The sequence below is a fragment of the Hirundo rustica genome, chromosome Z (genome assembly GCF_015227805.2).
Source record: "Hirundo rustica isolate bHirRus1 chromosome Z, bHirRus1.pri.v3, whole genome shotgun sequence".
Lineage (NCBI taxonomy): Eukaryota > Metazoa > Chordata > Aves > Passeriformes > Hirundinidae > Hirundo > Hirundo rustica.
In genome coordinates, this window is record NC_053488.1 from 7,088,388 (window position 1) to 7,317,004 (window position 228,617).

Genomic DNA, 228,617 nt, shown 5'->3' on the forward strand with positions numbered 1-228,617 from the left:
AGGAAAGCCGGACAAATTATTTTCAGGCTGAATATAGGGCCTTTGACTCAAGAGAAGATCCAGATCTTCTGTTTTGCTTATAAAATCCTCCCGCTTTGACTGCATACATCTTTTTTACAAGTAAGCAATGCAAAATGAGTAGCCAGTGTCAGTATTCTTCCTAAACTTGGTTACTTCTCTGAAGCTTAAATAATTTCTTAAGCATAAAGATTAAGACTTTTGAATTCACAATGCTTAGATGTTTGCTAGATTAAGAATTAATCTTAAATTGGAAAGAGATGAAATGAAGTTTTATTTAGAGTTCAAAATATTTGCATTTTTGAATATTACTCAAGTAACCACAAAACATATAAAGAATTCTCTATTTTCCATTTCGAAACAACAGTACAAAACTCTTTGCAGATGCCAATCTAAACGTGTCAGCCAGATGTTTATTTTCCCTAACACCGTTCAATTAAAATGTTTTATGAAGGACCACCCATGGAAAATAATTGGAAAAAAAATAGTCTATTGTAGCTGAGAAAATAATGAATCTTTGCATTATAAAATATAACAAGAGAAAATAGAGGGTGAATTGAATACCTGTGTGAGACAATGATATGTCACAGTCACTTCCTAGTAAATTAAATATATAAATTAGAATATCAGCAAGACATTAACATGCAGATTGCAGGACACAGAGAAAAGAGAACGCATAAAAGCCTGCTTACCTCTAAAATCAAAATCAGAATTTTTAAAATCTTTTCTAACTTTAGCCAAGAAGCTGACATTGATGGGAGTCAATGCCATTAATTACTTGAGCTCTTACAATTTATGTGATTTTTTTTTTCCCCCCATGAAAAGCATAATGGAAAAGCATTAAAAAACCCAGTTAAAAATATTATCAACAGAGGTTTCCACTTCTGCAGGTAAGACATGATCTTTCCTCATGTAATACCAGTGTTAATGCTGAAGGACACACAGGAACGTTGGGCAGAAATTTCCCCCACCCTCAAGCCCAGTCCCTCATTATTGCAAAAACCACATCTTGTAAGCCTGCTATAAACTAAAATGTCATATGTGACATTGACTGAGAACAGTTAGCTTTCTAATCTTACAGGTCTGCATGTGTGTATACGGCAGTAAATAAATATGTACTACGGAAAAGGAGTGAGGATAACATAAATTCCTTGGATCTACCTGCCTTACATACTGGGGAATGGCTGTCAACATCTCCATTTGCATTTGATTGCACAAATAAACAATACCAAAGCATTCTGGATGAATAAGAACTAATGGAACTTCTGCTCTTTGGATGATTTAGCTCAAAAAGACATTTGAAGGACAACATGTATCATTATGACACATACAAAAACAGTAAATCTAAAGGTCACAAAAGGTAATTTAACACTCTACACTTTCAGACTCTCATACTTGAAACTACGTTACTAACTGCATGCTACAATTACAATATGAAACTCACAGCTACACTAAACACATAAGCTATAAAGTAACATAAATCATTGTATCAGTAGAAAATAAAATGATGGCAACAATTAGAAAAAGGAACTGCAATTAGGGTTTTTCTGGGGTCTCTGAAGGAAGATACGAGCTTTGTCAACGTGAGGCAATAGCTTACAAAAAGGTTTTGTTGCTTACATTTTCCCTGCCTTGATGGGATCAGCAAATAACAGAGCCTGTGCCTCAGTTATCATAAAGAATCTTCAAAAGCTCAAAAGTGAAATGCTGTTGTGCTCTGAAGCCAAAATTGTCCTAGTCCAATTGGATCGCTCTAATTTACAGGACAACAGGGTCTGGAAATTATTTTATGAGCTCATTAGGAAAGGAAACAAATTCACACATCAAACAAAGGCTCAATCCCCATCATACAAACAAGTCTAACACGGGAATTCAATAATTCATTCCTTAATTAATGAGATTTTTAACACACAAGTTAGGTGTAAGTCATAATTTCCGAGTTATAAGCAAAATACTCCCAGAGCTGCTGATGAGAGTGCTCATCCTTTCTCCTCCATCACAGTGCGGGACACGTAACCCATCAGGAAGCATGAAAACTTCAGCAGACTGGCTGATTGCTGGATATGCTTCAAAGGTGTTTTGAGGCAAGCTGTCGTATTTACAACTTCCAGCTTTAAAGTTTTGCCTACACAATTGCCACAAGCTAGTGGATTGGAAAGGAAGTGATGATCAGTAGGAAGGATTATGTCTGCAGCAGACAAGTAATGGCTTTGTAATGACCCGAGCAATTTCTGCGCTGCTGCTACGTGTTGCTGTCACTTGGATTTCACAGCGCTGGTCCCAACAACATCAGGTCTTTGTATGAGCTGCATGTCAGCTAAAACCTGAGTAGAAACTCAGTGAAGAGCCACATGACAGAAAGAAAAGCCTAAATGCGTTTCATGAAATGGAAGGAGATACTATCAGGTACCAGTTTGGAGACTACTTCTACAGAACATATAATATTTTTTAATTTAATATTTTATTAGTTCATATGAAAGTTGCTAACTATAATATAGTAGGAGCTTCTGTCACAGCAGGTATGTTTAACTAATGAAAATATAAATTACCTGGAGGCAAGTAACAATCAGGCGATTCTCCCAGTGTCTAGATAAGCTGTGGAAATGCATGATTGTGTGAATACCAACAGCTTAGGAGATACTGTAAGGCTGGAAATTATGCCCAAGGGCCTCAATGGAAAGGTTGGTGCAACCTAAGGGAAACTGGTTTTTGAGGCTCTGAGCAATTGTTTAGAAAGTGAGGAACAATCTGAAGAGCTTGCTCAGTCATATCCTGCTGCAACCATTTGTTTTCAGCCACTGATGGATGAATGGAGAAGGAAATTAAAACTTGGTCTGAAACAGGATTCCATAGGAATACATCAAATTAAAGTAATTAAACTACAGAGAAAATATATTGTCTATGATATGAATCTCTGAAGCTGCTTTTCTTTCCTCCTTGTCTTCAAGGCTAAAGATAGGGAACAAAATAGAATACAAAAAAACCTCACCTGACATAAAGGATCAGAAGTGACAAAGAAGCGAGAGAAACATAAAGCTCTTTGGGAGAAAGCTAAAAAGCTGAAGAGGCTTCTGGAGAGCTTTAGCTTCCCTTCTACTCATAGAAAAATCACCAAAGGTAGAAACGACAGGCATTTAAGTTTAGATTTAAGACAGTGTAGTGGAGAATCAGATGTATTAGAAAGCATATGCATTTTCAGTTTTCTCGTCTCATCTTTTTTTTGGACTCTTCTTTTTTTTTTTTTTTTAATGCACAGATTTTGTCAAGCCTTTCTCATCATTAATCTGTTTGCTAACAATTAGCACAAGTCTCCCAAGAGAAAACTGGGAAGTTGTGCAAAATTTTAGTGCAATTTATAATGAACTGGTCCTGCAGCCAGGAAAAAGGCAATTAGATTCCTGCTTTCTGGAGATGATGACAGACTGAGCTCTGGATCCTGAGAACTTAGCCAAGGACACTGAGAAGCAGTACCAGAACTCAGGGTTTGAGACACTAACAGAAAGCTGGCAGGTTATCTTGCATCAATTCGATGAGTAACTGCGAAATGTTTCTTGGCTTGGCTTCTTCATGGCTCAGAGCCCACTTCAGGATGAAAACAGACTCCAGGATGGTAATAAAGACAGGGTACTTGCCAGGCAGGTAATAAAAGTAAGGTTTTGTTCATCACAGAGTCGTTGTGTAATTCCTGCAGAAAGGGGCTTTTGGAGGTCACTGGTTGTTCCTCACCACCTCTGCCAAATCAGGTCAACTTCAAATTTAATCCAGCTTCAAGGATAGAATTGTTCAGAATCTTTTCCAACCAAAGACTGAATATCCTCAGGATTAGGATTGCCATAGTCTCACATTTCCCATATTTAATTAAACTCATGATGTGATTTTTTTTTTTTTTTTCCTTTCCTTATATTGCACTGGAACTCCACGTGCTCCCTGTGTGCTTTTCATCTTTGTGCATCCCTGAGAAGAGTCCGGCTTCCTCTTCTCTAGGCTGTCACATTGGGTAGCTGAAGATAGCTCTCACCATTTTCACCAGCATAAACTAACCCATTTCTTTATCCTCCCCATGATCATATTCATAGTTCTCTCCAATGAACTAACTCCAGCTGGTCAATACTTTTCCTGTATAGGGAAGCTCAAAATGTGATTCTATGCTCTAGTGCTCATAGAAGGGAATTAAGACTGTCCCTAGCAGCTGGCTACATTCTTGCTCATATGGAACAACATGTGGTTGGTTTTCTTCACCTCAGAAGAAATGGCAACTCTTGTCCAGAAGGATGCCTAGATTTTTCCCCATGAAAATGCTTTCCATCTGGTCATGGCCCAGCATGTACTCCTGAATGCAGCTGTCCCACCCCAAGTGGAGGACTCTGCCGTTGTTGAAATCCATTAAATCTTTATTCACCTATTTTTTCTACCTGACAGCCCTGCACTCCAGTTGATCATCACTCTCTACTCTGCTTTGATAAATTAAGAGTGAACAGGAAATAGAAATTTTGTTGTATTTGTGAGGTTTTCATTTTTTACTCTTCCTTTTTCTGGATAGAAGCACATGTTAAAGGCAAAAACTTTTATGCCAATATGGATATACAATACCTTTCAGTGGAATTTGTCTTCTGTACAAACATGAAACCAGAATTCAGTATACTCCACAAGACAGATTAATTTTAGGTGTCCCTGCTGCCATGACTCCTCACAAAGAATTAAATTCCTTTTAGTTTTTTTCAAGGAAGGAGGCAATGTTTATCTTCTGCACTAAAAGTATATTCCAGGCAAAGAATATGAAATATATATATATATATAATTTTACTAACATTTCACATACAATTTTTGGGAATGAGGGCGAGGGAAAAGACTGAAATAAGATCCCCAACATATCAAGAATAAGAAATACTGAATTGTTCAAAGAATAAGCTCATAATTAACAACAGGTCATTAAAGAAAGTACAAAATACGTGACTGGGACTCTTAGTCCATAAACCAGACCCTGCTACAGTGTTGTTGTTTTTTTTTTTTTGCAGGATGCATTGTGTGCACTATGCCCATGGACCCCAAGCCCCAGTTGCTGCTGGATCACAGTTGGGATCCTCATCAGGGTAGAATACAGGCACTGAACGTTTGTGATAATACTGAAGCCGTGAGAGTAGTTTTTCCACCACATGAGGGTATTTTTCAGACACATCATATTTCTCTTCAGGGTCATGAACAATATCAAACAGCCAAAGTCTCTTTGTTGATGGATCAGACGACTGAATCTGTGACTCATTGAACAAAGACGGTGGAGGGAACCAATGACTGCAGCCTACAGGAACAGGAACAGACCAAGGGTCAATTCTGAGATACAGAGCAGCAGTGTGGAGACACAGAGGTTTGCTGTAATTGATGAATTCACTACGTCTCTGGACTAGCTCCTGCACAGTGACTGTTGCTGCACACCTTAACTCCAACCCTGCACCAAAGTCTCCCTCTAGTCCAGGGCTGCCTAAATAACAGTCTTCATTTATGCAAAAAAAAAAAAAAAAAAAAAAAAAAAAAAAAAAAAAAAACAACACTCCACCCCTCAGATTCAGAATTTCATGTAACTTTATTTCATAGCAGATAATTAAAATGGACCCTCTTCTTGGATTCTATAATCCTTATAGGTCCCTTCCAACTTAAGATACTCTATGACAGTTTTTTCCCCTACAGTTCAAGTAAGTTCCAGACAAAGTATTTGGAAAATGAAAGAAACCACTTTGTTTGGATTTTAGAAGTGCTCAATCTAGAACTTTGCATGTGGTCAAAAACATAGGGAGTTAGCAGAATTACTAAAAGAAATTAAAATACATTAAACCAGATTAAGCTGTGTTTGTGGTGGGTGGGAGATAAGATGCACTGTAAAAAAAGGAGTTATTTTGTTACCTGGATATCCAGTTAGTAACTTCCATTTTCCATGTCTTATTGCTGCATGTATGGATATATTGAAAAGTGTATCATCCCATGGAGAAGAATTGCTCTCTGGTAAAGATGTCCTCTTTTCAATGCCAAGACCTTAATCAAATGGTAAAGTAAGTTAGGTACATTGCATATTCATGACGTAATTTTTATAACTCAGTTGGGAAAACAACTCAGTTTGTTGTCACCTATTTATTTTTCCCTACCTGATGAACATTTTGTTGAATATATGTGCAAAGATCTGTGCCACAATTCAATGGATGTATTTAACTCTGAACTTGAACTGCATTTTAAAAACTTACCAGTGGAAAATGTCACAGCTGAGTCCAGATAACTGGACTCATTTTGTACATAAACACTATATGTGCGTCCCATATAAGAACACTCAAGATCAGAATTGCTAAATTTGGTCACAACCCTGTATGGGGTATACAAAAGATACATATCTGTATCTTTTGCCAGGTAGGGATACAGGATCAAAAGATCTCCTGAGTCAATGCTACTACTGCTAATTCTCTTAGATCACCACAGGGAACAAGTCCCACGTTTTGATTTTGCAGACTGAAGAAGTCCTATTGGTTTTGTTTCCTTTTCCAGACAAAATATTCACTCCCATAGCATCTAAGCAGTTTTTTTCTGCATTTGTTCTATATTGTGGGGGAATCTTTTATTTATTGTTTTCTGTTATGGTTGACAGTAACAACAGCCCTGTGGATTAATACAGCAGTCAAAGGACAGATGTCTTTTATTAAACTCTGTAATTAAGCCAACCTTCATAAGTCTGCATACTCTCCTTTTAGACTTACACATAAAAATGTGATGCTTTTGCCTGTGTAGAGGCTAAAACGTTTTACTTTTTTTGCCACTGGATCAGTCTATCAGTTGCTAATGAAATAAGACTTTGTCCTTACCTTGAAAGAAGTCCCACAACCTTTCTCATGAAATTTTATTACTGTCAAACAGAAGTTACTGTTTCCTGAAGCTCAACTTTGGAGCCTCACCAGTAGCTGTATTTCTTTTTTAAATAGTCTCTTGGGAAATGATAAAACCTGTATTAACTAAGAAAGCAGTGACCTTTCATTCAGATTATTTATTTTCAAATATTTAATGCTAAAACGAATTTGTTTAAAGATTTTGGAGTTTCTGTTGGAGTTCTAGGTCATCAATTAGTATTTAAATAGCTCTTATAGCTCTATAATAAAAGCTAGGTCCCTCAGAAGATGTTGCCCTTAGTAAGTGATTTTGGAGTTTATTGCATATTTCAAGAAATCCTTTGTATTGACAGCCGTAAAAATGGTTTTGGAATCAGATTTTTAAAGGAACTGAGGTGGCCAGCTCTCACTACCCACAAAAGTTAATACTTTAGAAGTCTGGCCCTTTGCCCCTTATGGAAACTTCAGCTTAGTTCTTTTACTTCTGTTACCTTACATTGTTTCTACACGCATACTTATTTCAAATTAGGATGAAAAATCCTACGTAATTTTCAACAGCTAATCTGCACCTTCAAGAAACCTGATTTTTCCAAAGGCCAATGTCATTAACTCTGAAAAGTCTACACATGACACTCAGAAAGTACCAGTTAGAACATTAGCTACAATTGCAAAAATAATTGCCATTTTGATAATTTGACTATTCCATTGCATACTCTTCAGGCAGGATGTTGGAAAATTTACTACTGGATAAGTATATAAGTAATATCCTGACTGTTGACCAGAGAATATCCTAGACTTTTTTGGAAAAGTGAACAGTCCTTCAGCACACTAAGTCTTGCTAACGCATAAATTTAAGTACGACAAAAGGGAAAGTAAAGAACATGGTGGGGAAAAGCCAACACTCCACATACACAACAGAATGTGCTCTGAATTAGCTACTGCTGTTTAGGGAAGTGTTTGTAAAGTTTTAGTGAACAAGTATTGCCCAGAGGCTGTCCAGAAAAGCAATCCCAATACAAAAATTGGCAACACACTATGCCACCACTGAGGTCCCTCTTGTGCCTCACACGGTGTACTGTGCAGTTTTCTAAAATACAGACACAAAAAACCACAAAGGAAGACAAGGAAGATTAAAGCTATGGAACAACTTCTGTGTGAAAAATGACTAAGTAAATAGTACTCTTTATCCTCAAAAACAGACAACTGATGAGAGAAAGAACAAAGGTACAAGAAATTGCGTGGCCATGGGAAACTGAGTAAGGAACAACAAGTCTTTCCCAATAAGGACATTGAATAAATTAAGATGTCACATACTGAAAACAAATGATAATATATATTTCCTTATTACAAACCAAACTCAAGTGTGGAATTCCTTTACATGGAATGCTGTGGGTATCAAAAGTTTATGCAGGTCGAGTAATAAAAGGATTCACAAAGTGTTAGAAAAATCCCTCAAGAATTCTTATATCCAAAATCACACCCTAAAGATTAGGAGCAGGCTGTGGAGGCCACACAAGAGAAGTGTGTTTATGTACTTGCTCTCATGTACTCTGTCCTACACAACTACTACTCACAGAACAATGAACTGGACAGATTTTTGGCGTATACACAAGATGCATTACCAAATCACTTTCAGTTCAGGAGAGGCAAAAAACTTACAAGAGGAAGTGCTATATTGAAATAGATTTATACAACTTCTATTATATTAATCCCTGTATGTACTGAACTGAAAGGGTCAAAACTTCCACAAAAACTAAGTAGAGAATCATAGCACTACAGCATATCTCAAGTAGGAAAGGACTCATGTGGATCATAGTCTCCCTCTCTCTGGTCCTCACAAGACTACCCCAAACTAAACCATATGACCAAGATGGTTGTGCAGACGCTCCATGAGCTCTGACAGGCATGGAGCTGTGACACTCCCTGGGGTGTCAGTTTCAGTGAAGAACCTCTTCCCAGTGTGAACTTCTCCTGATGCAGGTTTGTGCCGTCTCCTCGTGCCCTGTCAGCAGTCCCAGAGAGAGGGGATCAGCACCAGACCCTCTGCTTTCCTCCTTGAGGAGGTTGTAGGCTGCCCTGAGGTCATCCCTCAGCCTCCTCCAAGCTGAGCAAACCAAGTGACCTCAGCCACTCATCCCAAGCCTTGCACTTGAAGTCTTCCACCACCTTAGTTGCCCTCCTCTCTATGTATATACGATTCATATTCAGATTTAACTATGATTTCACAAATTCATAACACTCTAATTTCTAGCATATCCTCTACTTTACTTCAAGGGCTGTTCTTTAAAGGAGGGGTAGAATAAAGCAATGGTCAATTAGTTTGCACTAGCAATGACTACCAATGCACAGATCAGTGTGTGCAGACAGGTCAGTTATTTCCTTAGGGCTGTTCTTTCACTTAGAATATAAATCAAGAGGACAGTCATTTAAATAATGTATTCACACTGAAATCAGAATCTGACAACTACATTATTTCTGCTTTAATCATACAATTTTAAACTTTAGAAAAGCCCCCACAATTTACAGAAATGTTACAACATGATGGGTTTTGCCATATTGAAGTGTGCCCCAAGACCCAGTAACTAACAGAAGTCAACATAAAATAGAAAAGATAAACCAAAACTTCTTACTTTGCCCAGCAATCTGTTCTTTCACTTCACCTCACTTCCTAAGCCTAGGGAACATCATAAAAAATGCTGCAATGTGCTTAGCCCTGTTTTATTCTTCCTCGCCTTTCAAAAAAGCTCTCTGACCTCATTCAGTATCCCATGTGTAGTCCTAATTTGAAACATCATTTATGCTAGGAGAGTAGCTTTTCCAGAAAAAAATTGTCTTCCTACATATTTTTGCATACACTTACAGCAGCCTTCTGCTTAACTTATTAGTTCATCTATCCAACTGGGCAATGATTCCTGGAGCTGGAAAATAGGAAGCAAAATTTTTTCACATTTCTACCCTGCTGATCAATGTACACTTGAGAATCAATCATCTGTTCCTTGGCTCATACAATCCTAGTTATCTACCAGAAACTTATCTAAAATTAAAAAATACTAATTTATCTGACTACCATGAAAACCACAAAAAATGTCTGAAAATCCATTTATTTTCTGTACAACTCAAAACCTTTTAAATTCTTCTACTACTGCTGCAAACCAAAACAACTTCATGATCCTTTGATGACTGCAATGCTACACAGTAACAGAAGAAGGCTTGGTCCAGTTTTACTGTATTTTACAGCTTTAGCTGCCTATCAGAAACACTCATCTTCCTGTAGGGAGACTATAAATCCACTTTGTTTATCTGTCTAAGTCAGTTTCCAACAGCTTCACTGATAATCTCTAATATTCAATCAAGAGCAAATAATTGGAAAAAAGTTCTCATAATGCAATCAAAATCAAAAATAGCGCAGACAGCAGCAAAAAGCCACTGCAACACTTGGTAGAAAGGCTGGAAAATTCAGGTCTGTAAGCTCCTTTGCAAATATTTCCTATGATTCACTTCAATCCTTTGCTTTTTACTTTGCAAAGCAAATAGTCCAAGTACCACGTAACCGTTATTTGTAAAAAAAGGTTAAGGATAGTCCACACCACATTGTGCAGATTCACAGGTTAAAGAAAATAAAAGGTACAATCTGAACCTGCTTTTTAAAGAAAGGCTTGCTCTTTAAATTAATCTAAAAGACAAATTAGTGGAAACATTTTATTAAATATAATTAGTTTTATAAGAATATACTCATTTAAACATTGATACCTGATTTTTAACGGTCAGAAGGAAAAAGATAAATAAAGTGTAAATCTTCAGCTGTGATTTAAAAGAAGGACTATAGATACTCTGTATCAATATTCATGGTATTTTTCAGATCTAATAAGCATAGATCAATTATTCTTCTCATTCCTCTAGTTTTCCTTCTTTCATTCACTGAGACCAGCTCAAGCAATTGGTAGAAACTTTAAAAAGTGTGGCAACATAAATAGACAGTACATCTAAAAATAAAATATTCTGCCTTCAGTGTATGATTAAGATGATGAAAATGATCACTGTTGAGAACAAGTTTTCTTGGCTGGTAAGAGATCAAAGAGTAGAGAGTTCTCTCTAACATGCCACTTAGCAAGGTCCTGACCACAAAACTTGAAGCGCCCAAAATGATGCTTCTTGAAGCATGCTATATTTCTGTACACTGTGGTCTAAAATACAAGCATGTGGGGACACAGTGCTGGGTACTGAGGAACAATTTTGGAAAAGGACAAAGGACCATTAATTTATTATTTATTTGGGAGACAGAGCCCTGACCAGAGAGTAATCTGAACAGCTAAGTGAATATCAGAGTGGCCATGCCTACAATTTTCCAATATTCTACACAGTAACAAAAACATTATTTTATAAGCAGCTGCATATAATCAGTGTCCTTTAAGGAAAAGAGAAGCAAATGAAGCTTCTACCTTTGTTTCTTCACCTGCGAAACAAGGATGTTAGCAGTTATCTATCTTTTCCATCATATTTCCCACAGGAAAAAATGAAAAATATCAGCATTCTCTATAGTTAAACTTCTATTTCTGATAACATAATGGAGCAGCCATATAACATAATCACCAAAAGCTCCAAGCTTAATTGCAACCTGCTTGACAGAAAAGACTGAAAAGTCTGTATTAAGAAAACCCACAAAACACAAGGTAAATTAAGATTTTAGATGATTCACACTCTTTGCAGTCCAAATAAAAAACACATCTGAAAAAATAATAAACAGATGCTACTGTTTTGCAGGTGTAAAGGACATTTAAGTGTATTGGCCATGTAGGTCAAGAAACTAAGCAACAACAGGAAAAGATGGAAAGATCGTCATGTGGACAGAAAAGCATCTAAAAAATAGGGAAAAAGACCAGTTTTGATTTCATCACTGGAGGGGCCACCACTGGATTCCTAAAGGAATTTGTGCTGGGAGCTATACCATTGAACATATTCCAAATGACCTGGAAAAGGGAATGAACAGTGAGATGACAGAGACTGTGAGTGATGACAAGTTATCTAAAGCTGGATGCAAAGAATGACAGAAGGCCTGCATGAGGCTGAGTAGCAGCCATCAAAACAATCAATGATATTTAACATAGATGCACGTAAAGTGATGCATGTGTGAAAAAATAACCTGAAATTCATATAAACATATAAAATGATGGCCTTTGTGACACTCATAACCAAGAATGAAACCCTGGAATCACAATAGATTGAGCTGACATTTTCCCAGAATTTTTCAGCATTGTGCAAAAAGAGAGCTGAGTGAAAGGAACAATAAGAAAATGACTTACTAACTATGCAAAAAGCCCCATGCAAATGGAAAACCTTTTGGTCTTCCCATCTCAAAAAACAAGACTGAGGAAGTTTAGAAACCAGTTGCAAGGTTGGGTGGTATGCAATCCCTTGTGAATAAAACTCCTCTGCTAGACGTACACTCCAGCTAATTAAATTTGCATTTTCCATGGAACTCCAGGGACCAGGTTGCTTTTGCTCCCTCCCTCCTGTGTGACATTGGCCAAAGGTAAACACATAATCAAAACTTCATTGTTTTAAATGACAGGGAACGTATCACTTAAACATTCAGGCCAAATACTTCAAGTACTTTGAACTTACTACACACACCTCATGAAGTATTTTGAGTGAAATTCCATGCCCTAGGCAGTTTCTGATATTTTTCAGGGTGACCGAAATGCGAAGTGGCACTACTGCACACTGTGTAGCCACAATGAGAAAAACTCAAACACGCTGAAACACTGAGTGAGATATAAATTCTTTACTTAGGAAATTCATTGCTTTGGCTAGGAATGGCCATGTTATAACAGGACTAGACTACATTTTCTGAACAAATGGAGGGGTGTTTTCTTTTTTGAATCACACCAGAGATGCTTCATAGAAAATCTCCATGTTATTCTATCACTTCTTAAAATCTTTTAATCACATCTCAGCTATCAGAACAGCTAGGAGAACTCTCTGAGCTGCCAGTCCCCTGACATCCTCAACCCCAGGTTATAAAGGCGATAAAAGAGATTGCATTTTATCAGTAAGCAAAGCTGTAACTCAGACAGCAAGGCAACAAAGTCCTGCTTGTATTCAGAGACTCTTGGGAGGATCACTGCAAGTGCTCCTATTTTCAGACTCATCTCTGCTAACAGAGGCTGAAGGAATACACACAGCTACGGATGTGACAAGAAGCATGAGTTTCTGTCAGACATGGCCTCAGAGCAAGGGGCACAGCCGTTACAAGACGGCACCACACAGCAGACAGCAAGAAACTACTGAACTGCAGAAACCAGTGCTTGCTGTGAGGCAGCTTTAGGGAATGAAGTGGCGCTCACACATATGTTCAAATAAAGATATTGTAAATAATTTAAAACAATTCAATCTTGTGCACACTGGCTGTCCACTCAATGACGACTCTCACTCCGTGACAGACAGGCTTTCAAAAGGTACCATCACCGGGCAATGGTAAGTCACAAGAGAATAAATTAGATGTTCAAATTCTGCTGAGATTATACTCTAAGGCATTTAAAAAGTTTCCTTACTTTTTAAAAATGTTTTTTTATTAGAGCGAAGTGAACAACTCCATATATGTTGCAGAGTAGAATTCTGGTTAATAGTTGAATAAAACCATACACACTACTTCCACTAGGACTTAAAACCAACAAGAACTAACGAGTATTATTTTCATAGTAAGGTGATGCATATGCCTCTGTGCCTCTTATGATCTGATTAGTAGTCTATAAAAACCACAGAGGAGATCCCTAGACAGAAGTCTGGGACTGGTAGACCAAAACCCACTTACTTAGGAAACCCAAACAGGAGAGTATTTTCTATTGTTTTCATTATCATCTTTAAAATCAACACACTATTTTAATAATCCAGTAAGTTCCTATTGTATTCATCATCTTGTATTGCCAGAAAAATGGTAATTGAATCATTCTCCTACTGCTTCCACTAAAATAAAAGCTTCTGTTCTTAGTTATTTGATGCCATTATAAAAACTTAAAATTTTTATTTACATGTTGCCCAGTAAAGAGAAAAAAGAAAACCCAAGCAATTAAAAAAATACAAGTGATTACTTTCCTAACCATATGCAACGTAAACCCCTTAAAATCATCTTGCCCCATTTTTGTGCTACAATAGCAGAAGTTTAGGTTAAAAAAAAAATCAAAAACTTTCTTAAATATTATTAAATTCCACGTAAAAATTATCCTCATGACAGCAGTCTTCAGCCTCCCAGAAATTTCACCACATGCACACACTCAAACCCTGCATGATTGGCTGGCTTCCTGGGCCTTACTAATGCCCCACTGTGGAACGGCAGGAACTCTGTTAAGGCTTGAAAAAAATCTACCCTGAAACAAATGGGAACATTTCCATTAATTCCAGTGGGCTCTGGTTCAGACTGGTTAAGCATCAGCAGTAACAAACAAGGAATTTACACTCTACCAACTCCTCTTAATCAAATAAATGAAGCTAAATTCCCGTTTATCCATACAGTTGAGCAGACACAATGCGTTTTCCCCAAAACTGCCATATGAAAGGCTTCCCCATTTGCATTTACAGCAATCACTTCTGGCAACAACACATAAGCTTTAATCAACTCCTCAAATAAAAGTGATTCTGAAATCAAAACAAAAGTCTCAGTACATGATTTACCAATTCTCAAAAGAAAGAGTTTAACAAAATAAGAACACACAATATCATGAAATATACCAAAAACTGAGCCTTATGGATGGAGCAGATAAAAAATTAATTCCACAGTAATTTTCCCTGCTTCAAAACCCATGTGACCATGCTCTGAAGTTCTAGAAAATTGAAAAAATGTTTCTTTAAACATATTTCCTTGCAGCACTGAAACGTCAGAATGAAGGCAGACTTGAGGTTAACAGGTAACCAAACACTTGATCCTTTATAGGAGCATGGAGCCACACACGGGAACACCAAGTCAAGAAATTAACAATAACTTCACTGCACTAAAACTCAGGAAGCCACCCAGCAACTCTTCTTTGTGGTCAGCACTGCTTCCCACAACCACATCTTCTGAACTTTCCTCCAACAGCATTTTTCCAACTGTCCAATAGTTTCCTCCCTGAGGAAATTCTCAGGCCACACCAAAAGCACTAACCAGCTGAGTTACTCTGTTTGTTACAGTTTTGAACAGTCATCCCCCATCTTCCACAAGAGATTTCTCCCCAGCTCTGTGGAATTCTGTGCTTTACATTTCACATCATGTAATACATATAAATATTTTGAATGACAACACAGAAAATAAGTGATGGGATATCCAGATGGGTTTGGATTATTTTGACTTCCACTAACACCAAATTTGTACATAAAACTTTCAATTTATATAAGTAAGTAAGGAAAGCTAGTGGATACATAATTTGTAATAAATCCTCAACATTCTACTATTCTGTAAATCTTACTTTAATGATATACGTGTTCTTCTAGCATTCAAGATGCAAAATCTCCTGTAAACAGAGCGTGTTTTTCATTTGCAAGTGATCTGGCCCCTAGTATGACTTGCAGACAGTCTACAAAAACATTAAATCCCAGGTCTCTACATTACACCACAAAAACTAGAATAGTACATGGGAAAAAAAAAAATTAAAAATCCAGATTTCCTTTGGTATTTCCCGGTTTTTAAGTACCTGGATCTGGGGAAAACAGAAAAGGTTGCAGGGAAGTTTAATGAGGGGACATAAGAACAGAGAAATAGCTTTCAGAGTACACCATTTCTAGTGGAGGCCACCTCAGCAACTAAAAAATGGTACCATCTACCACTGTTCATCTGCGCACAGAAAAAAGTAGTATGGATCTGCAGACTGTGTCAGAAACGCCAATGGATTTTCATTATGTTTGAATTTCTTTGCTTTATGTTTTTGATTTAGCACCAACATGCTTTACTTGAACATGAGAAATTTTTTTCCTTCTAATTTTCAGGAAATAATATATTGAATATGATTGAAGTTTTTTTATTATATACCCCAGACCACACTGGTTACAGTATTGAGAGCAGTGCAAGCACTAAATTTTTCATTTCCACTTACAAATATTAAATCAAGTCTCTTACTTACACTGAAAATATGGACTGTCTCTAATGTAGTAATATAATTTATTACTAAAATCAAAAAAACCCTAAACGACTCAGGGGAATCATCTGCAAAATAAGACTATATTTTCAAAGAAAATTTTATTGAGAAATGAAAAAAACACTAAAGAACAAAGGTTACAGTTAATATTTTTTACAGTTAGAAGATACACTTGGACTTAATACATCTTCTATTTATAAATATAAGGTCTTTTAAAATGCCACATTTGTTTGTTAACAACATGGACACACATGGCTGTTCTCCATAGATTTGTAACTCTCCATTTATAACTTTCTCTCTCCTATAGCTACAGAAGCAGAAAAAGTCTTGAATACAAGTAGAAAAGGATTCCCAATGCAAAATTCTCTCTTGCCCATAAACAGAAAACTTTGCACTGTGTTTCACTTGGATGAAGTAGAAATTAGTGCTATACTGCAAGTTTATTTTTACCATTTTATACAACGGAAACTTCATGACAAAAATTAGCTTTTGTTAGATTTTGTGGCTGTCACTTCGTTTTCATCAAGAAATGCACAAGACAAAGCAAACTCCAGAAGGAGTTTGAAGAATTTCTCCCTATTGCTTCGGCAAAGAACATACTGTTAGCTTGGCATGAATATAATTCATATTCCCCCAGCAACTGGTTGAGCTCTTGAATTCAGCTCCCCTCCAGTAGACAGTTCAGTCAACCGATCTGGTTAAAAATGCCAGTGTCACTACGATTCTGCAAATTCTCTTAAGGCCTTTATTGCTAATTGCTGAACTTCAGCAAATCTCAGTCAATGAACTGCAAAAATGAAATTAGAGTAACTTTCACAAAAATGCAGCAATTGTTTTTAATTTCACTGTTATAATTGATAATGTTACAGACGTATAGACTGTTGCTTCTTGGGATATATCCTTTCTTAGGCTATGATTTGGACCAACTTCATTGTATTGTCTCTGAATTAATTCTTACTTATATGAGTAAAATTTTGGAAGAGATGGAGAAATGGTAGGAGATGGAGAAACAGGCAGGAAAAAATGTTATGGATATTTATCTTAACATTCACAGTCACCATAATACACAATAAAGCCAAAATTTAGAGCTCACTGAATGTTTTGAAAAATACATATATTTCAGTCTTCATAAATATAGTGGAAAAGTTATATATCAAAGCCCCAGCAGGTCATATAGACTGTTTTAAAGAAAGTGTATATAAGAGTAAGTTAAGTTATTTGGGAACAGACTGTTTTTGTATAGACATCGCTTGTTGCACATTAACAAACCTTTAATCATAACATTATTTAGTGCTTCCTAGACTTTTGCCTTCTTATGAAGCACCAAAAAAATCTCATAGATATCGAAGTTCAAAATTACAAGGCAGCTTTGAATAGCACTGCTTAATTAAGTAACATTTTCCCTCTTCACAATAGAAAACACTATCAATGTGAGAGCTGAACAAGTTCTTCACAGCTATTTCTAGGCCTGCAGGGCTGTGGATTGCTGGTTTAGGTGATTGCCTATACTACAGCAGACAGACAATTCTCCTCACCAGAAAGAAAGACTTGCATATTTTTTGAGGAGGCTTGAAGTTGCACAAGGCACCTTCTTCCATCTCCATTTTTATGTCTTCACCCAGATAAAGTAAATTTATTTTTGCTTTTCTGCTCATTTTTCTAAAGCCAACACTTTTTCCTTCATTTTCACAGTGAATAAAACACATATTCTACAGTGTTTCCTGAAAAATAATTTGTAGACAGTAGAAAGTGATTTTTCTATTTCAGTTATAGAAATAGAACTTTTATATTGACTTATCCCATTTATAAGGTACATTTCTGAAGCTGCACAATTATTTGTACTTAATGTGAAAGTTCAGGAAAGTATTTCCAGAAGAAAAACAGCCTTGGTACAGCCACTTTGAAATGCAGATGGCTCTGTGAGCTTACAAGGCCTTTGCATATATGTGCTTTGTACTTATTCCTCCTTTTTTTGAACCGTGATGTGTAGAGCAATTATTTCACCTCAACAAGGAAACTGGAAATGTCAAGGGCCCTTCCAACCTACACTGTGACAATGAATTACCGAAGAAATAAGCGGCTTTGCTACTTCACTGAGGAAAGACATTTTGTGACCTTTTGCTGCTTTATGGCAATAATGAGTTTTCTTACAAAACTCTGAGTCTTTCTCTTATTTTATTAAAACAAAAGTGTATGAGGAATAGCCTTGACCTTAACCTTGGGAGAACGAACAGAATACTGATCTTAAGAAGTGGATGATCCCTGAGACACTCTAACTTCCTGCCATCATGTTGACAAGGCGTAGAGCTGTACACGAACTTAAACAGTGAAGCTCACCTATCTTAATTCACTTAGTTAAATGCTATGAACATCTAGATCTAGTATTATTCCTTCCAATGTTAGTTTATCATAGCAATGTTTAATTTTAAAGGAAAGATTTATACTAGAATATCATATTCAGTATCTTACCTTTCAAAACTCTATTTCAAGAAGAGTAGACATTTGAAGCATTCACCTTCTTTTTAAAAATTTATTATTTCTTTTCAAAAGTACCACACCACACAAACAATTAAGTCCAGAATCACCGAGGGCAGCAAAAAATCCTAGTGCATATCAGCTAGGTGAATCATTTATCCAGGTTACTACATTCTTAGACAACTACAGAATAAAAAAATGGAAGATAGTCTAAATAAGAACTTAATATTACAGCCTACAATGTTAAATAAAAAGATAAAGATGGCAAAAGTAAATGCTAAACTTTCACTTCCAATGGGAAAACAAGGAAAACAAAAATCAAAATCTTACTTTTTCCAGGAAACAAATTTTAACTGATTGTATAGAACTTCTGAATTACTGAAGGCATGTCCTGTTGTGGTGGCCTTTTATGTGAAACACCCAAACCCCACACTGTAAGGATGTTGTGTTGAAGGTAAAGAGAATTGAGCAGCACCTCTAACAACCTGTGCTCTGTTAAATTTTTTCAGGTTTACAGCTCAGAGATACTTCATTTGAAAAATGTAATCTACCATTTATATCAAGACCTGCATAAAAATATAAAATGCTAGCCCTATGTTCAAATAATCATAGAATACAATGAAGCATAAAAAAGGCAGTATAGAGGGATTTCTGGATTCCTGTCATGATACTTGCATTACACACTTAATCAAGTGACCTAACATTTCTAAATTCTGAGAGATTATCTACATCCCAAAGGAAACAAGGGGATTAGTATTTATGAGGCTCACCAAGCATGCAATCCTCTAGTATTAAATACTGCAGGGATGGGTGGTTCACACGGAGATGCAGATGGGCTAATAGCCAAGGCAATGCAGAACCACAGCCCAAACTTCCTGACACAGGAGCTACACCCCAGAAACTCATATAGCTGACAGTCAAAAGAAAAACACCACTTATCTCTGATGTGAATGGCAGCAGAGGTAGCTGGAATAGCAGCCTCCCATTAAGGAGTGGACCTGAGCTCTGCCCAGAACTGCCAGGTCAGCATAACATGCACTGCATGAAGTGGCTGAGGGATCCAGGGTCCTATGTTGGCAACTCCTGCCTTGCAAACCTAGAGGGGGACATTGCAATTTATGATTTTCTTGAAATGGGAAGATGACAGAGTATAAATGGTTGGTATGTGTATGTTTAATTTTGCAGAAAAATGGTAATCTGGAGAGGCAAAGAACATATCTGTGATTTTGTCCATTCTCCGTGTTCTTGACCATTCTCCAATTCCAGCTGTCACTATATAAGCTCAGTCAGCTGACCATACTGGTCAATTTTCTGCACAGTTTTGACTCGAGAGTAGATTCTGGGTCTTAAGCCTGTCACAGACATGGAGTATATTTATCCCATTCAACACCCACCCAGCACGCTCATCTGCTGCTGCTGCGGATTAACTCCATTATGATAATTTTTTTTCCCACTTTCTTTTTCTTTTTTTTTTCCCCCCCTTTTTTTTTTTTTTTTTTTGTTAAATAATTCCAAACAAGCTAGATCATCAGTAAAAGAACTGGGGAAGAAGTAATTTTTGTCCTACGAAGTCTCAGGAATCATGTTTTACCTAGACAAAAGAAGTAATAAATGGGACATAGAGGAGACTGGAGTGTCTATTCCTTAATCAAGATGAATAATTTTGGTATATGTATGGACATAATATATAATGCTACAGCCATTATAATGCAATTTTAATGTCCACAAATGACACGTCAGTCCCAGGACAGAAAAGATTTCTCTACAGTAATACATTATTTGTTCATTCTGCATATAGCATATCTAGCTCCTTACAAGCAATCATTTATTTTGGCAATTAATAGTGCAATATATGAGGTAATGCCTTCTTTCAAATGTCAAGGACAGCAATGTAAAAATTGATTAATTTTGCTCTAGGCAAATAAAGGTCAGGAGGAAAATCACAAAATGTTTTTACAAGTTCTCTGTCTTGGATGTCACCCTCTGAATAGATATATCTTCCAAATAAATTTACTACAATTAGTAATCTATACTGTTATTATGCCTTGGAAGTTTTAGTTTACGGTTGAGTCTGAAATCTTAAGGTAAAAGCTTTTTCAGCCTCAGCCAGCGCCACCCAAAACATATTTATTTTGAATACATCTTTCTAAATTAAATAAATCCAAGTTCTTTTTGAAGAGAAAGTGATGTTACACATGTAGTCTGCAAGATTTTCTGAAAGTCACCAAATTTATTAATAAATTTACCAAGTCAGATTAAAGCTAATACAGTGTGTACTGACAGATTCTGATTAACAACTCTGAATTAAAAGGTACATTTCCTTTCAGCATGTCATTTAGTTCTGATTCTGAAAATAAAGTTGCCTTCCGTGGGATATAAAGTTTCAATGCTGCTTCAAGACAGGCCATCTAGCAATGACTGTGGTCAGAAATAGGTTTGGTTTAGCAGTTAGGGGAATTGAGATTTAAAACCAGTTGGATTTTAATTTAGCTGAATCACCAAAACTTGATGAAATGCCATAAGGCTGTTTAACAGACAGGAGATCTTTCACAATGGAAGAGCTGATGTCATCCGCACAGCTGCCAAACCGTAAACAACTTGGCTATTTTTTTTATTTTTAAAGACAAATCCACAAAAATGGGGCAAACTGGTTTTGTTTCTTTTCTCTTCAAGTGTATGTAAATCTCTTTTTTCACTTATTCAGTTTTTAAGTTACTTTATGCATTTTATTTTTGCTTTCTTAACCTATACATTACAGAGAAAATTATACTCAACATAATTTTAACTTTCTGTTTTTAATTTTCTTATTTTACTACTGAATCCTTAAAGCTAACAGAAAATGTGAATGTTCCAGACCCAAACCTGAAAGACAGCAGATTTTTCATAGCAAATTTAAGTAATAGTAAACTCTCTACATAGTAAACTACAAATCTACATTAAGATCAAGCAATTGAGACATATATTCATCACTTCTGAAAACAATCAACAATATGATGAAGAAAAATCAGAAAGACAAAAGCTTTTAGCAAGGAGGGATAGGAGCAATCACCTCCGAGGTCCAGCTCCATCTGCAGAGCTCACCAGACTGGTTCAGCACAGCAAGGCTCAACCAGATGTGGTTTCTCACTCCATCCCTGTTCTGGTTCCAGAAGCAGCTAGACGGTGCTAGAAGGGTTGCCTCTCCCTCTGCCTCTCCTCCTACAACCTCCTTGTCCCTGCCTTGGGTTGACACTGGCATCCATCAGCCCCTCCAGTGTGCAGATGCAACCCACATGACAGAGGAAAACCAGGCTGGCAAGTTGGATCAGTTCAAAGAGGTATCCAAAGAAGCGCCAAAACAAATGCAAAGTAAGTGCTAGGAGCATGTGGCTAGAAAGAGAAGGGGAGAAATTAAAGCACATCCCCAGCAGAAACCTGTTGGATGACTTAATCATGTATCATGAAACAAAAACCTCAGGGTTTAATTTCAGAGCCAAGAGAATCAGTCTCACCTGCCCCCCAAAACTACTCCTAGTCCCAGTCTTTGTGCCAAAATGAGCACTTGTCTATCCAGCATATATCCAAAAGGTGGTGGGGAAAGGCCTATTAAAAACAACCAGTATCCCTACCCATTCATAGCTCGGCTCTGTGAGTAGTTTTGGTGACCCATGAGAAAAGGGAGCAGTGGTGAGGCACTGTGGGAGTGCAGGATGCTGCAGGATACCTTCTGTGGTATTAGCCGCAGCCTACTAGCTTAAATGAAATATTGCCTCTGGCTGAGGTTCCCATCGTGGTCAGAGCTGATCTTAGATAGCAAGTCCTGTGGCCAGACTCTTCATCTGCTACCAGCCACACACTGACCTCCTGCTCCCAGTCACACAGCTACAGGACAGGTTAATTCAGACCACTGAGGTGGTAGAAACCTTTACTGTTTTGCCTGGCTAGCCAAAATGATCTGAAAGCTGATCTGGCAGAAAAATCATCTCGTCACCATGTGATTTCTACATCTAACGTAACTGAAAGAGGAAGGATGGAGGACGAAGAGGACAGGCTGGCCATCTTGGTAATAGCTCACCACCACTTTGGGGGCTTTCCAACTCCCAAAGACCGTAACCCACCTCTCTCCTCATCCTAATTTTGGAGATCTCACCCTAGTTTTTCATTCCACTGTCTGCTTTTACACGAGTGCAATAGTTGTAGGTCCACACCACAAACTAGATCAGTCTGTCAAGAGAAAAGCTTGTTTTTAACTCCAACCACTCCAGTAGGCTGCCACAGGTCAGAGGGAAGCTAGAGGCAAGTTCTGTGGCCAGGGAGAACACCTTTTTTAGCACTAAGGACAAAAAAATAAAGAATTACAGTTTAAAATACTGCCCATGTGCGTCAGAACAGTAAAGGTTTATATTTTAATGAAGAAACTCTGCCTTCTGAGAGAGAAGACAATTTACTTGAAGTAGTCAGTGAAATAAGACCTGAGCATTCTTTTGTAAAATGGAACTGCAGGCAAACTATTTTACAGTGTTTTCCCTCTTGTGCTCTTTACTATTAACGGTAGGAGAAGTGCAGTACTTTCTACAGGACCACTGCAGGGCTTCAGTGTTTGCCACTGGACATCAGGTCCTGAAGAAAGGTAAGGAGATGCTGATCAGTAGATTCACCAGATGGGCTGGAGTAACCCCGGCTGATGTCCGGAGATCAGAAACCAGCACTTAGCCTGAGAAGTTGTAAAGTTATACATTATTATCCCACAAGAGGTAAATAAACACACAGCCCAAGGTCAGTTCTCACAGACCACAGCAGCAGAGATGTTGCTAGCTCTGTAATCAAGACACCATGTCTTACTACTTTAACTTAACATTCTGTTGAACACTTGGCTGTAACACTTGACTTGTGACTAAATGAATTAATGTCTTTTGCACAAATTCTTCCCTGCAGGAGTGCTTATTTTGGTGTAAAAAATCTGAACAGAACAAAGCTTTTCCAGTTTCAGTTAAAAAACCCTATTAATTACATGAGACATACCATCATTCATGCCACTAAATATATACATAAATATTACTTTCTTCTGATAGATATGAGGATAAATGCATCCATTAAATAAAAACATGTTATGGTGAAACAATGTATACATCACAGGCAAAACCACTCAAGAGTTCAGGAACACTGAACCTGCACTGAGTGCAGGTAAAATAGTAACTTATTGCTCTACATGTGCCCAACTACAACAGCACTGTTTTCTCGCCTGACTAACCACAACAACCTGAAAAGTCCTTTTTTGGTTACATTTGATATTTAATCTTGATATTTAATTGCCTATTTGCCATTTTACAGCACTCTGCAAACCCAAAGTTTTGGCTAATCTTATCTTCCAGTTATTATTTCACTTTCAAATTCAAATTTCTATAAAAGAGTTAGTATAACAGGAATACTTCGTATGACACCAGATAATTTAGGTGATGTGATTAGGACAATAGCAAAATAGCATAAAGAAGGTAAAAGGTTATACAGGCGCTTAGAAAGAACCCAGCAAAACCTGCCAACATGTATTTTAGCACTACAGGCAAAAGAGTACTGCTATGTCAAGACAGCTGGGAAACAATACAGTCAAGGAAAGAGGAAGACTCCATAGTTTATCATCTTGGTGACAAGAAGAGTGCATGGACAGTTTTAAGTCTTTTTTTTTTTTTTTTTTTTTTTTTTTTTTTTTTTTTTTTTTAATTAAGGAACCCACAAAACATGAAGAGAGCCATGACTGCTGAAAATCTGAAAGTGCTTGTATACTCCAAGTTTTGTGTCTCATTAATCTATCCATAATAGAGAGACCAGCATAATTTTTCTAGGTATTAATTCTAAAATTATTACTCAAGTTTCAAGAAATGAAAGACAGTAAGTAAAAATTAGCTTACTTACATACATATACAATTACTCCTAATAACTCAGGCTGCTAAACAGAAATTTTAACCCTTACATGAAAAAGCATAATTTTACTAGGAAGCACAAGGTAATTTGCCAAAAGAATAGGCCTTTGCTGAGAAGAGACAGGGAAACCCTACCTGGTACATAAGAATGAGTTGGCAAAGAATTCAGTTTTTGTTCTGAAACACTGCAGTTTTGAAAGGCACATAAATTATAAATTTGCAGGTATGCATATAACTTCTTCAGTTCATGATTCTTAAAGACCACATCTTACTCAGCATTAAGAGTAGCACCTACTACAGCTTCTCACCCCCAGCTCACTTCCTGCCCACATTTCATGCAATGCACACAACTAAGGACACGATGTATGTAGCAAACAGTGGACATCAGCAGAGCATGGCATCATGGAACTAGTTTGGGGCCATAATTCCTAAGAGCTCAGGTTCCTGAAAACCTGCTTTGCTTGTCCCCCTTCTGCTTACTCCAGGAACCTGTCTACTCAAACACCTCAAACACAGGCCATTCCCACAAGGAAAAGATGGTCTCTGAAGAAGGCCTGAGAATATCTCACCAGGGCACAACATGGTACAGGAATGCTATGATTCACCGAGCATTTTTTGAAGGAAAATTGGAGTAGCTACACCTTAATTCAATCAGTATGTAGGAATTATCTTCAGGCAGTGCTGCCCAGTCAGCATTAGATAGTCACAATGTTGCTCCTTCTCAGAAAAGCATCACAGAACCAGATGTGCATTGCAAAAGGCAACCTTACCCATTTCCATCCAGCCATTGCAGCACAATCTGTATTTGTCTTGTAGGCAACAGATCACTGTCTCCATTGCACTACTATTGCATTACTCTTTCTCTGCCTGGATTTACTTCTTTATATAATGAAATACAGAAATGCTATAAAAACACTGGAAGGGACCTGTTCCAATGTTCTGAATGAAAAAAAATGTCTGCCTGAAAAGCTTGTAGTCCTCAGCAAACTAGTAATGTTGAATCATAAAACAGATGGTGCTTAAAAAGAGCTATAGGATTAAGAAACTTCAGCTCCAATTCATGTGATTGTGGCATTAAGGATTCAACCCACATGATTATGGAAAAAAAGCAATCACACGGCTTGGAACTTCTCAGCCCCTCACAAACTCAAGCTTTCCATTTGCAAGGTCATATTATACAGCTGTATCAAGATGCATTACAGAGAGCAGTTCATTTGGAACTCTGGAGAGAGGTTTTGGAAAGGGCTGTTGGCTGTGTGCCTCTCTGTGCACCTCAGGCACACAGCTGCTCCTCAACATTTCCATGTCCCAAAGTACTTTATTCATTACTCAGCAGTGTTTCAGAGCTCTCTGAAATAGGAAGGCCATGTCGATCATGTTGAAGTACTTACACCATCCAGAGGATGAAGTTTCTGCATTTTAAAGCTGCTTACTTAAAAGCAAAAGGCATCCTACTGTATTTTGTTTCACCTGGAAGAAAATACTTCACTTACAGAAGACAAGAAGTGTCCAGAAAGTAAACTGTATGTTTAATAAACCTTGAGCATACTCACATGGGAAGTCATCCACAAACATGGGGTCTATGTTATGGAGTAGTTCCACTCTGGGAGAAGGTCTTCCTTCACTAAGAGAGATTTCAAAAGGAAGCTTTAATTACCTTCTATAGTTCATTAGGATTCTGTATCCTTTATTTTAAGGCTTTTTGTCATCTTAATAGAGAGTGAGCTCATAACTTTAAATTGATTACTATCAGCTTTAATCTGAATGTTCCTTTCTGGCTCAGCAGCAACAACTTTTGCCTCTACAGGTTTTCCCTAATTACAGTGGTGTTTATTCAGATTATTCATAGGTTTACAGCTTACAGAATTTTAGGAGTCAAACTTCACAGCATAAGCTGGCATAGCACCTGCTGTTCTCTCTGCATACCTGAACAAGTGCTGGAAGTGTTATGGCCTGGTGCCTCCAAAAACACCAAAGGCATCACTATCCCACAAAAAAACCCCCACCACTGATTTCTAATTGTGGTCACAAGCATTATTTAGATACTTAGAATCTTGTTGTGTTAAAAAATAAAATCATCCTTTTTTTTCTAGCCATTCAGAACCCTGAGACGGTGGGGAATAAGCCTCTGAACTTATCCATTCATTTTCTTAGCTAAGTAAATCCCAGATCTAAAAAACTGAGTAAATTAAATTTACTCCTTAGAAAGGGCAACATCAGTAGGAAGACATAATTAGAAAGAACATTCACTACATGAAGACACAATAACTTTTTCTTTGACTGTGAACCTAAATGCATCCTTTCAGAAATTTCTAAATAATTTAAATTGTTTTTTCTCTCATTGAGGAGCTTAAGACACAAAAATTCAGCCACGTTCCCTAAGATTCTTGACATTAAGAATAAAAAACTCAGGTAATATAAACCTCAGAGGAGACATAAAAAATTACAGTTATTTTAATATATAGAATATATAATTAAACAGTATTTACCTGTAATTTAAAATTTTCAGTAACAAACAATTAAAATAATATTTTTCTATTACACTTCTAAAACCATTTCTGGATGATACATTTTGAGTGAGTACAGAACTAACAAGAAGAACTGAAAGATTACATGTGTTCAGGTAATATAATATTGTAATTAATACAGAGGAATTAATTAAGCAACAGTATTAGTAATGCAATGTATAGAAACTGCCACAAAAATGTTTTTCCCAAAATGTGGGTGAAAGGTTAATTGTGTCCCCGCCCCCACCCCTCCCCCCCCCTGCTCCCAGTAGTCACACTCTTAATTAAAGAATGCTTGGCCTTATTTAAACAAATTTTATCTTAGATGTAATAAACTCTGTCTCTATGTGCTCCATTGACAGCTGCGTTCAAGTCTGCCTTTCACCATCTGTTTGTAGGTAACAGTAACAAGAACCAGTTAGCAAAAGTTAAACTAGGATTCAAATTTATAGCCTGTGATTGACTCTGCAATAACTGCCTGGGAAGGTTTTCTTCCAATTTCTGAGCTGATATTTTCCAGAATATTTTAAAAGAAAGAAACCACCAGAGTTATGCTAAGTAATCCAGTATCTTCCACCAGAGTCAAAATACAGAAGAATTAAGTAACTTACTCCTATTTACTTCTCATCTTTATAGATTCAATATTCATACTGTGCCACTCAGTACTCACACAGTGCTGAGTGACCAGCAGGGCCAGGGAGGGGATTCTGCCCCTCTGCTCTGCTCTGCTCTGCTCTGCTGAGACCCCACCTGCAGAGCTGCATCAGCTCTGGGCCCCCAGCACAGGGAGGACAGGGACCTGCTGGAGCGAGTCCAGAGGAGGGACACCAAGATGATCAGAGGACTGGAGCACCTCCCTTTTTGGACAGGCTGAAAGTCACGTTTGTTCAGCCTGGAGAAGAGAAGGCTCTGGGCAGCCCTCATGGCAGAGTTGAGTACTTAATGGGGGCCTACAAGAAAGACACAGACAGACTTTAGTAGGGCCTGTTCTGACAGGACAAGGGTGATGGTTTTACACTGAAGAACAGCTGATTTAGATTTGATATAAGAAAGAAATTTTATGATGAGGGTGGTGAAACACTGGTACAGGTTGCCCAGAGAGGTAGTAGATGTTCCACCCATGGAAATTCAAGGTCAAGTGAACAGGGCTCAGAGCAACCGGATCTAGTTGAAGATGTCCCTGTCTAAGGCATGAGGGTCTAGGTCATCTTTAGAGGTCCCTTTCAACCAGCCTGTTCTATGATTCCATATGAGTTTATGATTATACCAAGCGTATTTATAGTGTTCAAGCAGACTGAAGGTAACTTCCTTTATAAATTTTAACATGGACAGTGGGTATTATACACTAAACATGGCTATTTATATTACAGTTGATAGAACACAAAAAACAAAGCTTATGCTTGTATTAATGTACGTTTTTCATGCAGAGTTGCAATTATTATTGAATCAGTTTTTGTTCTGGGATAGAATACTGCCATTAGGATTAGGATGTGATTTATATGTAATTGTGAGATAAACTCCCTGAAGCTTATGGCATCACTGCATTAAGCTCCGTAGAGCTATTACATGGCACAGCACTGCTTTTCAGATTGAGTGTTACTCCAGCAATTCTTGTTGCACAGAGCATGGATGTTCATAACCAGCACGTGTCACAAAACAATAGCCAAAGAATTTGGCACTGAATGTTGAAAAAAACCACCTGTCTCACAGCAAAAGACATCAGGAAATCAGAAACAACGTTCTGGGGACAACAAATAAGAAATTTATGCCTCTAACAGAGATCTGGTTCCCTAGAGGTGACTTAACTCTGCCCTCCTTCCCATTTACAAAACTCCGCAGAGAAACAAACTCAACTACAGATTCACCTTGGCAGATGTTCTGCGAGGGCATTTTGCATCAGGAATATAGTCTACCCAGGAGAGCCACAATAACAAAGCAATAATAATTCTCTAGGGAAACCTGCCTTTGTATTTTAGTAACTGCCTGTGCTACCACATCTTAAAATGCTTTAATTTTAGAATATTTATTTTTAGACTTCAATATCCTAATACGTCATCCCTCTCCCTAAATGTAAGGAACCTTTTTATATTGTCTGGTTATTATTCTACCCTGTCAGATGGTAGAATAATTAAGATATGCCTTAATTATTAAATTCAGCAATTAAAAGCTGCTGCATTTCAAAACAGTCCTCCATGTAAGAACAGCTAAATTAAAGCATGTGACCTAACTTCAGTGTTGGTATGAGAATCAGTTAGTTCACTCTGATTTGCAAAGTTTTTAAAACATACAGAAAGCCCTATTATTCCTTAGTGAGCACAAACAAAGATCTACATGCAATCTTTCACTTTTGTTGTTGTTAAACAGCCAGAAGATGTCCTTGGAAAGGAATCCAAGGTTTTTCCATGTAGTTATGTTTGTCTTGCACAAAAATATTCTCAGTGTCACTAAGCAAAATCTGAGCCTTTATAACCTTGTCATATTTCACTGGGTCTTATTTTTAATGTTTTTCCTAAAATGATTATATTTCAGATATGCTAGAAATAAACACACTCTCAGCTTTAGACTGCTCTTTCTTCTGTGTTAATTTATATCACAACAGTGAATTTTTTTTAAACAGGTGATTGATTCCTAAAACAAATGTACCCACTCAGTACAGAAGAATTCAAGTTGATATTACTTCATTTACTACACCCAAAAAGTTATGATATTCCAACATTATAAAAATACAAAAATTAAGCTTGCCCTACAAAATATATAAATAAAACTTTAAACTGTCTGCTTAAAAATAATCTTTGACAAAATAATAGTTAGTCGTATTGTATTTTATCCTGAATCTCCCAGTGCCCATCATTCTGCTTCATGTGGTCTACCATCTCATTCTTCTGTTAATGCAAAATAAAATACCTTCTCTGAGCATGGACACACTAGATATTCAGAGCTGAAAACCAAGACGTATCAAAAAAAAATGTATCAACCAAAGAAAAACTATTTTGCCGAGTGTCTTTATTTCAATAGAGTAGTAAGCATCTGGAGAACAGATGTTCCTTAAAAATGCAACTGCCTTTTGTGATACTTGCTTGGAAATATACAGTACCATTTAGACTCTTCAACTGGCTACATTTTAGCTTTGTTTTTGCTATTCTCAAATCCTATTTTTTGTAAAATATACCAGTGATATTATCACTATTTTCAGAAGTAATTTGTAATGTGTACATGGTTTTAGAGCTATGTTGTAGTCTTACCCATGGTAATCTAAAACAAGAAAAAAGGGAAATCTACTATGATTTATTTTTTTTTATGAACTTTTATGATACCTGAGACTTGAAAGATACAAAAATAGGTTGACACAATGATACTATGCTAAGTTACTTTCAAAAAGAAGCTAAAGACCTCAAAGAGGAAGTTAAATTTCATTTCAAAGGTACTCGGAGGAAAATAAAAAATGACACAGTACTGGTTTAATGATATGCTGCAACAAAATTTTGGAGAGAAAAATAGTCCAAGATTGGTATGGATGGAAAAAGACTTGCAAAATCTAAGTGTGGAGATAACATGAACACAAGAGCAGGGAAAGGGCTCTTGTAACAGCCCATGTTAATAACAATCCAGACTAGCACGTCAGCAAAGCCCCAGCACATTGAGGCCAGTTCCACAGGACAGGGACATCTGGAGACAAAGCAGTGAGGGCCCTTGGGGACTCACAGGGGTGGTGCAGGACACAGACGCAGCATCAAAAGGACACAAACAGACATAACTAGAACCTGTGCACAGTTACCAACCTAACAGGAACACAGAAGCAGCTTGAAGGATTTCGCACCTGGCATCCCTGGACCTCTACACCACAGCAACAGATGCTGGGCCCATTTGTGTTTGTGTTCACCAACATCACGGTGTCGGGATGCCAGGGGGATGGCTGGAAATCCTCTGCCCCTCTGTCTGGCTGGGCAGACTTTCTAGACACTCACACCTCTTGGTAAGACTGTCAGGCTGTGAGAGTGCGAGGGAAACTTGCTCTATTTCAGTCTCTTTTTCAAATAAAATCACATTCCTCTTTTATTAAGCTTTTGATTGATACAGTGTTGAAGCAGTACTGGGTCAGCAGATGGCTGTGGAAAGAGCAGACAAGCTTTTGAGTTAAAATCCCTGTCAAAGACCTTTCAAGTACCATGCAAATTTTTGCCTAAGTGAGAACACAAACACTGCTTCCTCAGTTTCATGCACTGTATGACAGAAACCCAGAGTATAGCTAACCAAAAAAGAATGCAAAAGAAGGTATTTTTGTCGACAAGATGTGTTCTCCTGAACATCATTTTTTCCTGCTATTTCCTCCTAACTGTTAAATGTCTTCTGGTTCTTCCGGCCAGAACTAAGTAGACAAGTTATGAGAGGAACGTTTGGCTATATATGAGACTCTCAGCATTTCTATGTAGTACAAGAACTTAATATTAATTGGTGTCGTGTTAATGTGATCTCTAATTTGGACTACCAGTCATTTAAAGTCATGAGAGGAAGTTCATCCTGCTCTAGACTTTCAGAATTTATACTCAGCATTTAAAAATGTATGTTTAATTTATGTGTATTGCATATATATTCATATTTCTACAGTATATTACATTTATACATAGATATTTTCAGAAGTATAAGATTTATTATAAGTCCTATATTATATACTTATTCTTATATTATTATATTATTATATTATTATATTTATATTTTATATTATTATATTATATGTTATTATATTCTATATTCTATATTTATTATTGTACTTTATATTATTATTTATAATATAATAATGTATTATATTTTTATATTTTATATTATTATATATTATTTATATTATATCTTATTCTTTATCTACATAAATATCATATTAAGAACCCATTTTTTAAATACTGATCATTAATAGACATATCACTGAAATAGATTCAATATTTTTTTTACTTCTGAGAATACCTACACTATCCCATATATTCTTCTGAATATCTGAATAAAGGTTCCAAATTTATAATCTTTTTTCCTTTTGATTACAGACATATCAACTAGCAGGCTCAGAATTAAAGTGTCTCCCCCACTAAAAAAAAAAAAAATTACAAGAGGCTTATGCATCTATTTATATGAGACTGTACTAGGAAAAAAAAAATACGTAACACAATGATTAATTTCCTTTTTTCAAATGAGCTGGAATATTAGCAAGTTATAATTTCACTCACTAAGAGCCATTTGGTCCCAGAAAAGCAACACATTTGAACTTTTCATCAGATATCACCAAAAGGGCACTGTGTCTTCATTGTTTGCTATCCAATATATTCAAGTGACCTTTTGAATTATGGTCATGAAATTTAACACACTCATTTATCCTGATTACATGGGACAATCATGTGAAATCTGACATTTTGGCAGCAAGGTCAACCAGTGAATAGCCTAGTAGTTACAAAAACTGACTTGTTACCTGTCCAGACAGAGGCCCTCTCTTTGACACACCAGAAAACACTGATAGTCACCTGTTCCCTGGAAGTGCCAGTAAACATTTCATTCATTCCCTTTACAAAGAGAGAAATGCAAATGTCAGCAGCACGCTGGCACGGTTGCACCCATCCTTTACAACAACTCCCCTGCTGAAGTAACCAGATCTGAGACGATCAATCCATCGCAAAAATACGTGGTTGAAACGGAACCTGAAGTAGGCAGGAATTCTAATGGTAGCTGGAAGAAAGTCTACCGTTTAGGTATACCCTGGATATTGCTGATGCTATGTTTCCCCACAGGAACACTGACAAGTAAAACATTTTACTTTTTCTGGCTGGATGGGAGTCTCCATTCCTTCCTGGCAGTTAACGATCCCTGGCCTCAACTATACATATCGTTATCTTCTTCCATTTGGAAGGGAGCCACACAGTACACCTGGGCACAAGGCCATAAGCTTCTTGTAAACTCCAGCTACTACAGAAAAACCACCCCTCAGCTCTTCAGAAACACTGGCAGCACTAAGAATGAAGCCATACTTACCAGCTTCAAACAGGCAATGATACAGGTATAGACAAAACAATTCTGAACTCAAGATACAGGGTTTAGTTCTGGGGAGGTGTAAGGGGTTGGGTTTGGTATTGCTTCTTGCTTTTCACTCCAAGATCCATATAGATGGATCCATGGATGGTACATGGATTCCAGTCTGCCTACTCTAATTCCCAAGTTTTCATCTCAGTCCCTAACGCAGACAGCACTCCTACTCATGCTTGTTTAGGAACTGCTTTTGACTCTCACAATTCACAGTCTAGGATACTAAGACACACAAAAAAGAGAAGGGGACAGAAGGTGATAACACACATAATATGATATTGTCTACCTACTATAAAGACAGAAAAAAGGCTACCAAAAGGAATAGAACACTAATAATCCTCAACTGAATAGCATGTAGGAAATAGAACTGTTAGTCCTTTTATTCTGCTTTAGCAGTATTGAGCTTTCCATCCTAAATTATTCCTATGTGAATCAAAACTATATTCAAAGACCTATTAAAATAAACATAACTTCTCCGAAGACAAACATCAATATTAGTCCCATCAATGAATACATCACATGCAGCATAGAAAAGAAAGAAACAAAGGAATTCAAACCAACACAATTTTTGGAAAACTAAAGGTTGGTCACAGAACTTTCAAATTCTGCAGAAACTTCGGTTTTAAGGACTTTGTGATCCTTTTCAGTGGAATAAAAGAAGACTGAAATAATCCAGCTGGAGCTATGCTGCCTCTTTTTTCCAGTTATCTAAGCAAGTCTGTACTGTGCTTTTGAGTATTTCAACTTGCTTGAATCAGTCACAACATCAGGACCTTCAGGAACCAGGTCAAGTGTACTTTTGTACTCGATCTCAAAAGCTTTTCAAGACACTGGACATCATGACATGGATCTATACAAATGGTTACACTGTGAGCCAACCTGACAAGTCCCATAGCGAGCTAACAAATCATCAAAGTGGAATCCATGTTCAGTGAGTTTAGTGTCTGCACAGATTTCCCACATGTACAATTTCAGATGCATACTGCAGAGATACCTGACTGATCCCTGTAGAGAGCAGAGTTTGGTCCATAAAATTTACTAACTTACACTCCATGCTATGCAAAATTCAACATTCAACACGCTTTGGGATCACAGAATGTTCTTGAAGAAGTATACCATACTTGTGAGCTGTTGAGTTCATACAGAAAAAATCAAAATATCAAGTTAAAGCTGTATGGAGGCTTTGCACCTGTAACCAGGATTAATTTGCAACCCGGATAAGTCTCTCATAGACAGCATAATCAACTGCATTTACCCCTTCCCTTTTTTTACAGGAAAGGAACAGGTAATATTTCCCTCTCTGTTCCAGTTCTGTTTTTTGGGCTGATTAAACTCTTCTCATACCAGAATGATGACTTGGTGATTTGACATGAAAGTTACCTGATAGTGCTCCAAACATCAAAGCCATCCAAAGGCTTAGTGCCATTGGTATCTCCTCCAGCAAGGTGCACCAGCGTTGGCAGCCAGTCGGAGATATGGATGAGTTCATGGCTTTCTACACCTTTTCGTTTCAGCAAAGGACTTGCCACAAAGCCTACACCTCTCACTCCTCCTTCCCAGAGGGTCCATTTTCTCCCTCTCAGTGGCCAGTTATTCCCCCCTGCTAAAGTTTGTCCTCCATTATCTGAAAAACAAATAAACAAAAAAAATTCTTGGTAATAAAGAAACAGAACAATCTTTCCCCCAAAACACATTGATTCATTTGAAAAAGTATTTTCACAATACAGGTGTGTCATGCAAGTATTTGCATACTGCTGTTGTGGATGTATTTGACATTATATGTCAAATACTCATGGCAAGTAACAAACATATGTTACCTTTTAACATCGACAAATTACATCAATGAGAAGTTATCACTAGGCAGAAATTATACCATAATAGAAGACAGTAATTTTGAAAGACTGTGCTAAGAGTGACTTCTGACCATGATTCAAAACACCATTAGGTATCCAAAGCTTCCAGAGCCAAAGACTTAAAAAATTTAGTTTCAACTATTTTAAAAACCACAAGCAGAGCTGCTATCAATGCCATCATTAGTACTCAGAATACAAGTTTCCAAAGCAGTACAATACACCTAAAATGGAAACCTTTTACTCCAGTCTCAGGAATATACTCACACACCTAGTTTAAAAGCAGTTTTTTTCAAGACTTTTAGGCAGCCACACTGATACATAAGGTTAGACAAACCAAGGTTTCCTTCTCTTCAGGCAGAATGAGACAGCCCTAATAAATGAAGTGGAACTTGTTAACATAACTGAAGGGATTCAGAAATTGAATTTATTGTTTGGTAAGAATAACATATAAGATGGTTACAGAAAAAGCTGAATCACTATGACTACAGAAATACCTACATGAATTAGAGATACCTCATCTCTGACCAAGATTCCATGCTTAGGCTGAAGTCCAGATCCTTGAAGTTAACAGTAACGATTCTTTGAATTTACTTTCAGTACTGTTACACAGTTGTTCAAACCTACTGTAATGTTCTCAGAGGAGTCATTGCTGGCAATTCTGTTAAGCGTAATTTTCTTCTATTTTAATGAGGTTAAAATGATTTCAAATAGTAACTGCTGAACTGACATTCAGTGTAATTTGACAGGTTTGTATTGTATTTTCTGATTAAAACCATTAATTTGAGATCAAAACAAGAAGTCTAACACCCTACAGAAGAGCCTTACTGTAACCAGAACAAAATTATCTTTCTGGTGGACAAGAGTTCAAGAAGCATTTGGACATACTCTTGGCCACATGGTGTGATCCTGGGGGATGGTGCTGTGCAAGGCCAGGAGTTGGACTCAATGGTCCCTGTGGGTCCTGTCCAAGTTCCTTTCAACTCAGTTTATTCTGTGATTCTGTGTTTAATTAGGGATCAGTGTAACCCCCCACATCTTTCGACTGCAAACAGAAGACCACTTCTGTTCTACAAAGGAATAAACCACAGATATCTATGAAATGACTTTGAAAGGTAGAAGCCTAAGCTAAATTAGGCACTTGGCAAAAACAGAATTATTTGAAAAGAGTTAAATGTCCTGTGGCCCAACTGGCTTCCAGTCAGGTTGCCCATATTCCTGCATTTTTGATTAAAAAAAAATTAATCAAGGGCACTGCCAATATTTCTCTCACAACAGTGTTGAGCTCTGAAATCTGAGAACTTAAAGCAGTTTCTGGTTACAACAAAAATAAAAAAGCTGTGTCAAACCACGACAATCAGTTTCAACAATTCCTTCTACTCAAAATGTAAACAGGAATTCCTGTCAGAGACGCTCATGGGACAGAGTTTTCAGTAGCTTTTAACCTTTGGTGGCCTTAGAATAAAAGGCATCTTATCCACACTGTATTAGAGCACAGTTTGGACACAGAGAGGAATCAGAACTTAAATATGTTGCATACCTTCTTCGTATCACAGACTGCTCACTGTCCATATCAGTTTAACGGCAGCACATGAGAGTTTTTCTAATTCCTGATTATCAGCAACAAAGTAGCAAGGACATTATAGAAGTAGATGGTATTTCTGAAGAATAGTGAGAGAGAAGTGTGCACTTCTCAGGTTACAGTCAAATCTTTAGGATACTTACTTTTTCCTTGCTTCCTGTAAAAACATTCACATTCTGCCAACTTCACTACATATTAGCTTGCCTGTTACAAGGAGTCTATCTAACTACATCCTGAAAAAACTTGTGTTTTGTATCAGCATTCAGACATAGTCTATCAAGTTAAAAAGAAAGGGGGAAAAATCGTATTTTGATGGCTGATCTAATATGCAAATGAAAAAAATTCTGACATATGAAACAAGGCTTATCCCCCACATTTGACTTCTCATTCTCACACAACTAGAACATTACTTTTTCCTTCCTCAGGAATTTATGTCTGGTCCTTCCTGCATAATTTCTTGACTGAGTAATCAAGAAAATGTTGAAGGAGTGAAAAGGATGATTTCTGTTTTGATTATTAAGGTTTGTTTCCTGTCTAGGTAGGCAGAATGTAACTGATGTGTCACTAGCAGCTTGTATGTGAGCAACACCTTCCACACAGTCTGAAATGTTATCGAGGACTTGAAACACCTACAAGTTGTCAAAAGGAGAGTTGGTTACATAACAATGAAAAAACCCTAATGGGATCTGTATCAATAAAATATTAAGCCAACCACTAAATAATAAAGGGAGAGAGGGAATAAACAAGAAGCCACTGATTGCATGGAATGTTACAGAAAGTCCCCTCAGGACTGTAGCTGCTGTTCTGGTCTTCGTTTTATCTCCAGGAGTGAGCCTGGACAGCAAAGACAAGATGGGCACCAGCTGTGTGTCTTCAGGAACATTGCCTCTAAATCAAGAGCTGTGGATGTATATATTGATGCTAAAAGCTTGCATGGGTTCAGAAAGCCACTGAAGAAGTTAAAGTTGAAAAAAGTACATAGTTCCTATATGAAAACACATCACCTCAATCACAAGAGTTTCTTCAGCCACAAACTGCTGAAGATTTTTGCAAGTTTTCAGAACAGTTTCCTAGACATATGCCATCAAGAATTAATATAGTGAGGGGGTGCCTGCCTAGACAGATCCTTCATCTGTGGAAGCACAACCACTCTCATTTTCTCACAAATAAGGTATTCCTTACTAACTCCTTATGCTATTCTACCCAAGTATCTCAAACATGGAATGAATTCCAAAGTCCATGTGGAGACTCAGAGCCATTTAAAACACACACTTAAAATCCACTGAGGTGTGAGACAAATGGAATCATTGTCCTTCATTTTCTACAGTGGCTTCATATCCAGTCCTAAATCCATTCCAAAACAGTATTTTCTGAACTACTCATCATACATTTTTGTAACTGTTTCTCTCCATGACTTATCCTGTCTTGTGTCAGGAGACAGACTCCAGAGCAAAGCTTTTGGAATCAAGCTACCATACACCTCACGGCCTCGATTTGTAAGATTGCTTAGTAATAAAGTTTCGGCCTTGCTACTTCAGCTGAAAACACAAGCCTCCCCCAGGCCTGAGGCTTCGTTATCTCTTTGCTGGAGACAAATATTAAATATTATTTTTATTAAAAATACTGATATCGTGTGGAAAATGTAGCAAGGTTGTGTTTCTTATCTATAAGAATGATTTTTGCAATTACATTACATAATTTAGACTACAGCAGTATCCACAAACTTACTAGGAGTATTAAAAAAAATCATAAAACTAACCAGCTCTTGTTCCTAAAGAAAGGATGAAAGGGGAGAGAATAAGGCTGTCTATAGAAATATGCCACTTGGCATAAGCATTATCCAGCCAATTTATGCAGCTTTGCTAGCATTCTTGAATGGAAGCACTACACATTTTTGAAGAGCTTTATTCCTTGCTTGACTTGGCTTGCTTTGAGAGATGTTTAGCTACCGTTATTTCTCACCAGATTAATCACTCTTATTATGTATTATTTTAAGGAGAAGGGTACCTAGATGCTTTATTTCAAACCTCATGGAATTTTCTTCTACAAGGTGAAAATTGTGGCAACAAAGGAAAATATGGGGAAGAGACAGTCTCCCTAATACAAGAACAGGCTGAAACAGAACTTGTAGCAGGTGCCGCCACCACCACCAATGAAAAAATGCACAGCACATATATGCTGGGTAAATGACAAAACAAGAGACTAAAGGAGAGCAAAGGAAGCATTCTGGCTACTTTAAAAGGTAGCTCCCAAAAGATGAATCATCACCAGCCTCCATGGAACAAGTTGAAGCAACAAAAATATGTTGCAAAGTACCTCCATCCCAGAACGATTTGGGTGAAAACAGGACATATTTTTGACACAGAAAATCAGAGAATATAACCTATTCTTAAAATGGAAGTGATTGCCTTTCGAACGACTGTGGTTCTCTTACTAAAAATAAAGACAAGGAAGGGTTATTTTAAGAAATATACTGAATAAAAACTTTTCACCATAAGAAAACTAGATGCAAAGTAAAGCTTGTGCATCTTGAATATACAATACAACTTTAAAAATGAAGGCAAATGTTCTTCTCATAAACATCTGCTTTTGTAATTAATATTCATTGTCATATATATGAGAAAGAATATAATTTGCTAAATCTGTAATTTCTAAACTGTAAAAGATGTTTTGCAGGAGTTTTTTAGGGAATCAATAAACAAAACTAAACAGAGAGGCCCTTCTGTTTCTCCCAAATACTTCTCTGAAGAGTTGCCAGCTGCCAAACATTTTGTCTAGCACAGTGTATATATGCAGTGATGTGGGATGTATCTAACTAGTAAGCAGTTTAATGACTAAGACTTTTTAAAAGAAGGGATGGGCAATAAAAAACAGCAGTAAAACAATTCTGAGAGCAATAATTAATGAAGCATGGATTCAAGTCTCTGGAGGGACTCACTTCCTTACAAAATTACCCTGGAACTGAAGCAAGTCTGCTTTGCACTGTGAAGATAACCATTGGAAATAGATGCTCACAACTGTGGGCAAAGTTTCATTTGAGATTTGTACCTCGCTAGACAGTAGAAAACCAAAAAAAGATACAAGTGTTGATTTAAGAACAAACTCTGACAAAAGGATCATAAATATCTCTTGCCTGCATGCATTCATTGCCAAGAAAAATCCACAGTAGTTACTGAACTCAGGGGCAATATTAATAGCATGAATAGATTTGTTAAAACTTTAAGTATCAGAGATCACTTCTCTGAGAAATTCAGTTTAGACTGATCAATGGGCTTGAAAGTTATTTTTAGGAAAAGAAATTAAATGGAAACAAGTAATATTGTGTAAGACCAGCTCTCTAATAAAGCAAGCTTAATCTCCCCCAGTTGTTCACATTAAAAAAAATCCATTATTGTCTAAGCAGTGGAATGAAAAACTTATTTTAAAAGCTATAAAGAGACCTCTATGTTTTATTTTTTTGGATAGCGGGCAAAACACTATATATAGTTTCTGAAGACCACCTAAGTATAGGCAACACCCTAGCTTCTCCACCATGTGGACAAGTGGACCAAGCAACTTCCTCCTGTGACTTCTCCTGCTGGCACATGCTGTCTTAGCAGCTTTTGATCACACTCCTGCCTCACATTAATGATTTAGAACAGGGGTACTGTTTCCTCTGCAAATAGGCCAGAAATTAGTCTTCATTTAAAGATATTCCTTGCTGGTTTTTATGTCAAGCCCTTAGACAGGGCTTAAGTGTGTTGATTAAAAATGGTAAATAGTACATGAAAACTCTTTTTGTCTTTTTTTGGTTTTCCCCAAAAGAAACCATGTGTCTTCTTGTACAGCTACCTATTTTGTTCGAACAGACCAGGCCTTGTTTCAATTACACTACAGAAAAGTGAATTTTATTTTTCTTCCTAACAGAGCATACTTTTTTTGTCTCCCTTGTGACCACTCAGGTTGCTGCATTCTTCTTTCAACCACAACTGAGCTACACCCCACAGTCCCATTGACGTGCCTGACAAATTATTCTAGACAAGCTCTTCCGAGAGGGCTTCCTGGAATTTCTCCAAAGATTCATCCAGGACTGTATTTGGTGCTGTTATTAAGCAGTTTTCACTTCACCATTTCTCTTCAGTTTGCATTCTCTTAGTTCAAGCAATAAAGAGCGACCTATAAGTCTTCTTAGAAGGGAAAAAATAATCACTCTTGCTGACTCCTTGTGTCAGACAGTAGGAATACTTCACAAACTTACTGATCATTTACATAAACTGTCTTTAAATTCTATTTATTCTACACCTTCCATTCTGCTGAGATAGTAAGTGTGTTTAAGTTTGTGATACATATTATACAACCTTGATTAGTGTATCAGAACTGTAATTTTAAGTATATGTTCTAATAATCTTAATTCTTAAGCTAAGTTTAATGGGGTTTGGCATTTGCAGAACAAGGAGTGCTATGGAAAATGTTTATGACAATAACTTTAGAAAATAAAATAGTACTTAATTAATTCCTACAAGAAAAATAATGATCTTAAGGAAAAAAAAAGTTCTCTTTCAGCACAGCAATCTAACAGCAATCCCACAGGGTAAGTATTTCTGAACTGCTTTTCTCTGTATACCTCAGAGCACAATAAATTCCACAAAAATAAATTTTAGCAGTAAATTACAGAAACCCAAAAGTGCTCGATATCACAAACTCGCACACAAAATTGAACATGTTAAATGTTTTATGTTCATGAGTTTTACAAATTTAAATACTTTTTGGATACCTATATTCACTTTAAAAATGTTATCCAGAAGTTTAATACTGTATGTATATAACTCATATAGCCGCAGAGCAAGAAATAACAACCAACATTTAGGATTTGACTGATTAGGAAGGAATCAGTCAAAAAACAAACAAACAAAAACCAACCAAACAAACAAATAAAAAAAGGTGAGAGAAATCAAGTGCAATGAAGTGCTGTGTGCCAAGAAAATCTTTGACTACGAAAACACTTTTCTATCCTATTCAGAACACTGCCCAAATAAATGATTTGAAATAATAAATCTGCAAAGGCAAAGAAAGAAGAAAACCTTAAATGTCCAGGATTATATAAATACAATTACATATCATGACTCAATTCAGTATTTGTTTATCATGTACTCATGATAACTTTAACCAACCAATAGAGTCTTTAAAGACGTAGTATAACATTTCTGGCTCCTGGCTACCAACACCCAGGTCTCCTTTTTCCTGAAAACAGTTACAAAACACCCGCCAAAGAGTCCTTATGTACCTACAGTACAATACCTACAGTTTTCAAATCTAACATCAGCATGTCCCAGCTCTTTTTCTGTTTTCCACCTGTGCTTTAGCTCCTAGCCTGTTTTGAATTGATTAATTTCTCTGAAGCTGCAATAGAAAACTCCCATGCTCTTTGATTTCTCCTCAAGGGCCCCTGCAGTAAGCTGATCTAGCACACATCTGTCTGATACGTAAACCGTGCCAAGCTCTGTTTGAAAGCCTTGTTTAAAGCCACACAATATTTTTCAAGTGAGTACAGACCAGAATAAAAAACCAACTTCAATTTATTTTATAATGCAGGATATTTCGATATGTTATCAAATTCAAGGATCTCCAAAATAAGGATAAGAAATCCTCTTAGGCCTCTGCTACACCTGAAACTAAAGGCTCCTAACATCCTAAAGCCATCAACTGTGTTTAACCTAGCATGAGATACACACATAAAAAGTTTGAAGAGGAAATGTGGTCAATAGTAACTCCCAGTTTCTTGCTTCTGATTAATACATTAATAGCTTTGTGAAGGTAAGAGTGAAACTAAGGTGGCTTCTCTTTGCTGAATGAACAGAATACATCCTATATATTCCCTCACTGCATCTAAAATAAGTAACTGTTGCAACTCAGAACAATGTTTAGCCTCCAAGAGCATCTCCATCTCTCCTTACCAAACAGAAGAGATATGTCCATATGGTAGGCAGACAATAATAAAAGGAGGACAGGAGAGGGCTGACATATGACCAAAACTATGCAGGGAAGCACTGAATTTTACACATTAAATTTTCTAAGTGCAGAGACTGTCCAATAGCTGGCAGCACCTAGGTGTTTTTATGCAGTAAAAGCATTCAGAAGTTTATTTTGAATACATTTCCTCTGCTTCTGGAAGCAGCAGGACTCTCTCAGAACAAGCGTAGTGCTATTATAAAAATAATATTATGGATCTAATTAGGAGGCATACTTATAGCAGCTTTTGGAAGAAAAGAAGCAGGAAGCATGGCTGCTGCAACCATGCTTACAGATACTCTTTACACCTTCAGATGCACAGAAAGATCTGACCTCAGACCTGCTACATTTGTACTTCAGGCTGCAAGTTGTAAGGTAAGAAAAGAGGATGCTATCGAAACTGTGAAGACAGGAACTGATGGAAAACTAGTTTTACATTTATTGCTGATCAGAGCCATACACAAGAAAAGAGGTCACTGGCTTTACATGAAGCTGAGGCACTGAGGTGCACGTGGCCCACAAGGAGGCTGATTACCTTAGGGAAGCATTATTTCACTTTTTGCCAGTGTCATTTGAGAGGGAGAGAAGAAATGACTATGACAAAACAACCCTTTTGTTTTCTTTTAAAGAGAAAAAAGAAAAAACAAAAAGAAAACCCAAACCCCCACTTCCAGGGATACGAAGCTGCCAAAACTTAGAATTAAAATGCAAACACCAGAGGCCTAATCTAATATACAGGCATGAAAGCCTCAGGGTTCTTCCCAGAACCCATATTTTCCATCCTAATATCCTGTACCCCTTCTTTCTTGGAGTTTATTTGAGAGGAAGCTGCTCTGATTGCCATCTGTCACTCCTCTGGCACACAATAAACAGAGCAATCTGGAGTTAATTTAAGCACTTTAGCACATCAGGATACAGCTGGGAAAGGCTTTGGGAGAAAGGCTGGGGAGGAAGAACAGGGCTGCACACAGTCCAACCCAGCCTAAACACAGGAAGGTGGTGCAGATGGGCACCTTCCAACACCACTGCCTGCAGACAGGGAAAACTGCCCCATGATTAAACTCTCCAACCAGCCCAGGAACAATAGAAACCTCGGTTTCTAGGGATTTAGGAGTACAATCCTAAAAGCAGGAGTGGCAGGGCCACTGCTTCATGTAAGGAGTATTACAGCTGATCCTTGGTCAATCAGTAGTAACCCAAGCCCTGCTGTGTGTCTAGCATTTTTATATTTCACCCTCTATAAGCCAGATGTCTTTTTTTCTTCTTAAGAAGAAGCATTGGTTTTACACTGTGCAAACGACGACTTGATTCTGGCCATTGGACAGATTTACATCTGTTTTTTACATCACTTTTGTTTGAGTTCTTAATCTCTTGGGGCCCTAGCTATACCCAGAATATATTGACTGAGTTCATTACCAGAAAGAAACACATACGTGCTGGCAAAAAAATACAAAAATGAAACAAAAGTCTTTAGTTATTACTTACCACAGGGGACATTTTTAAAAAGTGCAGCTTGCACCTTAGGAAGAAGCATGTGTCCATAAGCTAATTCTCACACCAAGCACATAAACCACAAAAGCTGAAACTCTTTACTCCGAAGAGTGAAGAAAATACCATTCTTTATAACACTGGTCTTACAGAGGGAATGAAAAAGGCTAATTGTTCTGTGGTCAGTTGCAACTGTTTTGCTTGAGGTAGACTGTGTCATTCTCTGAGAGATTATGATGAAAAGAAACAGGTAGGTTAATTAAACAAGGTGAAAATGCAACAGTCTCACACAGGCACGTCCAGCATTGTCTAAGCCTCTCCCAACAGCCACCCCAGCTTTTGCAAAATGCAACCAAGAATGCATGGGAGGAAAGACCTTTCACAACGAAGAACTTTTGTAAATTCATATGGTGACAGAGAAACACAAGTAATGGAGAGTAATGGAAGTTTACATAAATAATAATCTGTTCCCTCTAATGATCTAAGCAGTGTTTTTAACCACTTTTCATAAATCCCTTCTTCAGCAATAGGTTATGTTTTCCAGGCAGGGAAATGGCAGGCAACCAATTTGCTGAATGAGTGTTTCAGAATATGTTTTGCTTGTTATTCCTTTCTTTAAAATCTTTGCTTGGTTACAAGTAACAATGGCTGAATAATATACAAATCAAACAAAAAAAAAAAAAAAAAAAAAAAAGAAGAAGTTAAAATGGAGAAAACTGAACCTATGTTCTCCAAAAAAACCAGAAAAAAACTAGCATTTACAGTTATGCCTAATATTCACCTCTCCTTCATTTTGTCACATCAATGCTACATTCAAATGACAAGAAGGAACACTTAAATTCAAAATTTTAACTTATTAATGATTATTTTATTCCAACTTGGTGATTTTTTTTTTCCCCAGCTACATGCCAAAACATGCCCTCTTTAATTACTCCCATGTCTGAATCTCTGCAATCTGCCTGCACCATGCTAGTTCAGTAAGGTCACCAGCAATTTCCTCTTGGCAAGATCCAACCTTTCTTCAATATCATCATCCTTGAACTTTCTGCCACTTTTGATCATATTTCCTGAATTCTGAAGTTGTGAAATCTCTCCTCTTGGCAACATCTAGCTGTACAGACCACATTCAGTCCCCAAATACACACTATAACACTCAGAGATTTTTAAGGAGAGTGGTTCATATGTACAACAGAAACAATTGTAGACTTCAAAGGAACAGTCAAATTGCGTACTTTGCTCTTTGAGGACACTATAGTTTCAATGGGTTTGTGCCTAATGATCATTCCTTAGAACATTTACCCTGGAAACTCTATCCTTTACAGGGTAATTCTTTTCCTTTTCCTTTCCCAAAAGTGGGAGAGAAGCAGAGAAATCCAAAATGCACGAACAGATTCCTCTGCTCCAAGACAGCACTTCATGATAAAAAGAGCTTTAGCCCTGGATGGTCAAATGATTCACAGTACACCCATACTTCAGAAATAGGCTAATCCCACCATTTTCAGAAGGCATTTTGCCTTCTTTTCTCTGCAAATTTCTTATCCAATGTAGTGATATTGAAGCCATAAAGCACATCTGCTTTGTGGTTCAACCTATGCTTGACAAATCATTTCTCCACTACTGCTTGACATCCCTGATGCCACCAACAGTCAGAATTTATCATGCCATTTATGTCATTGACCAAATCATTCACAAAAATCCTTCCTCAGTCTGCTTGGTCCTACCCTGCACTAAGAAGTGTTAAGTCATAGGGGTGGGTTACTGCAAACGAGGAGTGACTAGAGGTGATGGTGGCATCTCAAGTGATGAGCTCTCCTAATCTCCACATTTACAGCTGTAGTCTTACCTTCCTTGCAAAGGACTTCTGCCCTCATGAGTAACCACTACCTGACTCATATATCAGTAAGTCCTAAAGTCACATTTTCCCTCTACTCCCACTTCAGCAAGGGAGTTTTACTAAATCCTGCTTCAGATTTCTCTCAGGATTATGGAATACGTGACCCATTAAATTAGGCAAGGTCTTCAGGTCCGTGTTTTCCCAAAGCCTATCTCCTCATTTGCCTTAGGCTGTAGGAAGACTCTGACTGAACTAATTTAAAGAATAGAGGTAATTAAAACATCTCAGATCACACAAGAGGTCAACAATCCCTAAAAAAGGCTGGTATGGTTGTAAGTATGCTTACTCTTCACACAGTTTTTTCAAAATTATCTCGATTAATAAATCAAAACCACTGTAGCTATTTAAAATGTTCAAGTTACCCAAGGTCACTTGGAGAGAATCACAGGAAGCCACATGCATGCCCTGAGCAGCTGAGAGACCTCAGGGGCAATTGCCTGTGAAAGGAGGCACCTGTGGGCAGAAAAAGCCCCTAACCTTAGCCCCACACATCAATATCACTGTCTACACAGTCATTCTTCCACCTGAGGCATGCATTTTTCCTTTTAGGTATAATTTTTTTTTTTTTTTTTTTTTTTTTTAACTTGTTGTTGCTTTTCTTGCCGGGGATTTTCTTTGCATTATATTCTTTCTGGTACCTTTGACTTTCTAATGAACTGTAACAGATGGTCAGCAATAGTTTCCTAGTCAATGCAAATCATTTGTGGCCAGTAAAATACACCTACTAAATAGTTTTAAACAAAGGCTTTGTTTTTCAATCCTTTGAAACCACTGGAACACAGCTTGATGGCAGCAGAATGTGTGATACATTCAAGTTCATAGATAGCAATTTATCCTCTGCAATCAGAGCTGCAATTATGTACAACATTAGAGAGAAAAGTAATGGAATGAACCTTTTGTTTTTTAACTCCCATGAGTAACAGAAAAATAGTGTTGAAAAACTTTGGACTTAACAAAAAAAAAAAAACCATGCAGAGGATGTCTTTCCTTATATCGACTTGTTACAAATGCTTATTTGATTGTAAAATGTGTTACAACGCTTCAGTGCAAATAGAAAGCAGACTTAAAGCAGACTTAAAGAGATACAACTATTAAAATTCTCATTAAGTTCTGCATACCAGATGTCAGCATATGCTATTTCATTGTTGATTTGATAAAGCATACTCTTGCAAGTTATCAGAAGCAGTACAATGCTTCAATACATCCGGCTCCCTGCAGTGATCAGCAGCAATCTTTTGCACAGCCTAAACAAGGATATCAACTACAATACAAGAAGTCAGTAATGAAAAACCTGCACAGCATTTGCTGCATTATTTATGTGTTGTAGGTTAAAGCCATTTGCTCTAAAATATAAGTGAAACTACTGCTGCAGACTTCTGATTCTTCCCAACCAGTTCAAGCTACTCTGGAATCTTAATACAGAATTCAGGGTCAGCTCACTTCAATGTACACAAAGCTCTGGCTGTATTTTAACTTGAGAAAACACAATTGGAGGTCAAATGTAAGAGCAAGCACAGGCAGCATTCCACACAGCAGCAGCGCTCGAAGTTCAGATAAAAGTGGGAGTGTTTCCTCCTGCTTAAAGAGAAATGTAAAGATAGATGGTGCATTGTAAGAGACAGATACTCCAGTCATAGGAGGCATGTGAAGGTGTTCAGTAACACAGAGGTTTCAAAAGGGCATTAAAAGGTACAGAGAAAGCAGAGGAATGATTAAGACCAAGCTGTAAGAAACTGAAAAAAAGCCAAACCAGGAACCTTCCAAAAGGAAGGGAAATTAGCTTATTAGTTTCAGTGTTAGGACAAGGAGAGGAAAAAAACTGCAGCGAACAATGCAGAAAGAACCCTCCAAGACATTTTCACATGAGACATTTACATCATCTGATACACTTACCTGTGGCCAAATCTTAGCATCCACTGCCTAATAACTAACATTCTCATGGATTTCAGTGTTTCTTCTGGTATTTTTAACTCAAATCTGTAAAACGTATGGCTTCCTTTACATTCAGCACATCTATATTCTGACCATCTAAGTAAATTCTGCTGATTTTACTGTCCTATTAGTTAATGCAGAGAGGCAAAATCTTAATCTTTTAATGCACACTAATGTGATATTGCACACAAGTATTGATCCATTATATTCTATGTATGAGAATAACACAAAATAATGAAAAGTTAAAGAAAAAGGAAAATAAAGAAAAGTTGTGGCGGCTTTTACTTGGAAGTTCTTAGATTCTTCAGTAGAGTTTATTCTAGCTGCATACTTTAGTTCTGGAATATTCATAAATATATGAAACATATGTACTAACCAACCCATAGTTTATACGGACATATATGAAAAAAAAAAAAAAAAAGAAAAGAAAAAGCAGGAAAGGAAAACAGATCCAGAATATCTCAGCAGGGATTCAAATAACCTTTTTCAGATACTAGTCCTTTGACCAAGGCCATCTTACAACACCTGCAACTTCTTCCAAATTCTTAACCCAGACCAGACAACATTGCATGCTTCTTTCCCAAGTGAATCAGTGATTGATTTTCCCTGTGTTTCTACAGGACTGTCACTGATTGACAAAGTAAGGCCCTTGGAGAAGCAATAAAGCTTTGTGTCAGACAGTTCTGGGTTGTTTCAAACAATATTTATCAGTTACAAAAGAAACCTAAAAATGTACCTATGTAAAATATCAAACTTTGCTTTAGTCCTATTAAGCAATTATTGAAAAAATACTGAAATTAAATTTTGTTAAAAACTAAGTCATCCCATTTTGATAATTTTGAATGGCCTTCTATAATATAATGTACTGGTAGAGTTCTCAGTCCTGAGAGATATGGGCCAGGTAAAGAGTGAAGACAGGATCCCAAATTTTAGGGAAGCAAACTTTCAGCTCTTCAAGCATCTAGTCAATAGGACCCCTGAGAAAATGCCCTTGAGGACAAGGGAGCACAACAGAGCTGACAGATCTTTAAGGACATGGAGGGCAAAATCTCTCAAACCCCAAGCATAAGGAATCAGGGAAAGAAGCTAACGGCAGAGTCAACCTGGTGGTAAAACTAAGGGGTAAGAAGAAAATGCACTGACAGTGCCTTCTACAATGTGGAAGTACAAAGAAGTATTCTGGGAAGAGTCCAATGCAGTCCAAGGCACGTATCAAGGTATGGCAGGGGCTGTACATCCCTTGGTAAGGGATGCAAAGAGTAACAAAGGCTTTACAGCCAGGATAGGAAGGTCAGGGGAAGTGTAACCCCACCGTAGAGATGACCAACAAACTGGCAAGAAAGAATGAGAAGAAGGCTGAGGTATTCCACAACTTTTTTGCCTCAGTCTTCACTGACAGTCTCTTTTCTCACACCTCTTGAGTGGATGGACCACAAGAAAGGGAGGAACTGTATGCAAAGATCAGGTTCATGACCACCAGAGAATTAACATAAATCTACAGGACCTGACAAAATGCATTCCAGAGTCCTGAAACTGACAGCGCTGCCAATCCACTCTCCATGATATTTAAAAAGTCATGGGAGTCAGGGGAAGTCCCAGGTGACTGGAAAAGGGAAACATGGTACCCATCTTTAAGGAGGGTAGAAAGGGGGACCCTGAGAGCTACTGACCGGTCAGCCCCGCTCCTGTGCCTGGGAAGATGATGGAACAGACCCTCCTAGAGGCTGTGCTAAGGCACAAGGAGAACAGGCACGTGATTAGGGACAGCCAGCACGGCTGCACCAAGGGCAAGTCCTGTCTGATCAGCCAAATGGCCTTCTAAAACAAAGTGACTACATCAGTGGACAAGGGAAGACTTACGGACATTCTTTATCTGGACTTCTGTAAAGCCTTTGACACAGCCCCTCAAAACATCCTCTCCAAATTGGAGGGATGGATTTGATGGGTGGGCCACTCACAGCATAATGATTTGGCTGGATGGTCACATTCAGAGAACCAGTCAATCTCTCAGAGTCTGGAAGTAGATCAGCGATGAGTGGTGTCCCTCGGGGTCTGTATGGGGACCAGTACTGATTAATATCTTCCCCAATAAATCAGACAGTGGGACCAAGTGCACCCTTGGCAAATTTGCAGACAACACCCAGCTCAGTGGTGCAGCTGACAAGCCTCAGAGACAGGCCCTCTTCCAGATCCTGGAGAAGCTCTAGATAGAGCGTATCTGAATCTCATGAGGTTTAACAAGACCAAGTGCTGCTGCTGCTGCCCCTGGGTTGGAGCAACCCTGGTATCAACAGAGGCCGGGCATGGACAGATCAGAGCAGCCCTGCCCAGGAGGCCCTGGGGGTGCTGCAGGGTGAGAGCTGGACATGACCCAGCCATGGGCACTCCCAGCCCAGAGAGCCAAACGTGTCCTGGGCTGCATCCAGAGCAGTGTGGGCAGCAGGGCCAGGGAGGGGATTCTGCCCCTCTGCTCTGCTCTGCTGAGACCCCACCTGCAGAGCTGCATCAGCTCTGGGCCCCCAGCACAGGGAGGACATGGACCTGCTGGAGTGAGTCCAGAGGAGGGACACCAAGATGATGGGAGGAATGGAGCACTTCTATGAGGACAGACCTAAAGAGTTGGGATTGTTCACCATGGAGAAGAGAAGGCTCCATGGAGACCTTATAGCACCTTCCAGTACTTTACAGAGGTTTGTAAGAAAGACAGGGACAGACATTTAACCATGGTCTGCTGTGGCAGGACAAGGGGTGATGATTTTTAAACTAAAAGAGGGTAGATTTTGATTGGATATAAGGAAGACATTCTTTATTATGAGGTTGGTGAAACACTGGGACAGGTTGCCCAGAGAGGTGGTGGATGTCCCATCCATGGAAACATTCGAGGCCAGACTGGAGATGAGGTTTGGAGCAACCTGATCTAGTTGAAGACGCCCCTGCTCCCTGCAGGGGCACACCCCTAGAGTCCTGTTAAAAGACATTCTCTTTCTTTCCCACGGGAAGTGAAAGAAATTTCATGATTTGGATATCTAAGATAGGCAATCAGGGAAACGGACAGAAACCCATACCCACTAGGTCCCAGTAAAATTAGCAAGACCAAAATCCTTATTTCCAAAAAACTAATCTCCTCCTTTCCTCTTCTCACTTCTGATATATTTCCACTGTGCAACATGTGAGCTCAGAATGATCAAAGTTTAAAAACTCAAACTCTCATGAATTTGGGACTTTTCCCCCATTTTGTTGTGCTAAAGCATTAAGAGATTCTACAAATCGTAAACAGCAACAACAAAAATACACTTCTAACCCTCAATCTTACAGCATCTACAGCAATCCTAGCCCTATACCACTGTCAGCCTGACAGCAAAATTCCCTTAACAGAGGATGAATTGCAATGGATGATGGATTGAGAACAGGTTTTTCAACCATATTTGTCTCACTGGTCCAAAAGAGTATGAGCCATTAAACTGGGCAACAGAAGACGTTGCTTCTTCCTTTCCTCCATGTAATTTGTTTTCCAATACTGAGATTTTTATTTTTCTCTCTGATATTCTAATACTGCACTTTAAAAATCAAATTCAACACAGTCTGGAATACTAGCAACCATGTAGGTTCCCTTAATTTACAACTAAGCAATAATGAGTGTAATGAATATGGAAAAGGAGGGCAGAAACAAGATGGCATATTCAATTCACCCATGATTTAGTTCTGTAAACACTTCTTAGATGTTATGTATCTCATACTCCTTTGAAGGGCTGGGGCTTTAGGAGCAATCATGTTCTTAAACTTAATCAGAACCACATGGAGGTCAGTGTGAGGGTCCATACAACTGAAGCAGAACTGCAAAGTATATTAAAAGCTAACTACAAAATTATTTCATATGCAATTTACAGAGTTTAAAAAGCCATTTAAACAATGTTAGTGTCTTGGTATTGTTGAAAACAGAGCACGTCAATAAAATGAATCACGCTACCTTCAATATTTCTACAAATCAGGTTTCTGAAGTTTGCAACTAAAAATAAAAAAAGGTGTCACATGCAAACAACCTCAGACAAGTGAAAAAGACAGAAAGTAGGACAAACCCCTATTCCTATGCCTTTCCTCCTGTTGCCTATTTCTGATGGGGAGAACTACAGAAGAACTACCCCCGCAGTTTCGTTTACATTAAATGTTGACATCTCTTCCATAATGCAAATCTGGACTTAGTACAATTTTGTTTTAAACACTATTTAAATTACAGAGGCAGCAAATAATTCACATTAGTAAAGATCAAAGAATGAATGGGGACTGTAAGCAAGAGCGATTCAACAACGTAAAACTCTTACAAGTATTTAGCAGACATGATACCACCACATATTATTTAATTTGTATTATGTAATTTTAAAATGAAGTGATGTATATAAGCAGGAGACAAGTCCACTTGTCTACTAACAGCTCATGCCTAATCATGGTACACAATTTTGAATGAAAACTACAATCAGTTGCCAATATCCACAAAACAAGCAGGCAGCTACTGCTTGGTTTGGTTGGGCTTTTTTTAGCCTTTTGTGTGAATTTTGCATACATTAAAAGGAATTAAATAGCACTCACTACTACCAGACACAATATAAGCAAACATTAGACAGCATCAATGCACAGCTCTGTATATGCATCTCATTTTTGACCTCCAACATTCTTGCTGAGAGTCTAGGTCACAGAACAGGACTTCAGAGCCCTTTGTATGTGTGATTTAAGCTCATAGTTGTGAGTCACAGTTAAACAGAGAGCACTGCCAATAATACTGGTAAAGGATCACATTTGGGGAAAATTTCTCCCCTCTGATCTTCACAGCATAAGTAATACTTACTCTGTACATGTTCCAAGCACAGAATTCCCAATGAGGTTTCATTAAAAGAAAAAGAGTACAGAATACACAACAGAGATCTACACTGTGGATAGGAGGTTTGCAGCATGAATTGGAGAATAACTTTGCCCTTAATTTGAACTCATGTTCTTCCCTGCTTCCCCACATTGCATCTGAAAGATCCATGTATAGCTGCATTTTTCAGTCATGCTGCAAGTATGACAGAAGAGTATTCACACTCCCTCTGATGGTTCATACAAAACATGTTATTTCCAAAAAAATGAACCAAAATTATTCAGTATGACCAGCTGATGAGAAAACTTCAGTCTGATGTTGTTTACTCATAGAGGGAAGAATAACCTTGAAGGTTTAGTGTTCAAAGGCAGAAATGCCACTTTTTCTTCAGAGTGCTCACACATTACTCTATCTCCAATGCTTGATACAGATTTATTTGTGTATGTGTGATGGAAGAACCATGGAAAGCCTTTCAATTAGAGGGACAATAGAAAATGACACCTTCTAATGTAAAATTCTGCTAATGTAATTCTTGTTGTGCTTTAAATACAACCATAGGGGGTTTTACTTTCCATCAAGGGAATATAATACCTTTCCTGCATCAGAGCACCATGTGCTGAACAACTTCACTGAGCATTTACAGAGTAACTCATATGAATCAACCTCTACGGTATTTTGCAACTTACCTAAACTGTCTCTTTATTCTCCTGACTTTTCCAAAGCTGGGGAAAAAAAAAAAAAATCTCACGGGAAAAGGAATTGATGCGCACAATCTTCCACTACTTACAGATCTAGCCCTACAAAAGCTTCATGAACATTGCCCTTCTCCATCCCACTGAATTTATTTATTTATTTTTCTTCTTAGTACAGCTTTCGTGGTGGCAGCAATCCTAGCACAGTTTCAGTCAAGTGCTTTCATTGTGAGCAGTCTCAGTAATTACAGAGGTCTCAGTAGTTACAGACCCTGCTGTGTCAAGGTCTACACCAGAACGCACCATCACTAGACATGACAGAAACACGGAAGGAAAATTTAACCCAAAACCAACAGGAATAACCTCACAAACTGTTAATATGTCTGCAGTGGGCAAGATAGACAAGACACGGTCAGGAAAACTGTGGATTTGTCCCACTGACAGGAGAACTGAACTCAACCACTTTTTGGGTGTAGAAAATTCTGACACAAAGAATAAAGGGTTCTCAAACACTAATATGGAGAACAAAACTAGAATAGCTTAATGGTAATCAAAATTTAAGGCAACCGTTTAGGAGCTGTGGGAAATTATTAAACATTATTGTTAATACACAGAATGAGCTGTTTTCAGCATTCATCTCATCCTGAGGAAAAAAAAAATACTAGCATAGCTATTAACATGCTTAAGTCGAAGCTTTACAAAAAAAATGGCCTGTATGCAAAATTCTGGGCAAAGTTCACTTCCAAGTTTCATTTATAAATGAACTTCACTTCAAGCACTGGCATTCACTAAAAAAAGGAAGAAAAAAATCTAAGATTCAACTTATGATGTAGTTTTTAACCACGGAGATAAAAAAGAAGCTAGTATCTCTGGAACAAGGTTACTCCCTGTTCAGGAACTTGGCTTTGGAGTGTTAGTTTTTGCATGGAAAAAGCTGGGTGGGTGGGGAGGGATTAATGCTAGATGGAACAGAAGATAAACAAACATTTCCTACAAAATATTCTGGGTTTTAATAGAATTTTAAAAGGGGAGGGGAGGGGAGGAGGGAGCCAATATATTGTCTGTCAACATCTTTCAGTACTGATTTTAAATCCATTCCCACCATAACACTGCCACCTTTGCTAACATGTTCTTAAAAATGCAGTCTCATTATTATTATCTGCATCATAAGTCAGAGAACTTATTTTTTACTTTCTAAATTATCACTCATACCTTAACATGGAAAAAGCCTGGAAACAAAAACAGAAGCCAGCACTGGAGTACAAAACGCAAACATGCAGCTTTCATTGTCACTGACATGTAACAATTCTAACCAATGCAAACAGAGTGACATGTCTGAACCTCTGGCTATATAAAAATAAGATTAAATAAACAAGAAACAGAAAAATAATATTTGGGAATAGATGAACTCAAATAACTGGTGTGATTGAAGGTGCTTGCACCAAAGGCACCTGTGCTTATTTCCACTTAGAAAGCAGTAGATGCTCAGGCAAGAGATGCTCAGCCATCTTCCTCACTGGCAACACACCAAACCTCTCAGAAACCTCTGAAATACCAATTAAAACAAGTCTTCGGGCCTGTAATAAAAAAAATCTGAGAGCACAACCTCCACAATTAGCTTCTCAGACATCACAGAGAAAAACTGCTCTAGTCAGTTGGCTTGGCCAATCTGCAACTAGAAGGCTCTCTGAAGTCCCTTATAAGCAAAAGTGGAGGAGTAGGAGTTCATTTTTGAACAAAGATATCAAGAAGATAAAAACTGCCCTTAAAGAATCAGTGGAAGTCAAATTCATCGTCTCAAAGAAGGCACTGGAAAGAGGAAAAAGAAAATCCCCAGTATTTCATCAGCCAACAGCAACAATATGCTGGCTGGAATGAAAGAGGAGGGGGAAAAAAAAAAAAAAGGAAAAAAAAAAAGGAAAAAAAAGGGATAGTATGGAATTTTGTGGGGGATAAAAACCTAGGGGTATGATCAAAACTGTATAAACATCAGTAAGTATGTCCAAAACAATCTGTGCTCTTATTAATCATAATTCTACAATGATAAAAAGACCATCTTTTGGAGTGAAAACAGTCATCACTGTCACATGCTCCATTATGGAAAGGATTTATGTGGTTTCCTCTTAGCAATGTAAACCAAGGCTTGAAAAGTTCTACGTGTTTTGCTTTTCAAAGCCCTCTCATGGCAACTACTGGGTACTACAGTACTAATCCACATTTAAAAACAGCAAGAAAATACTGGAAGAAAGGAGTGTTGCTCCACAATGTTTTAGTATAACAAAAAAGCTGAAAGTTATAAAATAAAGCAAAGGATAGTAGCTTTAACACAGACCTTAAATTAGGGGTCATAGTCCTTTGCCTTAATGTTGGCAAGTTTACAGCAAAATTTCTTGCAGAAACTATAATCACATCACAGTCACAGCAAATCCCCACTTCTTACCTCAAATCACAGTTCTGTATTTGAAGCAAAATGTGGACTCTAAGCCCATGTTAATAGTTCTGAGCCAAGTTAGTACCATTTTAATGCTTTTTATGACCTTTATTTTAAATCAAGGCCCTCTTCAGGGACGTTGGTAGTTACAGTCTCCTATGACAGCTAAAAGGAAAAATATGCCCCATCTCTCATTCTCTTTCATTTCAAGTGGAAAAAAGGCCACAGGTACCCACCAATGCTTCATTCATTTTCATCTATTTTGCTTAAACAAGCAATGATTTCATTTTCATCAATGATCTCATTAGCACAGACTTACTTGTATCTGCAGTGTAAAAAATGGTCCATGAAAGCAAATTCTGTTTCATATCAAACCAGTCAAGACTTTTCAAGCTACTACTTGATACACAAATAAAGCACCACATGCCATTGAATCAGCTCACCTTTTTCTTATTTACTTGTAGAAATAGCCTGTCTGTCTGTTCAAAAAGACACCAGAGGGTTGATTTACAGGATATACTGAGGGAGTCAGACTGTGCTAATGACCTAATGTAATGAAGTTACATTTTTATCCTGGTATCTCCCGCAGGCCACTTTGAAGAGGAACTGAAGTTCTTCTACACATTTCACAAGACTCTTTCAAAATGAGCAGCATTTCCATTTGTCAACTGGCAAGTTTTCAAGGCAATCCCTCTCCAGCCATAACAAATAGGAAGAAACATGAAAGAGTATAATAATAAAAAAACCCCCAAAACTACCAGATCAAAGATTACATCATATTCTATGCTTTTTAAATATGTACCCACTAAAAAGAGATCTACAGTTTGAGGTCAACTCCTCACAGGGAACTAGTCAGAAGACTATGTTTGTTGCAATGTTACTGGCTGTAGTACAAAATATGGAACAACCACCTGTAAATTAATCTTTGGACAGGACTTTGAAAGTATGGAGCAATACAAACATAAAAGTGTGAATTTTGGCCTCAACTAAAGAGGAAATAGTAATGAATCTAGTAAAATATACCATAAAAGTAGGGCCTTCTTTTTCATCTACAGACTTTCAACAACACCTTTATCAAACCACACACCTAACAAAACAGAGAGTGCTTTTCCCATAGAATGGTTTGGGGTTGAAAGGACGTTTAAAAGTCATCTAGTCCAACCCCCCTACAATAAGCAGACTTCTTTGACTACATCAGCTTATTTAGTGCCCCATCCAACATGACTTTGAATGTTTCCAGGGATGGGACATCCACCACCTCTCTGTACAACCTGCTCCACTGCTTCACCAAGCTCATTATGAAAAATGTTTTCCTTATATCTACTCTGAATCTGTTCTACTTCAGTTTAAAACCATCACCCCTTGTCCAATTGCAACAGGTCCTGTTAAAAACTGTCCTCATATTTTTTATAAACCTACTTTAAGTACTGAAAGGCTGCAGTAAGGTATCTTCAGAGCCTTCTCTTCTCTTGGCTGAACAACCCCAATTCTCTGTCCTAATAGTTAAAGTGCTACAGCTCTCTGATAATTTCTGTGGACCTATCCTGGACTTGCTCCAACATCTCCATGCCCTGTGCTGGGAGCCCAGAGCTGATGCAGCTCTGCAGGTGGGGTCTCAGCAGAGCAGAGCAGAGGGGCAGAATCCCCTCCCTGGCCCTGCTGCCCACACTGCTCTGGATGCAGCCCAGGACACGTTTGGCTCTCTGGGCTGGGAGTGCCCATGGCTGGGTCATGTCCAGCCTCTCATCCTGCAGCACCCCTAAATGCCTCTGGGAAAGTATGATGATCGTGTGTCTTTAACATTGGTCATTAAAATTATGGATAAACTTTATCATTCCCTAGATTCTCCCTTGCAGTCTTCATTGAAATCCTTAAATCGATTCTTAATCCCACAGAATGGGAAGAAGTTTCTTGCAGAGAGTTCTTGATCACAAAGTGTGTGCCCCCTGCTGTGTCTCATCAAGAAAAAAGAGCTTCTCCCAGTGCCAGAACAGCACTTGAGGCAGGGAGAGGCACTTCTTCAAGCAGACATGTCCTCAAGAACTGCAGGTAAATCATACTATAATCATATGCTCCTATTATAGCTACCAGCGCACTGAAGGACTCCCAGCTCCAAAGGACCTGGAAGCTGTGTAGGGAGATCTGACACATCACAGCCCTCTCTGCATGAGATGCTCAGCTGCAGACTCTCATATGTTTCTTTTCAACCATGTTCTAATGTCAATTCTGAAACACACCACCTGCAAAAGGTGTGTTTCACCAAAAAAACCAAACAAAATATAGAAACACTGCATAATTTGACATATTTTTCTTTTTCGTCTTTTTAAAATCCTTTATGGCTACAACACTTGGTTTTCGAAACTGGGTCCTCATTGCATGCAATGTTTTATGCCTGTAAAGAATAACTGTGTGAAGTAAAAAGAGAACACTCAAAAAACCCCAAATCACTGGCCCCTGCTTAAATCCTGCCTGATTTAAGTCCAGTTTCCATGCATTTTAATCGTAGTAAATTTAACTCCTAGAAGTTTAAACTGTCAATTAACTCAAAATAAGTCTCATTAGACAGGGTAGACATTTGACTTTCCTGATTGTTTGACTCTTGTTGAAACATACCTGCAACTGACTGCAAAATGATCACTGCTAAAAACCACAGTAGACTGCCACCATTCAGAAAAATAAATGCTTCATAAATGAAAAAATACAAATTTGTCTTTTTAATTCACTCACACCTTGTAATTCTAGCTCAGATGTATTTAGTTTTATTCTACAATGTACTGAACAAACATTACTGAAATAACTCTACCAAGCCCCGTCAGCAAAGACAGGATTTTTTCCATGTGGAATAAATACTGGTATAGTTTTCCATATGTCTTTGCTTACTTTCAGTTCTAAATATAAAAACATTACAAACAGAAACAGGCATAGAAGAGTTATCAAATCCTGCTAGAGCCAAAACCTGCACACAAATGTAACATCATAAGGCAAATAGGTTTGGACTCAAAATGAAATTCCAAGATTCTGAGCTGCTAAACTCAAAACACATCATCATCAGTGTATTTTCATCAGACTTCAGTTGGTTCTTTTCTTGTTTTGCTTGTCTGTTTGTTTTAGTTGTTTTAGTTGGTTGTTTGGGTTTTTTTTTGTATTCAAAGTGTTCACAGAAAATTAATCTGCCATTTTGACAGCCCTAATAGGTAGTGTGGACAAAAGAACAACTGTATGCATTGAAAGGCTACTTCCCACTTCCAACCAAACAAGAGCAAATATGTTCCTAAAACCCAGCCAAGCAGCTCTATTTCACAAAGGTTCTGTTTCACTCTTAATTTAGAAACAAAGGAGACTTCTTTGCCATGTATTATTTGCATTACTCTAATAATCTAGAAACCAGATCGTGTGCCTGTACATACGAAAACTTAGGTTGTAATTTGGCTGACTAGACTGCTCATCATATTTTCAGCTGTTTTATTAACAGACCTCTGCTTCACAGGAGTAAGATGCCAGGGAAATACTTCAAGAAACACAAAAACTACACGTCACCTTAAAATTAGGGAAAGAAACAATTTTGGCTTAAAACTGCTTTCTGTCTGGCTATTTGTGCTTCATGCAACGCATGGCAATTCACAGAGAGGACAGACTGCTTCAGAGGAAATAAATTTGTAGAGAGCTCTCAGTAAAGATTCAATTCTGACAGATCCTCAGTAACTGCAGTGTCAAGTAGGACGCTTCTAACTCCACTGCACTCCTCAGATTTTATAAAGGTATTTTTACACCACCAGGAGCATCCCCCATTTGCACAGACACTACTTCAGAGTTGTTTTGGTCAAGCTTGAGAAAGCCCTAACAGAAGAGAGAGAAACCATTGTTTCCCTTAAAGCCCTGCTCAACTTTCATCACTCTTCTGTCGTTAAAAAATATCCAGAGGAAAGAGAGAGGGGCCAGATGTCTGGCTTGCCAGACACTGTAGCAAAGTTACTACTGAAAGAATACTTGAAGGAACTTACCAGTAGAGAAAACAAAAACCGTGTTGTCCCAAAGACCATGTGTTTTCAGAGCGTCAGTAAGATTTCCTACCGCTTCATCCATGAGAGTCACCATTCCTGCATAATGGCGTCTCTTTACATCTTTTATGGAAGAATATGGTTTCGTGTACTCTTCAGGGACCTCAAGAGGTTCATGCACAGACTGAAAGGCGAGATAGAGAAAGAGGGGCTGGGGTGGAAGGGGCAGAACGGAAATTAGTTGAACGTGAAGTACTCAGTGCAAAAGTTACTGCAGCAAAAGCAGATCTGATTTATCAACAGCGCAGGTAGTCTGTTTTGATTTCCTCTATGACTGCTACACCTTCTAACCCCTGCACATAAACTAAGAAAGCTTTGAAAAATTACTTCTGAAAAGCTGTGGAAAATCAGATGTACCTTTTCTTCATAACATAATTGTTAACAATTTCTTCCTATTAAACTTCTCACGTTAAACTTCCCTTCTCCTTTTAGAAATGCAAACTACTTCTTAAAACCATTTCTAAAAATTTATTATTTGTGTTATAATAAAAGAAATGGAGAAGGATAGCAGACCGGGCCAAGCAGGACCATGCAGACAAAGCTGATTTTGGCCGCAGACTAGTTTTACCAGCGCTGCTTCTCACATCTAGCTCTATGCAACTACTGAATAGCCCTGAATTACAGCTCAAACACAGCGCTCTCTATTAATACTCCATTAACCTTTTTTTAAACATTCTTTAATGCTGAAGTTATCAGAATAGCAGCTGCTGCCTGTACCTTCTCAGTTTTGTGATTGGCTATAAGATCTATAGCTCTTTCTGTGAATAAATTTGTGGAATACACATTTTTAAAACCAGTTGCAACTTCTTCTCCATCTCGGAAGTCCAGAGCACAGCGCGTCACATTCCTTGCTTTGATGAGGACACAGCGGTCGTGAGTATAATAATCCTCACTGCCCAGGAGATAGCCTGGAACAGGAAAAGACATCAAATGAGCAGGCCAGCATCATGTCACATGAACACATACATCAGGAGCAGAAAAAAAGTCAAGCACAAATGTCAAAACATTAGTGGTTTTGAGCTAAAACACTGATTCAACCCCGGACCACCTACTGTGGTACCCCTGACACATCTAAGTAGCTTGACGTTTAATTGGCTTTTCATTACTAATGCAAGTAGTAATTTCAAAAGAAAGTAAACATTTTGAAAGCAGTTCAATGACTTCTTATTTATACTTTGATGTCCACAAGCTTTAAACCAATGCACTGAGAGCAAAGGCAGTGATCTAGCCCTGAACTAGTCTGATTTTTGGTTATCTGCTTTTCTATGTTTGTATTTTAGATGTAAGGCTTCCACCTCTATTGGAAAGTTCGGAATTTTTAAAATAATTTCTTCAAAAACTCCCAAGTCGGAATCATCTTTTATGTCTGCTGTAATGTGATTTCTGATCCACTGCTGACACCAGCTGGTGAAGAAAAGACACTATAATTTAGAGATATCCAAAAGAAATTAAGAAAAAATTCCACATGTATACATTTGCTCCTACCGAGGGCTAGCCTGTTAGGCATGGAGAGCCCTTGTGTTTTAGCAGTCACAAATAAAACTTTACAAAGTCCCTTGAATCTCAAAAATTATACCTGAAATTAGATTTTAGATTTCTCCCCCAATATGCTGAAAAGAATGGATGAAGCTGAGAAAAAAAAATACAGTTTAATGTTCTGCCAAAAAAGAACTTGGGATAAATATTAATTTACTTGAACATTTTTTTCAGCAGCTGCAGCTAGTAATTTCTGCAAAAACCAATGTACAGGAAAAGTGAAGTTATCTTAAATACAATATAAATGTCTACTATATTTTTAGGAGGAAAAAATGGGTAATCTTTCAAAGATAAAGTGATTTTATAGGCAGACTGCTTTCGTTAATGTACTCAGATGCACAAGTTGAATTTTTTCCATTTTGAATGCCCACTAGGGGAGACTGCATCAAGTGTGCCACAGAATCACTCATAATCTATGCCTACTGGAATCACATGAGCACTGCAGGATATTGAACCACTATATCCTCTGAAAAATGATGTCATATTGGGCACCCAAAAACCATATCCAGAGCCAGCCTGTCCTCAGGCTCCTGCATTAAAAGCCTGCTCAGTCCCAGGGTGAGATTTCACAAAGGGCAGCAGCCTATCTACACCTATGCCATCAAAAGATCCCAACCTCCTGTGAAATGACAGGAGAAAGCACAAATGTTTAGGCATTGAGCCATTATATTCCAATCCGCATATATCTGCTTAATTCAGCTGTGAAACCACGGCCCTGAGCTCCCCGAAGAATGAAAATAAGTAAATTATCTAAGGAAACAGTTTTTCCCACCTAATGTTTGCACTAATATAGTTTATAAAAGGCACACACATAGCACAGTCACACTCTTCATTTAAGGTTAGGTTAGACAAGACCAACGCAGGCTTCTGCATAGAAATGAACTACTTTGAAATTCATCATTCAAGGAGAGTGCCTTAAAAACAACCAAGTGGAGATGGACCTCTCTGAGCTCAGTTCTGTGCAGAACGAGCAGACAGCCCAAGTTCCAAAACATCCGTGGGACTTGTGCAAAACTAATGTATGTGGAATCGATACTGGGACAGGAGCACAAACCACACTGGGAGCAATAAATAGTGGGTAGCTACAAGTTGGTCTGCAAGTAATGCACTCACACTTGGACAATCTTGTGACTTGTGACTTTTTGGATACTGCTTTACAGAGGCTTTTACACAATCTCACTATCAGCTCTGGAAAACCAAATCTACACAAACTGGCTGTTACCCCCATTCCCTATTTTCCTGTGCTGCTGTACGTAAGAGACAGAGAATCTGGAGTAAAAAGTTAACTCTGGGAAGGGGGGAGGGAAAATGGTAAGAGAGAAATACCTTACTTGGAGCCACACAGTAATTCTGATACTTCCCCCAGTAAGTCGTAAAGCTTCAGCATACATTTAAGGCATTATCATTCTTAAGCAGTGGTACTTTGAAAATACGCATACCTAGGTATGACTTTACTTATAAATCAACAATAAATCTGCTGTTGTTACAAGAATGGGGCAGCTTCTCATCCTTTTTAACACTGCATTTATTGCCCACGTTAAATCAAACCATTACCAAAGTAAGTGTCAAATCCTCTGCGGGTAGGAAGGCATTCTTTTCTGTACATCCCCAAATGCCACTTCCCCACCATGTGAGTAACATATCCCGCCTCTTGAAGGAGCTCTGGGAGGAGTTTCTCATCCAGGGGCAGACAGCTGGGCTGGCACGGCCAAATTATCTGGTGTTGTAAACCTGTGTGGATCTAGCAGAGAAAAGAAGCGTGAGAGATCACCTACAGTACAGCCCACAGCTTAATTTATAAGCAGGCCCAAAAAGAAGCACAGCTGCATTAGAGATTAGCATTAGTTTTAGGGGCTCTTCATTTTACCAATGTAGCACTGAAGATGATGAGGAAGCTGCAGGTGGAGGGCAGGGGATGCATGGAGGAAAACAAGAAATAGTACTGCAAGAGTTAACATCTTCCCAGGCATTAATCAAGGACAATTAAAAAACCCCAAAACAACTAAACAAACAAATAATCAGACATATACAAAGCCTTTTATGTTTTTAGCTAGAAATCTAACAGGTAAGAATTACCATTATGGTCTGTTTGAAGACATCTCAAGACAGAGTGAGAGATTCTAAATGGGAATGAAACAGGCAAAAGTGCAGACGTCAGGTGAAGCTATCAAGCTTTTGCCTGTATCAGAGAACAATCACTGGAGGGAAGGTCCATAAAAGAAAACTATTTTTCTATTACTCTTCTAAATGCATATTATATATACACACTTGTACATTCATTTGCATTCTTTAAATGAGTACAAGCACTACTGAAAGCATTTGGATATAGGGATGACACAAGCTTTACACTGGCTAGATCTGATATTTAATAGTTCTACTAAAGTTTCCAGGCTTTCTAAGTGGTGAATTTTGTATTTCTTTACAAAACCATCACTGACAACAATACTTTGAGTAGCATATCACACTTGATGTAAGGAACCTCCTCAGTTACTGATATTATAAGCTGGCTTCTGTCAACTTCGCTGTCTTTTCAACAATCAAAAAAGCACTACCCTAAACCCAGGCATGTAAACATAACGTATACAAGTATATATATCTTGTTTGAATGTTAAATATTTTTAGCAATCTGTGTGCGTCAAAGCACAAAGTCTTCAAGATCCCCTGGACCAGATTACACCAAATTTTACTACTCCACTAAGCACACCAGTGTAGCAAGCTGCATGATTAACTTTCTAAGCACTGCTCTGAAATTTAGCAACTCTCTGAACTGACTTTTAGAACAAATAAGCCCTGATCTTAGGCAAGTGGATAAGGCCCGTTTCTAAAGTGCCAACTACTTCCTCATTTTCTTTGAACAAGGAGGTTTCAAAATTTAAATTATAGTATAAATTTTATATTATATTAAAAATATAATATTTTAAAACACTATATTACAGAAAACATTAATATACAGAATGACATAAACTAGCAAAGCATTGTAATTTCTTGCACTGTATAAATAAGAAAATAAATAAGGAAATAAGGAAATAAGGAAATAAGGAAATAAGGAAATAAGGAAATAAGGAAATGGATAAGCAGGCAATAATTAAAAAAAATCTATCGCTATCTTAGACCAATACTACTGCTTTTCTTTCAGATGGATTGCAAGGTGACTACCAAAATTTAATCTCCAGGGAGGACCAGATTTAGGCTACTTTCTCAAGTTTCTAAGCAACTGTTAATCATATCCATAGGTAAAGCAATTTAAAAAAAAGTTCTCACATATATGCTGCATAATTACTGCTGCACAGAATGCCTCCTCTATTAAAAAAAAAAACCAAAAACAAAAACAAGAAAACCAAACAAACAAACAAAAAAAAAACCACCACCAAAACCAAACCAACCAAAAAAAACCCACAAAAAACCAAACCACCCCCCCAAAAAACCCACCAAACAAACAAACACAACCAAAAAGCTTCCATTTTCTAGTATTGTTCTACTCAGTTCCAACAAGGTCAACACAAAGATTACAAAAATTTCAAGCCTGATGTATGGGATGAATTTAAATCCAGACTAAACTATATGTATTTTCCATGTCCACTTTTAAGATGTGATGCAGCAGTGGTTCCCTTCTTGGAAAGCATGTTCAGAGTATGAACTGTATTTTAAAAACAGTCACTATGAAAAACTATTTCAGGTTATTTAATGGAACAGCTTAAAGGGTTGGTAGAGATAATGTGAATTGTTTTTTTTCCTATTCATCATTATTCATTCTTAGAATTTCCAGGAACAGGACAAATGTTTCTTGGGAAGAGCGTCACCTAGAACAAGCTTCCCGCAGCAAGAGATAGCATCCACTAATACAGGATGACATTTATTTCCTTCAGAGCAGTTTATTTGGCAATCACTATGGTTAACGTGGATGTGCAGAACTTCTTGAGACAGAAGGGAAACTTCTGAAACACACAACCCTTTCTGAGTTTCTTCTTTCTGCCCATGCTGTGTTTCCATATTTTTTTTCCCACTCCTCACTCCCCATGTTTCTGCCAAAATTGCAAAAAGGATGGGAAAGGGTAGAATGATACCAGCATTACAGAGCCCAAATCTTACACCAGTGCCGCTGGGGGAAGAAGAGAAAAGAAAAAAAAAAAAGAAAAAAAGGAAAAAAAAAAATCAGGATAACGACTACGAACTATTTGGACACTCAGATGAACGACCGCTCTGTGTGCACTCCGTCGAGGAGCGCAGAACATCTACACCTCCTGCACCAGGTGGAGGTGAATGTACAACTTGTTACGCATTTGGGCGCTGCACTGGAAAACATGCTGCAAAAACTGAAGAAGTGGCGCTGATCTGCCTCTGCCTGCGCCTCCACCGTGTGCCTGTCCAGTGGAAAAATATCCAACAGTCAGACGACCAGGGCAGGGATATCTCCCACGACAGACGGCCGTGCCTGAAGCACAGACAGCGCCTCGGCTTTTCTGGAACAGAACAATTCGCACTGACTCCGTGCCTAGTTTACTCCCGAGCTCGCAAGGCAAGGCGAAGTTGGGGTCTCAGCGCAGCTGGTTTCCGCAGGGCAGCCCTCTCCCCACGGAGCCCCCGCAAGCCCCAGCGGCACCCCAGCGGCACGGGGGCAGCCAGAAGCGAGCCGGGAGCACCCGCAGCCCGCCCGGGGCAGCGCCGCAGGGCTGGGAGCGCCCGCCCTACCTGGTAGCGGCCCGAGAGGAGCTGGCTGCGGGACGGCGTGCACAGCGGCTGGGTGTAGTAGCGCTCCAGCCGCACGCCGCCCGCCCCCAGCGCGTCCAGCCGCGGCGTGCGGACGGCAGAGCCGTGCCAGCCCACGTCGCCCCAGCCCAGGTCATCGGCCAGCACCAGCACGAGGTGCGGGGCGGGCGGGCGCGCCAGGCACACGGGCAGGCACAGCAGCAGGCACAGGCACAGCAGCCGGCTGAAGCACGGGCACGGCACGCCCGGCCGCCGCGCCATCCCCGCCAGCAGGAACTGGGCCGCGGGGCCGCCCCGAGCCCGGCTCCGCCCGCCGAGCGCACGGCGCGGCCTACGGGGCGGGCCCGGGCAGGGCCAGGCCGGGCCCGGCCCGGGGCGCCGCGCCGGGGCGTGTCGAGGGTGGGGGCGCTGCAGCTTTAGGCCGGTGGGGTTTGGTATTGGGTTAAAAAAGAAATTGTGAGGGTGTTGTCGGTGTCCGCAAGGTGTGCAACCCGCTGATGCTGGCGGCGCCTTCCAATGTTGTCCTGCTTCAACCCCTGCGTTAAACACCCGGTTCAAACCTCGGAGCCTTTCCCAGGGGAACCGGGGAAATATGTGCGAGCTTGCGTCTCGAGTCAACTGCGGCGAAACATTATGAGGGCAGGACAGAGTGCATTCTTGTAAAATAATCTGGGCTGTTACTTCTGCCTTCATAGCAGCTCATCTGTCTTTAATACTGCCTACGGAGCTTATTCTGTGTGGATGCGCAGTGAGGCAGCTGCAACACGCACATGGCCAGTGCGCAGGACAGCCTGGGAAAAACAAGTTGCAACCACCTCTGAGGATGCAGCTGAGCGGAGCGAGGCGGCGATTATTCCTGTTGGAGAAACTCTCCTGTCAGCATCAGCTGCTAGCGTGGGCGCACACACACACGCACAAGAGAGACCCGTGTGTCTTCGCTCCCCCCTCGACCCCCAACACCTTGCAAAATCACAAGCAGCCTGGTGCTTTATTTCTCTCCATTTTGTCCATTCGGATGAGAAGCCTGGATTGAGGTCTGGCTGTAAGATGGTGCTTGTAACTGTTGCAGTGTAGGAAGGAAGTGAAATAACAGAGAGGCAGAAATAGCAGCAATGTCAATGGGGATGTTTCTTCAAACCATGTAATCGTCTGAAGCAATATTGCAAACAACCACTACTAAAATCTAAGGGAGTGAAAGGACAGAAATAGCTGCCAGCTCTGGTCAATTTTGTTCATCCATGGAATAGACATAAATTCCAGTGTCCAGTGGAAGATCAAATAACCATAGATTTCCCATTCAGCTGGAATGGTAAATATTTGTACTGCCAAGTTTATATAGCCATTTGGTAACAGGCGAAAAAACAGTCCACATTAAAATTTGTTTTTCTTGGTTAGAAAGCCAAATATTGAGTATACTAGACACCTGATTATTTCCTGACCAGTCTCTGTAGAAAGAAAGTTCCTGCTTGTATTAATGAAGGCTAGTGGATAAGCCTATGGAACTACCAGGTTGGAGGTTTTTTTAATCCCACAGATTTCCCTCCTGGTTTGAAAACAACGGCTATGGTGAGTGATGCCAGCTTTTTACCTACAATGAGAATGTACTACAATCTACAGTCAGTACTGGAACAAGAGGCAACAGTACTGACTTAAAGTCAGTTTTCTACAAGGTAAATTCCAGGATCACTGACAAACTGCTGTGTGACTATGAGTAGTATTTTCTTTTTTGAAATGTGATTTTACTGTCCAAAAGCTGCAAAGTTCCAATTTCTCTTTTTTCTAGTCCAGATCCCATGACCAGTCTCAACTGTCTCACTGAACTGTTAGTTTTTCTAACTTCTTCCATGTCCCTATTACAGGTGAAGTTTCATCCGAATGTTAGCACATTCCCTTTTGTTCTCTCGTAATAAATACTTTGAAAATCAGCACAATGCTGGTGAAACAGGAAAATTTGAAACAAAATTCATAATTTCTATTCACCTTTCATATTTCCAAAGTTATCATGGTGTTCAAATGTAGCTGAATTCATATTTCCTTATAGAGAAGTGTCAGAAGTTATGTACTGGTTATCCTAGTCCATTGGAATTATAAGCTGGTTGCCTGAAGTTAAAACATTATATTGAACTGTCTTAAATATATTCTGCAGATACTGCACAGTCACAGTTTAGTTGTTGCTGCCTCTCATATTTTCTAGTACTTTGGGGGTTTTATTTATTACTAGTTGAGAGAATTGGAATCCAAATCAGAAATCAGAAAAAACTATTTCTCTCAGACAATAGTCACTTGAGTCAAAAGAAAAAAAATCCAGAAAATGGTCTATGTTCTGTCTCTGGTGTTTCAATTTCTCTTATTTGAATTTGGGGTTGAATAATTTGGATGTTGTTTTGGGATCAGTGATTAAAGAAGTCATTAGACTTCTTTAATCCCTGATTAAAGGTTACCGTATCAGTGTGGATTTATCATGCCATACAAAGCATGAACTGGACACTTTTGCCATAGCACATGGTAAGTTGGAACAAAAATAGTAACATCTACTCTGATGTGGAAAAACACTAGAGATGGAAAAATATAAGAAAATGGCAAAAAGTGTCTGAGAAAACTGCTTTTTACATATCCTGATCTGAGTATTTCAGAAAGTTTCCTATATGACCAACCGTCATTTTTTCACATCACTGCAGATGGGTCTCCTCTGTTAGCTGGTAAGGTTAAGAAAGACTCTAAAGAAGTCCCCTACCACTCTTTCTACACTGGTATTTCTGTTTGATGGGTTAGGAGCCCTCTTAAAACTCAATACTTAAACATTCTTCCTCTTATTCACTTCCTCTTGCTCTGTCTTGGCAAAAGTTTAGGGAACACCATATCTCAATCTGTAATGAAAATAAGTGACAGGAAACTACAACAGCTGCTGAACACTTCCCTCACCTCATTTCTGCAGGTTTATGTACTTTTTTTTCCCACCCTTAATAACTTTAAAGGATTGACTTATGTATGTGAACCTGTATGTGGGCATGATTTTTTAAAGCTTTGTCTTGCTGTTGTTTCCTTTATCCGTGCTGTGCAGAATGCAATGTTGAGCTGTTCTGATGAATATTGAGTAAGCTGACTTGGGTATCAGAGCAGCAAAAAGAAGCCAAGTCAGCTAGGAAGCACTTTCAGACATTGCTATCACAGCTACAGCACTTCTAATTCTCAGCCATCCCTCCTTAAAACTACTTCTGATGTCTCTGCTCCTGAATTCATTATTAAAGAGAAAGCTCAGACATTCTTAAGAAGTAACAGAGAGCAACAAGATATTCCATTTTTCTTACGTGTAGTCAGTGATGCAGGTGAAGTTGTTTTAGCTTTGTAAGTTGGCTGAAGAAAGAAACTATATTGCCTTGACCTAGAAACATCATGACACATGGTTAGCTCATCCAGATCTTGAAGTTTCTAAATGAAACTTAGAACCATGGAATATGCTGAATTGGAAAGGGCCTGCAAGGCTCATTGAGTCCAGCTTCTAGCCTTGCACAGGACAACCCCAAGAATCATATTGTGTGCCTGAAAGCATTGTCCAGACGCTCCTTGAACTCTGACAAATTAGGTGCCATGACTATTTCCCTAGGGAACCTGGTCCAGTGCCTAAAAACCCAGTGGGTGAAGAACCTTTTCATAGCATCCAACCTAAACCTCCCCCAACTAGGCTTCAGGCCATTCCCTTGGTTTCTGTCACCGGGCACCACAGAGAAGAGATCAGTGTCCATCCCTGACAAAGCTGTGACCTCAGCCACTCCTCATACAACTTCCACTAACTGGCCGAGGCTTGGTGCTGATGAGACTTGGGTGACAAGAGCTGTCAGTGAGAAACCCCCAAAGAAATCAGTGTCTGGGCTGGCATAATCCTGCACTGTAAAATGAGAGAAGTCTGCATCAGCTAGGTGGAGAAATTAGGGGTTGGGAGGTTACAGCTCAAAATGCAAGTACAAGCTATCGGAGGGTACAGGTTCTGAGTTCACTTGACTGTAGGAATCGTATCTGCTATTCATTATTCTTTGCTGCAGAAAGCCTGTCCCTTCTGCAGTCAAATTGCTCCAGCTGACGTATTAATCTTTCTTCTGAGTCAGAAAATGAGTTACAAACCTGATTCTAACTGCCAGGCTTGGACATGGAGGCATTATTGGAACACTTTCAGCATAGCAAAGCTGATTGGGAAAGCATAGGTGAATCTGTCTCAGAGTAACTCTTACATTACACTCCAGGATGTGGTGCCTAGGGAATTTCCATAATCTTGGGAAATACTGAAATTCAAAACTATATTCCTAAGCATTGCTCTATTCCTCCATAGTCTAAATAAAACCATATAGCATCATGTTGTACTTCAGAATTCTTAAATATTCACAGAGTCACAGTGGCTAAGTGCCTCATTACAAATAATGTTATCTTTAGAAGAGTAACATTTTGATGGTTCAGCAAAAATAGCGCAGAATCACTTATGAAAGTATAGCAGAGAATTATTTCTGAATTTTTCACTCAAGACAGTAACATACTGCATGCAAACCTGGCAAAGCTCATATATTTAATTTTGACCTGCTTTGTAAAAGGTAGTCAAAACAGCACAATGTAATGTCAGTTTACTTTATCAAGAGTGAGTGTTCATTACTCAAATCGTGTTTCTCCTGGTATATACTATTTATACATTTGCTTCTTTGCTGAAGATTTAGAGGCACCAACTCCCTTTTAAAAAGTGCATTTTTTACATGATTCATACATACTTTGAAAACACTTATCTATAGCCTAAAGAACATAATTACAAAGTTGGAAATTTTAACACAATTATTCAAAAGAATTGTTGAGAATATTCTTGAGTTCCAGATGAGTTTTTTATTAATTTGGTGTGTTCCCATCATATCCCAGTGCTGCTTACCTGGGTTACTGAATATTTAACACTCAATAAAGGTCCTTTGCCATGAATTTAATTATATTTTTTTCCACTGCTAATAATTATGTGTAATAATACTCTTACTGTTGCTTACTGTAATTAACAGTAAGAAAAAACTGACCATCTTTGGTGCCAGTCAGTGGTTCAGATTTAATACAGTAAATCTGTAATTTAAGCTTTGTTCAGAAATTGAACAATAACATACTGTTTATTCTAGAATATTACATGTAATATGCTAGATGATTTATGTAAAATAATGAAGAATGGGCTTCCTATAACTGTTTCACTGAGAAGAACTAGATTTTGGTCTTCTATGAGAATTTCTGACAGGCTGACACACAGAGAAAAAAAGTCAAGAGTTCAGTTTACCTTTAATAATGCCTTTATTATTTTAATGGTTAATGGGATGTCTTTCAATTCCTTATGAAGCGTTCTGTGTAGAACTAGTGACATGATTTTATGGTAAGCTTGATGTTCATGTGTAAAGAAGGCAGGATAAGCTACTTTACCTCAAGGGCAGGCAAAGGAGGAACTGTGGGCGTGAGGGAGGGGGAGGAATTTGCTATTGGACAGAATCAAGAGCAATTTCTTGTACAGAGTAACGCAGATTGCTTGTGGGAGCAAGCTGAATCCATGATGTACTCATTCCCTGCCATTTTCTGCTCACAAGTGCACTGGGAAGCAGAACACACGGCGGCTCATCAGCTCCGCTCAGCTCTCTAATGTGGGCAGCGCATACAGGGAAGTAGGAAGTAACACCTTTGAATTTCTCACTTATGTATGGTAGAAGATCTTGTGTTTAACAATTAGAAAATTTGAGTAGTTTAATTCTCTTAATTTTAAGCATAATAATGGTAATATTGCCTACTGCACAATTTGCTGTATCCTCATCTGTGTTTACATTTTGGGACTTTCACCCTTTCTCTGAAGGCGCATTCTTGTTGGTTCAGTCAGCACCAGTGGCTCCTGTATAATGGTTGCGGGATAATTTTTACCTAGAAGTTCAACTTCCAATTTCTGTCCAACTTTGCTGAGTTCCATGGGAACATATGCAAAAGCTAGACTCTGCTGAGCTCCACAACTGAAACATCCAGATGTGGTATTGCCAATAACCTGAAAAAAATCAAAACCAATTGTATTTATTTTCAATATGCAGTGAGATTTTCTGGGAAAAAAAACCTGACAACAACAACAACAACAACAGCAACAACAACAACAACAACAACAACAACAAAACCCAAACAAAAAACCCCAAACAAACAAACAAAAACACACACAAAACACAACCAAAACAAACAAACAAACAAAACCCCAAACAAGCAAAAAAACCAACCCCACCCCAGCCAACAGCCCAAACAACTAGACATCTCACATTTTGGTTTATACGCTTCAGTCATTATGCAAGAGTCAGCTATGTTATGCAGTTCATAATATTCTCAACAGAGACGACCACCTGAAACTGGAAATATTTTCCTTTTTGAAAAAATACCCAATTCTTATTATGTCCAATTAAGTTTCCACTGGAACATATACAATACACATGCATATGTTTATTATCTATAAGAATTTAACTGCTAGTGAGTGTCTCAACACCTAATTTGTACTGAAGTGCAGAGCCCCAAATTTTGCTGTTGTTTCATTTCTTTTGAGTAGCAAAAGTGTGTTCTTAGGACAGCAGTGAACTTGCAGAAGAAGAGAATGCATGACAATACTTTAGTCTCTTCCAACCCTAGTTGCAGTGACTTGACAGCATTTCACACCTTCTCTGTAGGTATTTAGTTAGTCTTTACTTCTTGCTTGAAGATTAGAGTGTTTATCATAGCTTCAAATTGTTCTGTGCTAGTAAAATAGAAAAAAATGCATTCACACTTGAAACACAAAGGTTCTGTTTATGGAGAATTAAGACTGATTTTTTTGCAACATGAACTATAGTCCTTGCCTTGCCATTGTGCCACACACTCTCATTTCCCTCTGGATCAACATTATCTGTGTCCAGGGTGAGATATACCAGTCGTCGTTTGAGCCCCTTTTCTTTAATCTGCTTCAGTGCTTGTTTTCCTGTAAAGTCTGCTGCCTGAAAAAATACAAGATAATGATAATATATGTTTATTTGCGTTCTCCAATATGTTTAGAGATAAAAACATTTAGATGTATTCTAATGTGTTTGCCTATCACATAAGTATTTTGTATAAAATATAGATGAAATCAAATCTTTGGCAGATAGTATACTTGTATCTTGGTATTTTTATACTGGTATATTATACCTTGGTAACTTTATTCTGTATATTCATATTCATAGATCTCAGCCTTTAACATCCATAATTCCAACATAGTAGAAACACATACATAGTAAGCTGTGCTATAAGACTACCTGCTCAGTTAAAGTTGTAAGCCAGAGGACTGTACATTACTTTAGTGTCTATGACAAGAAGTGAAGTCCAATACCCAGATACTGAAGTCTGCGCCTTGCTCTGTCAACACTCTTCCTTTTGAAGCCATCATCTATTAATGACAGTAACCTGTCAGTATTCCACTTTGATGTCTCTGCCAGGCTGCACAGCTGGCAATTTACTCCATAAGCTTCTTTTAGGGTAGGTACATTTTTTTCCTCTATCTACTGTTTTATGGGATAATGCAGCATGTTTTGTAAAGAATGATGCTATTGTCTGGAGTTCCCTTCTTCAGCCTGCTTATAAAGGTACAAGCAGATTCTCATATTTCCAGAAAAAGGTTGCACAAGGTTGCACTTGTTTGACAAGTATAGGGGTAGTCATTGGCAAGTCTCAGAACCCTCAAGGATATATAGGACAGTATTTACTGTATCTGAACACACTGAGCTGATTCCACTAGCCTGATTCTATCACAGAATCATTTAGGTAGGAAGGGGCCTCTAAGCTCATTGAATGCAATCTTTCACCAATCACTGCCTTATCAACTACAGCACAGCACAAAGTGTCATGTCCAGTTGTTTCTTGAACACATCCAGGGATGGTGACTCCACCACCTCCCTGGACTGTCCTTTCCAATAATTAACAACCATGAAGAAATTCTTCATGATGTCAATTTTTTTTTCCTATGACATAGATCAGACAGAACAAAAGAATTGTATTCAAACTAAATTGCCAAATACTCACAAGCCTGCCCCATGGGTAGAAATATAATAGCAGTTACAAAGTCCTCTAGCTTTCCAGCCTTTGCTTCACTAGCAGTGAAAGACATTTTAAGGCAGTTGATCTTAGGTCTGAAGCAGGAATTATATTAATTTGATGAGTGTTTAAGGGAAAAGAAATGAAATATTGTTGAAGTCTTCAAAAATACTATTTCCGGTAATGTTCTTTAATTTCAGTAGAGAATTATTGCACTGTCAGAATCACAAGCAACACATACAATAAATATTATACAGTTAGTTCATGTGTTCAAGTATTTCTTGAGGTCCACATAAATCTATGTGTAGGCTCATAAGAAATTATTTAAGTGGTGAAGTTTTTGCACTATAAAAGGCTAGGCTCTTAAAGCAGTTACGGAAAAACAGCTTATAAACCAGTTAAGGAGCAGTTAGTCTGAAAATCAAGGTGGTTCAACTGGGGGTAAAGCAGATACTGCACATAAAGATCAGAGCTGGCACCCTTTGGGGAAAAAACACATGAAATACAGCTCAGATCAGGAAAAAGACTGTGAGGATTCATTTTAAATATAATGTCAAGATGCTGCTGCAAAATATAAAGCAAAGATCTCACACCAGAGAATAACCAGCTACTGGTAGTTACCTCTCACTTTTCTTTTACAGGGTAGGTGCAACTGTAGGAAAAACCTACTACTAGAAATGCAAATAAGACTGTATACCATAGCACAACTCACAGACTAAAATGCTTTGCACAACAAAGATAAATACCAAGAAGTAAACATTCTACAGGGATACTTATCATTGAATCAACTCCTTCCTATTCATACTAATGTAATATCAGGTATTTAGTCACATGGAATGTAACTGTGGATCTAAACACAAGTATTCAAAGGCAATGTTATATGCCCTAGGTATGGATACCACTAGAACAAGCAGTTAGAGGCTTTAGAGTCTAAGTGTGGATCATTTTTTGTCTGTTGCTTGAGATAGAAAATTAAATCCTTTCTCAGTTAATTTTAAATAGGCCAAGCTTTTGGTCACCTGGAATAAACCACCGTGTAGCTATTATGCTAACTGAAGATGCATATGGGGGATTTAATGCAGAGGGCTTTTTCTTTGCTATTTTCTGTTCATTGAAGGTTAGGCATATTCTAGTCTTTTTAGAATGATGGCTTGGAAAAATAACCAGGATGTAACCTAGAATTCAAACTCTAAAAAATACACATCTCACATATATATATATATATATACACACACACACATACACACACACACACACACAAAATGTGTGTATCTACATCTATAGATAGATAAATGGATGAATACATACATACTTGAACACTATATGAGCATACGTAAAAGTGTATGTGTGAAAATACATATGTATATGTAATGTACAAGTCCGAATGCATATATACACTTTTAAATATTTAATGCACCTTCTTAAATTCCAACTATAGGAATTTGACTAGTTCAGTTTACTTCTTTTACAGTTCTTAGGTACCCATGTCAATTTCACACTAATGTATTCCCACCATTATTCATTTGTGCTTTTTAAGTGTATGTGCATGGGATTCCAATGTTCATTCCAATCAAAACAGAATTTGGAAGCTGATGCATTCAACCTAAGTCTGCCTGTTCTTGTTAACAAATGCTTCCTCTTTCTAGGAGAAAAATAGTCAGTTTGCATGCTGCTTCTATTTATTTTATCTTGTTGTACAAAATATAATGTAAAAAAAAATCCTATATAAACCAGTACAATCCAATAAATCAATATTAAAAAAACCCCAAACCAACAAAACAGAAAAAAAAGAACAGAAACAAATGAAAACACTAAACAATTCCAACCTTGAACAAATATCAAATTTAAAGCTGTTCCTCACTGTCTGAGTTAAAAAAAAAAAAAAGACTTGACGTGCAGGAGCATGTAAAATGTTTATACTAATTGAAGCAAAGATAGTCCTAAAAAGCTAAGCATAAAATACAGAACACTTTCCATTACTTTGGCACTAATTCCCAAAGCATTAAGCTTTGGCAGATGTAATGCTTTACACATAAAATAAATACACTTCTTAGGCACCAAAGATAAAGACAATATCTAATGCTTAGCTTCATTTGAGTGCAGTTCACCAGATAAAAAGATGGGCTGTTCCTTTTTACTTGTGTGTTAGATAAGTTCAGATAAAATTAAAATGAAAAAATCATATCACTAAGACAAATCAGCCAAATTCTTAAAATAGCACATAGCTAAAGGGATACCACTGATGAGTTAATATATTAACATACTGTATATATGTATTTTCCTTATTCTTATCAGGCTTTTACTTTGTGTTAGTTGCCATATGTTTAACAGCACAAGATAACCCCCCTGTTTTTCAAAAAGAGTTTACGAGACATAACCAATGTGCTTGCTTTATGCACAGTGACTTAAACTCACTGTGTACAAAAAATTTTTAACACTTACTGTGTTTCAGATGTACCTGGTTTTCAGTGGCACCCCAATCCTAATTCTATCCTCTATAACAACCTTTTCTAGTTTAAGGGAAGCAAAGAAATAGAAATTACCTATAAGCCTTTTAACCCCCTTTGGTTTTGTTTTTTGTTTTATTTCTCAACAAAACAGTTGATCAGAATAAGGTCAAAATGTCTAAAAAAAAATATGCTATATCTGTTCAACATTTGCAGCAAAGACATACAACTCTCTCAACAAGGAACTGCTGTAATTTATTCAGTATATCATTTAGGACTGTGGGCATGGAGCCAAATTGTGAACACAAAGTCACCCAACTGAGTAAGGCAGCACCAACAGCTGCTGTCATCTTCTATAACCATAATGTTACAACACTCTGGAGGCAGCCTCTATACAGTATTTTGAAATTTTTTGTAGCTAGATGCTCTTTAATTATATCAGGGTAACATTCCAAACGGCATCTGCCTCACCAACCCGATAAATGAAGACAATTTTTCTTCTCGGAGAGGAAATATTTGACAAATTTCTTTTTTAGTAGCAAACCAAAGCTACTACTTACACCACACAATAGTTTTGTAAGGGAGGTGGTCTGTCTGTGTGGCACCTGCACCAATGCATCTTTCACTCAATTCACCTAACCCCTTCTTGTATGCAATCAGTTGTAGGAAATTGATATGATAGAAACAGCTGATGAAGTACTGAATTATTTTGGCTCAAAATCCCTATCTTAGTGGGTGGTTATTCCTTTATATGGCCAAACAACACACAGGGAGTCACTTAGATATGCATTTTATACAGATAGCAAAATCTTTGCAGATTCTTTCTAACATGTTTCCTAACCTGTACAAATTTATGAGTAAGTCCTCTGTTTTCTGACCCTCTGGACACCAAATGAAGTAATGATAGAATACAGTTCCACTCACTCCTGAATTTCAATTTGAATGGGGATAGGATTTAGGTGGAAAAGTACACTCAATATTTTATAGGCATAATAAATGGGGATTGAAAGGTAGGGAAGGGTGAAGAAGTACCATGCCCCATCTCAAATCTCCTATCCATCATTCCATCCTTTTTCCTGTCCCCAGGGTCCTTAGCCCTTCTTCAGAAAGGCCTCTGCTTTTTCTTCTTCCTCCTCTTCCCTTTCTTGTGTGGAGTAAAGCTGGCATGGAACACAACCTTGTTCCAGATTATGGAGCGGGGTCAGTGACCACTATTGTAGCCATTCCTCTCAGAACAAAAGGGATGCAAGCTGGAGAGGTGAAGCCAGGGCAGATGATGACAACCAGGGGGAGATGCACGAATTCTTGAAGCTCAGGCTGTTCCATACCAAGACCCTAGGAACATGAGCTGTACTGAAACAACTGAGGGGCAGTTTTGGCAAGTGGTCAGGACAGAAACAAATGACTAGAAAAACGAGGGAATAAAACTGTATATCTAGGCCTTCTATCAAAGGAATAAAAGGGTGGAGGCACATCCTTAGAACTGCTCGTCCTAGTTTCCTGAGAGATAATATCTTATGTATTGTTATGTTGGAGGTTAGGTCAATACTCAAGGACTCAATCTTGTAATTCACTTACCTGTATGAAGCTGATGGGTGTGACAAAACTTCTATTTATAATGCATACCAAAGCGATTAAATACGCTTGTGTCTAACAAGTGTAATAGTAAAAAACACCAAAAGTCAAAGTGAGAAAAAGAGGTAGCCTGAGGGATGTGTTTGACCAGGACATTAAAGTGGTCACTGAGCAGGGATGGAGGAGATGAAATGCAATTAGTGATAAGCAGACAAGGAAAAAAAAAAAAAAAAATATTCTGGATATAGAAAAATCTGGAATGAAGTTTGGAATTGAGGAAGAAGACCTGCCCCAGTAAATAAAGAGGGCTGACGTAAAGAAACACCAAAGACCTCCAAAACCAGCAGTTTCTCCTAGTGGAAAAACAGATTATCAGATCCTGATCTAAAAGAGCACACTAGAGCAGAGTTCCAAATGGTTTCCTCCACCTACTGCGCTCCCTTCCCGAGCCGCGGTGTTGCTTCCAAGTCTATGTTTCTGCAGCGAGCGTGACCAGGAGATGGCAATCTTGGACTCAGCAACACTGACAGCCAATTGCGGGCTTTGAGCTCAGAAAAACCCTTCTGAAAGAGCTAAGTTCCGTGAGCTGGTATGAAGGTTTTTCGCTCCAACATCGAGTTTCATAGGGATTTCTGGTCCATTACAGTCAGGAGAAAAATAAGGCTATTTTAAGCATTCAGAGGTGATAGATATACTATGTCTCTGAGCACTTGAAAACCTGAGCAAGTGCAAATGTACGAAACAGTATTCTTGGATGTGGAACAAAAAGAATGCAGATTATCATCCTTAAAGATATTATGTGTATTTCCTGGCACAGTGACTAACATTAGGACTCTACTGAATATTTAGTAGCAGAGTGCTTATTAATGAGATGATGCTATCTAACAACTACCTAACTAACTTACTAAATGTAATTGACCAGCCAAAAGAAAGACAAAAGGTATTAAAACAAACCCCATCCCTAAACAGGACAGAATTTTATTATTACTCTCAATTATAAAGTAATCCTGTAAGTGTGCCTCCACTTTAGTTAAATTGCAGCCCATCCTGCTCATCTGTGCATTGAAGCAATTAACACTAACTTTAGTGAAACAAGAATTATCAAGCAGACTCTAGAGGAAACCACCTAGAACAATGCCTCATTACTGACAAAATTAAAACTGCAATAGAAACCTTGTGGAAATGGGTTTACTTATTGCCATGTTATAATTTAATACCCTGTGAGGAAACAGAAAGCTTCAGCTTTGAAGAGTTTTTCTTATTCATCAAAAAAAAAATTGCTAGTCTGTCTGTACATGAAGATGATGTATACATTAAACTTCCTAAACACAGAGACCATGAGGATTTTATGGGGACTTTACATCTCTTCATATATATTCCCCAGGTATTTGAATGTCCTCTTGTAGAAATTAAAAATCTTTTTGATCATATTACCTTCACTGGCATCTGGCTCTTCATTCATTTTGATCTGTTTGGAAACTGTTTTCATTTTCCACTCAAGATTTGCCTGTGCTGAACTTTTTCCACAACTGTTTTGTGAGCTATTTGAGCTGCTTATTGCACAGTAAGAGGCACTCTAGTAATTAGCTGAACAGTGCCTTTTGGCTCTAATTTACACAGAAATCAGCACTTTCCCCAGCTGGGGGCGCATGCTTAAAGAAATAGTCCTTGTGAGGAGCTGAACAGACCAAAATGTCAAAAAGTAGTATTTAAGCATTCTTTGCTTGTAATTTTTATCTCGTTTACCCTTTTTTTTGAGGGAAAAGCTTCCATAACAATAGAAACAGGTAACAAAAGAGTGTTTTTCCTGTCTTCAGTCACGGCAGCCTGTAAAGAATGGCGAGGTCTGTGCTATGCCAAATGTGCAACAAAACCAGAGGCATGGAACTGGGACTCAAACTGCCAAGAAGCAGAGTAAATAATCTCACACTGTATTTCATGTTGCAGTGTTTAGAGTGCTTCCAATGGCTGAATTAGCTCAGGTACCTCTGAAGTGTCAACATGCAATCACAACTGCCCTCATTTAAGTCAATAAAAACACATTGATTATTTTCTTTTTCACATTAGTTCAGCAAAACTGGCAAATGTTTCAGGCTGACATGCTGCATTTCTGCAGGACATTCATTCATTTGTCTACAATGGGAGTACCTGCTCTGGAGAACTGCTCCAACCCTGCATTTCAACCATGTAGGGTGTGCAGAGCAAGTAAAGAATCAAGTGCAAGGAGCACTTGATTAATGCCTTCCTATGATCCGCATGAGTATCTTGGCAAGCAACAAGATTGTGGCTGCTCTCCCTACTTATGGCTGCTTTCCTACTTACACTAAAGGGAAAAAAAAAAAAATCAAAAGGAAGTGGAAAGAAAAACAAGGAATAGTAACACTTTTTTATTGCCTTCCCTGCAATACTGATAATCTCTCCTCAGGATGGAAAAGCTTAGATTTGTAAATGCAACTTAATCCTATTCTAGAGATATCTGCTTCAACAAGAATGATCAGGTAGAATATTATCACAATATGAAGAGGTTTGTTCAACTTGTGTATATGTGTGTGTATGTGTGTGTATATATATATACACATAAAAATATGTGTGTGTATGTGTGTATGTATCTACTATATGGTTACAAAAGTACATGACTAAAATTTCTCTCTGAAAATAAATCTTAAATAGTTATTTTTCACTAAGAAAACATTTAGCATTTGCAATTCCTTGTCTAATATATCCTTTGATAGCAACGAACATGGGAGATTTTTTGAACAAGTTGCTAGTTGTAAAGTAATTATAATTATAGTAGTGTCATTGATTTTCTAAATCTATTTTATTTTCCAGCTAATGGCATTTTTCATGTTCAAACACCTAAGGAATAATCTTGGACATAGTAGAACATCTTGTAAATAGTAAGACGTACCTTGTTTAGCTTTACAAAATACTCCAGTCCAGCTTCCAAGGGATTAGTGTCACAGTTCATCTGTTAAAAAATATAAATTCATCATCCATACGTGACAGACCATCATAGCTTTTGGATGGGGTGGTTTGTTTCTTAATTCTATACATCCTTCTATTTACTCCTGTCTCAAAGTCTTCCACACTGCATGTGCACAACTTCTGTCTGAACACACTGCAAGCTTCCAACATGGGATTCAGACAATGTATCAACTAGCACGCCTAATATGACGTATAGGTATGTAAACCAGTCATCTAAGCTTCCATGTGCAAAGTGAACAATCTTCAGTAAGAAACGGGATTTTTCATCAAAGCAGAATGGAACCTCAGAAGAATGAGTAACTGAGGTATGCATACCACCTCCAGCGCAGCAGAGTGTCTTAGCTTGAGAGGGAAATAAAGCACAAAGCTAATTTTCATTCACCACCTTCCCATTATGTGTAGGGGGAATAATTTCTCAGGCAGCACAGGGCAAACCAAAAGGACCTCTAAATTCCCACCATTTCAACCTCTCGAGTTCTTTCATTTCCAAAGGAAAATTTTAAGATAAAATGAAATTATACTGATTTCCCCCAAATTCTCTAGGTCCTGTGAGTACTTCTTTATTATAAGTGAGCAAATTCTGCAGAAAAAGGGTAATGGGTAATAAAAAAGTTCCAAATAGATTATGAAGCAAAAAATTATTTGCCTCTCATGACATAGTTATTAGAGAAATAAAACATTTTGAGGGCCTGTCAGCCAAACCTTTGATTTTAAAACACTAGATTTCAGCAAAACCCTCATAATTTTTTTATACACAAGAAGAAAACCATCCATGAATCAAAGTAAGTGTTTCTTTGCCAGCAGTAAAATGGAGTATACCAGTTGTTTTTATTTAGAAAATCACCAATAAGAATTATAGCAGTTTTCCTGCTTAAAGGAAAATCCTAAGAAAATTAAGGAAAATTTTCTTTTCATGATAAACTGAGAAAAGTACAATTAACAGCCGTGCTAACTATGACTAAAAGCTACATAGTCATAACAAAATAAAAAAATAAAATAACAAAAACCACCAACACAACATGCCCCGCCCCACCCAAAACCAACCCCAAACCTCCAGAAACAATCATAAATAAGCTGTATTTCCTGACCTCTGCTCCCCAGGCTCGGAAACCCTTTTCCAGCCTCAAAGTATTTAGAGCATATGTTCCAAAGTTGTCAATTCCCTCTTTTTGGCCAGCTTCCATGATTGCACTGTAAAGAGGCACAGAATCTTGTTTTCTATGGTAGAGCTCCCAGCCCAATTCACCTGTTACACAAAAAAGATTAATATTATCATCAGCTCAGTTAAATGATCCTAATAAATATATTCCTGTCCTTGGTCAAAAGTGAAGTTCAATGCAGTAAGTGTTGATTCACACTCTAGGGTCAATTCTATCACAGAGCAAGTCTAATTCTCAAAAAGAACTACCAGAGGATTTGTGCCATACATCTTTAACAGTGGTACTATTATTCTAATTTAAACTGTAAACTGAAAAGTGTGGGTAAAAAAACCCCTATCAAAATAACTGATAAGAAAAGGTCATGTAACAAAGTCACAAGGATAAATTAGGGACATTATAAACAGATGATGACTTGGCAGGTGAAGAGCAATTGTAACTGAGAGTAAATAAGAATGAGTATATTTAACATATTAAGCATAACAGAAATAGAATTTGAATTGCATGGATTTCAGCTGCTTCAGAATGCTATCAATCCGGCCTATTACACTCAAAATAGATGTAAAAAGAAATTAAAATAAAAAGTAACTGAGAAAGCCGAATACTAAGCACTACAGCAACACATTTTCAAGGCACATTACAAACTAATATACGGTAATCCAAAAACAATTCTTGACGTTGGTTTTGCAGCAAATACCAAAGAGGTTATCAGAACTGGCCTTTTGTTCTGCAAAATAAATATTTACACTACAGGATATTTCTAGAGAAAAAGGTCTTGGAAAAATCAGCACAGACTCTGACCATATCACATTTGAAAATCAATGTACTGTGATGCCTCCCACACTTACATGTAGGATATAGCAAACCTGCTGCTGATGAATACATGATGAGACTTAGTTTTCAACATAATTTTAGTAACATTCATTATTTTGTTCATTGTCCCTTTCCTTAAGTCTATGTTTTTTCTATTGCTTACCTGTGTAAGATATCCTAATGGCAGTAACAGCAATATTGGAAAGTTTCAGGTGTCTACACTGGAGAAACTTAAATGAAGCATCACTTAGGTCTTCATTTGTCAACTTCTGGAGGACCTGTCGTGCATATGGACCTGCTACACTAAGTACTCCCATCTCATCTGTCATGTTTTCTATTTCAACTTTGTATCCATCTTTTGTTATTTTCTCTTCTATCCATCTGCACATAAAACATAACACCAATGTTTACACTTCTTATGAAAAAAACCCTGAATTTAATGAGATTTTACTAAGAGTTATTTTTTGTTAGTGTTCATTTCCTCAGCAGCTTTCAGTTCCATACTCTCAAAACCAACAGAATTATGTGCTACATTAGACAGACAAATCCATCATTGATGATAAAGTGTTTTCTGGTGAGACACTGATACAGGAACATAGGCATTTGATACAGCCAGGAAAGAACAGCATTTAAATGGGTAAAACAGTATTTTTAAGATAAGAGAAAGAAGTGATCTCCTACAATGACAACAGATTTGGGGTTGGATCCAGAATGTGTTAATAAAATGTCAACACGCAAGAAGAGTAAGGAATAAACACTATGAACATAAGAATTCTCTAAATAAATTTCTGTGACAACAGAAATGTACAAGCAGGTTTGTTGCTTCCTGAATACAGCTTTCAAAGTATTGGCAGGAAATTCAGTTAGGATGTAATCAAAAACAACAGCGGCAAATTATCTTTCAGGAAGCCCAGAAAATAAGTAAAATAGATATATTTTAAAATCTTATGGAGGACTACATTGTTTAGTGGTATTGTATGATCTCAGGTCTAGGCGAGTACTAAACAGGACTGCAGAAATTAAATACATTAGATCTGGCCCTGCCATTTGGTTTCTGAATGTGGCAATGCTCCTATCTATCCCTGTGGGGCTGTTATAAACAGTATATTATTCTTTGCCTGTTAGGGTAGTGAATTTCAATCTTTAATGTGTTGATTCAATTTGATTAACTGACTTGCCAGTATTCCAGTAAGAAGAGCTCCAGTAATGTCAATTAAAATGCTCATCTATGAGAAGTAATTTAGTGAAGTCATCCTGCAACTCTTTTCTTTTCTTTTTCTTTTTCTCCTCTTCTCTTCTCTTCTCTTCTCTTCTCTTCTCTTCTCTTCTCTTCTCTTCTCTTCTCTTCTCTTCTCTTCTCTTCTCTTCTCTTCTCTTCTCTTCTCTTCTCTTCTCTTCTCTTCTCTTCCTGTCTGCCTGCCTGCTTTCTTTCTTCCTTGCCTTCTTGCCTTCCTGGCTTCCTGCCTTTCTGCCTTCTTGCCTTCCACACTGTGACCCCAGAGCCCAAAGCAGGAGACATTACCACAGCATCAAGAAGACAGCACTGCCTATCGGTATGGGCCAGGTCAGTGACTCAGGGGTCATCCCTGTTAAGAGCCAATTCTCTCTCTCTCTCTCTCTCTTTTTTTTTTTTTTTTTTTTTTTTTTTTTTTTTTTTTTTTTTGCGTAAGAGAACACACTAGAAATGAACAGCCATGCTGTGTTACATCATGCAATGCCAAAGAAACAGGTTAAACAACAAAACAAGAACTACCTCCAATAAAGTATATTACATAACTGTTAGCAAGTTCTCCATCCTTTTACATCAGCAATAACCCAATATCCAACTGCTTAGACTTCAGAATTTAAGTCAACCAAGTTTCTAAGAAATTAAAATCAATAAATAAGTATAATTCTCGTGAACTTGGGAAAATTTTGTTGAGTAATGACTGAGAATTTGGAACTTAATAAAAATGTTTCTGCACTTATAAGACTGTATAGCACTATTTACTTACTGCATTAAAAAATACACTAACCTCAGATCGTGGAGTTCTGACCCTGACCCAGTTACAAGCATGAATTCTCCGGGATACAGTTGAGAGACGGTTAGCTCAGCATAAACTTTTCCTGTTGGTGTTAACATATGGCTTATATTTGTGGAACCCACCTACAGAGTAAAATTTGTGATTATTAAGAACGCAAAATAAAACCTTTGAATTCTTAAACATCATTAAATATATGATAATTTGTCTTCATTTGAAAAAACTTTTAAAAAAATATTTGCTCTGCTATGCCATAATAGGAGTGGAAAGATACACAACTGGCCAATCTCAAGTTTTAGAGTAAAAACTTCACTTTTTCCTTTATAGAAAAAAATGGAAAAATTTAAAATAAGATAAATCAAGACCTTTATAAGTATTTCCTAATTATGCATTACACAAGGCATTCTTTAGCTACATTTGTTTTCATGTAAAAAAAAATAAATCTCTGTTTAATTGACATGAATATTCTTTTTTCAGTCCTGTGAATAAGGTTTTAGGTCCCAAGAGAATAACATATGCTTTTCCCCTTACTATAAATAGAGAAATACTGAGCTTGCTTATGCTTGTGTGGCCCTGATTTATGAACGCTTTTCTATTTTTTGCAGTTGCTGACTATGAATCTATATCTCTGCACATTTGAATCAGATTCTGTATAGAAACCCAGCCCCTAGAGACAAAATTTCAAGTAACAGTTGCTTAGCAGTGACCATAAAACACGTGCATGTTCCTACATATATCATCCATAGAAACAGAAATGTGAATGTGCCATAGCTGTTGTGCTGGCCTGGTTCCAGAGGCAGAATTTAATCTCTGCTTCAATCATTCTGCTTTCACCGAATCTTGTCATAACACAGTCAGCAGCCAGATTCCACACAATGAGAAAGGAAAAGTATTTCAGATATTAATAATATTTTTCAGGTCTTATTACAGCTGTTAATTATGCCATAGTTTGGCATATTACAGGCATACAGTTGAATTTTCAGGCCCTGATGCTAGTCACTCTCAACCCAATTGCAATACAAATATATCTCTAGTAACTCCACTGGATTATTTTATGATGGAGACAAGCATGAATGGGACTAAAAATCAGGCATCCTAAATTACAGCAGCTGTGAAAGCTGGATTTTAAGTGGACTTGTAAATTGTACCTTCTGCTTTGCCACTTAACTTTCCCTTAGCATCGCTGACTAAACTCCATAGAAAGCACTTGGTTTGTTCTCATAACTTCCTGTTTAATCTCGATCTCCCTATACACAAATATATTCAGCAAGTACCATTCATGCCCATTGATGACTCAGTGACTCTGCCTCTACCCCAAACTAGATTGAAGACAAACTTTCAATTCAAATTGTTGTCACAATTTGAAATTTAAAATACAGTAAAAAAATATGACTATGTGTCAATTCAACTTCTTTTTTCTCTTACGACATCAATCTTGTGCCTTCTCACTGAGTTGATTTTAACCTTTCAGAAGAGCTTATTTATCTTCAAAACTATAGTCTTGGCAAACTTGCTCTTTCCCTATGTGTTTTCCCTTTGGCATCTGAAGCAATGAAAACTGACAGCTACTGCAAATACTTTGTGAAATTCTGTGCTGAAGTGACCAACCCAAGTCATTCTGCAACTGCAGGGTCACTTCAGAAAGGAACAATCTGCTTGCTGGAGGGGTATCTCTAAAGTTAAAGACACTACATGAGAGTGCTTGACAAAGTAGGAAATAAAAAGGACTCAGGACAAAAACCTGAAGACCAAGAATAAGAAATCCAGGGTAGTTTGCCACAGCATGCCATTTTTGGGCACAGGATCATACTCTGAGGGTCTATGAATAGCCACCCCTGAGAAGAAGTGATACATATGAGGTGAAAGCAGAATCTCCTGAATACTTGCAATCCTGCCTGCACCAAGCAGCCAGGTGTGAAGCAGAGTCAGTATGAGTAGAGGAAAACAGTGGTTGCACTTGAAAAAACAGGAAAAGCTGGTCCCTTGGGAATTCATTCAACTATGGTCAGGTTCCTTCCACCGATCTGCTCTGCTGCTCAAATTGCCACTGTAAAGCACAATTTTAGGCAGGCAGCTGCCAAGTTATTCTACTGTAAAAAAATTCCAGGTAGGATTCACTTGCATTTTTTAGGAAAAGATTTGAAACACAGGAGGCTGTCTGAACATAAGGAAATATTTTTTTACTATAAAGTGGCTAAGCATAGGAATCAGTTGCCCAGTTAACTCAAAAGCCATCTAAACACATTCCTAGGCAACAAGCTCCAGGTGACACTTGTCCAACAGGAGTTGGACAAGATGACATCCAGAGGTCCCTTCCAGCCTCATCCATTCTGATTCAATGATCTCTGCCAAAACGTACTTCTGTGTGGGGCTATAAACTAGTATAAACTCCAGTTGTCTGCTTTTAACTGAGCGCAATATATCAGAAACTTCTCCAAAAGATCAGTGTATTTGGTATCCAAGAAATACAGGAATTATATTATGATTAATTTTCCATATCTCAGACAGAGCTTGTCTAAGTGCTACATTACAACAGTTACCACTGTCCCATTTACCTTTGGAACAACATTTGCAAATAGATGATCAAGCAGCTTAACAGAATCTGTGCCTTTTACTTTAAACTTGCCAAATGGTGACAGGTCAATCACACCAACTTTTTCCATAACCTGTTTGTACTCACGACCCACAGGGTCAAACCAATTTGTGCGCCGAAAGCTGGGTCTGAAACAGAACATTTAGACACATAAGACACAGTTTAGAAATTTTGCGCTCTTTGCAGAAAAATGTAGTCTTCAGCTTTTTCAGTTTAATAATCATCCAAAAGAGATAGACTTTCCTAATTGTAGGTACCTTAACCAATATTTTCCTTAGTCTAACACAGCTGAGTAATTAAAATCCTTTAACAACACAGAAAGATATGAGTTGATACTATATCAACCACTTTGTATAATAAACCGTAAACTGTTCAAATGTTAGAATAAGTCATGGTTTGTCATGAGTAAATTTACAGCATACTTTGTTGATGAATCATTTATTTAAGTTTAAGGTGTCAAAGGTTTTATTTCTGAACAGCAAAGTATGTCTCTTTATTCCTTTATGAGCCTCATTTAGATTAGACTCCAATATCCCCACAGAAAATATTTATTTGCTGGAAACTCCCTGTTGCAGGCAGGTAACTAAGCAGGCCAGCATAGAGAAGAGGATAAAAAAAGCAAAGGAGATCGGGCTTCTCCTCTCCAGACACTTACATAGAGAGGAATCAGATTTTTCATGAAAACATTATACTCTGCTACTGATCAAATAGTAAAACATGGAGAAAAACACACATTTATAATGAACAAAATTTAAATTGCTTGGCTCTTACTATCATTACAATTTTTCAGGGAAGGAAAAAAATCAGTATTTCATTTACTTGTATCCAGTCTCATCTCCAGGTTTGTAGAACCAATGAGGTTGCTCCCATCCTGCATGGAATCCCATTGAACATTTTGACTTTAGCAAATCATACAGCCCACTGGTTCTCTCTGTTGGTCTCCCAGCAAATCTTTCTTCTTTAGGGTAACCAACTAGAAAGAGGGGAAAAAAAAAAAATACAAAAAAACCAAACTGAAAATCACCAAAAGCTATGGCATGCTAAGTTCATCACCCAAAACAGAAAACACATCTATAAACAGAGAAATCTAGATATGGGTTTTGCTGGAATCCATCTTCAGAACATAAATGTATTTAAAAAAAACCCCAAACCTTCTTACCAATGTTATTAAAGCCATAAGATTCTCTTGCTTTGGCTGCTGTGTATTCTGTAGTGGTCCACTTTCCATAGCGGTTTGGATCTACCTCTATCAGGTCAAATGGAGGTTCCCCCTCAAGGATCCAGTCACTGAGGTACTTTCCCATGCCACCAGCATGTATAATGCCATACCTTAAAAACAGGAAAATGTCCTGCACTGCAAAGTCTTTTTGTTTGACTTCTTAAAATCAGTACTAACATATACTACTAACACAAACCCCAAAGTATTTTAAATTTTTCCCTTTTTTTTTTCTGTTTTGTCCTCTTTTCAAAGGTTAAGTTCTGTATTAATGGATACTTCTACAGCTTCAGTCAGCAGCGGAATGTCATTGGTAATGTACAGTAGTTGGAGCTTAATGACAAATAATCATTAACACCAAATGATTTAAAACCTTTTAATGCCTTTATTACACCACCATGTCTTCAAAAATTTGCCAAAATATCTTTCTGTCTAGAAGATGTGAAAATTAATTCTTAATTGTTTGTGAAATGCTCCCATAAGCACAACAGAAAAAACCTTGAATAAACAGTAAGTCTGTCCCAAATCATGTTTAGATTAACATGCAGCAAATAAACCATAGACACTCATGCAGAATAATGAAGCTAAAACCATCTTAAATTGCTGGTCATCAACTTTGCAATCTGAATTTTCTGTCTTCAGTTAAAATAGGCAAGGATCTCACCAAGAAAAAAAGGAAAAAACAAAAGAATTACTTAATTCTAATGCATATGTATAAGAAGAATGAACTCATAATAGCAATGATATGAATATTATATAGTATCTTATCCATTGTTTGCTTATTTATCTAAATAAAGTAGAAACATCAAAAAATTGAGTACATTAAATAATTCTGCCAACAACAAGTGCAGTTCAGCATAAATATTCATACTCAGCACGAATTTCTACCACTGCAGTGGAGGCAGGAAGGATGAGTGCTTGCAAACTGCCCCTAAAGAAGAGTTAGCTATTGTGGTGCTTATTCAGTTAAGCAACTCTTGGCTATTATTCATGGGTATAAGCTTTGGTACCCTGAAAGCTTTCGATGCCTTCAAGTACAGCTCCAGATTAAACCTTAGCCAGTTTAGGTCTGCCTGCACCATTCACTGCAGCCAAGAGCAAAGGAGAACAGCAAAGGGATTGTGAGCAGTGACAGACCAAACACAATGAAGACTTTTAGCTTCAGCTGAAGACTGCTGAGTGATGGCAGAGTAACCCCAGGTGCAAGACTGTGCAGGGGAGGCTGCCTTGCTACTACAGGTACAACCCTGCAACTGGACTGAGGTCTCTGCATTCTGCAGTTTTGCAGCACTGATAGCACAACCCATTGATTCTGGTGCTCTTAGCTGGGCCTTCATCAGAGATTTTACATTACACCAGGTGCTCAAATCCCTCTTATCTCAGACAGGAAAGAGCTGATTGTGTAAATACAACCACTGCAGTTCTGTGGCACAAGAATGAAATATGTATTTCAGGAATAGGATATTACAAGTAGCTATGAAGAGTGGTACAGTGTAGGAATCTCAGCCTTCTTATGATGCAGACAGTATTTCCTTAATGATCATGAACTGGTTTTCTCCAGTTTTTCTTCTCTCTTTCCAATCCCTGACCGACTAACTCCTCATTGTGCCTGTCACATTCTTGTGTCTTACTTACAAGTTGTTGTGCCTCATGCACTTTCAAAGTCATTCCATTCCTATTCCTAGGAACTCTGAGTCTCTGTGGTTCCACACTGTGGTTCCTTTTCTAGTGTTTTTGTTCCAGGTTATGGAATGGCTTCACTGCTTTGAACTAAACTTTCTGAATAAAATCCTAAACTACTCTTGTTCATGTTTTCAAAGCTGAAAGTAACTCAAAATAGGAAATATTGAGCAACCTTAATAATAAATAGTGCTACAACTCTGCTAACTATACTTAACTTCTTTGCATGTTAAAATGCCTAGCAAGCTGCTAATTTTAGATAATAAAAATCCTCTAATCTAAAAGCACTAAGTCCTCTGTCACAATGTCCCTTCTACTTGACTGCAAGATAAGGATTTGCTAATGCACACAGAAAATTACAACACTGGTAGAAACTCTGCAGTGACCCAGAAGCATAAAACAGACAGTCAAAAGTCCCTGAAAAGCAGACTAAGTAATCCACTGACAGCCACATAATTACAACCTGTGCCTAAACATTTTGAGATTAATCAAACTCTTCAAATAAGTTGTTTAAAGAAAATAAAAAATATAACACTAGTCTTCAATTTTTTACATATGGAATTTGATTTTGATCCCATTGACACCAACAAAGAAAAACATGCTCCAAAGTCTGGCCACAGAGTAATGAACTTAAACAGTCTTTTTGGTGAACAAGGTCTAGGCAAACCGCTTTTGTAACTATAAGTTCTGCAAATGTTACTGAAAGATAACATTATTTTTTTAAAAAATCCAAGCAGCAAAGGTGAATACCTTTCACAATGAATCATTGCAAAATTACCAAGCCCTTTTATTTTGAGGGCCTCAGAAAGCACGTTAGTGATACTGCCTTATCTTATGATCTGAGGGTTTGTTTGGTTTGGAATGAAAGAAAACTGGAAAAAGCTGAGCTGGATTTTGAACAGCAAATTAGGCAATTGGAAAAACAATGTAAACAGAATGTGTTCAATAACTTCTGCTTGGAATTGTATTTGGTTCATTCTATCCATCTTGAATCAATGGTCATACAGAGACAATTAAAGAGACTCTGGCGTTTTAACACTGGCTGCAGTGAAGCCATAATAAATAAGATGTAAAACACATTCAAGAAAAACATCACAATGGGGGAGAGAATGACGCCAGTAAACAACTTATTTCTATTGTTGCAGTGCCCTCTTTATTTGGTTTCCTCTAATACCCAGCAATGTGATTTTTCAGCTCCACTTTCAACAGTCAGAAACACTGGATTTGTATACCCCTAGAGTGGTCAGTCACCCACTAAACTGGAATGTCTTCTATTTGATACCCTTTCAGTTCTTCACACAAAACTGTATACTGCACATTCATTTTTGTCCAACTTTAGTGAAACCACTTTTACATGCAACAAACTACTATAAAATACAGTGGAATTCACAGCAAGAAATAATGAACTGGAAAGTACACTTTCAAACCCAGTACTTTTGTGACTTTAAGTTGCTGCATAGACAGTACAAAGTACCACCATTTCTTGTTGCTTCATAAAGTGTAGCAGGTATTGGCCTCCAGATTAAAAGGAGGAAACAAAAATTACTGGGAGTAATGAAATATGAGAGAAGGATGATCTTACATTATAGTGGTTGTAGTTATTAAGACTATTTCTAATTACATTTAACACAAAATACGTGCAAAACAACTCCCAAGCCTATAAAAATGCACAAAGCTTGAGCTGACTACCATTTTAACAGCATGAGACAAAAATTGTCAAAAAGAACTTACTCACCCGAAACCAATAGCTACCCAGTAATTTCTGACACCCTGATGTGGTCCCACCATAGGAAGAATGTCTGGAGAATAGGTGATAGGACCTGAAATTGTGTTTATGATGTCTGCTTTTCTCAAAATGGGGACCATTTCCATGGCAGCCTCAATATGTTCCATTATTCGGTCTAAATCAGACTCAAAAAGTTCTTTTCCAAAACCTGCACAAATAATCGACTCTTACTATATATACTTATTTACATAAAGAACACATACATTTTCAATACAGCTATGGTATCTACATAAAATATAGGTATCAATACAACAGAGCTATTTACATCAATAAAGCTATCTATCTATATATATTAAAGTTTTATGGGAATAATCAGTGCAAAAGTTCAAGCCTTTGCCATCCTATATGGGAAAAATGGCGTGCATAAAAACCTAGTTACCTGCAGTACCAAGTTTATTTGTCACTGCAATTATACTATCCTTTATACATATTTGTTTAACCCTAAGGTCATGCAAATTCAACAATGAAGTAGAAAGGAAGTGAAGACACACAGAAACTTTCTTCTACATGAATAATACCCACTTATTTTCTCAATATGCCAATAATTTGAGGAGGAGAAAAAAGATATTTCCTGTATCTGCCTACAATTTCCACGAAATCATATGAATTTCTATGTATATTTAACCCTCAGTCTGGACTCGAAGCATGGCTGAACATCCTTATGCAGAGGCACTCGATGCTATTGGAAACAGTAAGTTCAAGAAGCTGATGGGGCTATCCAAAACTGAACCATGTCAACAGCCTTTTCTTAGGAGATGTGTTTTTTTAAAACAGCAATAATGACTTTGTATAACTTTCTGTCTGGAAGTGAATGGAAAGCTGGAGCCTAGATATAACACAACAATTTATAATGCTTTTTACTAAGCAGACGTATGACATAGGTTATTTTTGTATTCTATAAGTATCTACAGCTCCCTCGCACTTACATTCAAGCACAGCATTTTGTAGAAGACATTTTTTTTGCTGCTTCTGTTTGACAATCACATTATCTCTGGGGTATCAGTAAATATCCAGAACCCCTCTCAGCATTCTGGAGAGAATTGTAACTTAGAACAATTTCTGTTCAGGCAAAAAAGGCTATATATTGCAGATTTGGTGACTGCCTCTAATCATAACACACAAGCACCTCTTCAGAAGGTAGGGTAAGACTACATTGTGGTAGGCTTTTCTTACATTACATTTGTATTTCCATTATCTTTTATCATTAGAGTTAGAACTGTTCTTTGAAAAAAGTTTTTGCATTACAATCATGCATTGCAAATATTTTGTATTTTCCATCACATAAGGCAGCATGACAGCCTGGGATTTCTGCACATTTAAAATGTGTGCTAGTGCTTATTATGTTTAAAGATTTAATGTTCTTAATCACCTGGTGGAACTCCATTTGTTACCCATGATTCCTGCAGCTTCATTTTCTCCTCACTTTCGTATGGACCAAATAAAAGGCCATCCCTTTCTTGCCTTAGATAATATGACCCTTCTAAGTCACGAATCACGGGCAATTCTGTTTTTAGGGCTTTCACTTCAGGTATTGTTGATGTTACAACATACTGGTGATGAACAGGTATGAGAGGGTGTTGCAGGCCAATCATCTTGCCTATGTCACGGGCCCAGAAGCCTAGAGAAGAAAAGAAAAGAAAAAAAGGAAAAAAAAAATTTCAAACACTAATTTCAGTGAATGGAAAATGACAGCAAAATATTTGCAGTAAACACTGTGTGACAGGTTTTTTTTCCCCATACTTTTAATTTTCACTTTATTTTTCATATTATCTAGTATATTTTTCCCTCCATAATTCCATGTCCTTTTTTCCTAATTATGCTACTATATATTATTATAGTATGAATATATTAAAATATAATTAGTAAATTATAAATTAGGCTTCTAAAAGTTCAGAAGATAATTTAATTAACATTCCCAGAAACCCCATGGCTTATTTCAGTAAAGCAGGTCTGCAATGTACTCCTAGCAAAGTTAGAGACACCTAAAAACTAGAGTAAATTAACGCACATTGTAAGTATCAACTAAGCCTCTAATTATCAATAAAATGAGCTAGTATGCTTTACCAATACAGTCGAGTCCTAGCATCCCAACAGACTGAGGCAGTGCTTTTCAGGAAACTGACCTCAAGAATAGGAGTTTCTCCCCTCTTTCACATGCATCATGTGACTTGAATTAATTATGTCCCTCACCCAGCAATCAATTCATAATGCTTGAATTGGTGAATAGTCAAACGTTCTCTCCCACAGCCACCAAATTAGAAGTTCTGATACAGACTTGGACCAGAAAATGCGAGCAGCCATTCCTCTGCCTCCGAAGCTGGCTCAAGATCCTTCATGCACACCATGAGATAGAAGTTAGAGAAGACCTAATTCTCCTATGTTAAGGTGAAGTTGGTAAGGCACATTCACTTAGTGAGGCACCTGTGTCGGAATGAAGGCGAGGAAGCCACTTAACTGCCAAACAGTGGTTTGGGCTCTGCATCACGGCTTACACCTGCTGTGAGGCTGGAATGTAGCAGAGTTGGGAATCAGACAGGTACAGCTGACTGGTACAGCAGCTGCTCTAAGATGCTTTGAATATCCCTCGGCCCCACTCTCCTGACATATCAAGGAGCAGAGGCATCAAGAGTGGGAATGAAAGGGGAAAATCCAAAGAAATAAGAGTTTCAGTGGAGTCTGGGAGAGAGGGTTGGAGGAAGACAAAATGAAAGACAAAGAAGAGGTAGTAGGGCCTTGCTATATGCCTAAAAGGCTTTATGCCATATGGCACCAAGTAAAAGAAGGCAAGTCAGCCTGGTTCCTGTGTAACCAGCTGACTCCAAACTGCTTAAGACAAAATATCTCCAGCAAAATTTTCTACTTTATACAGCTGTCTCTTCTCCTAGGACATACACGTCATGCTGCCCAGCTTAATGTGCAACTTTTCTTTCTTTTTGCTATTTACTTGTCTTAACCAAATTCTCCAACTTCTCTCTTCAAATCCGTACTCTCCAAGACCTGGTCAAAATTTCTCAGTGCCTCAAGGACACCAAAAGGCATAAAAGAGCCTGAATAGTTTCACCTAGGACTCCCACCCATACCCTTGGGCACAGGTGTCCCATTCCAGGTCACCTCAGGTCCTTTAGAACCTGTCTGAGCTGGTTTGGTTGTGGGCCTGTTTACCACTCTGTCACAACCTTGCCTGTACCTGGCCATGGAACACATTGATCCAGACCCTGATCCGTGGACTACTTCTCAGCTTGACCTCAGCTCAGTCTCAACTCTACAGTCCTGCTTATTGATTAGTGGGCACCGTTCGACCTCGGTTACCGTCACCAGGCCTGTTCCTGGCCTGTGGTCACATTCCTGTCTTGGCCTCAGTCTGGCTCCACCACGATGGATCTGGCTGTGGATCATCTCCACAAGCCTGTCTGGAGGCCTGGGCTGTGGGCTGACCCCAGCTGCAGGTCCTGGGCCTTCCCTGCTCTGTCCCCTGTGCCCTGCCGGACAGAGGCCGTGCTGGCTCGGCCAGCCTTGTTACCCTTCTTGGCTCCCTGTCCTGTGGGGAGCAGCTGGCTCATGCCGCTTGCTGACATTAACTGGGAACACATCCTCTTACCTCTGGCATGGCTTAAAGCCAGGACAATTAGAAAAGCTGAACTGGGCTGTGCAGGTCTTGTGCCATTCCCCCACGCCAGGATGGACGTCAGTCTCTTATTTAATATTACGAACCAGTGTCAGGGTGTAACACCCACAGTTTTAAAAAAATGTGAAGTTTCCAAGGAAAATGTTTCCTGTGGTGATTCACTTAACAAGTAGTGACAGACAGAATCACAGAATCACAGAATTTTTTAGGTTGGAAGAGACCTTCAAGATCATCAAGTCCAACCCATCTCTAATACCTCAACTAGACCACGACACCAAGTGCCACATCCAGTCTTTTTTTAAACACTTCTAGGGACGGTGACTCCCCCACCTCCCCAGGCAAGCCATTCCAGTACTTTATCACTTTCAGTGAAAAACTTTTTCCTAATATCCTATATTAGAGATATAGCCTATATCTCCCTTGTCGCAGCTTGAGACTGTGTCCTCTTGTTCTGTCTGTTGTTGCCTGAAGAAAGAGACCAACCCCCAGATGACCACAGCCACCCTTCAGAAAGTTGTAGAGAGTAATAAGGTCACCTCTGAGTCTCCTTTTCTCCAGGCAAAACAACCTCAGTTCCCTCAGTCGTTCTTCATATGGCTTGTGTTCCAAGCCCCTCACCAGCCTCATTGCCTCCTCTTGATGGGCTCAAGCATCTCAACGTCCTTCCTAAACTGAGGGGACAGAGCTGGACACAGCACTCAACGTCCTTCCTAAACTGAGGGGACAGAGCTGGACACAGCACTCAGTGTCCATCCTAAACTGAGGGGACAGAGCTGGACACAGCACTCAATGTCCATCCTAAACTGAGGGGACAGAGCTGGACACAGCACTCAATGTCCATCCTAAACTGAGGGGACAGAGCTGGACACAGCACTCAATGTCCATCCTAAACTGAGGGGACAGAGCTGGACACAGCACTCAATGTCCCATCCTAAACTGAGGGGACAGAGCTGGACACAGCACTCAATGTCCCATCCTAAACTGAGGGGACAGAGCTGGACACAGCACTCAATGTCCATCCTAAACTGAGGGGACAGAGCTGGACACAGCACTCAATGTCCATCATAAACTGAGGGGACAGAGCTGGACACAGCACTCAATGTCCATCCTAAACTGAGGGGACAGAGCTGGACACAGCACTCAGTGTCCATCCTAAACTGAGGGGACAGAGCTGGACACAGCACTCAATGTCCTTCCTAAACTGAGGGGACAGAGCTGGACACAGCACTCAAGGTGTGGCCTCACCAGTGCCGAGTACAGGGGCAGAATGACCTCCCTGCTCCTGCTGGCCACACCATTCCTGATCCATTGGCCCTCTTGGCCACCTGGGCACACCCTGGCTCATGTTCAGCTGCTGTCACCAGCACCCCCAGGTCCCTTTCCTCCTGGGCACTGTCCAGCCACACTTCCCCAGCCTATAACGCTGCAGGGGGTTATTGCGGCCAAAGTGCAGGACTCGGCACTTGGACTTATTAAACCTCATCTTAGACTCTGCCCATCTGTCCAATTGTTCCAGGTCTTTCTGCAAAGCCCTTCGTCCTTCCAACAGATCTACACACGCTCCCAGCTTAGTGTCATCTGCAAATTTACTAATGAAAGACTCCATGCCTTCATCCATGTCATCAATAAAAATATTGAACAGAGCTGGCCCCAGCACAGACCCCTGAGGGACACCACTGGTGCCTGGCTGCCAGCTGGATGCAGCACCGTTCACCACCCCTCTCTGGGCCCGGCCATGCAGCCAGTTCCTAACCCAGCACAGAGTGCTCCTGTCCAAGCCATGAGAGCTAAGGCAAAGCAGCAGAGGAAATCCAGCATCACGTTCAAGAGATCTATTCAGCTAAAAGGCCCTGCCCAGACAATGCTAGAAACCAGCACCTGTTGCAGTTATCATATGTAGGGCTTTTGCTTCTAAATGGCACCTCACCATTTGGAGGAAACTCAGTGCCAGGACACTTGTTATGTCAATTAAAATGGTTGAGGAATGATCGTGCTATAATCACATAGAGTGAGTGATCCAAAACATCCTTTAAGGCTAATGAAACATGACTTATGTTCTCCTACACAGAAGGCAATAATAAAAAAAATTAATAAATCTGCCTTTCTAGCACATATGCAAGGGTTTCCTTCATTACATGTGACACATGCAAATGTGGATTGAAGTAGTGGTTAACAATCTTTACAGAACTTCTTTTGATTTGGGCATTTCCATGTCACCTACAAGTAAAACTATTTTAAGGTAAGGTCAGCTAATGATCCATAGGGGACAGGAATAGTTAAAGCAGCAGAAAATTACGTCTTTGAAACAGCTTTGTTTCCTTCTTAATAATAAGAAATTTCTTAGCAGTTAGATTTTCAGAATAACATTACAAACTCACCTAATTTTAAAGTGTTTTTCAGTAAGAGACAAATAGGTTTGTTTAAAATAAAATTTTCAGTACTGTACTTTAAAAAAAGTCACACATGATAAGTGCTTTTTTAATTGCTTAAAATAGCAAAAGGTGACATTTACTAAAAGAAAAATATTACAGTTTCTTTGTTTAAGGTTTTTGAACAAAAACAAATGACAAAAGGAAGAATATATTATTTGAAACAAAATTCTCATTGGAAGCAGATGTCTATCACACATAGTAGAGGTAAATGAAGGCGTACATTATATCTCTATGATATTAGTGAAGATTAAATTGTAGACAGTGCAAACATCTGATGCTGAAATATTTAGTGGTAGTATTACTTAGCATATGTGCTGAAGTATGTCATCTGACTATTTCTTGGTTTTGAAAAAGAAAATCTTCTACCACTACACATAAATGGTTGTATATATAGTGTGTACATGTCTGAAAATACATGCTTATATACACACACCCACACTGTACATTTAAATAAATACACTATTTCTGGAGACTTTAATCAAACATTCCATTATAAATAGGCTGCAAATAACTTCAGCAGGCTCAGTACAGTTACTTCATGTCAGAGATTATTTACTATGCATCTGCTTTCCTCTAAAATGGAAATCTCACATAAGGAACAGCTAAAGATTGGTTGGAACTGGTTTGTTCCAGTTCTGCAGCAGATGTCAGTTGTGGGGTGAGGCAGGGAGGGGGAGAGGGAATGTAAAGAGCCTTCTGATGTATTTTTCTCTGCAACATGAGCCTGAAACTATACAAGCCATGATCTGTAGTGGAATGAGGCAAGGCTGAGAAAAAGAATGAATGTTATCTAAGAAAACATTTATAAGAGATATGTGTTATACAGTATTGATTTTACATCATTAGCCAGAATATTAAGCAATATGTGCTTCAAACATCCATTTTGGCTGAACAGTTAACTACACAGGAGAATTAAGTAAATATATCCTTGATTTAATAACTTATTTAATAAGAAAAAAGACTTATGAAAAGCTCACAAGGGTGTATTCTACTATTTGCAAATAAGCCCTGAAAAGCATTTACCAGAAAACCCTGCCTAATATCAATATTGATATATTAGTCAAAGAAAGATAATTACACAACAAAAATGTAAGAAAATTACTACATCTGTGATACTTCATCCATATGATGCAGAGCCAATAGGTAGGAATGAGTGTCTAGAAGTTTGTGGCCTAAATAAATCTGATTGCCAAGAGAGCTGCCTTTCTCTTTCATAATCTTGGATCTCTCCCAGACCAATATATCCACACTGTGTAACAAATGACATAAGGATCTTATTTGTAAGAGCTTGTGATTTTGTAACTGAGTGCTGTTCCATAGTTCATGCCTGAAAGATATGAACTGTCAGTCCAAAGGCAATCAAATATTGACACCTCTCATTTTCCAAGTGCTTGACTTTGTGATCTATTTTTTTTTTTTTTTATTTGGTTTCCCTGTTGGTGTGGTTGATTGCCTTCTAAAAAGCATATTAAACTCCTCTAGTCCTCCTTCTCTCCAAAATTCATTATGTGACACTCATGAGCAAGCTTAGAGCCTCAGAGACTTGTTATTTTAGCAAGCATATAGCAATAGCAGATGATCACCTATGTATGGAAGGCATATATAAGAAAGTGCACTTTTCAATGGGTTTTCCAGTAGGTCTTTACTGAGCCTGGAACGATTTAACACAGACAGGGCTGTCTATATCCCAGACTCTGAAAGAGTAAAGCACATCCCCTGAGAGTCCAGCTGTTTGATCCCACTCTCTCTAAATTTCTCTCTCTTTTTTTTTTTTTTCCCTGCTATCTCAAACTCTATTCTTACTCCAGTTCTTACATCCTTCTTCAGCTATTTTCTTACCATGTGCCAGTCCGTCTCCCTCATTTGTCAATTTCTGTCCCAGCAGCCTTCTCTACATTCCAACCCACTCCCATCTACCCTTCTCTTTCTATTACATATTACACCAGTCTTTCATGCTCAAACAGCTCGGTTTTCCACTCAGTTTCACATACAACCATTCCTTGAGTATCCTTGCAAACCATTTTGTCTGAAAAGCTCCTAGCTTCAGTTTTCTTAATGAAACATATCAGATACCTCCCCACTATCTCTCCGGTGTCATCCCCACTGCTGCCATTCCCTCCCAATTTGAGCTTCCTTATTCAGCAAGTCCTGTATCATGTAACTGTTCCACTTGCTGCCAGTGCTCCCAAACACCTCCAGAAATCTTTCCAAGGCATTTTGCTCTCCCAACCTATTCCCTTTCCAGCCCAATTCCTTCATCATTCCAATTGTCACCTGTGGTATTCCACCCATCAACAAGAAGTGTCCCTGTCTCACTTAACCACTTAATTTTATCTGCATTGCACTAGAAATAGGTGATTTTTTTTTTTCTGTTCCACTGCAAATATACCAAAAGGAATATAAAGACATATTCTTGCTCTCAGTTCACCTGTCCTATCTGAGTAAGAAAGTCAACCTGAGATATCACAGCCTCCCACTGCAGCCTGACTATTCACTGCAATGGGAACTATGCCGGACTAACGCCCTAAAAACCCAGTCTGAGGCAGAATCAGCAAGACTTTAATCTATATGGTAAATATTCAACACGTATTCAAACAACTGAAAACCATGAATCTTTTACTAGAAAGCAGAAAGCATACTCCACATAAGACCTGCCAACCATTTCACCAATAATATATTTTTCTACACTTGTATAAATCAGTATAATAATAAGTGAGTAAGTTTTTTGGACTTATTAAGTTGCTCAGGAAAATAAACACAAATCCAAAGGACACTTGCCCAACAGTTCTTTGGAGCAGAAACATCAGTTTGTCTTCTTTAACACAACAATAACATTTGCATATGTAAATACAAGCTCCTTTGAGTTAGGCAACTTTTATGACATACAAAAAGTGCACTGTTAAGCCAAACGTGTTTAAAATATTACTCAAAGGACAACAAAAATCACCTGTTTCAAGGATATGTGATAGAGTCAAATCTTAGAGAAAGATCATAGTGAAATAGGCAAGGTCAAATCCTCAGTCTCTTTGAATGAACAAAGAAGATTTCATATGCACATTCCATCTCCCTTCCTAGGTATGTTTCATTAGATTTTAGAGGACTGCATGCACAGTTCACCTGTTGGGCACTGAAAGAGGCTCCCCAGAGAAGTGGTCACAGCACCAGCCTGTGACAGTTCAAGAAGTGTTTGAACTGTCAGGAATATAGTGTGACTTTTAGGGATGCTGCTGGACAGGGCCAGGAGTTAGACTCCATGATCCTTGTGGGTCTTTTCCAGCTCAGGATATTCTGTGACTCTAGACCTGGACTCTCGCCTACACAACTTATTGTAGACCAGTAAAGGTCTCTTTTGCTACCAAAATGCAAAAAGACAGTCTAATGACAAACTGCTGGAGACAAATCAGGGTAAACATTTTTAATGCCTGCTCAAGGGCAATTAATATAAGAGCTAAATTTTTCACCATACTGTGAAGAAATATGTGCAAACCACAAACTAAGAGAATGCTCAAAAACATATATATTCCTTATACCCGTAACCCACACTATTCAGTACAGGTGCTTTGTGTCATCTAGCAAGTAAATCTGAAAAGCACTCAAATGCTTCTGTTAAATCCTACCTGCAGCATTCACAATTCTCTTTGCTTGAATTATTCCAAGTGGAGTTTCAACTTCCCATGTCCCATCTGATCGGGGGTTCAGATTAGTCACTTGCACAGGATAATTCAGTTGAGCACCATATTTTCTGGCTCCTGCAGCCAAGGCCATAGTTAGAGAATAAGGATCAATATGACCATCTCCAGGGTTATACAGGCCAGCTAAAACCTAAATGGAGGTAAAATGCCCCAAATGAAAGAAAGCAAAATTTATCAAAATTAGATAGTTTTTTTTAAAAAAAACACTTTCTTTCTTGAACACAGTAAACGTTAAGAAGTCAAATTTTTGAAACACATAATATCAGCCTTTACCCAACTTATGAGAGTAAAATTGCTCAGATCTCCCATGCAATCAAAGGTTGCAATGCTTTAATACTATAATATTATAGACACAGTAAATAATAGTATGTACTCTAACACACAGTATGCACTAAAATTCACAAAATCTCGTTTTAGGCTATGATACATCTTTTTTTCATTGAAAAACAAGAATCTGTGGTACAATTTGTATAAAGAAATGAGACAGTACATGTATATTTCAAATAGACCAAAATTTAATTGCAATGGAAGTTATAGTTCATAAAACTTGCTTCTTTACCTTATCCATGTTTAATAAGGGAAATAACTCCTGCACTTTCTCAGGTGTGATTAAATATTGCTCTGTTGGGTGCCAACCAGCACGAGTCATCTGGTACTTGAATTCATCCACCCTAGTAGGGGTTGAAGCAATTCTGATACTGCCAGGCTGATGAAACCCCACAGGCTAAATCAAAGAGAAATAGGAAATTACTGAAGGAAACTTTACTGATTCCCATATATGAATTTTCCTGTGCTAAGGGAAGTCTACAGGAATTTTTCCACTAACATCACTAAGAAAAAATCAAGTAAGTTATGGGCCCTTGAAGGAAGAGGCCTTAGATACAGACTCCTAGAGAAAATAATTTTTCAAGAAGTTATCAAATTAACTTCCTAAATTAATGCATACTATGTTCAAAACAGTTGAAAGAGGTGTTTATTGAATGCCATGACACATTCATTTTTACTTACAACTGGTTAGCATTTGATATATACTCTCAGAAAAATAGAACCAGATAAGTCTCAAAAATAAGTATATATGATATACTTTACTTTAAATTCTATCATCTGCATGATTTCCTATTGAACGTATTTAACTAAGCACCTTTATAAACACAATGAAAAACCACTTGCTGTTTTTGTCTTTTTAATAAATTAAACATCCTTATAGAGCTGGACGCTGAATGCTTACTTTTCTTCACCTTTTCTATGTTATCTCACAGGACAATGATAAGGCTGAATAAGTCTTTCACTGGAACTCACAATGATAATCTGATGTGGCAGCTTATCTAGTTGAGTAGCAGAAAGAAGAAAAAAGCATTTTATGACAAATACAAAAATATCTGTCATATATATTATATAACAAGTATTTTAAAAATATAAAATTTGTAGACTACTACGGTGAGGTGCATTCAATTTCTGCTGCCATCCAAAACAAGAAGTTTAGTAAATAAAATCTATAAGGCTGAGAGATGTCAAATGAAAAAGATGACTGTGTTTTTCCACATATCCATTCCTTAAGTCACTAAATAAAAACACGTCTCTGAAAGGCAAAAATTACAGCATTCTTCTGTACAGACAGCATAATATTACATGAATTTTTAAGTGGACATATTTGAGGCAGGAATGTATCATAATCTATCTGTTCATTCCAGATCCTTGATACTATTTTAGCTCCTTTATCAAGTTAAATTTGCAGACCCTCTGCTGTATCTCGAGATGTTCTATGAGCAGTATTTTCCTAAACTGTAGAGGGATCTGGGAAACCATCGATAATATGTAGTGACTAGGCAGGAAGAAGAATGTATTTCAAGAAAAAGGTATATACTCCTACTTCACACTGTTGTCAACTACACTTTTTTGTAAGACTACTGCTACAATCGGTATTGCTCTGAATTAGCACCTCAAAAGTTAAGGGGATTACCTGTCCAGTCTCTTCTTCCAGCTTCTCATAGAGTTTGATGCTGTAAGCATGGATTTTTTTCAGGTTTATTCCAGGATGAAAATAAGTAGTTAAACCAGCCTCAAATAAGAAATAGGAACAACATAGATTAGAAATGCAGTGTTCTTTCCTTCCTTCCAACTATCATCTAAAAAGGAGCTGCCATGATACTGTAAAGAAAAACAACACATGGATAGAGCCAACTGCTACAAAAATAAAAATAAAGTCTTTTCTCTACTACTGCCATTTCTGCTGTCTGCACAGGTGTTTTCCCATACGTCTTTTCTCACCAAATTTGCCAACCCACGATACTGTTTCAGTTGTTCTCTCCTATCTTAATATCTCAATTCATGTACAATATCATGATCTAGTGCACCAGATTACTGAAATGCCCAGATGATCCAACAGAAAAGAGTGTAAAATGAGTAATTTGTCAGTATCACATTTTTCAGTTGTATCTATAGTCTATTCATAAATTTGACTCTATGTTTGGCAATGTTCATTACCTCAACAATCTCTGTTTAACAAGTGATCACACAAACCTACAGGAGGGAGATCTGTCTAGTAAGGACCCCACCAAGCAAAAAGCAGGCATACTGGTTTCAGGAAGTGCCTGGGTTAAATTAATAGTCTTGAAAAAATATTCCTTGTTCATTTCTTATTATCATATTGAACCATTAGCATCACACAGGACACAGCTGAAGACTAGATAGTTGACTGAATGTGATTTTTATCTCATTTGAACATGTGTGTTCATGTTGTGAACACATTTGTTTTTATTACCTTAGACTAAACCCCAGGGCTGTTTCACTGCATAGTTTTTAGATAAAACATATTTGTTTCTCAAAAAACATATTCTAAAGGCTCTTTTTTAATGTGTATACAATGAAGAAATAATTTAGGCATTGAAATATTTCAAATTTTTTAGTCATGTACAATGCCTAAGAATAATTAATTTACTTCTACCTGCAAACTCTGTTATCTAATTTTGGTTTTACTGTATTTTTTTATTTATACAAATGTTTTGTGGCCTGTTTTTCTTCCAAATGTAGTAATGCATCCTTCAGATGTAAGGAAATTCCAATTTAGTGGTCACTATAAGTGTAGTCATTTTGAACTAAATGAGTCACAAATCATTTGCAAGTTAGTTACAAACCCGTGTCTATTCAAGAGCATTTCATTGCAGGAATTAAATAAATACTTCAATCTCTTACACTTTCAAGTGAAGAAAAGAAGTTTATACACACTTGAGGCCCTTTGGGTTGAGATAATAAATGTTTCTGATTTCAAGACTGCAGCTGGCAGACAACTATATCCTGATTTCATTATATAAAAATTAAGATAACAAAATCATAAGATAATTATAATGAAACAAAAAACTGAATGGGTCCTCAGGAGATTTCTCTTAAATTCCATATTCAAAGCAGGGTCAACTACAAGATCAGGCCACATTTCTCAAGATTTTTTCCAGCCTGGCCTTTGAGAACCTTCAAGGACAGAGGCTGCTCTACTTTCCCAGCTACATATGGAACTTTGCATTAGGCCTTGTTAAATTCCATAAAACTGCCCTTTCATCATTGTAGGCTGCCTAGGTCCCCCAGCATGGCTGCCCTGCCCTTGAGTGCAGTGACTACTACTCCCAGTTTGGTGTAAACTTCCAAAGTGGATGAGCATGTACTTCATCACCTACTCCAAATTACTGATAAAGATATTAAACTGGATGGGTCCCAGGACGGATTCCTGTGGCACTCCACTTATTTCCAGGATTTGGGTAGAATATGACTCATTCACCAGCACCCTCTAAGACCAGCCATTCAAAGAGCCTTTTAATTTTCTAGTTGTTCAGCCATACAGACTGTAACATCTTCAGTTGAATACGTGGTTAGTGTGGGAGAGGGTGTCTAGTCTTGCTAAAATCTAGGTAAGTGACATCCACTGATCAATAATTTCATAACAGACATCAATCAGATTTGATCTTACATGATTTATTCTTGGCAAATTTGACTGTTCCAAATCACATTTTTTCTCCTTTATGGACCTGGGTCTCATTTGATGATTTTCTGAAGAACTGAACTATGGCTAGCTCCTCTGCTCAGTCCTTTGGGTTTTCAGAAAAAGTCATACGTACGCCTTTTACCAAATCTCTGGCACCTCCAGCAATTTAAATAGTCTTTCAAATGTGATACATATCTGCCCTTGAGATGAACCAGCGGCATTATGGGATGCAGCCTGTCTGATGAATTTCTGCATGAGGCCAGCATATTATTAGCCCCATGAAGGTGTATCAAGCTCTGAGGACTGCCAGTAATTGCCCAGAAATGGCTTAAGAATAATAAGTGAGAAAACTGATTGGAGGTGTTTTGAAAAAGCAAAATGGTTTAATTAAAGAAAAAACAACAAACTATGGAACAAAAGAATAAAAGCAGTGCAAAGTGCAGTGAGGTTCTTCACATCTGCTAAGACACCCCAAAAATGCCCCAAGAGTCTTCTTGCTCTCTCTTAAGTATTCAAGGTTCTAGGAGAGAATTTTGGCTTGCTGCCCAGCAGGAAATATCTACATTCCTTGAGGAACAGCTCAAGGGTCCAACAGGTGCTTTTGTCCCGGCACTGAGTCAATTACAGTGAGAGGAGCACAGAAGTTTTTTTTCTTCTTCCTTAGAAGTTCAGGGGTAGGGCTTAAACTCTTCTCCTAATATGGGAACACCTGCTGGGGTGTGGGGGTGCACTGCAACACCTGCCTGCTCCAACACATGAGCATGTGCCAAATTACTCCAGTAATCACCGGTTTGGTCCTCACCCACTGTCAGCAGCTACTCTTCTCCTTTAAACCCGAGGCCTGAGAAACTGTCAGAGAAAACTGAGGCAAGAAGGCACTGAGATCTTATTAGTGTACACTGTGACTGGATTATTCCCCTCATTCAGCAGCAGTTACTTATTTTCATTTTTCAGCCCTTTACTATTAATGCAACAGTAGAAGCAGTTCTTGTTGTTTTTCATTTTCCTTACGAATCTTAAATGTAATTGGGGTTTGGCTTTCCAAGCTTCCCCTCACTTGCTCAGGTAACTTTTCTAAATTACCTGATTTGCAGCTTTTTCCTGCTCTATCGCCAGTATACTGCATTTTTCTCTGGAACACAGTCATGAATTCGCTCTGGCCTAGCAGGGTACCCAATGCTTCCACATATTTTCCTGAATTTCAGAGTGAACCTTTCCCGTAGTTGAAGAGATTTTCTCCAGGCTTTACTCCATTTTTCTAAGAGATTTTGTTATTGTATATAAACATGATCTGGAAAAATAATTTAAAGAATGGCCACTTTGCTATGAGAATTGACACAAATGTTTTAAAGCATTTTTATAGTTGAAATTTTAAAATGTTGAAATGTTCAGTTTTTTTCTATTTCAATCAGTTTCAGATTTTGTTCTAATGCCGTTATTAAATTAGCTTTCTGGAGGAAAGTGTTATTAACACTGTTATACACTAAATTCTCTCTTTTTGCAAGTGTGACCAAATTGTAACAAGTTATTATTTGAGTTGTGCTGTGCTTTACTGTCAGCAGCAAAATCAATGGCATGTTGCAAGAAAAAGTATAATAGAACATTTATAGTAACTTGCTCTGTTACACCTTTCCATAGCTTGTAATATAAAAATGTGCATATTTGTCGTGCTGTTTTAATAGCACACATAAAGTCAGCCCGAGTTATCTTAGACCCAAGAAGTAAAAGAAAGTTTTGGCAGCAATACCAGGAGGAATATGAGCAATCTGAAACACAATCCTGAACTCTGGCAGAACTGCCTGCATGGTGAAGGAGGTAAAATGTGGAATAGTGCAGCCCTGCAGTCAGCCTGAACCAGACTTGAAACATTTGCGTCTGCAGGCAATGTGCTATGTGCTATTTCAAGTCTTAACAGTATGTGTAATTGTCATCTGTATTTAGTGCTGTATCACTGTGAGGAAAACACTGATAAATACACAGTATCTGGCATAGCAATGAACACACATTCACAGTTTCGATCTTTCTACTCATCTGAAACAGACCATCAACTTTTTCATCTTCAGACAAAGCCCTCTAATACAGAGTTCAGTGAAAAGATAATATGTAGTTATCCATTTTAATGTGGCCCATAACTAGGTGCCTTGCTGTGTTAATTGCATAAAAATTCTTCTAACAGGCGTCATGAGGCAGCTCTCTCAATTGTGGCAGTGCAGGCATTTTCTCTGCTGAGCTCCAGGTTCCTCCTTACCTTTGAAACTGACCCTCGCTGAGGGCTCCAGTGCTGCACTCACTGAGAAATGTGGGCAAAAGTACTGGAGGAAGGGTTGCTTTGACACTATTGTGAGCAGTAAGTTAAGGTGAGTGAGTGAAACAAGGGCAAAGGAAAACATCCAGCAACAACACCATTCATGATTGTGGTTCCTTATTGAACTAGGGGATTTTTATTGTTTTTTTACAAACATTGTTTTGTATATGCACTGGGCAAATAGAATTCAGTCTGTGCCTCGCTCCCATACTTAAGTCAAAGTACCCTTTGAATATTTTGTACTTATGATTCAATACACAAGATCTGATGCTTTGCATGGTGTTGCTCTGTTTGCCAAACTGTTTTTGAGACTGTATGGCAGTCTCAAAAACATACAATACTGAATGTTGTTTTTCATTCCTACATACAGCATGTTTTCTTTTGTTTTGTTTATTGAAAAGCAAGTAAAATTAAGTATACTACCTATACACTGAAGGCAGTGATTTTTTAAATTTAATTCTTTTACAATTCTTCTCTCAAAGAGCCGCCAAACCATTAAACATCTGCACTAAGATGAAGCATTGCAGACTTCAGACTTCCTCCTCTGGGAGAATATGAGAACACAAATAAAATATAATACATCTGAGTCTTAATTTGTCCTCCTTAATTTGTCCCTGAAGGGTAGATCATCACATAAATGCTCTGTTGTATTAACAGAGTAGATCTACGGACATCAAACTGTTGGGTTTCTGCTCTTTTGTGTTGCTACACACACAGATAACAATCTCCCAACTTCAGTTAAGAATAGCTGGAAATGAATGGGAAAAGCATCTATTGCTGTATTATTGTGGCAAGCTTTATTTAATTTTGTTACATTATCTACTCCAGATATAGATTCAGAAAATCTGTAATTACATAAATGCACATTGTGAACCAGTATGACCACATCATTAACATTACTAAAGGAGGTGTTGCTACCCTGGCATTCTTAAATGTATGTCTTTTTAGTTCTTTTCCTTAGAACGCAGACAAATATTCAGGCTTAAAAAACTCAGTGTACATTTGTTACCTTTGCTCCTCCAAGACTTTATGTAATGTCAGCAATGGCAGGAAAGAAAGTGAGGGAATAAAAAGGTAATGAAACTTCCACTACCATTATATACACAAACTCGTGTTAATCTGAGAGATGAACAAAACATTTCTTACTGCATGCCAGGTAGATCCTGCAGTGAGCTCAGATTTTTCTAGCAGAACAACATCCTTCAAGCCAGCTTTAGCCAAGTGATAGGCTAGACTCACACCAACACAACCACCTCCGATGATCACTGTGTCTGCTCTGTCTTTCCCTAAGGAAGGAGATGAGGCCTCCTTACTAAAAAAAAAAAAAAAAAAAAAAAAGTACAGACTGTTAGAAAAAAGCAATTGGACTTTTCTCTATCTCTTTTGTTTACAGCTTCAACTGTAATACATGTGGGTTTCTGCTTGGGAGTTTAAATGCATGGCTTAAAACCTAACCTGTTCATTCATATCCACTTTTAAAGTAAATGCTCCTTGAGGGTCATATAGCTAAATAATAGTAATAAAAAGAAAAAACAAAACCAAACCAAACCAAACAAAAACCCACAAACAAATTACAAAACAACAAAACCAATTTGCTTCCACTTGCAACTGCAAATATTATTTATCTAATATATTTATTTATATGTAGATGCAATTTCTCAAAAAGAAGCTGATATCTAACATAACAATGTCAAAAACCTGTCTTTTCTGAAGTGCTGTATGTGCAATTACAAGGCTTTAAAAAATATTTACTCAGCAAGGCCACCTAATAAATTTCTGAAACCAATGCTAGTAGAACACGTCAGTAGTCATGAAGAATGAAGCTTGGTACTTAGTTTCACATGCTGTCTATTTTGCCGTGTTCACAGATTCACAGAATATTCTGAGTTGGAAGGTACCCACAATGATCACCAAGGCCATCTTTTAAGTGAATGGCCCATGCAGAGATTCACAACCCTGCTGTTATGTGCACCATGCTATAAACAACTGAGCCATTCCCAGAGTTTACATGTCCTACTTTGCTTAAAACAGAACTTAAAATTATGGAAACAGGTTTTTGTCAATGGCCCACACCTGCTAGTCCACACTGTACTTTGACTACTCGAGTTCAGCATAAACTAGAACTGCTGCCACAGGCAGCCCTATTCTTCTGCAAGTCAACCGAGCCTCCGCTCCACTGCCTCATCCACAGACAGCCAAGCAACAAACTACGTGTGGAAATTCATCACAAATTTTTAACAAGTAATTTTTTGGGAGCTGAGACAAAGTAGGATGTATTATTACAGTAGCACTACAGACTACCATGAAACCACAGTATCTTTCCCTTCAGGACAGTTAATCAATACTCAATTTTATCTCTCCTCTCCTCGTACACTTTAAACTTCTCTGGCAGCAGACTTTCTAATGTATAACTAGTCTTCTACCGCTTCCACTCAGAAATAAAAGCTACTAGTTTTATGTCTTATGAATGGAGATCTTAAAACATTTTAAATTCAATTGCAAGAGGAATGTGCACCATGCTTATACCCTAGGAGGTGGTGGAAGAAAAGTAAAATAAGTGGCAGCACAGGACACCACAGGTGTTCTGGTGCACCGCACACATGCATGGGTTCTTTTTTCTGATTATATATTAATTTTTGCAAGTTAACAGTAAGCTGTTTAACAGCCAGATGTGCGACACAGCCGCTCCACTACTGAATTTTGAGGTACCCGGTAACCAAGGACAAGCATAAAGACTTTCCTCATTGCTCTTTTTTGCTGTGGATTTGAGATCTCCTCAAGTGCCTTTCAGCTTTTTTCAAACCTTTGCCCAGGAGCCTGGCAAGAATCCGGGGTTCACCTTCCCAGTGAACTACAGTTCACCCAGATGTTTGATCCTGCCAGTTAAAACCGGTCATTATTTGCTTATCGGTATGGCCCAGAAGACAACAGAAGGGACCTTGCTACACCAGGTCAGCAACGCACCCCGGGCTGGTCCCGGCTTTGGCGCAGCAATGCGAGGTGCAGAGAGGCCCCTCCCGGCCACAGGTGCCCCGGCCGGCCCAGGTGTAGCGGCGCAACCGGGGCTGGCTCCCGTCACCAGCGCCTTTCCTGCGCATCCCCGACAGCAGCAGCACGGCCACCACTGCCCCCGGCCCCTCAGCCCGGTCCCCGCCCGGCCCGGCCCGGCCCGGCCCGCACTCACCGCCCCTGGGCGCCGAGGGGCCCGGGCCGGCGCGGGGGCCGCAGCCGCCGCAGGGCTCCCCGCAGCACCGCGCTCATCTCGCGCGCAGCAGGGATGAATGGATGGATGGATGGACGGATGGACGGATGGACGGATGGATAGATGGAGAGCGCTGGCTCCGCGCCGCTCTCCGCCGCGTCCCGTCCCGTCCCGTCCCGTCCCGGCCCCGCCGAGCCCGGCCCTCCCGGAGGAGGGCGCCGGACCGCCCCTTGGCTCGGGGGCAGCCCTGAGGGCAGCCCTGGGGGCGGCCGGGAGCCTCCGGACCTGGGGGGGAGGGCGCGGAGCAGCCCCGGCCGAACCAGGGCGCCTCGCGGGGTCAGGGGCCGGGCCGGGCCGGGCCGGGCCGGGGTACCGCCCGCAGCGCTGCCCACAGCGTCCCGCCTCCTCCTCGGGCTATAAACGCGCGGTCGGAGAGCCCGCTGCGCCGAGGTTCGTGCCGAGCCGTCGGGGCATAGCCGGGCAGCCAGCGTCCCTGGGCGAGGAAGATGCTGCCGATCAGGAAGACCGCGAAACAGAGCAAAAGGGTAAATCTCCCGTCTCCCTCCCTCGCGCAGACCCCGCCGCCTTTCCCCACGGGCGGGGAGCCGCGGAGCCTTCGGCCGCTGCCCCGGGGGAGAGCCGGGAGCCTGGCACCGGGCGAAGCGCCCGGCCACCTCTCGCACCTCCGCGGGGTCGTGTCCGAGGGCTCTCCAGGGGAGCTGCTTCTTGACTAGCGCGATCCTCGCCGGTAAACCTGCCACCAAGGTACTCGGTATCTCTGCAGGTAAGGCAGGTCTTGTGGAAACCTGAAATAAAGCCATAATAATTGCACCTGTTCAGCCTTAAAATGTAAAAGATATTTGGGCATCGTTACGAGGCAGATAAATTAGATTGATCTTAACTCAGTCGCAGCCCAAATAATCTTTGTTTCTCTGAACTCAGAGTGAAGCCACCAAAGTACAAAACAATTTAGCATAATATTGTTTGATACACAAATTACACAGGACTTGCAACATGCTGCAAATTAAAATCGTAAACGTTCTAAGGATAAACTGTCATTGGATGAGATCTCTGTCTCCAGCATCCTGCTGGGCCTATTTAAAAGGTCCAGATTGCTTGATATGACTGGTGTTTATAATATCGACCCAGACTCCTATGTATGCATGCCCACTGCTCCCCCATTTAGCTAGAGAAATAAGTCACTATAAAAAGTTATCCAGGCACCAGCCATCCAGGCCGTTAAGGCACAGCTGTGAGCAATAACTAAGTCAAATTCTGACATACATTGGAACTGGTACCCTGGACTGCTGCTTGAGAAGGTCAGCAAAATCTCATATTCTGTCTTTTGTTTAAACGATGCTGTGCCATAAAGGGCACATCTTTCTCAGAAGGGGTTTTATTAATTTTTATGTGTAGAACAAAAGAGCAGAAAGATATAGGAGGAAGTCTGTGAGCTATAGGTCCTACAAGTAGATCAGTTATAAAAGAAAAAGGTAAGGGGTATTTGTTCTGCTTTTTATATTTTGGCATATACCACCTAATTTCAACAACAAGCAGGAGAAAACTGACCTAAATTCCCCCTACAAGCATTAGACTTCTCTTGAGGGCTTGAGATGTGACTTGTTGTTTCAAGATTTATGTTCTCTCGACTGATGAAAAGGTGGGTTATAGGTTGACCAGGCAGGCTTTTCAATTACACAATACAGTTACATGCCTAAAGATGGTAGTAGGAATATCTTTATAGAGGCACTTGCGCTCACGCTTTCCATGTATAGGTGTATGGACCATGTGGTGCAACTTCATTCATAGTAGCAAAAGTAAAGCAGCAGAAGATGACTCAAAAAAAAGCCTTGGATAACTTTTTACACAAAATGCTTTTTGTAATTTAACACCAGATTTGTCTCCTACCAGATCGCTGGACAGTACAATTTTGATCTGGTTTAGACAGGAGTGGACAGCTGTAGGTGTCTGAAGAAAACAGTGTCGATGCTGAACTTTGGTTAGCGATATGGTGGTTGAATAGGTGGTATTTCACACAGTGTGTAAGGTAAAAATGGTGTGAAGAGAAGATATCAGACCTATAATAAAGTTTGCAAAAAGGTTATTTCCATTTGAATCCAGCATGAACTGACAAACTAAGTTTTTATTAAGCATTTTGTGCTTTGTCTTTACCTCTCCTGCCATTAGATACCCTAGATACCTAGGTGCTAGACTTAATACATCACAATATATTAAGGTGCCATGGTCTATTCAAACATGGCTTACGTTGCTTCTGTGAGTCAAAAAGTGAAGATTTGCACTTCACAGAGAAACAGAACTGTTATTAAATACTAGAATTGACTTGTTAAAAGAAAGTTCTCTTGTAGTACATTTAAATACATACGTAATATAATAATAAATATAATACCTTTACACTATGTCATTTTATGTCTATTACTTAATGCTCAGACAAAAAGCAAAGCTGAGGCTGCCTTTGTGTTGAAGATTTCTTTTTCCTCTACATGCTTATTCTCTGCACATTAAATTCCTGAAGCAGGCTTCGTCGAAAAAAGATTGTTTGGCAGACAGAGGAAGCAGGACTCGAGTTTTAGCTTTTGCTGGGCGCATTTGAGGCATTTTGTTACAAATGAAAGTTAGTTTCTTGCAAGCACAGTCTTTACAAAACCTCCCGACATTTACACTAAAATTGTTTCTCACTGGTTCTGTGGAAACAGAGATAAAAACTTGCACATTTTGTTAAGGTTTTAAAGTTAATTGGGTCAATATTTTGGCAAGCCCGTAGTAGGCAACAGAATCTGATGCCGAGGTTTGCAGGCCAACACTTGGCAAAGCTCTGCACAGCTGTACAGACTGTCCTGCCTTTTTGCTGCAATGCCAGCACCTCAGCCAAAGCAGGTGATGCTCTCGGCCAGGTTCTGTAGCCTCCAAGGAGCCTTACACTGTTGTGCTTGGTGCTGAAACTGGCACAGCTGGCACAGTGCCCCTTACTCTTGGAAAGCCATGCTCTTGTTCTGCCTAAATGGCAGTGCTGAGGCGCCACAAGTGTTTGTCTTTGCTGGGTATGTGGCATGAGATAATTGTGTTAGTGAAAAGGAAATTATCAATAAAGATAATTACTGGTTTGAAGGGTAATTGTAAAAAAACTGTCCACTCAGCATGAAAATCACACTCAACTCTATCTCCATAAGGCTTTTTTCATACTCCCTCAAACTTCTGTTGAAATGCCAGTGCCATCAAGAAAACTATAGGTGGAATTTTCAGTCTTGCCTTTGATTAATTCTTATCCTGTACCCACTACTTTCATATATGTAGTCTTCATTCAACCACTTTTTAATACAGACAGAATTATGGTTGCCATCCAATAGCAGAAATCAATCCTATTCTAATAACAAGGTTCTTTTTAGAAATTTTGAACAAGTCAATGAAGCAATGAAAGGAATATTAATGTATTGTATTTTAGGAGAAACCAGTATTTGTTCTATTGTTTTTCAGTTTTACAAAAAAACCAATTGCCACTTTCCTTGCATTAGCATTCTGTATGATTTCTAATTTGGCACTGTAAAACGTTTCAGGGTTGTGCAATACTGACAGGATTTTCTTCCATTTTGTAAATCTGGGTAAGCAAACCCAGGGCTGTGAAAAGACTGTCAGACACTGCGAGTCAGCTTTCTGAGATGCGTCTTGTTTGGTAGGAAACTTTTCTGTGATGCCTGTTGTGCTCTCTGGTGTTACAAGCTGCTTGTGGTAAGGCTCTGTCAAGGTGGCATTGGAAGCTAGAGAGCAAATGAGCTAATAAAGAGATCAGTGGTACTCGTGTTTTATTTTAAGAAGTTTTTCATGTATTTTACAGGAGAATTTGAGATGGCAAATTGCTTTCATAGGAACAGAACTGGACCACTGACTTACTGTTCTGGGAACAATATCTCTGGAATACAATATGACTGACCAATGAGAAGTCTTACACATAATATACGTGTGCATCTTAAAGCCTTACGCTGCAAAAGAACACATCTGCTGTTCTTTAATTAGAATTTCAGGAAGGAAGTTTATTACTTTTTATTACTGTGGCAAAAATATTTCTGCTAGCTCACAGATATTTGTCTGCCTTGCAAATACAGAAATTAGCCACCAAATTAAAGAACTGTGATTTTTAACCTGCCCTCATGCTTTCTCCAGGGTATTCTAGAACGCTTGGATGCCGGAGAAATTGTGATCGGAGATGGGGGATTTGTCTTTGCTCTTGAAAAGAGGGGATATGTAAAAGCTGGGCCTTGGACTCCTGAAGCAACTGTAGAACACCCAGAAGCAGGTCAGTTTTACTGGGCAATTCCTACAGTGAATGTTAACAGTAACAGCTGGCTAGATAATAAATATATAGGAACTCATAGTAGGTTTTTAAATGAAAATGTTCCTTGACTCTGTAGAATTACATTAGGAACAGCCCAAAACCTGCTTATCTTACCTGTTTTATTTGCTCTAACACTGGCCAGAAGAAGCTGGCTGGGTAAGAATATGAGAAGTGCAAATATCTACTGATGTCACCTCAGAATGCTCTCCCAGTTTTCAATAACTTGCATCCCAGGGACTTTTTGATACAGATGTGTTTATATTTGTTTTTAATAGCATTCAGTGATTTCTCTCTCATGGAGAGAGAAAATCCTCCTGTCTCTCCTTGCACTGATCAGTTAAATCTTGTCATTAAAAATATCTCATGAAAAGGAATTCTGCAGTTAACGATCTCTTTTGTTTTGTTCTAATAATTCATTTATATTTTTATAGTTTTTTATTAATTCTTTCAGGGAAACTGCAGTTTTTAATAAACATTGTAATGGGCGTATTTAATGTTTCTGGCTTCACTGTAAAATGGGAATGATAAACCTGATAGGAACCTAAAAATTGCAATAAACATTTAACAGAGTAACTCTCTTTAAGTGGACAGAGAAAAAATGACCAACCATGCTATGCCTTCCAGTGTAAAGGCTGTAATGTTTAGCATAAATAGTGCAGAAGCAGATGGTATTATCTATTTATGCATGCTTCATTGCAAGAAAGCGTTTGCCCTAGTAATATGATGTGCAGTTAATCCCACAAGTCAATCCAGAATATCCCAGGGGGGGAAAAAAAATACTTTAAGTATTTTCCATTCCAAATTAGTCTTTTTCTGCTATACAGGAGAAGAAGGAAGAAGAGTAGGAAATATATCGTAGTTCTCTCTGTTACATCACTTTGTACACTTCACTTATATATACAGCCTAATCCTGCTCAGCCTTCAAATGTCAGTTATGTGTCACTTAGCATCCCTAATTTAGGGTTATGGGCAGCTTTAGATAATGCAGAGCTCCAGGAAAGGTTTAAGGATTGATGACCTAATTTGCTGACTCTCATCTCCCAAAGAGACATTCCATCATCTATTTCTCTCCATGCTTACCTCTGTCTGCCCCTGCATGTTCCATCTTACAACACATAGCACTTGTCCCATGCTCTTTATTTCCCCTTGGCTTGTTATTTTTGCACCTCAAAAGCCCTCGGCACTCTGCACATGTCTCTTAAAAGCTATTTATAACTCCACCCTTCAGGGCAAATGTTCATTCCTTTGTGTGCAGTGGGGCTGCTTCCCCTCCGTTACTGCTTTTTGCTCCTGCTTGCTCAAGGGTCATGTTACTTTGAGAGCAGAAGTAATAGAGCACAAGGAGCAACTGGCAGAGCCAGTGGGTGTAAAAACCATACAGCTACCAGAGGTTCTTGTCTTTATAAGGAAAGGAAAAGGAAGGAAGTTCTGAGAAGGCAGCAAGGAGTTAAAATAAATTAAAACAACAAAAAAAGAAATTAGTTCAAGGCCATTAATTGTATTACAAAAGAGATTTGCCAGACTAATAATTGTAGAAATTAGGAGATCTAAATTTTTCTTCTGAGACATATCGGGTATTGCTCTGTACTAGGCCATATGCATGTGTGCTTATTGCCCCTGCCTCCTCACAGCTTCTGTCTGTGTCATTTATGAAATCTCCAACTCACGATGCATTTAAATGAAAAATTGCTGTTACACATCCGGCTCCTAAAATTGAATTATTGATAATGGTTTAGCACCCTATGTGACTATTATTGCCTTTTCTCCAGTGCCAGGGGAAACATGCCAGAAGTCACACAAATGAACTACAGAGTGGTTTGGGACTTTGACATTAAATAGGGCTGTGGGTCTGATGAAAACAACAGTGTATTCTACTGGTAAAGCCTATTTGCCCAAGGCTGAATGAGATTCAGGCTGATACTTATAACACTATTTTTTCCCTCAAAGTGTATCCCATGTCTCCTATTCACATACCTGGTATTTTGGGGCATGAAGTTCCTTAATCATATGTGTTATGTAATATATCATTTTCCTACTTATGTCACACTCCATATTCACATAAATCCTATGCATTCTTCTAGGAATAGTCTACTATTGAAACGTTATTGAGCATTTGTGAAAATATTTGTGGATTTTTTTTTTCCTTTTCTTATTTCCTGACCAGTTTTCATCAATCCTTTCTCATTCAGGAGGATTAAAAAAAAAAAAACCCTAGAAACATACAGAGACAACCCTTTTATTTGGGATCAGTGGCCTATTGTTATGATGTAGGAAAAAGAATACTCTCAGCACTAAAAATTTTTGTTTCTTCATAAAGATGTAAAAATGAAATTTGATCCCAAGCATTCAGGCAGATTCCAACAACTTTTTAAACAGTAGCTCTGCTATAACCTATGCTCCTGGAAATATTTTTGTGACTGGTGGGCAAAGAAACACTGTTAAGTCACCTGTGTAGTAGGAAAAGAGGCACTTCGTAGTTACTCAGGGCAGCAACTAGAAATAAAACACTGTACCAGTAGAGGAAAGCAAGGGACACTACACTACCCATCCTTCATTGAAAGCAGACATGCCGGCATGCATGCAAGTTGATTCTAGCAACACAAAATGCTGTTTGAGCTTCTCTGGTGTAGAAAGCTGTGTTTGTTGCAGCATACAGGAGTAGTATTATTCCCATAACAAATTTGCATATTTTTTTAGTGATACAAACTGTGTTTGTATTACAATTACTTGTCATAAATTGTATTTATGACTATTAATTGTGATAAACTAGGACTTCAGGAAAACTTTTCTAAACATCTGCCACAGAAATTGCAGTGTTATTGTATGTAGGTAGTAAGTATCTTGTGTACAGTATGTAGGGGATTCCTATATTTGCTCTAAGCTGTTGAGCATTTAACTCTGTTTTACATGATCAGTAGCATTCTAGTAGTTATTGTAATTATTATTCTGTGGGTATACATATAAAATCAATTGACAGTTCCTGTTCTGTTCCTGCTGTGGCAGTTGCAGTGTACTGCTCTACAGCCAGAAAGGCACAACTACCATTACAGAGCCTATTCCCAAAGTCCTAATGTAGGAAATTTGTCTATTAAAAGTAATAGTAACCTTTCCTTTAAAAGGAGTGTTGTCTGTGTAGCAAAACCATCATATGTAGAGACATATGGGAAGAATTAACTCTGTGCTGTGAGTCACTATTCTGGAGCAACAAATCTTCTTTTAATTAAGGATGTGTTTAGCAAAAGAGAGCTTTGGTTTTGGCTGGTTAGATGCTTATAAAGCTTTGTTGGGGGAGAAAACCCAAAAATGCAAAATAGAGGAGGCAATGAAACACTGTATTCTTCCATATAATTATCATCTTATCCCTTAATTTGTTGCTATGATACTTTATTCTGTTTTCTTCTTCATAGTATAGAAGCTAAGAGAAGACTGCTTTTTCATTTGAAGAACCTTTTGTCTGGAATTTCTTGCTGTGCTTTCATGTTCTTTTGCCAGACGTGTTATCCCTTCCTAAATCACTATAAAAAAATCTTTCTAAAGCTCTATACCTGGGAGATCTGAAGGACTGCCGAAAACAGAGGATAGGCAAGGTGGCAGGCAAAACTGAATCTGCAGCTAAACTATATAGAAATCTTCAGTTATTCCTAGCAGAGAAAAGGAGAAAATTTCCTACCTAATGTTTTGATGGTGAGAAGAAAGAAATTCTATGCAGATTGGGCACTGCTTCTGATTTCTCATAATGGGTCGTCTAGTAAACACAATGTCACTTATTTTACGGCAACATTACATCAAAAAACACTGGATTTGGGGATAACACAGTAATAACTTTGTCTCTTAATTTGCAGTACGTCAGCTTCATCGAGAATTCCTCAGAGCTGGATCCAATGTTCTGCAGACCTTCACCTTTTATGCCAGTGAGGACAAACTAGAGAACAGGGGCAATTATGTAGCTGAGAAAATAAGTGTGAGTAAAACAATTTTGATGGAGATGCAAAATAAGTTGATCAATTTCAAAAGGTTTGGCAGAGACATTATCAAGTTTTTGCTAACAGTTTTGGCTATATTTGAGGACCAGAGAATGAGATGATGGAATTTTACTGTGAAATAGCAAAAATGGCAAGGTGAAGTGATAAAAAACCTCAAACAAAAATCAAAATAAAAGACAAAATGGGGTAAGGATGAAGAGAGGAAAGAGAATGCCCACATTGTATTTTTTCTGTATTTTTATCTCAAGTGATGGGTTTAGTGGAGTTTTGATGCAAAGATTATGGGGAGTACTAAATGCATAGAAAGAAAAACTTGTGAAAAAACAGAAATGATTTAACATCCAGAGAAATGACTGAACTGTAAAAATGGTGAAGAATCTTAGAGAATAACGAGTAGGTAATGAGAACAAAACGTTTTTAGAACCACACCCTCATTGAGTACCAACTAAAAGAATCCAAGCTATACACTAGTCGATATTCCCCTTCTCTTGTGTGAAGGTCATTTGTTACATCAGCAGAAGTACCATGTCAGTGTTTTCTTACCTCCTGCACAGAGGAATTGTAGGATGCTAGGTGAGTTTACTAGACACAAGCCCAAGGCCCAGTGGAATTCCTGGCCCAACATTTCAATATAGCTCCTTTCAGCCTAGAAGGTTTGGCATTGAGTGGTTTCTCAGATCCTGTTTGTTCCTATTGTACATTTTATCTTCTGCAGGTTAGAGGTAATTCTCCACAGTTCAGGGAGGTAGGAATATCTGTGATGTGGGCCTGACATTTCTAAGTCTGAAGGGATTTTAGCTTGCTAGCAGTGCTAAATGTTTCCCAAGGGAAAAGTTCTCGAGAAAGCTTCTTCTCAATACAATCTTTGCAAAACAACTATCATTTCTCCAAACAATCCTTCTCGAGGTGGTGTTTTGCTGTTTCTCTAGTTTCACCAATGAGATTAGAGAGGTGTCATTCTGTGTCACCAATCACGTTAAGTCTGTATCAGAACACCTTATCAAAAGTGGTAAAAATGAGACAAAAAAGGCTTCTATACTCTGCCTTCTGGAAAATACTTGGAGTCTTTTGTCTTTCTTTCGTGTCCAACAGCAACGCTGTATCTGTGAAGGTATCCTCAGTCAGAAACTAAGACAATCTGGAACTAGGAAAACACTTGAGGTTTAATTAAGGTCATTCCAAAATGTCATGTGGCCAAGTTTATCTGAAATGCTGTACCTTTTACATACAATAAACGCAACACTGAAATGTCTGAAGTGGTAGTCCCAGAAACATGATACCTCTGGAATAAGCCATACTTCAATTCTTGCCGGCATGCAAAATTTTAAAGGCTGGAGAGCACCTGGTATTGGGATTGCATTGAATCAAACCTCTCAAGATTTATTTCTTGTCAGTTCTGGAATCAGGTTCCTCCAGGATTGTACTAGTTTATGGTTCCACCTCTCAGAGTTCCCAAGCATGCACCCATGCACAAGTGCAAATGGAAGTCAATCTGTCAGCAACAGCCTTAAGAATCAGCTGGGTTTCTTGAGGCAGCAATGTAAAACTTCAGCTGAGAGGAGACTATGGAGATTCTAAACAGTCTATGAACTGCAGAGAAACCTGCTATAAACAATACTTGTTAAATACCACAAATGATATTTATTTTTCCTAGATTTTTTTTTTTCTCAGTTTAACCTCTTGTTGAAAAGCTGTTCTATTCATCTCAATTTAGGTATAGGAAGAATATGACTTTCAGTCTAGGTGATTAATCAACAATATTTTTCCCTTTATTTAAGTTGAAAACTTTAACATCACATAATTAATGGTATCTCTTTTTAAAAATGTCTTAAATAATCCTGTATGAATATTATTGGGGATGGAGGGTGTTAATTATCAGAACACTAAAATACATTTAAAAAAAGAAAAATTGAAATTTCCATATATTTTGTTTTCCATCCACAAATTTCAGAATGAAAGCATATGCTTAGATGTAACTAAGTCATTTTCTAAGAGGCAAAGAAAATTCCACTTCACACTAAATACTTGCTTTTTGTAGGCTACTAGTGTAAGATCTATTAAACGTAATGTATTTTGTAGTGTTTGATAATATGATAACTTAGAGGAGGCAAGAAATTAGTTTCCTAATGTTTCTTGCTGTTTGAAAGAATCTTATCTTCCTAATCAATATTACTTAAAAATCCATTTGATTTTATTTACATTTTGTTTAAATAAAATAATAAAAAAAAACCACACCCAAAAAACACCGCAAAAAAAACCCTCACCAACAAAAAAACAACTATGAAAAAGCCATTATAAGTTTTGACTATTTTTGTCCTTGCAGGGTTCTGAAATTATATGTATACCTCTGGTAAGATGAAACTAACAGAATCTATATCCACACAGTGCCACAAAGTGAATGAAGCTGCTTGTGACATTGCAAGAGAAGTGGCTAATGAAGGTGATGCTTTAGTAGCTGGAGGAGTCAGTCAAACACCATCTTACTTAAGCTGCAAGGATAAAACAGAGGTTAAAGCAGCCTTTCAAAAGCAACTGGAAGTTTTTATGAAGAAGAATGTGGACTTCCTAATTGCAGAGGTATATCTGTAAAGAAAAGTACACGTCTTCAACTGTCACAGTGTTAACTTTTAAGATGTCTAGTTTTCTGCTGTGCTTTTATCCAAACTAGTATCAGATATTTTTCTGAATGCCCACCAACATCTGCAGGTGTTCTAGAACAGGACCTTGAAACCTCAATTTCTACCTCAGTCAAGTAAAATTCTGTACTGATACAAAGAGAAAATGTTGATGGGATCTTGGCTAATCCCTATTTCTTCCAGTATATGGAAAGCAACCTAAGATGACTTTTCCAGTTGTCAATAGTTCTTGCGTTAATGCTTGATTAACCTCCTGTATGGGCATTCTTATTCTGAAACAAAAGTATCATTATTTTAAATTTATTTTTACTCACTTTTAAAAATCCCTTTTTAACTGTGTGGCTGGTAAATTCAATTGAATTATGTTAGTATAAATCAGAAAAGCATCAAATCATTGTATTGATGGTGAATTTGGGGTATGGATTAATATTTTTATATTTCATTTTTGAGAAAAAATATAGCCTAGTTTTAATTTCTTTCAGTATTTTGAACATGTTGAAGAGGCTGTGTGGGCAGTTGAAGTTCTAAAAGAATCTGGAAAGCCAGTTGCAGCTACGATGTGCATTGGTCCAGAAGGAGACATGCATGGAGTGTCCCCTGGACAATGTGCTGTCCAGCTGGTAAAGGCTGGTAAGAATCTGTTTTAATATGCCCTGCAAAAGTATGGAACAAAGTCCCTAATTATTGAAATAAAGAGATGTTTATCTTGTATCTACCAAGTAGGTAGCTTCCCAGTTATATCTGATAAGAGTTTTGACTCTGTAGGAAAGTTTTTATATGTACTTTACTTGATCAGTCTTGTAAAAGCATGTGGAAATACAGCTATGAAATCCTTCATAGTCAGCATGAAATGGGTAAGAGCAATAGCCATAGACAACTGATACTGAATACAGCAAAATCCTAAACCTACTCAAATTTCATTGCAGACCTATCCCCAAATTCTAGAATTACAAGCACAAAGCTGCCTTTGATTCTCTCCTCTTGTTTCGCATGCAGCTCAAGATGAGAGAATTAAGAGGATGAAAAAATTAATAATTTTGCCCATCAAAGTCTTTTCATCAGGACAAGGGGAAGGGAAGAAAAAATTAATCAGGGCATGATAAGGGAAGATACACAGGTTTATGTATTTATTTCAAACTGCTCTTTTCCTTCCCAGTTACAGTTGAAATCTAAAGGCAGAAGTTGTGTTAGGAAACTGCTACCTGTTTGCACGTGTGGCTCTATGTAATCAGACTTCACTGATTAAGCACTGTAAGAAAAAAACATCTGTAGGAGGGTAGAAGGTGTGATTCGTTATTAGAAAGGTAAAGAGGAGTGCAGCTGAGTTGTGAGTGGTATGATCAGCCTCAGGAGAGTTGCACCTGGCTCTAGCACAGCTGCCTTGTTTTCATAGCATTGATGTAAAGATGGACAGCACTGCTTCTGGAGTGCTGTGGAACCTTCAACTCCCACTTCCTGACTTGAAATTGCTTTCCTTCTCCTAGGTGCTTCTATAGTTGGAGTCAACTGCCATTTTGATCCAGAAACTTGCCTTGAAACTGTGAGGCTGATGAAAGAGGGCTTGCAGGCTGCTAAACTGAAAGCCCACCTGATGTGCCAGCCACTTGCTTTCCATACACCTGACTGCGGAAAGCAGGGGTTTATTGATCTTCCAGAATTTCCCTTTGGTAAGACAAGGATATCTTTTTTGTTGGTGGTGGTTGGTTGGTTTTCCTTCCATGGTTGTTCCTGGCTTTTTTTTTTTTTGTTCCCCCTCCTCAGTTTTTAGTACACCTGAAGCTGCAAGGTGTCCTTTTATTCAATAAAATGAGTCCTAGTTATCCTGTCTGGCATTTTCCAGACAGATCAAAATGCAATATTGGAGTAAAGATCATCCACATAGTGATAATACTTTGGTAGTGTCACAGCATGTGACTCAATGTGTAATTATGATGAAGAGTTGAAATGCCACAATCTAAATTAATTTTAAGAATGTTCTTCCTCATGCTATTCTTCCTCATTCCTGTTCAGGACAGCTGTAAACTGTCCAAAGAGCAGCAGCAAATGTACTAAAACCCCCTGTCTTTCTGGGCTGTGACATCTATCCCACAAGGCTTATGTTCACCTGTGTAAGGATTTAATGTACAATACACTACAATGGATATAGGAGCATTATTACTGCACTCATAATAGTTCAGTCTTGTAAATGTGACTGTCTAATGTATGTGACATTAGAGAGACACCAGGAAGGGGACTTTAATATTGTTAATTAATTAGCAGTTTGGAGAAGTCTATAACATGTATGTTCAGGAGAAACTCTACAAAAACTGAAAGATTCAGCCATTTAATATTTATTTAAGGCTTATGTATTTAGGGCTTATTTTCACATGAGTAAAGGAGTCCTTTAACATAAGGGCAAAATCAGCTTAAACATTTTTTGGCTGATTAGAAAATTCCTTCATTTTCAGATACCATACGCTCTTCTTACGAGGATTAGAATAAATGGCATTAAAACATTCAAAGTTTGAATTTGCAGCAAAATATTGAGAAGTAGTTGTGATTTTCAAGAAGCTCATTGTTTTTCTTTAAATTTCTCTCTTCATATAAATGAAGGAAAGAGAATAAAGCATAAGCCTGAGGCAATCATTAAATGGTAATAACATGTCCGAGTCCTGAAAATAACCAAGATGTTTAAAAGTGTTGGGAACTCATTTATCCTATTTATTCTTTCATATAGTTCCTCTGATTGCAAGCAGAAAAAAAAAATCAAACAGATGCAGTAAGCAATCAAGTATATGTAAGGGTTCACTCTGGTTTGTTATGGTTCTTGGCTTGTGTGCTATAAGCAATCAGTATGACATCTCAGCATTTAGAATTTCCACGAATAATTAATTGGTGAACACTGGCTCTTTGAGTGTTTTCAAAACCCAGAAGCAGCAACTAATTGCTTGACAGGAGATAATCTGTTTGGTAAATCGTTGTTAAACTGCAAATTACCTGTTTTTCATGAAGGCAATAACAGAGATATAGTTAGGTAGATATCTGAAGAGTACATAAACTCTGTAGAGGACAACAACATCTAAGTTTCTAGGAAAGCATTAGGTATGTTGTATTGACGAATTCCAGCAATTAGATGCCAGAAGTATTTATTTTTCTGTAAGACTTCTTCAATTTTTCTATGTTTTCTCTTCTGTGTTACTGCAATTTCTCTGAAATGTCACCAGTTAAATAAGGACAATGTTTCAGAAAGAAATTACCTTGTCACTTAAAGTTTTCTCATCCAGAACTGTTGTGTTAGAGATACTTAATTCTGAAAAAAGCCAAAAAAAACCCCAAAATTGCATTGACAGACACGGAAAAATGAAATTTTAGTCAATTTTGGGAAGGTGTGTCTCCACTGTAGAGGCAAGGATGTTGTGTGGGACAGTATCAAATGCTTTACAGAAGTCCAGGAAAGTGACATTCATTGCTCTTCCTTTCTCCACCAATGTAACCCAATCATAGGAGGCCTCCAAATTTGTAAATCAGTAAAGCCATGTTGGCTGCCACCAATCACATCTTCATTTTCCATGTGCCTTAGTACAGCTTCCAGGGGATTTGATCCAAGGTTTTTCTGGGCATTTTAAGACTGGCTGGTCTGCATTTCTCTGCTTTTCCTCTATTTCTTTTTAAAAAGTGCGGGTTATGTTTCCCCTTCTCCAGTCACTAGGAACTTCACTGGACTGTCACAGGTTTTCAAATATGATGGACAGTGGCTTAGCCACTTCATCTGCTATCAGATGGGTTCATCTCATCAGGTCACGTAGATTGTGACAGGGTGATGGAGAAGACAGGGGAACAACCTATACTGTTCCCCTGAAGTTTGCTTGCTTATACAGTTGTTGAGTGCACAATGATGCATTCTTACTGTTGATTGTTTGTATAAATTTTGCATTGGCTTTTAATGATACGTGAAAGAAAAAGAAAAAATGCCTTTGTGCTTCTGATGCTTTCTATCATATCTGCAGCACTGTACAAAAGCTTGTTTTTATTTGAACAGCTTTCTGAAATGCTTAATCTAAGGTTTCCATGCAGTATTATTCCACCTACTTTTCCTTTGCCCCAACTTTCCCTCTGAGACAAATAATTTTCTGTATAAGGATATGTAATTATCTCCCTTCTGCTTTTTAATTTATGAACCTGATTCTTAACTACATGATGGACTTAGAGTGTATCTATCTGCTTTGTATCAACTTCTTGCATGTTAGGCGCTTCTTGGACAGGGCATAGGGACATCCTTCAGTCCTACCTCTCCTCTGTGTTGCTGGAGCCTTACTAGCTCAAACACAGCTTCTCTGCCCAGCAGTGTTCAGTGCACAGACATGATGCTTCACTTGCCTGATAACCACGCTGGTTCACATCCTGCAGATGGGCACATGCATTAAGAAGTGGGAGGATTTTTTTTTTTTTTTTTTCTGCATTTTTATTTCTGAAAGTTTCTTCTTCAGTCCCCATTCTTTTCTTTCCAGTTATGCCACTCTTGTGCCTCCAGCTCCTTGAGGTGTCCTTTTCCTTGCTCTTTTTACTTTTTACTCCTTTCCTTCCACAAGTTTACTCTCTCAGATCTTGTTATTCCATCACAATGCTCAACACAACCTGCTGGGAGAAGGGTTCAAAATAAAGATGGAACACTAATTTATCCACACACAGAACTTTCCATAAGGAATGAAGTGTTTTGAGGCAGCAAGATGGTCATGTCTGGTGTTATAACTAAGGGATGGACTAAGAAACTGCTACAGGTTCCAGCTGAAACAACTGGCTGCCAGTATCTGATTGTGGAAAAAAGTGTAATAAGCTTTTCTGAGGAATAATGAGCAGGCTTATCCCTATGCCAGTAGGCTGATACCTTCTCCTTTCACAGATTAGTTTGTGGTAACCAGTTTTCCCAGATATTGATTGTTTATTAGAAAATATAGCCATAACATTGAAAGTATTCCAATTCTTCAGCTAAGAACTCTGTAGAATGGGAAACAGGATCACCCTCAGAAAATATTAGGTGCTGTTTTGCAAGGCCAAAATGCTTACAAGCACAGGTCAGCAGAGCACTGCATAATCTGAAAGCTAGTTTCTGAAAGTTTCAGTCACTGATTCTAGGTCAGACAGCTCAATCACATATGTCTACATCTACAATCACTTTTGCAAACAGAGTGCAAATGTTTCAACATCATGATTTCTTACCCCCAAAAAAAGGATAAAAATTGAATGGACCATGGTGGAAACTCAAGATATTAATTTCTTTGCAGGTCTGGAGCCAAGAATTGCCACCAGATGGGACATTCAAAAATATGCAAGAAAGGCCTATGACATAGGAATTCGTTTCATTGGGGGCTGTTGTGGATTTGAGCCGTATCATATTCGAGCAATAGCTGAGGAGTTGGCTCCCGAAAGAGGATTTTTGCCAGAAGCTTCTGAGAAACATGGTAACTGGGGTGATAACCTGAGCATGCATACCAAACCCTGGGTCAGAGCAAGGTACGTATATCTGACCTGGAAACAAACACACCTTTTGCAAAGGTTTACATTGCTCCACAGAGCACACTGGCTTAGCTGACATGGTCATCTAAATATCTATGTTTAGAATTACATGTTTTATATTTAATAATTTGAAAGAATTACAGCTGACCTAGGAGCAAAGGAAAGGGATGAAGGAGAAGTAGAGGAGCTCCTGTGAATCTAGTTCATGACAACGAAAAGGAAAAACTGACAGAGTACTGTAAATCAGCTCCGAATGGTGGCTGGCTTATGGTATTCCTTTCAAAGATGGACTTTTTTAAGCATGTAACATTTAATTGCATATTTTCATTCATACTTCTATATCTTAATATAATGTCAGTCTTTACAAGTTAGATTACCCTTTGCAGCTGTCATTTAAGCCACATTTCCTTCAATATTAGGAGGTGCTGGGAAAAACCCTTGTATTTATTTTTCTTTATTTAGGGCAAGAAAAGAATACTGGGAGAATCTGAAGCCTGCTTCAGGCAGGCCATATTGTCCTTGCATGTCAAAGCCAGATGGCTGGGGAGTGACCAAAGGAGCCAAGGAGCTGATGCAACAGAAAGAAGCGACAACTGAACAACAGCTGAAGGAGCTCTTCCAGAAGAAGAAGTTCTAATCCACCACAGTTGTGTAAATCTTAAAATGATTTAGCTACAGACCATCTCAGACTTCAGAAGAGAATCTGTGAAGATGAATACTGTGTTGATTTATCAGTTAAAATTAAATAAAAGAGACAAAATGCAGAAAGAATGTGATTACAAAGTAAATATGTATAACTTTGATAATAAAATCCTTCTCTGGATGATTTGTTTAGAGAATACAGTCAAAAGTAATTTTGGACTCTCATAACTGAGCTTCTGTTACGTGGGTACCGTTAATTGGGTAGACACAGAAACACCTGAAAAGTAATAATTGGCTCAACTTACCTGTGAAAAAGAAAAAGCCATCTATAAATAGTGCCAATGGATTTCAACTCCCAATTCTCTTTTCAATTTAGTATTATAGGAACTTCCTCAGACCTTCAGATTTATTGAGAACTAGTGCAGGAACACACAAACTGCCAATTATTTGTGGTCATTTTCTTGGTTTCAGAGAGAACAAAAAACCTGAAAAATATGTATTATAATTTTAATCAAAACCTAAGGACCATGAGATCGTGCAGGAATTTCTTATATGCAGAGAGCTTTTAGAAGAGAAAAATGGCAGGTAGATAACTCAGTTTTTGTCTTAAGGTACCATGTACACAAAATTTTCTCTTCTGGGGACTAAAAGGCTTAAAAAATTACTCTGCAATCTAAAAGAAAGGGAAATGAATTTAAAAGAATATAATACAATTTCATTATAATATCTTCAGACCTTAAATTGTAAGACCATGAAAAGGATATTGTATCTCCAGTAAAAACTAATTTTCAAATGATGCAGCTGATTTCTGGAAATCTCACCTAAATTACTTGGCTATCTTGAGATAGCAAAAGCCCTGCAGGTTTCCAAGATATAACTTGTTTAAAAGAGTAGTACAAAATGTCCTTTTTTTTTTTTTTTTTTTTTTTAATTTAAGCTGATTATAGAGTGAATCAATCTTAGAGTGAATTTGTTCAAACAAATCTTATTAGTACAATATCTCCAATCAGAGAAACACAAAATATTTGGAGTTGGAAGGGACCCACAAGCATCATGTCTCATTACTTCACTCTTAACAAAATTTTCCTAATTTGAATATTCCTTGGTGGAATTTATTCTCTCTTTATTATTTTTATTGTTTTTCTCCATCATTTCTTTACATCTCATTAGAGACATGAAGACATGAAGAATTTCTTCCTTTGCTAAAGTCTGTTATACATTCGAAGATTCACATGAATTCCTTGTTTCTCTCTCAATCAAACAGACTCTGTTCATTCACTCTTCCCTCTGAGTCTGTGAGTCATCGCATACCCAGAAATCACCTCCACCAGATCTTTATCCAGAGCTTCCTATCTCCTGTGGTTTTTTACCTGTGAGCAGAAGTGAAAATCTAAATTTTTGACTTTCCTAAAACCTAAAGAATAAATCTTACTCATGACACTGTCAGGACAAGAGGGACCTGAACAAACTATAAACTTCAGAAACTACTAGCTATCTGCAGTACACATGAGGAGATGGCTACATATTTAATCAGCTCTGACATTTCCAAGAATTTCATGCAAAAAATGGGCCTAAAACCTGCTGTGTAATGGTCAGGTGTCAGCCTGATTTATCTGTAAACCACAAAAATGCAAGAAGGGTGTTGTAAAGAAGTAGACTCAGAAGTCAGTAACAAACCCCACAGTTTTTTGCAAAAAATACAGCTTTTTTTCACCTGTTCTTTTGAAAAGAAAGATTTCTAAGAATCCTACTAAGTCTGACATCTTCAGGTACCTAAAATTTCTTCTTAAAGCGGTTTGTGGCTCCACCCTATCTTTAAACTCTATTCACAAATGCAGTGGCAGATTCAGTGACATTTTTTAAATCTAAACATCAAAAGAAGTGGATTCATGTATCCATCTTGTTCTGCTCCATTGACTTAATAAAATATTGAATATAAAGTAATCTTTAATCCTGCATTTAATTAAGTGTAGACACCAGTGAAATAGGATGGGCAGAGTATTATAGTAAAATACATTATTTCAGCAGCTTGCTTTGTTACAAAGTTCTTTGTTACCTTTTCCTTATGGTCCAGTTTATTCAAATAGATGGTATTTACATAAATTTTATGACATTATGGTACGGAATTGTGTCAGTGCCATGTACTTCTTCATGCACAACTCCTGAGACAGACAGCAATCAATTACATCCCAACATTAGGAATCTGAAGATGGACTTTCCATATATTTGGTCAACTACACATCAGAGCTTCTGTGTCTAGTAAAGTTGTGTATCTGACAGAAAAACTAATCTGGGTAATAGGACTTGATACGATCAGAGTGGAGAGTATGAATTTCAAAGCAGATTGAGAAATGTATGTTTGGACTGGGGAAAAGTATGACTTACAATTAACAAGGGAACAGCAAAAGTGCATCAATCAAAATAAGCTTTACAAGCATTACCAGCTGTCACTGGGCAGTTCAAGAGTGTTTGTAGCAGTCATTTGCAAGCAGTTGCATGTTATGGTTTCTGTGCAATTGAAGAAAGAGATCAAGTGACAAGTGTAACACGGGAAGGAGGTTCCATGATCCGTTTTTATTTATAATCAGTCAATCAATCAATCAATCAGTCAAACAAACAAACAAACAATAGGTCAGGTCCACCCAAGAGAAAAAGAAAATAAAAATACTCCACCATACTTAATGCTTTTCTGCTCCATGCAGGAAATTTTGCATCTTCTTTTCAATTGTGTCAGCTGGTATGCTGGAATACCCTACTGGCTCTTTCTGCAAAGGTTTTTGTAGAAAAGAACTTCACAGGAGCATCACAGTATTACAGATCCATGGAAAGATCAAAGGTGTATCCTATGAAGGCAAAGGAGTTTTTTTAAAAAAGGAACTTCTCTCTCTTTTTTTTTTTTTTTTTCCCCCCTGACTTTTTCTTCATGATGAAGTCCCGGGAAATTGTACTTTACAAGCACAGGTCTGTGCGAACACTGCCTCCAGGTGGCCCTGTGCACAGCCACGGCATCGGGAGGGGGAGCCCTCCAAAGGCTTCTCGGATCTGCATACACGGTCAGAAAGCAGAAGAGCTGTTAATTCCAATTTAACTTCAGAACTTAATTACTTAATCCAGGCTTAATTACACCTGTATTTGCTACTTAGTAAGGAAGTGTCTTCTTTGCAAGAACTGTAAACGCTAATTAAGTCTCCAGTTGTGCAACATTTTAGTCCTACTTTATTTCCTCTTTTCCTTGAAAATGTCCAGATCTGGTCTCATTTAAAAAAAAAAAATGCATATGGTGTAGAAAAGCATTTTAAATTATAGAGAATGGGACAAAGGACAGAAAGGTTGGAACAGGGACAGGACAGAGGCAAAGAGGCACTGTGTACAATATTAAATGATGTACAGCACTGCATTTACCGCACAACCAGGCAGAATTTAGAGGTGATAGACATGAAGAGCTGTGCCTTCTACTGCTGTCTTCAAGGGTAGACCTTGAATCGTTTCCCTCTGCTATGTTGGCAAGGCTGCCCCATAACTGAACAGCAAATTTAGGCTATATTCTTTAAATCTTATGCTGCTTTTCCTAGTGCTTCTATTCATATAAGAATTCTTGTCTCAGACAAATCATTGTTATTCCACCCTACATTCATACTGCTACACCTATGTACAACATGACTGGTTCTGCTGGTTCTTCTAGGCAGACAGGACTCTTAAAGATAATTAGTATTTGCACCACTGACCTGAAAGACGATTTGCTGGGGCTTTTTTCAGACCTGAAGCTGCAATATGCTCCGTTCAGTTCACAGTGATACCAAAGCACAAAGGGGCACAAACAGGATTAGCTGTTTTGCCTAGGAATGAAGCAATCCTTGTGTATCATAATTATACACCTGATTCTTGCCCATCAGCTTCTTCCCACATGTGGGAATATAAAACACTGCAAAGGTGTGAGAGTGTGGCCAGGACAGCCCGTACTCCAGTTACCTTCGGCTAGAAAATTAAAATAGCTTATCAGTTTTGTCATGTTAGTCTGTGGAAGAACAGCTGCTTACAAGTATGAAAGGAAAGAATTAAATAATTTGTTCATGTTTTGCTTTTATGCTTGACAGAATTGTTACAAACTGCCCAAGGTGTAACAGCATAGCAAGTCAGACTTTTGATTTTTACTCGTTATTTTTACCAGAATATTTAGCTTAGAGTGCCCTGAAGTATTACTGAAAAGCTGTGTCTGGAAGTTGTCCTCATCTGAGGACAGAAAGGACATAGGAATATGTCCAAATAGTAATTTCTAGCATTTTTCAAACTCCATGCAGAAATTCATTTGGCTGGAAAAGGATTTAGCCCTTGGTTCAAATCTTCATGCACAAGTTATGCAAAAGTCCCCTGCAAACCTAATTAGCTATTCTGTTCTCACCATTATATGTGGAAAAAAAAATCATGGATCTAAATCCCCATTTCCTTGGGTTATTAACAATTGGGCAGGTCACACATGTGAGCATTCAATGCTGACAGACAAAAGTGCTTCACTCCAGACGTGTGGGCTGGTTTGAGTCCCTGTTAGCACATCTGGGTAGCCAGGATCAAAGCCAACACACAGTCACATAAAGCAGCTAGCTAAAGCAGAGGTACTAGAAGAATGTACTGCATTCACTTGTTCATGGCACAAGCGTAATAGTCTGACTAGAACAGGATCTGTTTTATTAGGCTATCTGGTTAGTTATGTATCTGAAGCATTCAGAGATTTCTGAGTAACATAGCCTATTCCATTAGTCAGTTTGTTAGTTGTAATAAATCTAATTAATGAATAAAAGCTCTTCTCATTCTTATGTCCTAATATCCTGGCCTCCTTTCTAAAAGTAGTGCCAAAACGTGCGCTGTGTGCGTGCCAGACTTATCCATTAATTCAATCTTATAAACACCCTACAGCCCCGTAAACAGGGCTTTGAAGACACACATAGGACATTCTTCAAGATTTTTTTACTCATGGAGATAAAATACATCAGTGTGGGCCTGACATTTCTAAGTCTGAAGGGATTTTAGCTTGCTAGCAGTGCTAAATGTTTCCCAAGGGAAAAGTTCTCGAGAAAGCTTCTTCTCAAAACAAACTTGGCAAAACAATCATCTTTCCCAAAACAATCCTTCTCGAGGTGGTGTTTTGCTGTTTCTCTAGTTTCACCAATGGGATTAGAGAGGTGTCATTCTGTGTCACCAATCATGTTAAGTCTGTGTCGGAACACCTTATAAAAGGTGGTAAGAATTAGACAATAAAGCTTTCTATACTCTTTGCCTTCTGAAATACTTGGAGTCTTTTGTCTTTGTTTAGTGTCCTACAGCAACACATCAAGATTTCATAAACAAGCAGAAATCACATTCATTTACAGGAGCACACAGTGTAACATTTGTTATAACTTTCAGTGATCTGATGCATGTAATTCATTAAAATAATCAAATGTAAAACACAGCGCCAGATTTCCTTACACATGAAAGTTAGTTTCCGTGTGAAAGCCTGCTGCCCCTCAGCGGTTTCTACAGGAAACAACAGAACAACATCATTGAATATGCAGAACAAGGAGAACCTGCTTAGCATCTGCTCCTGCTGGTTAAGAATAAATCAACATTTAATTATTATAGCTAACTATCTGGTTAGACAGACACACAGATAGAACAGTCTGATGCCAAGGAATAGTCTGTAAACAGTGTCTTGATGATAATGCCAACTTACTCGGCTTATTTTCTGAGCTTGCCAGTACCTCCTTCCATCCGATGTCTGTTATTCCTGTAGGGTGACAACAAACTTTGAGTCTAACTTTGAGTTAAATGTTAGCTATAGGTCACAGTAGATCTGGGAAATTTCAGGAGGAAAGATGCTACAGTAGAGAAAATTTGCATTTCAGAAAGCTGGCACTGATGTTTAGAAACACCCAGTATTTGCAACTATGGATCAAATCAATGGGACCCAGCAGTTTGCTTGACCCCAAAAAAATTTATTCATTAAGCAAAAAAATTAGACAGGGATTCATCATCTGAAAAAACATCTAGTCTCTACAATCACTAACAGTATGAATAAACAACAAGGATGTAGCAGAAGGCTATGGTAATGAAAGTTTAATTCATCTGGAGAAGCTTATGTAATTAGATTACATCTAGATAACCTCCCTTCTTGCAATATGTCAGTGATTCATAATTTTTTTTAAGTCTTTAATTTTACTGGAATCCAGTGAGGTAAAAAAGTACTGACCATCTATTTTATGTCTGGGGGGCCAAAGCAAAAGGATGGACAGGGGCAACATTCGGACTGGCTCACGTAAGTTTACTTCACAATGATAAATACTTTGTCCACTAGTGCCTCTGGACTCTGGATCTTCCAGTCTTGTATAAACAGTGCTCTGAATGGCTGAGTGGCACGCTCTCGTAGGTACATGCCACAGCAGTTGCAAAACCAAAGGTTTTTACTGACAGCAAGTGATCTGACTATGGCCCTAAAGAGCTTGTCTGTGGTCACACTGAGTTTGAAGAAGAACAGAAAGTTGTCACTGGATGCTTCCCAAGTCCTGCAGGTCAGGCAGGAAAAATCTGGGTGAAGTAGAATTTCTGAAATCCTAGCTTCATAACGTCCTATAGGAGCTTCTGGCAGATATTCACAAATCCACTTTGCTCTGGGATTCCATTTTCCCAAGATCCACTTAGCTCCCTCTCTCTGGCCTTTTTTTTTTTTTTTTTTTTTTTTTTTTTTTTTTTTTTTTTTTTTTTTTTTTTTTTCTTTTTTCTCTCCCTATTTAAGAGACTGAAAGCTTCATTTTCAATTCAAGTGAAGATGATTATAATTGGTGTGAATTGTGCAAAGCCTTTTGTTGCATTTTTCATTCTGGCACATTCAAAGCCTTGGATTTGAAATACCACTACATATTGCTGTTCCAGGTCTCAATCTATAGAGCACTCCCATTTCTGGTTTCAGAAATCTTTGTCTGGTTCATCATATTAGTAATTATTGCTAATATGAATATAAGCCACTACATTTAAATTTGGGTCAGTGGATGAATACCATCACATGAAACTGTCCTTTAGTAAGTCCTTTGAAATCCATAAATAACACTGATGAGAGAATAACAAAGGCCCTTTGTGTTATTGCATAGTGGAGCCAAAAATGTTCTTGAAGCAAAGTTTGTTTTCAACATAATTACATACAGCTCATACATAAAACAGCTTTTTGTGTTGAAGCCAAAAATGCAGTCCTTTAGATGCTATGAACATCCTCATCTACATTAACAATAGGAACAAATGTATGGCAAGACCATTAATGTGTCACAGGTCCTTTTTATTCTGTTTGATATATTATTTCTTGTCTGAGGACACAGTCCTGCAAGAATCTTACTGCTGGCACAAATATCTGCCTGTACAAACAGCCTTGAAGCATTGGGGAGTTCAGTAACTCAAAGCAGGGCTGTTTTGCTGTCCTCTGCAGCGGTGCTTCTTGCTGAAGACTTAAGAATTTTCATGAAAATGAAGCAAATATATTTTAAAACAATACAAAAAAGTTGAAAGTAAGTACCTAGGGTGTGGGGGGTTTGTTTAATATTGTGTGCCTTAAGAGGCATTCAAATTTTGACAGTTTAAATTTTACTTTAGGAAATTGAATATGTTCTAAGCCATCTCTGTCAGCTGAAGCATCCTGTCAGAATGGTCCATTTTAAGACTCTTCCACAATTAAATAATCATTCTGAAGTTGGAATGATGGAAACAACTTTGGACCCCCAAAATTTTGTGGGAGAACCAGACAATACTCCCTGCAAGGAATTACCATAATTCACCTAGGAAATTTTGTTCCTTAGTCCTTTGTCCTCACATCCCTGCACCCTTCTGTTCCACAGTATAATTACTACAGAGCCAATGCCAATAATATCCTTATTCTCCATTGAGTTGACTCATGTATTTCAGCATTTAATCTTTCTTTTTGAGAGCACTAGTGGAAAACAAATTATGATAATCCACAGTGCTGTCTCACTCCTCACTAGCATATGTTTCTCTGCCATCAAAACATCTGGGTTTGTATGGTTCCAGGAAGAAGAACTTTTTGCAGAAAAAAAAGTTCCTGTATAGAAATTTATAGTCAGTAAAGTGCTATAGTGACCCATCCCATCTTCATCATTATTCCTACTGAAAGGACAGAAGAGATGGGAGGGCTATGCCACAGTGAGAAGTGAAACAGACTGAAGGACAGAGGTAGCTGGAATACTTCATATAACTGCCACTCTTCTCTGCTGAGGATAGGTCAAAACCCTGGAGACCTTAGATCAACATAACCAAGATTTGTGCATAGCACAGTTTACTTTGCTAGAGAAGCATGAACCAGAAGCCACCACGGGAAAATTTCTCTTACTGTTAGAAAAGAATCTCTTTCCATGTTAGCTTCTAAGGAATTCTTTTTCCAACCTGCAAAGGACAGTTCTGATCCTGACACAGCCTACACAATAGGAGCAGTATGTAGCTAATAATTCCACTAAAAGAATTACATAATCAGAGGGTAATAGTACTCTGATTTTTCTCTTGCACTACTCTGGAAAAGAAAAGTATTCTTAGAAGTATGTTATTTTGCTGTGACATAACTGTTGCCTTAGGAAGGCTGACCTGAAACAAAGGCTGGACAAAGCTAGAAAAGAAAATATTTATTGTAAAACGTTCAAGATCCACCTTGGGCTGCACCAGGCTGCACCCAGGGTGGCCACAAAAGAAAGACGGCATCGGGGTCACAAGATCTTACATTTTTGTAAGTTTTGGTCCATTTGCATACTGGGGTTTAATTGTTCAATTACAGCTCCTGGTTGTGAGGTCCCATCCTTCTTGTTCCTCCCTTCCGTCCACTGTTGTTTGTGCTTTTAGATTGAAAGTTGTCCTTGGTCTCCAGCACGAAAAGGATTTGTTTTGTCTGCCTGCTCTGTGAAGACAGCTGACTGACACTTAATATGAGGCTCAGGACTACATCCCTAGGCAGCACAGGATCTGAAAATATGAAAGCTAGATCTTAAGGTATCATAACCTGGCACCTCACCAGGGTGGAGCTAATGCCTGAGCACCACCTCTGCCAGAGAAGCAGGTTGTAATAGAAAGCAGTGGCTCTACAGGAGGTCTGCAGTAGATTATAGTAGCAGCTTTGCCTCCTTCATTGTTTTACTTTCATTTGCTCACGCTTCATACTCTACTCACTCTACAAGTGGGAGCAACAAAGGCAATCCAAAACCCTTCCTCATTTCCCATACACACACAAAAAGGTCAGACTAGTCCTGTCCTAAATGACAATCTAGACAAACACAGCCTGGAGATCATAGAATCATTTAGGCTGGAAAACACCCTTAAGATCATTGAGTCAAACTGTTAACCCAGCACCGCCAAGCCCACCATTAAACCCTGACCCTAATTACCACACCTACACATTTTCCAAAGGCCTCCAGGGATGGTGACTCCATCACTTCCCTGGGCAGCCTGGGGAGTTCCAATGCTTGACAACCCTGTCGATGAAGAAACTTTTTCTTAATATCCATCTAAACTTCATATCATCAATGGCAACACAAAATTGTGACACAGGGCATAAAATAAATCCTTCACTGCCTCAGAGGTTTCTGACTTTGATAAAGTAAGCAGAACTCTAGAATGCAGGTTTTAGTGGCACTCAAAGACAGAACCTAGAAAGAAACAAGATAAAAAATATATATTACCTAGGCATATCTGACCTAAAATTTAAAAACTGCCTGCTCATTGCCTTGCAGAAAACTAAAATGTAAGTTCTAAAAGTGAATTTCTAAAATTAAATTCTATAAGTGAATAAATACATAACATACAAGGTCCCTACCATGACAGATTGTATCATTACATGGAAAGTATGACTTTGCCTTTTCCTTTTAAAGCAAAATCACAAGGGAACAGATTCTTTTACTGATATGACTTAAATAGAGCTCACCACCAAAAAGAAGACATGCTCCAAGGATTAGTATGCATTTTATAGTTACTGCTAAATTTTTGGAAATTAAATATTTAAATAACTGTTTGTCTAAGCAGTTTCAAGCTATCTTATAACATGCAGTGATAAAAATACTTCTTCATACGAGAGCCAGCGGAAAACATAAATCCAGCCAGAAGGAGCGTTCTGTGCTAAGAAGGAAACTTCCCTATACACAATTCAAATGTGTGTCATATATAAAGGCTGACAGAAAAGGGTTCCACAAGAGAAGAACCTACAAAACGGCCTCTTAAAATTCCAGCAGAAAGTATAATTGAAAAACTAATGGAGTAGATTTTGACTCTTAAAACCTTAAGCCATGGGGAGAGTCTACCAAAGCAGAACTACCTGCAGCAAACTTAAAGGTAAGGGTGCACTTGGTCTCAACACGGTGTGACCATCTACATATCTATGTAAACTGGTAGCACACCAGCAGCCTGGGTCCTCATTCTATCCTTAAGCACTGCCTGTAGTTCAATAACACTTCAGAATTAAGTAATGAAAATAATTATCAAATGCACTAGACACCTAATAGGAAAAATTGGAAAAGCTGAGCTGAAGTTTTTTACTATAAAATGTCATTCAAATACGTGGCATTTATTCAGACAATCCAGTGCTCACTAAAGAGCAAGCCTAGTAGTAGAACTAAAGCCCTATGTTTTACTTGATTTCCTAACATAAGAAATATTCTGTATTCTGCCATGAAGAATATTCTGTGGCTCTCCATCAGCTAAGTTCCCAGTGAACGAGCCTTTGATCCGCAGGCAGTCGCTTTGATGAAGTTGCTGGCACAACAATTATCTTCCATTCAGCCTGTTTCAGGAAACAATTTGGAGGGACCCGGTTATTCAGCAATGGCTAAAATAGCAGCAAGTCTGTCACACAAGGACTAAGCCACTGAGGGTGGGGCAACCACTGAAGTGTCGGGTCCCATGAGATCTCCCCAAGTGTGGGAAATGGCTCAGATATATGGGAGTGATTTGAATACAGAACAGTGTACGTGAGTGTGTGTAGGCATTCACACACAAGTGAGCATGTGTTTTTAACAAACACAGCAGTGAAGGGAATCTCTGCAGACACAGAGAAACAAGTTAGGGGGGAAAAAAAAAAAACAAAAAAACCCCAAAAATATCAAGATGCAGCCAGCCAAAGAGTGGCAGGAACAGGACTGTGAACAAAATCAAAGCAGCTCTTGGGCTCTCTGTGCTGAAAAATGCTTGGAACTGAGAAAAGAGAAATTTGTTTCTGCTACTTGAGTTCAAATATACTCAGAGAAAAATGCTCAACCTCTCTAAAATCCCTGAATTGCATAATAAAATACCTTGCTACATCTTCATTTTTTTCTTTTAGTGGAAATACCCTGAAATACTTTCCAAACTGATGAACTATTCATGCCAAAATGGTGAAACAATATTTAGGCAGAAAATTTGGGAAGCTGTAAAGGAAGTGTAACTAAAATCAGAAAATTATCTGGAATATATCTGCAACTAGTTAAATTCCTGGGATTTGGGTGTATGCTTTTGAAATTGAAATAAGGAATGCTTTCAACTACTTGATTTTTGAAAGTTGAACAATCTTATGTCTGTACTTTATATGAAACCATTGAACAAAAACTAGATTGTCATTCAGTTTTGATTTAAACTGATCTTGCTGCCTTCTGTAGCAGCAAAATTGCTACCTCCAGCATGATGTTTTAGTCTCACCTGCTCCGCCCTCACTTTGTCGAACATACATCCTGACAGTGTTAATGAGAACAGTAGGAGATGTTACTGTCTGAAATTTCGATATTGGAAAAGAAACTATACCACATATATTCTACTAATGAATTGCAGAATTTTCTTGATTTCCTTTAAAAGCAAACAAACAAATGAAACAAACCAATCAGAAGTTAAAAAGAAAGATGTGAATTGCATTTCAGAGTACCTGTGCTGCTCCAAACACAATTTTGATGGAAAAGCCCAAAGTTATGTATGTGCTGAATACTGAAACGTACTCAAAAATTTACTTTCCTCCCTGTCATAATTGCAAGAGCTTACAGAAGATTTAAATGATGCCCCTTTCACAAAGATGACTCCATATTAGAATCAAAATGTCTCACTGGAACTGGGAATTGTAACTTGAAATAAAAAACAACCCCTGTCATGAGCAGTGCCAGTTGCAAAATGGAAGAAATTTGAAGTAAAAAATATGCAGAAAAGAGCTGATCAAAGATAAAGGCACAGAAACTGTTGCTTAGATTTAAATATTAGTAATTTTCAAAGGAAGAAGATTAGAATAAAAGACCTCTATGATGTATATACTCAGAAGCAAGTGGGAAGACAACTTGAAATTATTAATACATAGGGTCAACTTTTTAATTCAATTTTACCATAAACCAAAAACATTTTAAATGAAATTACACTCTCTAAGGAAAATGTAGTAGGGTGTTTTGTTGTTGTTGTTGTTTTCTCTTTTTTTTTAATCCAAAAATGTAGTTAGATTTTAATTGGGGCACTCAAAGGAGGCCAAATGACAAATGATGGAGATAGACAGTAAAAAAGAACATAGTAACTAAATAAGGAAGAGAAGAAAAGTAGGGAAAGTAGCACAAGAGGAAGGAGTGAAACAAATTATTTACCTCTTGCTGCAGCTCCTGAAAGCTTTTGTGCTCCTCATCTCTTTCACATTTACTGTAACCTCCCCGAGGATCTCTGTGTTTCACAGCTGTAGAGATGAAAACACATTTGTATCACAGAGTATCCATTTCTCAATCTTAATTTTTCTTAACTTGCTTCACACCTCCATCATTGACTACAGTCTGATAAAATTATTTAGAGTGCTTTTTTTAGCCACCAATCTGTCTCCAACAAACCCATCACCACGGGCTCCCACCCAGCAGTCTCCTGCTCCTCCACAACTTCACCTTCCATTTCCCTCTGGGCTGCAGCTGCTCTTATTGACAGAGTTCTTAAGTGGTAAAATGTATTCAGGTGTCTAAACTGGAGAAACTGCTTCTTTCATGGCAGTAGAAAACCTAATTACAGAACAGTCTCTAGCCCATATTTAGGCACCAATTAATTGCTCTTAGGTCCCCAAACCCTTCTGTCTTCTACATGGAAGGCATAAGAGCTCCCATTGTTTCTTTGCACTTTACAAGTCATAGTATTACAGCAAAATAAGTTTGAAACTGCTCAGTATTTCACAAGAAAAATGTTTATATTATTTAAAAGGTTCCAAAACTTCCATTTTCAAAATGAAATAAAAATATTTTCCTTTGACCTCCAAGAAAGAAAAGAAACAAAAAGCACAAACCCTGTTTTGATTGCATTTCCATGTAATGTCACAGATATATCTTCTATTTCCAGCTGAAAGAAAAAAAAAAAAAAAATTGAAAAAAGGCCTTATTTTGTTTTGTTTTGTGTTTTTGTATATTTTTTGTGGTTTTTTTTTTGTTTGGTTGGTTTTTGTTTTGGTTTGGTTTTGGTTTTGTTTTTTTTTAAATACTTTTATACCAAATCATCTGGCTTCTCCTACAAACCCAACAGAATGAAGAGGTTGGCACTTGGCACCCCCCTCCAAGGGCCTGGCCTGAGGAGCTGAAACGTGTTTCAGGTTTCCCCAAGTACAAAAATCCAGCTCTGTTGGGATGAAGAAAATACGCAACCAATGTGATGGGAACTACTTATTAGACTGCAGGACGGGAAATTAAATATATTAAATGCAAGTGAAGAGCACATGTGCTACTGGCTTAAGAGAAATGCAGAGATTTTCATCCTGTGTGGAAGTCCAGCCAGAGCAACTGTTTTGAACACCAGGTAGGGAAAAGGAAGGTAGAAACATTATTTGGTCCTAAAAGAGACACAACTAAAGAAAACTGAATAAGCTTTCATGTCCTTTTTGTTTTGTTGATTTTTTTTTTTACAGCCAGATTAGTGAGACACTGGAACAAGTTGCCCAGAGAAACTGTAGATTCCCCATCCCTTTAAATGTTTAAGCCAAGGTTGAATGGAACTTCAAGTGACCTGGTCTAGAGGAAGGTGTCAGTGTCCACAGCAGAGGGTCAAGACTAGATGGTCTTGCAAGTCCTTTCCAACCCAAATCTCCCAAAAATTGTATGTTATAAAATTAATATTTCCTCCCAAGGTAAGGAAAACAATGGTTAATAAGGGCCAGTTGATGTATACCCTGTATTAATTCCAGCTCAAATAAAAGTGTAATGGTAGTTTAAAGAAAAAAAAAAAAAATAACCAGTCAGCGGCACTGCAAATCATGGGTTTCAAAGAGTTATGAGTGGGTCTCAAACTGTAGTAGGAATAGCAGCTCAGATTATCTGATACCCAAAGGCATTTGCTCTGAGACAAGCTCAGATAAGGAAATAATAGTCAGGAAGCATCAGTGTTCAGCAAATAGTCAAATGCTGTTATCTACAAAAGCTGGAAAAGATTAAAGCTAGAAAGGTCTCCAGGAACCTGTCCAAGCACCATGAAAAAGCTGTGTGGCAAACAAGTACATCCACTGTGACCCCTCTAGGTCTTCTTTACTCAGTCCTAAGAAACACCCAGTGCCTGGTGTGTGCATGAGACTGACTCTTCCTCCAGTTTCAGCAAATGCAGCTGCTGGAAGACAACTTGCATTCCTGCTGTCACATCTTTTTCCTGGTGCCTCTTTTATTCCCCAGCATCTTTTTTGATCTTTTTCGTTCTGGTCTTCTTGTCTGTGTCTTCAGCTTAAGTCTTATTTGGCCAGATCACTCTTTTTGGCAGCACTGATGCAAGTCTGAAACAGGCAGAATAAAACAATGTTTTTGAACAGCTCAGTGCTCATAAAAGCCAAATCTTGAAGTCGCTGTCTGCTCTAACAACAATGCCATAAATGAAAGTCAAAGCAGAAACGGAAGATATATTTTCTAACTTGGCTTTTTTCCTCCCTTTTCCTCTTTGTGTGTGCATCTCCTGATTCATCATTGAGGAGGCAGATTCAGGCTTTTACCACAGAAGTAATAATATCAACTCTAGCTATTTCTTCACCCAAAAAGAACAGTTACTACCATCTTTAATACCACCTAAAAGGCTGCCAAATACAACAGTTTCCATTATTATAAAATAAATACAAAACAAAATTAACAGCCACTACTGCAACTATGGAGAAGGGATGTTAGAAATGTGATTAAAATCTCCTTCAGCTGCTTTCCTGGCCCCTTTTTTTTTTTTTTTTCTTTTTTTTTCTTTGTGGCGAATAAAGGTTTAAACTTCTGGGATTTGGCTGGTGTGGTTTTTTTTGTTTGTTTTTTGTTTTTTTTTTTAAGTGTGAGTGCTTGTTGACAGATGTTTGGGCGTCTCTGAATGACCAGACTTTAATTACTTTGTACGTGCAGTGGGTCATATAAAAAAATACCTTTGACTGTCCTGACTCATTTGTTCCAGTAAAACAGGCTTAAAGTTTGTAATTAATACAGGATGTCACTATCATGTCTCTGTCCCTCAGAGCAAACTCTATAAACACTGTGCCATTATTTCTTCATTATTTCCTTCATCCTAGCGCTCTTCCTCTCACAGCTTAGCTGCCAATCCCTGGGCTACCCCCCTATCCTTGCTGCCTTAGGAGCCTCAACCACGTCTGCTCTCCCTAGGCAAGAAGCTGCTCATTCCTGGTATCTGTTACTGAAGTGAAAGTCAGTCCTTATGTTAAGACTCAGAGTCTTCACTTTTGCTTATATGAATCTGAGACAGCACAAAATGAGGCCTGAAGGCCTTTTTACAGCTCGGACTGTTCATATTCTTGCCTTCAAGATTCTGGTTTACAGGTAAAGTATAATTGCTACACTGCAGCTCTACCCCTCCTTTTTGGCCTCAGCAGCCACTGCAGCATCTCCAATCCTTTATACAGCACCCCTCTAGGTTGTCTTTTGTGTAGACACTTTCCTTGGAAAGACTCTCTATACATGCCGGGCTCCTAGACATCCATTCTCTTGATTTACTATTCCCTTTCACACGTTCCAGCCAAACACAGAACCAAAGCACTTCACCCAGTTTTGAAACAGCAGAAGGTATGTAAGTCACAGACAAGGAAACGTCTTCCCATCACAAAGAAAACTCAGTGGTGTACTAGTGTACCTAACCAGCCTGAGAAATCTCTGTTGTTGGACACATCAGGAAAGAGATGGCAGGGGCTTCTGGTCAGTCACCCGGCAAGGTGCAAGTTACCTGCAGCGGATTATGTTCTGGGAGAACAGATGTTCTACAGACCCTTCCAGACATAGCTCCTGATCTTGCAAGAAAAGTAGCAGTATCTGAGTTCTGTTCAGGCAGCCACTTAAAAGCTGTGGTCAAACTGCACTAGAGCTAAGTGCTTGGTAGTTGTTCCACAAAAGAAGTATGCTGCCACCACCTGTGGGCCCAGTTGCAGGTTGCCTTTTCAATACCAGCCTTTTCCCAGATCCCTTTCCCTGCTTTGTGGTGCCTGCTATGACTCCAAACATGACAGGAGAAATAGCAGGAATATTTGCCGTACCGCTTGGAATGGATGATGCTCCTTTCAAGTCAGTGAGACAATTCAGAATAATGAAGGTACGGACATAATTTCAGTAAAATATTAGTGTAATAACAATGAAGATTTGACAGATTGTGGATACTTACACTTCACTAGATGTAATAAGGAATTATGAATCAACCACACTGAAGGTAAACTTTCAATGAGGGAAATGGCATTGAAGATTCTGAAGTTACACAAAAATAACATCCTTCAGTAAAAAATCACTTTCATTGCCATATAAAATAGATTTGGCAGCATTCAGATTTCTCAGGAAAATTACAAATGCAATCTGTGAAATCAAACTGAAGGGTGCTAAACAAAAGCAGCAAGTGGGGAGTCTCCTGTTACTGATGAGATCACCAGGGAAACACTCGTTCTCATAAAGAAATGATCAGTATCTCACTGGAGCAAAGGTAAACAAAAGATGAGGGGATAGAAATGCTTGATTTGAGATGTTTAAATTCCTCTGCAATGTCCAATAAAGAATGCAATGCAGCTGACTTGAGTTAGTTGCAACTGACGAAGTTCTTCGGTCGGTCCATTTCTGCCAGATGGATTCAAAACTTTGAAAACTGTCAAAATACAGAATGGTTAAAGTACATCGAGTCTTACAGAAAACAGGAAGCCACTACAAAAACTGCAGTTGTTAATTACAGAGGAACCAGTCATATTTAAAATAAGCAGAAACAGAGTGATTAATGCAGTGCATAAATGAGTTTTCTGTGTTGGTAAACAAACAAGGAATTACCAGGCAAAATAAGCACGGCCATCTTTCAGTAATCAACAAATGGAAAATTACATAATCAGAAAAAACCAGTCTGTACTACTCCTGTAGACAGTGTAAAGGGAAAGTAATAGAATTTAGCAGCTGCTGATGGTACCAGTGAACAGTATTTTAAAAAACCACTGTTTTCTCCACCTATATGTGTCTATTAAAAGGCATGTCTCACTCATTTTAACTACTGTTAGTCTCTTCTTTTTTTTTTTTTTTTTAACATAGCTATGATTATAACAATCTGAGTATCTCCAAAAGGAATAAACATACAGAATATAGCTTTGATACAATTAAACATGAAAGATTTGCCGTGGTATGATGACAAGAAATCAGCAACAGGAACTTTAATAACAAACCTGAATTCTTTACATCTTGCATCAACAGCAAAGGATGTTGTGATGTGTTTGTCATATGATGTAATTCTAGGAACAAAGACTGGCTGGAAAAGGTGTCAGCTGGTAATTAATTATAAGCACATGACAAATCTTTAATAAAAGCTATTCCTGTGGATGACCAGTTTCCATGCAAAAGGAAAAAACATCACAGTCATAAAGCAAATATACAATACCATAATAAAAAATGGGGTTTTATGAAATTCTCTTACGTATGCTATATCACGTTAAAATATGCATGCTGTGTTATGTTAAAAGCAAACTGGTGATTGTTAGAATGTGTAATAACTTACAGAGTCATTAGGTTTCATTTTAGTAATGTCAGGTATGAAACAAATTTACTAAACAGATGCTGAAAGTAAGCCTTGGTAATATGAGATGCAGAGCCTGAGCTAGCAACACTGAAATGGGAGTCTTGCATCCCACAGCTGGGTGTCTGAGAAAACAAGGCTTACACAATCAACAGCCATTACTCTGTGTCCCTGCCACTCCACACCTAATAATACTTGAATGGGCTGGCCAATTCTTTCACTTGAATTGCAAAATAATTCATATTGGATGAGTCTTAAGTGCGGAAGGATCCAAAGTTAAATTAATTTTAACCATTTGAGTCACAAAATTATTTGGATTGGATAAGACGCCAAGAGGTCATCAGAGGTTTCACTGATGAAGTGTCAATGGGTAAATGAATTTTTTCTAAGTTTCAAAAAAATTAAAAATCCATTACAATACAAATTTATAAGCAGAGCGTATGCTTTGTATCAGCTGACTGACCAACTAAGACACATGTATCTGTATTAAAGTAGCTCTGGGTGAGTCAGAGAACGTACCAATGCTTACATAGGTGTGATGTCACCCTGGGGAGTGCTGTGTGAGTTAGGACATAGAACTGAGGCTACAGAACATAAATCTGTAAGAAAATAGCTTTGAACATTCTATTGCTCATAGAACTAAATTGTTTGCCTGAGGCATAAATGTAAGAACTGAAAATAGTAAGACTTATTAAATGAGCTACAGAACAGTAGCACACCATCTGATATAGGTAACCTTCCAATTTGAGTTTAAAAGGCCATGTTTAATTTACTTTATAAAGTAATATGGACATTGTTTCTATTCTAAAGGGCCCACAATCAGAAGGTGATTTCTGTGCAGAGTTTGAGATACTGCTTGAGGGGAAAAATAATTATTTCTGAAAGAGAAAGCTGCTGCTTCTTAGTTGCAAGGCTGATTTTCTTTCAGATAATGTATTCACCAGCAATTATATGAAAGTAATAAAGACTCAAAGAAACAACCACCCCCTACAAATGCTGAGCATTATTTAAACTTCTGATCAAGATTCCTCTCCCTCCTTCACCACTTAATTAAAATCACAAATTATAGATCTGTATGATCTCTCTCAGACTTTATTACTCTTCAAAATCTGATCATCTGAATTTGAGGAGGGATTTTATCCATCTGTTGGGAAGCGTGGAGGCTGCTCAGCAGAAGATCTGTATTTCTTTTTAGCAGGACTGTCCTGCTTTCCAAGGCAGGAGGATCACATGGCAATTTATCTGAAGATGGAACCAGATGAAGATACCATCTGTTTCTTCCATGCTGTGTAACTGGATCAGACTCAAGTATGTAGCAGCTGTGGGTGTAGCTATCTCTATAGACAGCAGCTGATGCTATCCAATACTTCTCCAGAAAAGTTTAATCAGGATGGGAACTTCGTTGGTAAGTCAAGTTAAATGTCAGGCCTTCTACTGCTGCATAGAGGGGAACACCTTAGATCTCCTACATGCAGATGTCTCATCTTGACATGCTTTGATATGAACCCTCGGGAGGAAGCCTTGACTGCAACATCAACAGCATAGCTGTGACCTTTCCCTCCATAACATGAGCTTGTGCTGTTGTGTGGAGTGTTCCAACAGTAATCTGGAGAATTTTGTTGCGAGAGTTTCTCACTCAAGTGTATTTCTTTGCCCAGCAGGTTGTCCTCTGTCTTGAACGGTCTCTAATCTCACTGGGTCCCAAAATGCTGGAACACATATCTACTAAACTTCCACTGCTAGCAGTAGTTATTTATGCTGAAAAGCTGGTAAAATTTGAACTTTAACCTGTTGACTTGTGTTTTACAAAATGACAGAATTTCCAAATGCCTAGGAAAATAGCTGTGTTTAGTAAGTACCAAAGAAGTCGAGTATTTTTTATAAAGACTGTCAGTACTGATGTTTACTTTCTGTTTTAGCTTCTGTCCCAGCTCTGCCTGTTTTAGCATGCTCTGTTGGTCTTGTGGTAACCAAACCCAAATTTTCTCATCAAAGGCTTTAAGTATGTCTACACTGCAGTCAGAGCTGTGACTGATCCCTGTACAGACTTATATGAGGCAGCTTTAACATAAGCATGTTGGATATTTAGAAGAGTAAATCTGAAATAGCATGGTCATTGCAAATACGCTGGAGATACTCTAGTTTCTGTGGTGAGGCTAGCAAGTGACTTAAACAGAATTGGACACCTCTGAGAGGGTGAACAAGTAATAAAGATCACTGATTATTCTTGGTCTTCCCTGACCTGTATGAAAGCTGGGAGGAATGATACACATCATAATACCTTGGTGGAAAAAAATGACAATGTTCTTATAAATATAAATCACAATTTATAATTGATACTTCTTAGAATTGTAAACAAAATAAAGAAAGCAATAAAGATTAATGGAACAGGAAAAGACAAACTCCCTGACATTTCCAGAAGGTATTGCCTTCATTGACATAAAATTCCTTGTTTGGTAAGCCATCTTTGAAGTCACAAACATTGCAAACAAATCCTGATGCTTTCTTGGATCAGTGCAGATTTTTGTCATGCTAATGCATTAAATTTACCAGGTCTGAGCTAAATCTGGTGCTGGATAGAAATGTCACACTAACCCCCTAATCATGTAATTGAGCCATTTAGGTCCATTACTCAACATATTCTTGGCCTTTTAGAGAAAAGTATTTAGAAATTTTACAATCCAAACTGTGACACAAGGACAGCATTGGCTGTGCTTACAGTAGTCTGTTTGGCTCATCTCAGCCAACATAAATGCAATGACACAAACCCTGCAGAATCTTGCACGGGTCAGGTGGCCCGGAAACGTACTGGAAATACAAGTGACTCATAAGTGCTCAATTTTCCTCCCTCACACCAGAGAAAAAACAGCTTAAACATTTATGGGATATGCCATGGATTACACATGAGAAAAATAAGAGGCTGCAGTGGGTTGATCTCATCTGCCAGGCGGCCACCACGGCTGCTGTATCACTGCCCCTCCTCACCTTGATGGAGGGGAAGAAAATATGATGAAAGACCTGTGGGTCAAGGTATAGAGAGGGAGAGATCACTCACCCATTATCATCATAGATAACATAGACTCCGCTTGGGAAGATTAATTTAATTTATTGCCAATCAGAGCATAGCAGGAAATAAGAAGTAAGAACAAAACTAAAAATACCTTCCCCTCACCTCTCCCTAATTACTGGTTTCAACTTCACTCTGATCTTTTCTACCTCTTGCCCTTCAGCAGCACAGGGGAACAAGGAATGGGTCTGCAGTCTGTACAACACAAAGTGCTTTGCCACTTCTTCCTCCTCACACTCCTCCCCTACTCCAGTGTGGGAGTCCCTCCCACGAGAGACAGTCCTTCGTGAGCTTCTCTTGCATTAATCATGCCCACAGGCTGCAGGCCTTGAACTGCCCCAGGATGGTTCACTCCCACTGAGTGCAATACTTCAAGAATCGCTGGATTCTCCATGGCTCCAGCCTGGGCTCTTTCATGGGGACACAAGTCCTGCCAGCAAACCTGATACAGTGTGGGCTCCTCTGTCCATGGACCCATAGGTTTATCCAGAACCTGCTCCACTATAGGCTTCCCATAGGGGTTACAGCCTCTTTTGGGCATCCACATGCAGCATGGGATCCTCCACAGAAGGTAGGTGGATCCCTGATCCATGATGGATCTCCATGGGATACAGGAGCACAGACGTCTCACCATATTCTTCACCATGAGCCGCAGGGGAATCTCTTCTCCAATGCCTGGAGCACCTCCTGCTCCTTCTTCTCCACTGGCTTTGGTGTCTGCAGAGCCTTTTCTCTGTCATCTTCTCACTCCTCTCTTGGGCTGCTGTTGCTATTGCATAGTTCTATCCCCCTTCTTGAATCTATTATCCCAGAGGTGCTGCCACCATCTCTGATGGGCTCAGCCTTGGTGCACCTCAGAGCCACCTGGCACTTGCTCAAGCAGACACAGGGGAAGCTTCTCACTGAGGCCAACCTCTGCAGCACTCCAACTACCAAACCCCATACAGACCCAATACAGAGGCCAAAAGCTAAGTGGTGTTGAACACACTCTTTTCATACAAAAGGCAATCCAGAATTCTTCAAATAAACTGTTTTCCATACATTCAAATCATTTTAGCACGAGCCTGTTTGATCTTGCAGACAGAGAGATTGATCTATCAGTGTGTCAGGGGAAAAGATGACACCTTCAAAACATCTGAACTGTTCTTTTGTCATACGTTCCACTGATTAACCAGAAGGCATATTGTATTATCTGCCATAGGAACTATAATTTCCATTTTTAAGATTTGTGTAGGTATTTTATCTGTTGTAACTTGATGGTTGTTCTGTGGTTTGTGGCTACCCTTCCTAGTTCCAAATGTTCTCAATTGAGTTGAATTGTAGATGTGGCTAAACATATTGCTTCCTCTTCTCTTGAGTAATCTCTTTCAACACTCCACTGCAGTATTGATATTGCTGCAGACATCAATACAATGTATTCAGAGCCAAGCAGGCGTCTTCTTTATAGAGAAACATTTTGAGATTCTGCAGGAATTACTTATGACCACAGTTTTTCATTCTTGTCCCCTAAGAAAAAAGACTTTTGGAAAATGTTTGATAAAATGATATTTTTTTAAATAATGGGATATTAAGCATAAAAAATATATATATTTTTTAATGTCAGAAATATTTCTTGTATTTTTACACCTAAGACAAAAGAAATTTTTTCAAAGAAAATTTTGTGCTTATCAAAGTTCCAAATTGTTCTTTCAGTCATCAGGATACTTTTCTGTATCACCATGTACTTGCATAGACCAGGTAAGAATAATGTTTCTATTAAACAAACAAGTTGACAAATTGCTTTGTCAACCACTAAAAGAGCAGCAAGAACCACCACTCCCAAATCATCCAGCTTCCAAGAAAGGAGTGTTCCAATTTTCTCTCTTGCTGAAAAATGTTTTCTATCCACAACAAAGACTACCGATACTTTTAATGCAATTTAGTTTTGCATCATCTGATCTTACAAAGAGGGATTCTTGAGTATTATCAACATTATATTAATTCTGCCTTTTATTTGAACAGACAAACTGACCTTGTCTGCATACTTATTTGTTTGGCTGGAAGGAAGAGGATTAACTTTCATGGACGATTGTTTTAAAGGAAAGGAATTGATCTATACTTAAATTACCATGCCCCCTCAGCAGTAAGCAAGGGATTACATTACATGTTCAGTTCATCACACATTTGTAAAGCTTACCATACAGTAATAACTCCACGTGTTGTACAACTGCAATAACACTTGATTGCAGAAAGTTCTTTAGTTTAGAGCCGGCATAAATACCCAAAGCAAACAGTTGTCCTCCATAAAATGGATGGGCTATCCCATGCACTGTAGCTTCACTGATTCTGCTGTAAAATGCTATTCCCTGTCTTTGGAAACTACCTGAAAGGTTTACTATCAAAGTTGTTAGGGATGGGCATTTCCAGAATCTCAAGTGCAGATAAAACTATTACTAGAAAGTATGCTTTGAGGTGGGTGTTTCATTGCTGCTAAAACATCATAAAGCCAACAGTGCAGCCACAGTGCAGCCGGTTTCTTGTCTCACTTCACACAAACAGAATCGCAGAAACACTATTAAAACTTCTGCCAGAATGAAAAAAGGACTCCAACCAACAACAAATAGACGTTGCTATTTGGCTTGCCCACACTAAAATTTGAATCATACTATCAACAGAAAATGACTGAAAATGCTTATCCAGCACAGCTGTTAGGCACAATACTTAATAGCAATTTCAGGACACCTAAACATAATCCTGATGCTACAGTTCTTTGAAGCACACTGTTGAATTACCTCCCTCTTTCATCTCAGTTGCCAAAAGAGATTGCATTAACTGAGTTAACTGGTTAACTGAAACTCTATAGTCTTGTATTCAGGCAGAAATCACTTTTCCACAGCAGGTGTTTGGAATTCATCAAACCTTAAACCAAGCTTCCCAGATGAGGCCTGGTCTCTCACGAACATTTTGTGCTAAAGCTACTTTATCCGAGGTGTTCAAGGATCCAAATCCAGATGGGTATAATTTCAGTTTAGCCTGCAGCATGCCCCAGGAGTCTCAGATTAGGTGCTGTAATGCTTGTATAAACACTTACAGGAATATTTCTATTCCTGTTCACAACATCAGCATGCAAAAGACAATTCAGACAGCCTCAGGTGAGATCACCTTGCAAAGGTTCAGGTTATTCAAACCTTTTACACCTGGTAATTACTAATCTACCTCACGCATGTGCCAGTAAATGTATATGTGCAGTTTCACAGGATTTCATCCCATCACCAGCTCAGTTCTGCATTTATTATGTATGGATCTGCCTAGGCAGGTCACCTTTTCTGCCAGATTTGGATTCTATAGTTTCCCTGTTCTCCCAACATCAGTCTGAACTGAAATCACACTGATAAAACCAGCAAATAGAGGCTCAGGGAAATGATACTACTAGGAAGAAAAAGCAGAAAACTCCTGGAAATTTGCAGACCTACCCTTTGCTGGATTATTAGTTCATTATTTTATTAAATATCACTGCTTGGACACTGCCCAGGGACAGCAATGACTCAAAGTATTCCCTGCCTTAAAAGTTCTGGCACTTGACCCACTTCTTACAAAGAAATAGGACATCAGTTGAATTCCTAACTTCAGCTCACTAGTGACAGGACTCTTGTGGCCCTCTGTCATGGTTTGACACTTGGCCGAACACCAGGCACCCAGGAGAGCTTCTTGCTCACCCTTCCCCTGCCACAGCTGGGCAGATGAGAGAGAAAAATTTAACAAAGAATCCATGAGTTGAGATAAGAGCCAGGAGAAAACATTCCAAGGAAAAACAATCTCAGCTTAGAGATATGAAGTGAATTTATTGGTAACAAAATCAGAAAAGGATAATGAGAACTAAAATAAGTTCCTAAAGAACACCTTTTCCCCCAAATACCTCCCTCCTTCCCACTGACACCCAGGGACACAGGGCCTGGGGGTTTTGGTCAGTTCATCACCCGAGGTTTTCTTCCGCTGCTCAGGGAGAGGAGTCCTTCCTCTGTGAGACCATGGAGTCCCTCCCACGGAGACAGTTCTCTGGGAACCTTCCCAGCACAGTTCCAGTCCCACGAGCAGCACTCCTCCCAAACTGCTGCAGTGTGAGTCCCTCCCACGGGCACACAGTCCTCCCAAAACTGCTGCGGCGTGGGTCACTCTTCCACGGGTGCAGTCCTGCAAGGACAGGCTGCTCCAGCCTGGAAGCAGGGCCCCCTCTCTCCATCGAGCCTGGCACAGGAACCACGGCCTCCTCCTGCAGGGATCCACGGCTCCAGCACGGGCACCTCCCCACGGGCTGTGGGTGGATCCCTGCATCCCTGTGGATCCCCAGGGGCTGTGGGTGGATCTCTGCATCCCTGTGGATCCCCACGGGCTGTGGGTGGATCCCTGCATCCCTGTGGATCCCCACGGGCTGTGGGTGGATCTCTGCATGCCTGTGGATCCCCAGGGGCTGTGGGTGGATCCCTGCATCCCTGTGGATCCCCAGGGGCTGTGGGTGGATCTCTGCATCCCCGTGGATCCCCACGGGCTGTGGGTGGATCTCTGCATCCCTGTGGATCCCCACGGGCTGTGGGTGGATCCCTGCATCCCTATGGATCCCCAGGGACTGTGGGTGGATCCCTGCATCCCTGTGGATCCCCAGGGGCTGTGGGTGGATCTCTGCATCCCCCATGGATCCCCAGGGGCTGTGGGTGGATCTCTGCATCCCTGTGGATCCCCAGGGGCTGCAGGCTCTCAGCTGCTTCACCATGGTCTCACCACAGCTTGCAGAGGAATCTTGGCTCTGGGGCCTGGAGCAGCTCCTGCCCCTCCTTCTCCACTGACCTTGGTGTCTCCACGTTGTTTCCCTCACATGTTCTCACCTCCCCCTCTTCTCTGGCCAGAATTAAAACTCTGTCTCCACTTTTGCTTTGATTTCTTCTTCAATCTGTTATCACAGAGGCGTGACCAACATCTCTCACTGTCCCAGCCTTGGCCAGCAGCATGTCCATCCTCAGAGCCATCAGGGATTGGCTCTCCTGGACATGGTGGAAGCTTCTGGCAGCTTCTCACAGAAGCCACCTCTGTGGCCCCTTCTGCAACCAAAAACCAGGCTGTGCAAAACCAACACACCCCCAAAAACCTTTGGGTCTATAAATATAATAAGCTAGCTTGTTGCTACTTCCAACAGCCCTCTTGGTAAGGTAACCAGGCCTCTCAGGTGTGCAGTTTCCATGATAGTGGCAGGATCCTCAGATGCTGAAGTGTGATGCCCTCAGCAGCAGCATGGTAGCAGTTCCCTTCTCTCCAGAAAGCTTTGGGGTTTTTTTTTCAGAGGCACTTGCCAGTAGTTCTTCCAGTTGCTGCAAAATTGTCATCTTTTTAAGGCATGTAAATCAACAACTCAGGTAGTCTGAGTACTACCTAACCCACTTCTTTTTAGTGATGAATGGTCCAGTACAACCCACCACAAACAGCAAGCAATCTAGGCTTCTTAAAATGCAATTTTTTTTTTTTTTTTCTGGTTTATGCAGGAGCAATCAGTGATGTATTTCCTTTAACCACCCTCAAAAACAATTCACTGACATCTGAAAAGACTAGTCTGTATTTTTATGAATGAAGAGTTATGGATGTCCCCCAGTACAGAAGCTACTATGAAGGCTACTCAATGCTTATTGATGATGCAATTTTAAAGGGTTTTTATCTCCTTGCAGTTACCTTTCTGTGGGGATACAATTTTAGCAAAGTATGACAGCTATTGAGAGCTGATGGCATAGCTTTTCTGTACCTGAAAAGATGCCTGTCAGAAACTCAATTGTAGCTAAGTAATTTCAGACTTGTTTTCAGCCAGCTTCTAAATGTTACGTTTACTGAGTTCTTGCTTTAAATCAGACCAGTTTTCCCCTACATACTCTGAGAATAGCTAGAAGACCTCAGCATCTACACTAGTGCACTTGAAATACCAGGACCCTCATCCTTCGATGAAAAATATTTGATCCATGTTGAACTTTCTTAAGCCTGGAGATGCAGGGAGAGATATATGTTGGTGCATCTTCACTGTTTTCTCTTTCACACATTAAAAAGACAAAACTGGCCTGCTGATTACATTCCTCTCCAAAGATCTGGTTTAACAGAATAACATAATCACAGGGTTGATGATTCGTCTTCCTCCTCTTCCTCCTCTTCCTCCTCCTCTTCTTCCTCTTCTTCCTCTTCTTCCTCTTCCTGTTCCCCTTCCTCTTCTACTTCCTCTTCCTCTTCCTCTTCCCCTTCCTCTTCCTCTTCGTCTTCTACTTCGTCTTCCTCTTCTACTTCCTGTTCCTCTTCTTCTTCTTCTTCTTCTTCTTCTTCTTCTTCTTCTTCTTCTAGGGTGGGAAGGGACTTCTGGAGATCATCTAGGCAAATCCCCCTGCCCAGGCTTTATGCTGTCACATTCAGCAGATGACAAGAAACACATCAGGTGAACTTCGAATGTCTCCACAGTAGGAAATGCCACCACCACTCTGAAACACTCAAGAGAAAGATACTGTATCCTCTCCACCAATGTATTCTTTGCTTGCTTGCTTGGCCACTTCTGAATGGGGTATAATCAAATATTTTTCACATCATTTCACAGGTGCTTTGATCTGATGCCTCCACCTACAGTATTAGGAAAGAATGCTGCAATCTAAGAGGTACAGAATATATCACCCTTAACCTTAAGAACAGAGATATGGTACATCTTCAGGATCGTAGCTGAGCCACAATTCCCTGCTTTTTTGTAATTTCTAGGAGTTTCAGACATAACTTCCATCCTCCTGCGTACAAGAGTTTGCTTGGGTAATGTCAAGAGAATAGTTGGACTACCAGAGGCCCTTCTCAAATACTTCAGCCTCCAAGGACAGGATGCTTATCAACATAGTAACTTTTGAAAAAGGTTGTGACTCACCCTGGCTTTCTTGGCAAATTCTAATGAAAATTTTTATTTCCTCAGTGCTTCCTCTAATTTGGAGCAGGACAACAGTATCACTGATGGGTTGTGTTGGGTCCATTTGAGATGAAGTTAATTTTCCTGACAGCAGCCCTCACAGAGCTGTGCTTTGCACTGGTAGCTACAGAAGTGTTGATAACACACCAGTGTTTGGCTCCTGCTGCACAGCACCGGCACAGCACCAGCATTGTCTTCCCAGCATTCTGCACCTCACATCAATAGGCTGGGGGTGAGCAAGACCTTGGAAGGGGACACAAATAGACCAGCTGACCCAAACAGACCAAAGAGGTATTTCATAGCATATGATACATAAATATCATAAAACATAAAAGATATAAAAGCTAGCAAAAATAGGAGGCATCTGTTACTTATGTTTGCCTTATAGAGCAATGGCTACTAGCGCTGAAGTCCTGTTTCACAGGAAGTGGCCTGACATCACTTGCTGATGTGATCTAAAGAATAAAGTCTTGGTCTTTTCCCTTGGCTTGTGTGCATGCAACCTTTTACTTTTGCTTTCGGAAAATTCTCTCAACTCAGAAATTGTCTTCCATCTTATTCTCTGTCCCCTGTCCAGCTGAGGAGGGGGAGTGGTAAAGATGTTGGTGGCTGCCTGGCATCCAGCCAAGGTCAAGCCACCACAGTTCTTTTTCGGCTCCCTATATGGCATGAGACAACGGCAGGTTTATATCATGCATGCTATCATTATTAAGTGGCAAGCTCCCCTGCAGGACACTAGGTTTGTCAGCTACTTACCTCTTTATTTTGCAAAGTTTGGGGGCGTGTTAATACGACAGTGACTCTGTGCTTTGCCCTTACATTGATGGCTTTGCTGTGCTGGGAGAGCGATCTTGTGGAGATGATGAGGGAATACACCTCCCTTTCTCTGCCCATATTTGATGCGGATGGTTTTATTGTGCAAGCTCTTGCAGTCCGTGTTCATCCTTACAGTGAGTTGTTTAATACTAATAATTAATACTGCTAGCATATTATGGGATTTGTGTAATCTGGTGTCATCCTGGTGCAAGGGAAATCAGAAGATGCAACACTTACATGTGCTAAAGCCCTGCTTCCCAGGAAATGGCCAGACATCCGTTGCTGCTGGTAAGTAAAGGATAAAATCCATTTTTTTTTCTTAGCTTGCATGCAAGCTTGCATTTTGTTTTGCTTCAGTAAACTACCTTATCTCAAACTACTGGTTGTTTTCCATCCCACTTTTTCTCCTTTTTTCAGGGGAGAGAAAAGCTGAAAGGGGGGACTTATGAAGCGGCATCCAGCCAATGAAAACCATAGGGGCCAATGCATATTGTGCACCAGTCTAATTTTTGATACTTTGGGGTTTAGTAAGAAGTATTTTTGCTCATTTGTACATGAGGAGAAACGGGATCCAAAGGCACCAGGAAAGAGCTTCTCTTGAGCTCAGAATCACAGGGGATTGATCATTCCTTTCAGACAAGCTTGTGAGAGTTCTCTGTCCAACCTCACTGAAACCTACGTGTTTCGCAATAAAACTGGCAACCTAGGAAAGCACTGCAGACACTGAAAAATCCCAAGGGCTGGCCAGTGTGAGCACAAAAGTCCAGGTCTCAGTGCAGCCTCCTTCAGCTATAAAGTATGCAACCGCCTCGAGACAGCTATTTCGGAACATGGCCTTGTCGCCAGGACTCGTCACTTTTTCACTCGTCAAAAAAGCGGCGCTCTTTTGCAGACCAACCAGGAGCGCAAAGTTCTGCTGGACGGCGTGCCGCTAGGCGCTCCCGACAACTAATCTTTTAAGTATTTCGCCTCAATCCTCAGTCAGAATTAACACACAGGACCACCGCGCCCTCACCGCCCCCGCCCCACCGTCCCCACACAGCGCCCTCCGCACCGCCCCCTAGCGGCCCCTGCGCACGGCGCAGCGCGGGGGCGCCTGAACGGCAGCGTCGGGGCCCGGAGGGGAGGGGCGGGGCGTCTCTCGGCCACGCCCACCGAGGGAGCGCGAGCGTGGCGGATCCGCCGCGCGGCCGGGGCGCGAGGCTCCGCCCGCCTCCCTCCGCCAATGGGGGAAGGCGCCGCGGGGGGCGGGGCTGCCGCAGGCCGCGCGGGGGGGGCGGGGCCGGCGCGGAGTTGCCGCAGCGCCGCCGCTTGTAAACAGATCCCGCCCCACGTGACGCGCGCGGGGTGCTTTGCGCGGGGGCGCCCCGCATTGTCCGCGTCGGTGACCGGCGGGACCCGCGCGGGGAGCGGGAGGAGGCGATTCCCGTCCGCCCTTCCTCCCTCGTCGCTCCGGTGGGGAAGCGGCGCACCCTCCCCCTCGTACCCCGGCCGCTAAGATGGCTGGTGGTGGGCGGTAAGGCGGTGCGGGGCTGCGGAGCAGCTGACGGGACGGGAACGCGGAGGGCGGGCGGCGTGTGCCCGTGTGCGGAGTCGCGCAGCGCCATGTCTGCCTTCGCCCTGGAGGAGACGCTGGAGGCCGACTGGGTGGCCGTCAGGCCTCACGCTTTCCAGGAGCGGGAGAAGCACAAGTTCGCCTTCATCGTGGCCTGGAACGAGATCGAGGGCAAGTTCGCAATCACCTGCCACAACCGCACGGCGCAGCGCCAGCGCAGCGGCTCCCGTGAGCTGCGCCGCGGCGGCCCCGAGGCCGGAGCCGTCCCCAAGGCTGGCGGCCCCGCGGTGCGCAGGGACCCGGGGCCGCCCCGGAGCTGCGGCCATCCCCGGGCCGAGGCGCTGCCCAAGAGCCCGCTGCGCGCCAAGGGCAGCCCGGCTCGGAGGCCGCAGCGCGGCCCGGAGGCGGCAGGTGCCGCCGAGGAGATCGAAGTGCTGGAGCTGGGGAAGGAGGACGTGGCCGCCGCGCTGTCGCTGCCGCCCTCGCCGCCGCGGGCGAGCGAGTTGGGCGCTCCCGACGCGGAGCCGGCGGGGGAGGAGTGCAGCTGGGCCGGCCTCTTCTCCTTCCAAGACCTGCGGGCCGTGCACCAGCAGCTGTGCTCGGTGAACTCGGAGCTGGAGCCCTACCTGCCTGCCTTCCCCGAGGAGCCCTCGGGCATGTGGACGGTGCTCTTCGGAGCGCCGGAACTATCCGAGCAGGAGATGGACGCTCTCTGCTACGAGCTGCAAGTTTACTTGGTTCACAGCTTGGATACCTGTGGCTGGAAGATCCTTTCGCAGGTGCTCTTCACCGAGACCGACGACCCCGAAGAGTATTACGAGAGCCTGAGTGAGCTGCGACAGAAGGGGTACGAGGAGGTGCTCCAGAGGGCTCGCAGGCGCATTCAGGAGGTGAGGCTACTGCGTGGTCCAGATGCCCCCACTTCAGTGTTGCATTTAGTTTAATCTGTGGCATCTTTTTTAGTCGTTCTTGTTGTTGCTATCCTATTCCTTAGTGAGAAAATGAGGCTTAACCTTTCCAAGGTCCCTAGGGCCAGGATTTAAGGAGGTGCAGATTTCCATACTCATCTGAGTGTGGCACAATACTTTTTCTGTGCGATCAAATGTAGATGTTTGTGAATAAGTATCCGATGGATTTGGCAAAGTCTTGCTCTCATATTTTTGTTCTTGAATTGCCTTGCACCAGGATGTGTTTGGTCTGATTTTTTTTTTCTGTTAAATGAGAGCAGCAACATGTGGTGTTTATTTTGATAGTACATTTTAGGCGTTTGAGACCAAAAAATTCCAGGTTCATGCAGGCTCTGGGTACTGAATCTGGTATTTATATAGCAAGATTTTGTTTCCCAGTGGAAAGTACACCTTTTGTTCAGCTGAGAAGTTCCTAAAGTTGGAATTTTAAAAAAACCCTAAGCTGTCTGGTCCTAGTGGCTATTTTGCTATGGTGCTGTTGATATTGCCTGTCAAGACTTGGATGTTTCAGGACACTTCATGTCTTCCTTACACCGTATACTGATCTGGACAGAGTAATTGAGGATCACTTTCTTGGTCTTCATGGATTGAGTTATATGAGGATCCAGATTTCCCTGGTATAAAATGAGAATTTTTCACTTGTTTTTGTGCTTCAGTGGCCTGGGTCCAGAATGTACCCGGATCTATCAAGGTGTGACTATGAGTATGAATCAGGTTACACTGTTCTTTATTTTGCAAAGATCATCTTAATTCTGTTGTGGATATAGGTCAAGTTCGGCTGCTTCAGCTACCCACATATATCCTGCCAATATTCTTTTAAAAAATGTGTGATGGTGATTGTTTTTTCCTTGATGGAGTGTGAGCGTATCTTCTTGCTCACTGATGGCATAGTTTTGAGTCTGTAGAATTCAGGCCATGCTTTTCCTTGGTGACTGGAGTTACAGAGTATGAGGAAACTGTAGTTTCAATGATGTAATCATAGTAAGAACACCCAAGTATAGCATTGCCAGGTAAAAGTTTATTTCCAAACTGTCGTGTTAGGGTATATTATTTTGATTTTTTTTTTTTTTTTTTTTTAATGTCTGTGTAAAGGAATTAAGTCTTTCTGTTTGGTGTACAGTCAGTAATTAGTCTGATAAGATTCAGCAGTGGTTTTAGTCCACAGATGATGGAGACATACTATCTTTCACTGTTTCTTTTGACTACATGAATTTGTTTAGATTTAGCCTTCAATTCAGGAGTTTTTACCAGGAGCTGCGCAGGAAAAGAGAAGTTCCTGTTATGCACGTGGAATTTGGGGGCTGGTTGTTTAACTTGAAGGATGTGGTGGTCTTGAGGAAATACTAGTTAAGGATTAGTGAACAAGAACTATTTGTTTCTTGGAGAATCTCAATTTCTATTTTGTTAATACCGAAAATAGTACTGGCAGAAATAATTTCTCTAAGCTACATAATTTTATTTTGTTATAATGTTCTGAATTTGGTGCAGAGAAAATGGCAGAGCCTGTCTATGTATTTGACTACAGTATAAACTTCCTTTCCCATGATAACCAGTCTGGTAGTGTACCTAAAGTCAATGCAGCTGTACTTCTGTCAGTTGTGTAAGTTGATCCTTCTTTAATTAAAGGTAGTTCATGTTTAAGGAAAGAAACCAATGGAATGACCTGCTCTTTCCCTCTTGGCTCTCAGGTTTCTCTTTTCCTTACTTGTTACATGGGGGTTTACTTGGTCTACAGGAAATATCTTCCTTTAAGCAAAGATACTGATACTCTTTGTCATTGCAATTTTAAACAGATGAGGCAGTGGATGATGGACGCAGCTTGGTATTTCTGAAGTAAAGGTTTTTGTACTTTAAAGAAAACCTACTGGATTCATGTTTTATATCTTAGTTTACTTTTCCATCTGTGCTGGAATTCTGTCAGCTGATAGCAGGAATGTTGCTGTTAAGCAACAAGCAATTTAAAACTATCTTCTCTTACAAGAAATTTTTTGAAAAAGAGGAAGTGATTGAGAAGCATTGGTAACCAGAATGGTATCTAGGAGGAAATGTGAAGGGTCTTCATTAATGTAAAATTATGCAACTCCCAAGACCTTAACTTAGTGTCTTAAAATGTGCCTCTGTGGTTTATAGTTATTTCATATATTTCTTCTATTTCCCAGGACAAATTCTTCTGTGCAAATTACTTGAGGAATGCTTGCAGTTCCTCTTGGTTTTTATTCTTTGGGGTGGAGAAGCAAAGTGAGCAACCAAACCTCGTATTCATTGTTTTAGCATCCCCTGCTTGGACATTCCTTGCTTTTCTATAAATTACACACAAGCCAGTTTATTTTCACGGCAGCTAGTAATTGTTGCATTTTTAATAGTAATTTTTATCTCAGTCTGAATTTCAGGCCTTTAATAAACCATAAGAATGTTGCAAGTAGAAACAGATCCAAGATGAGTAAGTAAAATAGTTGTAGAGGAACTGTGTGACCTGGGATTCATTTCTTCCACCTGATTTGCAGTTTTGAAATAGCACTTCTTTTATTTTTATCAAATAAAATTATTAATTTTGAAATAGTTGAGGAATTTATTAAGTAAAAACTTGTTAATTAAGTTTATACCTGTTGAAAAAAATCTTCAGGTACTCAGTTAAAAGATAAAAAGATGTTATTTCAACCGATAGTATACCATTGAGTCCTTATTTGAGATTCCAGCTTCCTGAGCAGTAGTTCCAAAATAGTAAACTTTGTGTCAAGAAGGCAGAAGATGTTTGCCTCTGTACTCTTGGTTCTGCCAGTTTCCTGTTTATGTTCTTCCTGTATAGAGAAGAGGTTTTCCAGGCTAAGTGTAGATGTTAGTAATTTTCTGTGTGTTTAATAATATCAGTAATGGTCCTGTATCTCTTCTTCCATTCTGTGTTTTCAAAAGGCTGAAGGTAGTCATGTTTTCTTGAATGAAAAATGGTGTTAATGTAAACTGTGATCAAGAGGGATGGGTGGCTTAGTCATCCTCGGACACATTTCATTGTGTGCTCTTGCATAACGAGTTGAGAGTTTGGGAAGCCTATCTGTATGTTACATGTCTACTTCAGTATCTTTGAATTATCAGCCCCTGGGAGTGTTCCTGTTCCATATAGCTCTTAGTGGACTGAAATTTGGTCTAACAGCCCTGGTAGACCGAAATTTGGTGCATGATAGTTTATAGGATCTTGAGTACCAGGTATAAAACTAGTCAGAAGCTTGCTTTGGTTTTCTTTTGGCTTTATAAAATCTATGAATTCCAGTGTTTGCAGGTAGACAAAGACCATTTTTTATCCCTGCTCTGTGTGTCTTATTTTAATTTATTTTTTTTTAATGTGAAAGTTCAAACACTTTTAAGTGCCTGATTAAATTTTGAAGTAACTCTGAAGCATTTTATCTTCAGTGGCTGACTTTAGACTGCCTTGAAAGTGAGGACCTACTCCTGTTTTTAATCTCCATCTCCTGTGTAGTGATGTGTTTGCTAAGCATGAGAATAGTCCTGCTTGGCTTGATTTTCTTTTGATTCAAAGAACTAGAAAGGCTAAGGAAAAACGAATAAACTTTGTTACAGTAACAGCTTGTATGAGAAGAAAATGTAAAGGTTTTGGATGGAAAGCTATATGGTCACTTTATTTCCTTCATAATCAGATTTTTTTTCCTAAATCACTTTTGCATGTTTAGTAGGCAAGTTTATTTTGTTTTGGATGGATGAAATATGCTTGTCAAATTAGAGGAAGTTGCAAGGAATTGGTTTTGTTATATGTCATGGAATTTCACATTTGTTGCTTACAACATGTATCACTTCAGTATTGTCCCTGATTTCTGTTTATATCAAAAAAAGTAAATAATATCCAATAATATTTAGTTTTGTTGAAGCTGTTCTAATATTTTAGTAATAAATAATATTCAGGTTTGTTTCAATAACTAGAAGAATCTTATTTCATTGGCTTTGGCCATATGCATTCAGTTCTAAAATAAATGTTTATATGGTAGGTAGTGGGGCACTGTAACAAAAGTGGAAGTTTTCCAAAAGTGATGTGACTGGTTGCTGTTCAGTGATCTGCATCTAGGCACAATAAGATTTAAAGAGAGCTGCAACATCAGTCTCAAAAATAATGCACAAGTAAATAGAACACTACAAAAAAAGTATTCAGTGTTCCAGTAACATGGAAAAAATGTTAGCAGCGGTACTATTTCCATCAAAACCAATGTAACATCTTTCTGTGTAAGAAGAAAGAATAACTGAATCTTGTATATGAACTGCAATAGTTGGGTTTAGAAGGTGTTTCAGGAGGGACAGAACACTGATTTGGATTTAGCGCTGGGAGCACAGAGGACTAAAATAAGATACTGTGGATTTTTTTTTTTCCTATGGACATGAGGAGAGCAGAGTTAAAAGTACTGCTGAGCATTTGGGAAGTCCAAGCTACTTTTTTTTTGGAATGCTTTTTTTCCTGTACGTTTTATTTGTAGAGTTAATGCTTGTTTCTAGTAACACTGTTTGGATTATAAATCCTTTGTAAATAAACTGTTTAAGAGCTGAACTAGTACTGTAAGTTAGTACTAACCAAAATAAAATATGGCAGCAGCTGTAGGATATGCTCTGTTAAACAGGCAGGTAGCCTCCAAGCTCTTTGGAGACACCTACATGATACTAATACTCTGGCTAGTATTAGGCTGCTGCTAGGACAAGTTGGCAATGAATACTGCAGCTATGTCCAAAAGTCAGAGTGCTTAAAGCAATGTACATTTCTTCAAAACATGGGCAACTTTAATGTGCACAAAGAAAAGAGCATTGACTTGAAAAATTACATCTTTCTTGACAGAATTTAAATTTTAGATGAAAAGTAAAGTACATTTTGTGGAATATAGTTGTATTAGTTAGTAAGCCTGGACTTAATTTTTAGAAACTGAAGACAGCAGCTTGCAAGGCTCATAATTAATTTTCTTATCCAAATACCTGGATAGAGGGGGCCCGGGAGGGAAATGCAATATATCATCTTTTAAACTGCCTAAAGTGGGATTGGGGAACCACTTGTGTCTTTTACTTGGGGGAGTATTCTGATGCTGAGATAATTTCATTTGATATTCCCCTTGTTTCCGTAGATGTAGAGATGAATTTTCCTCTGTTTTTGTTTAAAATTTTTGGTACCTGTTTGCAGTATTTTCATATGACAATATTTTGAAGAGGTGTGAACAACCTATGTAATATATGTTCTGTAATCCAGTGTGCTACTCAGGATTCACAGCTTCCTTAATTTCTTAGCTTTTAGAGATAATATTGGCTTGTGCTTTCTTTGTGCTTACCTTTGTCTTGTGTATTTTTTCTCATATTTTTCCACCATTATTTTCTTTCTCTTCAATTTTATGTCCTTCCCTCAAGTAAATGCTGTTTCAAACCGCTTTCTTAAGCGAGTAACATTTTTTTCCTCTCCTTTTCTGTCAGACATAGTATTATTACCCAGGCAGGTGTTGAATTTGAAAGCTTCACTCTATTTTTTTAATATTTTTCTAACATGACAAGACACTATTTACAAATAGTCAGGGAGGATTGTGTGCTTTACAAATGTAAATATTGATACTACAAAGCTAAAGAAGGCATTGAGAAGCAGAGATTTTTGGAAATTACAACTTTTTTTTGGTGTTTAGGATGTACTTTTAACACTTATTTTTAAATATTATTAGAAACATAGCATTGCAATGCATCAGGATATTGCTGTTACTGGAGAGAACTTCAGCTGAAGTTAAGGCTCTTTATTAAGAGCCTTATTATTATTATTATTAAGACTTTATTTTTGCAAGAGAGGAAAACCTAGTCGTCAGAAATATGGTAGAGCGAGAAGGAAGATAGGACAGGAGGAGAGGGAAAATGATACTCTAAGGATACAGAGCATCAGTGTGTTAGTCAATATGTATCTGTATGTCTTTTGATGAGAAGACAGCTTCCCTGGCAAGCCAAGCTTTGGACGTGATCATCTGGAGCCGTTGACTGTAGATGTAAATAGAACATAAGTGATACATTGGCATGACTCCACTCACCAGTTACGAAGATTTTTGCAGATTACTGCTTTCAATTCAAAACCTTCCAGTGGTAAGACTCTATCTCTGGGTTTCCTTTCTATCTATTCTTTCCTGGGTGTGGTATTTTTGTAGGAATATCAAATGTATATCTGTGAGGTTTTTTGCTTACAAATATTACCCATTCAGACAAATCCGAACACTTGGTGGACTTTTGTTAAGGATTTGCTTCTGGAAAGGTGTTAAAAAACTTCCAGTCATTCAGCAAACTTTTGCATTTTGTTTTAAAGGAACTTGAGTACTTCTGATTTCTTAAATGCATAAAACAATGCATATTTTCCATTATCTACTGTTAAGATACTTTCTAAAAGGTATTTGTAGGCAAGTTGTTCTGACCTTCTTTTGGAAAAATGCTGTGATATTACAGCATTTAATAGTGTGAGGGAACTGGATGGATTTGTTGTGGGTTTTTTTTCTTTTTTCTCTCTGAAAAATGTTTTTTAAACAATCAATTAGTTTTTGTGTATGATGACTTGCAGACAGTTTATGTGGGCCACCTAAAGTTGAAAGTAGCACGACTTTCCACGTAACGGTATTGCATCATGATTTATTTGAGCAGCTTTAGAGAAAGAGTGTTGTAAAAGTTTTACAATAACTTAGAATCAAAGATTATTATGTTAAAGGAACCTTACTGTGTTTTCTAGTTGAACCCCATACTTAAAATAGAGCTAGTTTTGTTTAGGGCTTTTTTTTTTTAAAAAAAGGAAACCTGAACTTTAAAAACTAATGTGTTTTATATAGTTTGTTGAAAGGCAATTTAAAAAATTAAAAGAAAAAGAAGAAATGGAGAAGATATGGATGTATTAATTAAGTTGTGAAACTTTTAAGGGGGAAAATCTGTATATTAGTTATAGGAGTTTCTAAGTTTGTAATTTTTCTCCAGTGCTAATAGCCCTATGACTTTAGAGCCCAGATTCTTTTGCCTTCAGTAATATATTACTTGTTCATGATCATCAGATGTCCACATCTTAAATTGCATCATTTTGTCACTTCATAGTAGTATAATTCAGAAAATAATTCATATATGCAAAATCTTTGCCTGCCACTGTCAGCAATTGGAGTGAAGTTGGATGCAATAACATTGTTCACTGACGATTCACATATGTGGGAGGAGGTTAAAAAATCCCTAACTACTTGCAATGTTGGAGGTGTTCTGGAGGAGCTGAATGAATAGGTAAATGGTATGTATAATTTCAAATGTGTTTTACCATGCTGCTTTATCACACATGGATTTTATTTCCCTTTAATATTTAAACTGAGTATCCTTTCCCATTCATTTCTCCCTAAGAATAGGAATAAAACCAACTCAAACAATTAGCACCACAGAACACAAGTCTGTGTTCCCCTGGTGCTCATATAAATTGCTTTTGCCTGAAATACTATTCTGTTATTAAAGTGATTTAACAGCTTATAATTTACTGTATTTGCTATTAAAAGTAGGAGGAAAAATGTGCATGATACGGGATCTAAGGATTTTCTTGGTATCTTATTTAGCTTTTTGTTCTTAATAGTGGACTGTAGATACGTTCTTTCTACTGCGCTTTTTTTATGTATTCAGCTTCTAAATAAAATCCCCATTATTTGAGCTTCAAAACTTTAAAAATTGCATTTAGGGATGCAAAGTGGTGTTTCCTTAGCCTGCCTTTCCATGGTTGCACCATTGTATAAGGTGCTGTAGAGGCTGAACTCTACCACCATTGGAAGAATACACAGAGAGCCATTTGAGTTACCACTCGTCTGTCACCCAGGCTTAAAGGTGGTTCACCAGCTGTGTTGTTGAGGGGAGCTGAAGAACTGGATCATCAGCTTGCTAGTGTTGACAGGGAGGGATGCTATCGCTTTCTGTCCTCCCCCCGTCAGCTTTGTGTTCCTTCCTGTTCTGCTTCTCTGTCCTTGCAGTGTGCTGATTCAACTCAGTAAACCTCAGTAAATTACTCCAAGAGAGATCACAAAGTAGTTTTTGCCGGTTGCTGAGTAAGTTTGTTGAAGGATCTGAGAAATACTAAAGCCAATGAAGTGGGGAAGAGGGTGGCTGAGAGCAGAAGGAGTATGGAACTGGAGTAGACTGGGAAGAAGAGAGGCAGGAGGGGATGGGAAGTGGAATCTTCTTTTGATAGGAGCAAGCTATTGGGTCAACTTTAAAAAGTGAATTCTCCTATAAGTACTTAAAATCTGGTATAGTCATAATGCCTTACCTGCTTTGAATTAGAATTTTAAAAGTCTAACAGTAGAGTTATCAGACATTTGAGAATTACTTGCTACCATGCCAAATGCATTGTAAAACTGCTAAGAGTGCTAATTCAGTGCTGCAGATCTAATTCCCATGAGCTGACTTCACAGTGAAATTGATTGTACCTCTTTAATTTTTTTCTTCCTATCAAATGTTCTTTGTTTTCATAAAAGAACATTTGCTCTTTATTGGAGGTGGGTACTTGGCTGTATCCTGACATTGCAAATCTTATGTGAAAGGTTTTAAGTCTAGCACTATAATACCTGCTAACTAAATGTATTTGTTCTATGAAGATACTAGTTTGTTTAGATAGTTGTCAGTTTTGACGCTCTTGAGTTTATTTTCCTGACTAACAGCGTAGTTCAGAAGGATAGAAGAAGACAATCTGTGGACCAAAAGTTAAAATATTTTGCAGCACAGCCTGAATGCTTATGTAATGTGTGTTCTCAGTCTTCTGACCTGCAGAAAAAAAAATTACGTAGAACTCATTATCTTATATGTAAAGTAAGTTCTTTGCCAAGCCTTCAGTGTGAGGTGTTGCCTAGAAGGCTTTTTGTTCAGAGTTACCATGTTCTAACCAACTAGTGATTAATTAGTGACTTTATCTTTTCATTATTTTGCCCCTTTCCAAAGGAAAGGAGTTCCAAAATTCCATAATAACTGAAATACAGATCTAGACAGATCTGTATCATTCACAAAATTGTTACAATGTAAATACCTATTTCTGTGTAACTAGCAGGAAAAGGAAAACGTAGCACTCCTGAACAATGAGTGCTCCCATGCAGTTTGCTGTGATTTCTGTAGCTCATCTGTGGCTATCCTAATCTAAATAATATACTAAATTCAAACTAATACCTGGTATTACACATTTGACATGACAGTCTGACTAGTGAGTGGCACAGCCACATCACACTGTAAGGTAAGATGACCAGACAAGTACCAGTTTAAAAAAAAAAAAACCCACATGGTGTTACATTTGTCTTGTTTCCATGGAGGGAGATGCATAGCTTTTAATTGTTGACATCTCCCTCTTGAGCTTTCAGAAAAGATCTAGTGTGCCATACATTGTTGTCAGAGCTGACAGCTTCATGCCTGAGCCTTGTGATTTTCCAACAAGTTGTATATGTACATACAGTTCTGCTGAGATTTCTATTTAGAGTTTTCGTGTGGGAGGAGAGAAGTTGCATTGTTCAGTAATGATACATACATGGAAGTAATGTTTTGGCTTGCTTGGCTGCATTAAAATACTACTTCAATTTTTCTTACTCAGTTTAGTTGTTTTCTTTTTCTGTGGAGTTACATTACAGGTAGTATGTTGAAATGAGGTGCGTTTTGGTAGGTAAAAGAACTAGACAAAGTTAATTGTTACTGTCCAGGAGCTGTATAAGTGGGGATCCCTGATCAGAATGAAAAGAGGCCAGGCAATCTGTGCTGGTCATACGCTTCTGGGTTCACTCTTGCAGTGGGTAGATGCTGTATACCAGGTGCCCACCAGAGCTGCTCTATGGCTTTTCTCCTCAGCTGGATAGGGTGAGAAAATGACAGGGCTAATGGGTCAAAATAAGGACAAGAAGAGATCACTCATGAGTTACTGTCACAGGCCAAACAGAATCAACTTGGGGAAATTAATTTAATCTGTTGCTGATAAATCAAGAGTTTGATAATGAAAAATAAAACCAAATCATAAAACATCTTCATACCACTCGTCAATCTTGCACTCAACTTTTCTGCTGATTTCTCTACCTCCTCTCCCTTGGTGACATAGGAGGACAGGGGATGGGGATTGTAGTCAGTTCATCATGTGTTTTCTTTACCACTGCTTCCTCTTAGTGGTTTCCCCCTGCTCTAATATGGGGTCTCACCCACAGGAGACAGACTTCCATTGACTTCTGGCAGTGTAAGTCCATCTCATTGGGTGCAGTCCTTGGGGAACAGAGTGCTCCTGTGTCTGTCCTCCGTGAGATCATAGGTCCCGTCAGAAAACTTCGCCAGGGTAGGCTCTCTTGTCCACGGGGCCACAGATTGCCAGGAGCCTGCTCCGGCATGGGCTCTCTATGAAATGGCATTTTACTTCAGGGCCCATCCGTCTGCTCCAGTGTGGGGTCTTCCACAGGCTGCAAGGGTATCTCTGCACTGGTGCTTGGAGGACTTCCCCCAGCTTCTTCTTTGCTGACCTTGGTGCGTGCAGAGTGGTTCCTCTCGTCGGTTCTTGCTCCTCTCTTGGGCTGCAGTTGTGCCAGCACTCTTTCCCCATCTTAAATGTGTTATCCCAGAGGTGCTATTATGGTTGCTGATGGATTTGGCCTTTGCCAATGGTGGGTCCATCTTGGAGCACACTGGCTTTAGCTCTGTTGGACATGTGGGACACTACTGGCATCTTCTCACAGATGGCCGCTTCGTAGTTCCCCGGAACAAAGCCCTTTCCACCCATCCGGAACATCTCTGCACACATGTACTGAGGTCCCAGGCTCACTGTGTGCAGGTGAAGGAATGGTTTTAGTAGTGTTTAAAGGCGAATAATGTGGTTCATTTTGTATTAGCAGCTCTTCAGAGAACTAGATGACACATCTTATGGAAGTGTTCTGACTTTTTTTGTTTTCAACACCCAGTGTTTGCTTTCCAGTGTCTTTATTGGGTTTTCTTTTGTTTGCTGTTCATTTTTTTGAGTACATGTGAACTTTGAACTTGTTTGTTCTGTATGTTTTATCTGTGCTTTTGGCTTGATTAGCTCAGCTCTTCTTTAAACAGCCATTTTAAAAACTCTCCCCTAATCCAGACAATAACCTTGGCAGTGCATCAGCATGCACTTCAATTCCCTGTCTTCAGAAGCCTCTTAAAAAAAAAAAAATGGACACTTTTTGTGCACTCAGTAGGTGGTCAATTGCTGTCTTGTTTCCAAATAATTTAGTATGCAATTAATTTGTTTTTATCTTTTTTTTTTTTTTTTTTTAATCTTAAGAGGTTAGACAGATGTAGTGCTGGATCCAGCACTTCCATGCTAGTCAGTATTATCTAATTTATTTATGGCATCCTCCCTCCCTGTCTAGGTTTCATGTTCTCTTAGATGATTTCTGCCCTAGCAGTAAAATGTACTTTAGGTCTATGTAGGAGAGTTAGGCTTTGGTCTCTTACTGCTACAGTAATGGAACTGATCTTTTTTTACCACAAAGGTAAGGATTATTGATGGCAATGCAATCATGCGAACAGCTGGATATCCTGGCAAGTCTTAATCTCTTAACTATAATGGGTGACATTTAAGTACAGGACCACATGTTTCTAAGAGTGAGAAAAGCAGTTTGCCTGTCGTGAAGATTTCATATAATTGAGACTTCTGCATATTGTCAGGACATGTGGGAGTGTTATTTACTTTGAACAATGATTTCTTTTGTTTGTTTAAAGAGAAACAGTTCTAAGCATGTTCTGATGCAAAAAAAAAAAAAAAAAAAAATTGTTTTCTAAGTTCAGTTGCTTAAATTTTGCATACAGATTTTATGTACTCTCTAGGTTTACTTCTTTATAACTCATTGTCTGAAGCTCATTGTGGACTATTGCCAGTACATCATCAGAAGGGTTGAGTATTTTACTCTTAGGATTGCTGTTCTCAGGACAAAGGATGGAGTATCTAAAACTTCTCTCTGACAACAGCTATCTAGTTTTACCTGTGAAACTGAATATGCTTCAGTTTGAGTCTTTAGAACTCTTCTTGGAAATGGTAGGTAATACTGTCAGGCTTCTGACAATCTAAATTAATAGGAAAATAGTATGTTCTGTAGTTATTTCAGAAGTATGAAGGAGCTTAAAAACATACTGAAGAAATATCTTTATGGGTGATTTTATCTAAAAGTAGTTATTTGTCATATCACAATGTTTTTATAAAATACACCAAGAAAAAATAGGAGTAACAGGGAAAGTTTTGGGACTATTAGCAAAGGAAATGTAAGACTTGACTCTTCTGTGATTAAATCAAGCTTTGGCTTATGCACCCAGCTGAGGTCAACCTGCACATAATTACACTGTCTGCAGTAATGCTTTTAAAGCTTTTTGAACAACAACAACAAAAAATACTGAAGACAGAAATAATCTTTGTTATATAGCTCAAATATATGTGCTGTTAAAATTTTTTTTTAAGTGTTTCCTGCTGGTTAGAGTGTATCTGCATAATAGTTGCCTAAAATATATGGATTCATTTAGTTGTGAACAATGTAACATCTGTGAAACATGATTCTTAAAATAAATGCAGCATTCAATGGGTATAGAGCTAGTCAGGCCTGTACCGGATGTTACTCTACTCTCCTCCACCCACTTCTTTAAATAATGTAATTAAAAATTTGTGAAAGTCAAAAATTCATACTGAGACTGTTGAAGTAAATGAGCAGTAACACTGAATGACTGTGTTGAGAACTAGTCTTCACTGGGGCATAAAACATGCCACACAAATTGTTCATGTATTTTGTGCCAGCACCTTGAAAACTGCCTGGCTTTAATGTTCCGAGTTGGTCTAGACGCTTGGCTAGGTACTCATTTAGGTACTGCCTGTGTGGAAATGGGAGCACGCAGAATCAGACTGCTTGTGAGTCTATGGAGGGTGTGGTTTCCATGATGACATGAATTCTGTGCTAGTCCCAGCACCCCAGGTATCTAATAGTCTGAATACTGTCTGGATGGCAGCCAGCCAAAAAAATGCTTCAGCTAACTGTGATTTGGACCACGAAAGCTCCATCAGACTGCGTTATGATGGGAGGTGCTCTGTGCAGCCAGCTTTGTGCCATCTGTTTCCCGTGTCAGAGCCCCTTCCAGTCTGGTGACAATAAAGCACCTGGACTCTTCATCAGGCTTAAAAGTCTGTCCGGTCGTAGAATCAATTGGTCTTCTGTTCATACCACAATGGATTGCTGAAGCCTTGGTGATTGTATGCATTCCAGTTCCAAAACGTGAGAGAATGGTTCTGTATTCCTTTAAACCATTTATGTAGGATCATTTAGGTCAGAAAAGACCTTTTAAGATCACCAGGTCTCCAGCCATTAATATAGCACTGCCAAGCCCGCCACTAAACCATGCCCCTAACTGCTACATCTGCACATCTTTTACATACCCTCAGGGTTGATGATGGAGCCACTTCGCTGTGCAGCCTGTTTCAGTGCTTGACAATTCTTTCTGTGAAGAAATTCTTCTGTTATCCAATCTCAACCTGGTACAGTTTGCGGTTATTTCCTCTGGTCCTATCACTTGTTGCTTGGGGGAAGAGACCAATCCCCCCACAGCTACAAGCTTCAGTTAAAAAAAAAACAATAAGACAAACTGTACATATAGTGAAAGAGTAACACTCCATTAGGATTAACCATAGCAAACTCCAGCCTGCATTAGGCAAAATTAGGGAAGAGGGTTGGCAGGGGTTTTTCCAAGTCCTGTATTAGCTATACCATCTTACTTCCCTTTGTTTAATAAACTTAGAGTTAATTTTTATAGTTAGTTCTTAGAGTTCATGTGAACTTCCCTAGAAGCTATTGTACCATTTTGAGAAGTGCTGTTATCTAGAAATCCTTTTTTTTTTTTTTTTTTTTTAAGGTCTTTTCCTGCATCTCTCTTCTCTAGGGGAAAGACTCACTGCAGTGGAACACTATAATTTCTCTACTTCCTGCTTCCCTGGTAGCAGCTACCAGGGAAGCAATTTTTGCCGAGGAGTTAGATATTTTGATTTATTTAGGCTAATCTTATAAAACTTAATCTCTAGACAATTCACCAGTTGCCTGAAAGGCACCTTAGTGCCTTTCTTGCAATGAGGCACCCAGAGCTGAACACAGTATTCAGGCTTTATGTCCAAGGTTGGTGTTTTCTCTTGCAAATGGGGTCTGAATAGATGGATGGGTGTAATGAGCCTGGATGTAACAAGTACTCTCAGCCTGGTTTCTTTCCCGTCTGTTTTGAAGAACTGAAGAATACCCCTACTGAATAGCTCATTGATCTTTGTATTAATAAGATGATACTCTTTGGCTTCTAAGTACTTTTTCCTGTTTTGTTAAATCTTTTTTTGGGGCGGGGCGGGGGAACGGATGACTGCAGATTAAATGAAATTTTGTCAGCGTTTTCATTCAGAAAGCCTTCATTAGTTACAGGAAATGGATTCTGCACACATTGTTGCCTTAAGGATGAAGAATGGAGCTTACCTTGTGTTAATAGTTAAATAATAATAATATATATATATATAATTCTCTATTAATTGGTTATGAATAACCTGCCCTCACTTCTGTGTTTGATTTTTTAATTATTTTTTAATTGAAGATATAGTATTTTTGAAGGAGTTGAGAATTACAATTTGGTTTAGGTTTTGGGTAACTCCAGCAGCAGACTGTCACAAACGAGACCATGAAGTTATGCCCATTTACTTACCTTTTGTTATGCACAGGAATGTACTGATAATTCATTATTTTATCCCTGTTGTTTTCAGTGATGGACATGATTTTTTCTGAACAGCCAACTAGATATAAGTAGCTCCTAGTTTTTAGTGTCCTTAAGATGTCTTAGTACTGTTCGGATAGTCATAAAAATGAATTGGTCCTTCATTTCTTGGCACTTTCACTCCAGCTTCTGCAAAGTTTTCCCCATCTACCAAAATACCAGAACTACTAAACAGGCCTTAAGAATAAAATAAAAAGAATAAAAAGAAAAAAGCTTCTGCATTGTATTGCTCTGTCCCTGGAATAAATGTACCTAAGATTCTCCTTTAAATGATTGCATTTTCTCAAATTGTCATTTTTTGTTTTCCTCTAGAATTTGTATCCTAGTAGAGTAGTAGTGTTTCACCATGAAACAGAGGTATAAATATATTTTATAGTAAGTTACTAATAGCGTAATCAACTAAAAGGAAATTGTCATGTACTGGTAGAGTTGCTCCTTCTTGCAATGGGTTACTTGAGAAGAGAGATACAGTAGCTTGATGGAAGGATAATTACAGCTCGGGGACTGCAGGGGGATTTCTGATTGTGCCCAGGGAAAGTAGGAGAAAGCTGGTATATGGCAACTCTGCTTTTAGGCCCTAGTCGCCTGGAACTGGAGCTGAGGAGGATGGTACATTCTTAGACCAGACAGTTAAAACGAACAGTGAGTTGGAATAACGTGTGAGATTCACAGGGACTTAAGGCACGGATCCAAGAGTATCTGGGTCTCTCATTTCAGGTTGTATTATGTGTGTCTAAGACTGAAAGTTAATAAAACGCTGGTCGTACAGAGTGCAATCCCATTAGTTGTTTTCTCAGTGTGAACTCAAATGCTGCAGAATACTACTGGAAGAGTAGAAGAGCTTAGGCAATGACTTTGTGATAGGAACCATTCTCTATGTGAAACTGTTTAGGTAACAAATTGGTTTGCCTTGTGCTGGAGTTTCCTCCTTGTGAGGAGTTCCACATGTGTTTTACATCCTTTCTCCCAGACGTTTCTTCTCTGCTAAACCTTAATAAGGGAAAGCTCTTCCTGTCTTTTAATGGAATCTGACTTATTTTTGTGCTGAACGTATAAATAAAGCCACTGAGAGCATCTCTGCATTCTGCTCTGCATCCTCTCTCTATCCTTTAGTGCTTTAAAGGTGGAGTTACAGAGATGTTCTAAAATAAACCTTCCATTACAAAGAAAGATGCTTTTCATACCCATTCTGGTCACTGAAATACAGATTACTCTACAGAGAGTATTTCACGGATGGCTTAGCATCCAACTTGAATGAACAGATAGAAGATAGGATATATTTATTCCACAGTGTCCCTAATTTTTTTTAAGTTTATTTAAACTTGTGAATATATGCTTTTGAGATGATAATATAAAGGACAAGAGACTTTGACTTAGAAAATTTTATGAGGGGAATTAATTTCAGATAATCTTGTATTTATAAATACATTAAGTATTCCACATGTCTGTATGTTTAGATTTTATTAAACAACTAAATATTTTTTATTAGAAATGGTGAAAGTTTTCCAGCACCATGTGAAGTCTGCTCATGCAGATGACTAAAAGAGATCCAAAATGAGCATATACAATAATAAAATCATACATTGTAGCTAGTAAATTTTCTGCTTCATAAGAACTAAAAGGACAGACTGTATTTTCTTACATGAAATAAAGTAGTTTTGCACTAACAGCTAAGTATTTTTTAAAGATCATAATGCTTAAGTAATTCCTGTTGTAAAAATAAAATTAATGAAAAGTTCATACATTTTGTGATTGAACTTTCTATTAAGTTTTGTTTCTTATAGGTTACACTCTGTCTGAGGCCACACTGATGTAGTGGGGGCTGTATGGAACTAAAGAACAGACTGACAAAAAAACCACAAAACCCAAACACCAAGAATTCCCCCAAAATGTACAAATTTCAAAATGCAACTTCTCTTTGTCTCCTTGTCTAACATTCCTTTCCCTCCCTGCTCTGATACCCAAAAGTGGGAAGTGTCTGAAGTAGCTTACCTCATCACTATATTATAAATTGTTATGCTAAGTTGCTTTTTCTGCTGTCTTTGTGCTTATATTCATTGCCTTCCAGAAATTTTTGGAAATTAAAGAATCAGTCTGAGTGCTGCTCAGTTAAGGTTAAGGTTATAAGAGATGTGCTTATAACTAACTGGCTGAATATAAGATGTGTTTTGGGGACTAAGATTGTTTTGTTTTATTTATTTGTCTGGTAGTTTTGTGCGAAGGCGAAGATGATACAAGGAGCTAGGCTAAAAGTGTTTTTAAAATTACTTTCACTTTTAGCAGGAGTGTTCCATTTTCATTAAAACTTGTACTTTTTCTGCAGCTTCTGGAAAAGCATAAGAATACAGAAAGTATGGTAGAACTCCTTGAACTGTACCAAATGGAAGATGAAGCCTACAGTAATCTTGCAGAAGCGACCACGGAGCTCTACCAGTACTTACTGCAACCATTCCGAGATATGAGGGAACTAGCAATGCTTAGAAGACAGCAGATAAAGGTAGGATAAAGGCAACTGATATTTTTATTAATTGGGAAGTTCTGCTTTTTAGTTCCTATTTACTACTGTTACTACTACTTCTGTTATGCAGTATGTGAAGTGATATTTTTGCACTAGATGCTGACCCTATTTTTCTGGGCTTTTCACTCCGATGAGTGCTTTTGAAGAGTGAGAATATCTGACATATGTAGCTAAACACCACCTGTTTATCTTACCATCTTACCCTTCAAATGCATGACTGAATTAAATAGGTCAAACTTAAGATTTTGTGGTTGCTGGGAATATTGAGTAATATATAAAATACAAAGAGATGTGCAGTGTTTATACTGTTGTTAATTCTAGAAGATTACACAGAAAGTTACTTTTCTTTTTAGTTTCCTGAGATAATCTGGTGAACTGTGGAAAGCCAGTAGCTTTTTATCTGATATTGTGAAAGACTTAAACACATGAAACCATATTAAAATACATAATTTGTTGTAACACTTGGACAGTATATTTTCCTAAGACCTAAAAAAGCCATCTGAAGAATACCGCGTTTCGGTAAAATTGTTCCAGAATGCTTGTTACATTTGAAAGTAATTCTAATCTTGAATGCATAGCCAGAATTAACAAATGTTATCTTTATTGCATCTTGGAAGGACTTTTGATAAAGATATTAATTCCTGTGCAGATTATTAAGACTGCGGCCTTCTGATTCTAAGCTAAAATTTTGGTTTATTTCATCTGTGTTGTAAATGTAATTTTATCTCAGCTTGACACATTGTTCAGTTAAGGGACAATTATTTTTACTGTTTCCAGCTTAAAAATAGTGTTCCTCTCTGGTTTTGAGAAAGAATAAGGGAGGGAGGCAAAAGGATTTGCGATGTACTAGTTTTATTTTGACATAGTGCTGTGTGCCTAAAGTAATTTTTCAGAAAAATCAGCAATCTTAAATGAACTCAGTTTTATAATGTGATGATGTTTTTACTAAAAGTGCTTTTTTTTTTTCGCTTGAATGATAAATGTTGTTGTGCAGAGAATTGGCATGAATATTTTTTCAGATGTATTATATAGTTGAAGCCTACAAACACTACATTTATTAAAACAATTTCTTCAAAGCATGGTGAAATAATTCCCATTTTATTTGAATTTGCAGTAGAGAAAAAGATGATTTGTTTGCTCTTTTGTCAGAGAAGTATATATTACAAGGAGTAAAAAAAATTGGTTTTAGTATTAAGAGTTGTGTTTTGCTCTGTTTTGATTTTTTTAAACCTCAGTAATCACCTGAATTCCAGTTTAAAAATGCATAATTTCATATTTTTCCTGAAAGGGTAACATTGATAAACTTCAGAGGTGTGTTCTGTGATTGATTATTTTAGTTGTACATAATTTCTTCTAATGTACATTATGATCTCTTCCTAACTTGGCAGTTTTTGAGTTAAAAAACTTGGTCATCTGTATAATGTAGTAGAGAAAGATGCCATCTCTTGTTTTTCCTTTCATCGTTTGAGAGAAAGCAGTGCTTGTATCTATGATGACAAAACATATATTATACTGGGTAGCTAGGGTTGAAGAAACGTTTTAAAAATAGAACTTGCGCGTGAAATGGTTTGTATTAACTTGCTGCATATGTTTTTCTGGCAAGCTTTAATGGTTTAGACCTTTTCTGTATTAGGTATCTGTTTCTCATTGGTGGGGGAGTTGTTTTGTTTTTGTGGTGGTTTCTGGGTTTTTTTTGTTTTTGTTTTTTTTTGTGTGTGTGTGTGTATTTTTTGGTTTTTTTTAAAGAATTTGGGAGGTTTTAAGTATTTTAATCAGCTTAATTTTGTCAGTTTTCACAGTGAGTTGAGAGGGAAGTTAATTACATCACCTGTAATCTTTGGCAAGAATGTTTTCTCCTTTTGGAGCAAGGCATAAAACTTGGAATATATATCATCTGGTGTTAAATTTCTGCTTTTTCTGTGAAATTTTAAGGAAGAGACAAGCCTATAGGAGGAAAGGAAAACCAAAAACTAAATTCTGTTTGATCAGTGGAGGATTATTAGAGAGTGATATCTGCATTGTATCCAGATTCCTTCTTTGGGTAAAAGACCCACCAAACAACAAACCTCAAACCAAACAACCCAGAATGAAAGCCGTTGGAAGCTTGGAAGTGTTACCCATTATAGATACGATAGAATTTTGTTTCATTTTATATTTGGAATGTACAGTAATTTTTCAGGTGTATTTTGCTTCATTTAGTGTAGAGGATGGAACATTTAAGTGTGTGAGGAGTCAAAGCTGTTTGTGAAGTACTTAAGTATTTCTGGATTTGAAAAACTGAATGAAAAAGGTATAAGATCACCAAAGGAAAAAGGGGTGGGTTATTATGAAATGAGATGTCACTGTGGAAAAATGACTTCTAATTGCATTTCTGCTTAATTATGGGGCAATCATCTGACCCTAGAACAATGTGTTCGGTAGATGATACGCTTCTCTTTTTTTGGGCTTGCAGCATCAGAAACCTGGTTTGGTTTATACTCTTTATATGTAAGTGCTGCTCAAATCCATGGGGACTTCCCTCTAAGCATGTCAAGATGCTTAACAGATACCATGCATTCTTGAAAGTGCTGAGCCCAGCAAGCACAGCTGTGTTTTGGGCTTAAATCTTTGTATGTACGATACAGGAACAGCGCTGCTCGCCCCAAGACCTTTATGAGGAACGAAGAAATTAGAGCCAACTTGTAGTCAATGTTATTATCAAATTGAGAAATGCCTATCAACGAGGCAAGACAGTACTCATTTCAGGATTAAAATATAAGATACACTTAGGAGACATACTCTGTTTAGGATTGCTGTATTTTGTAAGGTAAATGTGAAAAGTTGTATTGATAAGCCAGCCAGACAGTCCACTGAATGTTGGAGAAGGTATAATAAAGGAACTGAAGACACTATTATAGTTTATAGATACATTTACGTATATATAAACTATAATACTGGGCTGAATTTGAATAGGCATTTTCTGATTTATTTACAGACTGTTGCTGGTTTAGTTGTATTAATATGTCAAGATATCCAAGCAGTGAGCTTTAGCATGCTAATTCTAAACGGGTTACTGGTCCTTTTCTCCTGATTTAGGACTCTTGCTTATTATATAGGCACCAGGCAAGTGAACCTTGATATTCAAATGCTGTGTTGCATGTTTTAGGCTGTCTGTATATTCTTCCAAGAGCTGGGAAGACAACTGTGAACATAAAATCACAAGGCAAACAGTGTTCGTAGATCATTTTATCTAGCATTAATGTTGAATTTTAAATGGAATTGAGATACTCTTTTTGCTAAGAATCAGACTATGTGGGAACTAAGAAAAGGTGTTATATTTTTGATTCTAAAAATGTTTCACATTTATGCCCAGAAATTTTGCTTACTTTTTGTGTGTGCAGAATACACATTGCTGTAGCAGAGAAGTGTGAGGTAGTAAACATCAATAGCTGGAAATAAAAATGCTAAGTGTTTCTGAAATTTTGAAAAATCAGAGTAGATACCTCTGTTCTAGTGCCTTTGATTTCAGAAAGTTAAGTCTGAACTTTGTGAGATCCTCCATATATAGTGCTGTGTTCTTCTGAAAGTATGTAAGGGAGCAACTAGTTGGTACTTGACTATAGAACAACTGGCCAGGTTACTGTGATAAAGTTTTAAGTCCTTTAAAACTAAGACATGAAGGTTTCTTTTACACAGAATACCAAATCTGGTTATTTAGAAAAGGGGAAAAAAACAAAACAAAACACAAAAAAAGTTTAAAAAATGACTTAATGGGCAGAACCACAAAGCCTTTTTTTTCTGTATATCTGTGTTCACCAGTCTTCATACAGACAAAGAAGCTACCTTGCTACTTAGAATTTTTATGGCCTTGTAGTTGTGGGCAGTACTTCACAGTCATGATTAATAGGCACTGGGTTTGATCAAAGGCCAAGTGAAATCAGTGGGAGGCCTTTTCTTTTCATGCTTGAGAGTTTTTTGGATGTCCTTGATATTGGGCTGAAGATAAAATGTAACAAATTGCTTCACAACCTACATGTAGATGCCAGCAAAACTTCAAAACATGCATTCTTGAAGGTCTGAGTTGAACTGGTTTTGCTTAGCTGGAAACTCATAATACCTCATTACAGGTGAAAGCCTGGAGCCACTGTTACATCTCAGCTCATCTCCAGGAAATGAGAACATTGAAAACTTATCATATGATAAATATATTAAATGCACTCATAGCTTCATTGCTTACCTATTAATTATTTTTACTTACATGTTAGTTTACATGAACGTAAGGAGATTTTAAGGACTTCAAATACATTAATATTGTGAGGTCTAGCACTGGAAGCTGGACCTCAGTGCTAAGAGATTAGAGCAGCATATATGTTGATAATTAATAACATCCTGATTTAAAAAAAATTTCAGTCTTTTATTGGTCTGAAGGTTTGCTTCCCTCTCAAGCTCGCTTACAGATTCTGGTATATTAAAAATACAATTCTGGCTCAAATGTATGTGGATTTGTTTGTTTAATACATGGTGGTAAATTACAGTAGTAAACTTTATAACTAATTTAACTTTGATTTATGCAAAATTAAGTACTTAGAAATAAATTACATTGTATTGATCATGTAGAATTTTGGTTAAAAATAGTTTATGAAGTATGAGACAAGTTCAAGGGAGAAGAAATTTAGCAATGGGAACAGCTGGCAAAACTGAGAGAATTACTTCAAAAAGTGCTTACAGAATATATTTTTTTAAAAAGTCTCCAATCACATAAAGTTGTTTTGGAGAAACTGTAAAACTTGAAAGGTTTTAAAACTCTTTTTTTTTAAATCTATTTTTGGTGAAAGTGTAACCTCATATCATCACAAATAATACTTAAGAAAGTGTGGCTTTTGAGAAACCTGTAGACTGGAGAAGAAATCTAAATTTATGCAAAATGGTCAGAAACTTTGTGATAAATATTGCTAGCTTATTTGAGAATGTGATGCAATATGGTGAATTATGCTGATTGTCTTTATAGTTTGATTCAGAAGGGTTGTATGTCAGTCTCTGTTTACAGTTTGAACTATAAATACACTAGACTATTATATGAACTCAGAACAGAACATTTTGCTGACTTAAAGTCAGGACTTCATGGGCTCTCTCAAAAAACCATGATGTTCTAAAGAGATGATCTGATAGCAGACTGGTACCTTAAATCATTTAATTAAACGTAGTCCCTGATAAGAGGTGGCTGGCTACAAAACTGTGGTATGTATCTGATTGCTTAAATCTGCTTGTTTGCAAAATGAATAGAGTAAAAAACGGCTCTAGGTGTTCAGCTATAAAAGTGCTTAATAAGACTTGTAGAAAAAATTTGAATATGTTTGAATGCTGAAAGGTTTATTGTTTAGTTTTTTAAAAAGTTGCTGTACAAAATGCTGGGCTAGATAATAAAATGGTAGGTGAAATTTCAATAAATAAAATGCATGTGCAGAAGGTTGATGACAACCTCCAAAAGCATATGTGCATGTTTATATGCACCTAATTAGCTAACTACTGCTCTTGAGGAAAAATATATGAGTTATCTTGAGTTTGCTGAAAATAGCTTGCTATTCAGCATTTTGAAAGAGCAAAGAAAAAGGTTTTGAATTATAAGAGAGATTTAAAAAACTAAGTGCCAATAGAAAACATCACACTTTGGTATACTTCCGTGGTATACTTGCATCTTAAATGTCACATTTTTAGTTTCTTCCTCTCAAAAAGGTACCACAGTATCAGAGTAGTGACAGTATGGAATATAAGGGTGTTTCCCTGTTAAGCATCCTCAGTACTAGACTAGAGTAAAAGAATTGGATTGCCTTAGTTTGGAACGCATCTGGTTCATCAAAGATAAGAAAGATCTATGAATCAAGAAAGTTAAGGGGTAGAAAGTATAGAAAATAGGGGTTCCTCAATGAACCTGTGGCGCTTTAAATAAAGCGAAAATAAACTCTTCGTACATCTTATGTGCTCTTATGTGCTCTTTGGCAATAATTTCCACAGTTTAATTGTGGACACCAAATATATGTGTGTTCAGAAAGGGAGTCATCAGTGGCTGTTAGTGATTCAGATAACCAACAGTGTAGGGGGCCTGTAACAGAATTTGGGACTTACCAACCTTTTTTTTTTTTTTTTTTCCCCTCTCAAGTGCTAGTAATGGAGGAAATGGTGCATAAAAATGCTGAATCAGTGTATCCATTCAAAAAGGCATCTTGATGGAACTTTGAAAGGTTGCTAAACATGCAGAAAATTCTAAATTATGTGTCCCTGAGAATTAAAGTCAGGGAGGCTGAAACCTAGAAATGTATGAATTTTTTTTTCCTTTACAGTGTTGGAGATAGGAAAAGAGAAAAAAAGGAGGAAGCTTTGAGATGGCTTTGATGCAATGTTACTCAGAATGTTGAGGTCAAGGAGAGTGACCGAAGGCCTTCGGAGGTTGAGAAATTTGCTGAGAGCTTTAATTTTGCAAAAAGATTTTTTACCTAAATATCTGAATAGTTTGAACTCTAGTAGTTTTTAGTACTTTTTTTTCCCCCAATAGTGCCCTGAAAAAGCTCTTTTTAGAAGCTTTAATGATATTTGCTAACTTTATACTGAAACTTATTGGGCTTTGTTTGCTGTCTGTTGCAGTTATTTTCAGTATTCATTTTCATGGCTATTTATATGTCTTTAATCTGACTTCTTCGGGCTAATACTTGTGTCACTATTTCTCTTTTTTCATTATATCTGTATATAAAAACTATCAACCTTATTTTGATGAACTCTTGATAGGTATGCTGAACATTTTGTCTATTGTATATATTAAGTTTTTTTAACTGAAGATTTAAAAATACATCCAATCACTTTCAAGCAGAAACAGAATCTAGACTGTCTGGAAACACTCAAGCCCACTTGCCTTTGAGTTAAGTTGGCTTAAATAAAATTTTCAAATAACTAGTAGAATACATCTTCTTTAAAAATTACATTTTTTTAGAAACTGGATCTTCCATTTTGAAGCTGAACTCTCTTTTCGTCTAGGTCTCAGTAAAGCTGAAATGTACAGAAATGTTTTATGTTATATAGATGAATAAATAAGGCAAGTGTAACGCAGGGTACATTGTTTAGCTTTAATTCTTTCAATTGCCAGTATAAAATACTGTAACTTAGTGTTTTTAACACTCTTTACATAAATTCTTGTTTGTCTGGGGAAAAAACACCAGTTAAATAAACCCAGTCTTTCCTCTTATGCTTGGCCTAACCTGTATCTTACATGATTTTTTCTCTTCTGACTACTTCTTAGTTTTTTCAGCATTCTCCATGGTTCTGGAAAAAACATTCACCACTGCACTTTGCAGTAGAATGACATTATTATTCAGTCTTTTTTCTGTATGTCCTGACACCTTGTTACCTTTCAGTTTGTTGCTTCCTTTACAGTCTTGACTGAATTGTGTATGTTGTTTTATGTTTTAAGATAATCAAAATTCCTGTAGTTTGTATTTTAGTCCCAGGTGCCAGATATTTTGAGGAATCTAGACCATGCAAACGAAGTGGGTTTTTATGTATTGATATTGAAATCTGTGCCCATATTTCTTAGGATAAAACTAGTAAAACTGTAAGGCCCTTTTTAAAGCTGAATGCTTTCACTTAATATATTTAGGGGTATATGTACAGAATTATAACATATTTGGGGAAATAGTGCTGGGCTTGCGTTAACAGCTGGGAGTACAGTTGAATTAAAAACAACAAGAGAAAAGCAAGTGGGACTAGCTTTTCACTGGGTGAAGCTGAAGTGCATGTTTTCCAGGTGCTATGTGTGGCAGGCTGTGGTTGGAATTGCTTGTTTGACCTCTGGGAGAAGACAGATAGCCGAGCCTTTGATCTGAAACATGCTTTTATGTATAAAGTCATTTGCATTTTGTGTTTTGCCACTGTCGTCTGCGCTACTCACTCAGCTTTTGTTATAATTCACTGACCTGCTGTTACATCTCACATTTTTCTCCTTTTCTGCCTATTGCAAGTGCACCCAGGAGAAGGATAATAAAGGGAACTGGAGAGATGTGACATATCCCTGCCTAAGTTATTATGTGGCCTGGGCCAAGTCTTGTTTCTGTCAGTCTTGTCCGTTCTCCAGAAAAAAACCCATATAAAGTATTAAAGACCTTCACTTAGTAGATTTATAATGTATGGGTATCCTATTGTTTCAAGCCTGTTGCTTTTATTTTCTCTCAATAAGCTTACTTCAGTCTCTTCAGAACTTAACCACAATTTGCAGTCTGTTCCAGAGAAGAATGTTTCTGGTCCAGCACTGCCTCTGTTGATCCATCCTTATGGGCTAGTTTAGGAACCTCCTTTCAGTTTGTTTTCTCTGAAGAATGTGTTTGTTCTCCTTCAGAAACATATCAATACAGTGTTGAAATGTGTTCTTTTATGTTCCATTAGTCTGAAGCAATTGCTGATGAAAGTAGGTGTTTGTGTGATGTGTTGAAGTTAATGGCTTCTGCTGTTTTTATTCCTTCTATGTTTTGTGACAACCGCTTTTGTGAAAGCTGTCATAATTTTCTTAGCTTCAAAGCATCATTTGAAGTAAAACTTGTAAAACATGAAAGTCTACAAAAGCAAGTTTCATCACTGGGGGAAAAAAAATCATAGCAAATTTTACCATGAGGCTTGGATTCCTCTCAAGGACAATATAGGATTTTTATAGAAAGAGTAGCTGCAATGTTTTATTGAGAAAGTGATGAGTAGAAGAGAAACTAGATTTGGCTTCTGATGTAGTTGTGAGATGACGGTTTTTTCTGTTAAACCAGGCTTTCTCCAAAACTTTTGAGTCCAAATGAGCAATTCCAGGCTAAAAGCTTACTTTGAAAAAATATTAGGTGACTGGAAAGCCTTTTAGGTTAGGAAGAAACTTCAGCTGCATTTGACTTTCTTACTTTTTAACTAAAAATACTAGATACACAAGTTTACAAGAAATGCCATTAGTTGACAGCACTTTTTAGTTATTCTTTGCCTTCTTTTAGTCATATCTAGCATAGACAATAGTAATTAAGAAATTATTTATTTAGTCTCTAACATCTGCTCTTTAATGAGCTATAAAAACTGAAGATGCTTGCATCATAAAGGTGAGCAAAATAAAGTATAAAGAGGTTATGCATATATTGCAAACAATAATGGAATGCAGAAGCACATAAGAGCTTCCTTTAATTCCATAATGAGAGTTGTTGTCTTACATCCAGGTGATTAATTATTGAAGAGAATATAGAAAACAAAGTCTTCAAAACTCACAGGCCTGTTCATGTTGATATTTAATGGTCCATGGCTACTCCCTTTTCCTTTTTAAATTCTTAGCTAGGGAATGAGGGAGTGGTCACTTTTGTCATGGAGGTGTTTGCAGCTGGGGAGGAAACCCGCCTTTTCATAAGGCAAGCTCCAGAGGCATGTTCCTTGTCTTTACTCTCCAACTTTTCCCCTATTACAACTGTGGTCTTCATTTAAGCTATCTATTTTCCCCCATGGGTTTACTTTCTATTTCCTGTGATAACAGATGCTATAAATAATTTCTATCCTGTGTATGAATGTACCACAATTATATTATTTAAATTGATTATTGATATAATATATATTTGTATAGATTTGCTCTAGTGGCACTTTGTTGGACTGAGATATAATGCCCAGACATTTGGCAAGGGGGACCATATATATTTCACCCCTGTGTCTCAGTTGTTCATATCTGGTTTTCTCTGGAGATTGTCTGTCCCTCCCTGAAAGGATGACAGGCATAAATTTAATTAATGGCCAGTAGATTATAATAATTCTCTAGCAGGGTTGCACTTCAGAATTGTTAATTCTTCTAAGTTGTTGGTGCTGTCGGTTTGTGCACTCACAGTATGGCTATGTCTTCTAAATGTGTTTTCCCAAAGTGTGCCAGGTCCATGGCCAGAAGTGGCTTTTTGTATGCCCTGTATCTTTTGGTTTGTCGTAGTTATTTGGTTTGATGATAAAAAAATGACCATAATTACCTTTGGAAATGTTTCAATCAGTATTTTCTTTTATACGGTGTTTTTTTGATTGTTTCTTTTTAATAAGTATTCTTCTTTTTTTACTTTTTTGATGGAGAAATGGAATCAGATAATGAAGTGGGTGGATGGGCAGAGATTGGTTTTCCCACAGGGAGCATTGGAGCACCTTCAGGTCAGTGAGGTGGCTCTCACAGGCTGCAGGGCGTTTATGTCAGGCAAACCCAGCAAAGCAAGCTTAAGCAGGAACGTCACAAACCTGAAGTGATAAGTAGGGAGCGGCAGCCAGCTAGATCTGAGGCACCAAAGGGACTCCTAAAGTTTGCTGCCTCTCAGAAAGTCATTGACCTAATAGAAACACGGGTGGGTGCTGTCTTCAAGGAGGCAGTGCAGACTGTGTTCGTTGAGTATCATTGTGGAGTCTCCTTCTGACAAATCTGCTTTTCCCAGAATTAGGTCCTGTCTTTCGTGTATCCAAAGAATAGCTAAGATCTCTGTGACTAATGATTGTTACTTCAGCCTGGAAGCTTATTCTTGAACTTTCTGGTTTGGAATTTGTCGCTTTGAACCTCAGTTCTGTCAGGCTGGCATAGCCGTGGGGAGCTCGTGGCTGTGACAGTCTGGTCCAGCAGCTTCAGAAGTGAAGGAAGGGAGTAAGCTTTTCAGTTTAAGGTTCATCCTTAGCTTCTAGCTATTCAACTTTATTAAGAAAGCATGTGCAGTGTTTTCCTGTCAAAGACAGTACCCCACTGTCACCTAGATTCTGTCTTCACCTTTTGATTGGATGCTGCCTTTATAACGAGAGCCTCATTCCTTGTCGTAGTTTTAACTGTGACTGTCAACTAAGCCCCACACGGCTGCTTGCTCACATTGGCTCACTGGGGTGGTGGAAAGAGAATCAGAAGAGTAAAACTGAGAAAACTCATGAGTTGAGATAAAGACAGTTTAATAGGCAAAGTAAAAGCTGTGAGCATGAAGCAGAGCAAAGCAGGGAATTCATTCGCTGATTCCCATGGGAAGGCAGGTGTTCAGCTATCTCCAAGAGAGCAGGGTCGCAGTGACTTGGACAAACACCCATCATTCTGAACATTACCCACTTCCCCCAGATTTATTGCTGAGCACAGTGCTTTATGGTATGGAATGTCTCTGTTGGTCGGTTGGGGTCAGCTTTCCTACCTGTGTCCCTTTCCAAGTTCTTGTGAACCCTCAGTCTCCTCACTAGTGAGTGGGGTGAGAAGCAAAAAGGCCTTGGCTCTGTGTCAGCGCTGCTTAGCAATAGCTAAGATATCCCTGTATTACTAAGACTGTTTGCAGTGCTATTCCAAAACAAAGCCCATACCAGCTAATACGAAGGCTGTTAATCCAGCCAAAACCAGCACATCCATCCTCCATTATTTTATGGCTTCAGAGCCAGAAAGTTAACACTGTGTGTGTGTGTCCCTTATCAAAGCTGCAGGATGCAAAGTCCAAACATGAACATTAGCTGTACCTTTGATTTTTTGATTGTACTGCAAGACACTTAAGATCCATATTCTAGGAGTTTGACTGGCTGGCTGGATGTGTAGGTGTGGGCAAGCAAGAAGGCAGGTCAGGCAACATAGGGGAAGTGTTTCTATCCTTTTTATCTTTATGGGTCTCCTTTCACATTTCTGTTAAGCATGCCACTGTTCTGCAGCCGTTAGGCAAGCTGTTGATCTGTTCTTGTTCATGCAGTTGCTAAAGCAAAGGCTTCTTGGGTTTTTCTCTGGGTTGCTGTATGAGTACCTTTGGTGCAAATTATGATATATGGATGAATATTTGGAATTGTGGATAATGAAAAATGCTTCCCTTTTTTGTTACTTGTAAATACTTGCCCTAGGGAACAAAGATACAATTAAATTATGGAATCAAAGAAGTCTTCAGCTTGCACCATGTATGAAAAATGTTTTGGCAGACAAAACTTTATGAAAAAAATGCTACTTTGAAGCTTATTCTCCTAGAACTCGTGCCTAATAAGAATGTTACTCACATTACTCAGTGATCCTGTGTCAATTCAGTGTCAAGTTGCCTCATCTCTACCAAGGAGCAGAAGACTTCTAACTGTGTTGGTTTTTATCCAGCTTTACATATGAATTTGCTGTTTCAGAATTCTCTGTAAATGGAAAGCATTAATTTCACCAGTGTGTAATTCACTAGTGCATATATATAATATATATGTCTACAGTTCAATATTTATTTGGAAACCTGTCTGTCCTCTCCTAGTATTGCCTGTGGGAAACATGGTACATACATGTTCCATAGAACAACGTGTTGCAGTGTATGTAGGTAAAGTGTTACTTACCACTTGTCCGCATTATACTTCATCTGTTGCCTTTCTAAGAGTTTTGGAAATATATAAGTAGATTCAAATTCCTTACTGATGTCCTCTAAGGGTTTTTCAAGAAATTAACAAGTATTAAGAAGGCATCTCTTTGCTTTTGCATGTGAAAATCATCTGAGAGACGGGACAAGGGGATATGCTAAAGTAGGTCCTGAACAGTCACTTTTACCTTTCATTTGCAGTTGAACTATTCAGAGTGGAATGGCTGTTTAGACCAAATTGAAGCTTTGTGATATCAGGATTAATACTTGAGGCATTAGAACTTGAGGTTGAAATATTCAGGGACATATAAGGTTGTGAGCACTTTTGGTTTTGTTCAGCTTTGCCTATACTAGTAAGGTGTCTTCTTGACTGATAGATGTGAAAAAATATCAGCAATTAATACTTTGGTGTTGCATGAGCAGGCTTAGATTTGTAATCAATATATAAGATATGTAGTCTATTGTTTTAGTGTGATAGGTTTCTAAAAATTCTCAGATTTGGGAGACAAAGCTATGTTTTTATTAATTATACAACAAAGTCCAAGTCTTTACTGGCTTCAGACAGCTGTGACCTCAGAATAAAATTGCCTTGATCTTGGCAATGAAAGAATGGTTGAGCTCCCAGGCACTAGGAAAATATACTTTCTAAAGTAATTTCTAGCAAAGAAAAGCTTCTAAAATGTTGCTGATCGCTCATCGCTACCCTAGTACAACCCGGGTTGCCAGCTTCATTCTGATTGAAGAGCGTTTATTTACTTCAGAGTGAAATAGTCCTGGGTGGAAGAAAGCCTGAATGAAGCATGAAACATGCATGTAATCTGCAGGTAATAAGATATGTAATAAAAACATGCTGAAAAATCAAACTTATATACATGAGTTTTATACATTCAGTAAGAAGAATAATTATGAAGGATGTATGTACTTTTTCAAGAGGAGAGAGTTCTTCCAAAGAGCTTTTTCCAAAGAGATTATTGGATAGAAATTGTGGTGGTAGTTTTATCTCCTTTTTGTTTTATTTTCTTTCTTAGCCCTGAAACTGTTTGCTGTTGGCAGAATAGCTGCAGTTGATTGTGTTTTTAATTATGGGCTGATTTATTTTCAGATCTCAATAGAGAATGACTACCTAGGCCCCAGAAGAATTGAGAGTCTGCAAAAAGAAGATGCTGATTGGCAGAAAAAAGCCCACATGGCTGTGCTTTCTATTCAAGATCTTACAGTTAAATATTTTGAAATAACAGCTAAAACACAAAAAGGTAGTTATTTCCTGTCATTCTATCCATCACATAAAAAAATTAAATTAATGTTTACCATGTTCTGTGTTGTAATGTGAGTTTTTTCATCAGTCCTTCTTGAGGAAAATGCAGTTGTCATTCCTATTTGTTTTTTCTTCTGTATCTGTTTGAATCTTTCACCTGTAAACCTTTTCAGATCATCATCAGAGGTGAACAGAATAGAAGTTTTAGGTAGAAGTTTTACAACCACTTACTCAATGTAATTGTATTAGCAACACTATTTGCAAAGGATTTAGGAAGCATAGAGTCGCTGGTGGGTTCTGTTTTCTGTCCTGGATATGGCAGACCCCTGCAGTAAATGTTAATTGTCTTTCACTTAATTTCCTTTTCTAGCCTTCCTTGCCTTACAGTATTTTTCTTCATAGCTCTAAGCATTAAGCAACATCTCAGTTTAACTACTCAGTGAAAGCTGCTCTGTTGTTCAGAAGTCTTCATGGATATAATCTTGGCTTTTCTGAGTTTGAAAAATGTGATGGTCTTAGTAAAAACTGGTGCAGTAAAGCAAGGTCAGATGACTTGGTATGTACACCTGTGCTCTTGTCCTTGTACCATTTTAACTCAGATAACCAGTTTAATAGGGCAAACAGTCCTTTTTCTAGTTCACTGACAGAGTTTCTCCTGGTGTCCTCCCCTGCCTGACTGCAGGTCCCTGTTTCTTTGCCTTGGTGATAGTGATTGTGCTAGCCCCACAGGAGAAATCCTTTTTTGACTGGTAGGTTTCTTGTCATCTCTGTACATGACTGCTACATCTGACTCAAGAGATGATAACCCAAGTTAATATGAAATGTCACATTGAGTCACCCTTATTCTGACTGGGTGACTTAATAGCTTAAAGCATGTTGGAATAAATTTAATTAGAGCAAATTCTAAATGTGCTAATCAGCTTTGCTCCTTTTCTAGTATGACAAAGGCAGCCAGTAAGATACACTACTAGTTGATAATGTGTATTTTTTATGTACAGCAGTCAGGATATGGGGGAAAACCAGTAGAAAGTGACACACCTGAAGGCTGATTACAGCCATAGACCCTTAGTATACAGGTTATTTTACCTGATTTTTGTGTTTGGGGTTTTTCTTGGCCTCCTGCTGATCACAGAGTAGTCTTACATACCCAAATATTAATGGCAGAGGAAAAACACATAAGAACATAAAGGTGTTTCTTATTACCTAAGAACAGCATGTAATAGCACGTGGTGACTGAATGCCACCCTTTTGATTCCATTACTTTTGTAGCTTTGCAAAGCTAAGTACAGTATCACATGACCTATATATTAACAATGGTGAAAGTCTTGTATGTGTCCGCCTAGATGTTATCTGGGGTCCAAGGAGAGTAAATCTGAATCAGGACAGGGACTCCTGCATTTTGAGGTAAAAGATGGATGTTTTAGTTTCACATGGTGTTCTTACAGAATTGCACTTGAAGTTAAGCTGAAATCTTAGTTTTAAATAGCAAATTTTTCACTCTTCAGATTTATTTAAACTGACGTTTATGACTGTAATCGTTATTAAGGTAAGCTAGAGACTTTAGTAACTGATAATATGTGGTTACAGAAGTGGGGAAAATTTGGAAGGCAGTTCAAGACCAAATGGTTGGATTAATGAGATTTTATTAAGTACAAATGTGTGCATTTTCTTTGCAGCAGGATCACTAGTGGTCTGAAGAGTAGACTAGTAAGATGCCTGGCTTTTTTTTCCTTTCTGTAGCTGTGTATGATCGAATGCGAGCAGACCAGAAGAAATTTGGTAAGGCAGCATGGGCAGCAGCAGTGGAACGTATGGAAAAGCTTCAGTATGCGGTTTCCAAGGAGACTTTGCAGTTGATGCGTGCTAAGGAAATCTGTTTGGAGCAGAAGAAACACGCGCTGAAAGAGGAGGTAAGTTTTCATGCCAGTAAGTAGAAGATGAAAGCATATAGAAGGAAGCAACATTAGACAGATGATGTTGCAATGTAGGTGTGTTGAGTTTTGTGCCACTCACGTATGTTTTCTGTTCACCTTTTCCTGGTTAGTCAACCAGAAGGACAGCTTTTGCTGTTAATGTTTACAGATGTCCACTGGGATGAGTAAAATAAAGGATAGGACAGAAATTGGCTGCTGTGTAATCTCTGCTTAGAGTTTAGCTCTCAGAGGCATGACCGCCTTTTCAGAACAGCTCTGACATTCCAGATGAAAGGTGTCTAACCATTAGTAAATATATAGGTGGCTGGACGGTTGTGTTGCACTCTTTCTCTGCTTACCTTAAATACTGCAGCAATCTTCCAGAGGGGCTGTGCTAGCTACAGTTTTCCTGAGGAAAGAGTTCGTGCACGAAACTGTGCTTAAATGCCTTAGCAGGAAAAAATCCACATTTATTGGGTTTTATGACAACTCCTCAAAAGTAACAATGCTACGAATTCTCTTCTAAACAAACTTTGCTATCGTATGGACGTTTGGTGTGAAAAACTTTGTCATACTATTGTTAATGTGTGTTCTAGCAATTAAATGGTTGTTTTAAGAGACCTTTTCGAATGTTTCAAGAAAATTTAACTAAACGGATGGTGCTGTTATGAAAAGGTTATCCAGAGAGCTCACGACTTTAGCACTGCAAAGGTTTGTAGGTTTGTAAGGCTGATAGACTATGTGCTTATTTTAGGGGCCTCTGTAGAAGACAGCTTGATCTGCAGGGAAGAGAGAGTACGTGCAAGACCCAGAGCACAAAAATAGATTTACTGCATTTCAATACTCTCTAGATTTGGAAATTCAACTCAAAAGAGTTGTCTGAAAACCTGAATTTGTCAGGCTGTTGTCATCCTTAGCCAAGAGCTGATGAGACAATCCAGCAGTACTAAATGGAAATATGTTGAATATTTTCACTTAGAGTAAACGTGCATCTTCTTTTCATGGCACATCTCATTTTTCTCCCTGTGGAGACCTGTGAATTTTTGTTGAATGAGATCTCAGTCTGGTAAATGAGTGAGTGTTTGGTTTGATATGCTATTAAGTATTAGGGGATGCACAGGAAAAGGAAAGATTCATTGTAGTATACATCGGGATGAAAGTGTTGAGCTGTGAGTTTGGGGCTTTTGAGGACAGAGAAATAAAGAACGTCTAATGGGCATGGTGCTCCGGGACAGTGTATCACAAGGTATAGAGAGCTCTGGGTCTGAGTACAGTGATAGGGAGATATGAGCACCAACCAGCTTCTGCTCTGATACCCATCATGTGTTCTGAGAATGTAAAGGGCTTAAGTATACAGCGTTGAATGTGGGAATGTGACTGGAGATCCCATCTCGGTGAAGAATGGTGGCAGTCTTATAAAGAAAATGTTTGTAGAACTGAAATAACCTCCTGGCAAACTATTTAACTATTGTATTCTAGAAGATAAAAACAGTATTTGTTTGAAGAGACTAAAATGCTCAAGAAATTAATATATCTGCATTTTAGCTGAGAAGAAAAATGACAGTTCAGAAAAAAGACATGATGTGGGTTTTTTTGAGGACAGTGTTGCTGTTCAGCAGGTTGTCTATGGATTTTTGAACATTTAGTCTTGGAAGATAATTTTTTTTATAAGGACATATTGTGGTAGGAGAAGGGGAGATGGCTTTAAACTGAAAGTGGATGGGTTTAAATTATGTATTAGGAAAAAATTCTTTACTTTGAGGGAGCAGCACAGGAACAGGTTGCCCAGAGAAGTTGTGGATCAACATCCTGAGAAGTGTTCAAGGCCGGGTTGGGTGAGACTCTGAGTAGCCTGGTCTAGTGAAAGGTGCCCCTGTCCGTGGTGGAGGGCTTGGAACTTGGTGAGGCTTCAAGTCCCTTCCAAGCCAAACCATTCTATGATTCGGTGAATACTAGCACTCTCTGATTGTTATGAATGCAACAACAAAGACTGTAGAGATTAAATTATTTGCTTTTGTTAATGCAGAAAATTGTGGCATTACAGGAGATTGAATTTGGTTCTCCTCAGTGTAAGTTTTTTTTCCACGGCTGTGGTGTTTTAACCCCAGCCAGCAACCAAGACCCATGTGGCTGCTCACTTGCTCCCTCACATTTGGATTTAAATTTGGGAACATCTGTTTTTAAGAAAAAGGTTGTGAAGGTTTGAGTCAATTTCACGGTTCATGGAAAAAGGGAATTTCTTAGGTGTGGTCACGTTTGACACTACTTAATTTAAAAAGGTAACAAACATTTCCCACACCTACTTCTGTCACCCCCAAACCCACCAAATTCTGCTGCATTTTTACAGTGAGGAAATCCTTGAAAATTGCCAAATCCCTTGAAAAATGCTAATACCATGCCTGAACAATAAACATTATTCCTCCTATATGGAAAAACTAGGGAGTTTCAAGAGAACCAGTCCTTTTGTCATGAAAAGTAGCCTGTAATTCACTCCAGTTATGTGATCATTATGTCATTTACTGTTCTGTCAAATTAGTAACTTAATACGGATGCACAGTAATAAAATGGCATAAGAAGACATTTTAGTGTAACACTGGACTCTAGCATATACATGATACCTTAATGATTGTAGGGTTTCTGGTGTTCACTTAAGGACTTACTGGAGTTTTCAGACTAATAGGTGAAATATAGAAGTACAAAATATAGCAGAAGAAATTTAAAATAGAAGTCACAGGAACTGATTTACAGATCTTCTGTCTGGCTCTCTTATATGGAAATAAGTATAGTACGCAGAGCTATTTGCATTTAATTGAGCTGTGAAATCTCTGTCAATAGATACTGATGCAGGTGCTAAAAGCATGCATGTTTTTTAAAATAAGGGATAGGACAAATTTATGAATTAAGGCCAGTAAGTCTGTTTTGTATAAGAGGCAGCAGTCTGGGTTTAGTTTTGCTACAGGGTGTGCTAGAGTTGAATCATTTTGAGAAGCTATCACTGCACTCACTGCCTGTTATGTTTCATCTTCCTGGATTTTTGTGGTTAACAGTTTTTTCCTGACACAGGGTATTGAGTAAAATGGATCATTGGTTTAATTCAGTACACATACCTTTCTAGTTTAGTGTAGTCATATTTAAATATGTTTGATAAATAAAACTCAAAGAACCCATTTGTGGCTGTTTGTTACAGATTCAGTTTTACAGAAAATAACACCATAATGTAGAGAACATGCTAGCAAATATTTTTTAAATGTGTAGCTACAGAGGTCCTGTATTTTTGCTTGGTAGACATCCCTTTTTAATGACTGTCTGTCTGTAATATGAAACTGGACATTTCTTCTGTATTATAAGGTGGCCACATCACAAATCTCCATTAAAATTTACCATTACTTTTATCCAGTACCTGAGAAAAACTATCAGATACACATATTTTGAGCAGGTAAAGAAATTGGATGTGGCCCTAACTCTTCTGTGTGCAGGTTGTAGAGGTGCATGAATTCCCTCCAAACTGAGCACATAAGATTCCCTTACATGCTGATATTTCTTGAATATGATCTGAATGGCTGAGTGTATTGAGCACATAAATCTTGTTTGCTTGAGTGAAAGAGAATTGCTGCGGTTCACTTTGGTTGTGTGTTACTTTTCTATTCAAACATATAATACAAATGAGTACTGAAATATATATATAAATATTTTAATCTGTGTATTTGTTCTCCTGTGAAGGACTCCAGAAAGAACAGAACAACTAAGTTGTCATTGCAAGATGATCAATGCATGTACTTATTCCTGTTTCCATATCCTTTCACGTTTTTTCCTCAGTTCTGCTTTTACAAGTTTTAACTGTAGCTTTCTAGATGCCTACTTATAGATTTTTGGGATTGAAGAAAAGAGAATTCTAATTTAAGTACGTACCTTCAGAGAATCAAGTGGTAGAGTAAGAGTGTGAGGGATGTTTCACACCATGCACTGTATGACTTGACAGTCTCAAAGTGTAATTCAATGCCACGGACTTATTTCACTGCCATATAGAAAAAAATGTCAGATATTAAAGGCATCTTAAACTGTGTGTCTGATCAGAACGTATCTTAGGGACTTGATGTGTTCAGTTTTAACATGTTACATTTACTGTGCAAGACAGTATCTATCGGTAATCATAAAATCTGCCATTTTGTTCTCATCATTATTCTGGAGTTGTATGATTTTTGTTTGTTTGTTGTTTTCTTTTTTTATTTAGATGCAGAGCCTGAAAGGTGGTACAGAAGCCTTAGCCCATTTGGACCACTTAGAAGCTGATTACTATGATCTACAGCTTCAGTTATATGAGGTGCAGTTTGAGATCTTGAAATGTGAAGAGCTGCTCCTGACAGCACAGCTTGAAAGCATCAGAAGATTGATGTCAGGTGCTTTATTTATTTCAATTAATACATAATCTGTGAAAGATAATTTTCTTCCTGTGAGTCCAGGGAAGCCTGTGGGAATGAAATGAGAACAGATTCTTTACCATGTGAAGAGCTGCAAAAGGACTATTAAATTAAAATTTACACCTGTTTATAAGGCATATACATACACACACAGAAGTTCTGGTATGGTTCTCATTGCCTCTCTTTGGATGTTTGTATATAAGGTGTGCAGAAGTTTTGAAGAACTGCGGTCAGGGAGGAGGAAATGTCTTAATTACCGGACTTGTCTAACTAAAAATATTAAGTATGCATTGATATTACTCATTTCTTGAAAGCAATTGGTTTTCAAAAGCAAAATCTGCAAACTGTGTTCCTTTTGTTACAGTTGAAACTCATTGTTATCTCAGAGCATCAATGCAGACCTTATGCCTCTAGAACCAACTATCCTATTACACCTCATGTCTTACAAACTGTAGAAACAGTATCTGTAAATCAGAGCTCTTTTTCAATCCAGTTCTGTCCTTTAGACCCTTCTATCTTTAATGTTTGTATTTAAGCAAGCTTTGTTTTACTGTTTTTAGAGTGTAGGGCTTGCATAAAAAATTTTGCTATGGATAGAAAATTCTAAGAGAGATTTGAAGCTGGATTGTATTGTTAGTAGCAGCTGGAAAAGGAGAAAACATAGGTATCACAGATTTGTCTCACTGTAACATGATTCTCCACCCTTATGGCTTGTGACGGAAACAACTGTAACTGTGTGTTTGGAACCTAAGGATTGGAAACTTTGTAAATGACTTGCAGAAATGTGGCAGCTTTAACTGTTTGCTTCTGTGGAGAATTAATTAGGGGTTTTGAGGTAGATAGATTTTGGGTTGGGAAATTGGGCATGTAGTTTTCGTACTAAAGACATGGTATGGTCTTACTTACAAACTGAAAGGAATTCCCTGAACAGGAGACTGAGAAGAAATGTCCTTTGTCTTTGGTGTAGTGATAGTAAAACCTCTGGGCTGTCAGAGAATTAGCTGTAAAAACGTCACAGGGCAATACAATTTGTCAATAATGATTTCTCCAGAAATCTCAAAAAAGCTCTCAACCCACAATCTAGTTCAAAATAAAACCCTCAGTCCCCTAAACCATCACCCTGCTCCTTCCTTCTTGGCAACAAAGCAGTTCACTGTTCTGGCTTTCTTTGCTATTTTAAATTTGTAAGATATTGTTTAATAATAAATCCCAAACTACCCCATAGGACAGAAAATGAAAAATACAGTTCCTAAATGTGTAGGAATTGTTCAACGCATGAAATTACCTTCTCAGACTTCCCTTAGATGGATGGAAGAATTAATGTGACTACATATGTTTGAGACTATTCAGCACCCAATCTGAATTCAAGCATCTAAAACATTTAGTGGTCTTTTAATATGTGTTGGTTCCTCTGATGTCAAAAGAAAAGCATGGCCTGTTACACTTTATTTTTAAAGACTACTGATAGTAAAGTAACAGACTTTGATTTTGCACATCTGTATGATTTGAAATTCATGTGTGTAAGCCCAGTAGGTGCTGTTGCATCTCTCTCGTCTTTGACTATATTGGTTCTGCAGAGCTAGTTCAGAGAGTTCTCAATTAATGTTTTGAGGGCATGGTTTGAATTGACTGCAGTTGGTTGTCAATAACACCTAGAATAACATCTTTTCAAATTCAGCAAAGGATGTAAAAAGGATCAGGTGATAACAGATTGTCATATTATGAACAACACTAGTAGTTTTTCACTGTCATTAGGCAAATACCTGCATTGAAATTCACAAAACGTGGCTTTATTAGGTAGAATTTCCAAGGGTTTTACCTTATTCATACTTAGTATGAGTACTTTTCTTGTCAAAATGGTTTTGTAATGAAAGTCTTCTAAATCAAAATTCAGCTGCAAATTCTCCCATTTTATAACTGTGTGGTTAAAATGTAATTGTCAGCCATGAGTCTTCTTACTCAGTGGTATCTAAAAGGCAGTTCCAGTGGCTCGCCAGTTTTTATATATTGATGAAGCTGTACAGGGTTTTTATTTTTCAAACTAAGTGCTGAAGTAAAGAAACTGTTTGGTATGTTTTATTAGCTTTTATTTTAAGGTGAATATCTTTCTGCGCTTTATTGTCTGGTCCTGCCATGACTTCTACTGAGCTGAAATTAGTATGGCAGTCAGAATTCTGGTTGCAGCATAGACTGTATACACAAACAACATGTAGTGACAGCAGCTTTTAAAATGGACTGTGTACTGAGGAGAATCCTGTGCCTGTCTCCAAATAACCATGTAGCTGAAGTAGGAAGAATTACAGTCTTTCTGAAAGTAGATGATAAAGTGGAAATAAGAAATTCTGGTTTTGCTGTGGAATAGACACTTGACAGACATGCAGGCTGCGTCTGCCTGTTTCGGACAGCAGTAATGCATTTCCTTCTTGGCGTACTACAAATATATCCTCCTTTGTATGCCAGTGGAATAAAGAATAAGAGATCTTTGCTGCTTCTTCATCCCAACATTCTTCAAGGATTTATAATCACCGCTCATTCCTTCTTGGCAAGAGATGAGAAGGCAGCATTTAAAGATGAGCTCAGTGTTATTCCAAATGCTTCACTCAGGAAGCTAAAAATCATGAGTGTTGATAAAACTATTAGTAATTACCTCCTTTTCAGGCCTGTAATGCTTTGAAGGATTGTATTGAAATTGCCCTTCCTCCCTCCCAGGGGCAGTGACTGGGACATCAAAAACCTATGAGAGGATTTTTGGTATCCTGTTGTCTGAGTCTCCTTACATGAAATTACCAGTTGGTTGTAACAGAAGAATCTGATGCTGAAGACTTCAGATAGTCTTGTCTATCCTGGACTTCATGGTGAAAAGCAGAGAAAATTGCTACACGCCATGGGTCTCTTGTGAGACCCAAAGACATGCATGGGCATTGTGCTCAAATTAGGCTACACGTAATAGGTGTACATTTAGAAATGCATTTGTGTTTTAATACTCTGACCTTGCCTGAATAGCAGTCTGAGCTTCATTGTATTAATTTCTGTTCCTCATAAAGACTTTAAAGCTGTGCAGAGTCTTGCTGATTAATGCTTTTCCTCTGACCTATTGATTTTGGTACTGGTCCTCTGAAAGGGCTTGTGGCATTCTTCTGCATCAAATCTTGCAACTCAGTGGGAGGGTTGTTGTTGAGGAAAACAAAATGTTAATCAAATGCGAACCATTGATTTGGTTTTTTTATTGCTGACATCTTTAAAACAGAGAAGAGAGATGAGGTGGTGTATTATGATACTTATGAAAGTATGGAAGCCATGCTTGAAAAAGAGGATATGGCAACATCTGTACACCTGCAAAAAGAGGAGCTGCAAAAGTTACAACAAAAAATCCGCCAGCTGGAAGCAAGGCGTGGACGTATTTCAGCCAAGAAAGCCTACCTCAGAAATAAGAAGGTACTGTTTAATTGTCTTCTTTTTGGACATAATTAGCAAATTGAATAAAACTTCAAAAGGGTTCCTTTCAGATACAAGTTTCCCAGAATTTTTGTGGATTATATTAATTGTTTGCTGAAAGTTGTTTTGCAGAATATTAAATAAAATAGCATATATTATTAAATTGATACATTTAAGGTTCTATTTACCTTCTAGCTTTAAAGGAACCTTCAATTACTTTGAAGTCAACAAATAAACTTATTTCTATTAACTAATCAGAGTACTTTCATGTGGGAAGTACATTCTAGGATGAATGTTTTTACAGAGAGTAGTTTTGTGTGTTTGCAGAAGAGAACTTGCAAGTGCGTTTCTCACGAATGAGTTCTATTTTCATTCTATTACCCCATCCTTTTAAGCTTATATGTTGTTGGTATTCTGTATTTGTCAGATCTAGATGAAATCCAGTCTATATTCCTAATTTGTAATTCTAGGTATGCTATTTAAGTCAAAGTTCTGAGAGACCATTGTAATACTTGTTAGAAAATAGGTTCCACCTCATACTGTGTACTATAAAACTATGCAGAAATGTCAGTTAAGGCCTCATTCTGGATTAGGATGATTAGGAGTGGTCCGTTTGGTTGTTTGTTCCCAGTCATGTCTCTATGTGAAAGATGACCCTTTCATATAAAGAGTTCTAGCAGATTGACAATAAACCCTTCAGGTCTTCCCTCCATAGTTAATAGATCTATTTCTGTACCTAAATCTGAAGCATAACAGAGCAAATCAAAAGTTGTTGATACATATTATATATTGGGTTTTTTGTATTTTGTGAGCCACTGCCTGGTTTCTAGTTAACCCAGTATGGAGAAGACTGCAAATGAAGTAATAGAAAAAAGGTCTCCTGTTAGCTGATTGTATGAAGTAGCTTGCTTAGTCATTGTGCTTGTTTCACATGAGTTTGTAAAGAGAAAAAGTATTAGGAACCTTGTTAGTATTTTAAGTAAGTGAACTTACCTGTCGTGTTACACTAATTTACACAGGCTACAGTATGATATGATACTTTTTTCTGGATATGAAAAGAAACAGCTGGCACCTTACAAGGTAGACAAACCTGTTTGAAAGCAGCAGCTTGTTTGCAGTTCTTTGCTTAACTTAATTGGAGTTCACAAGCCAGGAAAAAACTCTGGAGCAGGAGTAGAGATTTTTTAGCGTGCCTGTGTATCTGTATAATGAGCTAGTCACCTTCCAGTGGCTCATTTGTTTCAAGGTTGTGCTGTGGTAGAATGCCTTGTTTAAGCTGAAGAAGTTGGTTTTGTCTGTGGCAGTGCCATGCCTGGTTGTGCACTGTGCCAAGATGCGGAGCTGCGTACGCTAGGGTTGTTGTCTGCAGCTGCAGGCAGGAGTGGCACAGGTACATCTTCTCAATGTTTTGATGGGATAGCCATGGCTATACTGCTTTCAGGACCTGAGGTAATGTCTCCATGTGGAACTTGGACATCACATTGCCCTCAGAAATAGTTCCAGCTCTCTTACTTATGTCATTGCCCAGCACAGCATTCTCTGCAGTTGAGTGCTGCAGGGAGATACTAAACTTTCAGCTTCTAGAAATATCACAGTTTAGAACAATGTGTGTTTAAGCTTTTAGGAGAAGATAAGTTATCTTTATCTGAGCAAAAAGAAAGGGCAGAATTTTGGTGTGTGCCATTGTGTGGCCCTTGTTTGGCTGAAAAAAATATGGACATTTTTTAGCTTCTCTTCTTACTGCTGGGTAACGCAGAGTCCTACTAAGCTTTCTAGCAATTACCTGAAAATCAAAACTCATAGATTTGTCTCATTTTTTAAGCAAGCTTTGTATTTTCAATGACTTTTCAAGTGATACTGCAAAGCATTGTTAATTATTTTACACTCTTTAAGATGCCTGGTGCGAATATTTGTATTTGTGGGAGAAAAAAAGGATCCCTGCTCTGAAGTGTTTGCTGGTTAAGACAAGTATGCAGAACTAAGATACCGATGGGATACAAAAGCAGACTGTAGATGGTGAGAATGAGGGCAGTGATGACTGAATGCTATGTCAACAAAAGTTTTTGAGGATGAATATGGAAAGTACATACTGTGTGGTAAATCTGTGTCTGTCTCTTAAGAAACATTCATTGTTGAACTGAGATGACAGCGTACTTAATGCTTTTCAGATTGTGTTCGTGAGTTTATGTGTTTCAGCAAAGTATCTTAAAACAGTCTTTTAAACAGGTATTCTGTTTTGGATTGGGTTGGTGAGATTTTGGTAGTGGATTGGTGGTTTTTTTCTCCTTTTTTTTTTTTTCTTAACTTGTCAGTTCTGTAGTTGAAACAAAAAGCAAGCTATGCATTAAGTGGTGTGTAGGACAGTCTTGTGATATGTTTAGAAATTACTGTCCTTTCTCATTATCAAGATTCTGGTAACTGAAGATGCCCTTAGGACAACATCTCTTTTCTAGCGGCAGATATCAGGATTAAGGAAACAATAAGAAATTTTTCTCTCTAATCAGTTCTATTTTTTGGAAGAAAGTAATTTCATCATCCAGGTATTTGAAAATCTTTTCTATTGAGGAAATAACACAGTGAACGGAAATAAATTACTCTTTATAGAGTAAGACAATTTGTAATTTAAATATAAATTTCAGTCACTATCTATTTTGTTTTTCAGAAATTCCTTCCCTAATTTTGCAGATGATGCGTCAGTTTTTCAGTGATTTTGCCAAATAATCATACCAAGCTTTTATTTAGAAACTTTCATTGAAGGTGTATTAGAAACATAATTCAGTCATGGCTCTAGAATAACTAAACAGCCATTTTAAAAATTCTTGGGTTTGCAGAGTTTGACATTTTTCACTGTATTACCATAAGTATAAACTCATTCCCTTTTTTTTAATACAAATCTATTTGCATTTGTTAAACAGTCATTTCCTGATGTTCCTTTTTGTTGATGACAGTGAGTTTTTAAAAAATAAGTTTTTAATAGCAGTTTCAACTTTTTTCTTACTTCCAGAGAGCTAGCTATAGATCTTTCATGCAGGAAATTGCTATTGTTATGCCAGTCTACCCCCTGCTGGCTACACATTAGTATTAATTAGTTTATCATAGGGAACAAGGAGCCGATTTATTAGGGAGCTAGATTTATAGCAAAGAGTCAAGGTGAAAAAAATGTCAGAGAGGGTATCTCAAAAAGGACCACCTTGCATCTGGAATAGGCTGTGTATTCCTGCTCATACACCCAATTATGATGTTTGGTTTTGTTGTTTTGGGTTTTTTGCCTGAGTTCATTGGTATATATTGAACTTGTCATTTGCTGTAATTATCCAGGTAGTTTTCTTAATCCTGCCATCTGGGTGTTTTTTATTTCATCCTTTGTTTGAAGTCACTTAATCTTGTCTACAAGTACACTTAATCTTGTCTACAGGTAGAACCCTGCATTTGTCCCTCTGAAATTGCAACCCTTCCTTTTTTCTTAGACCACTTCTGTAATTAGTTAAGGTGATTCAGATTTCTAACCCTGTCCTGCAACGTGTTTTCAGCTCCTACTAGTAGTTTTTATTTCATGTCAAAGAGATCTAATTACTTTGAAGTAGGTTGTTTATTAATACAAAGTCAGCACCAATATACATTTCAGTCAGGTTTGTCTTCTTTACATACTTAAAATATCTTTTATAATTGCATTTAATGAGAAAGGTTTAAATACTGATGCTAAAGTGAGAATGTTACATAAAATTGTGTCCCCCAAGTATTTGAGACGTGTCAAAAACCCAAACCATGCTTAACTTACATTTTCTCATTATTTTATAATATTTAAAACCTAAATAGAGAATAAACTATGAAGTAGTTAGGAGAATTACAGAAAGTTCAGATCAGATTCTCTTGTTAGTATTACATAGCTTGCTGTGTCTCTGGAACACAGAGATGGAGTATTTTGTACTTTTGCAGCTACAAATTAAATTGATTGACTGTTCCAGGATTAACTCGTTTCACCGAGGGGGGAAAAACCTCCAGAAAGAAACACAAAACCCAGCGATATTTGGCTATGTGTATGTGTGGACCTGTTAGAGCAAGTCCAGAGTAGGTCCACGAAGATGGTCAGAGGGTTGGAGCCCCTCTCCTATGATGACAGGCTTAGGGTTGTCCATCCTGGAGAAGAGAAGGCTCTGGGGTGACCTCAGTACAGCCTTTCAGGACATAAAGGGAACTTAAAAAACAGGAAGAGGGTCTTTTGACATGGACTGATATTTTACATGGACAAGGGGGAACAGTTTCAAACCAGGAGAGATCTGGATAGCTGTTAGAAAGAAATTCCTTTATTCTGGGGGTGGTGAGGTATTGACACAGGTCACCCCCGAGAAGTTGTGGATGCCCTGTCTCTGGAAATCTTCAAGGCCAGGTTGGATGGGACCCTGAGCAGCCTGATTTAGTGGAAGAGACGTTGTGGCAGGGAGGTTGGCAGTAGATGAGCTTTAAGATCTCTTCGCACCTAAGCCAATCTGTGATATAACTCTGACGAAGGTGGGACAGTATTTGTCCAGAAATCTTTGCTTTTGTCAGTTACCTGTATACAGCAGCAACGTTGATGGTTTTAGTCCTATACAGGAACACTGGTTGTTTTTTTATTTGACAAAGCTTGTCCACAGATAACTTGCAGAAGAACAACTTTTTCTGCATTTTTAAGCCTCCAAAATAGTGAGGCTTCTTTAATCCCTTCCCTCCTTATTTTTGTGCTTTACTCTATCAGCTCCCTCAAGCAATGCTTTCAGTGACAAAGCTTTTTTCTGGATCTGCCCAGAAAGTCATAGTGGATGATACTTGGGAGCCCCATCAGCTCCATGCTCTATCTGGAGTCACACTACTTTCTTACACAGCTGTGAGATTTGTTTATGACTGTATATCTGAGTTCGTTCTAGTTCTGTGTAGTGCTTGTACCAGGTCTAATTCATTGCTCATACTGTCCAATTTCCTGGCCCTCAGTAAAATCCAATGAAGTTGTCTATCTGCATGAAGTTTGACTGTCATCCTCTTGTCAGCTGTTGTAACATGGCCTAAATTGTTTGTTTGTTTGAACCTATACTTATTTGCAGACAATGTAACAAATTCTTGTTTTACTCCAGATGTTAGAGATGTGAACTCGGTGTAATGAACAAACATGATGAATTGTAACAACTTTATTCCCGTCTGTGCTTGCAGATAGTACATGGAAAAGATGAACACCTGTAAATGGGAAGCTGCCTATTTGCCTAAATGGAAATATGTGGTACATTCAAGAGTTAGTTATTTTCCATGTGTGTAAATACATGAGATTAAACAAGGGCTTTATGAAGTGTTGACAGATCGGTGTTTTTTGCCACTCTTGTACTGGTACTATAGAACAGACTTTCGAAGCAGCTGTCACTTGGATCTCTTCTTTTGATAGCTAAAAGTAATAAATTTGAGGTTGTCTGGCTTGTGTTTTTTTGGTTTTTTTCAGTTAGAGTTCATTGTAAGTTAAATGAGCCTGTCTGAGACAGGCTCTGCAGTTTCTATTTTTCTAGCTGCCATTTGCTAAATATGACATTATGTAAATCTGTATTTAAATTGCATGCTTTATAGTTTATGTTCTATGCCCCTGCAGGAGATCTGTATTGCAAAGCATAACGAGAAGATCCAGCAGCGTCACCAGAGCGAGGAGGAGTACAAAATGCACCATACTGTTCAGCTGGTAAGTTTGAGTTTTGTGCTGTTGAGCTTAGCCTGTCATTAATAGCTTGCATTCCTCATTATACATTAATTAGGGGAGCATTCAGAGTGATAGCTCTTTCAGAAGATGGGATGTAACCCTGACCTTTGCATCATGGATTTCTGTGTCACATGCTGGTAAGGGGGAGTTGATAGTTGTGTTAGGAAAACATGGGAACCAAGCAAGTAGAACGGTTCTTTATGCTGGATTGACAGTCTGAGTGATTTGTTATGTTTATCATCACGTGTATGTAGGTGATTCTGAGCATCTCTGAGTACCATGTCTGGTATGCTGATAGGAGTAAGGGAATCACACATGTTTATTATTGAATCTTAATACGCTTGGTTTAGACTTTTCTTCTTTTTACTAAAGCAATTACTGGAATTATGTTGTGTAAACTTGTAGTTCCAGGTGGATGCTCCACAATTTTTTCCATAGTCTCATTGCAGAGAATAGACCAACTGGTCTCTTACGCTGTACCTAGTAGACTTGTCATAAGAATTTTCAAATTTTGGACTAGATCTTGGGAGCTGATATTGTATCAATATTTGATAAAGATCACTGGCAAAGATGGATTGAAATCCAAGTCTCTTTAATTCAGGCTACAGTTAGATTAGTGAAAGTGATTCTGCTTCATCCTTATACATTTTTAACATTGATATATTTGTCCAGGAAGTCAGCTGCATAATTTATTTTATGGAAAGGCTACTTGTCAAAGGCAGTATGTATTGGAATATTTTTCAGGAATTTTTTTAAAAAATGGTTTTTCATCAGTTCTTATAGTAAGGCAGAGGAAGTTACTGTGTGGGCTGTAGCCCATTTATCTGTCTTACAAATAAGACTTGGCAAACCCAAAGACTTCCTTGTCTCTCAAGTACTGTAGAGCTTTATATTATGGAATTGCCCACTTGAATGATATAAAGAATCTTAAGCTAATTTTTTATGTTTGTGTGGGATTTTTCTGGTAAAAATGTGACTGAAAAATTCTAGTATTACAGTAAAATAGGTTTTAAATTACTGGTTTTCATTAAGACTTTTGAAAAGGTAAGTCTTAGAAAACTTTTGAAAAGGTTAGTCCAAATACGAAACCAAATAAGAATTGCAGTTTTACTATTTTACTTAAAAGTGAAACAAAACCAAATAAACAAGTTGCCCAAAACAGATAGAAACCCTTGAATCTGAGACTGTTTCAGGAAGAGTTTGATGTGAATGCATATGTAACATTCAGGTACAGTGACAGAACTACTTCTCTTCCTTTCTTTATGCTTCTGTTCTAACTTCTTTGCCCATTATTCTTACTTTCTTTTACCACATGCTTCTCTTCCTCTTCACCTTTTTCTGCTTTCTGTCCTTGCTATTTTTTAGACATGTTCTCATCTTTCTCTCCCTAACACATCTGTACTTCCTTTCTTCCTTCCACATCACAGCAGTTGGCTTTTTACGAAGGACACCAGGCCACTTTCTGACTTACGAAAATGGCAGGCAGACCCTGCTCTTGGGGTGACTGAATGAGAATAAGGTTCACAAAAGTGATCAGAATTTTTGATTATGAAGATACACTTTCGAAAGTAATATTAAATGCTGTGAGTCATCTCAAGAATTAAAGCTGCTGTTTCTGCTCAGGGTTTTTGCTTTGTGGTCAGCTGTTACGTCACTTTTCCTGATAGCTTCTGAACTTGCATGCAGTGAATTTCACCTTCTGGTAATTAGCTTCCATTTCCAGTAAATTTGACTGAGGAGTTAGTGTTTGTTTCAAAGATGTAGTAACTGTTGAAGTTCTGTAAGAAAAAACTATTAGTTAAAGAGATGTATACTAAGTTTTATCTTATGTTTTACATAAGATAAAAATCTCTGTACAAGAAAAAATCACAACTGTCCTAGGTGCAAGGAAGAGCTTCAGACATTCTTTAAGGGCAGTTGCATAAAATCAAGCTGGTTTAAACAACAAAAGCTGGAATAAATACAGACCTATATTTACTGTTGTAAATGTAAGTGTGAAAACATTTACTTAATTTGCTTACTGTTGAATTCTGTGATGCTAACTTCTGTGAATTCCTGTACTTTGAAAATACCAATATGACTTGTTTAAATGGGCAGCCTTGCAATTTGGGCTGCCATTTTGTTATTGGAGTGACAGGAAAATGGATACTGCTTTGCTCTCTGGCTAATTTTTGCACTTTTAATTCAAGGGGGCTTCTCTTAGTATAGCATTCTGTTACTTGTTATCTCTCATCTCTTGAACTAACAAGTCTTCCAAGTGTTCCTGGTCGAGATTGAAATATTTTTTTTACTGTGTTTTGTGTTTCTTTGAGAAAACAAACCACAAAACGTATACTATTTTTTAATAGGGAAATGTATACTGTTTTTTAAGGGGAAGCCAAAGGCCAAGTTTTGCAGTTAGGTTTATTTGAGAAGTATCTTTTAAAGTAACTCTTCACATTTTAGGAGGAGAGGTTTTTTTTTCTAGTGAAGCCAAATAGAGCACTGGATGTAATATTTACATGCTTTTCATATATTTTCTCAGAAACGAGATCAGTTGCAAGATGAGGAGGAAAGAAAGAGCTCCTGGGTTAGTCAGGAACGACAAAAAACCCTGGACAGACTTCGTACATTTAAGCAGGTAACAGAAGAACTGTCGTTCTTTTCTGGCAGTTTCCTTTCCCAGAGAAACTTCCACTCATTCCAGTAACAGCATTCACCGTGCTATTAGTGATTCTCTTTCTTTGTATCATTAACTGGTCTTTGGAAAATTCACAACAAAATGTGGCATTGGTGGAAACAGATTCCTCTAGCTGTTGCATTCCCAGTGCCTTAAGTTTCTATTCGCTCTTACACCTTTATCTTGTGACAAGGCACTTGGCAAATGTTCCTGAGAAGTATAACCTAAACAGTACTTCCCACAAAGAGCGTTGTCATCTGACATGGCCCCCTACTGCTCCTTGCTAGAATGCCTGCTCCTTCTTATTACAGTGGAAGCATCAGAAAATGCACAGAAGGTGGGTTGAAGGGGAAAGAACAAGGAAAGGGCTGAAAGTGAAAGAAACCAGACTGCATTAACTGGTGAAAACTTTTTGTTGATAAAAAAAATAAAGGTATGAGAAGTTTCTTTGCTGGAAAGTTGTCTTCTTCAGCAGTATGCTCTTCATGTCATTACTGTTTGCAAGCCTCTTGAATTCTTTAACTTCTGTAAATTGAAGCAAATTTACTTATTTTAGCCAGCAATTGTTCATGATTTTCTATTTTCTATTAACATACTAATATTGTTACATGTTATTTCTTTAGGCCTACCACAGTTGTGCAAAAGGTATTAGACCTGTCTTTCAGAAGCAGCTTAATTTTTTGCTTTAAAAAGGCTATGGATGAAACTAATATGAAAAGACTGATAAGAGGCAGCAAATTTAAGAAGTAAAATAAATCTGAAAATCTTTGATGTCCTCAAGGTATACCTTTTAAAACAGTTGCATTCATGTATAAGACCACTGTATTAAGTCAGACTGGTCTGCATTTGTAGAGGGAGCCGTTGACCAGGATTAGAAAGAGGAAAGCAAGAGGGAATTTTGGATTTTATTTTCCAGAAAATAAACAGTTTTGAATGTGCGGTCTGATTCTTAGTAAAATCCTAATTCTAACCCATGTATTTCACGGACTGGACTAATCATATATAAATTGTGGCTTAAATAAGAATAGAAACTAAGAATATGAATAATTTTTTGCGCAAAGATGGGAATGTATTTGCTTTAGCTTTACGTACAAAGCGCAGTGAAAATTGTCAGAGACGATGGGTGCATAAAATCTAGGATAGTCCATTGCATATGCTTATGTAATTGTCGATACCTTATTCACTTTAGCGGTACCCTGGGCAAGTCATACTTAAATCAACCAGACTACGGCTGGCTCATGCAAGAAGAAAATGTGCAGCCAGCTCAGTGCCCGCTGTCGAGCAGCCTCAGTCTTTGCCAGCAACCATACAGATCCAAGAGAAGAGTGAAGAGGTGGAATTGGAAAAAGCAGTTCAGCCTTTGCAAGTGCAGGAATCCACAAGTCTAAAACAACTTCAAGACGTCTCTTTGCCTCCTAACGGTGTCACCTCTGAACTGCCCCACGTTAGCACTTCTCCACTCACCAGTGACCAGCTTCAACCAGAGACTGCTACTGGAGTACAGCTTCCACCCCCTTTGCCTCCACCACCTCCTCCTCCACCTCCACCTTTGCCCTCCAAGGAAGATGCCACCAAATCCTTAGAGAAAAGTGACAGCTTTATTAAACGTCACAGCGTGGAGAAGGGAGTCCAGCACTCCTCTGGTGTCCCACCGCCACATCTGTTCGATAGCAGTCAGCTAGTCAGTGCCAAGAAGAAGCTTAAGAAGACCGGTGATCTAGAGGGTTTACAGAGGAGGAGAGGTACTGTTTCAATTTCTGCATATTTAATTTAAAATTTATTGTTATTAATTTAAAAACTGTAATGCACATCAGTTCATTTTTGAATTGCTGTGTAGGAAGGTGTATGCTGTGATTAATTTATTATTAATGGGAAAGTTGTTAAGTCCTTTAGCTGAGGGATTCTGGCAGCTCAAACACTAGGGGTTTTATGACATCGTGGCATACTTATTCAGTGGGGAACACTTGTGAAATTGAGTCTACACTATACCATCTTAGACTAGATAGAAACCTAAGTGCTGTTGAAAAGAATATTTACATATCTACGTACTGCCCGGCCTGCAGATATCCTGTGTTTCACCTGAGGATGAAGTGTTCTATTTATAAACAGAATAATAATAATTTTTCTGTCGGCCTAATGTTTATTTTACTGACTTGCATTTTATCTTGTTTTTTTTTTGTAAAGCACCTATGTGTGTGCATTTTATATGCATCATAGTATGACAAATATAAATTCAAATCAGTCATCTCTGTTGGGGGCTTACCCCAACACTGAGGTGGTTTCAGGGTCTTTGCTCCCCTGCGCAGCTCCGAGCCGAGCCGAAGGAAGAGACGGAGTTCTCAGGTTTAGATTTCTCAAGGTTGCATACTTCGTTTATTGTTTCTTATCTTACAATTTTCTCGGAGTCCGACAAGATGTTCGCAGCTGCATGGATTCCTCACGTCTCCCCCCGAGCTGGGCTGTCCTTATCTTTTATACTAATTACTACGTATTTCTTATTTACTATTTCTTACCAATGTCTATCACTATTACTAAAAAGGTCATCTTTACTTTGACCCAATCCTCACTAACTACTTTGTGCCACGTCAATGCAGCAATGGAGTGAGGGAAGGAAAAGGAGAAGGAGAAGGAGACAACGCCCCAGATTCTCCATCTTGTCCCCATTCACTTCAATGCTAGGAACCTAAAACTATTATTTTCTCATTCTGTGATAAGCTAAACTACTATTTTTCACATTCTTGTGGCATGTAAACCTTCTCTCAGTGTAGGAAGTTTTTCCCATGGACTGAAATCAAAGCCAGTGTCTCTCTGAGCTCTGGGCTGGGGTCCCAGACACCCCTGCCCAGGTCCCTGACCCTCCAGGGCAACCAAAGGAATGCCCTGGACTCCAACACATCTCTCTTAACAATATTGTTAATGTCTGCAGCAGCAGCACTCTACCTGCTGCTCCATGAGATATTCCAAGTTTCTGAGTGGCTTCAGACATTTGTCTCTGTATGACAGACCGAGGCTTTGCAGTCCTTCCTTCTTTCCTCCTTCAAATCTTGTATTCTTTTGTATCTCTTTTCATTGTGTCATTTCTGTCTAGGCCTTTAGTGGGATGGAAAAAGCCTAAATTCAAAACAGGTTTTAAAAAAACACATTATACAATGTATGAAAAAGAACTGGAGATGGATATGTATTGATTGAGAAGTGCTGCATAAATTACGTGCTGTTGTATACAAGGTGTTTAAACTTTATTTTACTGTATTATAATGCATTCTCAGGAATGAAGATCTTGCCCACTCATGGCTTTTCAAAGTGCCAAAGCATGATTTTTATTTTTGTGGAAAACTAGCTTCAAGATTAGTGATAAAAGAAGGATTTGCTATAAAGAATTATCTCTGACTTCTTAGTTTTCATTAATTATAAAGGAAGACAGTTTCTATAACTGTTGGGACTAGATGCTAACAAATACATGAACCCAGAGAAGCAGGAAGATGCATGCTCTTGCAATTGACTATGTTGCTGCTTCCCTCACTGGCTTGTAGAAATAGTCATACAGTAGGTAAAATTAGCCTAAAAATGCAAGTGGTAAGAATGGGTCGTGCAGGCCAGTACCGAAGACATGTACTCATCACCTGAGTTCCAAAGTAAAAAATGGTTATGCAAGAAATGCTTTCATTATCTTGAATTTCTTGCAGATTATTTGATTTTCCTGACTGCAAAAAGAAAGGCCACATTGTTCAGAAAGTTTTACTTCTTGATAGGAAGATAAGTGGTGGCAAAAATTACAGTTGTCGGTAGAAACCAGTTTTGACATGGTAATAAGGAAGATTGTCTAGAAGCTAAAACAGCATTGGAGCTACCATTGTACTTACAGCATGGGACTATCACATAAATAGTATGCAGGTACTTTCTGGTATGTAGGAAATAAAAATAAAGACTGATAAAATTTAATGAAAAGAATACTGAAAGTCTTTTGGTTTGCTGCAGTGAGTTCCCCGATGGATGAAGTGCTGGCTTCCTTGAAACGTGGCAGCTTTCACTTAAGAAAAGTTGAGCAGAGAAGTCTCCCTCCTTTTCCTGATGAAGATGACAGCAATAACATCTTGGCACAGATCAGGAAAGGGGTGAAACTGAAGAAAGTACAGAAAGATGTTTTGAGAGAATCCTTTACAATTCTGCCTGATACTGACCCTCTGACAAGGAGCATCCATGAAGCATTGCGAAGGATTAAGGAAGCGTCACCTGAGTCAGAGGATGAAGAGGAGAGCTTGCCTTGCACAGACTGGGAAAACTAACCTGTAATTAAGCTACATTTAAAGAAAATATTTCTGCAGCAGTTTTTTTTATAACAGTAGCAGCTGAGCCTCAGGTTGTGCATTATAGGAGACACAGTAGGAATGTGACTAAACTGTCTGACATCCAGTGTGGTAAAACATACACGTATGCATTGTGTGTCACTGACTTTTCAAAGAATTCAAGGTTTATAGTAACAAAAACTTTTTTTAGACAGTATGCTAGCCTTTTACTGTTCCAGTACTTCTGCTGATTATTGACAGGACTTCTCCTGAAAAAAGCTCTATTTTATCTAGTAAATTTGAAGGGACAGTTCCCAGTTTACCAAAAAAAGTTTAAAAAGCAGCACAATCACTCTTGGATGCACCTTATACTTGCTTTCTAATTGTTTCTAGCCTTGTAAAAATGGGGCATGTCCTATTTCAGACTGAGTAACTTCTAAGTGAAGGACAGTTAGGTTGGAATGCTGAACAGATTGAAATCTCATGGGTTACCCTGAGTGGCCGACTTCCTGACAGCTTGGCTTCAGCCTCTAAAATCTCTGATCTAATTGAATTTCCAGGCTATTAACAGTAAATATACAAATACAATTTATACTTTTGCTAGTCATATGAATTCCATGAACTTGCATTAATACTAAGCTACAGTGCCTGAAAGTACAGATACCAGACTTCAGCAGATGAAATTAGTGATTTCAGAACAAACCAAAAAATTGGCAAGAGATCAGTTTTCAAAATAATTGCTGCATCAGTAGCACAGAGAGATTTGTGACTGCAGCAGCAGCGTAGAGCACTTCTCTGTGGAGGCTCTCTTCTGTTACTGACACGTGAATGAACTTGAGTATCAAGAAGGTTCCCACTGAGCCTAAAATTTGAGAAACCAGAGGCACGACAATCTGTAAAGAAATGAAAAATCTGTTTAGAAGGGCCATTTCAACAGAAAGGAAGACAAGTATTTGTAATCCTTGCAACAGAGTTAACAATATGAAGAAGATTACCTTTTTGAATGTTCACAGTCCAGCTTTTCTACCCTGGGTAGCTGTTACCATTGCTGGAGAATGGCTGTTGGTAAAGTGCTACAGCTGTTTAAAAACTGATTCTGACTTAGCACATCATCTGCTGAATGTTCCTGTGATTTTGAAATACTGTCTCAATCTGTTGCATTGGCATGGTATTTTCAAATCATAATATTTTAAATTTTTGAAAAGGAAAATAAATGCTGCCTTCAATTCTCCATGAACTAGCTGTGGGCCACCCTAATGGGGTTTCACACAGTTTAAGTATGGTTTCCTCCTTCTATTCTATACCAAATGTACTGAGTTTTGGAGTGAAATTCCAGGAGTGGGGATGTGCTTAACACTTGCTGAAACTCCAAGTGAAAATAATTTTGCTTTCATGTAACTTCTTTCTATCCTTGCATACTGAAAACTCCCACTACCACAGCTCTTAAGAAATCAAGTGACAACTATAAGAAAAGACATGTCTTGGAGCTAACTTGGCTTTCTTAGAGCAATTATTCTAATTTCTTAGATAATGGATCACATTTAAACTTTGTGATTTGACTTTGATTTTAGTAAATCTATTTGACTGTTTAGGATTTTGTTTGCATTTTTTTTGCAAGATACAAAGACATTTTCCAAGTCTGACTTAAGTTTTTTTTTTTTTTTTAATCAAATGGGTTGACCTCCTAAACATTTTACATTGGAAGTGCATCTTAGAAATCGTCTGTGGTCATTGCCACACAATATAAATATATGTTTTCCTCTGCTATTTGCAGCTCCATAAAAGGAGATCTGAATGCAGGTTGAAATTCACTGCCACACAGTCCCTGGCTGTTTTCTCCTTTTTGCTAGACCACATCCTGCTGAAGTCCTGTGAAATAACTTGGACCTAAAAGCAGATTTCAGTGTGAGGAGTATGTGCTCCTTGTTCTTAACATATCTGAGACCTGCTTTCTCTTACCAGTGTCATATTTTATTATGAAAATAACCCTGTTTTCATTAGGTGAAGTTATTTAACACATAGTAGTTTAGATTGAAAATGGTTGTACAGAATAGCTCAGCAAATAGCTCAGAAATCGCTGTACTAACAGCTCAGAAAAAACAAGCAAGGCCCTTGCTATCCAAGCAATGAAATAATTTGGGAGAACAGAGATTGAGACAAAGCCCTTGAAAAACTCAACTGAATAAATGCTTTCCATATAGATGAACGTACTTGCTTGAACATACAGACTTGTTTACTAGCATTCATCATATAAGAGTAAAATAATGAAAATCTGTTGTAGAAATAGCAGGCTAATGTTTAATATCTTGCTTTAAGATTGACCTATTGGTTCTCAGCTTGTAAGCTCTACACATGCCAATAATTGTATCATGGAGATTATAGGTTGAAAACATACAAAAGTGTGTTGGCACACATTTTATATTAATTATGCTTAATTATACATGCATCTGTATAAGATAAATGTAATGCAGATATTTGCCTTACAGAATGAAAGCTAAATCTGATACAGTGATGTATATTTTTTTAAGTGCCAGAAAGTTCCTTGATATATGTGAAGGAAATATTAGCAGTGCCCAGTGAAGTGGTTTCAATAATTATTGAAGTTTGAAGGCAAAACTAATAGTAACTAATTCTTGCAGGAGATTCTAGTAATCTCTTGTATTCCCTGCTCTGTCAGTTGACTTCTACATAAAGTTATGATTAACCTTTTTTAAGAGCAATTCTTTCCAGACAGACACTCTGAACCATATAAAAAGATACTGAGGCATATATTGAAGTAGCTGAGCAAGTAGAATAAATATGTAGTATCTTATGTATGAAAATCCAAGAGATTACTGGTTATCAACAGTATCCTCAGAACATCTGTGTATGAGCACATAATAATGCACATAAATCACCATAGTACACTAAGAGTACTGTAAGTAATGCAGAACTTGAGTTCCTGTCAGTGATGGACAAAGTAACAGATAACAAGCGAGCTTTTGTTCTCTGCAGTCTCCTAATCCAGTATTTTGGGCCTCTAATCTGTATTAACTGCCAGTAATACCAGAAGGCAAAAAAACCCCCAAACAGCAAACCAACAACAAAACCAAAACAAACAAACAGCTCCCAAAAAACCAAACCAACAAACAAAAAACCCCCAAACAAACAACAAAAAAAACCCTGGTCATATGTGTGTTCTGGTTCTAGAGTCACGGTGTCATTACCCTGGGAGCAAAGAGAATCTTTGCTCAGTATGCACTGCTCAGTTTATTGCATGTTAGAATTGCTGAATATGTTGATCAGAGAATATTTGTACAGCCATTTAGCTTTTCAGATCTTCCTTTTTCTTTCTTCCCAAACAGGTGCTTGACAGCCACCAACGTGCGAAAAGAAAACCCCAGCTGAAGATTACTATCCTTCTGCATTTCTGAGAATTCAGAGCCAGCAGTTATGACCATCAATTCCACAGGAGGCTTTCTTTGGCAAAGAAATAGTCTTTCTTTGGCAAATAACTCAGTACATGGAAAAAAAATGGCCTGAAATGTTAATTTCAGGTCACTTTTTTCTCTATTTGTTCAAACAAATTCTGATTTGGGCAGAAAGCTAAGTTGTTTAGACATGCATTTTATACTATCAAGAATGCCCAATTCTTAAGCACTTTTTATATTTACGTTAGTAACATATGGCCAGTTAAGTGAGGGGGGCATTTTGAGTTGGGAGACTACTTGCTGTTAGAGTAACTTTGGGGTTCCAAACCAGCTATAAAATGGCCCCTTCACTGCACTGAATATCTCATGTGCTTGAAAATTCAACTAAATGGCTCCCTGCAGAGAAGCTTGCTGTGTAGAAGTCTGATATTCCAGAAAGAGAATTCCTAGTTGCACTACAGTAGCTGAAATTCAGTAACATGCAACTAAGACTTTTTTCTTCTTAGCTTGAAGAAGCATGTCAGTATGAAAAGCAACAAGTGACCACAGCACAATGAGAATTAAGAGTTGAATTCAGTACGTATTCAAGAATGTGTTTGTTTCCATCATGATACATTTAGCAAGACATACTGCAGCACCTTTTTAGAAGGTCATTTTTAGTCTGACATCTTTTTAAAGTAGACATTTTCATGCTTTTTTAAAATAATATTTAGCTATGCTGAACCGAGTTAGTTATACTTTTGTCATTTGTTATAAGAAGCAATATTTTGTAATTTCATACTTAAAAATATTTTTCTCTTTTGGTTTAAAATAGCTTTTGATTAGTCTAAGCAGCCCTCTTTAAAAAAGGTCAAAGCACTTAAGCATACTGATAATTCAGTTGTGAAAATCATGCTATTCTTGCTGGTTTTCATCATTCCCTTTAGTGGCTGCAAAAGTGTTTGTATTTCATACCCAAAAGCCTAGCGGCTGAAAAATGTTTCTTTTGATTCTGACTGTTTTATTTTTAAAGGAGAGTTACAACTTCCTCTGCAGTGAATACTTAGGAGTAGTCCTAAACCTCATGACTAATGGCTGCAGGCAGCTACCTTTCGATACCACGGTACCAAGAGGTATGTCAATCCAGAGATACAAGTAGCCTTGTACCACCTAAAAACCTCACGTGGTATTAAAAATCAACCCATTACACTTCTAGGAAAGCTGAATTTTCACTAGCATTTTGTTTTTACTAGCGTAACATACACTGTGTTTGAGAAATACACAGTCCCTGTCCTTCGTGTTGTGTGGTCCATTCACTGTTCCTCTTTTGACAGATAAAACTACTATATGGGGATCTGGGTTCTTTTAAGTGGAGTTACTCATTGCTGCTGTCGTGTAATGGAGCACGTACTGTGTTAACATTTATAACAGGGGATTTCACGTCTTGCCGTTTACTTACAGAGAGAGGAGCAGGAGACCTTACCTTAGCAATAGGCTATGTAATCTAAAGGAACCTCAGCTCTGGGACCCTTCAGCCTATTGAAGATGTTTTGCTGTGGCTGTCCAAAAATTGAAGCTCTGTCAAACATCTCGAGAGGATTTTCTTAACCATGTTGCCTTACTTATAAAGTTAGTGAACATTGATTTTCAAAGCACCTGCGAGCAGTGTTACTGTAGAATTGTATTGATTTTGTTGTGTTAGTTGCCAGGTCTCTATTTTTCAGCTGTGTGAAACAACTGATACTGGCTTTCCACAGGCCTAAAACTACATGATGCTTTTTTCTTAAGCTTATTCTCTGAATTCTGTGTTACATGGTATGGTTGCAAGCTGTCTGATGCTGTGTTTGTGCAGCAATAGCAGCAGTTTCAAGGTTCATCGTAATCATTCGACACTGTGTACACCGTCAGCTGTTTTGTTCTACATTTGTTTGTACTTTCAGTCACACCACGCATTAATAATCAGTCACACCAAGATAATTAAATAAATTTTTGGCTGTAGCACAAAACAGAGCTATGATGTAGAATGGTAATTCACATTATACATTTCATCTGAAACTTAGTGCTAAATTAACAGTGGTGAACAAGCAACTTCTATGTTCATTTTTTCCTCTTTTCTAGCCTGCAGTTTCATTCCTTGGAGTATGCATACAGAACATTAGCAAAATTTCAAGCCGGGGAAAAGTAGTGTAATTTTAAAGTATTTGTGCAGTGGTTCCCTTGCACAACACGTTTGTCTGCAGTTTACCACTGTGTTGTTACCTAAATAGCTCCATGCTGTACTGTACTACAGTTTTCAGATATGTTTCATATGCCATGTGATCTGTCATCTTTGCCTTGAAAAATGTGTGCATGATTGATGAAATTAGTCTTCTTAATCTGTTTCATATTTAGCTGAAATCTTAGATTTCTGTATTAGCTTAGTCTCAATAGAAATGGAGTTCTCATATGAGCATGTATTCTATGGGCACACAAAAAGTAGTAGTTACGCTGAGCATAGCAGTATAAATCAGTTCAAAACTGCCATCTTCTGTGTGGAAAATGAATGGGGCTTTTTTCCACATCCTGCTCAAAAAAACCATAAAACAAAAGTGATTTTAAATCTCCATGAGTCACTAGATGTCACAATTTCACATAATTTTCACTTTGATATAAAAATTGTGCATATGTAGTGTACACAGGCTAATGCAGAAAAGGTACCGTCCTCTGCCATGTGACGTTTTCCAGTGGGATGGCTACCGCAGAAAATGGGGAAAGTTTAGTATATTTACAAGAAACTTAGGGAAATTATGACAGCCCTGCGCTGAGGTCAGTTCCACCATAGCTGAGAAAAGCTGTAATACTTGTGTTGGTCCGTGAGAAATCTTGGCAAGATCACTAAGGAAAAACACGTAAACACGCGCAAGGTAAACGAGCCTCCACAAAAAGACCTGCCTATTGATATTTTTCATTTTATTGTTGTGGCTGCGTTGTTCTGTTGCTAGTTATTTATCTGAAGTAGTTTGTCAGGTTTTGCGCCTTTTCAATTTTTAGGAAAATCTTTCTTTTTCCAAATTAAAAGTTATTACTATGGTGTAACTGATCCAGTGAAGTAAAGATTTGAAATGCATAATGTTTATTGTACAAATGCTTATTATGTAAGGACTGAAAAATCTTTTGAGTGGGAACAAGAAACTAAATACTCAGTTTCTACTAAAATAACCAAAATATAAGGTAAACAGCAATAGCCTTGTTTGGAAATGGAATTAGTATCAACAAGAATTTCATGTTCTCATTCATGGAGGTTCCAGATCCTTTACAAATGACCAATAGTCTTACTCACTTTACTGTATTTTCATGTTAGTTATCTGTCTAGGGTAGATGAAGGCTTTTTTATTTTTCTCAAACATCACTTTTAAGTTTTGCTTGGGTTTTTTTGTTGTGGCTTTTTTTTTTTTTAAATTTTAAATCTGACAGTCTGCATTCTCTACCAGACACTTGTAAAATAAATTAGTATGATTATATATTGTGTTCTTTTGTGACTGAATTGGGGATAGAACTCAACATACTTCACTACATTATTTGTAAAGAATCATTTTGAGTATAAGCACTATATTCTGTACTGTTTAATAATAAAGTAATGATAGATGCATTATTGAAGATGCAACTTATTGAGAAGAGGAGGCAGAAACTGTATTGGTTAATGTTACCCTTATTCCATTTGTTGCACTGAATTTCAGGAGTGTAATTTGTAAATCAAGTTTGCTCATGCGTGTAATCAGATTTTATTTTCATTGTAATGCTTATGTAATTAAATTACCTGGATGTATTTCTGGTAATGATTTCATAAGCATGGACAATACGTTGTTGATGTTTCGCACTACAGAATTAATGTTAAGAACAAGAAAAGCTTCTTGCAAAGAAAAGGAGTAACAGAAGCACCTTACTGGGAGAGCATGTTGCATGATTCCAGTCCTCTTGGAGCTGACAGACAGTAGGTCATCCTAAACTTGACTGCAAATTGCTCTTTGGTGTTATAAGCACATCAACATACTGCTATCAATGCTATCAACACAATGGCTGTTTTTAACCTATAAATATACTGTAATTTAAGTTTTCCTACAAAGTGAATTTATATTTAATTGCTGCCTAATACATAAATACTTAGAATTTTTAGGAGGGTCAAGGGAGGGAGGGCAGGCATGCCAGTATATTTGTGGGAGGGGCTGTTGCATATATGGGTCTTTGTACTTCCCATTCAGTTTGACTGTTAATCCAAAACTCAGCTCTGGCTGTAGTGAATCTGCAGCCTGACATTTATGTATTTTTATTGTGATTCAGGTCTTATATATTCTGTAGCTCAGAGCTTCAGAATTAGACAGAAAAGGTCATCTTTCCATTCTCAAATGTGAATGCTCTGTACCTCTAATATGGAAAATGACCAAGCAATTAATTTTATTCTGCTGAGTTTTTAATATTAATGTGTAGAGCATTATCTAAAGCTCGTTAACCAGCTGTGTGTCCATTGGAAACAAGTAGAAAGGATGAAGGTGCATATAGTCCAAACTCTGCAAAGACTTTATTCCAGAGACTGTCACCTATCCAGGAATTAGTTTGCCATAAACTGGCTTGATTTTCAGAGTATAAATATAGTTTTGACTTTTGAATTGGTAAATAGGTGTTGGGTATTGGGGATATTCACTTAACATCTTCCAGCGTGCTGTTGCTGTATGTTTTGAACTTCATTTTAAGTGTATACAAATGTGTCATCATAAAACGAAAACTAAAGAAATACAGATGGCTGCAGGTTGTCTTACATGAATGAAGCCAGTGAAGCGTAATGAAACTAACTTCCTTGTTAAGCCTGTTGAATAAATAAGAAACAATGAAAACAAATTTTCCATTCACTAGCTTTGTGCAATATTATCATTAGACTCAGACACTACTAGCACATTGTGCTTGGCTTTAAGAAAGTTTTTAATTCCATTATATTCAAAAGGACATATTAAATGCTTATTTTATTGTAAACAACTCTGCAAATTTACTATGCCTGAAAATGCTCAAAGTTATTAAGTATTAAGCACAAGTATGTTAAAAAAAAAAAAAAGGTTAAGAACTAAACAAACATTTCTAGCAATACCTAGAAACTAAAAAAAAGTTTTAATTGTCTGCTTCTTGGTCTTTCTTCTTTAGTGCAGCTTTTCTGCAATGCAAGTTTATTATTGTGTATTCCATGGGGGTTTATTATCATGATTCAGAAATTTAAACCTGTACGCAAAGTACTGCATTCATTCACCTTATTGTACATGCAATGTAACATCATACTCACAGTTTTGGTGCTTTAAAATTATTCCTCTTTTCTTTATTAAAGGATATTTATTTGATCACTGTCTTGGTTTTAACTTTGATTATGTACTAGCATTAAAACATATTTTTTGTACAGTTTGGTTCCCACAAAAAGCCAGTTTTATATCTATTTAATTTCTGTTCCCATTGTTATTCTTACAATTCCTGAAATTCCCTGTCATTGTTTAATGGTAGATGGCTGCATCTAAGCTATGTTGCAGCATGGAATATTTGTATTTAGGTAACATCTTTGTAAATGAAGCCACATGAACAATTTAGGTATAATAGAAGAACTTTGCTCCTAAATGATGCAGGGTAGTTGTGCCACTACCTTATGGTAGTTGTCCACTTTCCATCTCTTGATCAAAAGACAGAAGCACTCCATGAAAAGGGGTGAAAGTTTAAATACAAAAATGTTAAGAGCTTAGCCTTATTAACTTACTAGAGTTCCTAGGTGGCTGTGAGTTCTTCCTTTTATTCTTGTAGCCATTTTGTGTTATTACTTATGTAGGCATCAATCTTGCAAAAGAAGTATCTTTATATTGTATCTCTTTTCCCTTTTGTTTCTGTGGTTTTGGTGCAGTGCAGGTAGGTTTTATTTCTAGCTGGTTCCTTAACATGAGGAAACAAAAAACCAGTGTATTTCTGGAACAGGAACTTTTTTGTGCCATTACAACCCTGAGAAAACAAGAAAAAAGACATTTCTAAGAGCAACATGAAACCAACTTTATATTTGCAGGGTAAATCTACTTTGCAAAATTGCAAGGCCTATCTGGCTTTGGTTTCCTAGTGTTGTTTTTCATGCCAGGTAATAATCACTCGTAATTTTGGGTCGTGGCAGAACACATAGAACAAGTAGGAAATGTGTTTTGAAATAATCAGTTCTTTGAGTGTTGCTGACCTAAGAGAGAAGAGTGTTGCATTTGTGTCCGACATCAGTTCCTAAAGCTCTGGCGTGGCCGTGCTGTGGGTGCCTGCACAGGTTTTGCTCTGCAGTGCTCCATCAGCTGGTTCTGCTTGGCACTGGCTTCAGTAGATAAGGAGATGGTTTTTTATAACTCTCTACACCATCCATACAGGTTGGAAGTGAATTTAGTGTATGCATCAGGATTGCAGATGAGTGAATATATCTGTAGGTAGACTTGAAAACAGTGGTATGCCATGCAGAATAAGGCCTCTTGTTTCTACAACACAGAAAATGAAAGATACGTAGAACCACCATTTATTTTTTCCCTGTTTGTTACGTGTCAGATGTAAATCAAAGGCACATTGTAAATAAATACTCAGTGTGCCACAGTGCCCCTGAAATAGGGGAACTACTGATACATGCCGGGTTTGTCTGTGTTCTACCACTTAATGCTCAACAGAGGCGGTAGGTAGAAGGGAAAAGAAGTAAAAATGGAAGGTGTGTTTGACAGATGTTGCTTTCCAAAACCTATGAACTCTTCCTTTTCTCAGCAGTTTCCTTTTCTTACTGCTGCTTCCTATCATAGGGAGAAGCCCATTTTATAGGCTGCACTGTTTCTGCTATAGAGGAGTCCTGGATTGGCTACAGTATCTCTGAATCTTGGGATCAAAAGCCATCAGTATGTCACCACAGCCAGAGCTTTATGCTCACGTCACAGATCTCTGTCTAAATCTCCTTTTACCGTTTGTGCCAGTGTGTTTTTACTATTTGTAAAGGAAGGTTATAACGTTTGTAAAAATTGATAAAATGGGGTCTTAAACCTTAGATGTACCATGTCAACCATTTAACTGTTACAGGCATCACTTTGTTTACACAAACTGCCCTCCAGCAGAAAACCATCCCAGAGGTGCTGCCAAGAAGCTACAGCATCATCACCATGTAACCTACCTTGCTCACAGAAGTACTGCAAGTCTCTGTCCAACTCTCCATCCTGCAGAACTGATCCCATGGAGCCTTTCTGTCCTTTTGATCCCATGGAGCCTTTCTGTCCTTTCCCCTTTTGCACTAAGATTCTCAGTCTCTATTGCTTTCTCTAAACTTTGTGCAAATCTTCACCGCAGTCAAGCTGACTGTCCAGATTTTCATCAGCTCAAAAGACAGCACATCTCCCTTGAACTGTTGCCTCCACAAGAAGGGCTGGTGGATAAAAACAGGCACAGATTACTCTCTGTGCTGTTAAAAGCTGCTGCCTGTGTTGTTGCTGGGGTTCGCTCATAATTAATAAACCAAAACTTTGGGGGAAAAAAAAAAAAAACTAAACCAAAACAAAAGTTATATTCACATTCACACTGTATCTGCTGTCTTACCCCTTTATTCCTACTGTAGTTCTGTGCTGTCGGTGGGATGTTTGTTGGGGATACTTGTGCCACAGGCAAATCATCTGTATTGCTTTCTTGTCACTCTGTCCTCACCGTGGAATGCAGCAGACTTCCTGACTTCGCTGAGATGTCTCACCCCACAGTGCTTACATAAGACTAAGCACATTCACAGTCTTTCAAACAAAAGTCACTGTTTACTTCATTCTTTCATCTTAACAACTTTTCTAATTAGCATCACATTCCCTCTGTACATTACTGTTTAAAAGTCACACAAATAAGGAAGATTGAAGAATCATGCAATTCATACAAAGCACTTATATTAACTATACTTTTTCTTCCTCAGTACTTTATTTTAATCTCATTCATTATCAGTAAAAGTGTAACTGAGTTCTTATCATACAAAATCATCAGTGCATGCTCAAACTGCCATGCATGTTAAAAGCACAATTTAAACATCATAACAGACATTTATGAATCAACTTTTTTGAAGCACCATAAAAGTATGGCCATTTTCTCCCCACATGCACTTGCTCTGAGTAAAATTACTGTTGGAGTGGATAAAGTCCTGTGAAAACAATTTGACCGAGAAACCACTGCACACCACACTCTTGGTCTCTAATGACATGTTAAAAAAAAAAAAAAAAAAAAAAAAAAAAAAAAAAAAAGGCTTGAATGGGCATTATAAAATAAAATTTATAGTATTAAAAAAAAAAAAATTACACATCCTGTACTTTTGTTGATGGCATACATATATTTTTGTCATTCCTGTAATGGTTTCCTAAAGATTTCTGCTGCTGAAAAGGCTTCTCTCAATAAGCAAAGTAAGTTGAAACATAAGGTTCTTACTTCTCTTCCTGCCCAGCACCACTGTAGGAGCAAATTTATTTCCCCCACTTTGCAGTAGTGTTTTATGTATCCCCTGGCACACCCATACCTTGCTCTGTCACTCAGCTCTAAATCCAACTGTGCTCGTGAGTCAGGCTGGTGGCTTTTACGAGGTCTGGCCTTCATGGGCCATTCCGTCAGTCCATGTGGCCAGCAGACAGGGTCAAAAAACCTGAGTGATATTTGGAGGGTGCCTTCTCTCATTAAACCATTCTGGGAGAAGATCAGAGGAGTGCAGAAACTGTCCTCAGTTAAAGGCTGCATTAGTTAAGCAAATCTCTGTTTAGGAGATCACATTTGTCACTCAAAACAAACAAACAAATAAACAACAACCAACCAAAGACAAACCCCACAAAACCAAAATTAGGTGTCTACCTGGGCTATGTATTCAGGGAAAACATGAGCCACATGTTGGCTACCAGGGCGTGATTCGCTTAATTTGTGTACAAAATAACATGTATTATAATTAAATTCTCAAAAGCAGTTATATTTCCAAGTTAGTGCTATGTCCCATTCTACAGAAAACTCCAACCCTTCTAGTATTCATCTTTTAATCTCTATTTGCAGTAAGAAATTTTGAACAGAAATTTTGTGTCCCGGACAGCATTTGTTGAGACTGTGAGCCACCCGGGATAAACCTGGGTTCTGCTCCCCGCCATTAGCTGCCTGAGGTAACTACAGAACCCCTGCCCAGATGAATGAATGAATTTGCTGCCGTCCTTGGTGGATGCTCAAGGTTGCAAGGATGCTTCTGAATAAGGAAGAGCTTGGTACTGTCAGTAATACCAGCTTGGCGAAGAGCTTGAATGCAAACTTTAGCTTCTGCTCCCTTCCCAGTGGAAGGAGCCTAGCCAGGGGACACTACAATGTCTTCTGTTAAGCCATCAATGTGTCATTGCAATAGCAAGCTGTGAAGTCTCAGGGGAAAAAAAAAACAACCAACCAAACAAACAAAAAGAAACACAACAACAACAACAAAACCAACAACAAAACAAAAAACAAACAAAACACAACCCCCCAAACTTACCCTGAAATACTGTAAATTAGAATTCCTTCCCTTAAATCTGTCAAGACCTTCCAGCTGATGAAGGCCTGATCCCTTGACAATGCCACAGTCACCAGCTGTCTTATTTTCCAAGTAGCTGCATGCCAGCATTTATTCTGTGTAAGACCCAGCACTGTGCTTGTGGGCGCCCTGGAGGTCGCCTTACAACTGCCTCTAGTAGTGGCCCCCTCTTCTGCTGCAGCCTGTCAAAAGAGACTTGAAATGCTATGGCGAACTCCACAGCCACCTAGCAGCTATTGTTGAGCTGTAAAACCAGCCTCAAAGGCTGGTGAATCTCTTTATTCTTTTCCCACAAGTGAACCCATCCTCATTGCCAAGTTTAGAGAGGTTTAGATGTTTGGACACACCAGCAGTTCCAGTGCAGTTGCTGGCTCAGTCACAGAGCTGACCAATACTGTGGCCTGTGAGGCCTTCTTCCCTTCTGGATTTTAGATACATACATCCTTGTCACAGCTTCAACACTGCAATTTGGCCCAAGTGTCAAAATACCTTTAAACCCCTCTGAAACAAGGGCACTGTTTGTCACCTGCCCAACCTGCTGGTCCAGACAAAGTCCCATGGCTGCATTTCCCAGCCTGACTCAGGTACAGAGGGCTGCTCTCATCTTTGTACTCCCACAGAGATTGCCAATGTAGCTATAATTCATTTGCAAAGGAACCTATCCGAGCTGATGACAGAAATCCTCTAGCTTGACGGGAACTTTTGGTGCCAATCCTAACACATTTTTGCCTTTTGACTTGAGAAGCTACATGTGCCTTATAGGTATTTTCTATTTGTGCAATACAGTCGTCATCATCGGTGAGGAACATGAAAACTCATGTCTTCTGAAAATACATGCATTGCTGTCTTTAGACAGCTCTGATTCAAGGTACTTCCTAGTAGCATGCCTCACTAATGCTTCTTTAGAAGATTCCCCATGCTTCCCCACTGAGACTGAGATGTTCATGTGCAACAATCAGCACCTCATACCCACAGGTATCTTTTGTGGGGGTGGGTTTGGGGGTTTTTGGGTTACTGATGTCCCTGCCAGGTGAGCTTGACATGAAAATTTATGTTTCTCATTCCTTAAGCAGTTTAGGACTTACATTGAGTGGAAACAATTGGTTGTTCCATGTTATGGACTTATATTGAGTGGAAAAAATTGGTTGTTCCATGTTATGCAATAGAAAAGAACACAGAGCAAAAGGAAAAATACAAGAAATAGAGGATAGTGAAAGTTTTGACTGGTAGATTCAAATGGTAAAGATAACCAACTCAAATAAAGCAATTACAATTTCTTTTCAAAGAGGTGGGGAAATGCAGCTTATATCAAAACAACACATAACTCTGCTTTTTTAAAGATATACAGAAAGAAATTTCCCCTTTTCTCCCCCTGCAAGCAAAACTCTGAATGTGCAAAATGCTCTGGAGCAAAAGGGCTCCAGACTGGTAATGACAGCTACAGTTTTGAAGCAGCAGCTTCTGAACAAAGGACAGCAAGCTCTCCTGGGTAGCTTTTGGGACAGAGAGCAAGTGCAGCTGGCAGGGTGTAGTGGTGTGGCTGTGCAGCAGGGACTAGATGCAGGATGCTCACATGAAATACTACTGGAGGCACTCTGCTACATCCTTCTACCCTGGCTCCTCTCACTAAGTGAAAAGTCAAAGAGAGCTATCTACACTGATAGATTTCTTGTTCCCATTGCTGCAGATTCCTGACAAACAAAACTGCTGGAATTATAAAAATAACCATATATTCAGATGTGGAGAAAGTAGATTTAATGTTTAAATCTCCATCCATGGGTAAGGGCTATGATCTTTCTCCTGCAGGCAAGTACAAGGTCATTTTGCTTCACACTTATTTTGTTTTGAGACAATTCCACTGATTATTTAATAAAATACAAGCCAGACTCGGAGAATTTCAAAGGTCTTGTTCCCTCTCTGCGTGACCATGTTTAATTCAACAGGAGGAAATCCATACAGAGAGATTATATTTACACATACCTTGTCAGTGTAGCTCTTCCTCTCCCCTTAGCACCTGGATGCATGGTATTGTTTGTGAAGGTCTTTAGTTCTGCCCTCCTTCTTGATCTACTGAGAAAAAAATTCCTTCTTCTTCAAGAATTACCACAGTCACAGAAATGCAAGTTCTCTTCCACGAAAATGTCTATGTTGCTATTCTCAATCTAATGGAAGCAAAAGCAGCTGACACACTGCTGGATCCATGCAGTGAGATGAGGCTTGGATGAGAGCAGATGAGAATCCCCAAAGCAGGGAACAAGTTTGGAAACTACCTCCAAGTTATAAGAAAGAAAGAAAAAACCCCAAACCCATCTCAGAATTCCAGTACACAAACATCGCAGGTGATAGGAACTGATGGCAGCAGAAAACGGGGAGCACCAATGGCTAATATTGGTATCAAACCTCTAGAGTCCTGAAGGTAAAAGACTGAAAGGACACGGGGTTTGCAGACTGTCAGGACTTAGCTGTGTTCATGA

General features: G+C 38.4%; 4 protein-coding genes and 1 long non-coding RNA gene across 5 annotated transcripts; 2 read left to right on the forward strand and 3 right to left on the reverse strand.

Annotated features, from left to right (window-relative positions):
• Window positions 1-351: 351 nt before the first annotated feature.
• ARSB (arylsulfatase B) lies at window positions 352-66,192 on the reverse strand. Its single transcript, XM_040090974.2, has 8 exons — window positions 65,914-66,192; window positions 62,779-62,965; window positions 60,406-60,596; window positions 59,632-59,839; window positions 34,302-34,545; window positions 25,908-25,978; window positions 5,914-6,042; window positions 352-5,314 (listed from the first exon to the last, which is right to left on the reverse strand). Exons 1-8 carry the CDS (start codon window positions 66,190-66,192, stop codon window positions 5,049-5,051), a joined length of 1,575 nt encoding a protein of 524 aa, XP_039946908.1. The 3' UTR covers window positions 352-5,048.
• A 5,148-nt stretch (window positions 66,193-71,340) lies between these two features.
• Window positions 71,341-111,556, reverse strand: DMGDH (dimethylglycine dehydrogenase). The gene is made up of 16 exons (XM_040089687.1): window positions 111,480-111,556; window positions 109,442-109,607; window positions 103,978-104,076; window positions 102,577-102,741; window positions 101,943-102,147; window positions 93,638-93,886; window positions 92,218-92,416; window positions 88,746-88,915; window positions 88,406-88,559; window positions 87,549-87,714; window positions 84,988-85,118; window positions 83,136-83,353; window positions 82,091-82,248; window positions 80,926-80,985; window positions 72,789-72,923; window positions 71,341-71,962 (listed from the first exon to the last, which is right to left on the reverse strand). The coding sequence occupies exons 1-16, from the start codon at window positions 111,554-111,556 to the stop codon at window positions 71,747-71,749; spliced, it is 2,568 nt and encodes an 855-aa protein (XP_039945621.1). The 3' UTR covers window positions 71,341-71,746.
• A 391-nt stretch (window positions 111,557-111,947) lies between these two features.
• On the forward strand, window positions 111,948-128,768 carry LOC120765162 (betaine--homocysteine S-methyltransferase 1). Its single transcript, XM_040089688.1, has 8 exons — window positions 111,948-112,042; window positions 115,674-115,806; window positions 119,688-119,806; window positions 122,214-122,405; window positions 122,947-123,094; window positions 123,949-124,131; window positions 127,726-127,954; window positions 128,420-128,768. The coding sequence occupies exons 1-8, from the start codon at window positions 112,004-112,006 to the stop codon at window positions 128,592-128,594; spliced, it is 1,218 nt and encodes a 405-aa protein (XP_039945622.1). The 5' UTR covers window positions 111,948-112,003; the 3' UTR covers window positions 128,595-128,768.
• Window positions 128,769-137,236: 8,468 nt separating this feature from the next.
• LOC120765589 (uncharacterized) lies at window positions 137,237-141,482 on the reverse strand. The gene is made up of 3 exons (XR_005704475.2): window positions 141,447-141,482; window positions 141,193-141,278; window positions 137,237-139,388 (listed from the first exon to the last, which is right to left on the reverse strand). It is a non-coding gene; the product is annotated as an uncharacterized LOC120765589 (long non-coding RNA).
• Window positions 141,483-158,785: 17,303 nt separating this feature from the next.
• JMY (junction mediating and regulatory protein, p53 cofactor) lies at window positions 158,786-221,944 on the forward strand. Its single transcript, XM_040089897.2, has 11 exons — window positions 158,786-159,834; window positions 177,002-177,175; window positions 190,622-190,772; window positions 192,515-192,684; window positions 196,919-197,084; window positions 200,353-200,540; window positions 206,149-206,235; window positions 208,778-208,873; window positions 210,102-210,654; window positions 212,888-213,198; window positions 216,540-221,944. The coding sequence occupies exons 1-10, from the start codon at window positions 158,995-158,997 to the stop codon at window positions 213,193-213,195; spliced, it is 2,733 nt and encodes a 910-aa protein (XP_039945831.1). The 5' UTR covers window positions 158,786-158,994; the 3' UTR covers window positions 213,196-213,198; window positions 216,540-221,944.
• Window positions 221,945-228,617: the final 6,673 nt, after the last annotated feature.

Bases quoted from the DNA above. Each gene is read 5' to 3' on its own strand.
- ARSB (XM_040090974.2), bottom strand. From the start codon at position 66,192: ATGGCGCGGCGGCCGGGCGTGCCGTGCCCGTGCTTCAGCCGGCTGCTG. The intron at 59,840-60,405 runs GTACAGGCAGCA...CTTCCACCCCAG, and splicing joins CCAATCACAAAACTGAGAAG to CCCCTCTTTCTCTATCTCGC. The intron at 5,315-5,913 runs GTAACAAAATAA...CTGTTCCTGTAG, and splicing joins GTTACTAACTGGATATCCAG to GCTGCAGTCATTGGTTCCCT.
- DMGDH (XM_040089687.1), bottom strand. From the start codon at position 111,556: ATGAGCGCGGTGCTGCGGGGAGCCCTGCGGCGGCTGCGGCCCCCGCGC. The intron at 102,148-102,576 runs GTAAAGAAGCAA...ACCTCCATTTAG, and splicing joins CCTTATTAAACATGGATAAG to GTTTTAGCTGGCCTGTATAA. The intron at 71,963-72,788 runs GCAAGGACTATA...GATTTTTTTCAG, and splicing joins GTGTGTGGCACAATGGCAAG to GTTATTGGCAATACCACATC.
- JMY (XM_040089897.2), top strand. From the start codon at position 158,995: ATGTCTGCCTTCGCCCTGGAGGAGACGCTGGAGGCCGACTGGGTGGCC. The intron at 192,685-196,918 runs GTAAGTTTTCAT...TTTTTTATTTAG, and splicing joins AACACGCGCTGAAAGAGGAG to ATGCAGAGCCTGAAAGGTGG. The intron at 206,236-208,777 runs GTAAGTTTGAGT...ATATTTTCTCAG, and splicing joins TGCACCATACTGTTCAGCTG to AAACGAGATCAGTTGCAAGA.
- LOC120765162 (XM_040089688.1), top strand. From the start codon at position 112,004: ATGCTGCCGATCAGGAAGACCGCGAAACAGAGCAAAAGG. The intron at 112,043-115,673 runs GTAAATCTCCCG...TGCTTTCTCCAG, and splicing joins CCGCGAAACAGAGCAAAAGG to GGTATTCTAGAACGCTTGGA. The intron at 127,955-128,419 runs GTACGTATATCT...TTCTTTATTTAG, and splicing joins AAACCCTGGGTCAGAGCAAG to GGCAAGAAAAGAATACTGGG.